A 288,358-nucleotide genomic window follows, 5' to 3' on the forward strand; every position below is an offset into this window, starting at 1 on the left:
GCCTTGAGTCTTGTAATTGATTTGCCTCTTCCTGTGGGGATGTGATTCACGATAGCCTCTCTCTTGTCCTTTCATATTCATCCAAATATATCAGAGCAGAAGCAGCCTCACGGGCCACTGGCCAGCAGAGCTACGGACCCCCTTCCTGCAGCCATTAGAGCCCAAGGACAAGGTAGAAATGACATTAAAATGGAGGTTAATCCATTTGCAGTCTCACCATCTTCCTCACCAGAGGAAAAGGAGTCATTTCTCTCAAGCAGGAATGTGGGGAGAAAAATTCTTTCAGTATTTGGGAACCAACCCTCAATGTAATCCTAAAGAGAAAACGGTGTATTTTCACACTGCACTAACACCTGGAAAGCAGCAGGCACCTCACTCCGCCTATAATTCAAATGATAGCAAATCACAATTCATTAGTACCATCTCATTACCCCAGCACATTAAAGCACATATAGATTAAACAGAATCAAAAATCCCTCTAGACATTAAAATTCCTTACCTTGGAGTGTAATGCTCAGGTCAGGGGCCTGTACCACAGAAGCAATGTTGTTGGCTTTTACATTCTTTTGGTAAAGCTTTTTGACTGAAGTTGCCAATTCTTTACATGGATTAAGTTACACAGCTACTAACCTGGATGGAAGATAAATACAATCTCCCTCAAGCAATTTTCAGTTGTGAGAAACAACCATTTGGGCCCTCACCATATGGCCCTTCCATGACGGGGATAATTTTCTCCTCCTTACTTCCACATGTCTCACTGTAGGTTTGATTTAAAGAAAGGGCAGGGGTTTGGTACCTTCTGCTTCCTTCCCTGACAAGTTGCTAAGGCTCAGGGAAGGCTATAGGATAGGAGTACGTGATTTGTCTATGTGCCAGAGGCAGAAAGGCAACAAGAATCTGAGGCAGTGCCCCGCAGCCATGCCATGTGAAGTCTCTCTTCAATCCCAGCTTTGTGTGTCCCCAGCCCAGTGCAGCAGGGAGAGCAGGGGAGCTCCAGGCTGCATCAGTCCCATTCACTTCTCAAGCATCCAGCACAATACAGGCACTGCTCTGCTGCTCTCAAAAAGATAATTATAGCAGGGCAGCCAGTAAACAAAGGCAACAGTTGAAAAAGAAGGAAGTCTAACCCATTGCAACTGTGTAATGACAACTTCTCACTTGCCCATTAATGATGGTGGACCTTGAACAACCCTTCCCCGCCTCAGCCTTATCCTTCCACATAGCTGATGCCTCAAGACCACTCCAGCACACTGTCTGTGTGTAGCCAACAGCACTTGTTTAAAGACTTATTTAAGGAATCATAAGGGAATCTGACAGAGAAGGTGAAGAGTTCCTTTAAACAAAAGAAAGAAGGTAGTTGTCTCAATTAAGAATGTATTTTACTTTGAGTCTACTAATGTATTTATAAGTGCTTCCTGCAAACGACCTGCCATCTTTTCCTTTAGGACTTAAAGGTTATGCTAAATTTCAGAGATGTCTCATATATTGGCTTTGATCTGGGTGTTAAAAATAAGTAGATAAATGGTACTAAAGTCTTTTAATTCCGGAAGGATGTTGGGAGATAAACTGCAAGGGTCAAATTCTGACCTTCACAACCTGAGAGTAGAACTTCATTACTTCAGCTGTACAGAGAACTAAAAAGACCTGATTTCCTAGAGGTCCCAAGAGACACAGTGATTGACAGGCAGATAAATAAGGAACTAGAGTTCTAAGAAATATGGACTACCTTTGAATTCAGAGGAAATGAGAAAAACAGAAGGGCCTTTTGCAGTCCAAGTGAAGTGCAAGCTTAAAAAAAAAAGGCAAAATAGTAATAAGTCTTCAGATTAAATAAATATTTAAGACAGGAGAAAAGTAAATTACTAAATCATAATGTGCTCCAAATTCAGATTAAAAAACCCTGTTCTTCAGGCAAAAATACATGTCTTCCTTGAAAACTGAATTTAAGTAAAATTGGATAAAAGATAGGTTGACTGACAGTAACAGAAATATTTCATTTTTGTTTCTGATGATACTGATGGATAAACTGCATTTTGGGGGAAAGAAAAAGTAAACTCAAAGGCTTAAACATAGAAAGTCAAATGAAATATGCCTGAAATTTTACCTAGCAGGAAACAAAATAGACAAAAACCAACCCTCCAGAGCACACATGACTACTTACTTGCTCATTTAGATTTCTCTGCACACATACAAACATATTTTCCCTTCTGATATCTCTCATATATTCTCTGACATTCCGATATGTCCCTCTGCCACCTTCCTAGTCATGTTTTAACCATTCTGGTTCTTTGGTTGCATGTAGATCTAGACAAAGAAATAAAACTTTGTCATGGTTTAACCCCCACTGGCAACTAAGTGCCACACCGCTGCTAGCTGCTCACTCACGGCTCCCTGCCAGCAGGATAAGGGAGAGGATTAGAAGAGTAAAACTGAGAAAACTCATGGGTTGAGATAAAGACAGTTTAACAGGTAAAGCAAAAGCTGTGTGCAGAAGCGAAGCAAGGCAAGGCATTCATTCACACGCCCCACGGGCAGGCAGGTGCTCAGCCACCCCCAGGACAGCCGGGCTGTGTCACTGGAGCAGTGGCTTGGGAAGAGAAACGCCGTCACTCTGAGTGTGTCCCACACACACCTCCTTCTTCCCCAGCTTTATATCCTGAGCGTGACACCACATGTTCTGGAACACCCCTTGTGCCAGCTGTGTCCAGCTGTCCCGGCTGTGCCCCCCCAGCTCCCTGTGCCCCCCAGCCTGCTCGCTGGGGGGTGAGAGGCAGAAGAGCCCTCGGCTCTGTGCCAGCGCTGCTCAGCAGCAAGGGAACATCCCAGTGTCACCAGCACTGCTTCCAGCACAAATCCAGAGCGCAGCCCCACACCAGCTACTGGGAAGAAAATCAACTCTGCCCCAGCCAAAACCAGCACAAACATCTTCACACTTTTCTCAGCCTCAGTTATCCTACCATGCACGTGTTCTTTACAACTGAAAAGTGCCAGATTAAGAAACTATAGGTCCTTTATTTTCTGTTTCCTTCTGGAATTGTTAGATTTCTCTCACCCCTGTAATTAATGTTCTGTTTCTAGGTTTGGTCGGATTGTCTTTTTCTTGCAGAAACCCTGTGAAAAAGATTTTTTTTTAATCCTGTTTCCATTTTTTCTTCTTTATAGTCACACTGGTGATAGAAGACTCTGCACATCAAAATACATTGTTTGATTCATCAATTTGCCCAGAAGAATGTTTGTCTCAGTGGAGACTCCTTTTGGCCCAAGAATACTCTATTTAAAATGGGTAATGTTCAATATATACCCATTTTCTATCACTATTCTGGAGCTGGGAACTTTTGCTGACCAAAAAGCATGAAAGCAGAACTCAGCAAAGAAAGTGGACAACCTCCTTGTTCAAAATACTGCCTACAATGGCAGAAACATGAAAGAGTTCTCTCGAAATTAAACTGAAGTAAACAACTCACCGAGTCCAAAGTTTCCTCAGAAAAAACTTCTTTCTTTAAAATAAAAATAAATTAATTCTGAGGTAGGCAGAAGTGAACATTGAAAATGTGTATTTAATTACATTAATGTAACTTTAGCCAGGTTAAATTGCCCATAAACTCCACCGGGGATAGACTAGCATGTTTATTACATGTAGTACTTGTTGAATGAGTCTAAAAAACCACTACTTATTTTTGTATATCTATTACCTCTAAGTGTATTTAAAAGAGCAGTTAATATCACCTAATCGATTTTAGCATTTAAAATAAAACATTTCCCCATAAAAAATTGTTTCTTCCTGGCTAATATCAACTGTTAGAAAAAGTCCAGCTAAGCAGAATGGTTTTGTGTTATGATCCAAAGCTAAACAAGTTTGAGCTCTTGAAAAGTCTGGTAAAAATTGCCCTTCTCCATCTTCAAGAGAAACAACAATCTCAGTTAATCTTGACCCTCAAGGCAGGGCATGATGAAAATGAGGAAGAAAGCAGTGAAAGTGTGTTGAGGCAGGCCATGCAATGGCACTCTAGCATGCTCAAATTATCTATTTGAGTCTTTATTCTACAAACTCACTCATGGGATCACCCATTTGCAACCTGTACTGCTGCGTGTGCAAGGGCAGGGCCATGCTAGAGAATGCAATGTTAGTTGGTGACCTACTCTTGCACTGACCTACTCTTGCACTGAAATATATTTGAGACGTGTAGGAACAGAATGGAAATTTCTACATGTTAATGAAATAAGGGAAGTTAGCTAACCGGCATAAAACTCACTCCTATTCAGTCAATCCAACATATGCTCTTGAAAGCATTCACAATTTATTACAGAGTCCATAAGGGAATAATCAAAAGAAACAACGTCAAAACCCATGCCATGTTACCCACTAAAATTTAGCAGAAATTAGTATAAACAAAGTCTCTCTGTTCCTCAAGCCTACTTAAGCACAGTTAATTACAGCTGTCCAGAAAAGATCATTTCACTCAAAAAAAAAAAAAAAATTCCAATAGAAAAGATGAAACCAAGTTAAAAAAAGTGCCTTGATAAATTATTTTCTGGGTGGGAATTTAATTCAGTGAAGAAATACAACAAAATACATAGCAAGATGTGAATGCAGACTGGGGTAAGTGTCGCTCTCTTTCAGAGCTCTACCGTTCAGGCCAGGGATCCATTTCATTATGCAGTCCTGATGTTATTTTACCATAAATTTTGCAATGAACTCATGTCTGATTTCTACTGTATTTCTTACATATTTGAATAAATGAAGTAGGAAACTGAACAACAAATTCTGAAGTGTTCCTCAGGTGACTTGTATCAGAACAAAGTATTTAATGAAGTGCCACAACAGGCAACTGTAGCCCTCCTTTTTGGAGAGACATCAAGCACCAAGGATGTTGGCAATAGCGTACATTTTTCATTTGAACACTATTTCCAGAGACTGTATTTCACTTGAAACAATCCATCCCACTTAGGATGAGAACAGCTGTTCTTCATTCAACAGCTTCACCCAGAAGATGGAATCTTAAAGGACACATTTGGGATATTTTCTGCAATCTTATTGCCGTGAAGATCATGACCAAAGGTAAAAATAAAAAATAAAGGTTTTGCCTTGTCTGCAGAAGCAGTAACACCACCACATTTAATCACAACCTTTCAATTTTTCTGTTCTCCCTCAGCAGTTCTATTCCATAGTCTGAAATCCTATTTAGACATTTTCAGACTCGGGAGTCCCTCATGAAGACATTATCATGACAATTCAAAATCATTTTTAGCAGTGGAAGGTTAGAGATTCAAAAACTGTTTTTCTCCAGCTTGCTCTGGCAAGGTCATTTGTTTTCAGATTGTAGATAAAAACAGTGAATATGTGGCTTCCCATAACAGACAGAATATATGCTGTGCTCAAGAAAAGGAATAGAGGCATTTCTACATACGTAATCTTACTTCTGACAAATCTCTGCTACCAGTTGACTTTGGTTCAGTAGGTCTCAGTGTAAAACAAATTTAATTGAACTCATATTTCTGACTATTTTCTTTATTGTTTTCAGTGATACCCACCAAACACACCAACCGATCCAAGTTCCTTGGGTAAATAAAAGCAACTGCAAGGATTGCCAGTTGTCTTTGCAAGGTGGAAACTAATCACATCACCTACCCGAGAGTCTATTCAGGAAAGGAGATCTTGAGGCTAAGGACCTTCCACAGAAGGCAGGGAAAAGGAGCCACCTGGATGGCTTAACGCGCAGCACGCACGCCAGGGCCTGCACACCAGTCCGGCTGCGGGTGGGTCAGGCTCCCAGGGCTGTTGCACTGCCTGCCATGGGGCCTCTGGCCCATCGTCTTTTTGTCCCTGTCCCTACCAGCTGTAACTACCAGGAGAACGGTGCAGATGGCAGCATCCACCAGACAGAGCACAGACCTCTGCTCTTACTCTGGTATTCTTATTATATTATTTTTACCTAGAGTCTCTTTAGGGGAGCACACTCACAGTCTGGACAAGTGTAGCCTGGGATTTTTATAGATAAAACAGCCCTAATAAATACTCCACAGTATTTCAAAGGAGTATTCTCTTCTCATTTCCTGTTAACTTGAAGAAATGGACACCTGTAACACTAACTGTTGCATAGTATGTATTTGTTTTTTTGTGAATTCTGAACAGTTGTAATACGGATGAATTCCAGAGTAAAATCAGCTGATGGACCATTTTGTGCAAGATCTACAAACAAGAAGGAGGAAGTCCTTGTATCTTCCCTGATGCATATTCTAACTAATTTGCAAATATATATATAGCATTCTGCAATTACCATGCCATTCATTTTGCTAATAATGTGTTTATTCCTGGCAATAACGATGTGATTCCAAGCCTTTCTTGGTATTGGTTTGGCAGAACTAGGAATGAGAGGCTACTGAGTCTGACTTTGCAAAATTATTTAAAGCACAAATAATGCTCCTCCTAAAATAAAACAAAGTTAGTCAGTCTGTTTTTTATTCATAATGCTCCTCTCATTAGAATAAATATTTTAAATAGGTTTCCTGAAACTTTCCTCTAGGTATGTCACATACCAAAAACTATCTTACCTGAAAACTGCCTTAGAGATCTGATATTTACCGTTACTCACTGCCCCCTAGAATCTAGCATTCCTATAGTTGCAATACCCATATACATTCTTCATTTTAATTAAAGAAAACTCTAAAAACAAATATGGAAAGAGTCCTTCACTTCCAAATAGCATTAGATCCCAATAAAGGCTTGCAGCTTGAAACAGTTTCATTTAATGGCTGATATCAAGTATGTCATCTGTTTTACTAGTTTAAAGTTAGCACCCAAACTGTCCTTAAATGTGAAATAATGGTTGTTTAGCAAAGTTTGCAATGCCTAAATGCAAGATTCTATAGACAGCAAAATTAGTAACATGTAAATTTAATGGTGCAGTAAAAATACAAATAAGATTGTTAAAAGAGAATGGCATCAATGATTTTAAAATATATTTTAAGATAAAGCTGCTGTGGAAAGTTTTGTGTTCAATTGGAGAACAGCATATTCTTAATGGACATCTGGAATTGTGACTAGAGAGAAGTATTTGATACCTTATAGCATTTAATTAGTACCATTCAACTCAAAGATTTCATTGAGTTGAACTACGCTTTTCATAGGCAAATTCAGAGGAGGAAAAAAGTATTGTGAGACATTCTCAGTAGAACTTTCATTGTGCCTATACACAAACATAATACAAACACGCCCTTTGCAGCAGAGAATTTATGAGCCAGATTCTTTCTCTCCCTCATCATTAATAGGCATTAAGGTAGGTCACCACACACTAAGTTCATTTAGCACTCACTAAATTTTCCAAATGTTAAGATCCTCCTTTATAGTTTAAAAAAAATTAATATCCTTTCAATGATATAACTGAATAGCCTATTCTTTAAACAGTTGTAAACTCAGATTAACACTAACTTTTATGCTCCTACAAGTCAAACTGACCAAGAAAATTCAGGATTTGTCTTTTCTAAAATGCACATGTTAAGAAATAATGTGTCAATGATTCAGAAATCTCATTGAAAGGTCATTAATTGACTTGCTACTATAATTATTTAGAAATATTCCAAAGATGTTTTATTCAGTATCTTCACTACATCACTGCCTTTGCTGACATAAAAATGAGAATTTTTAAGCAAGTACATCAATAGGTAATAGTCTCACCTCCGTATGTTCTTCCTATATAGCGTAGCTAAGACTACGGATTTTACTAATGAAAATTTTGTATTATGATCATCCAAAAAAGATAGCAGCAATAAAAAAAAGGGAGACATATTATTATTCTCCCCAGATGTCTCAAAGAAATCAGCTTTTGGCCATGCAGCTCTTCAGAACAGCAGCTTAGTAAAGGCATCTCAACAACTGTCAGCACCAGCTGGATATTAAGATTCTACAGCAGAATTCTGACTAGAGATACCTAGGTTGTAGATGTAGGATATTATTGTTTTCTATCTATTGTAATAGAAGTGCTTTTGTCTTCACTGAACTAGTTTCAGTTCTTTTAATTACAAAAAGTGTATCGTTACTGCCATTAAATTCATTGATCAGAGAGCAAATGCTTCACGCAGATTTGAGCAGAGTTTCGTAACTGAAAGGCACCTCTGAGCATTGTTTGTGCTCCATCAGGCAACACTGTACAATGTGGCTCCTGGTATCCGAGATGGGGATATCATCCCTGGGAAACTATTTCATCTCTAACACTGAAAAGGTCTCCTGACACTCAGCTTAAATGTATTGCTCAAATGTATTTTTTTTACTTCTACATATATTCCTGTAATGTGTTCTAAACAATTTCATTCTCCTCTGTGGGAATCACATACTGTGCGAAAGCCAAAATGTCCTTTTCCTTTTTCCCTTTCCACCGTAACCTCTCCTCATTGCATGTCCTTGTGTGGCCACTTACCTGACGTGTGCCTAGAAAGCACCAATTCCAGCATTACCGCGGAGGGAGAGAAAAGTCATTGAGCATGTCCTAAAGGACTTTACATTCCTAACAATTATTACTTGCATTTCAGAAGTTGCTATCACATGGTAAACACTATATAATATATATGCATAGAGCAAATGATTCTTTCCAGAAGTCCCAGCAACACAGGAAGAATTACTACATCTAAAGGTCATTGAAGGAAAAGAAAAAAAACCTCACTAAAACTTACTTTTATATATACACACACCCCCTTTTATATAAATATATATACACACAACTTCATCTTGGATTAGGATGGGATTTGACAGGTTAAAAGTAAAAAGCACGAGACAAAACAACTGCAGAGGTGGGATCAAAACAGACACCCAAGCCTTGCTAGTGTTCCCTTTCACTGTTCACCCCGTACCACTCTATCTTAAATATTTTTTGCAACTGCTGCAGCTTGCTTCCTTTGTGAACTCAGAATGAGAAACCTGGAGAAATGAGAACATTTGCTAACAAGTAATAACTTGCAGAACGCATTTCCCTTTGTCCTTTTTGTTTTAATCATTCACTTCATTCACTCTGATTCCATGAAACAATGGTATTAAGCAGCTGCTTATTATTTCCATTAATTCAATTGGATCATGAGGAATAAAATAAAATGCTGCCCCAAGTCTTCAGCTTAGAGCAGTAAAACTTGAGAGTGCTAGAAGGGAAAAAACCCCAAACATTTAAGGGCTCTAGCCCAGTGTTCCTCTCACAAACAGGTAGTTACTCAGGATATGCACCACTAGGAACCAAAAGCAGGCCATTCCCTAGGTTGTCTTCAGTTCTCTGCTTGAAAAATTCACTAATCAATGTGATTAATCATCTAACTCTTCCTTCAAGTAAGTTGAAGCAATACAACATAAAGTATTTTTAAAGAATATAAAGGATGCATTGAAGAATTAATGTATCAGCAACAGTGTTGACTTTGGAGACTACATTATTTCTATTTATCTTTAAATGTAATGTAGTTTTACCTGTGGTATCTTTATATGATCCTTTTTCAGGCATTTTGTTTGTCCTTGTTCCTCTTTTACTGACTGATCAATTAATAATTGAATCATAATAATCAAGGATAAAATCAAAATAAGAGTAACACCTTAGGCAAGGTTGTGCCAACCCATACGATCACATACGTTAATGTGATAAAACCCATCCCCTCCTATTACTCATTTTGACCCAATTTAAGACCCGAAGTCAAAGAAAAACTCCCCGCTCGTTACCCATCAGGTCTATTTTAAGGCTGCATACTTTCCTAAACTTACAGACCCATACCAGGCACCTGAATGCTGAGATCTATAAACTTTGGCAGAACAGAACCATTTGAAACATTAAAGAAAGTTCCCGCGTGCCCCAGCAGTGCCCACGCTCTGCGGGGCTGCAGCACACGGCCAGTCAGCGGCAGCCTGCGGGCTCAGCAACCATTCCCTCCATCATGAGAAACGAGGTGTGCCATGTGCGCCCCCGGCACACAGCAAAACTGCACAACCGATTCCCCAGGTGGATAAAGCTTCCACCCAATTAATCTGATTTTTTCCAGTGGTTCAAAAGCAACATGCTTTAAATGAACAAGTACTGCCGCAATACTGTGTTCAGGACCTGATCTGGCTCTTGCCCATGCTTAGGTCATCTCACCGTTTCATGGGTCTCGGAGCAGGCAAGATTGCCCAAGTATGTTGCAGATTATAACGAAGAGCCAGCAGAGAACAGAATATCCGCTGTGTGTACACCTACCTTGCCTTACTCACTCCAGCTAGACCTTCACAGCTCTTATGCAAGGCCGCCATATTAATTGACATTCACCAATGATTTTTATTCTTTTTTAAGGACAGAAGGGAAGTCTTTCACCAAACACATCTTCCCTCTTATCTGAGCATGGTATTGCTCACAGAATGTGGTCTGCCACAGACTTAAATTCCTCAAGAACCAGTCAGCCACACAGGTGCAGCACATTCCATCATTTATGCTGAATTTAACTCTCAGCACACGTCAGAAGCTCTTTATGTAGCTAAGAAGAAAACGTTACAACATGTTACAGGAAAATTAATTAAAATCCAGCAGCTTACAGTCAAGAAAGTTTGTGTCAAATAAGAAGCAGAATAAGTGTCATCTTCACCCTGCTGGAAGTGCTGCCAGTCAATGCACCATAACCAGGTCCCAAAGCCGGATTTCTAGCCCACTGGATTTCACGTCTTGTTTTGTTGACTGTGAAACGGGCAAGATCTTTAATTAGTATGTTGTGAACAAATTTCTCCATTTCAAAGACTGTTTGGGGATAACCCATGTTACTTTTCACAATTTCATCAGCATAAATGTTTTTTTTTTCATTGTTTCCTCATTGTTAGGCTATTTATAAGGCACACTTCCATTAAATGAGGAGTTCACTGAATATGTGATTTTCATTACCTCAGGAAAAACCTCCTAGGACTTTGAAATAACTACGTTTTCAATAGCAACTGACAGCACCATGAGATATGGGCTAGGGTCACGGCCAATGTGAAGATGTGATCCACATGGTCCACTTGTCATCAAGATAAGCATTAAGTACACCTTCCTCATATTCACCGCTTTTAAGCATATGAGATCTACAAAGGAATAAGCAATTAGAGAAATTAAATCAAACTTTATATTCAAAGTTATGGCAACTCTCTTCTGACTTCTACATATTCTATGTGAGGTAATACAAGACATACTGTGTTCAAAAGCTATACTTAGATATGACCACAAAGAATCACTTTCCTTAGGGTGTAAGAAATACTATACAGTGCTGGTGCCCTCAGCTTGCCCAGTCTAACCTCCTTCCCCAACTACTCCAGTTGCACTATTTAACATAGGACAGTAGGATTTATACAGGGGCCTGTATGAATCAACAACAACAACAAAAACCTTTCCAAAAATAATAATGGCACAACTCTGTGGTTATTAAAGTAACCCTGAGGGGAATAAAGCCAAATATAGAGAAAAGGAAGACTTAAAATATTTTGTTTAGCAAATGGAAGGGAGGTAATATGAAGAGGAGACTGGAACAGAGAAGTGGAAAAAAGATGACATGGAAACTTGCTCTTGCGCCCAGCCTCAGCCCTTCCCAGCGTCTTTTGACTGCCCATGCCAGGGACACGCTGCTGCTGCTGGCTTTTCCTCTCAGAAGCTCACGCGCTGCAACTCCACCCAGCTGATAAATTATGTATCAAGGTTAAGAACACTTTGGTTTTTTATTTAAACTGTAGTAATATTTCTGCCTGAATTTTGTGGGACCTTGGAGAAAATGTTTGTGGTTAACTTCTTGTGCAAAGAGAAGGGCAGCAGAGCAATATCACAAAAATACAGAAATTATTCCATTTTTTAATCCACAAACATAAGCTGTCTGGAAAGGAAAATGGTAATATATGAGCAGCAACAGCGCTGTTGAAACAACCAAAGACACCTATACAGACATTTGGCTTTTATTTTTATAAAAAAAAGATCAGATTTATTAGTGCCAATGTATGTTCATAGTAAGGAAACAGAAACTAAGCTAATCTGAGTAGCAACTTACATCAAAGGATATCAAAATAATATTTGTTGTAAGTGAAACATAATACTTCCTTTAAACTTCACTCTTGCCAACTAGAAGTCCTCGTTATCTGTCTATGAAGCCTTTAAAGAAAAGTTGCTACAGTCAAACAGGGTCCTGATAGAACTTGGCACATAAAGAAACAATTCCATTCTCACTCATACAATACCTCTCACTCCCTTGGAACACTCATTCATACAATACTTAACATAATGCATATACATTACGACTAAAGCCACATACGGCCTAAAGCACATATAATATCTCAGATCTAAACATAACATATCTCTACATCAGAAGCAGGTCACTGTTATTTACAGTAGATGATCTCGCTCTGCAGATGGGGCTTTTGCTTGAAGATCATTTAGTTAGTGTACGTTAAGATGTCCAAGTCATTTAACTATTTATCAAATTAGAGGTGTATCTACAGGAAGATCTGTCTGACCGTGTGCAAGGATTCTAAGGCAATAGTAGTAGTTGTTCCACAGGACTAGCGCTGCCGTTGCAACCCACTCTCCCTAGGAGCCATAAAGCCTTTCTTCTCCAGATGCAGCCAGGTGTAGTGAGACATTCATGATCTGCAAGCTGTTGGCTCAAAAGTCTAAAACTTCTTGGTTTGTTTTTGCTTTTAATGTTCATGGAATAGCACCATAGGAATTCACTCTTGATAACAAACAATTCTTGGGTCTGGGGTTTTTTGGTTTGCTTTTGTTTGTTTGTTTGTTTTGTTTTTATACCATCACATATACTCTTAGTCCCAGAAAAAAAAAAAGTTCTTTGGGAAACCTCTCTCTTGGATACTACTGCAGCTTCATTTCTGAGTAGCTAAACCAGGCAATTAGCTCATTCACAAACAGGTCCGAAGAAATAAAGCTTAGTAGTGGTTCCAAAGGTACTGCTGAAAACAAATTCAGTAGGAGGAATTTCAGATGACCCTTGATTATTTCTGTTTCTCTTGGATACAGATTTTGATTCAGAACAGGTTTTCATCTCAGTCTCTATGTTCAGTGCAAAATAAGACCACATCATCGGAGATAGCTTACTTAACCAGTAAACCAAACATTTTCAGATGCTTACACTGTTCAAATTCAGTCAACCAGTGATGACTGATGTAACAGTTCAGACGTCTCAGTCATTAGTAAAACAAAATACTCTAAAGATCAGTTATGTTTCAGAAGTAGGATTTTCCAGTTTCAAAACACTGATAACCTGATATGACAGACGAATTTGTAAAAAATACAGAACAATGCAGGAAGACCTTCCCATTTCATCTCTTGATTTCAAGTCCTTGTACACACCATACACAGGATACAAAGTCAAAGCAACTAGATCTAAGGACGGCATTTTGAGTGTGTGACCCGAAAGAGCTTTTTTTCCTCCTGGACACCATACAATTGTCAGAAGGAAGAACGGTCTGCAGGGTCACTTCCCCTGAATGCAACTGATTGAATCTGCACGCATCTATGAAAAATGTCAAACCGTGAACAAAAGCTTTTATATTTTCCCTGCATGCAAAGTTCTTTCACAAGCTTTGCAGAGACAGTCAAGTATGGAGCCTGCACATCATCATCTTGACTATTCCACTGGGTTAGGTGACTTTTATCTATTTATTTCAGTCTCTGGTCTGATAAGTCATCATTTCAACTGAACTCATATAAAACAATTGTGCTAATAACCTCAGTTTAAAAAAAGAGAAACCCTTTTCTTCCTTTCCATTGTACTTTCTTTCTCACTCTCCTTTTCTGTCATAGAGGTTCTTGCGTTATTTTTTGGTGTGCACACTATCTGGATATTTTATACTTCTGTATCGTATATGAAATCCTTTCTTGTTGATTGTATCATCAGTGTGAAAGTGAAGTAAAAGAGCTTCCCCCGCTGAATAAATTTCTTCTGGTGGCTAAAATAAAGAAACAAAAAACCAAATTATCTGTCCACTCTGTGTATTTATCCCCTTCATCACATTTTTTTTTTTTTTTCTTATGGATATTTCTCTTTTTCTGTTGTGTCTTGTCAGGTAATTCCACCAGGTATCACATGGTGCTATCAGACATCACCAGATAAAACGCTTCTATCTCATTCAGCTCTCAATTATAGGCCAGGAATTTCTGAGGCAGACTGAGGAAATGACAGCCTAAACTCCTAAACGCTGGAGAGTCAGCTTAAATCATGATATTTGAATTTTCATCTGTTGGCAGAAGTTTGGCAGTTATCTATTCTAACTTTTTGCTTTTGAATTAACATGCACTCTTTCAATTTCAAGCTCTGGGTCTGAAAAGCATCTTTTTGCACAATCTAAATAAATGTGCCATCATACTTTCTGAATCTGATTTAAACTCTCCAGTTTGTATGGCATATCTCTGCAATGCCTTTTCATGAGACAAAGAAAACAAAGCTCCTCGCTCTTTTATCCTTCCCAGATAGCTTCTATAGCTCTGCTGGAGTCATGTAAGTGACTGGCCCGGACCATACACAACACTCTAGGTTTAGACAAACGAACACCAGGACCTATTTTACATCTTATTCTTCATAGCCCTCATGATGGTCTGTTCTATTACTGAAGCACAGTGATCAAAAGTACCAGCTGAACAACCAAATCATTTTTGAGAAGGTGGTAATATATACTAATAGCATCTTTTTCCCACTTCAGTTTGCATTATTTTGCTTTCAATAGCTTCTCTATTTAATTCCATCTTTCCTATATGGTCTCTAAAGCCATTCATGCATATCTTAGCGGAATCAAACCAAAACAACAGCAAAACCCAACCACTCTACCACCCCCCACAAGAGCATAGCGCTCCCCACCCCCCGACCCCCCCCCCCCCCCCCCAAAAAAAAAAGTCAGCCCAAGGTGGGGCCATTCTCCACTTTGCTGCCCTCCTACTTGTTGTAAAAAATAGGGCAACTTGTGAAAAAAAGTATTGTTTTGTGTAAATTAGTAGATGCTGACCTCATGTAGCATTGCCCTTTGAATATATTGCCCACAATTCAGTGGTAGCACCTTTCCTGCATCTTTATGTCATCGAAAGTGCACAAAGTGACCTGGAAGTGCATTCAAGCCAGCTTAGAGTTATCTCACCTGAATGACTGAGATGTTTGATCCAGCACTGTGGCTGAATCAAAAAAAAAAAATCACATGTGGTTAATTAAGAGCTCCTATCATCTTATGCAGAGACTTTCAAACCTTTCACATAGGCAGAGTGTATGTGTGAAAGCGTGTTTGCATTTGCACACATACAAAGAGTTCATGCGACCTGTGGGATCAACGCACCACCTTTTGCAAGGCAGGCAGCAACAGAACAATGCAAATCTAAAAGGAGAAACAGCATACATCTTTTTCAGGATGTCACCTCCATGCCTCATAGTTAAAACATGTCAGAGATGCACATGGGATGAACAGGGCTTTCTTAAGGCCCATATTAATCAAGCAGTTTAGGATCACTTTCTCCCCTAAGATCAGATTTAAGTAGTAAAGATGAGCCTATTATAAATGCTTCCCAAGAGCCCCTCCCCTGTAAAATATGGCTTCTGCGTTCAAATTGAAAGAATTTTAATGCAATAATTTTCAACATCACTGCATTTCTCTCCCTGTAAGGGAGAACGCTGCTAACTTTTTTTTGGGTGCTGACACTAAACTGTCAGCAATGTATAGCTTAACATAACATTACAATACTTTGGTCAAAAACTAGATAAGAATATTTATTGTTGAAAATATTTCAAGGGAATGCTTGTATGACAAGCAATAATAAAAATAAAAGCCTGAAGCAGATAATCTAGTATCTTCATTATAAGGTGTAGTAACTGAACCTTACGCCTTCTTGAATTTTTCCTACCTCTGCCCTGTCTTTCTCACTCTTGTCCTTGTGGAAGGAAAAAAAGAAAAAGTTTAATCCCTGGCTACTTACCCCAGATCCACAAAATCGACCAAGTCGCAGAGCTGTCTTATCATGACCATTAAAAAGTTCCACGTAGTCGTAACCACAGTCTGCCTCTTCTTCAACCTCGAAAGTCTGGAACATTAACTCGACTCGATAGCTGCGCTCTGCCACCAGGAGCCAGTCACAGTCTGCCTGGACCGGATAGTTGTTGTCGCCGAACTGAGCATGCGAGTACAGATCTTTGGGCTTGGTTTCAGCTTTCAGCCGACCACCACACTCTAAATAGAGGAATTAAAAAAAAAAAGGAAGAAGATGCTTATCCAGTGCAAATTAGCATTTTCTTTTCACAGATGCCCAGCTGTATTCAGGCAGAGTGCACTTTCATGCCACAAACAGGTCAATCAAACAAGGTGTAGATTGAAGTAATACACAGTATGAATACAAATCCATCAATCTGATTTCCTCTGTTTTATAACTACAGACAGTTGAGCATATTTCATGATTTTCAAGTGAACAGGGAACACCAAAGTTATAAGGAATGTGGTTCAAGTGGTAGGACATGCTTTGGGTAGGTGCTGGAGAGGTAGGTGCCTGTGGCCAGCAAGGCAAGTGCTTTAAGCGAGGCATCCACATTTCAGTGGTGACATTTCCACAGGGGTTAACGACACCGTTTGCAAGCGCCAGAGGAGGATCAGCACTAGCACACTTGTAGTCAGCAATCCAGTGCAGAAGTCTTGTGTTTCATAGGAGTGTCAGCTTAAACCATCATCTGGTGTCTGGAGAGCCAGCTCAACACTAACCACCACAGCCAAGCCTGCTAGTCTGTTTGCTGCACATTTGTGGACACAAATGGGTCTTTCTATACAAAAGATCATGGCTGGGAGTTTCTGTGCTACTACCAGAGAAAACCTTGTAGCTGAAAGTCTGCTCTTAAGGCAAGTCTCGAGCAGGAGATACTTACCTTATGCCAAAGCAATAACTACAGTATAAAACTCTATTTTACACAGCAGCAAAATGTAGGTGGGTCTTTAGAGATTGTTTATAACTACTGAAGAAGTTCATAATTTAAATATGAATTAACTTTACTGTTTAGTTGAATAAGCTGCTCTTTAGCCAGTTTGCTGGAGGACAGAAATTGCTAAAAATGCACTAAACAAACACCCCCCCCCCCCCCCACCCCCACAACCAAAACCAAAAAAACCAAAATCCAAAACCCAAACAGTAGCTAGTACTTTACCCTTTCTAAATATTTTCAGCACCTAGAATTAAAACTAGTATTCTATCCTAAACAGTCAGTGAATTCAGCTTCTACAATAATTTAAATATATAGGTGTTCTGAATTTGCCAATTAAAAGTCTATTACAATGCAACCGACAACAGATGGAAATTTGTACTTAAACAAACAAAAAAAAGAGCATTGTTTATTATGTTTCTAAGAGGTGGGTGGAGGCTTCTTCTCTTTACGGTACAAAGATTTCAATGAAAATAGCGCAATTTAGTTTTGGTTTCTCATTAAGAAAAGGCAGCCCTTACAGCACCTATAAAAGCACCCAATGCAAATCAGTTTGAACAGAAACCTGACATTCACAAGTTTAAATTAAATTCTTATAAACAAATAAGTAATTCGATTTGCATTTTTATGAAATGTAGATACTGTAAATTGGTGACTTTATAATAACCTGAAACAAATTGCAAGATTCAAATATTTCCAAGCTTTGGTGAAGAGACACTTTGAATTTGACTTCAGCGCCATGGACTCCACGCACAGCAAACATGACCGACTGCAATACTGCATTGTGAGGAATCACATTTCAGCTGGGAATTAACGACAGTGAGACGACCAAAACCTTATTTTTAAAAATGCGTGGTTTTTGTTAATAAGGAATTGAAGGAACCAAAACAGGAAATATAAATTATGTAAGCAGACTAGTCCATTATGTATGATCTGTGGTTCAATCTGAAATTTCAACATTTTTTCATTTTAGAGAACAGATAGGACCACATGATAAAGAAAATTTGTCAAACGAGATAGCTCAAACAGTTCTCATTGGTTTTCTAATACACTAATTTTTTTCCCCCTTATTTTTTCCTATTCTTAGATTCACTTATTTCCCTTTTTTTTTTTTTTTTTTTTTTACTTGACTGTTCCCAACATTAAGAATACCTCCCTGCTTCAGACACAGAACAGCTGCTAAGAAGAACATGTTTATTGAACTGTCTGCATTTCTTCCCTCTGCTTGCTACAGTGGACACAAGCGTAAAGGAAACTTGCAGCCATACTGACAACTGTGGAAAATGGCAATTCCCTTTCCCCTGTCCTCCTCCTTATATTTTAGGATAAAGTATTGATTTTTAGGAATTACAAGTCAAATTTTCAATTCGTTAAGGTATAAGCTGTAGTGTCAAAAGTCCATCTCCAGCCTGCACGACGCAGCGCTGCGTCAGGCGACGTGGGCCATGCTGTGCTGGGTGCAGGGAAGGGAGCAGTGCCGCACAGCACCACTGCCGAGCAGTGACACCAGCACTCGCACCGCTGACCACCCAGCCTGCTTTCCACTGCGCACGTGTAGCTGCTCCGTTGTAGGTGTGACGTACACACCTGACTGTAAAGACATATGCCCAAGTTATAAAATGCTGTTGATCTGACAGCTTTTGGACACGTTTATAGATCAGCTAAAGAACAAAACCCCTCTCTTGTTTCCTCACATTTCTAGGGGCATTTAGGCTTCTTACAAACTGAAGACCAAATCAAGCCACTGTCTCTTGGCTGTTTAACAAGCTGGACAGATGGAAAAAGCTTAAACCCACGCTATCCGAACTAGGGAAAGAAGATTATAAATTTGATTCAGCATTGCCAAACTGAATTATTGCAGTCATTTTGGAAGCAACACAGGATCTGGAACTGAGCGACATCTGAGACGTTCAAATTTTTCAGACATCCTCCCAGGGTTGACAGATAGGAACAGGACCCACAGCAGACCTGCAACCTCCTGCAACAGTGGCTGGAGGCCAGGCACCATAAACGAGGCCATCAGAAAGGGGACTAGATGCCTGTGTAAGGGCAACCAAATCACTTCCTGAGCAATGACGTTTAATGTTCTCAGGAACATTGTTACAAATTCCTTCTGGATGGGTTATGCCTTTTCTGAGAAGGGAAAATATAACAGAATCTCTTTCTAAAACTATGTTGCACTTTAAAAAAAAACCATTTTATAAGTTTTGTTCCACCCAGGGAAGCCTTTTGATCCAAACTTTTTTTTTTTTTTTTTAAACTTCATTGCCTCTGCTGGCACAGTTTTATCCCATTTTCTGAAATATTAAATGGTAATTTGGAACTTGGATAGTATCTCAAGCCAAAAAGTGTCACAGAAGGGAAATCAACATCATCAGGATCTGCTAGAAGAAGCAGCCATTAAATCATGAAGATGCCAGGAATACAGCAGCACAGACCTCTTTGGGCATAGCATCCAGTTACTCTTTCACTGCTGTTGTATTACACAAGTTCTTCCGTTATCAAATTTTGTAACCAGACTATACGGACACATGGTTTTGTTTAACAATCTGCACATATTCTTGAAGAAACAGAATGCACACATCATTTTGCCTCAGAATGTCCCATGCAAAGAACTATCGAGGATGATTAACTGAAGTAATTGCTGCTTAGGACAAGGTGACTTTGAAGAACAATCAAAACCTTGAAAGCTGACAACACAAGACTCTTGATCTGCTACTTGTTGGACAGATAACCAAAAATGTGTCCTTCAGCAAACTACCTTCACTGTAATACTAAAACACATACCCCTACACCAAAGTGGTACCACAAAGAGAGCCCTCCTCAAAGAGCATGCACAGCTAACCAGTAACATTGCATAATCATTACACAGATCACCATCCAGTCAGTGTTAGAGGGTTGGTCATTAACAAATTCATGTTCATTTAATCATGTATAAATCCACTGTGGAAACTACCAAGGTGTGCTAGCTCACCTAGCACCCAAACTTGCGCAATTTTTTATTAAAGGCAATACCTCCTGTTCTTAGACTTCTCCATTGATTTTGCACACTGGGTAACAAACTCATTTTTGAGATGACACTTGTACTGAGTGAGTTCTGCCGACGGGTCAGAAGTGAAGGGAGTAGCTTCCTTGGCCCTCCCTGTCTGTCTGCACAGCTGTGAAGGACTGAGCACAACCTTGCCTACTTCCATTGCATACCGTCAATTATTATTTGCTAGAAAAACTAAAACAAGGAAATACAATCCACTGTTGACACACTTGTTAGAGATCTAGTCATTTGCATGTGTGTCCAAAGCACAGAGGTGAAATTCCCACAGAGCATCTGTGCTTGGCTCAGGATTGCAGGGAAAAGCTGCAGATCCCAGTCGTTCCTCACTCAGTCCCCACCCCAAAGCACATGCCGGGGATGCACCGTTTCACTTGGCGAGCAGTTTGTGAGCAGCAGTTGACAGAAATACATGTTCTCTCTTAAGGAGGCAAACTTTATAATTTTTACAACTTCCTTAAAAACTGGGCAGATTTTATTCTTCAGACTTTCTCAGGAAAGCACTATTACGCACACTAAGAAAGTTTTTGCAATTAAGGTACAGAAAACACAGCAGATATGAGGGAAATTCCAGCAAATCATAACACAACTAGCAATTTTGGTTATTTTTTTTTAATTGTGTAGCAATTTTACAATTAAATTTGCTACAATTGTGTAGCAAATTTAGAGGTTATGGGGTATACTTTTGAACTTCTTTCACACAGTGATTCTTCCAATTCTGCAAATTGAAAATGAGACATTTATCTTTTTATACCACCTGTTTCTAATGAGTTCTGCCCTTTAACTATTTAACCTGAGGTACTTTAAAAATTAGTAATTATTACCGGTTCTATCTACTTTTCCATCTAAGGGAAGGAGTTACTGTGATAGGGAAGGCAAACAATGGCATGCTTGTACAAGAAGATTTTCCATATGAAAAAGTAACTGAACTAATGGTAGCTAAACTTGTTGCTTTGGAGGCCCAGATGATGCTGTGTACAGTTCGTATACCCTTGCCTACTGTTTGAATTGAAAGGGAAATTAAGTTAATAAAGTTTTAGAATTATTCTTAACAAAGCAGAAGGAAAACAGAGAAAATTCTAACCCTGATATATGAGAATTTGTTAGCTGAGTTACACATCAACTTAATGAATACTCTGGGTAATATCAAATTGTATTAACATTGACTAATCACATTGATTACAATCTTCTATTAACAATTGCTGCCTGTCAGTAAACCTTATCTACTGGTACAGATATTTATAAAATATTTTATGCATTAATATTTATTGCCAAATACTTAATGTGTAAGAATTAACTTTGGAGAGTAAAGATAGACTTTCAAGCTGAAGAAGAAAGCAAACAAAAAAACCCAAGCCCCCTCGCCTTACAGCAGGCACTAGAACTTCAGAAACTCAGCACTAGGGGCCACTCTGAGCCAAGCAATGTCGGGAAATAACTTACACACTGAAAATATCCCAGGAAATCCATTAATTCAATGGCAAAACACTGCTTTCAATTTCAGTGATTTTGCCAAAGAACAAAACTAAATGGTAAACATGAATATTATATTCTTAAGGTCTTAAAAGAGAGCCTTCAGTATTGTTTTTTCTTATTCTCCTTTGACTTGCCTTTCCTTTTTAGCTCTACAGGAATTTAACAGCTGTTTACACAAACCCCAGACTTTTGTTTAAGTTAGAACAGGAAAGTAATGGAGGGGCATCACATGCCCCAGGGAAGTATTGCCATTACAAATACAAAGAAAAGCTACTGAATCTTTTACAGAGTAGTGGCATGAATCCTAAGAAATATCTCCGATTGTCTATGCCAGTACCTTCTTTTTCTCAGATTGTTTCAAAATCTTTTAATTGCTTACCCAAGAAAGAGAGAGAGAGACAGAAGGAGAAAGAAAATATTAGAGAATACTTTCTGCAACCTCAGACTTACTGTTCTTAAGGTCTCATTAGATTTAGTTGTAACATTATCTTATCTGTTAACTCATCCCATTCCTAGAAAAGAAATGCCTGAGTATCTTCCACTAAAGACAAAGGAGAAGTTACTAGTAAAGCACATCCCGATTTTCTGACCTGTAGAATGCGTTGCTTGGAAGCCTTTTCTTTGAACTGATGCATCAGAAATAAAGCGGAGAAACATTTTGTTTCCAGTAGCAATAAGAGGATCTGGTATCTTATTGCCACATAAGCGTCCCAGAATTGGTGATTTTTCACTTTCACCATCAAACACTTCCAAGTGGTCATAAGCACATTCTTGATGTTGTTCTATCTCAAATTCATTGAAGGTCTGGGGGGGGGGGAAAAAAGGCAAAATGACTCAATGTAGTACTGTGTTTACTGTACTTACGTGATACATATGTACTGTTAGCATTTTTCACAAAACAAAGTAGATGCAGTTGACAGATTGAACATCACTGCCCCTACAAGCCCGTAGCTTTGAGTAACATACAGATTTTGAGAAAACGGAGAAACAATTAAGACAGTGAACTTCAAGACAGCATCATCCTTCACATAGAAAGGCATTAGAATCTTTATAGCTAATGAATATCCATAAAAGAATATTAAATCTAGAATATGATGGCCTTTCTGTTTGCAGGATTATTCCAAATTTCACAGAAGATTCGAAACAGCAAAAAGCAGGAAATTATTGGTTCCTCAGATAGTTGAGGATTGACTAAAATATCTGTAAAACATAATGCACTCCCCCCCTTTTTTTAAACTTACCTCACACTGCAACTAAAGCCTTTAGAACGACCATTCCACATAAACAAGTTGTGCATGAAACTTGTATTTTCTAATCTATCTAATCTATTATCTATTTTTTATTATTACAACACTAACAATATGCTTTCCCAAGAAAATTCAAATTGCTGCCATAGTCTGAACACACACTAGGGCTCACAAACTCTACTTCAGGCTTCCCAGGGAGGTGGTGGAATCACCATCCCTGGAGTTGTTAAAAAAACTTGTAGATGCGGTGCTTAGGGACATGGTTTAGTGTTGAACTTGGCAGTAGTGCGTTAACAGTTGGACTTGATGATCTCAAAGGTCTTTTCCAACCTAAATGATTCTATGATTTCAAAACTGTGATGTTTATTCTACACTTCAAAGCATTTATCTTGGTTTCTGAGCTCCTACGGATTCTCAGTCACTCTTAATGCTCATGGCAGCTTTTAAGGACAAGTTTGGGCCTACTAAAAATTCTAAATTGCAAGTGCAGAGCCTGGTCAACTTACTTTTTAAAACTTTTGCAATTTAGATTTCTCAAGCTCAGTATCCAACCAAAGACATGTCCAAAAGTTGTATGCCATACCCTAGAGAAACAGAAAACACATACAACTAATACTTGCTTTTCAAATGTGGATGAGCGTCCGCCAAGACTGGACTGGTATCAACACATTTATTTCAGGGGGACATCTAAGAGATTTCAGCTAAGAATTTTTTACCAGGGCAATCTTTCAACAAGGAACATAAAGCCTGATATATGGTAATTTCCTCTCATGGAAACACTGAGAAGGCAACAAACATACACATCTTCATGAATTTTCAGGAATAACCTACAAGTTAAGGTGAAATTCAAAATCTGTTTTGTTCAACAAAACAGCACAAAAACAGTAATTATAAATGCTCCCATGAGCAGTCATATAGCTGACTGCTTATGAAAAACCCCACCCCACTAAAGAATTAAGAAGCAATAATTAGAAAGAATAAAACTGAACTCTGAAATACTGAGCAAATATCATCGTTATGCATTCTGTCTGGTACACCAAAGGAAATCTGACCTACTGAATCCCTTGTAATCCAGCCATTGGGAAATGTGATGGTAATTTATATTAACAGCTGACCTAAAGGAAATATAAAGAGCTAACACAAAGTTGTCTGCCCAAAGAACCAGAATATTCAGAATAACAGTTTTGTTCTGTGAAAAGTGAAGAGTTGCATGATGCAGTGGACATAGGTTCATCTCACAGGAAAGTTTGGGGGTTTATATTAAGGGACTGAATCTGCAGAGGCACTAAAACCAGCTGTACAGCTGTCCCTGCTGCTGCTCTTGAATTGTAGTCAGCCATTCTACTTCTATGGTGCCAAGTATGTGCTGTCATTTATACCCAAGTAAAATCTGATGGATTAAAAAACAAACAAACAAACAAAAAAACCCCAAAAACAAAACCAAAAACACCCCAAAAACCAGAAAGATGAGAGACTAACTGTAATGGAGTTAGTTAAATATAGAATTGATTCAAGCCAACTTGGAATCAACAGGAGAAATAGATATGATCCAAGAGCAGCCTGCATAACTTAGTTCTCTTTTAGAGGAAAATTGTATCAGTTTTGTCCCCTTCTCAAAAGTACAACAAAAAAACCAACCAAACAAACAAAAAAATCACTCTCTAGGAAGCACTTCTCATCATGAACTGTAAGATACACCTATTATTTTTAACATTAGACTTATCACTGGGAGTCCTAAGCCTCCAGAGGGACAGTACATGATATATTGGGTCCCACAAGGAAAAACAGAGAAAGTTCTAAATCTGTTGTGATTCTCGCAATTATAAAGAGAATCAAATGAATTTGTTTTTGAAATGAAAAGTAGATCTTAATATGAATTCTTTCAAAAGCTCAAAATGCCTGATATTTCAAAACACCCACAGAAGATCTCAATTAAAAAAAAAAAATGGTCAGTTCCCAGCCCTGGACTAAGAGCAGGCTTGAAAGAGGAGAGCTGACACAAACTTTGTGTGAAGTTGAACGTAACTAATAGTTGCTGCCAACAGAGCTCACAGATAATTTAATAAAGGTGGTAGTATAATTAAATCACACTCCATCTTCCTGGGACAAATACTTTTGAATACCTCCCCCACCATGACTACAATCCCAATTTTGACTGACTCATTAGTGGGGACAGTATTTAGAAATGTTACATATAGCTTCTGAATGTCCAGCCCTTTCTATCTATAACGTCCAACAGAGCAGACACGTTGCTGGCACTTATGGATAGCTGCCTGAATGGGACGCTTCAGTCTTGTCTCGCAAACATCTGGCTGATTAGCTCATGAAAATCGCTCTTTCTGCTACATGCATTTCCAAAGTCATCTTCATCCACACATTTCATTTAAAAATTCTGAAGTGCATACCCATTTTTTTCATAGGCTTCTTAGTAACACCAAATGCTTAACTTTAGCCTTCTCAGGAAAAGGCTTTTCGACAATTATCAGAGTGAGAGCAATCACAACAAAAGATTAGTTTCTCTATACACACCCCTCAAAAAACAAAGCACAGTCTCATAATTCATGTGGTTTGTTACCATGAAGAAACCAATTCTTTCTTTGTCCAATTTGACTAAGTAAATTGTGAGGAGTGAACTTAAATACAGTGTAGAAGTCCACGGAAAAATATTTATGTACAGTGGAAGTATGGTATTGATATGTCATCTTGCTGTACTAGACAGACCTTAAAGATATACACACAGAATTTAGTAGATTGACCCTACTGGCTTGCACAGAGAAGTGCATTTCAGACTCTAAATCATGGAGATATTTTTGAAAATTCTATCTAGTAAAATTCTGTCTGATTTTTCCAATTTCACTGGCAAAAGCCAATTAAAAAACCTTTTCTTTTAAAACAGACCATGTGATATTTCACTGAAGAAATCTGAATGCTGAAATTTTGCCAAAGTACTGAAAAAAGCTTTCACAGTGACATGCCCATGCCTGGCTGGCTTTGGTTTACTCAGCCAGGCTGAACACTTGCTCAGAAGTGGCAGTAGGAAGGCTGCCTGGACCAAAAACCTGTTTTTCACCCTTTGAATGGACAGAGCGTGCACACCACTCGTTTTCCCACACACCACCCAGAGCAGTTTAACCATTTTACTTCTGGTGAACAGGGACCAATACACGATCCTGCACCAGCACCAGTAACCGGGGTTTTGGTTTTGGCTAAGGTCAGCAGTTACGAGATGACAATATCACTTTCATCCCTGCATCAGTATTGGCTATTGCTTCCACCTCTCTGAAGCAGAGATATCTCTCTTCAGAAGTTTATTTTCTCCAAAACGTTTGTTGAATAAGTTTATCAGATTTTAAAATATGTTAAGGCCAGCTTTTGTTGTGGCTGTGCAGAGTACTCTGGCTGAAGGAACGCTGGGGAGGAGCTCAAAGCAGAAAAGCGCCCTGATCAGGTCTGTGCCTCCCGCATGGTGCAGAGGCTACGTAACCTCAACAGATCTCCAAAGCTCTCTAAGCTGTGCTTAGCCTGTCTTCAGCCACCAGCACTGTCCTCAGCCAACTGGACACAAAAGTCACTTAGGTCTACTTAGGCTGCTCTTCTACATATGTTAAAATTTGGAGCCACTTTTAAATAAGTCCAGATTTTTGGGTTTTGTATATTCTCTTCCTCCCCAAAAAGTACAGAACAGAAGCACAAAAGGTGTGTTCAGAGGACTGTACTGTTCATAACTTCTGATTTTGCTTATTCTATATATTGGAGTTCGCATAAATGGCCTTTGCCATATTTGTCAAAACTTTGTGCACATTTTATGAATTGCAACAATGATATAGTAAAATCTGACAGGAGAAAAGTATTCCTACTGCCTTTTGCTGTCCAGAGTATTTACAATCACCATAAACTTAAATTCACAGCTGTGTGATACTGAGCAGCCCTAGCAGGCCAGGAATGGTCAGGAGTCAGCAGGTTTTTAAAACAGTTCACTTCTGGGCAGCAAATGGAGAGTAAAGTTTAGTAACAGTTCTGTATCATTGAGTAGCCATTTGAGAAGCAGACTGGGTTGAACAGAAGAGAAAAAGGATGAGCAGGCAGAAACTCACCAGTTTGACCCTCTGCCCTGGGGTGGCACTGATTTCCCACGTGCACTCCTTTCTGCTGGGATACTTGTCGGGCCAGTTGGGACTTGTGATGATGCCGTTGGGACTGTGGATCTTCTGTTCACACTCAGCTGTGCCAACAGTGATAGCATCAGTTAGTCTGGGGGTCTGCATTCAGAGGTAACAGAAAAGCTCTTTTTTTGTCAGGGGACCCGCTGAAGGGAAAGGACCCCTTAGGAAGGCAGCCAAACACGCTCTTCAGTGTGTGCACCATCATGTTCTTCCCCTTTGGCACACTCTTTATGGCAATTAACCCGGTACGCTTGTTTACTGATTGTTGTGAAACATACACTGCCGATTACAATGGTGGCTTTTTCTAATATTATAAAGAAATATAAATAAATATTAAAATTTAATCAGATATTTTGCTATTCCCTTCTACATACAAGTAAGTATGAAAATCCATATTAGAAATCTTGCTACTCCAAATAGTATTTCTTGAACTATTTCTTTTTCTTTCTTCTCCTAATTTTCATAATGCAGCTACAGAGCAATCATTTTGATTTCTAAGCCACAATTTCTAAGGACATATATACAACTAGAGAACAGCTAAAACTAAACTGTGAGTATGTACCAAGGACAGCTTAGTCATTCACATTGTAACTGAATTACTAGTAGTGCACCTCCGTAAATAAATACGAAGAACTAAAACTTAAACAAGTCAAGAAAGAAACTAGTTTCGGTTTTGTATTTAGTTTTTTTGACAATCTCAAATTGCTTTACAAATACCACAGAATTATTCAACAAGAATCTTTTAGAGTACACAAGAATCATTCCAACAACAGTGAAAATGCAAATGCTTCACAAAGGGCACATCTTTATTCACAAATTAAATCCATGCTAGAATACAGCCTTGTAGCTCACATAATATTGCAGGCCTGAGGTTCATTTGCAGATAATCTAAATTCTACTTAAGCTCCAAAGTCTACTGTTTTCTTGGAGGCAGCCACACCTTGAGACAGCAAATAGGAGGAATGATGATGCATAGGGACTTGACTGGAATTTAGATTGTCTGAATATGTCCCCTAAAATAAACCCAGAAAGGGCAGATACAGTTTCAACCTGACTGCAAGGAAACTAACTGCCACTGACAGGAGCAAATGACAACTTTACCAGGTTTCTCTCCAAAAACTCTATCCCTGTGTTTAATACATGATTAGGTAAATACGCTATCACAGCTTTAAATGTTCTACACCTCACAGAACTATTAGAAGTAGCACTCCCTGCCAATGATCCCAAGTTTCCAAACTGCATGCCTGTGGATGCTGGGGATGGAGGGGATAGGAAAGGGGGGCTGGGGAAGCGTTTAAGACCAAAAGCCTAAGCCCCCATTAGCAAGATCTTTTCCTTCCCTTTCTTTTCTTTGGCCAGAGAGCTGCAGAGAGTTTCTGTAAGACAGTTTTATAACTGACCATTCAAATAGCTTACTACTTACCCTCCTTGCAGTCATGTTTGTTTTCGTGCAGCACAAATCCATTTCTGCACTGGCAAACATAGCTTCCTACCGTGTTGATACACTCGTGTTGGCAGCCACCATTGTCCTTCGAACACTCGTCCTTGTCTAAGAAACACACAACAAGGTCAAGTGAGCATCAATATTAGCAGTAGTCCTTGTTACCAAAAAAGAAGGTTTAGCACAGTGTTTGAGTCCAGAAAAGGATAAGCTAAGGCACAGTCACTCTTCTTAGCATGGCAGTTTTATAGTAACTTAGTCCTAGCCGCACATTGCTCAGCCTGCAACCTTGCACCATGGCACAAACAGTCTGTCTCCTCTTTCTAGAAAATGAGAGGTAGTTCCCAGAGGAGAGGGACACTAGTAAAACAATCGAGCTAAATCAAAGAAGATGATGGTTAACTAGCACTTACTTTTTCAAGTGGTCTAGCTGGTGAAAAATTTCATAAATATCTCATCCAAAGCTTTATTTCAGTAAACAACAGGAGTGTAATTTATGAGCAACACACATGAAGTGTTCTAACTTTATGCAAATTCCATAATTTAACAGTGGTACATTGAAAGGAACATGCAGGCCAAACAAGGTTTCAAGCTCTGCACATCAAATATGTAAGATAAGAAGGATGTAACACAAACTTTTAAAATAAATGTATTTGGTTTTCCCCAGCAGAGTGACAGTGTGCTTTACTGGAATCTGGACATTATAGAACATCACAAAAATGAAAAATATTTCATTGAAAAACATACAAAAGAAATTGGCATTAGTTATTTCAAGGAGATCTACAATACAGCATGCAGTTCTGTTTATTAACATATAATCCTTCAAAAGAGCTTTTAGTGTGTTAGAAGTAAAGCAGAGAGTAGGGGAGGAAATCTGACCTGCATTAAACAGCTACAAATTCATTGCATGGAAAAAAGCCAAACCAGATTAACAGGCTGTCACTCTAGCAAAAGGCCTCAGCTGCCACCCTTCTATGTCATTCAGCTGCTGTCATTTTAGGTGAGGTTGGTCCATTTAAAAAGAGGCAGACTGCTCCTGACACATACACGTACACATACATGTGAGTATGTACGCACATATATACACAACTACATATAGGTATAGACACATATATATGAATCCTGAGATATAAAAATATATGCCTATATAAATATGTATTTTTATATATATATAAAAACACATACATATTAAAAAACCCTTTCTCTTACAAAACGTCACATGCAAAAGAGAGGAGGAAAAGAGCAAAGAAATCGTTGTCATCCCAGAGGTCCAGTTGTTGCAGGGCTGGAATGCGGAGCATTCACCCCCTTCAGCCTCACCTACCCTGGAAAGCAGCAGTGAGCATTATCTCTAAACAAGGTAGCATGCGATGTTTCAGACTCCAGTAGGCGCAGTAAGAATTTCTATAGATTACAAACCACTATGGATAATTTAAGTCTCTTTTCGCTGACTTGCTCATGCATTTTTTCATTGCCTTTACTGATACCCATATTCAGTAACACAAAAAGGAAGTTTGCATTACAATGGCATACACATCAGCCTTATCTGCCAAAATGTATGCAACACTTGACCCATTGACTTGCAAGTCCTTCCACAAAAATCAGCTTCTACTCATAGTACATGATGCTAATGTACATTTATAGACAAATTCTGCAAGTCAAACACAAACATCCACTGCATTGTGTCTTGTAGTTCTCAAATCTGTTTCCACTGAAATATTTTGGAACCTTTCAGCAAATGTGAACAGATTTGAAGGTTAAGAAACAGTCAAAAATATAGGTAGCTCCCAGAATCATACATCCAAAGGCTTATACTAGTTGTCATTTTGATGATGTAAGAAGCGTAAAAGCTCCACAATACACTATTTATGCACCTTGCAATACAAGTCCCAAACTGAGGCAGTAAATCCATTTAATTTCAAAAAAAAAAAGGCATAACCATTCATCTTTGCAAAAGCAAGCACTATCATAAATCAATTCCATGTTGCAAGTGAAGAATAGTAACAAATGAGAAATTAGATATAACATGAACAAACCTCTTCAGTATTTCCCCTCCTAAGCATTAGTTTGCAGTTTTCTACCAAAATAACAAATGGAAGGCAAGCTCAAAATGCATTCAAGTTATGCTTTCAAGTAAAGAGTAGGTACATAAATTCTAAATAAAAGCCCTGTCCATTTTCGTTGTTCACCAAACTGTGTGAAAATACTGAAAAGTATTTTAACATTAAATAGGCTTATTTTCTGTAAAATAATCTCTTAAGACAGAAGTGCATAAGCAATGCATGGTCCCATGTTGGACCTCCTCAGAGATACGACAGCGGACAGAAGGTAGAAAGGAGAAGCTTTGGAACACATTGGAGCTACAATAATTACTTGTACATAGCTAATCAAGGATGCAACTGTTGAACAAGCCTTCCTTACACTTCATAATTCAGAACAGACTTTCTGTCAAATTGATTGCCCAGTTTCAAAATTCATGAAAAAAACAATTAGTCTGTATTAGTTATAGGAACGAATGTTTTGCCATGTAAAAACAAAGCCATTTGTTATGCTGACAGATGGAAATGAGTCTCCCAGTTCTGAATGGATACTTTCTCTTCTCATTTCAGTACTCAGAACAGGGAAAGATCCATTCTCAATAAAATGTTAGATTGAATCATTCAGAGGACAAATGGTCGTAACTCTGAGACCCTCAGAGGCCACCAGTCTGTGAATAATACGTACTCGGCCTGAAGGGACCTGTATCAAATCCTTGCAACATTGAAAACCAAAAATTTTCTCTTTGCAGGCAGCTTTCTTGTCTGTGGAAAAAAACGTACCAGAATGGCACCAGAGATGAGTTTGTGCTCCAAAACATATTTCCTCAAGGCTAGAAACACTCCAGCCTTCTCTTTTTAACTGCTTAATGAATCATCACCCCCAAAAAATGTCCCAACAAACACCATTTCTGTATTACATCAAATTCCATGTATGTTTTGAATGATCATGCAAAGAATCATGTTTATTTAAAACACTGGAGTAACTCTAAAACTTATGATAAATAGACATTTGGTAACATATTATCACTGGGTATTAATCATACTACTACACAAAGACTGTTTTAAAGAAATCATTAGGCTATCTTCCCTGAAACATCACAGAATTAAAAAAAAAAAATTATTGGGTTTTTTTTTTTCTCTTCTAGAGTTAATTCATGGAGTTATTTTACACTTCGCTAGTCTTATGGGCCCAGCAGACAATAGGTCACTGTCTTAACAAGAGCAGGAAAGAGAGAGGAGGACAGAAGAGAGAGGGAGAAAGAATGAAAACCGTTACTGGAAGCTTTCAGTTTAGAAGCCTAATACCCAATTCCAACAGTTATATTAGAAGTTTTGTAAAAAATAGTGTCTCATGACTCCCTAGTTTCTTCTCTTTATCCAAGAAACTTGATTATAAATATACAAGAGTGTCTCTGGAGATTAGCTAGATCCCTGCAACGGCCTTTCCTAACTCAGCTTTCTTCAGAACTCTCCTATCAAATGTAAATTTTACAGCATGTTGAAAAAAAGTTTTTCTCACTTTCCAGTAGCACCTGTCTGGCTATTAACACCATTTTACAGCCAAAAATGTAATTACATCTTGTCTTATATCAACATAAATACCTTCCTAATGCAGGTCATCTGTTGCCCTATGTCACTGTTTGCTTTCACAGTTTATCACAGTGGGTTCCAAGCACCCAAAAACGGCTGTCATCTCAGCTGGAGCTGGGCCATGCTTTCTCAACTGTAGCCATGGCTGCAGAATTCACCACCAAAAAAGTTGAAGAGGGGAAAAAAATAAAAAAGTTCTTTGGCTGTGCTTTAGGCACACATCACAGTTCCTAATCTTCAGACTAATCTGATTTATCCACCTGTCTCTGTTGCTGAGCATTTCCTATACCCTTTACTGGTGAACAGACTGCAAGATGCAGTGTTTTACTCATTACTGACTTTTTCATGATGTCTTTACAACCAAATGCTTACACATATTTCCATTGTGATTTAATTAATAAAACTGTTCAATGCCTTCCAACAAGTATCTTAGACACTAGCATTAAGTATTTCTCCACAGCTATAATTCTAGAAGTATTGTATTCTGGACACAAGTGTATAAATAGGCAAAAAAACCCGCTTCGTCAGCTGAACACTGATCAACTATCAACTCCCAAAAGTCAAAATACTTGAAGTCTCATCGACAGACCAATAGCATATTATGTCCATATTAAGGAATTCAGGGGTAAGAGTGTTCCTGACAGCCATGAGAGTTCTGTCTGATGAATTATTCAGAGATGACCACCGCTTTTTACATCATTTAAATTCAGAAGTTTGATTTGTCTCAAGCATTACAAATTTTCCGTTTTAATCAGGAAATAGGGGAATTAAAAATCAAAAGGGGAAAGCCAGACAGAATAGAACAGAATCTGCTAGAAATTTTAACAACTAGAAGAGAATTGAGAAAGAATAAAAATAAAATATGAAGTATCTGAATTTACATGAAATAAGAGATTATGGCAGAAATGCATTATGAAACATTCAGCAAATGTATATATTTACCAATTCAAAGACTATTTTATATCAAACTACCTTTCTTTGAAGGGGATTAGGTATATAGTATATCCAGGACACACCACACATTTCTATTCATTAAAAAAACATACATAGTTCAGACTTATCCTGGGCTAATGAATTTATGCTAGTGATCAATGGCATCATTTAAAACATATTTTTTAAATTACCAGGAAAAAAATGTTTTCAACTCAGGAGAAAAGGGAAGAACATTTAATTCAGAACTGAAAAAGGCAAGGAAAAAAATGGTTCTGAAGGATTCCAACCTAATGCTTTGAACTCCATGAATTATAGTCCGGTCTTTCCCCAACATACTGCATTGGCCTGATTTCTTCCTGGATCCCACTCATAATATTAATAGATCATTTAAACAATCCAATAAATAAATAAATAAATAGATAGATAGATAGATAAATACACCTTTGAAAATCAGCTATCACTTTGAAGAAAACCCAAATTTAACTGACTATAAATGTGTAGACGTTCAGCATGTCCACAAAACACAACTTCTGAACTACAAAGCTTACACAAACTACAAAGCTATCATTGCCAATCCTACCTGGCACAGCCGCATAGATCCTGAAAATACATAACGAACTTCATTTGCAAGGCATTTTGAGAACTGGAACATGTCAATGCTTATTCTTGTAAAAAGTCAAAATACGTGACAATTCCTGCTGGCACTACCAGGCCTACACGAAATGACTACTGGTGTGTTTCTAGGAGGAAGCTCTCTTGTGTGCATATACATATTTACTACAAATAATGAGTAAACCTTGAAAGCTTCTTGCTAATGTAAAATATAAATTTAAAAGTAGAAAGTGTTACTATATGTAAAGATGATCAGAGAAATGTGATGCCTAGAAAAAATAATACGCTTTAGAGAAGGTAAACATGTTAATTTGTTTCTATGAGATTTCTATGAGATTAGACTTTTTTTCATCTTTCACAATTGCTTAAGAAAAACATCAAAGTAGTCATAATGAGAAAAATTGAAAGTCTAAACTGTCTTAACAGTTATTTTACTCTCTTTCCAAACCACATCACTTATACAATCTACTGTTTCTTATTACTTGTTCATAGTTGTTACCAGTTATTAAAGGTAAACAATGAAATATTTCATTTCAGTTTTGATAAAATATTATAGCAAACAAACACTAATAACAGGGCCTGGTAATACCTCTTGCTAGCATTATCAGAATTCTCCAGATTCAGATTTTTAACCGCTATCAAGTAGCCTGGGGCAGAATTCAAATCCCAGATGCTTTTGGCTGACTTCCAGCCTGGGGACACGGGCAGATGCATCTGTTTTGTTGTGTTGTTTTACACAAGGTAACATACCTATGTACATGTGCATCTGCAAACACACAAGAAAAACACTAAGCAAAATGCCACTACTAACACCAGGTGGTATCCTGCCACAGTCAGATTATTATGGTCTAGTCTCATTGGGTAATTGCAAAGACCACTGTTGTGCCAGTATTTCCTCACATTTTCAGCTTCACTCATGTCTAACTTTATTCAGTGATACATGTCCTCAGATGATGTAAACTTCCGTCGCTCCGATCTGCCTCAGTGAAATTGCACTTCTAACTAAAAGGACACACATTTTTGCAAAAGCAAGGTCTTAAACACTGTTCTGCAAAACATTAAGCAGCACAGTTTGGCAAGAAAGTACCCATAATGTTAAACAAATGTTGTAGCACAAAGTGATAATTTCATAACTAATGCAATCTATTAAGAGACCAGAGTGAAAAAAATACGAGTGTACACTGCATGTAATTCATATCACATTACAAGTGGGATTTGAAAAAATAGCAACAAAACTTGAGATAAAAAAATTAATCTAGTCAAAATATAGGAAGACTTAGTAAATTTGCTTTTTTCCTCCCTTTCTCACAAAGTTTATTTGCCTCCGCTGTTATCTAAATATATATATTTATATATGCGTTCCATGTATTTTCTACAGACATTACCATTCAGAACAGTATTTTAACACAGGACAGCAGTTTATGCTTGTGTAAATAAAACAAATTCAAAGATTCAAAGCTACCAGGAAAATGATAAGGGAAAAGGCCACTCATTTTCATACCAAAATACTATTCACTGCACCTGGTCAGTGTATGCTCAGGGGCACTCACAGATATACAAAGTAATTTTCTATACCTGAGAAGAAGTGTGCCTTGAAGCCTTTCTTTGACACAGTGTTGTCAGATCTGAACTCAATTCGCATGTTGTTGTACTGAGAGGTGATAACTTCAGGCACTTCTGTACCGCAGAATTTACCATGTAGTTTAGAATCAGAAGAAAGGCCACTACGAATCTCCACATAATCATATTTGCAAACCTGAGAAAAGAAAGAAAAAAATTTTGGGCTAACCAAAAGAAAAGCATGAAGTTGTTTACAAATGCAAGAACTCTGACTGGTATATGCTGCTCGGAAATAGGTTAATAATAACTTTTTTTTCTATTCCCTGACTCTGAAAACATTTGTAAATGCTTACAAACATTCACTGATTTTGTGTAAGAACATTTCAAGGTGATTAAGGCAGAGCTATACTATGCATTACATTCAAAACTATATTTTGATAGATACTAATCCGTGTTTAGTACCTAAATTTCAAGATGCTTAGTAGCCTTTCCATTTAATCTAAAAAGTAAAAATTCCAGTGACATTACCGTAAAATCTAAGAATATTTACCCTAAAAATTATACCTATCTTTGTGCTACAAACCACATACCCAGAACCTACAAACCTAATGCTTGCATCTTATAGACTTTTTTAAAAAATAGTAATTTTCACTTAGAAACTTAAAAGGTAAGTTTTTATCATAACGTATTTAAGACATTCATTTATTTACAAATATATAAATCTGCACTATTAAAACCATACATCTTTAATAGCAGCATAGCTATAATTTGGAAGGCTGATGCATGTAATTTTCATTAAAAGGTTAAAAACCAAGTGAAATAATGTAATAAAAAAGCCTTATGCAAGACCTACTACTCGTGATAATACTTTCAATGCATAATCCCTTGGCCAACCTAAAGCCTTCCACCTCAAAACTTCTAAGCTTCTTAGGCTCAACTATCAATCATTTAATCAAAAATGTCCCAGTTGTCTGCAATTAATAGCTTAAGAGAAAACAGTGGCCAGGAGGATTCATACAGAGCTTAGATCATCCATTAAATCCAAGTTATATTTGATGAATCACAATTTGTAGTCAAACAAGAAATGTCAGGGGAGCTGGAGGAGAACTGCAGAAAAGGATGTGTGTTGGCTTTTGCTGCTCTCTCTTCCTACAAATTATTAAATTATTATCAACATTTCATATTGTTTATAATAGAATACTTCTAGACCTAGATTAAATTTTCATTGTTACTGCAACAATTTTCATATGTTGCAGAGCTGGAAAGTGACTAATTTGGGTGAAACTACTTTTATACAATATAAAGCACATAAGATTCATAAAACCCGAGTTACTGCCACATGCTGATTTAGAGTAACTGTAAGATAAATTCATATTAATGTATGCAATTTTCAAATATAGCTCACAATGTTAATAAATCCCAGCAACATCAGTGGTGAATTTTGATGGTTGTATATTTTTTGATTAGAAATGAAATGTAATTTCAGATAGGTCTAACTTCCTTCATACTATACAATTACATTTAACTTGTAATTTTTTAAAAAATAAACTAAAATTGTGAAATGTAAACATAAAATATTAAAATTATAATATTGGAAAAGCCATATTAAACTTGGTCCTAAATGGAGTTCCTATAACAAAAAAAATTACAGCATTTTATGTCTGCACTCAGAAAATATATTAGAATGTTCCAGATATTTGGTGTTTCTTCTGATTTTCACATGTATCATTCTTACTACTAATATTTAACAGTATAAAGCTGAGATTTTGCAGCACATGAGAGGACCAAAGTTCTAAATTATGAAAAACATTATCTATATATTTTTCATATCTGCTTATTTATGTGTCTTGTGTGACATTAGAAAACTGATTTAACCGCATTACACCGCAAGTGTCTTCCTTGAAAATATGGCTTAAGTACCAAGAAAGTGCAGGAAAAATGTTCTACGACTGTTGAAATGGTAATTAAATTTTAACCCTTTGGCATCTGTAAGTTTTTTATTACAACTTTTGCAGTTCTTGTAATAATGGTAATAGGACACCAGTGTAAGATATAAATAATTAAAAGTTTGAATTCCATGGAATTTGAACCCACCCCAAATTATTTTTAAAAAGTAATAAAAGTCTCACATTGCTCCCTCTGCAAATAATTTTGAGATATTTTGGGGAAACCACAGCTGGGTTGTTTGTTCGTTATAAATTAAACTCCAGCTTTTGCCACTTCAGATCTCAGGCCCAACATACGGCCCATCCTCACATCAAATCTGTTGCTACAAATTTGTTTAGTCAGAAATAATATCCTGGGATTCGTGTTCTTAAGGCCATGTGAATAACATCCCGATAGCCTTGATGGCAGGTGGCGTGTGGCAGGGGAACTCAACGGTATGGCAGAGCAGCGCCTAGGAAGCAAAACAGAGGCTGAAAAGTCGGTGTGGAAACCTGTGTTTTACTGATCCACATGCAAAAAACCCTGCAACCCCCACCACTTTGTTTAAAGCTCCAGGAAGCAGCCCCTACCACATGGCGGGCTCTGCCCTGCCCCTCTCCTGCCCCTGGGACGGTTCCCCAGGCCTCTGGCTGCCCAGCTCAGACTGCTACTGCTCTGCCCTGCCCTAGTCCTGCTACTGCTGCTTTTAAAATACTTCTCCCCCGAGAGACCTGTAAGTGATTTAAATGCTCCCTCGCTCTGTAACTAACCACAGCTTCTGTGTATTCTTTGTAGTCACAGTCTGCAAAGATGATTTGGTTTCTCCATATTTTCTCCTCTTGAATTCTTTCCAATATACCTCAGCCATTTGCTCTGTTTCACTTTGTTGATAAAAAAAAGTCAGCTGAGACTCAGCACAGAACATTTCTTTTAAATTTCTTGTAATACATACACATTTAGATGATATGTAAAAGAGAGCTCTTCTCTCCATGTTTGTTTTGAAAGAATCCAGAAACAGTCCCAAAACGAAAACTGGAATATCTGTGGTTATTGTCAGCGTATGGAAGGTCAGCAAGGGTTTCATAAGATAATACCTATTTATGAACATCGTTAAAACTGTTCAGTGTGTAACATCATGCAGATCTTTGTTCACAGTTACTTACTTCATTCCCTTCTAACTCAAAAAATTCAAACTTCATTGAAATTCTGTATTGCGTTGGGGCAACCACCTGCCACACACAGTTTTTGTTCGGCGGATACTCTTTAGGCCACCCTGGTGTGGTTATAGTCCCATTTAGCTTTGTCAGGAGTCCTCCACAAGCAGCTGTAAAATTAAAAGGGAGAGCATCGTTTCTTGACTGAAACTGCTTTACTATAAACAGAAGTATGCTGAGAAGATTCAGTCCTCTCATTACTTATACTCTGCAATGCCCAGGCAGACTAATCAGAATCTTGGTTTATCATGCTTGGTGCAAACAAAGAGAAAGAGACAGGCCCTATCTTGAACAGCTCGCAGGTTTGTGGACAGAGATAAGTTTCAGGACTACACAAGGCGTTATCATATTAATTCTTTTCCCTTCCCTCCAGAGACTCTGGTTATTCTCTCACAGCCTTTCCCATGCAAGTCCTCTGACCTCACCACCCTCCCCAGGACCTTGACCACCCCTCTTCTGACAGACAGTCTGCTTAAGATGCACTTCGCATTTCCCCAGCTTCTCTCCTTGATTATTGACCCAGAATCAGCCCTACCTGTCTCATATTATATAGCTGTATATGCATCCCATAACCTACTAGATAGTGTCACTTTGGGATAGCAGTCATGCAGTCTTCAGTCACAATTACTTTTGCTGAAATATGGACGTTCAAGTAACAGAAAATACCTATCTTTTTCAAATATATGCCAAATAGTCACCTCCATACAACAGAACAATACTGTTCTATGTTTGTGAATGCAGTTCAGATAGCAAAGGACCTTTTTTAATCTTTTCCACCTGTGGAAATTTATTTATTTTTTTTAAAGGAAAGTAATGGGGTTTGAAGGGATTCTCGATCACACTCTGCTGCACTGATACCATTACAGCACTGTCACAGTGCTGGGAATCATCCACAAATCTTTCTAAAGAGCTGGTGGGGGGAAGCACCACCTTCTTCCAACTGCTCCATGCTACTGCTGAATGTTTGAAAAACTGGGTGTTCCTGTCAAGCTGATGGTCTCACACACTACATCTACATCATCCAACACAGCTGGGAGAACTCTCCAGTTTGTGTCAGGGCCCATCTGGCCAACACAGAACACACACCAGTCTTCCTCCTCCTGCCTCAGGTCAGCAGGCAGACTAAACCAAATTCCTTACATAAATTTGGGCTCATGATCAAAGGCCCAGAGATCAAACCTCTGTCTTCATGGTTCTCCTTAGATTAACCCTACTTTCTGTATACTGCCTAATATGCAGATATCAAAATAAATTCTTTTTCCAATGTAGTCACCATTTAAGTGGTGGTGGAGGGTAGAACAACTGAAAAAAACACCTAGCTTGCTGAAATCCATGTTCTAATATCACTGTAGTTGAGGACTATCACCCCCTCATGCACACACACACCCCAAACAAACAAACCAACCCAAGCCCACAGAACCAAAAGCACACAAAACAGAACAAAAAGTACAAAAACCTAAGCAAAACTGCCCCAGATTGTGACAAATCATGAATTAAAGCCTGGAAATTGGAAAAAAGAGACCAGTGAATCGCATCAGAAGAAAACCATAGCCATGAGCACTCCAATTTTCAAACTCCATTTGCTACTTTGCTACTCAGACAGCTGAACTGAGATAAGAATAATCTGTGCTATCCCTCAATTTATTGCTTATGAATAAAAACTGAACAATAATCGGTGCATAATGATCAAGAGCTTTCGCTTCTTTCCTTTGATATGAAATACGTATAGAATGCAAAAGCTTATCTCAGTCCAATCCTATGTTTACACAGACTTCCACTTATCAGGTTTTTAGTTCTCCAATGATTATTTGAACACACTTTGCTCACCCTGAAAAGTACAACTTGTTTCCAGCAAGAAAAGCGCACAATCCTACTGCGAGGGGAAAGGATTTCTCTGAGCTGTCAGCTGGAATACAGGAGCCTGCTCTTCCAGTCTGCCAGCTTCCCAGTCACACCCCAGCCAGAGATGGTCAGGGGGACCATTAGATACTCCAATTCTGAGACAGTGGCACATTGCTCTGCTGAGGCATGTCTCCTCATGCACGGTGGGAGACTTTGCTTTGAGTATGAATAATGTAACAAGTGGTTTGGGAAGGTACAAAATCCTGCTTCGCATCATTCCTAATCAACTAACAGCAGAACCTGCAAAGCTAAATTAAGTGACAGACATCGGATGAACACGACAGCTGTGGGCAGACATTACCCTGGCACCACCACTTAAAAGGGAGCACTGGTTTTCCAAGTTGGGTTCCACAGCCTCACACTGCTAGGGCCCAGCGTATGAAAGGCGTAGTGTTTCACACGGGCAATGGCACTCCGCGAGCTCCGAGAGCCCCCGCACAGCCACACACCCTACCTTCGCAGCTCTTCTTGTCAGGACCAAGCTCATAGCCAGGGTCGCAGGCGCACTGGTAGCTGCCCAAAGTATTTACGCAGCGCTGCTCACAGCCACCATTGTCAGGTTTGGCACATTCATCTTCCTCTGCCAAGACAGGGAATAATGCAAAGAAGTGTTAGGTAAGTACCTTCCTCAGCTGCAATTGCTGGATCAATATTAACCAAGAAAGCTGTATGCTTGCCATTATAAGCCACACGACATAACACACTGTGGTTGCTGACTAGAGGATTTTCAAATGCTAAGGAGACCTGCAATGGAGAAAATAGAAATTTGTCCTTTGTGGGGTTTAGGTGGTTTTTTTTTACAACAATACCTACCGACAGCTGCAGACCTAATTTATAACCACTTTGTGGGCAGCATACAATAATTCAGGCAGCTGTAATCTAAAGGTTGTATAAAGTGTTGAAAGAAAGATTGAAAATCCACAGCAGGGTCACTTGAAGGGCACTTTATCTCCCACAGAATCAATTTGTGCATTATCCCGAATTCATACTCAAAAACAGATTAACAGAATCCTCAAATCCCAGGTTTTCATTCTACTGATATTAAAGGGAACAAGATGCATGGGGATGGGGGAGGGAAAGGAATAATGTATTATCTCTACTAGATCTGAAGTATACCCACGAGATTCATCATTAATATATTCCTCAGATGTTGAATATTGTTTCCTTACACTAGGACAAGCAATTTCTTAGGAATAAAATGGAACTCCCACTCTCATGTGTACAGCCTTCAAGCTCGTAATTGTCTACAGTGAAAACAAGAGTTAAGGGTGAGAAAAGCTTCAGCTTGCGGCTTTTCAAAAGAGCAAAAAGGTTCTCCTGGTGGTGCGAGCTGTATTTCAGGTGTCACCATGGCCACATCACTGCTCCTGGCCTTCGCGCTGCCACGGGCAGCACCGGGTAAGGGGCACGCTGCCACACACCAGACGCTGCAGGTACAGCTGCACTTGCGTGACACACACAGCCCCCCAAACTGCAGGAAGACTGTGAGGCCATTGGCCACTGCGATTTCTCAGCTGTTTTGTTTTTAATTTCTTGCCTACAGAAAGTAATAAATTCATAAACCAGCCTAATGCAGCAAATGAATTAGAAAACCCACAACATTTAGCCAAAAGAAAAAACTTAACAGAAAAGGCTCATTTGTGATTATACTATTTAACTGTATACTTGATAAAGCCATGCCAAAAAAGCCATTTTTTTACAAGATTAGATATGTGTCAAAGGCGTTTCAAAACTAAGCTGATTATTTGTACCTGAAGAGAGCAAGAAGTTGCACTAAATGTGTTCTCTCATTCTTTGGCCATATTTCACAGGGACATTCAAATACCTCTACTGTTCTTGATAAAATTGTATGCCTGGGAAAAAAACGTGCTGGAGACAGTACAGAACTGATATTAGTAAAACTAGGTTGAGAGATATTTTTAATACCCTGAAATAATTTTTCTACTACAAAACCGAGTGATAAGGACTTCACAGCTCCCAAAATATGCTTTAACATTTACCTTTAAAAAAGTTAGCTGCAAACCCTGCTTTGTTAACAGTTCCATCAGAAACAAACTTCATCCACAAGGTATTAGAGGTAGATCTAATGTCTTCCGGCTTGTCATAGCCACAAAAGTGACCAATTAAAGGACTGTTCTCATTCGTTCCATCCCGAATTTCCAAGTAGTCATATGCACAATTATCATGCCTTTCAATCTGTAAGAAATTTTAAAGCAACCTATTTGAACTTGACCATAAATATCAAATATCAATTAGACAACACACAGAATAGAAATTTTTCATAGTTAAGGTTAGGGTTTTCTGCTCAGGGTGCAGACATCAGGAAGATGAACAAACTTGACTGGACTGTTTTCAACTATACCTGTTTTCTACAAGAGAAAAATGTTGAGATGTTACACGGAACTCGACAGTCTAACTGGAAAAAGAGTAACTAAACTAAGACATGCTCACCTTTAAGCCTACTAATGTTCTATCAAATTCCTACTCTGAGCTCAAGTAAAGTACTCTATTCTCACATACACTCAAGTATACAAGATTAATTGTTCAATAACTAAATAGGCCTGAAATATTAATAGAGTTTGAAATATTGAAAAGCTCAAATTTGATTAATATGAGTATGATTTTTATACATTATCAACCTGTGCTATTTCAGGTGATGATCAATATTTTATTTTCTTCCTTTATCCTCAACACTGTGCAAAATTTTGCATTTGTCACTACCCATTGATGTTGCAGGGTAACTAAATAATTACAGTGTATTAACAGTTTGGGGAGTCTGTAGAATTTGATCCAAACACACTTCTAAAATTATCAGCTCTTAAGTAGCTAATAGAACAGATGACAAAAAAATTAAAATCATTTTTCTGCAGCTAATATGCCTGGTCCCTGCTGCATGATTCCCGATTTCAGGTGTATTTTGACTTTATGGGTCAATGAGTGAACCTTTGCCATACTGATGGAGATACCTATTGAAACCAGAACTGAAAATGTCTCTCTCATTAAACATCCTGCCAGATGACATCCAAACATAGACTAATGTGTGAATGGACACGTGTGCATTTCTACTTTTGTAGCAAGCCTTGTGCTCTTTGCATAATAGTATTTACAGAGTCAGTCAGAGTGGGAATTGCACCAAGGAGAAAGCAGGAGCAGCCCAAATATGATACCATCTGGAGGCTAGATAATTTATGATGCCTGTCTTTATTGAGAGAGTATCTTTCCCAACAGAATTAAAAACCCTCTTGATCTGGGTCATTTTACTGCAGGATTACTGCACGTTACTCAAGTAATATAGCATGTTAGTTATAAAAGAATTAACTAAGTTCAAACATTCAAAAATAATTCCTCTAAGAAAACTATTGTTCAACGAACTGGCTGAATTGTGAGGTAGCTGTAGGGATTGGGGTGGAGGGGCAGGACCACAGTCAGGGAGAAGGGGTTGGAGAAGCCTCAGATTTAATTCAGCACATCCAAATTCTGTTAAAATGACAAAGAAGTGAAAGCCAAACCAAACCCAGAAAAATCCACATCTCTGGATAGTTTTCCTGTTAGCATGAGTGGCTGCTGGTATTCTGCTCTAACTGTGCATTACAACCAACACTAAGCTCAGTAACCACAACACACTAAGGAGCTTTCATTTAGCACATTAGGATTTCTGCTTCTTTTATGTAAGATGGAAAATTTGGGGATGGGCCTGATTGATTGTATTTCATCTTAATAGCATCAAAATATGGCACTCACAAAATTTGTCTGTCTTCTTTCCAACTTTTCAAGCATTTACATATGTACTTTCTCCCACTCACTTCTCTGGCACAATCCTTATAGCCATTTACAGTAATTTCTTAGGTGTTTGCTCAGGAATTGCTTTGGGTCAGAGTTTGGGAAATGAATGAGAAAAGTCATGAAGGCCTGGGATGCAACCACCTATTGCTGACTTCAGTGGCAAAAAACCCATGCAGTCAGGTGTGTGTCTACCTGAGCACTGATGCTTTTGACACTGTGATACCAATTCCAAATTTTCATTAATCTAAAGCTTAAACATCGGATATCTTATTCCAATGTGAAACAAATTCTGCCTTGTTTTCTCAGTAAAAATCATACTGCACTCTGATGTAGAAAGAACTGACCTGGTCCAAAGCCCACTAATATCAATGCAGGAATTGTGTATTTTCCACTTGTGTATTTTCCCCACGCGTCTGTGGTCATTTTACTACTCAAGACTAAATTAACGTCTGTTTTTTCCATGTTTCCATGTTCTATGGGGCAATATGCAAATTAAGATTTTTACACAGGCCAAGTGCAACTCTGAGTTACCTGTACCAAATTCCCATTGAGTTGGATTTTTAGTTTCTTTTCTGAGAATCACTCTATTTTGGGCAGAAATCGACAGCTAAAAACACATTTTGTACAGCAGTAAGTTGCTAAACTTTCTAAGACTATAAATATCAACCAACTTATAAAGTGCTACTGATTTTCAATAAAATAATTCAACAGGTGGACATTCTACTTCATTTATTTTTAGCGTACTACTACCGCAAGTGATGCCATTATTATTATCAATATTATTATATTAAGAGATTAAATCATTACACCTATATATAAACTAACAGATAAGTATTGTGGTTTTGAGAAATCATAAGTGGTGTTAAGGCACTTGGCAACCCATGAAAAAGAACCATGTGCTTTGCTTATCTCTACTTCAGGTTTTAAGATGTCATGGTACTCTCCTCTGCGAACACTGCCATACAAAGACCTATTACACTTGCAACAGTCTCTTATTCTTTCTACTACTATGGTAGAAAATCTCAAGTTAATTAAAGGACTTCCAGTGAGTGTAGTTGTAACTGGACTGATCCTGTAAACCTTATTTATTGGAACATTAAAGTTTTACAAAATTTATATTACATGCGGATAGGAAGAAATATGCAAAATGTTCGAAAATGCAAAAAAGCATAAACACGTTTTACAGAAAAATTCATTGCTTATAGGAGAATGGAGGACACTATCAGCTCCTGAAGGCCTTGAAGGAAACCCACAATTTGAATGGCATTGGAGAACTAAGTTGAGAAAATACTAGAAAAATTCCTAAAACAGACACATAAGCACATAAGCGCAAGAAAACTGTAAGTAATCTCCTGGTGAAATGGAAAGCCAGAAATGTTCTCAATATCCATTCTAAAAAGAAAAGAAAATTCCTTGTACATAGTTTCAGTTTTGAAAAAAAAATATTTCAGACTAAAATATATTTGTTTGAAATTCCAGAGTAGCTTTGTTTTGTAGCAGTCCCCCTATATATATAAATAATTAAACAAAAGAGGATCCGAAGAGCAAATCCAGAAGCGATCCTATTTCAGGAGAAATTTCTTCCAATTACTTTCTGACAGGGCTAACTTATTTCTTGATAGTGTCAAATTTCAGTACAGGTAAACATATCCGACTCAGGTCATAGACTTCAGTCATAAAAGGTGGGACATGCGCATCAGAAGATCACATAAACTTTATTCCCTGGCTTATGTAAAAATAATTTAAATGAACACTACTGGCACAAAGATTAACAGGGCCACTCAAATGAGGAAGATTAACAAGGCTTGGCTTGACAAGCCCTCTGGACGGCCTTAGCTGGTGAGACTGCATGCCAACAGAAGTTCTTTAAAAAATTAAATAAAACCACAAGAACCACTAATTTGCAAACGATAGTATCATAAAGGTGACTATAATGAAGCGAAAAGATGAAGTTACCAGTCCCAGCATCTCCGTTGTCATCCAGATACCAGAAAGCGTAGCGGCCCATCAAGCAGCCAAATAAGAAGAGGGTAATCCCACACAGTGCAAAAATGCATTGCCCACAGCAGGCAAAACAAGATGACTCATTGATAACAGTTTGAAATTGAAATTCTGAGCTTCCCTAGTGCCTTCATTTCAGTGTAAAGGTTATTTAAACAGTTATTTTTCCTAGCATTACATATGGATAATGAGAATTCCTCTTACTTAACTGTACCTTTCAAAGGACAGAGAAGTAATTTTCTCACAAACATGCTGCAATAACTCTTTGGCCTGACATTTACTTTTCTTGATCTCAGCTGGCACGAAGAACTGTGATTTTTAAACAACTTTTTGTTTTACTGGGCAGTGCACCAAGGATTCAGTCCAGAGAGGGACTTAGTACCAAAAACCAGAACACCTCCGTGCAGGCACTTGGACCTGAAATGGAAATCAGGCCCGATGGTGGATGTCTAGGCCAGGCACTTCAGAGGAGTCTCCAAAGCAGCTCCCACTCTCAGCAGAGCGCTCTGCAGATGAGCCAGTAAGAAATGCCGCAAAGACAGATGTAACAGAAGCCTTGCGCCTTTTGGGGCACCTCATTTGGTGCTCAAGGGCATCTTGCCACTCTGGAACTGCAGCTCAGACTCTCTCTGGAAAAGCATGTACCTTTCAAGTCTCTACTGTTGGAAATTTTTTTTTTGTTTCAAAACATATCTAGCAGAGGCATTAACTTGGGAGTCCTACTCAACTACACCTCTGCTCAATTTCCTCTTTGTTCTTACGAGGTGTCAGTCCACATGTTTCCCCTCTAGAGAGTGCCATAATACTAAATAGTCTGGGGGAAAAACTGGACTAAATTGTGCTCTCATTTGCTGGTCTTTCCTATTTCCTATATGGCAAGGCATGAACATGTCAACTTCACACCTGTAAATAGTCCATAATTTGGTGATTAGGAAGAGGTCCTGAAAGATACGAAGAGATGGAAGCTTGATTCTCCCAGAGGTGATTGATATTGAACTGGGGTAAGTTCAAGTGATAATGTACTGTACATGTGTATCAATGCTGACCATCTGCATGGAGATCAAATACTGCAGCAAGTCTCATGCAGAGGCATAGTGCCATTTCTCTTGGGATCACACTAAAAAATACTGAGCACCAATGGCAGACCAGAAAAGCTCCATATCTAGTCATTAAATTACATAAAACTGCTGAAAACATTGCTCATTTTCAACAATGCTTAAAAAGAAAGAGACAGACCTTGAGGCAGGCCATGCAGAGTCTGAACGGCATTTGGAAAACTGTTTAGTCAGGGAGATCTGATCTTGTCTGCACTGGACCCAACATTAATTCAGGATACAAAAAAAGGGAAAACTAAATATAATCTGTGAAATTATTTTAAAATTCCACTGTTTATATTCCTAATTGCTGATAAAGTCCCATACCCTTGTTATCTCATGCTCAGACTTTTCATCATCAGTTACAGCAAAAGCGTGCCATATCCCTGAAGTCTGTCTGTTAGACTAAAATTACAAGTTGGAGACTGTATCTATATTTAATATACCTGTGTTTATGTGCACTATAAAGCCAAAAAGTTTAGATCTAAAGTGTTCCTCATATCTGAACATATTTGAATGCTGAAGCACATTCAAATAAGTGACCTTGAAGTATGATACTAAATTTATCTACAGACTTCAAGGCAGTGTATTATGTATGCATAAGAAAAGGCGTATGAAATATTTTTTTGTTGTTATACAATAGTTTCCCACTGTGTAGCAATATTATACACAGAGATGTACACTAGACACAAGTATGACTCACCATGGCTTTTCTTCCCTTGCTAAATATAGGTTTGTAAACTGAATTTAAGTAGGCTTTTTTTTTTTATTTATTTCATCTCTCAACAGAAGCCAAAAACCACAGTGGTTTCTTTCCAGATAGACATTCATTTTTAACAATAAGATTTAGCAAATATAAAAAATTCCCAATTATTTAACAGAATATTAAAGCAGCCTTGCTGAACTGGATTATGTATTTGCTAAAACGTGACTATTGTCAGTACTTTAAACATTCTAATGTAAATAGCATAGAAAACATGAAAAATGTTTAACTTTCTTGAAAATTTCTGCAGAAAGGAAGGTTTCATGGAGAGTAGAACTGGATTCTAGAGCTTAGTTTTCATAGAGAATTCTGAAATTTATCCACAGGTTTAATGAGGATGCCCTTAAATGCCACTGTCACCTATCCATTAGATGCTTTTCTGAGATTAGTTAAAAGGCTTTACCTCAAATGCTTGAAAGGTTAATCCCACATTGTAGTTTTCTGACACTGTTATTTTCCACACACATTCCTTCATTGGTCTGTAGTCATCAGGATAATTGGGAGACTGGATCTGGCCTTCATTTTTGTGGATTTCGCCTCCACAGATAGCTGATGAAAGCATAAAATTCTTATTGTCAATAATGACATTTTCTGTTTGTCATGCCTAAGCTGACATTTATGCTCCCCCTTCTAGAATGAACGGTAAATTATTCTGGAGAAGACTCAAAAATTTTACCAAGTACAAATTATTGAAAACACAATCCATTTAAACTACTATACATATTTCAGTTAGTGAATATAATTCAGCATTTCTAATATCTCTAAACATGTCTATAATGCGCAGGAAGACTTTGGAATCACAGTTAATCTGAACCAACACATTTTATAGAATATATTTAAAATTTCAAAATTATTAAATTTTACTTTATGTTCACCTTTGAAATACATTTAATCAAAATTCTTCATTAATATTTACTAACCTTTAGAAAGAGACAAATGAGACAGAAATCTCATATTCTATAATAATCTATGTATTTTAACCTGCAGTTTACCACCGCAAGCTTACAATGAATTTGAAGAAACATCTAATAAAAATAAAAAATATTTTCAGGAAAAATAAATGTACTTTTCAGGGCCCATACTGGTAATCATGTAAAGATCTGTGAATATCAACTAAATAGTACAGTTTACTACCACAGATTCAATACTTGAGAAAACAGGCCCTATTTTAAACAGGTGAATGTTGACTTGCTAATCTACTCAGTGTGTGGGAGTGTCTCTATTAAGTTTTCCATATGCTCTGGGATTAAATCAGACTTTTCTGAAGAATAAACAGAAAGTACTCAAAGAAATCTCTCCACCCACTAAGTACAAGAACATGCACATTTAGTTAAACAACTGGCAAAAAATGTTTATGACTATTATTAGTGGTGTCCCTGGAAAAGAGGTCATCTGAAATCTGATCATAGGAAGATTTGCAAAATGTCCTGTCTAATAAGTTAACACCTAATGTCTCTTTTCTTAATAAAATACCTATTTCATATTAGGTTATTTGCCTTTTTTAAAAAAAAAAATATACAGAAGTATCCATTTAATATTTTTTCTCCATATTAATATTTTCCTTCATAATCAAGTCTTCAGTTCTATATCAATCTTTAATGCTATAAGAGGCTTACCTTCATAAACTGCTGCAAAACCTTTCCCAACCCAGTTGCTGCTGCTGCGGAACTCAATCCACATCCTGCTGTCGGAGGATGCAAGGACTTCTGGCAGTTTGTCACCGCAAAACCTGCCTAAAAACATGCAACTAGTAACTGCATTTTCTGCTGCCTCTGAAGCCAAATGCTGCAAACATTTATACAAGTGTTTAACATTATAGGCAGGAGCAGCATAACCACTCAGTGGAACTATTCACATGCTTATGGTTAAGCACACGTGTTTCTGCAGATCAGGACCTAATACACAAAGACTTTATTATAAAGCTTTCAGTATTTCTTTTCATAGCAATCAGGCTCGCAAGTCTAAGTATAAAACCTTAGGAGAATTAGGTAGAAAAATTATTGCTATAGATTGTTTCTACACATATAAATCAGGCACTTTGGAAGGGGAAAGAGAGTACTAATCTTAAGAGTGGAACATAATCTAGGTCACAGTAATACTGCTCATTGTGTCTAAGGGCCAAAGAGATTTAAAAACTAACATCCAAATGACCCTAGACTATATTATCCTCTTAAATTCAGCCAAGGTAGGTGAAATTTCTGTTTGTCTAGGTGACAGAGAAGGGAACAGAAGAGTAATTACTGTCTGGTCTTAACTGTTTCTTCGTCCTTTTCTTTTCAAGGCCAAGAAAATAGGCACTACTGTTAAAAAGCAGTCTTTTGTATCTGCTTCATTTTCTATTTTTTCTGCTTTTAAAGTGTGGCTGTTAGGACCCTAACAAATAGTTTTAGTCTTCATTCTAAAAACAGCAACAAAACTGACCCAAGAAGCTGGAGATGTTCATGTTTCCTATAGCCTAAAATCCCCAGTTTCAATCAGAGAAAAATCACAGGATGTCAAATTGAGCCTCTGGACCAGGCATTATGGGGTGTGAAATGTCCCATACTAACCCTCTGAATTTAGAAAAGGAGGGCTTCAGCTTCCTGCATGTTAGTTGCAACTCTAAGAATTCATTATTGCTTTGCATGTCTTTCCTCTGCAAGACCAGGGAAGAACAAGCAAAGAAGAAATAGAAGTGATCTTCTATTCATGATTTTAAAAGTACAGGAACAGAGCTCATAAGTACCACTCTACACCGGGTGCTCTCAGCCACAGCACAGTGTTCATGACGTGCTCTTTGGATTTCCTATCACATGCTCTACAGACTTGTCTGTATACTATTTACCCATTTCTGTGAAAAAAACTATGGCAGCTTCATATTTCAATATCCATAAGCAAAGCAAAAAGTTGCACATTTTTTTAGTTTTCACCCTTCCACACATGCAGCTTTGTAACAACTAGCTGCAATGAAAGGAAGGCTTGAAGTCAAATGAACGGCTTATTTGAGGCCACTCAAGAGTTTTCTACCACCTCCAAGTTTAGATACATTCTAGACACCTAAAAACCGAGAGGTTAGTTGTGGGTTCAACAGCAGGCCACTGACTGAACTCAGCGAGTACGGTAACTACGGGCAGTGCAGCATTCAACAGTTGCATACCAAGCAGAGGCGATTTTCTCCAGTAGCCATCCCTTACTTCAATATAGTCGTACCAACAGAGACTGCTCTTGTAAAGGTCCATGGTGGTGAAGTTTAAAACAATCTGCAGAGGAGAACACCTAATTAAATCACATGTGGTTAATACTAGAAAATTACTCCAACATTCTGCAGAACAGAACACAGTCTGGTCACCTGTAACAGGGTTCCAATTACTTAGACAATTAATTTCTCAATGATTTCTTCTAGTAAGTAAAAGTTATTTGGGAAAATTACAAGTTCTTTATTTACTCTTACATATTTGAGCAGATTCACAGACTACTCACATTTAATTGCCTACAGGCAGCTTTCACTGAAGAATAAAAATTTGAGAATGCTAATAAGGTAAAATAATGTGCTAATGTAATTTTAAATATGTTATTTGATAATTCTCCTGCCAATTGCTCTTCCATTCCATTCTGACTATAATCAGCACAGACAGCTGTAAAAAAAAAATTGCATTTTATTTTGGTTTGTGCTTCCTTCTACTACTGTTTTAACAAGATAATTTACTTTCAGACAAGTTAAATATTGACAATGGTGGACAGTAATGCTGAAAGCAGTATCACTAGAACAAATGATACACAGCCCCTTAATGACTCTTAATGATACTGTAATAAAGCTTTATATACAGAAATCTGAGTTCTGTGGATGTCTGGAACTTTTGAACTTGGACTCCCAATTCTACTGAGCAGATCTGTAAATAGGCATATTTTCAATACTTAATATCAGGACTAACCTAGACCATTACATTATCCCACTTTGGTTTAGAAATACTAATCCTAAACTGCCATAAACTTACACTTTTAACACAGGAATAGGATTCATGCTGGATCACAGGATGACACAATAGGTACAGTTTGGACCCTGGCTGACCGGGATAGTCTTAGCATCATGTCCTGCAATTTCAGGGGTAAGTCCAAACAAGATCAAAAATCACTTATATTTTGTATTGTAAAATCATTGCCAATTCATACCTTTCCACTGGATTTAGGTGTATTTGGAAAAAGAATTATTCTTCTTCCAAAAGAGTTCCTCAGTGTAGATTAATAAATATTTCAACCTAACTAAAAATCTTTATTCACAGATGAGCATAGAAGTGGTTTTATTTTTAGCTTTGATCCTAGAAACTCACAAGCAAAACCTGCTATTATAAAGCGAACATGAATCGCTGCACAGTAGCAAACACCTCACAGTGCAAAAACACATCTGCACGGCAGCCGAGGGAGCGGTGACTGCCGGCTGGGGGACAGGGGTTACCCCAGTGGGGTGGGGGGAGTGGGCTGCCTCCAGCTCCTCTGCAGGCACCTGTGTCTCTTCAACCACAACATAGTACAGTATTAAACCTGAAAGGCAGAACTTTTTCAGACTGTAACTTTAAGAACATTAAAACTATTAGCTATTGGAGTAAGCTAAATTTAAGATAACATACAGCTCCATGGTTTGGGTGTGTAGATGATGAAGACCATCTTTCATAGCAAGACACTGTATGTCTTAACATTAGGCTAGCAAGGCGTTGGCCTTCACTTACTTTCCACAGCATATAATTAAGTACGTCCATATGAGCAATTACATTCTCTCAAACATCTCATTTTCAATGGAGAATGGGAAACTTTTTGACTTAACCTTAAAAGCTGTATATTCCCCCATCCCGTAGCGCTGACACCACTGACTGGATGGAAGACCAGCTCGCAAGTGATTCTATTCAGCTTTCACCTTTACTGCCACGATGCCATGGGAAACAGAAAACTTCTACAAGACAACACACAAAATCCAACAGCCAGAAGTCCTGTACAATGAAGCACATTATGCTGGCAGCCACAGCCTATTGGGATGAAGGTATGGGACACGAAGTATGCCAAGGAGCATCAGGACAGCACTGAATAAACGAATACCTGTTCTGATGGTTCGGTATGGCCCAACAGTTCTATCCAGAAGCTGCTACCACAACCACAAAACTTGCAAAAGCATTGCTTAAACAGCAGTCTGCCTCTAGCACCGTGTTCTCCATGGGAACATCCCACAAACAGCTCTGGTACATTTTTAGGGTAGCAGATGCAACAAATATAGCCTGTCCTCTCTCTTCTGGCCCCTTCCTTCTGTCATTTTAGGGCCACAAAGGGAGGCAATAATATAATCTCAGATCTACATGCAAAGAATGTCTGCTTCAATGTTAGTTTGATACTTTGGAAATATATTTAGATAATATTAACTCATATCCAGGATGCCATTGGCACTCTGAATCACAAAGACCTATAACAATGAACAGTTATGAAATTGTGTGGTAGAGTTCATTCCTGAGCTCAGAGATTAAAATGGACTAATCTGAAATCAGATGCAACTGCTGTGCAATCCTTCCACTCTGTTGCAAAAGAAATTACAGTAGAAACGAATGTATGTAAGGAAGACATGTTTCTTACACTGAAAGGTTTGAAGTAATAGATATTCTAGTATCCTCAACTATTTTTCAATATAGGCTCCATCTCCCGGAACTTTAAAAAACAAACCAAGCTACATCCTAATGAAAACGTTTCAATTAATATCTTGCATTATGTAGATAGGGGGTGTCTTCATAAGCATGGAGTTTAAAAAGATGAAAAAATTAAATGCTCACACATTTAATCACTCAGTGAATTAGAAAAATAAAGAATTTTTATATAGAAAATGCATCAAATCACTGCTTTCAAAGCCAGGGAAGGTAGGGAATTGAACAGGGAGAAAGAAGGGAGTGCTGCTTATGTCTTTTGGGAGAGTGTATTTTTGGTGAAAGCCAGTAAGCAAACCATCCAGACAGTCCACTGTTGAACTCCAAGGATTTGAACTTCCAACTTTGAGACATCCAAGATTTGAATTCTAGATCTTCTATATATCTGCAGGTTCTCTGAGCTAGACTTTAAGACTCCTTTCCCACTCCAGATGCAGCTAGTCAGGTTAGGTAAAACAAATTTCAACAGCAGAGGGACAACTGGCATGATTCAGATAAGCACAGCACACACTCTGAATGTACTCAACAAAGCAAGCACTACAGTCTGGGTTTCTACCTAACAACCTCTATCTTCAATTCAATTATTGAGCTACATCTTTCTTCAGATGGCTCTCATTCTTCCCTTGCCAGTTTTTCACCAGGGCCTTGGTGGAGAATGATTATTTATTATTTTTTTTTAGATTTTGCAAAATAGGAAGAATGTCTTTTTTCCAGTGTTACTGAGAAAATGACAAATCTTTCAACATCATACTACTCAGTTTCCATACTATTGCACTTTTTACCTAAAAATGGCATGCATCAAAGCACAAAGACTCTCAGCTGGCATTCACTAAGCTACTACAGTTGTGTCCATCCACATACTCTCATGCTTCTTTTAGTCTAACAGCAGCACCTCCCGCTTCGACTTCCCTGTCTTATTTCCCGGATGCAGACTTCCCACGCCATTCCTTTCCAGAAAGGGAACCTTACAACTCGCCTCTTTTCTTCTGCCTACTGCTACACCTCTCAAACTTCTTCTAGCTTATATGCATCCTTTCCCAGATGTCTAACCCACAGGGCATTTTGCCTTTAATACTCAGGCACACCTTCAGGGACATGTACTAAAGAAATAAATGCACAAATATTGTCAGAATTCCAAAACCGCTTACCATGTTATTCTCCATGAGAAAAATGCAGATCTGGCTAAAAGCACAATTGTCCATACGCTTTCCTCTGCTTCGTTTTTTTTATTATGTTTCCAAGTGCTATTTGAATCTACCTCTGAGGGTGGCAAAAAGGTTCTGTATATTCTCTCATTCACACAGCAACTCTGTCTTCTGTCTGTCCTTTGCAGGCTGTTCCTTCTCCAGCTTGTCCTTCAAGTAAAGAGGCCTCACCAACTACAATTGTTTTGATCTTCTCCTCAGCTCATCCACTTTGCAGCTCAGATTCCGTCTAAACGCTTACCTTCTTTTTTTCCTGGGTTTCTCAGATCATAGGTAAGGCATCTCTGCATTTAGCCATACTACCTGAAAATCCTACTGCCCTCAGCAGTCTCCTTGTCCTTTTCTACTGCAGCTGTGCAGGCAGAGAGGTTTACAAGGGGAAGCCTTTTTCTCTGCCCAGATGAGATGTAGACAGCTGGGTCAAGGTCAGGCCACCTTCCACAGCTGCTTAAGCTAACCCAGCTGGCTCTGTTGGAAGCAAGTTATGGAAGCCACATCACATACCTCCTTCATTGGCTCAGTGGCGTAGAGCCTGGAGGTCTCTCACTAGTCTAGCCACAAGTTTTCCATTTCCCATGACACAGCTGAAACACCAGACTTCTCTCTTTTTCATTTGGAAATTTGCATTTTCTAAACATTAGTTGCCAGGATAGACTTGGGAAAAGGATGGTTTTATTTAAGTGTGATCGTGTCATTGTCTCAAAATGCGGCTACCTAAATGGAAACCATTAAAATTTAATAAGCCTCCTCAATGGGCCCCACCTTTGAAATTGTATGAAATAACCTTCACTGCCTCTTCTTACTCTGACCTGCCAAGGTATTTGATGATACAGCAATTCCTTAACACTGACCAGAATTCATTAGCTGTATATAGGCAGAACCCCCAGTCTGTCACAGCATGATTTCTGGTCGGGAACCAAACAAGTATAAATATATTTAAGATTCTGACTTGAAATTCTGCAAAGTATTAAATAAAGCTGCAGAGAAGGTAGAGTTTGTTCAAGGGACAGGATGGCTGAAAGTCTTCATAGGAAAAACGATCAATGGGTATTTGTCAGCACAGTTAAGGAATTATTGATTACACAGCAGATTCAATCGTGCTACTGCAGCTTTGGAGAGAATATATCCTATCTCCTACAGCCTGGGATAAGAAAGCACAAAATAAATAGCAAACACCAGATAGTACCAAGTTTTCTGCATATGGCATTTTTTCCCATACCAACCAAGGATTTATCTGTCTTATTTTAGCATTCGTGTAAAACATCTAAAAAAAAATTTAAAGTAGCGTAACCTGTTCAAAAAGGAGGATTAAAAAACCCCCCACAACACTGGCATAGTTGCAACTCCCTATGCCAACAAAATTTCCACACACCAGAAGGCAGGATTCACACTGGCAGAGGTCTTACAGTATTACTAACACCATCCTCCCCCAGAGATTTTTGTGTGTATAGATATACTGTGTACAGCCATTTACCATATAGACTTAAATCCTGACAGAAAGTAAAAGGTGAATGAACTGCCTGGTTTTAGCAATAGGTGCACATACATTTTAGGTTGGGCTGGCAATTTATGGTGCCTACCAATAAAAGGGACGCTGCAGCTAACGTGTACCACTGCAGTGCCATCCTTCACCGAATTTCCTGCCAAAGATTGGAAGTGCCTGTACCTGGAGAAAGCAGCATGGATAAACGTCCTTTAAACTATGCTCAAACAGCACAATGTTAAATGTCAATAAAAGAGAGGCAAGAACTAGACAATCTGGACTGATGTTTTTCCAGTTTATTTTTAGGTGACTAAAGTGCCCACTGACATTTCCGAGCATGATGTGATGTACTTATAATGCACTCCAACCTCCACACAACATTCCTGACATCCATCAGGGTCAAAGCAGATAACAAAGGAACAAGAATTTAAATATATTATTTCCCTTTCATAATATGAATATGTTAGCGTCATTCACTGAGAAAATTTGGGGTGAAGCATAATGAGTGTCCAACGTACAGCGATACATGCGTTAGTTAAAATTTAGACCTCATTTCTGCTGTTGTTCACATCAAGTACTTGCTGCAAATAGGGTCCTTTATCTCAAGGCAGACAATATCCTATGGGAACAGCACTGGCAAAACAGACTTTGACATTAGCAGAAATACCATCTACTTCATTCTTGCTGAACTATATGGAGACTATGAGAGCTGGAGGTCAGAACACTGCCTTACAGATATGACTTGTCACGTCAAATTTCAATTAGAAAATTCTGTTTAGCCTTTTTCCCCATTTGGAGCAGGAGATATGATGGGAAGGGAGCCAGTCTTCTTACAGCGCTGACTTCAGGACAGCAGTTCTCCCCCATTAAGCTTTTGTACAGTATGACACAGCTCCAGCGGTGGTTACAATCTCAAGACATAATGGTATCACAGATGTATTACAATTACACTAATGTCCACCGAAAGGCTTACACAAAGTTGGAGTATGATATGAATACTTAAGCATGACCATTTTCTAGCTCATATATTAATATTGTTTTCAAAAGCCAGTAACAATTGTAGATGAACGCTGTATTTTTAAAATTTTTTTAACTGAGGAATAGAAAAGAAACCTAAGCCATTTTTGTCGTTATCACAGCAGTGTCTAAGAAGCAACACAAATAGCAGGGACATAAAATTACCTATCTAGATTAACTTGCATCTTTTGTGCAAAGCTTTTCTTATTCATCTGTTTTCATTTGTTTTTCCCTGCCAACCTGCAGAGCCGCCCCCACCCTCCCAGCACAGAGCATGTTTATTTTTCCTCCTGTTTCTGGCTCTTGCCCAGAGGAAGAAGAATGCTTTCCAAATGACTTTGCTTTCACCCCCCACAGCAGCAAATGCTCTTACAGCTCCTAAGGATCTATTAGCACATTAAGAACATATATTCTTGGTGTCTAACAGGACTCTGACCTGAAAGAAACACGGAATAAAGCAATCCAAACAGGAGAAAACTATGTCCAATAGCGAGTGCGAGACCACTGACAAAACTGACTGAAATATCTGGAGGTAAATGCTGGGTTTCCTCTTTGGACTCTCCAGGGGCTTATGTTACTTCTATATTTCACTCTTTCAGCTGTACTTGACCGATTAATATCAGCCACTGTTTCCCACAAAGAAACTTACATCCTTTTTTCTCCCCCTGCATTTTTTGTCTCAGGTGAAACTTCCCATCACTCCTCTCTATCCTTACTTATTTAAGCCAGTAATTTAAAACAAGATTCAGCTAGCATATTTTGAAAGTATAGACAAGAGAAACAGGTTTTGCTTTCATTAAGATGGTGCACTTCTCTCCCCAAGCCAATTTTCCCACCACCACCACTTTTTCCTCTAAAACTGATGCCAGGAAAGTAGAACTACATGCACTAGAACCAACACCAGGGAAGACCTGCAATGACACTTTCTTTACCCCATGATGTTACTGTTTCACTTTAAAAACATGTCACTCAGCATACTCAGACCTTCCTTAGGCAGAGCCCAGCTATCAGTCCCACACAGCTCAGTCAGCTCGCGCAGTCCCGTGCTGGAGAAGAGACCGTTCAGGAGCCTGAACTACCTCTACCACCTTTACACCGAACCACCAACTGAATCGGAAGTCAGTTTTGAAGGGATTTCATGATGCAAACGTGTGGCAGATGGAAATCATGCCTTGATTTCACATGGGCAGCCACCAAATAGATCGTGTCGTTCTATATGTCACAGACCAAAGTCAAGTCAATATGACGTAGTACACGGTCCCATTTTTTATGGCATAACGTTGTTTTCAGTTGTTATGTAAGCTTTAAACTTAAATGAAAAGCTAAAGAAATGCAACATTTTAGTTTGAAAATAGTATCTGTTTTTAGTAGAGGAATGTCAAAATACCTTCTCGCCCGGGGTCACAGAGATTCTCCATATGCAGTGTGTGTAGGAAGGATAACCATTTGGAAATCCTGGAGAAGAAAAGTTGCCTGTAGATTCCTGCAGTGTTTCTCCACAGGCTGAAAAAAACCCAGTAAAAATATAAAATTGAATGTGCCTAACAGGAAAATGCATCTTTCCAATATCTACTCAGAATACATTTAACTCACTGCAGATGCAGAACGGAAAACAGACTAGTTATTTTACAATTTATTCAAAACAATGATTTTAAGTCAGTCTGACATTCATTCTATTTACACAGAATGTTTTTATTCCATGAACTATTTCACTTGTGTGCTGTCTGCTGACATAACCAAAATTACAGCAGTCTTAAAAATGTCATTGCTGTCAATCAACTGTACAATTATACATATAACTTTACTTTGGTGGGAAAAAAGTACAGCATGATTGGCACCACACTGGAATTTCATCAGTGGTTTCATTTAACTTAGTACTTTGCCCACATGAGAGACTGATCTGACCTAAACTCACTCATTTATATTGGTATAGAAAACCAAAGCGTATATTCAACAAAAATCTCTTGCAACAGTGATTTGTAGAGATATGAGTAATAAAGAAAAGCAAATGTGAAGTGCTAAAATACCAAAAGCTTTTATATTCGTTATTATTGAAGCTTTTAGCACCCATATCTCACTTGTCAATCATGCTACTAGCTGCTGGTGGACTGGTTAATAATTCCTCTTCACACTAAAAATACAACATTGGAAGCTCCTGCCATTCTCCACCACTATAACTGATTCTGGTAAGGGTGTCACACCTCAGTCAGTCATCTCTTTCAATCTCAGTCAAGTTGTTTCACCCACCAATTTTGCAGGTGTGATACGAGAGATGTGAATTTGAGAATATTATCCCATGACTGACAGTGTAATCAGATCTGCATTGCTTTCAAATTACAGCTACCACTGCCAGCAGGTGAACTACTGTATCATCAAAATCTCAATGAATTATAAATGATCTGGAAAATTTTTAAATAAAAGGGGACAAAGGAAGAGATTGTTTGTGACAGACAACACAGCTGTAAAGCCTGTCTGGTCAAAATGTGTCTAAAATGTAATCTGACAACTAGGCTGTAATATCAGGCATAAATTACATTCAAGGCATTAAATATGCTCTCTGACGCTGAAATGGTTATTGTGAAGAGGTGAGAAAAGAAAGACTGGTGCAGCCTCCAAAAAAATTTAAAGGCTAAAGTCACAGTCACCACGTCCTTTTGGAATGAAGCAGAAAAAAAAATATTTTCCTCCCCTCATTTATGAAGTGTGGGTTTATCTTTAAAAAGTTGCAGGCAGCCACAGCAAATGACACATACAAAAAAAAGGTATTCAGTGCTAAATAATTATTTCTGTACAAAGCACAAAGCCTTTTCAGTGAAAAGGCTATATCCATAATTAACCACAATTTATTTTTAACATGGTGATGAATGCAAATTTAAATAAATTGCAGAAAACCATACTGGGTTCCCCCAGTGCTAGTAAACTGTATTGTAGCTTATAACAAATATGTAAAGTGCTTAAGTGAAGGACAACAGTGAAATAGTAGCCTTGTACAAAAGTAGAGAAAAAGAGAACGCAAAGAGATACCCTGCGCAGCAGCATGCATCGCGCCATCGAGGCCACACTGCATCAGCGTACTTTCACAAGGCACAGAAACATATTTCAAGCTTTAGTACATCTCCTGTTTGCACTAGCTACAACTATTTCACCAGCACCACAGGTACTAAGCAAGCCTTGAGCAGATGACATGATGAGAGATGAGGAATGCTGTTTGTCCAAACTTTTCTGCTCACATTGCATTATTTTCAATTAACTGTAACCTCGAGACAAATATTATGAAGTCACACAATGCACACACTCACATGTGAAGTATGTAAGCAAACAAAATGCTATCAAATATGTGGGACATATGAGCTATCAGTTCAAATGCAGGCCTGCAAATAGTAAGAGGAGAGGAGGAAGACCTTGGCATAACTACCCCTTACTCTATTAAAGCCCCTAAATTACCCTGTTACAAAAGTAAACGCATCAATGAATAAAGCACAATAGCTTTGTATTTTTGAGAACATTTCAGAATTTTTCTCTCTTATAGAATGCAGGAATTTTTTTCTCCAGACTATTAATAACACTCCGTGCTCCATATACAAAAGTTGTAAGGAGAGATAAATATAGATAGATATATAAATATATCTCCTTACAGCTGTGGATTTTAAGTTGCAAAGGGTGCTGTGGAACATTTTCTTTTTTGAGGAATTATAGGTTAAAGCTAGCTAATACTACAATTTGACTTATATCCACATTAAAATGCCTGAGAGCTCTCTATCAAATCAAAGTTTTCATAAATATGTCTGAAATTAAGGGAAGTGTAAGAAAAATTGTAATTAGATAACTTCTACTAAGAATTAACACAATCAGAATTTATGAAATATGTATGGGATTTATTTTTTTCACAGTCTTTACCATTTAATTTAAAATTCCTCATTACTCAAGGGATCTATAACAAGAAGCTTATACCAATCAATAGTTGAATTAATTATCTATGAGATATCTGAGTTCCAGGCTGGTTTCCAGAGCCACTATAGCCGGGGTCACATTTAGGTATTTCTTGTTTAAAAGCATATTCATCTTCAATGGGTCAGTGGTAATTGAAACAGTTAAAATTCTATCCCTAGAGAACATAAAGGTTTCCCTGTAATTGGACTGTGGCAACTACAGTATTTGTGATTAGGCTTATAAAATAGTATATTATACACATTTTACCGTGTGACAGTCCATTAGTAACGAGTCCACTTTGGGAAGAAATGTAGAAAGAAAATGAGCAGTAAGGGCCATAAGAACTAATCTTAGTAGAAATGTACGATGAAGAAGAAATTAATGAGAACTTTAATCTTATACACCTCTGCTTTAAAAAGCATTTGTACATATTTATTCCATTGTTAATCATTAACACTGCCAATGTTTTCTCTGACGCTTTTTTCCCCCCTCCCAAATGTCATGCCTTACCATGGCATCAATTTTATTAGGCTAGCCCACTTGCAGAAATGCCACTTTAGCTCTCCCCACACAGACACCCCGACCAAAAAAAACAATCTCCCATCTGTTATACAGCTTGAGAAGGTTAGAATCCTGAGAAGCCTTTCTGTGTTAAGGAAAGGGAAACTATTTTTTCCTTCTCATTGTAAAGATGGCACAGGCTGCAGGTAGATTATATGCTTATACAAAGCAATTTTTACCAGCGAACTCTGCAGCAGTGTTTAATTACACAGCCTGTGTATAACACCTCTCTGGGCTGGTCTACGCACATGGTCAACTTCCATTAAGTCTTACAGTGAAATCTGAAAATTACAAAGCCCAGATCCTCCGAGACACTCAGGGAACCAACTCTTATTCCTTTGTGTATAGCACTAGCAAATACATACTGTCATATACAGCTAATTTAAGTCTACCCTCTTCCAAAGAGAATTAAGATCTTTTACTTAGACCCAAGTCTGTACAACTATACATATGTAGCACATAAAGCTGCCACAGAGCCCTAAAAGTATCTGGTGCTGATAACGTACTTGTTAAACCAAAAACTTAAATCAGTTTACTACAACTCAGCATCTTACTGTTGACTTGATTCCCCTTTATAGTTGTAGGAACATGGTCTTAATGTAAAAACTTTAAACTACCTTATGCAGTGAATAAAGACAGACTTTTGAAGGTGAACACTCTTTTCTAATCTAACACAGATGGGAGCAAGTTAAGCTTGGGGAACAGTGACAACAGCCAGGCTAGGTGTCTTTCATCTGCTCTCTTCCATGCATACTGTCACAGACCCCGGCATTTTGTAAGTTTGTTGAAGCACTTCCATTCACCTTCTCTTCCTCTGCACAGCCTTCTCCTGCCCATCTGAGCCTCCTTTCCCACCCCTTACTCAGTCCCACTCTACCCGCTTATTTCTTGTCCTCTCTTTCTCCTACGAGTATCGTTCTCCTATAAAACTACATATGAATTTTAAATCAAGTACAATTTCTATATAAACTTATAAAGGTAGATCTGTGAGGAAACTTTAATAGCTACACCAGAAAACATATTCTATTACTCCATTAGACAGTCTAAAAATTGTCATACATCCAGCCTTGAAGTTCAAGATCTAGAGTTCTCAAATGCCAAGGCACTCAAAGTTCAAAATAAGCTTGGCAGAGCAAGGATTCTCAGCTTGGTTGCTTGCTTTCTCCTCATTATTCTGTCATGTAACAATATAACCCAGTATTAAAACGTAACAGATCCCTATCAGCAATTACATTTTCCTTTGACAGAAATCCTAAGAAAAAGTTAAAAACAAACCAAAATTGCTGTTGCTAGGTTGTTGAGCCCTGGCCCTAGCTCAGCTGATGAAAGCCAGGTTATCAAATCTCACGCCTTGGCTTCACCGAGCTCAGAGCAGTTCCTCAGGCACTGAGCCCTTCCCTGGGGGACAGCCCTGTGCACCCTGAGCAGCTGCAGCGGCGCAGGCTCGGTGGTCGCGCTGCTGCGGGATCGGCTGTGCTCTGCAGCAGCCCTGAGCTCAGCTTCACGCTCGTGGGCCCCAGAAAACCCAGCCAGCTTCTAGGGCCAGAAATGCTTGCCACAAACCCCTTTATCAAATTAGTGTGCATCTCTGGAAAATACTGGTTTGTTTAAGTTACTGTTTTTTATATTTTCATTGTATTACATTTCAGTCAACACAAATGAACAGATGAAACAATGGAGATGTTATTAATGTTTGAAATATTCACTGCTGTTTTATCATAAGCAGACATCACGATTAACATCTTTTGTCTGAAATACTAAGTACAGCACGCCACCAAAAAAAACAGTATCAGGGATTTTATTGCTATATACTGTGATGATCACATGATTCTTTTCATAAAACCAAAAGCTTAATGCTTGAATTTTCAGTCTCACTCTTGGAGAACTGGAAACTTTATTAGATCACAAGTACCATGCAACTTTCAGAGTTGCTCTCTTTACTGGACATTTACAGTCGCGTTGTGTTATTCGGTTATGCAGTTCTATTAAAAATATTTATATGAAAAAACCCAGGATGTTAAATAGTATGCTATTTAAAATCTGTAGCAAAACCTCTTGTCTTTTTCTGCCTCTTAAAACTCACTTTCTTTTATGGACTGGCTAATCTAAGTAGGGCTAGAAAACCAGCATCTTTTATTCCAAAGTCTGCTGAAGCAAAGCGCCAGAAAATGAGCATGATCCTGTAACTACCACCTATTTTTCCTATCCCTCTGACCCGTGTTCACCACTGCTGCAAAAAACAGCTTACTTTTAAGGTGCACACTACTCTCAACAGCCTTGGTTTTACAGTACTGTGAAACTAACTTTCAACAACTTTCAAGACGTTGAAAGAAAGGCTAACTCATCATTGCACATTTTCATTAATTATATGAAAAGTACATTTTCTCTGAAGAGCTATTTGAACATTTGCTCAAAAAGCACATCGCATCTTTTTCAGTTGACTGTAAGTATGTGCTAGACTATTATATACACACTAAACAGCGTAAGCTCTAATTTGTTAAAAAAATCTTCCTTAAGTCGATATGATCATAAGATACTAGCTGCTTTCACAGTGGTTTTAATTTCATAGACTATTTTTGTCTCCAAAATTTGCCTTTTATCAATACATAAATAGGTATATTCTGTGTTTATGAAATTGCTTCGCTCTGTATACTCTTTTTAGAAATAATGCTGCCAAGAAGAATGCCGTTATTTAAGCACTTTCTGCACCAAAAGGAAAGAGCAAAAACTATTCCAAAAGGAACAGTTGTTAAAGAAAATACGTTAAAGCGGTTTCTCCTCTGGTAGGCCCAGAAAGACTGTGCAAGCTCTCAGTATACAAAAGACTATGATTACTTACAGCACAAACGGAAGGCATATTTCAGCTGTACAGTATACAGCAAATGCACATCAGATGCCCCAGACCTTCCGCAGATCACGCTGCTGCAGACACAAATTTGAAGCAGCTCCGTTACTTCAGTCCTGATCCCTCTTTTTATTTCTCCTGCACTGATCAGGTGGTTGAAAGCAGTCACACACCTGACTTCAAACAGCTACTGAGACTGCATCAACTCCCACAAGGAGCAGGAGGGCTGTAAAACCTACGCGGCACAAAGCTGATAGGTCTGGCCTCGCACGGGGACCTTGCTGGCAAATTCTGGCTGAGAGATGGCACTTCTGAACCGCTTTGTTTGACATCAAAGGTTAAAACTGGTACCAGCCACAACTACAGCAAGGAAAGTAAAACCTTTTGCTCTGAGGTTTCCACCACTGCACCAGCACTTAACAAAGAACGAGCACTAGAGAACGACGAGAACTCTGGGTTACTCCAGGCTAGCCACTGATGTCTCCGAGACAGAAAGAAACTCTACCCTAACACTATTTTGAGATACAACGCTAAAATGCATGGAATTCATAGGATATAATTAAGCAGGAGATATCCAAATACTAAGTGTATGTCTTAAAATCATAGGATTTTGTAATAATATCTAACCAGTTCATCCATAAAAGAGTTTACAACTTAGTCGTCCTGGCTTGCTGTTTGTGAAATTTTCAAAAATTTTTGTGTTCAGACCTGATAGCAATAATTTAATTTGTTCCTTCTGCATCCTACTTGAATTCAAATCAAAAAGGACTCCAGCCAATATGCAAACTAGAATTGAGATTAAACTTTTTTTTCCCTAATCATTGAACAGCTAAGGAAAACAAAGATTGAAATGTCATGGAACTAAGTGTTGTTTCATACAGTTTACCTGTCCTTAAGTGCTTTGCACTCCAGAAACATCATCTATAAGATTATTCAACTCTTGAACTGCCTATGTCAGTTGCCAACATGAGGGCAGACTACTCAGCAGCTGACTCAAAAAAATTTTCATTCCTCTTGAACAACAAGTCGAACAGTTGCTAGTATGTGGGTTTTGTTTGTGATGCAATACCTGGACATCTATACAGCTTTCTTGCCTGTGCAATATCTCCTTTACTTAGACGAGTACGCTGGCCAATGGCAGGTCGTATACCATTATCATCACGGGAAGGGAGAATGGTATCCAGAAACATGCCCCTAAAAAAAATAAAAATAAAAATAGACCCCAAAACCCCCTATCAGGTTTCTGTCATAAAGCTGTCTGAGTTTTATGAATGTATAATGCTATTTTGTCAATCTAGAATTTACATTTGGCATAAATAAGAGGGTAAAATGCAGAACTTTAAATACAGAAAACATGTCTTAAAAATTCCTCAGTATTTTTATACTGTATACTAGTAAACTTTATGCAAAGTTATCAAAAAATTATCTTCTTTCAGCATATCAATTAACATATCAGCTTTTATATTTGTGTTAGACAACAGGAGGGAAATCTCTTACTACTATAAAGACTACACAGGAAAAAGGCACTACTGTTAAGCTCTTGCTGTATTTAAAAAAATAATTATAGAATTATATAAAATACATAAATTGGGCCCTATCACAAATTTCTTAATGACAAAGCTCCTATTTCTAATGAAGTTTTTAACAGAAGTGTTAAAGTCTTGACTTTAAACATGTAAGAGCAGGTAAAGTCAAGCACACTTGCCAATCATTCTTCTGTCAGGTGTTATAACAGAACTTACTCTATCTGCTGCTTTTGAAACAGAAATGCTTACTTGCCAGCCTCTGCTTGTTTTACAATAAAATATATCAACTTACCGTATGTGATTTTAATAACATTTGCCCTAAATTACTAGACGTAATATAGGAGCATACTTGTTCCAAATGTGCAGTTTTGTTCAGTTTCCCAAATTTTAAATATGATTCAAAATATTTTGGTACTCTCAAATAAATTTTAAAAGAGTAAAGGTAAAAAACTAAGTTCTGTTCATGTTACAGAATTTGAAAATCCCCCAAATCCCATAAAATGAAAAGTTAATAGATGAACACATTTCTGTGTTCTCTTGTTCTTTAATTTCTTTCATTCTGTCTTGTACACCTGTAGGGCTTTTATTGAAAAGTCAAACAGATATTTTCAGCCATAATGTAGGTCCACAAATGAATGAACAATAAGGATCTTTGTAGTTAGCAATATTGTTTATAAATACAGATTGCTTTGTAAATTATAATAAATGAACCATTTTGAGTATTGCAGGTACACACTGCTCTCCTTACCCAGTCAGATGTAGATTAGAAATCTTGCACCACTAGAAATGTTGTAAAAAAAGAATCGTGTCAAAATGTTATCCTAATCTAAACTGTGAAATAAACTACTTATGACATTATTCAGCTTCAAGAAATAAAGCGCATTATTATTTTTAAAAAGTGTTTGTATCTATAAATTATAAAATTTATTTTCCAATTATGTTTAGTACAGCCTGAAACTGACATTATTCATATTTTGAAAAATGTGAAAACAGTGCTCTCTTAAATGCCTTAGCACTTTAGTAAGGGAACAACCTGTAACAGTTTTAATATAGCATGAACAACAGCATTGTGTGTGACTAGAACTTTATGATGTTTTGTGATTTCTGCTACTTATCTGGGTGAGTAAAGTCTAACAACAGCTGGCAATATACCACACTGAGCATGACTCATGCTTTCAAGATAAATCAGCACAAATCAATGACCTGAAGGGTTTGCTGGTTGTTTTTAAACAGTATGAAGTAACAACCTCTTTCACCTTGGGGCAGGGCATGCCTGCTCATGGCGCTATCAGCTTTTGCCAGCTTGGAAGGTAGTGAGATCAGGGCCCACAAATCAAGTTATCTTAATGCTGCCATTGCCCTAGGACTCAGCAGGGTGGGGGGAAGGGGGGGATCCAGATTGTTAAAATACTCTATTTCATACAGGTTCTTATAATCTCTTCCTTAAGGTAATAGTATCTGTAACTAGAGTAAGCAATTTGACTATTATCTACTTCAGGTGGCTCAATCTCATGCTCTTCCAGGGGTAAATTATGGGTATGCTAAATACATCCTTTGGTAGAATATATTTTTTTTTAATAATATCATTTATATTGAGGAGAGTAAGCTTAAGAAATTTGCAGAGGCTGGTGAGGTTTCTGGTGGTCTTCAGTTTACTTCAGTCTCAGATTGTCTAGGTTTTTTGCCTTTAAATGCATGAATTTGGGGGGGGAAAAAAGCTAAGCACGTAAGTTTTTAAACTAGCATTTTTGTTGGGTTTTTTTGAAGTTTCTTTTAATTTACATTACTCTGGTGTTTTTAGAGAGTAAGCAGCTGAACTGTGACTTGGTGTGAAATATAGCAAGAGACTGGGTGAAAGACTCCTCCACTTACTCTCCAGGGCAGGGCTAGCTTATGGGAACAGCTCTTTGTACAGCTCCCAAAACCATGCAGAGTTTCAGAGCAAGCCCCACATGAGTTACCATGGAGTTGGGAAAGCATCAGCCTGCAACACGCCAGAGCAAAAACACCAGAACTGTGTTCTTTGATCACAGTAACAATCTGTACAAGCAATAGAGAAGAGGCTACAGGCTCTGTTATAAATGTCTGACTGCAGTCCTTAGTAAAGGCTGTGCCTTGCATGGTAGATGCCCTAATACCGTGACAAGTTCTACCTACATAATTCATAGTTAGTCAGACGTCATGCACCAAAGGAGATTTCTCTTTAAAGAGAACAGCTCATGTTACACATACAATTCCTAATCATTTCACTCATTTGGTTTTACTAAATTCAAATTTTTATGGAGACAAAAAGAGAGTATTATATGAAATGATGTTTCCAGATTATCTTGTCTTGAAATCCGAAGAACTGAAGCAAGATCAAAAGGCTGCTTTGAAACTGAACAGAAATGAAACATGTTAAAAAATATAATTAAATTATTCTGACTTAAAATAAACAAGCTGTGCTTTGATTGTTGTAAGAATAATATATCACAAGGGATATCTTCAGTGATTTCAGGATACTTAAAAAAGCATAGTTCTTCACATTCACAGACAGGAATATAATTAAAAGTCAAAAGGTATAACCTGAGACTCCAACCTTGAGAAGGTGTTCCTAGCATAGTGCATAATGCTGTCAAAGTCATACGGTTCCCCAAGGGAGTTCACCTCTCCAGGCTCCATCTTCAAGAAGTTGTATTCCTGACCTAAAAATGATTGATAGTTTCTTCAATATCTTTTTTTGTGAAGATAAAAAACAACCCCGAAAAGGAAAACAACAAAGATCCTAACCTAATCACTCACTGACATTCATAAATCTTAGTCATTTGGCATTAACTGTGTGATTTTGTTAACCAAAAGGGCAGAAATGTCTTCTGAAACACACATCAAATTCCTACCTTTACATTTAGAAAGACTGTTCTCATTCACCTAACACACATAAAGGCCCCACACATTACGTTGTGCTTCATGTAGAATCTGCAAAATTTGCTGGCTTGGTTCTTAATTCGAGACAGAAATCATTTTGACAGCAGAGACCCCAGAAAAACCCTCCTTGTTATAGACTGGTCATACTGGATACTAAAAGGACTGCTCCCATGAAGGCTGCTCTTTGAGCCCCCAAGTAATACAAACACTACAAAGTCCCATTTTCAAGAGTCAGCTGTTGCAACTTAATGAAAAAAAGAATTATAGTTAGTTCATAATTCCAGACCAGAAGGTTTTTGTCCTGTCCTAATCAGTGTATTAAGAGATGCAAAGCACCCCTCACTCCAATTCATATTCCAACTGATGTCTGGCAAAAAAAACCTGCAATGGCATTAACATTATTAACCAACGTAACTTGCATAATACAACAAACCCCAAATGTCTTAGTGGTCATGACTGATTCCATTTAGCGCCCCTCAAGGCTCATGCCACACCACAAAGTGGCTTCAGCCGGAAACTAGAGAGACAACGGCAAGTAGACAGCAGGAGGCTGAGGACGGCACTCCAGCTAATTTTCCCCATCACAGAAAAAGCACAGGGGAAGAGCACTTATGGTATCTACACAAGTTAATGACATGGAAAGAACAGAAGGAAGGCTTTGATGCATATGTCCTTTCAGGACTTCAGAGACTTGTGGGAGTGTGTATCAGCTGCCAGTCATCTTCCAAGTCCTAGCTGAGGTGGAAAAGATCTATTGCATCTCAAATCTATTTTATTTTAAAACTCTTTATAGGAACAAATAAATACTCCAAAGTTATCATCAGACAAATTCTGATTTCACCATTTCTTGAGAAGAGAATTCTCGTAAGTCAAAATCAGTGTTTCACATTTATGACACTGCAAATGAAACACGCCTAGTTCCCTCCCATCTTGCCCACGCAGCACAAGTGTGGGCACAACAGCTGGACTGACAGATTTAATTTTAACAGCCAGCTTAAATTTCTCAGGTTCCTCAGATGTTTGTCGCAACAACATCAAGGCCGCTGGCTAAGCTACAGGCTCTGCAGGAAACAAGTAACATGGAAAGCATGGGAACAGTGCCCGTCCTTGTCACAAAGTCCTCAGCTTACCTTCCAGGTCGAAACCTCTCGGGCAGTATAAAAAGCTGTTAGCATGTTTTTATACTTATCATTCAGTAAAGACTATGAAAGAAAAGCCCTTTCTCAAGCACAGAAACATGACTTTTAAAGGGCTTTAAGAGCAATGGCTTCCTTCAGAGTTCTTGAGCACGATTACTATATTCTCTCCTTCGCCCATACTACTTAATGGCTTTCTACTTGGCCAGACCGTTAGAAAAAAATGAAGTTTCAGTTGCAGTATTTCATTTGTGAATCAGCTTGAGAACAGTCTAGCTAAAAAGGAATATCAGGCATAAATGACTACTTCTGATAGGCGATGGAAACACCAAAAATAAAGACTCCCCTCCCCTGCCCCACCCCCACCCCCCCAAAAAAAAAACAAACCAACAACCCCAAACCCCAAAAAACAACTTATTAGAATATCTTACCAGGCTGGATGTTTTCTCTAATGATGGTGACATGGTCATCACGGTCTGGTCGCGTATGTTCGTGCCAGAAACCTATCACATGACCCAGCTCATGGACAACTATACCAAATTTATCACAGTTCTTGCCAATAGATATAGCCTGAGGACCATTTCCCCTTCGACCTACATAAGAACAGCACCTGTAATTAAAACACAAACACAGATAAAGCTTTCATGCATATCTCTACAAACCATATAGGAAATTCAGTTAAAACTTGATAAAATGTTATATAAGAAAAAATCAACAGAGCAATGAATGCACTACACAATTTCTGCAGTCTCACAAACTCCAGATCTAGTGCAAGAACAACTTACTCAGAATACCTAATAAAGGACACTTTTTTTCCTTTTTTTTCCCCCCCGGGGTATTCTCAAAAGATGCTAGCTATGATCAACAGAATTGTCACTTGTGGCCTTGTATCTCAGAATGACACAGGAACTTCTTTTCACCAAAGAATCAATAAAAACGAAGTTTACTGGAAGCACCGTCTCACCCATGCATACCCCTGCTTTCTTGCTAAGTGAAGGCAAGGTTTCTTCTGTGCCATACTTCTGCTGTGTGTCTTGACAGCACTCAACAGACTCTTAGTTATTGGTTAGTCTAGTAAGTTTGCTTTATTTTGATCTGAAAAGTGACCCTTCTTAATTAGTTCCATCTATACAGGGTATAGAAATTATGCAAGTTAAATAGTAGTCCTTTAAAAGATTCACTTAGCATGCAGTTCAAAACACAGAAGGAAGATACCCTGAATGAGATGCAGAACCCTATGACACCACGGTGCAATCCCTCCTCATAGTTAGTTTCTCTGGCTATGGGTAACATACAGTGCGACTTGCAACAACAGTATATTAGGAGGTTGAATGCACTGGATGCGCGTGAACCCTTTTCTTCTCCCACTCCTGTTTTCTTGCAGTAGAAACCTTAGTCCCAGAAAGTCATATTTTCACAAGAAAAGAAACCAACAACCAATCTCAAAAAAGCCCTACTTCACAACTGCTCTCATTTTTCATTCCTGTTCCACTTCTATGATTCCAACGTAAACTTAGGGAACAGAGATGCCCTTTTCAGCATTCATACTGTCAGCATTTATCTGAGATGTCTGCTTTTTGGTTAGAAAAAAAGTTGCTTGACTATGCTAGCAAAAGAAGAGAAAGAAGAGTAAAGCAAATCCTACCAAAATGAAAGACAATTTCACCTGTCACCGCTGAAGATCTTAAATTTTCAAGTTAGCATTGTATTTCCTAATAAAAGCCTGTTTTCCCATCTCTGATCTTTAAATTCTGCAGTCTGCCAGGTGGAATGGAATTCTACTGAGCAGATCACCTCCACCCTCTCCCTCCTCCTCTTTTTTTTTTTTTTAAAAAAAAACACATGTTTTCTGATGCAACATTTACATAGCAGAATATATTTGGTCCTTGAGACGGTCAATGCTAGTGTGTAGAATGATCCTATCCCTTCATATGCCTCTGCAGGCAATAGTGGAAGAGCAGCTATGGGAACAATACCAACAGCAGATTAACTTCTACGGACAACATTTGCTTGGTTTTCCTTTTCAGGTTTTGCAGTGACAAAGAAACTTTTAACTTTAGTTAGTTAGCTAGTCAGTCAGTCTTGGTTAGTCTTCCTCATTGGTTATTTTTAGCATCTAATACAACTAGAACTTTAAAACATGAATATTAGAGAAGTACAGCCACGTCATGTTAGCTCACTATACCTGTTCTTAGTAAGCATATACTGGTTTTGCACTGATGGTTAAAATCAAGGATAGATATATCAAAAAATGATAGTAACATTTTAAAATTATAAAGGCCACACAAGTTACGTTTATAGGAGAAAATATTACTACAACAGCGTAGGAGGGTTGTATCAAGAATTTTGAAACTATCTTGAAAATATTGTTAGGAAAAATTATTGTTCACATGACAATCGTTCCTTGCTATCTCAACTGCTTCTCCAGTATTCCTACCCTCGACAGAAGTTAACTCTTTCCTTCCTGCTTTAGGTAGTTCCAAGGATAGGTATGAATCACCTTTTTGGGTCAAAGCACTGAATTAGGCTCAGTGCTTCAGCTAGAGTTGTGCAATATCATGTTTAATTAATTTTTTAAGGTGCCTTCTCTTGATAGCTCTCTTCAAAGCAGGTAAATAAAACCAATGGCAACTCTCGTACAATTCCGTCACTGTCAATGGTGCAGGTTTACGTGCTACTGTTTCACACCACAGTAACAGAAAATAAAGAACACCTGTGTATTTCTCTATTTCCTTCACTCCATATAAACTGTATAAACACAAATTACTATTTACAATACTTATAAAATAGAAATATTATTACAAACACTGATACAAATAATAGTAATAGAAAATCTATCTTAAGACGTACCCTAAAAATGCAGCTCAGGTGATAAAAAGAAGCAACAAACAGCAGCAATAAGATTAAAATAAAAATTTAGAGCAATTACACCATTTTATCTCATGATTCCACAGTGGATTTCACCTTTGCATCTGACACGCTGACATGGTTTTGCTTGACATATTTTTCAGATTGCATGTTTGCAGAATAAATATCATGGCTACAGGTGAATATGTAAACATAATTAAAGCACTACAGGTATTTTTAAGCATCATTTTAACCTGGCTTTATCTTTCACTAGTCACTCAGCTATCTGAATACACTTCTGTTGTGCAATAAGGGAACTACCATAGTTCATATACTCTCTTACTCACACTCACCCTGAGGAAAAAAGTGTTTGGATCCTGAAGAAGGTTTTGTGGTTTTTATTGTTTTGTTGGGGGTTTTTAGGTCTCCTACACAGTGTTATTTACTGTCCCACCCAATTAGAAAGCAAATGCTAGAGTACAAACTTTGTACTCTGAGCCAAAGATAGTAGAATTTGCCATAACTCTTCATTCCAAGGAAAGTTCATTCATTTAAACACCCATTAAAGACCTTCTAACCTGAGTATAGAATTCCCAATTCACTGTCACAGGCAGTTGCATTACAGACATCAAATAAATTTGTCAAACTTAGTTACTAGGTCCCAGACTTCAACATTGTTCCTTACAATCTGAAGTAAGGACTGAGATGTGGCATTTGCCTTGGCAATCTATGGGAAGCCATGGTAGAAAACACAAGAATCAATCAGATGGAGTAATCTGCATTCTGTGAAAACATGTCACCATTTCCATATCAGGTGAACTTAATGAGTCAGGGCTTCCTACCTATGTTAAGGTCATGTACATCATTATGGTAATTATGGTATACTGACCTCAACTTGGGCAAAGAGATAAAATGCACTGACAATGCCTGAAGGTTGTTTTAAAAATAGGAAAGCATAAAACGCATGCAACCTGTAAAACATTCACATTAGACTCCTAAATATGCATAAAATTCCAGTGATTCATGCACAATTTGGGCTGGAAAGGACCTCTGGAGGTCTCTAGTTCAACTTTCTGCTCCAAGCAGGGTCAGGGGTGAAGTCAGACCAGGGTTGCTTGGGTCTTTATCTAGTCGGGTCTTGGAAACCTCCAAAGATGGAGCCAGCACAGCCCTCTGAACAACTTGCTGCAATGCTTGGCTGTCTGCACAGTGATATAAGGAATAAGTTTATTCCTTATATCCAGCCCGATTCTCTCATTCTTCAGCTCATGCCTGTTGCCTTGCATCCTCCCACCAAGCACCATCATGCAAAGCTTGGCTCCCTCCCCTTGTTGCCTTCCCTGTAGGAACTGGGGGCCACTGCTGGGTCCCCCTGAAGCCATCTCTTCCACAACTGAGCAGACGCTGGACCCTCAACATCTCCTCATACAGCAAGTGCTCCAGGTACCGAGCATCCTGGCAGCCCTATGCTTAAGTCCTTCCACATTATTAATATGTTTCTTGTACTGGAGGCCCACAACTGGAAGTAGGTTCTATCTATATTCTAGCAAGTGGTGAGTAGAGAGGCATGACCCTTCCCTTGAGCCACCAGCTGTGTGTCTGCTCACACAGCCCCAGGGGCTGTTGGCTGCTTTTGCTGCCAGGGCCCATGGCCAGCTTCTGCCCAGCCCACTGCCCCGTGGCCTCCTCCACAGAGCTTCTCCTCAAGCCGGCACTGCCTGGCCTGTCTTTTGCCCTTGAATGTCACAGGGTTCCTGTTGGTCAGTTCCTCCAGCCTTCTTCAGTCCCTCTTGGTGCCAGCTCTACCACTGAGCTTATCATTTGGTCCCCTCTAACTTAGTGTCATCCGCAAACCTGATGAGACCACGCACCATCGTTTCTTTTGTGGGTCATTGATAAAGATGTTAAAAAGGACGGGGTTCCAGGATGGATCCCTGAGACACTGCACTTCCAGTCACAGTCTGAGTCCAAGCCATTAACCACAACCCTCCCAGACCAACGACACAACTGATTTTAACTTACTTAGTTTCCCACTCAACTATAATCCTGCAAAGTACACCCTGGAGACACAACACATTTAAATACCTTTGTTTATATCCTGGAATTTAATTTCCAATTCAAAACCTTTGTGATCTGAACACAACACATGACAGCAGTACAAGAGATTTGTGAGAATACTGTTAGGATAACCACGGATAATTACGAAAAGGCAGAACAAATCCTTTAGTATAAAACAGTTTAAACAGTTCTGCTGAGTCTTCACATTTACCACTGTGTGGAAAATCTATAGAGAAAAATTGCAATGCGGAACTAAAGAACACTAACAATTTATAGTTTAAAGCAAATCAATAGGTTATTAAGACTGTAGGTTGTAGAATATTTTATACAATTTTAATAGTTTCAACATGCTTATGTTATTGACTTCATGTACATTACATGCTTCAACTATCAAAGCCATATTTGGTGGCTTAAAAATTTCCACAGATTTTCAATATAATTTTTGCACAGTGATACTTTGGAGACAAATAGAGAAAAAGGAAAAAAGTGAAAAAATAATTATGGTATCTATGATGTCTCCAGCTCTGCTTTTACTGACGCTATTCACAACAAGGGCAAAAGTATAAAGCAAGAATTTAACTATGGTCTATCTCTTCCTGTCCTCTTTACTTCATTTGGCCCAAAAGACAGTTTAGGGCTTTTAAGGTTGTGCACTGTATCTTGGAAAAGGTCAAGCAATAGCTGTACAATAACAGAAAAACAAAATGACTAGTACAACACATTAAGTAATTAAGACAATTTGTTTTTGTAAGAAAATACGGTACATAAATACCTAATTAACCAATTTACCCAATCCAATTAAGAATATCAAGAAGTTGACTGTTTCTCAAAATCAGAGGTGCTTCAGACTACCACTGAAAGCTTTTAGTGGTACTTCATAAATCAGAAATTACTTGTCGTGATTGCAAAAACAAATTGACATTTTACTATTATAGTCATAAAAAACAAGAGAAGTTGGGCATTATCAAATCTGTGTAGTGACTGGGTACCTCATCTGACATACCTGAAATATATTTTTTTTTCTTCTGAAAAGAAAACAGCACTATTCCTCTAGGTTGCCTAACACTGAACACCTAAAACCTAACACACTGGGAATTACGTATTTTTAATGTTGGCCTGGTCCTAAAAACAAGCTGCCAGATGAGTACGGCAATTCCCTTACACTGATTACTTAACAGATTTCAAGTACTTCCCAGAAATTATAAACACATTTATTGAGTATTTCTAATTTTCTTTGGCATGTAAAGCATCAACACCAAGTCTTAAAATAACAGCAGCACTGCACACTCATAGACGGTTAGTAGGATTTGCTAGGATGAGCGTCATGTCAAGCACACCAGATTCATCCAATTAAGCTACAAGATTCTGATCACTTCCACAATTGCACTGAATCAAAGGGTACGAAAAAACAAATTAAATAAATAAATACATCTATGAAATAAATTAATATGCAATATCACGGTTTGACGCCAGGTGTGTTTGGCAAAAGATCAAGACCTATCTGTGCTGTATGAGCACTTGTCATGCCCCTTAAATTGAGTCAACTGGCAGCTTTTAAAGCTCCTCATCTCTCTAATCTTTATTGCACTAGACAGCAGCTGGAGACAGTAACTATTTATGAATCTCTAATTCTATTTAATCAGTCTAGCTGATCAATGACGGCGAGCAAAGAGAAACAAATGACAGAGAGAAAGTGAAGTGACTGGAACACCCCACTCATTCTTTTAAGCAACACTATTTCACAGCTACTGTCAAAAATGCTCTTAAATTCCTATGAAGGAAGAGAGTATCAGGTAGGGTCAATGCAGCACTTTTTTAGAAAGCTACACTCTTCAGAATGTGATGATATAAAAATCCTCACACATCACAACATCAGCTTGCTGTGGCACAGACTGTATGAAGTGGTGGATGAAAAAATACAGAACTTCTAAAGCGTGCTAGGACTGCATAACATTCCCTAAATGTTACACAAAGCAAGAGAAAGAGGTTCACAAAATTCATGAACAAATATCTCACTGAAGAAGCAGAGGTTTTTTCTTGGAGACAAAGCACCTCTATCACAAATATAACTCACTCTGTACAAAAGAGATATCGGCTATGACCTGACCTGATGAAATTGCTTATTGTCAGGGATCAATACAGCTGTGGTTCCTAAACGTTCTGATTCACTCCCCAAAGAGGACCTGTTGGGGTGGCAGAAGTGGCTACTGCTTCTTCACCTGCTCAATGGAGAAGACTACCCCAACAGTATAAAGTACAGCCAGCTGAGCCCATTCCTCGGTTAACAGCTACCTATCCCTGTGTATCAACATCAATCACCCCTCATTCAGTTTATGTTAATGCACTGTGGTTTAGACTATGGCAACAGGTCACCTGCACCCTGGTCACATCCATCCCGCGCCGTGCCGCCGCCAGCAGAGCCCCGCTGGGACAGGCAGAGTGCCAGCTGCTGGAGCTAATTGCCACCTGAGAGCACGAGTCAGCCCTAATGCCACAGATTATTTAGCACAACTCTGAATGTCTTCTCATTCCATAAAAGTGATTCAGCACCTTTTATAACATGTAATTCTTCTTAAAGGATACATGCAAAAGCGTACTTCAGGCAATGAATTTACCTGTTTCGCCAGCTTTAAGAACTTGCCCATAATGTCTATTTAATGTACTAGCAAGTTCAAAAACTTTAAAACACTCAGAAGCTGTTCAGCTGACAATGCTGGGGGAAGGATTTGATTTTCCTGTATCTCAGACAGCTTTGTCAAACACCCATACAAGAGGATACAGCAGGGATTGTAATAAGCCATCTAAAGTTTGTCATAAAAGTACTTGTCTTCTAGTGAAGAACAAAAATTGCCACAAAGGCAGGTCAAAGGCATGCTGAGATGCCAGAACAATATGACTAATTGCTCTTTTTTTGTCTCACTATATAAAAAGAAGCTTGATCTTGCACTCAGTAATATTTATTAAGAGCATGTGACTAGAGGCCATCCCAGTTTGCTGACCCCTTTTTTTTGGCTTTGCACACAGAGAAGCACACTGACTGTATCTTCAGGCACTTCCTATGTGATTGCAAGAAACTTAAGGACAGAGAAGCAGTAGTGAACAAAAGAGCTTTTGAACCTGTTTACAGATTAGATTTTTACTTGCCCTAATCAACTAGCTGTAAATATTAGCTGTAATTGATATTAATGCCAATGTACACAGCACTGTTAGAAGAATCATAAACACTAGTATCTGAATATTACATTCTGATTTTTATATCTCCAGCTAATAGTACAAATCACTTACTAATTACAAAATTTTGAATTACTTAGTGCTTCAGCTATATTAAGAAACAATATTACAATAATTAACTGTTCTCCAAATCAGCTTAGATAAACAAGGTGTGATAACAAATGATTATAGTTTAATACTGCAAACAGATGAAAATATTCTGATGCGAAGGAGGAATCCAGCTGTAAAGCTTTTGACATTTTTCCACACAAGCTGCCCATAAGCAAATCAGAGAACCCTGGTATAAAGGGGGGGTATGAAGCTGGTGGGAATATTATATGAAGTGAAGACAGAGAAGATGCTCTTGCAGTCTGAGAAAAGACTGCTAAATACCACAAAGACAAGCCCGCAATTGATAGCAACTCTAACAGATCAGAGAAGAGATCTGAAAAGGGAAATACAGAATTATTTAGTGTCCTGAGGTGTGCAAAACATGGCACAGATGGGAACCAGTGACAGAATATCAGTGCTGTGGGAAGAACTCTGGCTCTTATTCAGTCACATCCCAACCAACCACAAGTCAAACATGCAGCTGTTGAGAAACAGGGAGACATCATGCTTAGGTACCTAAGTGGAAGGAGAGACTACAAGATACACTCATTAGCTCTAGCACTGGTTTAGCAGAAGTAATGATTCAATTGGACAAACACACCCTAGTTTTGGGTCCTCAACTTCAAGAAAGATGTGGACTAGTTGAAAAGAATCTCAAAGAGAATAAGAATGTGATCAAAGGCCTAGAAAACATGACCTACCAGGAAAGATTAAATGAATTAGACATTTCTAGCCTAAAAGAAAATAGAACTGAGGGTGGAAATAATAACAGTCTCAAAGTACATAATAGACTCCTTCAAAAAAGAAAGAGGAAAAATTTATTTTCTATGGCCATGGTGAGCAGGAATAAAAGTTAATTTACTTTAATTGCAGCAAGAAATATCTGGTTTAGCTATGACCAAAACCACTGTCCCCCAATTTCCTACATTTTTTATATTAAGGATAGTGATGCAATACATTTCCTAGCAGGTTGTGAAGTATTCACCTTTGCAGGTTTTCAGAAACAAGTTAGACAACCGCATATGAGCAATGACTTAGGAACAGCCACTTCTGTCTTAAGAATACATTACATATCTTCCTGCGATCCCTGGCAGTCCTATGGGTCTACAATAATCAAAACTTACCCCTCATTCATTTTTGATACATAAACTCTCAACTTTAAGAAGGTCATGTATTGCTGAAAACCAGCTGCTATATTTCAAATATGTTTTTTTCATCACTGCCCTTCTGGGATGAGCTTCTCATGAGCTGCTGCAAGATGTAACGCATTATGCTCCTTCACATTATCCTTAATGTTTACAAAGGCTCAGTAACACTTCACTTGCTAGTGTGTTAATGCTGCCATCTGAGACATTTGTAGATATTGATACCTGAATTTCTACATATATGACTGTATCTGCTTTCTGTTTCATTAAATATGTTATGTTTTGACTGTGTGCTCTTTGGAGAAGGGTTTATCATTTAGTTTGTAATTTGAACAGCGCTAAGTGCAACAGTCTCCCTCATCTGTGAACATTAGCTGCCGTGGTACTGCAAACAACAATGACACAACGTGCTAACAAACCAACACAGCACGGTGCTGTTGAAAAGAACAGAGATTAATTTCAATGTGACTGTCCATGTAGCAGAAAGTGTTTGCAGATGGTTTGGTGTCACTTTTGTCTGGGCTCTTTCCATGGAAAATCCTGCATCAGCATTGTATGCCAGTGAGTAATGCACAGTGGTGCCTATGCACCCAAAGATACACTCATTTATCTGGCTCTTCCTGAAATGGCTTATAGACTCAGTACCCCCAAAACAGTCACTCAAATGCCCCTTCTCTGTAGCCTGTTTTCATCACCGGTGAACTGTTCATAGCCACACTCTTCCTTGTCCTTATTTTAAACTTGTTACAGCCTTTTTAAATTATTTGTAATTTGTAAAGCACCCACCAATAAAACAACGTTAACTGTAAAGGATAATGGTGACTTTGAAGGTAGATATTGAGTATATCCCAACCTTCTGGTTCAAACTGGTTATAATCCAACCTTCACCCTAAACTTGATCTCATGAAGCATGAACCAACCTACGGAACAGCGCTGTCGCTAGGGGAGATTTTCCGTTGTTTGGCTTTGGGCACTTTGAGTTTGTATTTACTTTTGAGGAAACCAAGATCTCTGTAGGTATCCCCATTCTTTTCTTTCTAAAGTGTCTGACACCACTTAAATCTTTCACACTCTTCTGTGTAAATTCACAGTGCTTTCTGCCTCTGCAAGTGCAAGGGAACCATCACAATTATTCTCTGCTTCCCACTCCTCTTCCAGTTGTATGTCAGTATCTCTGAATCCTGTCTTACGGCTCGTATCATTAACTAAAATAACAGCTGTGCTGGGCCAGAACAAAAGTCCATTTCATTTGGCACCGTTTCCAACAGGGTCTACAGCAGACCTACGGGAGCACAAGAACATGACAGGCAAGTTCACAGGCACTCCTATAAAATAAACTCTCTAACTGCAAGGGTCTGAGGCTCAGGGGCTTTCCAAGGCAAAGAGTATGCCTTTCTTAAAACAGTCTATGAGTGGGTTTTATTATGTTTTCCTATGCCTTAAGAAGAATTTCAGGGGTAATTAAAAAAGGTAAGTCCACAGGTAGTTTTGTGGGCTATGATTAAGTACATTCAGAATCATTGCTACACCACAAGGAGGTCCCAAGGCTTCTTTTCAAAACCCTATCCCACAAAAATTCAAAAGTACGCATGCAAAGTGTTCATTGATCAGGAGGCCAGCAAGACAGAGCCGTTCCCTGGGGAGCCTACAACCCAAACAGAAGGTGGCTACCACAAGCACAGTATTTCCAAAGGTAGTAAATGCTCTTCTTGGAAAACAAAGATGGTACACTGAGGAGGTTCAGTGACTACTGTATAAAATTAAGACTTCTGAGTGGAATAAATAACAAACATAGCTGACAGAGGCATTTGTGGGAATAAATATCTGAAGATGGAACACAGTGATTAATAGCAAGCTGCACTAACGGAAAATAAAACCTGTTTTGTTCACTGTTACACACCTGTGACCTGGAAGAAGGAATTTGTAAAATGGCCATGAATTTGGAGGTTAAACAAATCTGGCCAAGGACAGTCTAAGAATAGAAGAGTTAGAATCACAATTAACAACAATTAAGATGGGAAGGGAATATAGGATAGATGTCCACACATAATTCAGCAGCCAACATGTGACACAGAGAAAGCTAATAATAAACAAATGATAAGGCTTAACTAACTTTAGAACAATACATATAAATATTAAAAGCACTGCATAAAGCCAAATATAAAAATCTCAGTCTACGTATCTATAGCAAGATTATCTAGAAATAAGACAAAAGAGGCATAACTTCAAAAAGTTACTATCCATACTGCTTTCAATGAACCTAATGCCAATCAGAACATGTATCTTTTAAATGCAGTAAGTTTCTATTAATTTTCCTGTGAATTACACATTCACTTATAACTGCAAAGCTGACAAACATGGCCAAACATTGAAAGCACCAGTATCTGTTACGACACGTACACACTTACCCACACGGTCTATACGTAAACACAATATAACTTTCTTCATCGCTTCGTTCAATAAATGTAACACACGTGTACTTTTCCCAGTGCCGCATAGCCTGTTTGAACATGGCGCGCTGGGTGCCTGGAACAATAATTGTATGAGGTGAAATAAGAGACTTTTATAACTGCATCTTGTTCCTTAAAATCAGATTTCAATACTAGGAATATAGGCCTGGAAGGAGTCATGAAGTCCTGTGTCCTAGCAGTCCCAGGTACTGCCAGATTCCAGTTAAAGGGATACTCAGAACATCAGCTCGTCATATCTGCCTACAAGAGGACCAATACTGCCTGACACATTCTAGCAAACATAAAACCTACGATAAAAAGCACACCTATGTTACAGCAGATGAAGACAGCAGAAGAAATGCAGTGTGCTTACATGCCTGCGTTAGCATAATACTTGCTAAGCAATTTCCCAGTGGACCACATAAGGGCGGGGGGGGGGGGGGGGGGGGGGGGCGGGGGTGAAGGGGAATTGAAGAACCCTGGCTCCTAGCTATCTAGCCGGAAGGAAAAAAAAAACATAGTCCTACAGCCTTCAAATCTGGAGACCAGTTTAACCTAAGCCATGTAAACAGGCATACCAGTCAAGGCATTTGATTTTAATAATGATGTCTTGAACAGTCACCAGGCTGCCCTTCTTTGCATTAAAACCTTTCAGAAATCAAATGATCCACTAAAAGGGGGAAATTCTTAATTTGGTAGAATATTAAGCATATCTAGATATTTGTTTTAAAAATGAGAAACACATTCAGAAACAATCCAAACTCTAGATGCAGCAGCAGTCAGGCTAGCTCTCACCACAGAACACAAAGCCAGCTAGCAGGCAGTACTTCAGATAGCACGGCAATGTAACTTCATTGCCTGACAAAAGACAAAGCTTATTAACTTAGAGGCAGCATCTAAGAATATAGCTGTATTGCTTCTGAGCTGGAAATACATAAAGAATGGTACTATTTGGCACAAATTTGCTAGCAGAAATGCATCCACCTTGCAGATGTTTGCAAAGATGTATGTTACAGTATAGGATAATTTCAAAAAAGCAAAACCAACAAAAAAAACCACCACCACAACTTTTTTAAACTTAAAGATAACAAAAACTCAAAGTTCATAAAAATAGCAAGGTCAAATGATGTCAGATCCTAAAAACTAAAGGTTATTTCATCCCATCTTGCCCTTTTCTTTTATCTTTAAGCAATGTTTTCCAAGCTTTAGAGTTTATCTTTCATTATGAAGAAGGAAAAATGTTTAACATGATCTGCTTTCATTTAGTTTACTACCATTATTTCAGAAGACAGTAATCCTAAAGCAAAGGTCACATTTGGTATAGTACTATGTAAATACCCGAACTAAAAGTTATACTGTAGCTGTTTGCTTGGAAGGAATGACTCTGGTTTCTCCACATACCTATGCATACAAACATGTGAGCACTTGCATGTTTATTTTGGTTCCCTGTATTAATGTGCACGAGAGATATTATTACTTATCTTTTCCCATCCATCTTTTCTTTTCTCCCTCTCCTTTTGTTTTAAATTACTTCTTACATCCACATTGATACTGATCCATTCACATTTTTCAGGGACAACAAAAGTTTTAAACTTTTTCTAGTTTTCTGCTAAGAATTCTATATATTTTGAAATCAGTCTTTCTTCTTGTCACATACAAAGTCTGTGTGTACACATCTGAAAACCAAACTGAGGAATTACAAAACCCCACATGGGTTTGCGTGGCAAGGGTTTGGTAGCAGGGGGGCTACAGGGGGGCCCTGTGTGAGAAGCTGCCAGAAGCCCCTGTGCCCCATGGAGCCCCTGCCAGCCGGCTCCACGTCAGACCATCAGCAACAGTGGTAGTGCCTCTGGGATAGTGTATGAAAGGGGGTGGGGAGGTGGAAGGAAAAAGAAGAAAATCTGTGCCAGGAAAGAAGAATGAGACTATGTGAGAGCAACAACTCCACAGACCCCAAGGTTGGTAAGGAAGGAGGGGCAGGGGGTGTCCCAGGCACAGAGGAAGAGATTCCCCTGCAGCCTGTGGTGAAGACCACAGTGAGGCACCTGTCCCTCTGCAACCCGTGGAGGTTAATGGTGGAGCAGATCCCACCTGCAGCCCATGGAGGAACCCACACCAGAGCAGGTGGATGCCCAAAGGAGGCCGTGACCCTGTGGGAAGCCTGTGCTGAAGCAGGTTTGCTGGCAGGGGCTGTGGACCCATGGAGAGAAGAGCCCACACCGAAACAGGTTTGGTGGCAGGAACTGTGACCCCACGGGGGATCCACACTGGAGCAGTCCATTCCTGAAGGGATGCACCTGTGGAAGGGACCCACGCAGGAGCAGTGTGTGAAGAGCTGCAGCCTGTGGGAAGGACTCACATTGGAGAAGTTTGTGGGGAGCTGTCTCCTGTGGGAGGGACTCCACAATGGAGCAGGGGAAGAAAGTGAGGAGGAAGGAGCAGCAGAAACCTGTGATGAACTGACCATAAGCCCCATTCCCCGTCCCCCTGTGCTGCTAGGGGGGCGGAGGTAGAGAAATTGGAAATTAAATTAAGCCTGGGAAGAAGGGAGGGGTGGGGGGAAGGTGGTTTTCTGGTTGGAATGGTACTAAATTAAACTAATTTTCCCCAAGTCAAGTCAGTTTTGCCCATGACAGTAAGGGATCTCTCTGCCTTATCACGAGCCAGAAGCCCCCTGTTGGATCTCCTCCCCACTGCCCAGCTGGGGCAGTGGCAGAGTGGCTCTGGTGGGCACCTGGCGTCCAGCCTGGGTCAAACCACCACACGCGTGTGAGTGTTGAGAGAAATCAGTTTAGCAGAATACATGTCACACCAGTTAAATTAGTCACATTTTAAAAAATGCAGGATATTTAGCATAAAAACAGATCTCATGACATTCTGTTACTTAAGCTCTTGAAAACAAACACACAAGACATGTTAGGCAAAGCAGAGGAGCCTTCCCTTTAAAGCACAGTTATACTTTTTTGTTATGTAGCTTGCCTTTGGGAACAATTTTTTGACATATGCCCAATATTTTCAGAACAGATGTACCTCAGGCCTGATCCAACAGAAACTCTTCTATTGACTTCCATAGTAAGACCTTACTTTAAAAAAGAAAAAAAAGAAGGGAAGAAAAAAGCAGCAATTTAAAAAAAAAATCATATTCCTTCTCCCCATCCAAAGCATAAAGCTTACCAGTGAAATTTCCACCTATTACATATGGAATGACACCCCCTGGCCATATTCTTTCTGTTCGTGACGTAGCAGCTCTGGGAAATCGGTTTTTCTCATTTTTCCCTGAGAATTTTACAGTAGTTCTTCCTTTAGATGTATTATTTTGCTCAAAGCCTGTAATGATAATTAAAAGAAACTGAATTGAGATCACACACACAAGAAGAGAAAAAATATTTTCCAGCAAGTCAAAGTCAGATTATTTCTTTACACCCTTTAAAAGTAGAACATTGCTGTTATACAACAGTCTATCGTTACTTAGTTTTCTGAGAAATGCTTGAAACTAAGAGTCTAACTCTTAATTTTTCAAACATATCTATAGTAACAATTTGCAAACATTTATCAGCTTGAAGGTACATTGCATAATTTCACCTAAATTTTCTCATTTAATAAAAATAATGTTTTAAAAAAATCACACTCCCTGTGTATTTATTATTTTTTTTTAATACATTGGGATTTTTCCAGCAAACAAAGAGACCTTGGGCAGACCCAAAGTAATCAAGGCCTTCACTGACCTTTTCATTTTTATTCCAAGATCTGGAAAAAGCAAGTGCATGACCACCCTTAAAGCCCTGCACAGAAAGAAGTCCTTAAAGTATTAAATTGGCTTTTATTATCAGAAATTACAAAGAAAAAAAATAGATAAATGGCTTGCAAAGTTGTATACACATGGAAAAAGTCAGAGAGGGTCATTTCTCCCTCCAGTCTTCATCACCTCTAGCTGCTACCAGTAGACACGTTCTCAGATGAAAATGTTACCTTTCATTTAGATGGTAACCCTACAACACTTCAGGATGCAAATACACATTTTTCATAAATAAGCTTCTGGAAACGGTATGGTTATTACCATATCATAGTATTAGTATTACTCATGACTGGAGTTTCTTTACGAGACCAAAAAATGTCTGCTGTTTTCAGAGATACTACCACCACTTCCCATTACAGGCAAATCTTTCACAAATCAGCTGAAACTTATTGTGACAGCAGAAGAGGATAAGGATATTTAGAGAAGGACTTGCACACCATAACAGGTGCTTCGTCTAAAGCAATTTATAAGTTAGTATGCACAACAGGGCAGCTGATTAAAATGGATCACTTGAAAGGCACTCAACAAATCCTACGCAGTGGGGTTGAAATCTTATTCCTCATTGAAGAGTACACCTTCGCTCTGAGCATCCCGTGACACCAGTTGCACCCCAAGTGTTAATGGCTGTGTCAGGATGAAGGAGGATTCCAGGGCAGGATCATGGACCAGCACCTTGGCATAGCCCCGGGCTGGGATAGCCGTAGAAGGAAGGAAAGGAAGAAGCTACAGCAAAATGAAGGGAGAAAGCTCCTGATGCACAGGAAGAAAAGCCTGCCTTTGTAATGACTAACACATAACTTAAATTGTATCAGGAATGATACAGAAAATTTCAGGGTTTAAAAAACCAAAAAAACCCCAAAACAAAACAACCACTCAGTAAAGCAAATTACTTACCCTTAAATAAGTGTTTAAATGAGAATTATACAACAGTCTACAACACAGGTAGAAACTTCAGGGGAAAACTATTGTTACAGTTAATATGCAGTCATTACTGAACCACATCACATGTTAATACAGATGTTTTACAATTCAAAATTCTGTTTATCAACTTCCTTTTGAACTAGAAGTAAGAAATTTATGCCAAATTGCATGCAAAAGATGACAAGTATTTATGCAATACTAGAATTGTAATTCTCTTATAAGGAATGAAGATTATATACCAAAGCACATCTGCAAAGGCAGTTACTGTGCTCTGGTTAATCTTACAAAATATGTAAGTGATGCATTTAGACATAATGTGATGTGATTACAATGGAGTTTCACATATTTTCCTTTCTGAGGTTGAGGCTTCTTGACATTAGAGTGACATCTGACATCAAATATACTGGGTAAACTCAACCAATATTAACGGGGGTCCCACTTACGTAGCCTGCTGAATTCATCTGCATTTATACTGACAAGAGTGCCATTACTGTAAAAATGTGTTTGTTCAGTGTAACGCACCATAAATGCTTCAAACACAGTATAAATCACCAGAATACTCAACTGGATCCAGGAAAAAAACCCAAACGTAAAATTACCAGCTATGCAGCACAGCCTACCTGTATTGAAAAGGCTGTATTGATATAAGTTCAACTGATAACTGTGAACACAACCATACAAAAAAAGCCAAGGAATTTTTAATACCAGATTTAAAACTACATATTTTAGCTTCCAGATTTGACACTGGAAACAGACCTCTAAGAAAATGTAGCAAAGAGCTAATCTCTTCATTACTATTTTTGTACTATTTATTTTACAGTTTGCTTATGCCAATAGTAATACAGAAAGGCTGTAAAGTGTTAAACTGCTATGATCATTAATGTTCATGATACATTATCACATCAGGCAACCTGCTAATTTAAACAGTGAAAATACCAGAGCCAAATCTTCTTATCCTGTCTATAAGCTGATAGAGGGCACCTCGTTTTTTTGACATTCCATGCTCTCCAAAGCCACCTTTAAAATGAAAAGAAAAGAAGAAAAAAAAAGGAATTTTATAAAAGTTACAAACATGCAATCTTACACTTACACCAACTATACAGTCTGGAGACATTAGAAAATACCCTGTAAAACCTGCAATGCATCTTCAAGGAAGTTTTACATTCTTCAATGACTCACATATGAATTTTTCAAGTATTTGTGACAGTGAAATAAAACCACATTTTTTAGCTGAAAAATTTTCTAATATGCATTCCAGAACATAAGCCAACATGTCTTTGTTATTCAGACAAATCATGACAATTACATCATCTAATTATTATTTGGAGCTTTTTTCTTCCTGGTGACCTTGACATCCTCAAAGTCATATTGATTGACAGCTAAAAGGCTTACTCTCACAGAAATTTCCTGAACGCATGCCATAATCTTCTCATTTCAAGGGAGGGGGAAAAGGGAAAGCAAACACCCAAAGTCTCACCAGAAATAAACAACAGAACTGACACAAACTTAATATGGCTGATTTTACCATGCAAGATTTGGTTTTCTTTGTCAACATGCAAATAGTTGTCAGGGCACTCTCAAGGCTTTGAGAGCATCTCATGCCGGGTGCATATTGCAGTAAGACCCTGCAGGCATATACATATCTGTGTCATTTCAGCCATCAATGAGCAAGAAAAACTAAGTTATTAAGTAGCTGATTTTAAAATTTATCATGCCATTTACAGAAATGCATTGCATTTCTAGGTTTACTGTAAACATTTGATCATATACATCTGCCACATACTCCCTTCACATATAATACTTTTGTGGCTGGAAGTGCCTTTGCAAACACCACCAAACCAGACAAATGAACACTGGTAATATTGCACTAGTCAACAAATCATTCAGAATTGTTCAGAAGGTTTTGTGATTTCCAGAACTTTGTAATAGGTTGTATTTTAAAATTCAGTCTCTGTTATAGGACAAGAGAGTCTTCAAGCTACTTTTACAACAGCAAAAGTAAAAAGATAGAAGTAAAAGGACCACTGAAACCTCCAGCCACCACTAAAAAGACCTTTCCTAACTCCCCATAAAATCTTTAAATATAATATATGAAAAATACGTCTATTAAACAACAACTTAAAAATCGTATTACAGATGAGAAAATTCCATATAAGGCAAGTGAGTTTGTGTGGCTGCTCAGTGAATAAAAATCTGCCTAATTATTTGGATTACACTGTCACATAGCTGCTGGCTCCCTTGAGAAAAATTTTCCAAATTTTTTAAAACATTTTAGATAGATGAGGTAATAGTAACTTGTTGGAAAGGAATGTGTTGAACATGTCATTAATGTAATTGTCTCTCATGTTTAACATTCATATTAAAAAAAGGCATATAGCTAAAGATTCCAAACAAATATCAAAATACCCTTAAAAGAATCAACTGTCAGGCATAACAGAAAAAAACAAAGGCTCCATTAAATAAACTATTATACTGTAATTATTTCTAGAAAGAATATTAAACTACCACTTCTTTGTTAACACAGCCTGTGTATTCCATTTAGTGAAAAGCTAGAGCCAAAAAAGTATCTCATATAACTGATTTGTCTTATATGAATAATACACAGTCTTGTCCAGCCACAATCCAAAAAGGTTTTTTAAAAAATAAATCAAAATTGCTGCATCTTCTCACACTTCAAGCAGGAGAAGAAGGATAGTTTTGGCAGTTTGGACTAAAAAAATATACACATAACAATGTTATCAGCTTTACTGTTGTTTCTGTTTACAATTATTATGTATATTGCTTGGAAAAAATTGCTAACAAAATGACAGAGCCACCCTCTGAGAAGCTCACAGATTAAGTATCTGACCCTGAAAATCCAGGCAGATAATCCTCACCAAAAGGAGTAGTCACATAAGGTGAACCAGAGCCTGTGAGCCTCGGGACTTTTTATTAGTAGTTGCAATGAAAAATGAGACTCTACAATTCTGTCTTGCTGGTTTACACCCAAGTGTCTAACTAACGCTTCTACCTGATGTCACCTTTAGTTTGTGAAGGTTAACAACAGAAAGCGCTCATAAATCAAACTTGTAATTAATTGTCATTGTGTCTGTAATTAAGGTAAAAATACTAGTTGTTTTTCTGTTTCACAGACATTTTACATTCCTTTTCCAGTTGCTACCTAATATCAACTAATTAGCTGTTGGCAATTTACTCTTTTGAAAATGAGGGGGGGGGGGAAGCACGCTAGGCTATGCAGTTTGCAAAAACAGTCTAAGCCAGTTTATGCATCAAAACGTTGCAAATCTAGAAAAACAATTACGTTTTCAAGTGCAAACTTGAGTTCATCAACTCCGTTTTTAGAAAAATCAAGGATGTTGAGTATTCACTGGGAGCCACTATTAAATCATTAATTTCAGCAGTTTTTTCTCCAAAGTCCAGCCCCACTGACCACTGCAGTTGCACTGATTACTCTTGTGCAATAAAGGGCAAAACTTTTGACCCCAATGCATTAGTCACCCTCAGTAGCATGACTCAGTATCCTGAATAGGACACTATCCACAGGGAAAGATAATGCACAAATCTCAAGCCAGGTAAGGAAAGAAAATTATATAATAGAATACAAAATATTACTGAAAAAGAGCATAGAAATGTATATTATTCTGTGGCAATTGAGAGGGGGAAAAAACAAGTCTGCAGTTAAAAAGAAAAAAGTAGAAAAGCAAGAAGGAAAATGGAAAGTCTGCAGGTCAAAGAAATCACTTGACTGCATCCATTTTAAGGGGAAATGACCGACCTTGCTCTCTACATTTTGTCGCAAAGCTAGCGCCTGAACATACCCTCAAAGCCAATTAAAACTATTTGGGGGAAAGAGGGACAAGAAACCACTGACTATTACATTTTAAAATCCAGTCTTGAACTAGAAACTATCAAAGGTGTTCCTGCCTTGAAAAGACAAGTGGCTTTAAAAGGAGATAAAATAAATTTTCAAGTTGTTATAAAATCAGTCTAATCACGACATTAACTACAAAGAGTATAAATATTTTAAATGTATCAGTATTTACAGGTTAAATTGAAAATTACTTCTTTGGTCTGAAAAATTCCTTTCTGATCGTTCCTCAAAGTGACCCTTATTTCCACATATCAGGAATCGTCAAGTTAACAGTAGCTCAGTTCAGGAACATATAGAACATGCTTAGTAGAAAATAAATTTCAATTATGCACTCATACATTTTCCAATAGCATTTTTTCCACACTTTTCCTAAGTAACTTGGCTTTTTTGGTATCGTAACCTTAAAGTTTACAAAATTCTGCTATGAATTTACAAATCAGCATGAAAGCATAGATGCTTTTAGATACATTAGATATAATCCATGCCTAAATGGATGTCTGTTTTCTCTTTCACACACACACATACACATTTATACATAAATAGTGTCTCTTTCCCTGGTTGTCTGAATATCCAACTGCCTGTGTTAATCAGATTGCAGCTGCTGGCACTAATGTGCTGTATGTTAACAGCAAGTAAACATATATTAAAAAGTCAGATAAATAGTTGCTTTTTAGACAAGGCAAATTCTAGCAAGGATGACATGTTCTTATGTTGCTTCTTAATCTGGGTACAGATATGGATGGAAATGAAAAAAGAGCAAAAGGAGGAATTGTAATTCCAGACTCCCAGTCTGGCTTCCAGGATTCCACGTATGTTCTCTATAAGGCATCTGGGCTCGGCTACTAGGAAGTTTTAGCAACAAAAGTAAAGCTTTGTACAGTTTCCCTTCCCACATGACCATGTGCAGATTTACAGTTCCTAGTGGCTTCTGCTCTTCAGTTCAACAAGATATTTTTAATCAGAAATGCCAGATTAAAATTTTAGCTTTTATCTTTCTTTCCTTAGAACAAATTTATACTCATTGTTTCATAACTCTTTAAAGTGTAACCTAATATTGACTCCAAACATTATACTGACTTTCTACATTTAAAAAAGAGATTGCCTTCCATGCAGAAATAAATAACAGAAAAAAATAAGTTAAACCAAGCTTGAAACATCGTACCTGTGTTATGGCCAAGTCTTTCGTTGGAGTGCTGCGTAAGGTCAATAGTCCTGTCAATTTGAAAGATTTTTAAGTCTTCATCATCTAAGGCAATATCTCCCCAAAAGACAGCTTTAAATAAAAAAGAGCTCAATTTAATTAAAGAATTTATTTAGACAATAAAACCAATCTGAAGACTATAATGCCATGTTACAACCCTCGGGAAAATATATGACAAGTATATACTTACATCACATATGTTTGCTTACAGATCTGTATTTTTATACAAAGAAAGAAACCTACCTAGCAAAACAAATAATCTGTTTCAGTATTCTCCTAAACTCTCAGTCATTTTAGTTTCTTTACACATTGCCTAAACTCAATAATTTAAAGGTAATGTCAATCTATTAACAGATTTGCAGCATCTGTTGTTTTCTGTAAGTAAACACAATAAAGCAGAAAAGACACTGAACACGGTAACATTCAAACTATGAAGTCAAAAACATACAGTACTGTGAAAATACAACCTTTACATTTCCTAACATCTTCCCAAAGATTTGAGTTATTTGAAGTAAATTTTATTATGCTCCAATGATTTTCTATATTTCATTGTTTGCCTCTGAGGATTAATGTTTATCTGTTTTATGTTAAACTGAGTGAAAAAACTCCTTATTTTTCATTATTCTCTTGGTTTATTTCTATGCTTCTATAGCTAATCTCACTATTAGGATTCTTTCAAATACTTTGCTTTTCAAAGCTCCAGTCTCTCCTCCTTTTTAACCTTTCTTTGGTGGGTTTCTTCTCTCTTCTCCTGTTCTCTTTCAGGCACTCTCAGGTTTTTTTCTGTTCCAACTTTTGCATAGCTAACTCATCTTCCCTAAGCTGCCATCACAACTCAATGAACCAAGATATAGGCCCACTTGCAAGAACTCTGGATCTACAACCTCAGCCTTTCATCTCTGCCTGCTTTTGCTGAGATTTTATCCTGAGATCTCCCTGCCAGCTCAAACTTATCATTAAAGCTGAACTCAACAGGCCATAACCTCAACTACCGTGAATGAAGTCAACAGAGCATATACCAATTAACGTGAGCTGAAGTGGTTATTATCTTTATTCCAATTCTTCCTTTTCCCTCTCTTCACTGCCTCTGTCGATAGCTCTATTATTTGTCCCCGCAGAGTCACAAAGCCCCTGGGTTCAATCTTGGTGTCATCTTCAACCCTTTCCCTTCTTTCTCCCATCCAGGAAGACATCACTAGCTCTGCTTGGCTGTTCATTACACAGTTCCACAGCAAACTGCTTTCTTCACTTCCATACAACTAAAACCTTGTCCAAAGTCCAGCTGTTACCAAATCATTCTCTCTAGTCTACTTCCATTCAAACTGACTCTAATATTGTCTTTCTTTGTCTGTTTTTTATATCATCTGGTAGAGAATATTCAACAGGTAATACTCTCAATAGTTTCATTATGCTGCAAAAGTTACCTTTTTCTTATTTACTGATGCTTATATTCATTAGTTTTTAATCAAATGAACATCAAAGAGGTTTTACTTAAGCAGAAAGTTATGTATTTCTAAAGAACTCCCAAGATATTACATTGCTTCCTCCCATTTCCATTTTTTTTCTTGAATGCAAGGCAACTAGGAGAAATTACGCTGAACATGCATTTGGTCTGCTTTGTGAAATTCCTAAAAAAAAACCAGATCACAGGCAACGAGCTCCAAAATGAAAATGAAACTTTTCCGTTAAAAACATAACCAGCATCTTACATCTTCCCTAAATCTGGGTATGTCTGTGTATATAATTTTTACACAAGATAACATTTCTTAGAAACCACAAGTATTTGGGACCATTTCTGAGACTGTTCAGTCACTTCAACACATTTCTGAACAGTCTCCTTCCAGAAGTCACTACTTCCTCATGTTCACACCACGCACGCCAAGGACACCTCCCTGGCCAGCCTGCTCTCACCAGGGAGGGTGTTTACCACCAGGCCAAGAGACAGAGCTAGTGGCAGCTCTAGATAGGTGGGGTTTATTTTCCCTTAAGCTTCTAGGAAAAATATCTCAAAGTGTCAGTGTTTTGAACAGTGAGGGGAGAAAGTCTCCATCTGACTGGAGTTAAATATTATTTATTATTTACTATTGTAAACACCACCTAAGATTTCTCACAGATGTCATTTGTAACAGGCGCCACTGTATAAGCACAATGAAAGATTTCAAACTTTAATAAACAGAACAGAAAATCCCAAGAGGAACTATTAACATTTCAGTCTACAAAGATATGATGTGTCCCAGCAGAGGTCACACAGGCTGTCCACAACAGACTCCAGGAAGTGCTAAAGCTTAACAGCAAGCCCATTTTTCTTCCCTGGTAGGACTGAGAGCTAACAAAAGCAAGGTTCTGAATTAACAATAGGTGATCCAAAAAATAACTCACCAAAAAAATGCATTAGCAGAAACTCCTTTGGTTTCAGTAATACTGATGTATAAATACGAAAACCCAAGGCAAATCAAACTTCAGAAAAATAGTAAAGTAGAAAAAAATATCGGTGGAAAACATCCTCCTCAGTCCTGATGACACATCTTTATCACTTCACTGTGGTGACATTCACTTAAACATGAGAATACAAATAGTGAAGACTAAACCCTTTAAATTTATCTGACATAAACGCATTGAATTAGCGTGTACGTATATAAAACATACCTCGGTGTTCAGGCAAGGTATAGCAACTTTGTCTGTTGGGTTCGAAAGGAAAACAAAGCTATGCTACTTCTGTTAACCCTCTGGACTGCTAGCTAATTTTTGATCAGCAACCAAGCACAAGGTTAAGTTTAACAATATATAACCATGGTAATGTAACAATAAGCACTGATGCAAGTTTGATGTAATTGTAATCTGTGTGACCAATAGGAGCTAGGTTATCTAATGTATTAACTGAACATGAGTTAACACTGAAGAAAGCAATATTTATGATTGATCATTTAAAAGTATAATGGAAATTTGGAGCTTTATTCAGGCCACTTTTTTTGAAGCAAAGCAATTCTGTTTTGCAGAAAAAGACAAACACATGAAAGACACATGATGAAAAGCAGAAACCTTGACAGAATTAACTCATTTGAGTTTAGCAACAATAATTGCCACTTCACTTTTACAGTGTGATTTTCTGAATTAATTCCAGTTCAATTGGGAAGATATATACCTAGCAAAAGAAACAGCAGTTAACTGGATGCTATTTAATTTCAATATAGCCCAAGCAATCAGGAACTGAGACAAAAAGAGAGCTGACAACTGCTTTTTTAAAAAATACACCTTTTTTTCAGTGTAAGGTCTACACTGGGTATAAATTCTGCTCTGAAACACAACCCCACTCACATTATCCAGTAAAATAAAAACAGGTACCTCCCACAATGGTTAAAAGTATCCTTTAAGTTTCAAAGTACTTTGTGACTAGAGAAGACTGTATTTTTGTCTCCTGCTTTAACATTTTTATGGCCTGAAACTATCTGAAGAAGTCACTCTGTATTCTTCATCGTGTCACATGCCATCAATCTTAATGCTACGGAAAGCAAGCACAGGATTTTTGGGGTATGCAAGGCATGATGTTAAAGACTTTGCTAAGAGTATGTTAGGATTAAGAGCTTTATTAGCTCCCTGGAAGGAACTTCAGACAGAACTGAACTGTTCAGCTCTGTACCTCCCACTTTTTTCAAAGATATTTAGTTCATAAGTTTTATCCAGAAAATTGACAAGAATCTGATAACCAATTCACTTAGCATGCAAACAAAGCAAAACAAACAAACAAACAAACCCAAACACCAAAAGGATGGAAAAACTTTCAGAATTATCCAAACTGAACTTGAATGTACCTCTACTTATTTTAGGTTGCTTCATATTATCTCTTACCCTAACTATGTATCAGTGGCCAGGAAAACCTACATGGTCACAGGCAGCTTTTTCACTTAATTTGAAAATGCAAAATTGGGAAGCTTAGGAAAAACCTGTTGAAAATCTGAGACAGTATTAATAAACGAAAAGTATTTCAAGTATCTTTTACTATGCATAGGTTCTTAATAAAAAAGAAAATGGATCATTTTGTCCAATACTTGATAATGAGGTATATAACCTGCTATACCAGATTTCATGCAACTTTCTTTTGAGTTATATTTTCATGTTTTTTATATGGACACAACATTATGCATTTACAGAAATTCAGAGACAATACATGCACAAAATTCAGAAAGATGGACACAAACTCACCATGCAGTAAAAGTACGGTTTTTTCTTTAACAGTGAAGAAGGATTTATGTGGAGCCCCTTAAAGCAGAGAATACTCTTTACCAGCAGATGCAGTTCTGCTTTCATACAACTCAAATCCCTCAGCCAAACATCAGCTTCAAAAAGGTCTTAATTTATTAAAAAACAAAACACTGCCATGTAAAGCAGCTCAGGTCACTACATGTAAGCTATCAGCTCACAAGCATGAAAACAAACAGGGAAATAAGTAGGTTGTAAAAGAAATCTTGCCATCCAGAGAAACACATCTGAACATCACCACACAAGCAATGTGACTGGAAACTAAACCCAAGATGGTCTATAAAATACAGATCGAGCACAGAAACTACAGCTACACTCTACTGCTTGTAATGGGAACTATCACGTTACCATAAGTAATTACAATTCATCTGCAAAGCTGTCTTTGGTAGTCTACTCTCTTCCAACAAGACCATCACTGCATCAAATATCCAGTATTCTAAAGGATAAAATAAATACTAAGGATAGGAAATAAATATAAATAAATAAGTATTTTTTGGAAAATGGAATGAAAATTAGTTTAAGCACAGGAATGCATGCACGTGCTATGAATCACTTAGAATACAGGGTTGGGACAAGAAAAGGCTTTCATGACTTTGTAGAAGGTGGTCAGAAGTCCATGGGACAAGAGAGAAATCGCGCGGTTAAATCCAGGGGGCTGTGGTATGTGGTAGGGATGGCTCGTTCTGGGATTCGGAATGTTAATTAGCGTGTAAGTCTGCAAAGTATGTACAGCAGTATGTTCCTTACAATCGTAATAAATTACATACATCAAACTTCCTTCACAGTTTGCCCTACAGCTATTAACTTTTAAAACTAAACACTGTAACAGCCGGTTTTTAATACAATACCTTCCCGGTCGCACTCACGCCGCTATCAGCAGCCAGGTGCAACAAGGCGCAGCGCGGAGGCTGCGGGACTCGGCGCGCGCCGCGCAGCGCTGGGGGAGCGGGGCGGGGCGCCAGGTACCACGGACAGCGCTGCGGCACCGCCACCGGCCCCCCTCCCCCCCACCGCCACCGGCCTCCGCCACCGGCCACCCCCCCCCCCTCCGCCCCCACCCATGCCCCCGCCCCCGGTTCCCTCCCCGCCACCGGCACCGCCGGCGCCCCCCCGGGCGCGTGCCCGGCTCGGGGACCAACTTCCCGCCTTCGGAAGGCCGGAGAGCACAAGACGAGGGAGCCCTTCCCAGGCTTTGTCAAACCCAGCTGCGAACTGCTGGGCCGCGGGCGCCCTGCCGTTCTGTGAGCAGGTGCCGGGCTGCGACAGGGAGCCGGCTCCTGGCCGAGCAGGTACCAGCGGAAGGATCAGTGCAGCATCAGAAGGCACTTCAGAAGCAAAGCCTCGGATCAGGGTACGCTACCGGGAGTGGAAAGCCCAGGCAGCGTTCCTTCACCCTCCTCCCCAGCAGCCGCCGGGAGCAGACAACGGAACATGGCACTTAAGACACAACTGAAACCTGAAGAGCTCCTGTGGTGTCCTTCGATAGGAAGGGGCACACCCAGCACCTTCCAAAGTCTGAACAGTAATTCAATGCAGCAAGAGGTGCCAAAAAGTGTGCTGGCCCAGGCTCAGGGCAGGTCTCATCTAAACCCACATGTGCGGCACTTCCAATTAGCAGCCTCTTCCATAGCTGAGTCACCGAGCACTTCCCTGTAACAACAGAGCTATGTGCGCTGCAGTCCACCTCGGGGAGTCATTTTGTTCCATACAATCCCTTCACGGCTTACATAACGGTCTCTAACTGAATAGAAAAAGGAAAATTTAGAGCTAAATAAGTAAAAACAATTCCACTTCATTACATGGAAGACAACATACGCACTATAATTAACCTGATTTTGTATTCCCACCGTCTTCAAATCAGTTCAGTCTTTCCAAGATTTTTGTGTACAATACACTCTTCTTAGAAATCATTAAAATGAGAACAAATGAGAGGGCAAATAAACAGCAAAAGATGTTTCATGCAACCAGAAGCATGCCATACCCTCGACTCTATCACTGTTCATCATGAGTGCTAACCTCAGCTGGAACTATTTAATAAATTTCTGTGTTACCATCACGGAACATTCAAAAGAAATTTAGGAATTGCAATTGAAGTTGATTTAATCAAGTGTTTGATAATTAACCAGATCAGTTTTGCTTTTTATTGAACAAAAATATGAAAGGAAAAAAAGTTAAATAAAACTTTTACAACATTAAATAGAAGACCATGGCAGGTGTTTTCACAGACACACCAAAACAAGGAACTTCCTTAATTTCACCATGCAGCATTTTTTAATCTGCGCAACTATGAACAAGAGTTAACAAAAAGTCTTGATTTACTTGAAAAAGCTCATATAGCCACACCTGAGAAGGGAAATAACACTTCTGACTGGCTCCATCCATGTTCCTACTCACTGTATAAGTAAATTATGTAAAACAGCACGCTCATCAACACTCACACCAATTCTATTTTCCAAGACTCCTGCTTCAAACTCCTAACCAGAAAGCCACCATTCTCCCTAAGGAATGTATCATTTCCACTTCTATCAGAAAAGAAAATAACGATGGTAGAATACTTTAAACATCTCCAGACTGCACATCAGTTAGAAAAACATTCCTCCATCCTTTTGAACGTAGCACCTCTTGACAACAGCTCGCACAGACACACTTAAAGTTATCCCGAAATCAGCTAGTTCATGTACGGCAGTGATGTAGCCTTAGAAGCACAAATTTTAATGCAATTTACTCAAATCTTCCATGACACAGCTTCCCTGTTGACACCATTACCTGCAACCCACCACTGCCTCATGTCATCCACTCTTAGACACTTCCCCTGTGTTCCCCATGCACAATGCTTTTGCCTCCTGCCTTCCTTTCACTGTGTGTTCCCGACTATAGGCAGGGTGCTGGCAAGGCAGCAGCCCTGTCGGGGCCACACTAACGCTTGGGGAGCCCCGTCTGCGGCAGTCAGCATTTTACTACGGCTCCCTCACAGTGTTCTCCAAACTGTGCAGGAAGTTACTACCAAACTGCCCCAGCTAGGATAGAAAAAAAAGCCACATATGGCCTGACGGTGGACACAAAAGCCAGCTGTAGAGCTAAAGGTGGGAGCAGAAAAACAACTGCTGGAGAGGCACCCCCCACCTTACAGAGCCAGCTGTTCCAGCCACACACCCCCAGGCACATGGCAATCTGATCGTAGCACAGCTGGGCTACAGGTTAAGTGGCGTGCAGCACTGGGACATGTTCCAACTTTTTCGAAGCAGAAAATATCTCCAATACAAAGCGATACTCTCATGGAAAATAGAGTATTTGTGACACCCTTTATCAAGGTAAAATCTTCACTTACCAAAAGAGGCATACTTGTAGACCTTGATCTTTGTTGAAAGGGGATGCTAATTGGCTGGAGATGCTTCTCCATGACACAGCAAAAATCTTGATTTACACATCTCCATTTGCTCTGACCTAACTACAGCTTTTACTTTGTTCTTAATTTGAAAGTAGTAACTTTTTCAATTCCATTTTTTTCTTTTTCCTTTTTTGAAGGACAGTTTTCATATTCTTTTAAAATTAGTAAAAACAACAACAAAAAGATCTTCAAGAAAGCAAAGACTACTTTGACAGAAGTTCCCAAACGTACTGAACTGTATTTTGAGGACAGGCTCTTTAACAGTGCAACAGCTCTGTGGAAGGTTTGGGTTTGGTTACACTGTTCAACCTGGCAAGCTTCCTGACTTCCAGTAAACATTTTCTTTTTTTATGCAAGATCTTCATCACCACCACACACACTTTGTAACTGGTAAAATCTATTCTTCATATAATGGGTTAGCCACTGAACTGAACACAGGGGAACACTGCTGAGCAAACAGTAAAGGTGTCTTGTCTGCAGGTTGTGGTGGCAAAACAAGCAGCTGCTCTAAGAGCTTCCTCCATCACTGACCACTGCCTCAAGCCAGATGTTAGCAAAACAAACCTACAGAGAAATACAGTGAAAAAGACCCATTTACCCATCTTGTGCATGACGTTTATTATTATTATTTTTCTACTATTTCTAGGTTTTAGGCATAAATTCACAAGTAAAAAAAAAAAAAAAAAAAAGGCAAAATGTTGAAGTACAAGCCTTTCTTAAGAGCGCTTATAGCACTTACCAACCACTTTGACAGGAAAGCCACACCACGACATCAGTGGCTTTCAGAAAGATCAATGACTGCCAAAAATACAGGGCAATCACAGCTGATTTTTCCCCAGCACAACAAATACTGACCTGCTTTACATATGAAACCACATGCAAAAGTAACATCGTGTCCTGTGCCTGTCACTCCTCCTGCCCCCAGGGTAACAGAGGCAGTGAGGAAATATTTCTCCCTCCTCCTGGGAAGGGCACATGCCACCCTCAGCAGCAGGCACTGACCCAACACTTGCTGACCTTTCAGCTCGTGATACAGAGCGTGGTTTCTGGCATAGGAAGAGGGCTGACAGGTCGTAGGGTGTCTGCTGTACCAGTCACCTGCACATGCTGACTTCTGCTACAGCTAGCTTTAGTAAGGCGGCTTGAAACACACTGCGGGGGAAATTCAGGTCTATAACATCACACCAGTATAATTACCCCAGTTAGCCCTGTATGACCAATACAATGCTCTAATACCCATTTCCATTTTACTTTGAAACTCCATTACCCAGTGAATAGCCTGAGGGTCAAGATCTACCAAGTTAATTATATGGCCAAGTTTTCTTACAGTGGGAAGAACAGGCTCCATGAGGCAAAATTATCACTCTTGAGGTGAAATCTTTTTAAAAATATAGAAAATACATAAATGTGTAAAACTAGAAAGAACAAAACTCATTGTTTTTAAATTAAGAATAGGAAACTAATAGAATTGAATTAATTCTATTCCTTAAAGAATGGGAAAACAGATTATAAATTAGCTGCATATAGAAGAATAAAGAAAACCCTTTGTTAGAAAGTTGTCAGTCTGAGCATGCCACCTACATGAAGCAGCTGTTGGGGCCGAGACAGACACAGCAGCTGCTACAAGGCCTCCCCAAAGACGCAAGCCTTAGACATTTTCATTCGAATACCAAGAAAGCAGCATAGCACCACCAAATCAAGCAAATTACGAAGCTAATTGATAACGCACGGCACAAGCCAAAGGGATTACACTGGTTTATTCTTCGCTATTACTGTATATATATAATCATAACTGTATCTGCTTTGTACAGAATGTTGTATAGCACAGCTGATGTTTCACAGCTTTTTGTTTTTCTCATACTGTCTAAACTTCAGGTCAAAATAGCTTCTCTAGGTTCACAACATAAATTACATTTTATAAGTGAAGTACCGTACCCTTCATAATTTTTCCACATGATTAACTTTTTTTTTGCTCAGAGCACACTTAGGCATTTTTAAATTAAAATAGTACTTTCATCATTATGAAACAACCGTGCATCACTTGAGCACAGTGCTAGTTTCTTTGTCCCAGAAACTTAATTCAATCAGTTCATTGTGGTTATTAAAGGAAAAATCATTTTCTTGTTTTACTTGGCAGTTTTGAAATATTATTTTCAATCTAACCAGAAAGTAAAAAAGGAGCTAGAAGGTTGTATGTATAGATTCGCCCACAGGAATGCATTTGGGGACAGGGGAGGTGGCATGGTGTAGAACTTTCTGTTCAAAACACAAATCAATTTCTAGTTTGATGACTGATGCTTCAATCTTGAAGCCTCAGGAGAGAAGGAAGGTAACACCACTGTCTGAAGATAGGAAACTGCAGCACAATTATCTAACAAATCATCAGACACTAGAAATAAAGTTCATTTTGTTTCCTAGACTTTTGCAGCTCTTGTGGTCTTCAGCCCAACATATGTTAGCATAATTTGGGAAGAGCAAGTGGGGTTTCAACGTTACCAGCAAAGCTCACTCAAGGGAAAAAAATCACGCAACCCAGTGAACGCAGAGGCACTTTACAGGCTAGGTAGCTGCAAAGTAAAAACTTTTAAGGTGTCTGGAGTTAGGCGTCTGCACCCTGATGGGTTAACATGCATGGAAACTTTTGCCACGTGACTGTCATATAGAAAGGGTACCAGGGGAACAAACCAGTATCAAGTAGAAGTTGTGAGATACACATTCTTGAGCAACGACCATCAGGACTACAAATCTAGTAAAGACTGAAGAGAATAAAATCCTTTCCAAGGATGGAGATTTCCAAAATTCACCTAGAGTACTCTGGGTGTGGGGCAAATCAGTTTTGGTCACAACTTCAATTTAATGTCCTAGCCTTTCAGTGATGGAGTAAGTACAGGGTCAAAAATTACCATTTCTAATATGATGAAAGAATAGATTTATATACATTACAGAAGAAGCATTTGAGATGAGTGGATCTGAGGTCTTGAGCCTTTGCAATCATGTTTTCCTGGGGGGCTGCTGCTTCCAAAGACACTCAGGCAAGTCAGATGTGAACAGTGCCCCTGGAACAGTCCTGGTGCAAGGACTGGAGGGACAGCTCAGCACAGGGGTGGCCAGAGCCAGCAGAGCACAACCACCGCGCAGCAGCCTTGAGGGGGGAGCAGCAGTAGCTGCCTGGGGATTTGGAGGGCAACCCAGAAGAAGGCTAATTTACAACAACAACAACAAAGTTTGAGAATTACTGTTTAGCTAAGATATCTCACTTTGGAAATACCAGTCTTCATGAAATTTCACAATTATGTCTTTCCTCTAGAGCTACAGGTTGCTACTATGGAGTAGAAGTGGGTAAGAAACTCAGTAATAAATAACACCCTTACTAATTTTGTTGTGCTATGACAACAAGAGGCCACGTATTTATTCAGTAATACTTTCTTTAAAACTTTGAATTATAATATAATAAACATCACATTGATGTTATAGTGTGGCAATAATGATCTATGTAGAAGTCCTCTCCTTCTGTACCTTCCCCTCACCTTTAAGGAATGAAAAAAACATACTTCATTTTCTCACAGACATAAAACCCCAAGTAAGCTAAAGTAGTACCTCTAAAACAGAAAATCCTGGAATAATCATTAAACGCAAGCAAAGATTTATACAGAAAGCCAAATGGCACAGAAAGGGAAGTGCATGTCTGAGGGATTATCTGGCATTCAGGATCAAGGTTCTCATTGTACCACGTGAAATAAACGTTGCTCCATTTGCACTGTCTTAAATTTAAACACAGAGAATTATTAAACTGTATATAAATAAACCCTTATTTAGGCTTCAGAAGTGATTTCCATTATCAGCTGCAGCTTCCTGTTTCAGTCGGTTTTGTCATGAGGCTCACTTAAGTCACTCCATCTCAGTTTTTAGCACATCATTCTGCGACCTAGCTCTGCGGAAGAGACAAGGAAAGGGACTAAACAGCTTTTAATGCTGCTTTTTTTGGCAGTGATCCTGTGCTTAATACAGCAAGTTCTGGGTGTTGGACCAACATAATTCTATATTCCCATCCACATATTCAACAGATGTCTTCTACCACATTTTTTTGTTACCGGAGTACAAATTCTAGTCAACACACCTAAAAAGTTGAAGCATGATTATTTTACTCTGTATCATCCAATTCATATCATGGTTTAGAACAGAAATGATGAGTCCCATTTGTCACAATTACTTTGCTTGCTTATTACTGAATACTGGTGGGTTTTTTTCAGCATTTGCAATTTAAGGGGTTGGGCTTTTTTTTTTTTTTTCCCCCATGGAGACTCTGCACAGCTGCTGATTATTTTTTGGACACAGCAAGTAACACAAACTGAAAGAATATCCTCAGAGTTAGTGAGGCAACAGTAAATGTACAGTGGAAAAATCATTGATGCCATCCTATGTCTCATATCAAGTTATTAGTTAGAATTTAACGTTCCATACATCTGAATCTTACATAGCTTAATATTCTGAGCAAATTTAGCCATGATAGTACTTGAGACAGGATTTATACATTCTACTATTTTGCCTCTTGATAGATACAATGAAATCTCATCTCAGTTTTGCATTTATTCCCTCTTGAAAAACACTATTCGTGTAGCTGCTGAAAGCTTTTTTAAATCCTTGTTTTTAAATAGTAAAGAGTATTAGCCTTTTCCAAGTATTCCGCTGCAAGCCAGTGGGATCTCCGCCCCGTCCTGAAAAGAATTATACATGTTGCAAGCAGTCCAAACTTACTCACTTCCTAGGTTTTGGCACTGTTGGTAATCCAAGTATCATCAACAGAAATTAAGCAGGGGAGGTAAGGGAGAAGACAATTTAAAAAAAAAAAAAAAGAAAGAAAATACACTGCTTCAACTTTCCCCTGTCCCTACAGTTTCTTCACAATACTGCCTTTATCCCCAAACTTGGGAGGCTGCAACCACTTTTGCCACCCCCAAGGTGCCACAAAATCAGTTAGGTTGAATTGTGCATATTTGCAGGTTTGCAACTGATTATCAGACTGATGCCAAAAGCAAATTTAGGAAAAAAAGCAATCCAACAACAAAACCCACCCATGAGTCTCACAGATTCTATTACAGACAATCTTGTGGTGCAAAATGGTAGCTGTGTAAAAGTTCAAGAATTTCACAAATCTTAAAAGAAAGCAAACAGTTATAGCTTGGTTAAGCTTCCCATTTCCAGAAAGTCAGTCTCATGCTGATCCTCATTTTATAAGGCATTTTAGTTTGTATGTCAAACAGAAACACTAAAGGGCCAACTCAAATAACAGATCCTGACTTTTTCTCCACATCTACTATTCTTCTTTTCTTGCCTTCATTAAGCCACTGTAGCTCCTTATATACTGCTTACTACCGGATTCTTAAATTGTTTTATAATAGGGGCCCATAAGTTAGCAGGAAAGTGTACCATGGTCCATTTGCCATCCCACTGGCAGACATCAGTTCTCCCATTACAACTGCAGCAGTCTTAATTAAGCTGTTGTTTGCATGAATAAAGAGAGGTTAGATGCTAAGTATTTAATGGTTTTAAATGTCTTTGGGTTTTAATTAATAAAGATGTTACTGTCTAAGATAGTCCCAGAGTATTTTTAGATGTCTTTTAATACGATTCCGCAGCTGGAACAACGGACATGAGCCAAACATGATGTTGTAGCCAGCTCACCCTGGGCTAGCATGGTCTGCTGGCTGTGAGGGGTGTGTCTTCTGACAGAACACAGTGGTGGCCTCAAATAACCTCTTAATATAGCTGTGGAAATAGGAATTACACAAGATACGGCAAATACTAAGCTCAGAGAAAATACAAGTATTTGATATAGCTAGCATTCAGAGGAAATATGCCAAATTAAATATTACCCTTTTCAGAGGGCTGCTATTTAGCCTATGGTGTTTAGGGTCTAATATTTCAAAATTCCTTGCCTATTAATATTTTGAGAAACAGAAAATTTTAGTATGTTCCTTAACTCCTAGATGTTCTTTATTCTTTCATGCTTTCAAAGCAAACTATTCATAAATAAACATGATTATGCAGAAAACCACAGGAAAAGCACTTGACCAAGTAAAACGCGGGCACTCAGAAAAAATGTTGCTTGATCACTTACCCCTTAAGTAGATAAAATGTATTAATACTGTGTTTATAAATGACTGCCTCCACCACGATGTCCCAATGTTAAATGAAAAATTCTGTATTATCAAAGGGCATACTCCTGTAAGTATCTGAGAGACTTCTGCTCTACATTGGAGGAAAAAAACCCCAGCCAAACACACTTTCTTCTACCCACTCTCTCTTGTCATATGAATCCTAGTCTGTAATTTATAATCCTAACTGTCCGCATTTCTTACGTAAAAATTGTGGTAGTACACTTACTTGTTTCCCTCAGTTAACACAAAATAAACTGAAAACAGAATTCCTAGCAAAGGACAAAATGGAAAGACCTGCTAGCCCAGCACCTCAAGCAGCGCCTCTAAGCCAGGCAGCCCACCTGCCCGGGCTGTGAGAGGGGTCAGCCAACAGCGAGAGCTGGAGTGAACGACCCCGGGCCACTGCCAGGGCTGCAAAGGAACGCCAGCCACCCAAACTTCAAATTCTGTGTTCACAGCTCCAATAGCCACAGACTGCCGTCTTATAGAAGTGTACCTGCTTGAAGCTCTTCTAGGAAAGACTTCATGACAGTATTTCAGATTTGGGATTGGTAACAAATACTGCTCCGGGTGTTAGGGAGCTGTAATATTATACACCTACTGCGAAACTCTGTGCCTTTCCGCCATATGTTATTCCCCAAGAACATGAATCCCAAAAGGAAAATAATTTTATCTTAACATTAGTATTACTGGTACAAATACATCTAAGTGGAGAACTCATTAAAACGCCATATAAAAATCAATCCGTAAAAGTGTCAGTTAGAAGCACCTTCATGGATGTGAAAGTCACTGACATTTGTCATTTATAAATTAATCTTGCACTTGTCTAGTTTTGAAAGTACATTTCTTTCTACCCCTGAAGAGGAAAAAAGCCCAATGCTTTAAAGATAGTCAGCTTTTTAATACAAGCAGTAGACACAGATCAGCAGAATCTGTTAGGTATTTCACACCCATTTTCAGCTGTAGAACTGACATACTAATCTTAGAACTAACAAATATCTAAAGAGGTAGAAGACCGAATAGACAGAATACTGTCATATAATCTACAAAACATAATATGAAAGAAAAAAAAAAAAAGAAAATCCTGTACTACAGGACTTAAGATTTATTTTTTTTTCATGGCAGGCAAAAGGTAGAAACCTAGCTCTAGACTGTGAATATACCAGAAAACTGCCTTTGTGGCATCCTACAAACCTTTTAATTTTGATTAATATCTTAGAAATTCATGAATGCACAAGGGACACTTCAGAGAGCAGTAAATGACCTAACCCAAAGTTTGAGAACAGAAGACATCTTCATGTGCTAAAATGACTTCATTTGTTTTTGTAAAATATCAGAGGAACATCTGGCAGGACAGGAAAGGATTCTGGAGCTTTTTAAGGCATCAGAGCTGAAGTTAGCAGGAGGGATTTGGGGGATAGATTTCCCGCCCCCCCACCCCCCAATTGCTTGTTTGGCTTTGGCAAAGGGGTACATCACATTTCTGGGACTTAGAGAAAATGAGCTAAAACCTTAGTGTCCAAAACTGGATGGAAAGGATTGCAAGGTTCCTACAAATCTTGAGAAAATACAGTAGATTAAAGACCTGTGGCGTATGGATTTTAAGAGATTAAAACAAAAACCTGCAACACAAAGCATCAGTATTACACCACTTGCAACAACTCCATCGATTTGGAAGAAAACACCAAAAAGCTTCTGAGTCACTAAAACCAGTACTTCTATTCCCAGTCTTATGCCTGAGTGACTGGACTGATCCAATCTATTTGTGGCAACTGTGATGCCTCAAAAGTTATTTATTGGATTTACACTAAAAAAAAATATCTTGATAAAATGAGTCAAATATGTCAGAGGAACAACGTACTCAGCTAACTCTGCAGGGATACCTTCAGTACTAACAAAAACCTCGAAAAGCAAAATGCAGCTGCCATTGCTGTCATTCCACAGGCTGTACAAAAAAAAAAAAAAAAAAAAGAGTAGCGCTAACTACTGGTTAACTAATGGTGATAACCAGCCCATGCTCTGCCTCCCAGACCCAGCACAGCCACACTGTATTGCCCAGCAACTCACATACCACCCGTCAGAGCCACCCCAGGGGATTTCTCAGGTGACGATGCCCTGCAAAGAGCACCCCCAGCCCACAGCCTCAACAAAGCTTCATGTGCAAGCATGGAAACACTTCGTATGTTAGACTCTTGTTGCTAGATCAACAAATATGTTTTCAAGTGTGGAATCAAATACTGTCTAGAATATTATTAGTTCCAGCATAGGAGTATGAAAATAACTTTTCCTCCTAATGACTACATAGTTTTCCACTTGGTAAATGGATTTTTTCCGTTCTCCGTGCTTCAAAAACAGAGCTAAAATTGAAGTCACTGGTTTTGGTTAATTCATCTTATTGGGTTTTCCTTTGATTTAACTCCAAAAATGTAAATACTGAGTGGGTGAAAGCAGTACTCATAAACCATGATAACATAAATTACAAACTAATATATCTGTTATTTTTTCCACATTACTTCTCTGTCCAATAGTATTCAAATTAAGTCTAATCATATATCAAATGCAAATTTTCACAGAATACCCAGAATTTCATTGTTCTAACAACACAGCACTTAGTAATACAATAAAAAGATTTCACTCTGAAGTTTTGTTAACATAGAAATATGTACCTGGTCGAGCTACTGAATTCAGAACCCTGATGGCACTATCAACTTTACCATCTGCAACCTCCCATAATTCATCAAGAAGCATTTTAAAAACATCACATTCCTTTCACTATACCTACTGAGAGCTTTTTCTGTGATACTTCCAGTTTGAAGCTGACCTTGCTTACTTAACTTTAGACTTCTATTTTTTGAAAAACATGGTAGCACTGCCACTCAATTTTCATAAATCAATACCACAAATGCAAATGTAGAGGCCATGCCTACTATATGAGTTTAAAATATATCAAGTCAGAGAGTGCAATCTTCTGACAGTATTGCTGGAATTACTACCATGCAATAAAATTCTGTAAGAGCATTTAACTGATAACATACATCATGTTACCAAATAATAATACTCATCTTAAATCAAAACGATTTAAGTCCTACTGCATGGCAAGATAGAGATAGCTATAAGCTTAAAATTACTAGCAAAGTAATGAAGATAAATGGATTCTTAAAGCAAGGCATAATGACAGGAGTTAACTTATCAGACAAACTTTTCACTCAGAGATAAAAACAATTACTTTAAGACTTTTAAACCTCTAGGTTGATATAAGATTGATCAGCTAACCTGGTCTTTAATTTGGTAGACATGTCACACTTTCATGTCGGAAACTAAATGTTTCTTCTATATAATATTGAAGCAACTATCTCCATATTGCTAGCATTAGACAAAATCAGTCGTACTAAATTCATTAAATGGCCTTTTGACAAAAGAAGGCATAATTAAATGCAAAGAATTATCATTCAGCTGCATCCTTTTTCTTGCAAGAATTAAGTCTTAGCTTAAAGCTATGTAACTATTTTTCAACTAGAAAAATACATAATCATTCACCAAAAAATCAGTACATGGCATGGGGCTCATGTGTTTAGACTACATGCATGTATGTACCTGTGAAAAATGCAGGTCACTTTATGAGAGGCCAGACAGTATCCCAGAAAACAGACTCCACAGAATGACTTTGGGTCTGCGTGACATGCAACCTCAAAGCCAACGGCACAAGGCGGCAGTGCACACATTCCGATTTGACTGGCAACTGACAGGCAGTTCTTGGCCACTTTGTCACACTGTGCATACCTCTGGCCACCTCATCAGAGAAGCATTAGGCACATGGATCAATCAGAGCCTGCTCAGTGTCTTATCAAGCTGGCAAGCCACGGAGCACAGCATGGGAGAGAGCTGGGGAAAAGCCTAGGGTACACTGGGGATGCAGCTGGAGAGAAACTAGAAATTGCTAATGGTCCACTTACCAACTGGACATGGCATTAGCAGAATGCTGAATAACCAGGGAAATGTGGTTTTCAGTGCAACGTTACAGCCCAAGAAGCATGAGCTAATTTAAGAGAGGGATGGTGTGTGAGTGCAGTGTTTTACCTGGCAAAGAAACCTGGCAGGCCACTGGCAGGCCGGTCAGTTCAGCTTTGAGATACAGCTCTCAACAGAATGCTGATGGCTGGAACAGGTTCAGAAAGGATTCATGCACATGATTTTTCAGGAGCACAATGAGAGATCAAAGGAAGTCAGTATGTACAACTTAACAGAAAGAATGTTAAATTATTTGATCATCGATAGAATACTCATGAGAAAAAGTTTCTTCACTGTGTGACTTTTCTTAGTTCGGCTGACAAAAGACAAAGCAAACAGATAGAAATGGATAACCAGAAAATCCAAACTGGACATAACACACCATTATGGAACAATGCATAATGGAGCTAGGAAGGCATTTACAAAACACCAGTGCTCATAATCTAAATGCTCCTCATTATCTTTTGTCTTTAAGATTCTTTTTTGAAAAGAAGCTCTCTGCCAAGTCACTATTTTTTTTTTCTAGCAAAAAGGCACAGCTACCAAGCTATCCTGGATTGCTACCGGTTTTATTACATCTATATATTAACTACACGATTCCTACAGTTCACCAAGAATGAGACTGTATTCTGCACTCCATTAAAAGAATGAGTTGCAGGCAGACCCTGTGCCATCTTAAGACAAAACAAAGCAAGTAAACAGACTTTTAGTAGGTAGTTAGAACGAAGGAAAGGTACTTGATGTGGCCATCGCAAAAGGGAATTACCAGCTGAAAATACCTCTTTTATGGCCTAACTCCATAACTTAACTCCAGTCCAAAAAACTGCATTTGGAACAAACTCAGTCCCTAAATATAAAGGGAAGAGAAACAACTGTCATGGCTCTACAGAACCCACAGAAGAGCAAAGCCTCTCCTTGGAGACAGTACAAAGGAGACAGTATCTGGAAAAGAGACCATGAGAAAAGAAAATTACTTTTATATGTTCACCAGAAACAGCAGCCAGCAAAAGTTAAGCAGTTCCCTGATCAAAGGAAATAATAACATTATTATGTTCTGGAAGAACAAATGATCTCCATTTCATGAAAGCTGGAGATAAAACATGTACCTAGCATGGTCAAATGGAATAACAGCTGCTCTAACAACCTTAATCTCTGAATACAATATGGAACCTCTCTCATCTCTTTCAGAGGATAAATTTGACCAAACCAAGATACTACTGTTTGGATTGTTTTTAATTAAACTCAAATATACACCTTCCAATGCTTCAGAAAACCTGCTCTTTACTATCCATAACATTTTAGCAGAATTCTTGTTGTAAAACACTATGATGTGTAATAAATGTAGAAAATAAATCCCAGCAGTCACACAAGACAGTTTCATGGGATCATTTGATCAGCACACACAAACCAACAGAACATTTTCACTCTCACCGCTTAGTGAGAGGTCAGGATAAATACATCAAGGAGACAGCCTATGTTTCACGGATCTGGCTTCTGTTGGCTGTCCTTGATGCCTGACTATCTGCAGAAGAACTTGGCTTTAGACAAAAACTTGTTACAGCATTTGTGGCAATCAGCTAGTCAGTGAGCACACTGCAGCGAACAGCAAAAGCTGTTGTCACCAGATGTGGCCATTCCACTTCTGACCATGTTCGCTACCAGCTGGAATGAATTTTGCATGTTAAGACCAACATATTTCCCACCACCTTCTGCTCTGGACCTTCAAAGTATCCCCCCAAAATGGTTTAAATCCTGAACAGAAAGGATGGGGCAAATTCCTAGCACCTGGTTTCAGCTGGTTCAGATGCCTTGACAGAAATATGAGTTATTTTTCTGAATGGCACACAAAATGACAGTAAAGACTCACAGTAATCTCATGATCCTTGAGTTTAGGGTAATCACAAAAACAACACACATAACAAGATTTGACTTGTGGTAAAGTTATCTGAAATGCAAAAATCCCTTGGCTGTATGTGATGGACAGATAAATGAACAGTTTTGATCTGCTCACTTGTGTTTTTCCTGTCAACCTATTTGATTCGGCAAAGTCATCTGTCAGTGAAGCAAAAGCAGCTTTCAGGAATGGCATCTTTGGTATTTTCCACCAGGGCAGAACTAAACTTCTGAAGTAATTCTGTATTATGATACCCAATGAGGTGAAATTTAACACAGAGCACTGTACAAATGGTATTAATAACGCACCACTGAAGAAGGTATTTACTAAAAATGCAACTCCCAGAAGCACCCTCATCTTTAGCAGAGAAATACTACAAGAAAGCAAAAACCCCATGTCAGCACTCAACAGGAAAAAGATAAAACACCTGACTGGGTCTTGTGTCTGATTAGTTTGGAAGACAAGGTAGCTCAGGTGTGGGAAAAAAAGAAAAGGAAAGAAAACAAAACCCTTAATAGAAAAGTGTCACCATTAATAAAGACATGAGAAAAAATGTTGACCAAGTTTTAAAAAATAACAAACACTTAGTGATAAGTAACTATCAAAGATAAATAATTTCCTACCAGTCAGTATGAGCTACGCTAGTGTACACATACAGTGTACAGCTATGTACACATCTTTTCCAACACTTGCATCTAACACTCTTTGCTTCTTTAACATTCAACAATATACTGTTATCAAATGTAGGTACACTCCACTGTTGAATATTATGGCTTTGATATTCTTCAGAATAACGCAATGGCAGTTTGCTGTCCTGATATTTTAATTTTTTTTCTGAGCACACTGAATTTCTTCCCTGCTATTGAAGCAGTTTAAAAATTGTCTTTCAGTGAGTTTGAGAAAAAAATAATGTTTTTTTCTAATCTTACATAATATCCTCTGCAAGAGTATATAGTGAGAATTTACTTGCAGTAAAATGTCTTAAAAAGCTAAACTCTCTTGGAGATGCATAGTAAAATTTTATTCAGAAATAGCAAGGAGGTGGTTTAACGGTGCATTTCACACTATAGTTTCAATCTGTCAGCAGATCATCCTATCAGATACTTAAAAGAAACATCTCCTGCAACCACTTAAATGGTAACAATTTTTGGTATTTCATATACTGACTTCTGTTCCGTTTCTATTATTTCTGCCTTCTCTTTTTAATTAAAGCAGAAAGGGTCAGATTACATCTGAAAAATCAATGCCTGCAGGTAACATATGAAAGCTAAATTTAGGTACATTACATACATAAATACAACTGGAAAAAAACTAGTCCACACCGAAATGTGCTTTAAGGTATTAGAATAAATTTTAAAATCTTCCAGAACTTGACATTTGTAATGCATCTTTTCCCATTTTTACACTCACCAGACAGCGTACAAGCATCAAGAATGGTATTTTTACTTTTTCCCTAAGAAAGTCTTTTCAACAGTACCTATGGCTAGAATAAAATTAATTCTTTTTCTCCTGCACATTTGCATATTTCTGTACATAATTTCAATAAAAATAACTCTCAGTAAGAAGCATGAATGAAGAAGAGCGTGTGACATTTACAGCTAAGTGGCAGGATGCAGACTACCAGGAAAAGATAACTAAGTTAATGGTGAATGCTTGCAAAACGTAAGCCGATTTGGCAGAACCCAATACCGTACTGCAGTCGGGAAACTAGATAACAAAAGGTTGGCAATGTGCAATCTGCTCTTTAATAGAAAAGATTATATCAGATAAGCTAACAGCCAAATAGTCACATCGTGTCTTTCCTCACAATAACATGGACAGGAATACCTGGCAGTACTAAAATTTAATGGTATTTTTTTTGGAAGAAAAACTGATCTGAACTGTATGGTAAGATGACCTTTCATTTAGATAAAGTTGAAGTTAAAAACTACTCCTTCTGAAAAGATAGCGTAATTCATTACGACAATTTGCTATAAAACTGATAATTATCTAGACACTGTTAGACATTTCATCTCTATAAAAGGTAAGACTATCCCACTAGTAAAACTCTTATGGTTTTCTGTACAAGATCTGCCAACAGACCTTAACTAATGAATTCAAGATACAGATATAACACTAAGGTTGTTTTGCAAATACAGCAATGTTCATGATAATGTTTAGTTAGTTTTCCTTTCACCTAAACTTCACTTATAGTGTACACTTCAAACAAACTCTTTGGAGAAGCTGAAGCTCTTCAGTCTTTCCCATGATATTTCACCTAAATTAATACCTTAAAAGAAAGGTAAGTTTTCTCACAAAATATTGCACAGTGCTTCTTATTTTGGGCCTTGTATTGTGATGTATTATGATGAGGAAAAACAAGATTTTTCTACATTAGCTACAGGTGAACAAGCAGTAAAAGAACCTAAATTCAGAAATAACAGATACACAGCCACTTTAAATCTCTTCTGTTATAGGGCTACTTTTAAATTAAGACAAAATATTTTGCTATATCATTGAGGACTGTGGCATAATATGCTTCCACTACCTGTTGTTACAAAACAGGTAAAATTATATTAAAGCAATTTCCTAGCTTTTGCTTTAAAAAGTGGAAAGTCAGTTCCTCATGTGGACAGCAACAAGGACCACGCATCTGTAGGGTTTCCAGCCTTACGTTATAGCACAGACTTGTGTCAGATGCGATGCAGGACATGAACTGGCAATGGAGGAAAGCTTTTATCCCAGAGAGGGAAATGGCCCCTGGAGCTAAGTGCTAACTCCAGCAGCAGTCAGGGAAGCCCTGGCCCAATTTATCCCTCGCTTTCCTCCCACCCTGGAGGTGGGATCGGTGCCACATATTTGTGCCCCCAAAGGAGGGAGAAGGGTTGCTGACGCTATAGTTTTATGGAGTAAGCCTGGCCGGGCTGTCTGCCTCTCCAAGTTTCCCAGGAATTGTGAGAACTTTTTCTCCCAAGAGGTATTCTGAGGCTGCAGGGATGCAGTTAAGGATAGGAGGTAGGACTTCACTAACTTACTTCCCTCCAGCCATATTGCTCTGTTTGCTTTGCTGGCTCCAAGCACAATGTAGTGTAATGCTTTGGTGGCAGCCTGGGACCCCCTCCCTCCAACAGCCACGTCCAGGCATCGATTTGGCAGCTTGACACCGTTTTTCTGAGAAAAATAAGCAAATGAAGGGAAATGGTGTGTCTGAATTGTTTAAACCCAACTAAACCTGAATAAAAATGGATAGAATTAAGAAAATGTGTTTTTCTAGCTCTAGGGTCTTTTCTCCTTCAAATTTCAAAGATTTGCAATGTAATAGCTTTTCCCTATCCCATCCTCCCATAAAAGGCAAATCTTAAAACACCAAAGGCAATATACAGTCTACATCCAGGTGTAGTAATCCTAATCCGCTCCAGTTATAAAAGCATAGACAGTGCATTTTCAGGAATTTGTATTTGAGGATTGTGATCCTCATTCTGTAGGTCTACAATAAGGCACAGAGGGCAAAATGGACAAGTGCCATAACACAGACTAGGGCACCTGACAGTGCAAGGAACAACTCTTCAGCAGAAAATCCCAATTTTTTTCTGAAATCAGTAGCTGAAATCCGGTGTAGAACCTGTTGTGATCAGCAGACAGTACTACTCAACGATGAGAAAGCCTACGCGAAGTGTGTTTGTGAAGCTCAGTCCATTATCCAGCAGACATGTGCTAGTGCTATAAATACGTAATAGCTTTATTGGTAGGTTCATCAGAGCCTTCATCACAACATGACTGCAACAGCCTAGAATTGCCACATAAGGCACTTTATGCTCCGCATCATTTCCTAACACAATAATAATAAAAAAAGCAAAGCTACAGTCAGAAATATTTTTGTCCACCATGTATTTTGTGTACTTAGCCTGGAAATATAGTTTAATCAGTATTTCATCAAGAAGAAATTTTGTACAAAAATGCTGAGGAAATGGGATGGGTTCATTCATACTTATTTGATTATACATACTTGATAGCAGGAAAAACTTTGTAAGCAAACTCACAAGTATTTGTCATTTACTTGAACTACAAATGACAATGTAAGCATAACTCCTGTCCCTGGCTTGCTGTCTTCTAAATGCTAATTATAAAGTAGAGCACTTGTAGATTCACAGAGAGTTCACAAATTTGTCTGTTGCCCAAAGTGATTTTTGTGTTCCAAGTGGTGGATGGATGAACAGAAAGGCATATAGACATGTGGCTATGAACGCCCAGCGAAGACTGAAAGCAATGGCATGCAAAGACAAATTAGGACTGCAATTGGCATATAGTCTTTCCTCAACTTCCATTATGTCCTAACACATTTTGCATAAACTTTGTTTTGTTTTCCTATACAATTTTCATTTGATGCCTCAGTTCTGTGCTTCCATCCACTATTTATTCTGGACCTCTGGAAGTGATCACTGAAGTTTCTTGAACATTTTGAAAATGCATAAATGCACACATGTTTGATTAGTTATCAAAGTAAACATCCTTCTTTAATCCAAAACAAAATTTAAATAAAGGAAAAGCATAGTTACCAGCTATTACAGAACAATAGCATTAAGTGTGAATCAAAAAACTTACAGGAAATACAGAATGACAAGAAAGAAAATCAAAGTTCATCAGAAAAGAAAGCTTCAAAGTTATCTAAAATTTTCATACATATTTCGAGGAAGCCTTATTGAAACCTTACCATTGTCTTATACAAAGCCTGAGCACTCACCAACCAAAAAAAGAATAATATACAGTTTCACCTGTTACTTACTTTCTAAGGTTTAGTGAGACCGGCTGTGGAACTCCATATTGATTTATGTAATGTGCCACTTCCACTGCTCTGAATGAAAGGAGGGCTGCCCCCCAGTCCCACCTTGCCAACCACATCACCAAACACCTTACAGAAGGCTGCCAACTGTTTCAGAGAGCTCTTTCCTTCCCATCTGCTTTTCAGGTTGAGGGTGTGGCATTACTTTTTCTGGAAAGTCTTGGGTCCTCTCTTCCTTGGCATAAGACGCCGACTGTTTTTATGAAAAGGAGTTCTTGTTTTTCTTTGGAAAGGAGAAAGCTACATTAACTCTTGCCATGGCATGATTACTTTTGCTAAGAGGACAGAGTTAGTGCCAGCTCCCAGAAGAAATAAATGACACAAAGGAGAATTATTAAGGAATAAATTTGTAATTCTGGCTTTTTAACAGCATTAACTGTTTCTAAAAAGTAATATATTTATTCTTCATAAGTGAATGTGACTGCAGAGCACATGAGCCAGGCCCTCCCTCCACTGAGTTAAGAACATCTTTTAAGAGACTCTAGGTCTAATTCTAGAGCTCTGCTGAGTTACTGAAAGTGGAATAGCAACAGAAAAGGAAACACCTTGAGGAATGCTTCAGTAGCTCTATTTGAAGATCCCTCTCTGTGTGGATCCCAGTATGTACCTGTCCAGCTACACAATAGTTTATCTCAGCCATTGATGAAGGACTTGATACTCAAAACGGACAATATACAGACTAGATAGTCTTTAGAAAGCGTGCCTCAATAGCATTTGTACTGCTTGTAACCCGTTCTTCAACGTCAATATATTAAGGCATATCAAACATGCAAAACCATGGAAAAGTGAAAACCAGGAAAAAAAAGGGTCACCAAGGTTGTAATTGCGAAGAAACACACAGCACACAAACTGTCCTTACAACAGGCTGTCCTTTACAAGGAAGACTCAGCAAAATCGTATCTGTGTAGTGTTAAATCAAACACCAGCTGTATGAATTCACATAGTAAACAGGCATTTGCACAGACAGTTTTAATGAGAAAGAATACCTGATTACTTCTTTGGGAAGCCTAGATATTGCCTCTGAACTCAACAGTATCCAAAGTGCTCCTCATTTGATCCAAGGCATCTATACTTACCCTCCCAAGCAAGCAAGAAGAAACAGAACAGGCATCCCAGGCCACGGCCATGCACCCCTGCCTAACTGTTACCTAAAACAGCAGGTCTAGGGCTGACTGATGACAGCACCTCTCTTCCAACTCACTGCAGCAGGACGAGAGATGGCCAGCTCAAACTAAACACCTGTCTTTTAGAAGGCTAACCTTAAGGGAAAGAAATGCTATCTTAAGTGTTTCTAATGCTTTAGCACATTTCCTTCCCAGTATTTTTCAGATGCAAAGCAGAAAATGGATATGCACCTTTGTGTCTCTTCTGTTGCAGCGTAATTACGTTCTTTAGTGAAGGCACAAGAAATAGTGGCAATGTAAGAGATCTTTCGTGTGCCCAGCAAGCATGGCACATGCAACTCAGAAAATACAAGATCATACATACATACATGAGCAGGTGATTTGTGTGCCAAACAAAATAACGTGTTTGAGATAAAAAGAACAGTGTTGCATTAAGTTCCTCTTAAAGAATACCACGCACTTTAACATACAATAGTTACCTGTTTCCTCATTTCGACAATGTTTCTAGTATTTCATATATTACCCTAACAGTGAACTGAAACTGGGACAAGTCAATAGCTTCGTGTGCTTGTGTTTTTGGTGTTTTTTTTTTAGTTTGGGGTTGGTTTTTTTTTTCATAATAACTATGTGTCTTACTAATTACTGTTACTACTCAGCAACCTGAATACTTAAAGGTGCTTGCCAAAATTATGTCTTAATCTTTTTCAAAAATTGCACAGTCCCCTTAAATAACTTGTGCGTAATTAGTAATTTTGGCAACAAAGTTCCACATTGGACATGGGACAGAATCTTCCCTGTAGATTCTTAGACTAGTTACCTAAATAAAAGATGAAACAATTACAAACTTGAAAAAAACTTTGGTCAAGAAAAAGCACAGTTAATTTCAGAACTAACTCAAATTGAGAATCAAGATGTGGGCTCAAAAACTATACTAAACTTTGTTTAAAAGCAATTACAGAAAACAGAACCAATTTAAGCCATATGTAAAGCTCTGTACATTAGACACGTGTCCTAAGGCCCCGTCAGAAGTTTCATCACTTACCCTAGTAGGCTCAGAGATATTTTAACAATAGCGTTCTCATGGAATTCCTGGTCTTACACTGCTAAACAAAAATGGGACCAGAGCAAATACATTTCAGTGCAGGGCATGTGATTATCCACACTCCTTAACTGTTAGTTCATTCCCTCGCTCTGTTTCAAATTGTTCTGGCTTGCTCTTTTTGAGGAAAAAAAAAACTAATTAAGCATGGTTTTGAATGCAATTCACTGCAGAGACCATTTCCCAGCTGCAGTGTTCAGAGTACACCAGCCCAGCTCGCGAGCAGCTCACCTGCCTGCCCCGACACGCCGCAGGGCAGGTGACGCGTACTCACACACCCCCTTCCTCTCACCTGTGAAACCCACACCTCAGTGGACCACAGCACAGCCCTTGCATTATTTAGATACTCTGAATCAACAAGAATACACACAATCACAATCATCAATTTGTCCTAAAGGCACAATGTTGGGACTCACTATGAAGCTGGAAGATGATGAAAGTTACACACTCTTCAGTTGTTAAGGTTTATGAAAAGGGATCTGAACGGCAGCATTATCTCCAAGTTTAAGCAGGGCTTAAGATTCAAGAGCATTTCTTATTAGACTTAAAAGCATCATTTGACATCTCAGAGTACTAGTTTATATTTCTGGAAAATGGGCTGTATGTTTCAAAGAAACACTCACAGCCTAACCAACATTTAGAAAATGGTTTAAGGTCCTTGGATGAAAAGCAAGATCTCATGTAAATTGTGGTATCACACAAAGTCTTAACTGGCAAAACTTCAATGACTTCAGTTTAGAGATTAACTTAACCTACCTGCTAAATTACTGATTTGCCTAAATACAAGGAAGAATAATTCACTCCCCCATTAATCAAAGAGATTTTCAAATGACATACTCTCGTAGGTGAGAACCATTTAGTTTACCTGGAAACTATCTCCAGAATTGCAATACTTCAAAGCAGAGCATGAAACACTGACATATCACTTTTTTCTTTTCTTTTCTTTTTTATTTTTTTTATTGGCTCCAGAAGGGCATTCTGAAATTAAGCATAAAGGCCAGAAGCTAAAATGCTTAATCCTCTTACAATTTATTAATCCATTTTATTAAGAACAATGAGGGTATCGCTGCATTTTTTTCTTAAGCACATCAAGTAGGAAAAGCCTAGTGCTTGACAAATAAAAACCAAGTTCATTAAAACTACATTTCCCACTATAAGAAGGAAAATGAAGCCCCTTTAAACACTGTCTTAAGGCAATAGACTTAGAAACATACACTTCATCAGTACTCAAACTTCCTTAACAGCATTTCTCCATTGCCATCTACTGTAAGAATCCTTAACTCAAGAGCATCGTAAATCCCTGAAAACAAACCGTCAAGTTGAAAGGCAAATAAACTAATGCATAATTGACAAAAGGACTAAGAAAAGGTAACACCAAAATCAGGAAAGCTAGGTATAATATCAAGCACCTTGAAGCATCAAAGCATCCTTACTGCTCCAGGAATGAGAACTAAAACAAACAAACAAAACAAAACCCAACAACAACAAAAGAAACCAACAACAACAAGAAAACAAACAAAAAAAAAAGAAAAATCAAAATCAAACAAAACTAAACAAACCAGAAAACAACCAGCCCAAGGAATTCATAAAATGAGATGCATCTAGATTGTAGCTAGTCAAAATTGAGAAAGCACAGGACTGTTATCAGCATCAAAAGGATCACACACACTCCCCCCGTCTGAGCAAAACTGGCACCAAGCTCCCTTTCCGCACAGAAAGGCAGGCACCCAGGGGCAAGCTGCAAAGCCCCGTGCCCATCAGGCTCACTCTCGAAGGGACGGCCGGGCTCGCTGCGCTAGGAGTGATTAAGTCCCATTAGCGTCAAGGGGAGGAAGGCATGCATGGCAGAGATGGCAGGGCTGCCGCTCCCTCGGAGGCCGCTGCCCGTGGCTCTTGGGCTGCCCAGCAATTAACACACAACGTGGTGACGGAGACTGCAGCTGTGGGAGAGAAAAGAGCCGGGGAAAAATAATACATGTATCAGGGAGAAATGGCAGTTTCAAGCACAAGGAAAGCTCGCCATGTCTTTGGGAGTTAATCATGCATTTTAAAGGGGACCAGAAAGGAGCAGAGGTGAAAAGACGGGCTCTAACCCAAACGGGATCATGAAGGATAAACAAAAGGGACTGGGAATCAGAAACTCTTCCACAGTGGGCAACAAGCTCCGCAAGTTTCCATCATTTCAAACTCAGTGTTGATAAGGGTCAAGAAGAAAATTCTTACTTTTAGGAATATTTGCTGTAATCTGTTACTTGAAAAATGACAGCTACGGAATGAATCAAGCAACTGCTGTGAAAAATCATCTGTTCTGCAAAAGGCAACTGGCAGCTTCTCTGCCAGCTGGTATTTAAGAGACTATTTTACGTGAAGGAAATCTAATTTACAGAACACGTGCACAAAAGGTAAAATATATTTTCTTGACTGCAAATTATTAACAATTTCTCCTCTTAGATGCGCAAAAACTCCAGTACCACAGCTGACTGGCAATTTCTAAATCTGAAAAACACTCTTAGAAATCACGTGTGTGGATTATCAGTGCCAAAATCCATCACGTGGATCCAAGAGAAAAAATTCATCCACTAGCCTCTTCACGAGTAATACTTTCAAGTTTATCCCCCAGTGAACACCTAATCAGAGTAGCATACAGGAACAGACAGAGAAAGGGCCAAATTCTTCCAAGAAGGACCCTCAGTGAAATTCGAAAGATAAGTACATACAACTTCAAGACCATTTGTAGCATCATATTTTAATTTAGTAATTGTCTTCCAATCCTTTTAAGAATAGCAATTTTGTCTACTTTGTTCTAAGTATTGTAACCTATATTTTGTCAATCAGTCACTAAATACATCTACCTGGGGAGGTACTTACAGCACATAACACCTGACATTGCAAATCACTGCTTAGTCTCAAGTTTAAAACAAACAAACAAAACCCCAACAAAACTAACCAAAAAAACCACCCCAAGATTACAAGGCTGAAATTTGCACACATTAAAATAAATTCACCATATATTTAATCCTCCAAATATGCAGTGATCTCTATATACACCTACATAGCACAAATTAAAAATTTAGTCACATAAATATTTATTTTACAGTTCCACCAGCTACAGAAGTTTATTCCACAAGCTGTTAATCAGAGGTTCTGAAACAAAGATGATTTCAAGCTCGATCTCAGAAACATAATGCAGAGAGGGACAAGTAATCTCCATTTGAACCAAACACTGCAAATCCAACTAATGTACTGAGAAAAATTCTGACCCTGCAAATATTTAGTTACGAGAGCATCCAACAGAACTGGCCAAGGATGTCAACAGAAGCTCTATTTATTGACTTAAGCCAACTGTTCACAAGACAAAAATCTGCTTATCTTTATTGATAACATGCTTAGAAAGTCAGAGGAATTGGACCATGCCTACCTCTTCTTTTCAACAGCACTCACTAGGTCCACCTTAGCTACTCAGATGATCTGACTACAGCAGCAGAGCAAGTGGGAGAATAGCTCGTCACAAGTGTAAGCTATTATCTTTCTGTTTTAGCAAACATACAAGAATGAGCTTCATTTGAAGTGGTTAGGAAGAGGAATTTTTGAAGCATCTTATCTCATGAGGACCTTATTCACAGCAAAAAGACTTCTAGAATTCTGTTTTGTCAGCCAAACTGGATTAAATAGTGTTTGACAAACAAGAGTCCCCACTGACAAAATTAAGTGGCTTACTGAGAGCACCCATGTAATTTAAAGAATTGGACTTGTTTAAATACCTACAGAATAACAGATTTAACTTAGAGTACATGTTTACAGCTTTATAATGTGAGATGCTTTCCTAATTAAGTATTTCAGCTGCTTTTTACAGCCTTTCTTTGAACTGTTAACAAGGCTGAATTAGCTATACATTTGACACACTCTACCTTATCCAGGTTTCTTATTCCAAACACAGAAGAACTGCTGATATAGATCAAACATCTAGAGAGGAGCTCAGATCAGTGTTTAGTAAGTATGCTTTCAAAATATCCCTATTTTGAAAAGCACTATTTATAAAGCAGTCTTTAATTCCATCTAAAATCAAACTAATCTAAAGATCAGTAGAACTGCTGTGTTAGCTTGTTCCCTACTCGGCCAAATCGTGTCACCTCAATGGTAGCACTCAGTCAGTCCTCTTGGTTTATCCTCAGAAAAAACCTCTTAAATTTGTGCTAATGGTATGTAGGTATATTCCCAAATATTTTAAAGCTCACCCGAGAACTGTATCTCACAAATCACACCAACAGATGTTCAATATGCATTTTATTGCTCATACGTTCCAAAATTGAAAAAAGTCATAAAACTAAATGCTGGTAGTAAATCTGAGATAAAGAAATGCAATTACTCATACACAATTGGTAAGGGCTACTTTTTAATTCAACTGGGTAGAAAAAAAATGAATTTATTTCTCCACAAACACTACAGGAAAATCCTCCCTATCAGAAAGTATTCTACATATTTCACTGTGATTTCACTACATTGACCTAGTGTTTCACCTGAGCACAAAGTAAAAAATTTCCAAACAAGCTAAATTAAAATTTGATGACCTATTTCTTAATCTCTCAAGTGACACTATTAAGTGGTAAGCATCTTACTGCCAACATTCCTATTAACTTTTAAGATGCGTTGTCTTCCCTTCATCCTACACAGAGTGCCTCAGAAAATAAATGCACAGAGATTGATTCAGCATTTGGCACCACTGACAGATAACCAGGAGATGGGCTAGCAACCTTTTTTCCACACCAAATCTATTCTTAGTTATACTATCAAGGCAAATCTTAAACCCTATCTTAATCTATAATTTTCTACTGTGTCTGCAAGAAAGCATTAAGGAAAATAAACTTCATATGAGAACCTTCAATTGTATCCGAGAGGGTTGTTTTAGCAACTGATTTCACTAATTAATGCTGTTTACACACCAAGTTTGCTGGAGGTTTGTTGTTTTGGGGTTTTTTTGCTTTATGAATGGTTTATGTTGATTTAACTTTGAAACTTTAGCTAAAGTGCCCTCAAACTGCAGCAAGAATGTCTAAAGGCGGCAATGCCTCATTTGACTAAACTGATCTCTAAACCTACTTAATCACTACACTTTTCTTGTGTACACAAGGCCTTTGTGTTACAGAAGCCTCTTGAAAAGGTGTAGGCTTCAAGGACACTGAGGGAAAAATGCTTGATGGACCATGCACCCAAATGAACCCCACTTTGGGTACACAAGGCTTTGTTTGGTTACTCCCCCTTAACCAGCCTGCCCCTCCTAACAACTGTTAGGACATTTATATTTGCATGACAAGAAGAGATTGTTAACCATTCCGTGTGTAGGAAGAGAAGAATGGATACCGGTTTGCCACCACACTGAACTAAAATGTTATAATTTAGGCAAGCCATGGCTGGATAGACTAGTATTTTTTCCAAAATCTATGCAGGCACCACATGAAGACAAACAGCAAAAAAAAAAATAAATAAAGGCATTACTCAGCTTAAAATTTACACTTAACAAAAGTGATTTCATTTGCCACAGTCTACGTCTAAGCAAAGTGAACAAAAGATTATCTTTGTGAAAGCAAATTTCCCGCTCCTCCTGGCAGGTTTAACACTGTCCTCACCAGCCACTGGACAGCCCTATGGCTTGTAGAGAGTTCTAGAGACAACCTTCCCATGTAATTTGTCGCAGGAGGTCTCTAGCTTCTTAGCCTTTTGACTCTCACAGTGGTTTGCTCCCTTACTCTATTCTGTTACTTTCCCTCCTTTATTCAGTTTCCCTACTTTTCACATCCTGATCAATAATCATCAAAGTGAAATTTTTCTCTCCTTTTTTCCTATTTTACAGCTCTCATCCCTGTGCCTATCCTGTCTCAGATTTTTCTCTCTTGCCTTTTCTTTTTCCCTTTTCACCTCACCTTCCTTGCTTGGTAATCAGGAACAACCATCCAGATTCCCTAACAGCAGAGGGGAACCTTCTTGCTTCATCTAGGAAACAGGACACTGATTTAAGTGTAAGAAGATGCATAAAATAATTGAGCACCTCCACAAATTAGACATGGGCACAAATCCCAGTTCTCTCTGCTATACCAGATCACACCAATTATTAACAAAGCACATTCCTGCCCTACGTTCTGCTTCTTTTTCACTTTCCAACAGAGGTTTTCAGAAGCAAGACACAATTTCCGCTAGTATACACCAGTACTTTACTTGGCTCTATGTGAAATCGGAATATTAAAAGAAAAAACAACAACAACAACAAAACCCTAGGCAAAACCCTCACATTTTTTTTCTAAAGCACTAATCCATGGAATATGTAAAGGGTTTTCAGTGTGTGGTGGCTGCCTCAGTTGCCTTTGTTTTTAAAACTGATCTGCATCAGAAGTGAAGGTGTAGCTAACTAGTAAATGAAGCTACCTGGGACACATGGACAACATTTACCTAAATTACAGATTACATAGGTTCAATGCATCTATAAATATGTGCAAATTACATACAGATCTGTAAATTAATGCATGGAAGAGTCCCAAAGTGATAGAGGGTATACTAGCAAAATGTTGGAAAGTTTCCTGGTGTGAAATTGGTCCATCCCAACCAGCCCTGTGCCTGAGTAGCTGCCACGAAGGATGGAGCAGCTGAAACAACCCTTAGCCCATGGCCAAGGGTAGGCAGCTCAGATACAACTACAAATGTTGGACACACACAAAATTTAGTAGCACAGACACTGGCCACTCCACAACAGCTGCCCTCAGTACTGAGGGACATTTTGAGGCACACACAGTCAAAGAGATTCCCAATGGATGTGACATAGTTTTCCCCAGGTTCTCCTATTTTGCCACCTTACCCTACACCAACCCAGCCCTGGAGGCTCTGTCACTGGGAGTGCTCAGAGATACCACGCTACCAGTACTTTTCTGGTATGGCTAGGGAATCCCTTCACTACCTGCACACTATCCCTTACAGCTGCGACAACCCACAAACTTCTGCAAAAAGACAAAAACCTAGAAGTTTCATTACTTCCTGCATGATTTCATTTTTAAAGAACAGTATTTTAAACATGTGCTTTTGCTAGAGGGAAAAATCCCTGTTCACTTTTGGCTCTCTCTGAACTCCAACACCCACAACTGCTGTCAGCTGTGGTCACGGGCATTTCGTTTGATCCAGGGTTTGGCATCAACCTTCTAAAGCTCCTCAGTACTAGTGCGTTTGGATAAAGTATTTTCCATCGTCTTATTATTGCTCTGACATACTCAGTTAGCTTTTTACATAAGCAAACTCTCATCTACTTTAATTTACTGCCAGAGTAAAGACCTCAAGATATTGGACTATTACCTGATCGCTTGGCATACGCGGGGGCAAGGCACTCTACAGATAAGCACATCATGCTCTAAACAGGCCAAGGGGCTAGGCAGTAACAGATTTTCTGGCTTTCACACGTGGCATGTTGTTTTCCTTTGTGACAGTATTTTGTGTCTGTGTGTAGTTAGAAGGGGTTTTTTTGTTGCGCAAAGCTGGTTCTCAAGCAGAGTTCATCACTGAAGAGGGAGGAGAGGGTTCTGAGAAACCAGGAGGACAACAACCGAGCTTTGAGCAGCTCAGGAAGTAAGTTCAAGAATACAGGATAAGAATCACACTTACGGAGGGAATAGAAGGAGGAGGAAAAAAAAAAACCAAACACAAAGAAATCCAAAGCTTGCTCTATAACTTGCATAATACATCTTTCTAAAGAAACATATTAAAGCAAAAAAAACACAGCATGTGTATATGAGCTCCATTTACTTCACGAAACCAACTGAAAAGTTATTAACAACATCAATTTTAAAGAAATACATCATTTCCTTACTAAGAAGCTTGCTGATCTCTTTCCTTTATGGTTTTTTTTCAGCCAATACACCAGCCCGTAACTTACATAACTTGTAACATAACTTGTAACACAGTTCTGCTCTACATCAGAGACCTGAATGCCTGAGGCAGCAGGAGGGTATATGCTGTATTTTCAGACAGCAGTGGAAGTGAGGATTTTTGGAATAAAGTATACAGCAACAGTGACATCTTTCATAGAAGCTCTGTTTCCCACCTAGAACCAGTGCTGGAACACTGCCACAGGAACCGTAAATACCCTTCGTGCTTATAGGGCCAGATCTCCCCGGGGCAGCTCCTAAATGCAGTCCCTGAAAAAAACATTCTGTATGTGCCAGAATTTCCTTTTTTGTCAATAGTAAGATATTGGCATATGCACTGAATCATCGCAGATGATCTCCCAGGCCAGTCATCCAAACATACAAATACAGAATTTACCTGGAAAAACTTTGCAAGATGCCATTTTTTCAGACGGAGTGCAAGATATATTTCATCTGAAGCCCTTGTGTACTGTAGAAACAAAACCATTTTAAAGAGGTCCTATTTTTATCCCTGCATTGGCATGAATAAAATAGAATAAATAACTAGAATAAGATTATACACAAAGTACTTCACAGCCAAAACAGAGCCATGAGAAGGCTGTTTCTCCCTTTGAGCCTCAAATCTTATCCAAGCAAGCACCTTCTTCTCAATATTATTCTTTTACTCATTATACTGAATTTATTGGACTCAAGGCAGACCTAACTGAGAAGTTACAAATAGCTGCTGTCCAACCGCAAAGTTAGTTAAAATCACACACACACCCCAAAAAAAAAAAAAAACAACAAAAAAAAAAAAAACCACAACTCCACTGATACACTTTGCCACCTGCCTGTTGATGTCTTTCAGGCAGTATTACATATGTATGCCTACAATGGTTTACACTGCAACCCAGTGGCACCCAGTAAATTACAAATATTGACACTGACCACCACAAATTTTTATACTGAGTCAGAACAGAAGTATTTAGGACAACAAATCATTAGTTCTAAATAAAACAAGAGAGTCAAAGGACAAATTCTGGTTGTATAGAGGCCAAGAGCAAAATTTCTCCAAGCTTTTAAGCAAAGAGAAAAAATGAAGTAGTACAAGGAACTCTGATCAGAGCTTCTGTTTCATGAGCCTGTTTGTATTGTTCACCACATTAAGCTGCAATACACGCCAGTCGGTTTTTGCATGAGTACATTGCTCAAAAACATCTTCCTCACTCGGAAACAGCTCCTGCCCTCATCAACTCCACTGTCACTTCCAAACTTTCTCCAAAAACAAGAGAGGAAACAAGTATTTTAATTTCACCCCTCCTTCCCTGCCACCAGTGTGGGAAAGCTCCCCTACCCGCCAGTGGTTCCCCATGGCAATGCAGGTAACAGACCATCACCCACCTTTACGAGTCATGCCACTGGCCACCAGTGGTCCATCAGGACTTATGGTGGCAACAACGGTAAGAACCTGCCTGCAATACTCTGTTTGTGGCATGACCAGCTGAGTGGAAAGCAGGCCACTTCTGAATACGGAAGATGACGCAGTAGGGGCATGCAATTGATTCTTGTGACAAAGGGTTCGCCAAGTGCTGCCAAGTTTAATTTAAACCCTCAGGGCTTACATCTGGGAATGAGTTTCCCCTCTGATAAAGGAAAAATCAAGTTTCCCCTTCTGTTTTTGGAAAATATGACAGAGGCGGCATCCCAGAAAGCTTCCATATCCCAGGGACCTTATTACACTCTAAAATGGATTAGCAGGAAGAAGGTATATTTAGGCAGCAAGGTACAGAGAAAGAAAAGAGAAAGGGGGTGGGGTGCTAGAGAGAGCACAGTAGCCAGCAGGTCTGCAAACTCCGCTGGGTGTTTACCAGTGCTCCCACCACCGCTCCTGCTCAGCCTGCCAGGAGTTGCAGGGTGGGAACTTTTCTTCCAGCAGCTGCCCCAGGCACACTGGGCACAGTTACCTGGGAGAGAAATAACCAGCTGCCTTGAGCTCTCAGAGCTGCTGGGAAACGTTAAACGCTGACTTAGGCAGATTTAGGGGGGTAAGGAATGAAAGCTAAACAGTGCAACATTTCTTCTCCATGGATTTTGTCTGCTGTGATCACATCACTATGCCTGGAAACACCCTGAATAGCTGATTTACTAATACATGTTAGTAAATGTGTATTTATTTTTTTTAAGATTAAAAGATTATTTTTTTTAGGCTCCCAAGGCTTTCTCTCCTGTACAGGCAGCTGAATATTGCATTCTAATTATTTTAGTGATCAAAGAAAACACTTTTGTGTTCATAGTTACAAACGAAAACCCAAACATCTTCCGTGCGCAATTCTGCTGTAAATCTCTCTAGCTTACACAACAGATAGGAAACAGCAAAAAGTACTAGTGGAATATAATACATATTTGTTTGAAAGGAAAATGAGCTTTGTGTGGATGACATGCTTCAGTAAACTGATAACCTAATTTTTTTTATTATTCAGCATATTAAATAACTTTTTTGTTCAATAATTTCTCACTATTCAAGTTATTAAAAGGCTTTTACACAATAAGTTGTCAGCATTCTATATGGCAAAAACTCCACTAATTCAATGGGAGGCTGATACAAATGTCAGTTCCAAAGAGACACCAGACATTACTTTCTTTTTTTTCCTACAATTAAGTAAATTCTCAGTATGTCAAAACACACAGGAGCTGGTGGGGAGAAAAAAAAAAAAAAAAAGAGAAAAGCACTGAATGTACTAATTCATTACCCATCTATTCACTACCAAGTTCTTCCTTCTTCTCTTACTTTACCTTCTAAACCTTCTGGTTAAGCTTTACGTCTAGTTAGACAAACTGTCTCCTCGTACAAGTAATGAATATATGTTTTTTTCACTATAACATAATGCCTTTCAGTACACAAACACTACACAAGTATAATTACATCTCCACTAGCTAGATGATAAGGGAAACTTTGATTATGCTTTCAGTAAAAAAAAAAATATCCATGTATAAAAAGTTAAAAACCCCAAAAATATGTGAAATGAAAAGCACATTTGAAAGTGAAATACGTAACAGCAGTGTGCTGGTTAACAGCTTAATCAGCTGAGAGCAAATGGTTATTCAGCATCAATAACCCCTATTATGAGTTGTGATTTTGTTTTAAATTAAAAGTGCTTAAATAGCAAGTATGAAATTACTGAAAAAAAAAGGCATTTTAATAAATTAATTTCACATGTGTTCATAGGCACTTCATAAGCTTTGTTCTGCAGCTAAAAGGAGTTTAATTTGAGAAGTTCATCAGATAAAAAAATATTTTCCTTAGCCCTCGTGACATTTAATTTTATAGATCTGTTGGTTTGAGGGTTTAAGTAACATATACAGCTCTAAGTTAAACCACTGGACACCTGTGAGGGAGGAAAAACAAAGGAATACTCAAAGCCACAGGGAATTGCCATATTCTCCATTTTAGCAACGTGATAAACTACTGGAAGATTCTGACCAAAATGCAGAATAGCACCTGCACCCAACCCTGTACTCTCATAAAAGTCAGTGAGGTTTTCACTTACTTGCAATTGTTGGTGCTGAACTGGGGCCTGAAGAAGAAACTGCAGAATAAAAGAGCAGATGGAAACCCCAGAAGAGCAGATGAAGAACTGCCAAGAGTGACTGAGGTGAAACAGAGCCAAATATTTTTATCAACTCCTAAAACAAGACATTCTTGGTAGTGAGATCAGAAGCTGAGCAATCACACCAAATTATGCTTCAACCTGAGATGAAAATTTTAATTTTGTTCTTCCAGCCAGTATAAACAACAAAATAAAAGAAAAACCTAATAGGAACGTTGTAAATATATGCAACAAAACCAGAGACAACCTTACAACTTACAGGCTCTGGAAAGGAAGTCCATTGGAATAAAACTAATACGGGATATAAAGGGGAGATGCTACAGAGCAATTTTGTTTCACAGAGATAAGTGTGGCTTGTCAGATGACAGTCACTTATCTGTTATTGTTTTATGGAGTGTTTGTTGTGCTGATGGAAGGCAAAGGTCAGACCTCCACTAAAGAAACTTTAGCTGATTATTCAGAAGTCAGGGTTCAAGATTTTATTGCTGGGGTTTCTGTTAACAAGCCTGTGTCTTGGACAAACTGAGAGGCGATGCCTGGTTCCAGAGTGCTGGTGCACAGCAGCCTGACTCCCAGAGGTGCGCTCCTGGGAAAGATGTCTGTGATGGGCTGAGAGGGCGATAGAAGCCTTCAGGGACTGTTCAGGAATGAGTGTGTCTGATCAAAAAAAAACAAAAAAAAACCAAAAAACACACCAACAATGGTCTCTCCAAATTTCCATTCAGCAAATGCAAAAATAAAAGATCGAGCTCTGGCAGTTTCCCACTAAAAGAGGGGAGGATAGAAATCCTGGGATTCATTAAAGACCTCTGTATATTTTAACAGGCAAATGTAAAAAGACTCTGTACACAGAAAAGGGTGGTGTTTTTTTTTTAGATTTAAGAAAAGCCAACAACAAACCTACATATTGTCCTTAGTGGGAACAAGGAGGACCAGTGTGGAAGGCCAGATATGCACCTCTGAAAGTCGGGAACTGTAACAGTCCCTTTTGAACATAAAGCTATCTGGAAAAGTGATCAAAATGTCAAGAGGGACCTGTATCTTTGAGAATACAGCATTCGTACCAAAACCTGACCTGCTGTGTGGGGACTGTTTAATTTGGCTATAACAAATGTTAACATCTCTAGGAACTATCCCACAACCGCAGAGCAGAGACATGGTTCCTTTCTTCCCCTTCCACCCAGCTCCTCGCCCTCCTACAGCTGGTCCCAACATGTTGCTCAGTCCTCACCACTCTTTCCATGCCCAAGCACTGAGAGGCTGTAAACAGGAATTGCCTTCCCATGGTGCCAAACCTTCGCAGTCCCCCTAAAGCCCCAGCTTTACAGTACTTTCTTCTTAGTCCAGCTTAACCACTGCGTATCAGGGAACCAGAGCTCCTGGAGCAAGTGTTCGCACTGGGTGCTGGCAAAAGGCATGCAGGCACCTTGCTTGCTGCCCACGAAAGCCAAGAACCATGTGCCCAGACCTCAGAGCGAAGCCCCAGGTGACAAGTATGACACAAACAATCGGCTCTTTCCCTTCTTTACGATGCATGACATAAAGCAAGTGAAAATGGTTTTTAGCCATAACCAGAAGGCCCAACTACAGAGCAGGATTTTGGGGCAGTCCAAAGTGAGTAACTCAACACTGAAGTGCACACGAGGGTTTGCTGAAAGTGACCTTGATACTGTGGTTGTCTGCCACTTCAAAGCACAAGCAAACATATACAGTAAGGGCAATACCGCATATATAGTTATAGAGGCTGTCCTTTATAATGCGTGCATAACATAAGCAGTGTGCTTTGGAAAAAAAAAAAAAAAAAACCAAAACAAAAAAAGAATACACATCAAGAGCCTGCAAAATCCAAACTAGTGATTACAATTTTGGGCAGACAGTTTGGCACAGACACATTCCTACTAATAAATAAAAATGTGGTTTTAAAGGCAGCTGTATATCACACTTCACTGGAAATTTGCTTCCATTGTCCCACAAAATAGTCCATCAGTGCATTAACTCAATATCAACCACTTTTTTTTTATTCTTACTAGCTGAACATGTTTTATGTTTGGGTGAGATACAGCTGACAGCTCATTTTTCCCTTGCAGATAACTCAATCTCATCCGAATTATTAATGTAACAGAGCTCCAAAACAGATTTGCCAGTGGATGTTAAGTCAACTCCCACTGACTTAACTGAGGACAAAACTCAGCCCTTGAGCAACAGAACAAACATTAACCAGTACAGCTACTGAGTATAAAGAGTTTATTTCCTCTCTGTGAGAAACAGGCATGAAGCAATATATTCAAGAGACAATTTATGTAAATGCCTGTGCTAACTTTACCGGGATTTTCACTATGTATGTGCAGTTCACTTTGGTGTGTTGGTTTTTTTTGTTATAAAATGAGCTCCTATACCACAAACACATTTCTGCAAGTACAGTAACTGGATCAAAATAAAGACATACTTTTCAGGAAAAATATGCATACTGTACAGAACAGTAAGCTTTTAAAGCAAGTCATCTTCAAACACAAAAGTGTCCCCCAGGCAGATTTTACTACTCTCATTTTAATATTGCCTGTTTTGTAAAAGAGAGTGAAGTCTCATTTGGTAACTATGTATGCTCATTTCAATAGCATAAATGAAGCAGACATTTAATAATCAAAACTTGCAAATGTTTTAGTACAATAAGTATCTTACATCTAAGCTGATGATCTAAAAAAAATTCAAACCACCCTACCCATACACGTAAGATTTAAAATACAATGTCATTTCTATAAGCAACAACTGGAATAATAATTTTAGAATTACCCAGTTTCTTACTACTCTGTTAACTTTGCCATTGAACAGAAACTTGACAGCTCCAGTTAGGGCAAGCTTCAACAATCTCCTTCAGGCAGTCTTCCTTAGGAACATTTTTATCTCGATTACACTTCTACCAGTCTGTGATGCACTGACGAGTTTTCCTCACAGACGTAACAACTAAATAATAGGATTATGTGCAGTACTGGTAAACAAAATCGGCCAGGCATCACTTACCTAGCTGAAAACTACACATCCAATAATCGACCCAAATCCCTTCTTCAAAAGTCAAGATGGAAATAACGTAAATATTTGAGACAAATTTTCCCCTATTAGTTCATACAAGAGCAGAACTTGTTAGCCTATATTTTCCTTCCAGAAAGAACATCTACATTTAACTGCAGGAATTCATTCGGATCACAAGAGGTGAAAATAACCCCTCCTACATAAAAATAAAAATACAGGGAATTGAAAAAAAATCCAGTCAAAGAACTTAGAAGCAACACAGTCCTTGCTACAAGAAAAAAAACATTATCAATCTTATAATATCTATCAGTTACCATTTAAGACAAAAATTGATTGCTATTAGAACTACTGACAATATATTACACTTGCTAACCAAACCTAGCCCTTGGGTAAAACCAGGGGCCGACTGCAACTGCAGACAACAGAAACTGCCTGGCCTTACAACGGAGTGGAACATCACCCTTCCCTAAGGGTTCTTCTTGCTTCCACAAGAAGTAAAGCATGAATAGCATAGGTACTTCGCCTTTGTACACCTATACTGAATATACTTCAAGGCAATGTTTTGTGTGCTATCTAATCAGTTGTTTCATGTTTGGCAGAAATGTATTTCCACATCTGTTACTAAAAGTATAATTTTATTATTCTTCCCTCAACGGTTTTAATAAATCATACACTACCAGCTCTTAATACTACCTTGTGTCTGATTATGACATAGAAACAAACTGAACTATTTGAGCTTGTTATGTTTAATTAGTCATCAAATTTACTGTCCAATGATACCAAGTATCCTTAAAATAGTTGCCACATACCTCGCTCTCACACACACTTCCAAAAACACACACATACGTTTGTGTTACATGCAAACATGTATTTATACTGTACAGGGCCTTGTCTTTGGAGCTCAAAAATACCAACCAAAAATACTCTTCTAAAGGAGGTGCAATTTTTTTCTTTTCATTTATTATGTGGGACTCTATGACCAGTTTTTAAAATAAGCGGAAATTCTTAACTGTGGACGCTGACAATACAGCCACATTAACAATACAAGTCAACATTCCTCTACTACGTTAGTTAAAATCTTGGCACAAAGGAAGAGGAATAGTCCGTGGCATCTCACCAGTGTCCCTCCGAGAACTGCAGATGGGCACATGAGTCTCTTTTCTTTGAATCCAGAGGGAATATGGAAAAGAACGGCTGTGAGAGAACTGGCCCTTAGGGGCAACAGAAAGGCCAAAGTGGTATTGCTGGGGCTGGGGGGGAAGCGATGGGAATAAATGAGATTTCCCAATTTTCAAAATCAGGACCCTAATACCAAAGAATTGCCACAAAAAATGGCAGCCTGTCCCTTTCTCCTGCCGCCAACCCTCAGCCAACGCCATCCCCTCTGCCCCGCCAGCGCCCGTGTCCAAAGGTGGGGGGAGCACACAACCTGCCAGCCCAGGGCAGCTCCTGCCCACCCCCTCAGCTGCCAAGGACACACCAAAGGACCAGCTGACAAGGCGGGTCTGACCCATGGTCCTGCCTCCCTGAAGGCGATGGTGACCCCCGCACCAAGCCCAGGCAGCAGGACTGCGTCCCTGCCTCCACACGGGAAGAAGCTGCCCAACTCTTCCAGTGGAACAGGTGCCGTCTCACATCGCCCTCTCGGATGGCACTCCACAAAGTCACACCAATGAAGTTAACATTACAATTCCTGAAAGCCCGAACAAGGGATACATAGTAAAAACTATGAGACAAACTACCGGGGGAGGGGGGGGGGGGGGAGAACAAAACAAAACACACAAAAAACCACCAACAAAAAAAAAAAAAAAAAAACAACCCAGCCCACAAGCTGATGAATACATTCCTGTTGAAATACACCAGCGGTGCTAAGTCTTTTCCGTACTCTTTTTTCCATGTATCCCCAAAATTTCCAGCTGGACAGCTGCTTGAGAATGAGCCCTTTGAAAGATGACACATACAGAGTGCTAACTACAGTGAGCATTTCCCATCTCCAGAGGATTAAGAACATTCTTCCTCTTGGATGCATATGTCAAAACAAGCCAAAAATTATTAAACACTGTCCCAATATCTCTTCTATTACAGAGAACGGCTATTGGGAAATGGTGTACGTTTCGCCAAGTTTCCTTTGAGTCAGCTGTGGGTCTCTTACTTGCCAAATGTAGTTAAAATAGAAAGTACAGAAACTGACGGTAACAACTGAACCTGAAGTTTGGTGCTGTGACTTCAATTTAAATCAGAGCTAAGACAGGATTCTCAGTGGTTTGGGTTTTAATATGTACGTTAGAGATAATGTACCAAAGACATGAAATAAAAAAAGACAAACATGGTTTAAAAAAATCTTCCTCTGTACACAGAAGACAACAGATGCATCATCTACTGAAACAGTACTTAATAGGATGTCCGCAGCTTAGGTTTCATTCTTTCTTAAGAGGCATACAAAAGTCTTTATTACCCTATTTTTATACTCTACAATAAAATTGTATTTAGAAGTTCAGTGCGTATACCAATTTATGTGGTAAACTTTGGGGTAAAACCCAGAAAATAGTTATTGAATTGAATGCATATTTAAATGTTCGTGGTTTTTTTAGGTTAAACATGTCTTTGGTACTCTTCCTAAGGCACACTATACTATTTTCATTGTAGTGAAATCATTTACCCGACATGAAAATCCTAACATACTTCAGTTCCTTAATTCTCGTGGAAGTCTGCATTAACAAATGTCAACACAGCTACCCCTCTATCACGAAAAAAGTTCTCAAAACGTACAAAAGGACACCAAAAGTGCTAAGGCATTCCCGAGAAGGTTGGGTCTCTCTTGCTCCCACAGGCTTTCTAAAATCCGCTCTGTTGGCACCCGGGACCTGCACGCAGCACCCTCCAGACTCAGGGGAGGACTGCAGGATTTGTTCCCAAGCGTAGCTTGGCATGCAGCCAAAGGAGTCATTTAGCCGAGGTTCTGGCCAAGCAGGGAAGTGTTCCGTTTCTTCTGCCATTCATTGAGACCCACAAGGAAACTGAGACAGGAAGTCAGGCTTCCAGATAATGGGAGTGTTCCTAACGATGTCCTTTGGCTCACAGCGCAGCACAGTTCCTCTATGCTCGCCTTTGCTACAACATCTTCTTTCTAATTTCCCACTGTACAAGGGGAACAACAACAAAAGCTTTTTAAATTAATTTTCCTTCGCATCCAATTCAAACGCCCAGTAATTGCATGGATTATCGGCTTGTGTGGCATGTATGAACAGCAACCAATTTTTTTTTAAAACAGCTATTTATGCTTGGAAATTATTTCAGCATAATGCCACTTTGAAAAGATTCTTCCATTGCAATGTCTACTTAATATATTCTTTAAAAGATCACAAAACACCAAAAAACAAACTACACCCCAATTGCCTGGTTACCTCTTGCCTCCACTCTAATGGAGGTAGGCTTTTTCAACAGTCCAGTAAGTCTCAGTAAAGTGGCTCTAAATATAATCTTCCCTCAGGTACAAATTCTGACCTCATTAAGGGGAACATCACCACACCATTCATCTCATCAGAAGTAACAAGAGATCTTGACGGGAACTGCAGTCTGGGTGAAGAATTCAGCCTTACAAGTTGCAGTGCATAAATATAATGCATTTAGCATTCTGGCATAAACGTGCCAGAACACACAGATAAAAAATTAAGACACGACTTTAACGTAAAGGAGAAAAAATAAAACAACACCACCAAAAAAACCCACAAAAAACCTTCAATGGCTGCTGCAGGTCCCTGCCCTGGGCATAGCTCCTTAGCGGACAGTCCACACCATGGCCCATCTAACACAGTCCAGGGCCCGTGACACATCAGTGCCGCAGGCTCTCCTACGTCCCATCCACAGCACCTGCTGCACACAGGATACAGGCAGGATACAAAGCAGTGCTGCTGTAGCTATGATGGTCCAAAGAGATGAAACTCAAAAGTCTGCAGGGAAAGTAACTACCTTTTCTTAGAACCATCTTACAGAAAGAAAAAGAATCTAAAACAAACTTTCAGGCACACGATATTTATAAGCCATGGGATTTTACCAGCTGGAGGAGCCATGAAGCAATCCACAGCAGCGCAAAAGCAAAACCAAAAGATCTGTGCAAGAACAACCCATCCATATTTAACTGAATGACATGCTGGAATAAAATACCACTGGGAATTTTGATATATGTATCATTGTTTTTAATTAAAAGGTACTACCTTAGCAGCAACTGAATACAGAGACCGGTTTAATCTGCAGTCAAAATGCGCTGCCAGAAGTTTCTGCTGGAAATTGCTATCTATGGCTTCGGAGGGCTCAGCACAGGGTCATTCACTCTTGTCTGCATCTCAGTTTTTATCCGGTTACCTGGCTTCCCCTGGCAGATAACATATGCAGCACTTTGTGATGGCAGTTTATTCCCTATGACTTCTCTAAGCACCTCTCACCTATCCAAACTCAAACACAATGACTCTTCAGACAACAAACAAGAAGGGAAACTACATCCAAGCAGATTTTGCAGAAGGGAGGAGGGAAGTGGCAGTGGCAGTGGTGTACGGCAGCGCCCTGCAGGGCAAGGAGTCCCTGCAGCTCTGCCAGCACAGGAGCATGCCTTGGGCATCCTCCTTTCCAGCGGACAGCCAGCTGTGGAAAGGGGTTATCTTGACACCAGAACAGCCATAAAGAACTAAAACGAACCGGAATTGGTTAGCGCGTAAGAATGGGGATGTTAACTTGCCGCTTTACCACATAAAAGCGGATTCAAAATCTTATCTAGCTCTTCACTGATTTCCACAATACATCATCTGCTTGTTGGAAGGAGAGGAGAATGTCTCCACTGATAAGACCTGGGATATTTTAGGTTAATGAAGCTAAGCCAGAGTATGTGAGCAGAAACCAAGGGTCAAGTATTTTTTCTTCTCCTATAAAATCAAGAACTGAGTATTACTATTTATGTCAATTTTTTAAATGTTTTTCCTTAGGGCTGCTCTTTTTTTTCTGAGCTTGTTCATAATTAGGAAAGACAAAACATTCACATTTATAATCAAGTCTTTCTAAATAATTCAGGAAACCTTTGAATTCCTCTACAGCTTTGGGCCTAGAATGACTAGATCAATGAATGAGCAAAAATATATTATATGTGATGGAATGCTGTACCATACTCCAAATAAATCTAACGGACACTTTTTTAAAATCTCAAGATAGCCAAGAAAAAGTAATTTTGTCCCAGTTGAAAAAGTTCTCATGACTTTAGCTGGTTCTACACATTGTTGAGTTAAATCACCACAGAATAGCTTGCATTTCTCTCTATCATTTCAGTTTTAGCCCCCTCAGGACCTGCACATCTCCATAAATGAAGTTACTGATCAAGGAGGCATCTCTGTATTTGGATCTCTTCCATAATGCAAAAGGGAACCTATGTTATAAATTTTCTTCACCCAAGTTTTGCTTCTGTAGACACGCTGACTGTGATCCATCAGTGCTACAATTCATACTTAATTCAGCTTCTTCCAATGTAAAGGTATTACGAATAAAAACATCCAGAAGACCTGGACTGGGTTTCTGCATTTTCACCTGTACTTCATGTGTGAAAGGGTTGCTAGTCCTTTATCTGCATTCTTGAGGATGAAAACAAACAAAAAGAAGGGGAAAGCAAAGGAGAAAAGGGAAAAGCAAAGGAGAAAAGAGGAAGCCCCCCCCCCACACACACACTCTCTCTCTACTCTCCACCAGTCCTCCGATTCAGGGGTCAAAGGATCTACAAACTGTAAAAAGAAAATGTTTCCATTATAGCCAAAGATTTTACTCCTTCCTTCCCCTGTCAAGTAACTCCAGAAAACTCCGTAACTAAAGCTAAGTAAAGGACTTTCTTCAATCAAGAACCCCTGGTCAAAGCTAGACTCGCCACCTGCAGTTCTCACTTGGGCCATGATTAAAGTTCAACACACCGGAGAAACAACATCAGAAAACAGAAGTTTGTGAAACACAAAAGTAACAAACTGTGTGGTTAAATGCAAGATTTGCACCGTTAGGCCATGTCATAAGGATACTTAGGTCTATACTGCAATCTAGAGTTTCTGTAATCCATCCAAACTACATATAGCTTTTTTGGGGGAAAAAATAATAATAATAATAATAATCACACGTTCTGCTCTGTTTTTATTTTACCATTTATTCTTCAACATTAAATAAATGGGGAAATTAGTACACCTGTTCTTCCTAGTTTTCCAAGATCTCCTTAGCTTCTAGCAGCCTCTGGGATAGGAAATGTTTTAATTTGGGGATATTGTAAATTACTGAAGAGACTTCCAGTGCTTGTCAAACTTTAGCTAATGGTATGTGATTTTGCTGATATTACTACAAACTTCATTGACACCAGTTTCACATGCCTGCTGTATTTTGTAACAAATGGCTTATTATCTTTAACTTTACATTTCTTGAAATCACACAGATAAGGAACTAACTGTATATGCAACTGCAACCATCATATTCGTCAGCATCTTTAGCCATTCATCAAATTGAACAATTAATAAAATATTCAGCTATGACATGAAGAAACCTATCTCTAAAGGCTGCAGTAATCTAAATCCAGTCTTATCCTGAGGCTTCTTGGAGGGGGGAGGAATCAGATGCTCTTGCAAGCTGCTGGATTTTTTTTTTTCACACCCCAGTCCAGCAAGAAAGAACCTGCAATCACAAGGTCACTGAATGTAAGATTTCATGATACTCTCGTGTTAGTGATGACAACTACAGAAACTGGGGCAAAAATCCAACTGCCTTCATTAATGTGCCTGCAGAGCATGTGAGCACATGAATACAAGCGAGCCATAGCCCAAGTACACAGGAGTAAATTAGTCAGCTCTGCACTTTATTACTCTTCCACCCATAAATATTATCTCTAAAGTAACTGGAAACATTCCCAGTGAGTTAAATAGCCTCTAGATCAGGTTTAACACACAGATTAATGTGGCGTTTCCAAGTGTAGGGAAAAAAAAAAAATAAAAAGGCACCCCACAATCTGTACAGGCAACTTTAAGAATCCTGCTGTATAGATACTTCCACAGGTACCCATGCTTCAATGGTACTTCCTTAGGTAATCAGGTGAGCATGTGCATACATGTGTTTAAAGATAAGCATGTATACAAGTGTTCCACCAAACCCATAATGAGAATCTACATACGTTAGGTAAATAGTTTTCTTCTTGCGTGCTTGCATACATTCATTTTCATCAAATACAATTGGTCAATGCATTACAGTCACACTGAGCTTTGCAATTCATTCACTTCCCAAAACAGCCAAATTGCATTTATCTTTCAGGCATGCTACAAGACGTAAGTTTTTTAAATGGCATTTAGGGAGGGCTGAGGAACAAAGGAACTGCAACACTGGATCACATCCAAGATCCTGTCTCTGACAGCAGTCACCACCAGCTGCTTCACAGACAGAAACAAGAATCTGCAGTAGGTAGACGAGGATAATCTTGCCACACATTAGGGTTCATCCTGGTTTCCAGCTACTAAAGACTGGCTTGAACTCCAAAGAATGAGGTATAATGTCCACTTGAAAATGTTATCATTATTAATTACCAGAGCTCCAAAAACCCCTGCTAGCTATGTAAGTGACATAATGTATATCCAAATACCACCTCTTTGGAATCTTTTAGCAGACTTCAATCTAAAAAAGAGTTGTATATAAAACCCACATATTTCCTTGTCTCTGTTCTGAATTTGCCACTTCAGAACTAAACACACTAATAGGAGTAGAAATAAAAATCTTCTCTTTTTATCTTCTTGTACAATTTAAGAAACTGTACATGTTTATTACACCCCTTCTCTTTCATTTTCTCTTTCCTAACTTGAACATCCTTTTACCCTGTTTTCATTAAACAGTTTTTCCAATGATCTTTGTGGAATAAAACACTGAGCCTCATGAATCTGGTTTCTTAGCTATTTTATAGGCTTGATTATTATTTTTTGTCTGAGGGTTTGTTGTGGGTTTCTGGGGTGGTTTTTTTTTTAATAGTTTCTTTTTCAGGCATGAAAGATTAATCTATATGACTTTTCAGAACATAATGCCATTATGGCATCTCAGTAACAACAGAATCAGAATTCCAGAATTTAGTCCTGAATCAATTGTCTTTAATAGCTGCATAGTTAGAAAGACTAAGCAGTTTATATGATGACAGAAGGATAGGTTGATGGACAGATCGAAGAACCTGGTACTAAAGTGAAGATCACAAAAAGATGAGTAACATGCCTTCATCGTGACTCTGGCGGTTTTGCAGAGAAACAAGCTATGCTCTTCATCAGAAAAGGGCTGGACACAAAATACTGAATTTATCAATCTGCTTAGATGTATATACACCTTTAAAAGGGATGTAATAGATAGGGATAACTATGGAAACAGTTGTCAAGTAGTGGAGCTTAACCCACCTGCAAATAAAACTGAAGAGCCCAATTGTAAGAATAATGTTGAGTATAGGGGAAAAAATAAAGTACAAGTGAAAATTAAGATCTATGCAAGTTCGTTATAAATACAAGGACATTTTACCAGATGGAGAAATTGGGCAGTTCATAGTCATGTTCTCACACCCGCAGAGTTGTTCTAAAACTACTCTTCATGAAAGCAAATATAATTGGCTGTGCAAGTAAACTGTTTAAATAAATCCTGATATTATATAAGAACCATCTGAAATCATTTTCTTTGCTTGCCTGTGTACATCATTTGGAAACAGAGAAGCTTGGCCTTTTGGCCACCCCCTGGAATTGCTATGCCCTATTCAAAATTCTTCATGCTTTATTGGAAAAGTGGAAAAACGTTGAAGGTCTTTAGTGACACAATACCCACGACAGCAAGAACATACCTAACTAGCACCTATTAAAATGTCAGACACCAGTAAAATGGATTCATTTTTGTTTAATAATAATTAGAGTTATTACTGGAAAAATGTTTAGCTGCTGCTACCAGTGTGAGAACAATGTAACCCATCTGCACAGCTCTTTAGATACATCCTTCTCAGCTGATGTCCATGCCCCCTCACTTCTTCAAACAGCTGATAGTTCAAACTCCATCATACAGTTTACAATACCCAAGGAGCACAATGTGGCTGGAGAGTTACTGGCACCTTTCAAATGCATCAATGTATCTGTCATTCAGTTTTTGTAGCAAAAAGGATAAAATTCATCAGGACAGCAAGACAGGTATTTTCAGTGCTTTTAAATCTGAATTTAGAAATTAAGTTTTAAAATAAAAATCTTTCCTTTGCATTTATGGCCTGATTCTGTTGGTTATTCCCTGATCAGGGTTCCAATACTTACTACTCTTTAACGTAATAATAAAAATCTGATGTTTTGTCAGTGACATATGACAATACCAGCCTAAAAGCTCTGAAAGTTTGAATCCTGATAAGATGTGCCATTATACTGACAGCGACAGTCCTGACACAGCTGAACTTATTTTGCTGCATAGCACCAGCTTTAGACACGATTTATGGATTTTTTTAAAATTGAAACTCCCACATAATTTAAGCAAAATTATAATTTTAAGTGTTTCATGTAATATAAGTTGTTGGTAAGAATGTTCATATGTTTTAGATTACTAAAAGGATACCTCAGTCCAGCCATATTGCTCTATGATATAATTGATAACCATCAAAGTGAATAAAAATATTTCAAAATCAATTCCTAGTCAACTATTGATAGACTTTATCTCAATAAAGTACATATAGCAAATAAACCGGTCAAATACACACTGCATATGCTATTAGGCATCATGTTTCACACACCTCAAGAAAAAATCAGGAGCTATTTTAGAACAAAATTGATTTCTTGGCATTTTGGTCTTGACAATCTGTTTTTAAATACTGAAGGAAAAACCCATAACCCTACATTTTGGACCATTATTGCTCTGTAAGAGCTATCTGATTGTGCTCAAATATTCTCAAACACGATGCTCACAGATTTATAGCCACTCAAAATTTGCACTTGCAGAGCATTACTCAGGCAAAAATCCTAATAAAAGTCATCTGAGTATCTGTACGAGTAGGAACTGCCTCCAAAGCAGTCTGCAAGAGCAACCACTCACAAGGGTTGCACACTGACACGCTACATATGTCCACAGCACTGCCTCCACCTTCACACTCCCCAGCTCAACCTGTTCTAGCGCATGGCTATTTATACAAGCTTTACACTTCAAGTACTTCCAGCACTCTTACTTCATTGTTCAGCAAGGACAGTTTTCACATCAGATCTTGGTATTTAGGTGCACGAGTCCAGCAGAAACAGAAGGTCCACGTATGTGGTCTGTGTTAATATTTATAGCTGGGTATTTCAGGGTTTGACGTGCGGTGTTTAACGGATCACTGGCATCCCACCAAGCACTCGGTGCGAGGCCTCCGAGAGCAGGCTGGTCAGGCACAGCACACCCATCCTCATCCTCATTTCCAGCTGTGGGCATGGCTGCCCAGTTCCTTTGCTACAGAACTATCAAAAGCATTAGAGGACAATTTTACAGAAAGCCTGATGATGAGCTAGAAGTTCTATTTGGGGGGAATAACTGCTAATTGTAAGCAAGAGAAGAATATGCCAAGGGAAAAAACAGGACTAGATGACTGGTCAGGGAACACTGGAAAAAGTTGAAAAGCAAGCAGAAAATGCATTCAGTGGAGAAGGGCAACCCAGAAGCAAGGAAACCTGTCATAGGAACAATGGAAGAGGTGATAGGGAAAGAAGTAGAAGATAAGCAGCAGACACGGAGAATGAATATGCATTAAAACATATTAAAAGATTAGCCCTTAGCTCCTTCCTAGCCAAGAAAAATACCCTGAGAGAACTAAAAAGACACAAAGATTTCTCTAGTCCCACTTTCAGTTGCTGTAGCTGTGAAGGGATGTAGTAGAGAGGCAGACAGAGGTTGGTTATGGTCAAAGTGGGAGGAACGGGCTGTGTTCAGTAACAACTGGAACAAGTAGACTGGAAAGACCCTAAGGAGGCTGAGAAGGCTGAAAAACACTACCACATGCTGCTCATCCTGCTGAGGGCTTTGAAAGGCCAAATCTTAAGCTTTGCTCTGGAATACTCTTAGAATCATCTTTCCTTCAGATATATTCTACTAAAAATAAAAATAAAACAAAAACAAACAAAAAAAATGTTGTATAGCCATAATATTTTTCATGAGTCTAAAGCTAGACCATTAAAACCTATTTCAGTTTAATGATAAAGACACATTGTCTAAACAAAGAATAGAGATTTCTCCCCTGGTTTAGTTTATTCACTGTTATAAAATTTAGTGTCCCATAACGCATCCAGGAAGAAAAAAAAAAAAAATGTCTGTTTTCCTGCACAAGGTCCCCTGCGCCTGTGAAAACCAGAAGTTGACTCTTCCCTTTTACAGCCTTTCCGTCAATACTACGCACCACAGATGTGACCGTTTCTCTCCAAAAAGTGAATGGAATTATGTCATAAGCCTATCAACCCTGTTTTCCAGAGGGGCAATAAGAATGACATAAGGCAGACATCCAGGTGTGGTGAATGTTTCCGAGCTTGCCTGGGGGACCTGATTCCAAGCTCAATTAGATTTGTCAATTAGGCTTGTTTTGCAGTGATGTAATACTGCTCCTTGCAGGTCACTTGTTTGACACACCACAAATACAGTCAGAAACAGATCCCCATGGAAAGTGGTCTGGACATGAAATTAAGCCTTTGGTATGGAAGGATATTCACAAAGTTAGAATGTCAAATATATTAATTAATACAGTTTTCCAAGAGTTTCATTATTAAATTAATCTTTTCAATGAAGTTTAGGAGAAAAAGAAGTTCATGTTCACACAAATCTCTTTCGAAGTTGCTGAGATACCACGTTAAAGGGCAGAATTTGGGGAAAAAAAAGAAAGAAGAGGAAAAAAAAAAGAGACTTAAACCCTGAATTTTTAAGTAGTATAATTTACCTTGTAGGTTTATCCACAGCAGGACGGAAGCCATTTGGGACAGACTATTCAGAAAAGCTTGTTTCTGTTTCAGCTGCCTACACTACGTGTTTACTACATGAAGAGTCACAGTTCTGTCAATCTGGCAAGTAACATTAGCAGCACCACCTCTATATTAGTACAAGCTGCACAATATATCTTTTACAATTTACTGCATGACTGAAATATAAAGATGAAAGATGTTGATTATCTAAATCACACAACAGATTAAAAATGTATAATCAGAGGTTTTAAGAGTTTTCATATTACCAGACTGCACAATTAGCATGCTTACAGCTGAAAACACGTCCCAGAATACAAGACAAACTAAGAAACAATCTAGAAGTATAGAAGGCTGCTGCTGCAGCAACATAAACAAAACTGAGATTATAGTTACAGATGACACCATATAATAATTATACTTAACATTTACCACCACCTTTTCATGTTCAGATAGGTTACAAATACATAACAAGGTTTCACACCTGAGCGAGGTGGGAAATACCAGTATCTCTGTTACAGACAATTTGAACTTTTTTATTATTTATAAAGGTGCAAAGAAACCAAACAACTTCCTTAGATTCTCACAGGAAGGAGACATGGGCACAGTGGGGAGGATCTTTCTTACTTTTTCTTATTCTCAAGCAGACACACATACATACAGAATTTGTTCTTAGTCAAACAGCAAGCTAATCAACTTCCAAGTTATGAAGCTGTAAATCCAATTGTTTCTCTTTATTATTATCCTTTTGACATGTGTATCTAGCTTTACTGGGGAACAAAATGAAAATCTACTGTTCCAAGGCAAGCAACTCATGCATAATTTGAAAGAAAAAAATCCCAATTAAGTGTGTTGTGTTAACAACAACAACAAAAACAAACAAACAAAGGCAATCCAAACTACAGTGAGAATGTAAGAGTTTCAAGGAAGTTTTCTTTGGAAAAGTTTCTCGAATGCAAGACAGAATTTCTAGTGCAAAGACAACTGTAGGCCACAACAGGGAAAAACAATAGATCAAGGAATTCAACTTCGAGCCTATTCCCAAAACCTTTAACAATTTTTTTAGGAAGTGAAATACCTTGCAAATGCTAGAAGAGACTTATCTGAGCACAGCCAGCTGTCCAGAGGCTGGAACAGTCCTCAGTGATGTGGATATACAACAGAACTAAGACTTGTTGCCTAATCTCCCATAGTTCACAGTATTTTAAGTGGAAGATCCCACCAGAGAGTGTGTATGTATACATTTTTTTTTTTTTGGGGGGGGGGGGGGGGACGGACACGGACGGACTGGTGTTTTAGGGAAAAAAAACCCAAAAGGCTTCAAAAAACCTGTACTATAAACTAAGTATGAACAAGTATTACAGGACAGGAAATTCTTTTCTGACCCATCTCACTCTGTATGTTGAGAAATACATATACTTAATATGTTATAAGCTGCAGTAAGAATGAAAAAAAGCAAAATTTCAGGAATCCACAGATAAATGTAGATGCATGCTGCAATCCAAAAAAGCTTGACCATACCCATTTAAATCTAACCGGACATTTTATTTTTTTGAATGATACCTGATTTATACAAATGCTGACCTAAGTTCTGAGGTTCTTTAAAGCCTGACATTGCGATGAGTATGGCATTCCCAGTTTTACATCTTCTGGCAAATTAGATCTTGGAAGATGAACTAAGAAAGCCTTACACTTGAACTTCACAACGGTAAGCACTGAGGGCAACATCCTGCAGAGGGACACAAGGAAATATCTGAGACATCAGAAACACAGAAACTGTTACATCACATCCCGCTGTTACAGCATGCCAGGATGCTTGTTGTAAGGAGAAGTAGCACGATCCAAAATTCATACACAGGTTAAAGGTCTGCAGACAAACACACAGGAAACCACACAGCTCATCATGCTCTTCTGCACAATGTCAATAACTCTCTTACCAACACTCCTCTCCTCAACACCACCACAACATTTCTCCAGGCACTTCTCCCTGGGCTCCCAAGGTGCTGGCGTCACTACCGAGACAGAACTTTGGGGTTGTCACATGAAAAAGCTGCTGGCTTAGATGCAATTGGAAATATCAATTCCAGGAACAACTCCTAGACCAACTGTGCATGTCAGACTCCCGTTATTGCAAAGCTGGAAACATTGTAAGAAAATGTACTTTTCAGCCTCTGTAGCACCCTGCACAACACTGCTGGGAATTAAGGAACAATGTGATTCTAGTGACACTAGCTAAAATGAACCCTTCCCTATAAAAATGCTAAAATACATACAGAATACCCATAGACAAACCCACAGAGTACCTAGTACCTATAAATAACGTCTCAGAGACTGTCTGTTTTCTGGTTAATTTCTCCGGCTCTTCCACAAAAGGAAAAAATGGGGAAGAAAGGATCTACCAAAAAGATTGATTCAACAGTTAGGACTGTATCTATAAAGAGTTATCTATACAGAATTGTAACTGTAACTATAGATCTGAGGCCTCACGTACTGTGCTTTTTGTCACAAGATCACGAATGTTTTCTCATGTGGTCCACAGAATAAAAACTAAGCAGCAAACACTACTCACTGGAGAAAGAACAGAATGCAAGTAACTTAAATAGAGGTGAATCCATCTTGCATCAGCCTGTTTGGGGAATCTCAGCTGTGGCTGGTTTCAAAGCATTTTATTTGCTCACAGATTGTGGTAGGTCAGATTATTCTAGCATGTCTGTAAAATCTGCAGGGATCTCACTGGCGTTTTTGAAGCGTATCACTAGGTAAAAGCCTAGCAGACTTTGGGTGTTCCCCCGTTTTGCCAAGTCGCAGAAATTTGCTAGTATCTGGAACCTGTTACCAGCCTGAACAGCTAAAGCAAAGAGCACTTTTACAGCCTCAGCTGCAGGCCCTCGAGATGCAGTAGGAGCAGGTGTTAATTTTATCTAAGATACAAAGTCTTCATACCCTGAACACAATCTCAGGAAGGCCTATCTTGTTTTATCCTGTTACCTCACACATTGAGCGACCACACAAATTTAAGTGTGCACAACTCACACCCCTCAGTGTGAAGCCTGCCTTTGTCCTTCTTTAGGGCCTCAACGTGGAAACCATCCTAATGGCAGATTTCAGTGAAATTACTCATGCGAGTCAGAAACCCACCCCAGCGGGTAAGACCTGACCTAACCAGAACCACGTTCGGGCGATGCTGCTAAAACAGACTGAGCATCCACTGACCCCGTCACCTTTGATCAAGTACCAGTACTTCACAGGCTAAGATTAACAGAGTATTTAGGGAAGGTTTAGTGGGAAAAGTAATTGGGAAGTACTGTTGGAGGATCAGTTTCATTGATACATAGAACTTTCTAATTTCTCTTAAGAATGATTTGTACATGGTAGAAACCTAGCGTGCAATGGTGACATACATTTTCATTCCTGAAGAACTACCATAGACAATAATTTTTAGAAAGTGCCATTTACTGAACAGGAAAACCTCAACAGCTATTGCTTTTAAGACTAACAGGAACTACACACAACTACTTCACATACATATCTGCCTCTCATCACGGTAGTATCTAAGCACCTTGTGGAGATGCAGCAACAATAACTTCCATAAAGTATTTCAACTTTTCAAAGAAATGTTTCTTCCTCTGAACAAAACGATGGCAGAGAATTGTCAATGCTGATCGCATTGCACACTCTCTCGCTGTTATCTTTCTCTCATGCATAACCTTAAAACACTTAGTATCACGAGTTACAATTTGTAGTTATTCCCACTATGAAACAAGAAGTACTTAAAAAACCCCACCGCAAACTGAGAGTAAATACATGTTTCTCAGTACATGAAATTATGCATATGAATGTTCCTAAAGAATAACAGACCAGAATAAAAACAGTTCAAGTTAACCATGACCAGTTACTCACATATATTTATTTGTGAGTGCTAACTAGGGAAAAAAGAATGTTTGTTTGCAGTTGCTGCAGCTCCTTTTGAATTTGAGCATTCCTTAGTTGTAAGCAACTAGGACCTAATGCTTCACACTTCGGAACAAAATATCTTTGTGATTAGAAAAACAGAGTTTCTGCATATTTGGCGTATACGTTCACCACATTCTCCTCAATAAATTAAACAAAACCGCACAGACATGGTGAACGCAACCCTTGGCTGAACTAGTTTTTAGGATATAAAATACCTAATTAATGCAAAGAAGGCTGCTGGAAAACTTCAGCACTTGTTAAACAATGAAGCTGGCCCTGGGCGCGGGCACGGCTGTCCCTAACGCGCCGGGGGGTGGGTGGCAAGAGCACCGCGGGGACACGGTACCGACACACGGCGGCCCCGCCCGCCGGTAACGCTGGAGAGCATGGAGAGCTGGACCCGGAGCGGAGGAGACCCAAGTCCCGCACCGGTGGGCTACACGTAGAACAGCGCCCGCCGCTCTGCACGGTGCGAGGGGCCGTAACCCAGCTCGTCCCACAGAGCTGGCGACAGGCTCGGCCAGCGCGGGGGGCCCGCACCGGCCCGCAGCACACGCCGCACCGGAGCGGCCCGTACCCCACGCACGCGTGGAGCTGCACGGCCCAAAGCCCGGCGGCCCCTCCGCGCCGTACCGTGCCGTGCCGTACCGTGCCGTCCCCGCCGCTCGGGCCCGCACCCAGCACATGCACATTCATAGGGCGGCCGGTGCCGAGGGCCCGCCCCGGGCCCGCCCCAGCAGAGGGGCTGCCTGCCCGGGGGCGACAGGTTGAGCTGGGGGAAGGCGAGAGGCGGCCCGCGGGGCGGGCAGGGCCCCGGGAGCAGCCGCCACCCTCCGGCGCCGCCTGCGGGGCCCGGCCGGGCCGGTGCAGCGGGCACGGTGCCGCCTCGAAAGCTTTGAGCCCCGCTGCGACGCCCGCCCGCCCGGCGACGGCGTGTGTCGGCCGCCCGGCCCCCCGGCACGCCGGCGGCGGGGACGAGGAGCGGGGGCGCCTGGCCCTGCCCTGCCCTGCCCGCCGCCGCGCCAGGGAAGCGGGTCCCGGGCACCTTCCCCAGGTGAGGCAGCCGGGCGCGGGGCTCCGGCTCCGCTTGTAGCCGGTGCCCCGGGGGGGAGCAGGTGAGCCCGGGACTCCCCTCACGCACAGCGCCGTAAATAAAGCCGAGACAAAGTCACCATCTGGGGAGGGGATGGGGAGCGGTATTAGACGTGGAAGTCACTTACCGGCTTTGCAAGGATCCTTATAATCTATCGCCTCGGCTTTATCCTCCTCAGTGAAATCGTAAGTGTAGTCATAATCAAGGCCAGAGCAGGAGGAAGGCTTCCCACAGACAGTCCACCCGGCCAGCCACAGTGCCATCCTCCAGCAAAGCATCTTCATCCTCCCCCGGGCAGGGCGGGCAGGGTGCAGATGAATTAGGCGGCCGGCTCCGCTGTCCACGCCGGCTTGGGAAAGGAGGGTAAGGAATGGAGGAACCACAGCTTTGGGGAACGGTGGGGGTCGGTGGGTTTTTTTCCTTCTCCACCCGGAGGCTGGTCCGACAGACGGTGCGCCCTAGGTAGCCCCGGTCAGGCGGGTGCAGCACGAAGCGAGGAGCATGAGCGCCGCGGGCCCCCCCGCCCGCGGCCCGCCACCTCGCCAGGGAGAAGCCGCCGGGTGCGTGGGTGGGCGCAGGGGGTGGGCTCAGGCCGGGAGATCCCGTCCGTCAGGGCGTCCCCCCGCTGTCAGGCCCCCGCCGAACTTCCCGCGGCGGCGGCGGCTGTCCGCGCCCCGCTCCGCGCCCGGCCCGCGCCCCGCCGCGCCGCCGCGCCCGGTCCCGCTGCTGCTGCCAGAAGATGGATCCGGGCTGCACATCAGCAAACTGCCGCGGGGAGAGGGGGAACGAGAAAGAAAGAAGGAAGGAAGGAAAGAAAAGGGAGCGGGGGTGGGGGGGTAGGGGGGTGGGGGTGCGCTGGAGCAAACCGCGGAGCCCTAGTGATGGGAGGCAGCAGCGATGCTGGAGGGAGCAAAGTGTCAGAGCTTCCCCCCCTCTGCACAAACACTCTAAGCTCTGTCTCTGGTCTGTCCCCCCTCCTCCGTCCCCCTTTAACTTACGAAAACCTTACAGGCAACTAACACACAGTCGTCAGCATCCTGCTTACTTATTCATACAGTCAGGGTCAGGATCCGGGCTGCTTCTGATCTGCTCCCTTGATAGTCTTATGGAAACACACACGCATTCACTATATGCTTCTATCTCCATATAGCTTTCTCTCCAGATAAGCAGTGGTCGGCATTTAAACAACAACAACAACAACAACAAAAGAATCGAGATGAGATAAAACAATGCACAGATCGACACCCGGCAGCCAAAAAAAGCTCGAGAGAACGGGTGATGAGGAGGACGATGAGAAGAATTAGCTGCAATTTAGGAGACGGGAAAATAAATCAGTGCCTGTGTATTCCTCCCTCTGCTGCGTCTGCTTTGCAGTGTTAGCCCCATGAGCTGACGGGTGGGGGTTAAGGAGCGAGGGGGAGGGGGAAAAAGAAAAGTTTAAGCGTCCATAGTTTGTTTAAAACAGAGGAAAGCAATATAAAAGGTCCATCGGTCTCCAGAAGTTCAGCCAAGCAGCTGGGAACCGGTTCCAAAATGAAAGTAAGAGCAAACAAACAAACAGAAAAAAGAAAATAATCAAGGCAAACAAAAAGTAAGATTGCAGCAGGCACCGGCAGCGCTGAGATCTTGCAGTCGGGCTCCCCTGCTCTCACGTGGCTCTCCGGGGAAGCGGCGGAGGTGTGTTTCCCAAGCGGGGTTCCGCGGACCCTCTGCTGCGCCCCGCCAGCGCCCAGGCGCGCCGAGCCGGGCGGCGGGGCCGGGTCTGCGCTGAGCCCGGGCGGGGATCGGCGCGCAAAGCCTCCTCCGCGGCCAGCCCGGGGGTGGGGAGGGGGTGGAGATACGTGCTGCAGGGATAAAGTAAGATCAAGCGGAAAAAAATAAATATATATATATAGGTAGTTGAAGATCTCGCTCCCTCCCTGCCTGCCTCCTCCCCTCCCCCGAGACGTGCTGCTCCGATCCTGCAGGAACGCCTAGAACTGTTTCAGACCAAGGTGAGACTTTTCCGTAACAAACTCTCCTCCTCCTCTTACGAGTTTCCATGGGAAAGGGCGGGGGGGGGGGGGGGGGGGACACGACGACAACGACGACGACGACGAGGTAGCGGGGAGTTTCCCCTGCTCTCACTTCGCCGGGGTGTCACATTTAACACGGGCTTTTGAAAGGGGCAGCGCTCCGCTTGCCCCGCCGCACTTCCCGGTCTCCTTCCCCCTGGCGCAAGGGTGGAAATCCGGAGACAGTCCCTTCCCCCGGCGGTGCCAGCAGCGCAGGCCGAGCCGGCGGCCCCGGGGCGCCCCTCACCGCGGCCCCGGGGCGCAGCGCCTCCCGGGCAGCCCGCGCCGCCCCAGGTGCGGGGGGGCCGGGGGAGCGGGGGCAGCGCCCGGGAGGCGGTTACGCAAACTCCGGGGGGAAGGTACGGCTTGCTGTCGCCGCTATCGCCGGGGTTGGCACGGCTTGCTGTCGCCGCTATCGAGGCTGAGCTGCTCCCAAAACCGGGGTGGGGGTTGGCGGAGTGGTAAAATCGCGACAGAGCGTACTGCCCACCCCGAGCCTGCCCCTGCGCTCCTGCGGGCGAAGGGTGAGCGCTGCTATAGATAGGCACTCTCTCAGTTCATACCATTCAAACTGGAAAGGTTGGTTAAGACCGGGCTAATAACAGCTTAATAACAGGGCGCATTACGCAGCCTAGCACTGAGTAACAGCAGTGTCTCAGAAGCATCCATGTGCTGTGCTTCCTTATGTTTTTGGCATCCAGGTTGTGCTCACGTTACTCCCAACTCAGTCTTGCTGCTCCCAAGTTGAAAGCCAAGGAATGAGTAGCTACCACTGAAAGGCTGCAGCCTTCCGTAAGGAGTAACTGTTCTCTGTCCCGGCAGCGGGGTTTGCTGTGTCACAAGGCCCTCAGAAAGCACCACACACCAGATCACAGGAAAGCCTAGGAAACTTGTGGCCTGTCCCTTGCCCTCCTCCTCAGGGTGCTGGCTGTGCCCAGCCACCCCAGACACTTGGAACAGACCCCAGGGAAGATACCGGCGACCATTCCTGTCAATCCATCAGGGCAGCATCGGGCCCGACGGCCCCTTCACTTCCCAGTGTCACAGTTTGGTGGGCTGTCATTGGCTGGAGAAACCAGTTTGATCCGATCTGAAAGCTAGTTTCTGTTATTGTTTATGTCCGCCAAGGAGACAGTTTATCTTACAATGCCATTAACTACATGCTCATTTCACATACTGACCTCCCTAACCTGGTTTTGTCATTCTGCCCAGTCTTGTTTCATACGTGCACACCTTTACAAAGTTAATTTTCTTTCCTGAGCCCGTGTGCCTCCACCCCGGAGAGGAACGGCCTCTGCCTAACAAGCTCACGTTTGTCCACAGAGCCTTCGGAACACTGACCTTCCTGACGGCTTCAGCAAGAGGATCGAACATACAACATGCGATCCTGAGCACACCAGTCTCCCCAGTGAGAAGATGATCAGAGTCTCTCTCCGGCGGGCGATTAACTCTCCCAGCAAGGTAGGCACTGACATCACCCTCAGCCTCCAAGCGGCACCTGCCCCTGACCTCAGCACCGCCAGGGCTGGCAGAGCAGCACCACCGGCAGTGGCAGTGCGAGGATGGCGGCCCAGCAGAGCCCTGGCTGAGGCACAAAACACTCGGGAATGCCAGGTGGGACCTGTGCATGTTCATGATGTAACAAATAAATGTGTGTATAGGTCAGGGTGAAAGCTGCTTTCTGCTTGTAATCCAGCACAGCTACACATTAGTATTACTGTTTAAAATAAGCGTTACAGCTCTGCAGGAACTATTCTGCATTGCTTAGGTATGAATATTCCCCCCAGTCACATTAGTAAAAACCTTTGCTCACATTAAGAGAAGTTTTTTCCTAGTAACCAAACTGGCTGATATTTTTTTTAAAGAATAAACTTTTCCCCCCAAGTAACCCATTAAATATTCAATCTAGCTTCTTTCATGATGCAAAATTTTGAAACATTTTAGGTACAAAATATATTTTTCTTATCGCACATTCATGTCTACCATTCCAAAAAGCTCACAACTCTGATAATCCATCTGACAACACAGTCAATCAAAAATCCATCCTACAGCCGTTTCCAAAGAAACGAACACATAGCCAGGAAGACAGAATGCTTAAGCTGGAAGGAAACCAACCAAAGGAACACAACAGCAACAACAAAACTCCAAGCATTTTCCCTTTTCCCTTAAATTTTCTGGTTTGGGGGTATATTACAGGGACACAGATAATGGTAAATACAGTTATGCTAAAAGTGGTGGTGGTATTTCTTTTTTTTTTTTTTTTTTTTTTTTTTTAAACCAGGAAGCTGGAGGCTTTTCTGCTCTTCCCACATACAAAAAAAAAAAAAAACACTTTAAAAAAAAGGACAAGTATGTAAGAAAGACAGACACAATCACAGAACTAAAAAAATACATCTGAAACATCGTTGCTCACACCTCCTCCTCATTCTTTAGCTATCTGTCTCCTGCTTAGGCCTCCATCTCGTGTGGCGTTTTAGGTGGGTGGACACAATGGGCTTATTCACAAGCATCAAGCTCAGCACATGCCTAAAGCTTTGAAGGCTGAAGACCATGGCTGGTCAGCTCCTTGGGGCTGGGACTCGTGGGAGTTTTCAGGAGGCTAACACAGTGAAGTTCAGCAGGAGCTGGCTACCTTCCTGCTTTTATCATCTTACAAACCCGTTCCTTGCTCAGAGGTACCTACAGCACTTCCAAAACTGCTGAAACCATGTTTAAATAGTTGGCAGTTCCCAAAATTGTTAAGTCTGTAGGGGAAACACTGAAGCTGAAAGCGCATTGTGGCAAGTAGACTGTCTACGGTAACAGGCATATAAACAATTGTAAATATAAACTGAGTAAACTAGATAAATAAAATTAAACTTTTTAAGTTAAAATCTGGCACTCAGGATCCTCACAGCAGTGAGCTCACCTGTGACACCTTATTTCTCCATTGTCTCCCACATCCACTCCTGTACTATGACAGTTGTTCATTCCATGTTCACATACAATTCTTTTCTACAGACCTCCGTGCTTAATTCACAAGAAGCTCTTCAATGTTGTTTTCTGGTTTTATTTTTGAAAGCGCAGCCCATGCTTTATTCATTACACACTTATTCAGATGCTGCTCTCTATACAGAGTTATTGATTTCCTCATGGGCTTTTTATGGAGTTTGTTGCTACAGTATTCATATGCTTCAAAAATATTAATCGGTTTAGTTTCATAGTACACCCCTCAGATGAGGGGATATTGTGACAGGATATGAATATTACACATGGCAAACAGCTGCAAATTGTCTGGTTTGACATCTCATAGACCTGTCAGGACTTGGCATTGTAGAAAACCTTATTTCTTCAAGGCCTGGTTCCTGCTGTTTTCAGCTGCAGTAATTTTACTCCCCAAGTATCCCAAACTACTTCTACTCAAACCCTGGAGTTTTCAGGCATCTAAAACTGAGAAGCAAGTAATTAGCAAGAAGTGTAATTTAAAAGCCTTGAACCAGCTTTATCAAGGAGCTCTGTGGCAGAGGCAAGGGCCAAGACTCAAATTTCAAGCTGTTCAGCTCTCTGAAGACTTTAGACACTATTTCTCTTCCCGTAATTCCTTTCCTTCAATACTTCCTTCAGTTTCTAGAATAAACGTGACCGGTCTCCTGCCAGCAACAACCCCATCATTAATGACACTCACATAATTAAACCACCACTTTGAATCATCTGCTCCTCCATGCAGTGCCTGTTAGCACCAGTAGGCAGTCCTGCATTTGGCCCAGTGTTTGAAAAGATGTGTCTCTCTTCACCACTGGATTTCACAGCTATTACTGGCAGGAGAGGGACAGCACATCTTGGGATCCCTTCCAAGCTCCGGGAGAGGGTGTTTTTTAATAGCACGATCCCATCTGCTTGCTTTCCATGACCATATTTTGCCTTATCTTGTCTTGTTATTTCTAAACCTGTCTTCAGTCTTGGCTGTTCATCCCTGTTTTGTTGTGGTTTTTTTTTTAACTTATTAATGCTAGTTTTTGATTCTCATCCCAGTTCCAGCTGTCCTAGTTGCACTTCTCTTTAATCTTATTCTGGGACTTCTCACTTTCAGATTCATCTTCAGCTATGCAGGGTTGGTTGTTGTTGTTTTGTTTTCACTCCCATTATCTAGTTGATCCTTTTCTCAAGCCTTCTCACCCGTTTTAACTTCTAGTTATGTTGACGTTCACCTTCCTGCCTGTTCTTTACTCCAGGTACGCACCACAAAGCTGGTCTTGCTCCTTGACCTTATTTCCCAGTTACAGTTACCCTAGCTCCAGCCCTTACACTGCTCTTTAGGCAGTTTTCCTTGTCTGCAACCCTCCATCTACCTTTTTTCCTTCAAACTTTGTTACTTCTCAAGCCCAGTTTCATTCTGCAAACAATTTCATTGTCCCAAATAGATGTCCGCCATTCCCATTGCCGATTTCTCCCAATCACATCCCACATTCTTTCTCAGGAGCTTCGTGCAGACTTTACCATGCCGCAAGATCAGTTCTTCCCCGTCTGCTCGAGTCAGCCAGCCTTCCCCTCTGCATCCCGCAGGTACAACCCAGGTGCACTGAGCATGTGAAATCATTGCTGCTTCCCAGTTAAGGTCCAGATCCCAGCAAGGCGCAGCTCAAAACGGTGATGTAAAATGTCATTGCAGGTGAGACGCTCGGGTGAGAGAGCTGCTGACCATGGTGATATTTAAGTCTATGGTAACATTAAAGGAAAAAAAGGATACATCCCTTGACATTAGGGCTGCTACTCTCCTCCTTTCTGTTCTCAAGATTTAACTACATTTGCTACAGGCTGAACATACTGAAGCCCTTCCAAAAATACTGCTATGATTTTTAATTACGAGCAAACCCATATATTTGCAAGTTTCATTTTCAAATACCTGCATAATTTAAGCCAATATTTTAAAAGAAAGGTTGAAGAACAAGAGATTAAAAATCAGCTTGCAGCAGGTACCTAGCATGGCAAATGTAATTCCAAATCTTTACAATTAAGCAAAGGTATATAAGCAACTTAAACAATACCTATCAGCAGGCAGTGTCAGGGAATTTTAATATTAGATATCCAACCAGATTCTGTTTATAACATCATGTGTCTTACACTGTCTCCATTTTTAATGCTCTAAAAACTGCAGAAGAGCATAAAACTACATTGAGAACACACACTGACATTAAAACAAGTAATCAAGCAACAACAACAAAACCAGTGGTGCACTACTTAAATTAGAAACTGTTCTGTATTTGCTCAGCATCCCTGATCCTCATCAAGCAATAAATCAATCTGCAGTAGCTGTGGACAGCTATTTAAACACAGGCCCAGAAGAGCTTAATTGTTAAAGCAACGTTCAAAGCTAGAAGGTAAAGGAGGTTAGTATAGGAGGTCATATTAAATATTCACTTGTCTGAAACCAGCTGCATTCCAAGTACTAGGAGGCATCCTGCCCTCCTCTTAATTAAAAAACAAAGTTATGAGCTTTGAGCTTAGCAGAGCTTAGCTTGCAGTTCTTCAGAAGATAGATGGAGACTGCCAGATGAAAAAGTGACATCTAAATGTTTGCCAACTTGATTTTATTTGGTTTACTTTATTGTCTAGCTTGCAAAAAACAGCTAAAATATGTTTGTTTTGAAGTTTGTAGTTTATTTTTACAAGTTGGTAAAGCATTCAGGATTCAGTTCTCAACTTTGTAAGAGGCTGCTCCTTGTCAAAGTCAACAGCAAACTTGCCTTTGACTTCCATAGGAGCTGAGCAGGATCACTTATCAGTTATCATTCTAGCTATTGATAGCTGGTGAACATAGTTGCTTTGGCAATTATATGATAATGTAAGTTTAACAAACTACAACATTGACATTGCTACTCCTAGACCTGTTCACCCTTCATCTATGAGCAAATGTTGCTATTAGACTGAGAAGTGACATTGAATGAGACTGACTAGGTGTACAGGGTTAATCTTACCCTCCAGTATCAGCATACTGTCACATAGCTGGGGGTCAGCGGCTGATTTTTGACAGAAGAAAGCCTCTAATGAGTGACTGATCTTGAGTGACTGCTGAGCATTTTGATCTTCCATTCATTCCTAGAAGATGAGGCAGCTCAGCACCTTGCAGAACAGAATTCACTGTTTTGAGCCATACGCTCAGATGAAAACTCTCTGGTTTAGTTTACTTTGTAATTTATCACGTATGATAACCTCTCTGGCACATACAGAAAAATGCTGAGATGGGACGTAAGGAATCAAAGCACATAGGGGAACCCTGCCCTAATTGGGTTTTCTACACAGACACAATCTATTCTTCTAACTCCGAGTCGCTGAAAATAAAGCATATTGCCAACTCCCAGGAGTAAGAATAGCAATTGTTTTACAGAAAGCAGTAAGAAATTGTGATACAAGCACTATCAATGACAGCAATATTGTCCTGTAGTTATTAGCTTTGTTTCATTTGTCATAATATTTACATAAGTTCTCTACCAGACAAAGAACTTTTACCCCTTTCAACATTGTCTAAAATATATTTCATTAATACAGGTACTATCATACCCACTGAATTTTACAGTGCAGCTCTCCAAAAAACCCTCATATACCTAAGCTGGCTTAGCTAGTACCTTTTTCTAACCTTCAGTGGCATAAGGTCATAAATGTCTATGGCAAAACTAATTTAATTGCATTCAAATGACCCTGTTCTCTCTACAATTATCATTACTGTTCTTATTGTCAATTCTTTACTACAAGACTATGCAGCATAAGCTTTTTTTTTTTTTAAAGATGACACTGATGCACCATGCAGCAATAATTAATAACCTTTGTCTGGAGGATTCACGGATCCTATTGTATTTTAAAGATGGATGGTCTTTCACTCACCAAGGTTATAGTTTTGTGCAAACACCAATCGATATTGGCTGTAAATAATATACATTTTACAGTAATTACACATATATAGCAAATATACATATGTATTACAATTTGAGCTCAACTTGCAGCCATTTCAGTAGAGTTTTCCTTCAGCACCATTACAACACTAAGCTTTTGCAATTAATTTTTTGTCCCCTCTCCTCAAAGCTATACAATTTGCAATACTAGAGATGTTACGGATGACTGTAGAGATACCTATTGGTGATTGTGTGCACATATACCTTTACATACACACACACTCACGATATACAGGACACAAACTGAAGTCTGAGATCAAACCACTTCCAAAATTAAATTGCTTAATTCCAAGCAACTAAAAAAACCCCCTAACTCAATCCACCTTAAGCCAATGTGTATCTGTGTGAATCCTTTTTCAGCAAATGGCATGAGCAGCGGTTTGCAGGACAGATATTGGAGATTAATGCAAGAAGACACTATCAAAATCCTTGTACTAGAAACGTTTGTAACATAAACCTTTGAATTTTGCACAAAATGCTACCAGTGAAAACAGTCAGAAATACTTTGCTGGTTTAAGAGTTGACTCTGCTGAAGTGATAGCTCATGACTTCTGAATGGTTCAGTCAGTCTTCAATTTGTGAAAAGCTCTTCTACTACTTCTCCTTCCTAAGCCTGTTTTCTTTTCTCTGTATGCATACATAAATAATGCTGAAAGCCATTACTTAGTCACTCAGCTCTACTTTCCATTCATTTTTATTTTTTCTTTATAAGAAATTACTTCAATTGGTGTTAAATGTCCAACTATTTATTGAATACAGCTTTTGATATTTGCATATTTCAGTTGACTCAGAATAAGGCTGCTTGATGTATCTGGAGCGAGTTTCCTACTCCTGTCCACATTCCATTTACTATAGGGAACAGAGCAGTTTGCCAGTTGTCTCCATCAGTAAATTTGGATCTTTTGCCGTTATCGCTTGTTACGTTTCTTTCTCTAACTCCCATCCTTGCTGTCACCACAGGAGCAGAGTATTTGTTTGCTGGGGAAATACAGACATAGGAACATGCCCGAGATTTGGTTTAAAAAGCAGCGGCAAACTAGATGAGAAAGTCCTCTTCTGAAACCCAACCGTGGTTATACTTCAGAGTCAGAACGTTTACAAGAAATATCATTGGTGTCGCCTACATTTTTAATGCAGTCCTTCGGTGTGGACATAATTAAGTGAATCAGGTAGTTTGCTAGAGCGGTGCTGAAACAGCAGTGGCAGCTCAGGGACTTCCCTGGGAGAAGAGGCCGGTACTTGCGGACGGTTCGTTACGCCCGTCCCACGCGCACACACCGGGGGCGCCACCCGGCCGGGTCCCCAGCGAACGCCGGCCCCGGTGAAGCTGCACCGCACGGGCAGCCTCGGCAGTGCTGAACGGGAACGGGCGGCTGTTTCCCTCCCGGGCCAAGCCCGCCGCCCCGGGGCGGCCAGCGCCGCCGCAGCACGGCCCGGACGCCCCCCCCCCCCGCCCTCGGGCGGCTGTCGGGCGCCCTGCGACCCCTAGCGCGAGCCCGGGCGGCGCGGCTGCCGCAGCTCCCGGGGGCACCGGGCGGACACCCCCGCGGCTGCCCCCCACCCCCACCCCGGGGCGCCCCGCGCCGCCTGCGGGACAGGGCGCGGGTGCAGCGCAGCGGCACGGGCCGGCGGGGGGAGCGCAGCAGCACCCCCACCTCCGGCACAGCAGCAAACCTGCGGGCCGCGCTGCTGCCGCCCGACTGAGCTGCGGGCACAGCCCCGGCCCCCGGTGGGTGCGCGGCCGGCACCGACGTGCCCGCGGCCGGGCGGCAGCGCCCCGGCACCGGGAACGGCCGGCGGAGCGTGGGCGGCGGCGCCCCGGGCAGAGGCAGCGGCACAGCGGGGCTGACCCGGGGCCGGCTGAGCCCCAGGCTCACGCGGGAATGACAGGCCGAAACCGCAACGGTGCCGTTAGCGAAGGGGAGCGGCCCTGCTTAACGCGGTTCGTGCCCCCAACTAAGATCGACTCGGTGGTCATATGCACGCATCAGAGTATGTGTCTGCACATACGGTAACGCTATATATCAAACTTGCATGCACTTACATACGTAGTGTAGACACACTTTTTGGGCCACAAATATAGTATGAAAAGGGCGAGTCTACTGTTTTCATTCCTACAATTTATTGATAAAGCACAGCAACAATTCTACCTAACGCTAAAAATAAACACACCAGAACTTTAATACTGTGGTTGCCAACAGAAATGAAAATACACAGTAACTAGTCCAAACAGTTAAAGATCTTGGCAATCTGACGGGTAAAGCACCGTTATCTATCAGCTGAAAAGATTCCGGGATATTAAACATGCCCATTTTTCAAAGACACTTATTAGTGTCTTGTGATACATTCAGTTCCAAAGCGGCAGTAGAGGCCTGGAATGAGGGCTTTTGACTCAGGGTTTTCCATCAAGATAATCATGACTTGTCTTTAATGAACAGTATTGCCTGCTGATCTGTAGCTTCCTGGTCAACCCCCCTGAACCCCAAGGCAAGCGCTCCGGCCACTTGGCCATCCCGACCGACCATTTGTTCACGAGCTGGGCTGGGTCTGAGCCGTACTGAGAACCTGAAACCCTCCCAGATGTTGTGGTGGCAGGAGCACGGGTGACACGATCACTGGGCGAGCACACTACTGCTGTCTCCCATTTTCCCAGAGCTTAAGTGGCCTAGTGCCTCCTGTCAAGGCTTTGGTCACTTCGCAAAATCATGATTTTAAGCAAGGTACCGTCAAGTCTACAAACTGCCTCTGAGAAAACAACTAGTGCGGAGAATTCCTTGTTAGTTATACTGCCACTATATGTTTAAAATGCCTATCATATGATTAGAAAGAAAGGAGTTCACCTATCTGCACCAGTGGGGTGAGAATCACAGCTTGCATAACTCAGAGTACACTGGGGAACAAACACACAAAGGGACTATGCCTCATCTATGTAATCTCTCAATATGTTAGGCTAATTTTTCTTTAGCTGCTCCACATATGGGCAATTACTACACAAAGGTTGTTATAGACCTGCTGGCTGAGCACAGAGGCTGAAAATGTAATGTAATCCTGTGTGACAGTGGGGGAGGGAAGGGGGCACAGCCCACCAGAGGCAGGAAACCTGGTTCTGTGCAGCAATGCACATCGGACTGATGGCTTGGTTCCTGGCTGTTGGGTCCCCCACAACTGTGTGAATCAATTTGTAAAAAAATTATTTTTCTGCAATTGGAAGTGTACATTAACTGAAAGTAAATTATATAATTTTCAAAGCATACAGTTTATGTTCAAACTTTTGTCTGATTTACGAAGGACTGACCTAAGCAGAAGATAAATCTTTATTTTTCTTAAAAGTTCTCAGAGCTTGCTTTAATTCATTTGTTCTGGAAATGAATTAATGAAATAATTCTGGAAATCCTCACTGAAAATGCAAATTCTAAGTTGATATTTACATACATTCTCTGTAGGTGTCAGCATTGCTTTATATTGTTGTAGAGAACTGTATTTTTTTCTTCTCAAAGAAAGAAGAAACACAGACTTGTCATTTTCCAAATGAGAGATAGTTTTCCTGCTGTCAGTTTGTCTTTTACTACCCATTTCAGACTAAGACATTTAATACTATATTGCATAGGTGCAACTAAATTAAATGTACAGAAAATCCCTGCGTTGTTTTCCATTTAAGAACCTTTGTATTCCATTCGAGTTACTTTCTGTATAAATATCATCCTTATTGATGTAAGCATAAGGTTCATGTAATATTTGGCAATATTTCTCAAATACTGCAAGGAGCAACAATTCAGTGATGCTAGATAAACTGTGAATCTACCTTCTTTACACAGACTGTAGAGGAATACCGGACTAGAAGTTGTTCTTACAATTTTCTAGGTGGCATCCTCAAAAGCCAACATAGGGCAAATATTATTTAACACTTTCATTGCTAAACTTACCATTCAAAATAAAAGTATGCAACTGAAATTTGTTGAGAATACATTATTGAGGTGAATTATCCATGCAGAAGGGACCTGTGCTATCATAGTAGAAGTGAATGACCTTGGGAGCCAAAGTAATAGTAATCATATGAAAATTAATTATACAGAGTGCAAGGTCATAAAGGGTAATAACAAGAATTCTTTCTGGGACCTCAGGCATAGAGAGTGATCCAAGAGAGCTATGGATTAAATAGCCAAACAAAACTATCATCAACCTCATATGCCCGTGAAAGAGAAATACAATCCAAGCCTCTCTAAGGCAAGATATTTCCAGTAAAAAAGAGCAACATTGATGATGTTACTACAAGCTGGAGTATATATGAACAGTATTTGAAGTGGTGCATATAATCCTGACCATTCTTTTGATCAATGGAATGGAGAGCCTCTCTTCCAGCATGCTATTAAGAGAGCACTTCAAAATCATGTGAAGGGATATGTTAGCTTCCTATAAAAGTATGTGAAACATTAACTATGCAATAAAAACAGCATCAGCACAAGGGAAAAATGGCTACAAACTGCTCAAGAATTATATTAAACTGGGATTCTGAGACAGCCACCCAGGAGGAGTAACAAAAGGAGAAATCCTATCTAATTCTCAAAGGGCGCTCAAAACAGAACATGTGACACGTCTGCTTGGTCTAGGAATGTGCTGGAGTCCACATCCAGGGAGGTCCCAGTAGCTCAATCTTTCATTTGCATTACAGCTTTGAACCAAGTTTTGTCATTGGTGCTATACCATTATCTATTGATAAAGTCAAGTGCTACTTACAGCCATTGGTTGTGGGCAGTTTTAGTTGGTCTATTTGTAAGCGAAATGGAACAGATGAGGGTTTTTTTGCAGTAGTAGCCTCAGAATCTGTTTAGACTAGAATTATCCTTTTTCACTACAAGTGCCAAGCACCTTGATTACAGAGACTTCTCATGTTGGCTGGCTGGCTCACAACCAACATTTTCAAGTTATTACATTTTAATTTAGATATGAATTTCACATTGGGCATGTACTTAAGTGCAAGTTTTACCCACATATTTGCGTAAGGTATTCTTTAGAAAACGTTGCTTCTGAAGATTTGTTTACCAATACATTTTTATGTATGGAAAGGAATTACCTTTCCACCAGGTCTCTAATGAATTTGTCTACAAACCAGAAGACCTACACTGTCTTATTTTTAGGTAATCTTAAAAGTACTTAGAGGCTTCTATTAATGGCACAGCAGAATGCTGAGTTTTCTATAACTCTGCGGCTGCAGAATCTTGTCTCTATCATAGATTTGCCCTTGGGCTGCAGAATAAACAAAGAGAGTATTTATAGCCCTTCTCATACAGAGAGATTTGATCATTCAAAAAGAAGGCAATGAACTGCACAGTACTTTCTATATCCCCAGGCTTGCTACTAATATTAGTATTAAGGAAAAACTGATGTCACCTGATCTGTCACAGTCTCTGGTTTTTTACATCTCTGGGTAACACTAGGCCAATAAGGTTAAGTATTATTTTTGCATTCATTTATTTGAACACAGTTCTATTGTCATGACAGATTTAGAAGTACTGTCCTCCACCTGAATTACATCAGATTGCTATAGTTGATACAGGAAATAGGAAAAAAAATCTCAAAGTAGCACTTCTCAGTCTATCCAAAGAAAGATTTAAGGAAACAGACAGCTCTGACCATTTGAAGTGACCCATAGTTATTGTTCTTACTAAATAAGAAAAGCTGGAGGTGAGGTAGACAAGCCCTGAATTATTTTTTTTCCCAGACTGTAACTGGATTCTAATGTAAGATTCAGAAGATTGGGAGGTTCAAAGTTGCTCGTACTATAAAGCATAAGCCTGACAGAATAAGCTCTATGACTTAACTGGCCTTCTGAAAGCCATTCTCTACTACCTAGACCCAATTTCCTTGAATTGAAGGAGTCTGATGTAAGCTGCATCCCACAGGGTGGCACACAGCAGGGCTGCGCTGCTCTGAGCGCCCCTGGCTGGCGGCCTCTCTTGCTCAGTAGGATTGACTCTGTGCCTCAGGGCACCGGTACTGCAGTGGCAGTGATATTCCCCTTCCCATCTCTGCTGAGCACACACACTTCCATGCTCACAGTCACAGCCTCATCCAGACTCTCCTCAACCCTGGAATATTCTCATCAAGCTCAGTTTTTATTATCTTGGACTAGGGTTGATTGGTGTTCATAAAAACTCAAGTAAAAACATCCGATATGAGTTTATGAATTTACCTAGCATCTATGATGAATAACTACTTAAAAAGCAAAATAACCTTTTATGACTAAAAAATATATTCGAATCCAGTAGAACTATCAGAGCGATCTCCCTTTTTGTTACCTCTCCCTTTACTGTTTGCTGGGAGAAACACCAAATCCAAACTCTCACTGAAAAAAGATTTTGATGTTCAGACCCTTACAACAGAGTGCTAAAATGCACAATAATGACAGACTGGATAAGTGCTCACATACAAAGAAATATTTTTAGACTACTAATGTACTGCCATTACATTTAGTCATGTAATCGGGGAAGAGAAAAATGGGAGCAGTTGCTAAGTGATCAACCAGTTGGAAAACAAGAGTAAAATTTTGGTAATATACAGTGTGGATGCATGCCCTCAGACTTCTAAGAAAGTTAGGTGTTCACAGTTAATGGATACCTGAGAAAAGTTCTTTGCTTTTTCTCCCCCAAAACAGTACCTTACAGGATCTTTTCGGAAGAGACAGTGAGAGAAACTCATTCTCGAGGGCAACAGACAGTTTCCTCAGCTACAAGATCATCCTTTCTTTTCTTGACATCCCAACTCATTCAAAACACATATCCCAACTTCCTCAACAACTGAGATGAGTCTTGCAAACAACAGACTCTTTCAGTGTTGTGCTGATTCATTCCAAGCACTGTTCATCCTGCACACTGAATGAGGCAGGGTCCTCCGGGAAAACAAAGAATGAGATCATGTAATTAAAGACTATCTTGTAATGTACATGGGGATTGAACTATAATGGTCTCAATAGTTTTAACTCTATTTCTTAACTCTGGAGTGATTAAGACTGCTCAATATTGTTTTCTGAATATAACCATCAACAGTTGTAAGCAAAGACATTTGAAAATAACCAAAACTCCTAAGCCAAAAAAACCAGCCACACGGAACAGTACCAACTACTACTATATGGTATGCAAGGAGAAATACCAGTAAAGCCAAGTGGAGGGGAAAACAACAACACTGCTATTTTTATTGAACATTTTTCTATTCTCAATTTGCCTATTCATTAATGTTTAAATGTTTCCCAGAGATGTTCCCATTTTAATGAAATTCTGCCAGATGAAACTATTTTCAAATCCTGCGTTCCGATTCCCACCGGCTCACGTACTTGCTCGCTCCAGAAGGATGCTGGTGAGTCTCTCCATACTCCCCACACCAACAAGCCTACCTGGCAAACAGACATCCCTCAGACCCTGCTGCCAGAGTGCTGTTCCTCCGTGGGTGCTCTGTCAAGTCAGACATGGAACGGCACTTTCATTTTGAAGGAAATTTAACCTTTTGTTAAGAGTTCTAACTTAAATGCATGAAGCTTCTAAATCCGTCATAAAATGGACACCGTCCCCTCCTCCCCAGCACAAGTCTCTGGTAAGTGTACAACTTGTTTTCAAGCTGAAAGCCTGAACCACACAATGGGTGTTTGTTACTCTTTGACTCTTCCAAGAGTTGGACCTTCTGCAAGTCCCGACAGCCATCCCACAGGGAGAGGGATTATTCTGAGAAAACATCCCTCCCCTCTGAAATTCTAGACCCTGAAAGCACTTTGTTTCGAAGCTCCAGAGAAACAGATTTGGGACCATTATGCTTCATGTTTTCTGTCCCAGCATGCCAGGAATCTCACAGTGAGCACTGCCAGAAGTGGCACAGGCAGGGCAGCTTTGTGAGGGGACCAAGCCAGGAGCCCAGGGCAACCCCAGCAAAGGCCAGTTTACAGTCCCACAGCACACAAACACCACGGGCAGAACAGAGTACTGGAAACCAAATCCATTCAGGTGTTCCAGTAGAGAGCAGCTAGAGACAAGTTGGGGTATAGGGCTACAGCACGAGTCAGAAGAGTCCACCCAAGACATACCTGTAACACAAGTCCAATACCCAGCAAGGGAGGGATGGACGGACAGACAGACCAACCTGGCTCAGGTCTGAGCTTAAATGGAGCCTCAGGGCCCATGGGCAGAGGGTGTGTGGGCAGGGGTCCCAGGTGATGCTGCTTGGGGCTGTTAGCACCTGTTGGTGCACTCAGGGCATGTGTTACTCCTTGAGGCACCTTTGTTCCTTACTTATGGAGGGTTTTCCAACAAGCGTTATGGTTAGTGTTGGGGTTGCAGTTAAGGAAAGCAGGGGCTGCAGAACATCAGCATGTTCAGCAGTTTGCAGCCTCCAAAGGAGGGTGTGAACTTCTATGAATGATTCACATTTGTTCTTTTTTTTTTTCCCCATATTCATTTGGGGCTTTGTGGTTAATATAGCTTATTTAAAGGATTTACTCTTCCTCTCTTTCTTTAGTTGTATTTTGACTTATATTGGCTTCATTTGTTTGAAGCCATATCCTTCCTTTCTCTGTTCTTTTTGTTTGTCTCCTTTGTTCATATTTTATGTTTGTTGAAATGTAAACTTCTGGGGACTGCAATGTTGAACAAGTTCCTCAACTCTAGTTGAACTCATTAATGTTGGGAACAAGAGTGAACAGAGCATAAAGGATGTAAAAAACCTTTGTTCCTCGCTCCCGGAGTTTTTTCTATCAAATGTGCTTGGAACTCTACTTCCAAGAACCATTTCTAAGTCTAAGGATGCCTCCAGTCCTTTGAGAGCCTCTGAACTGGGAGGACCTAGAGAGCACTTAAGACCCTTTTTTTCCTTAGGCAGTGAGGTCTGTGTTGCACTTTACAGGCACATCACAGGGGTTAAACAAATGTCTCTGAGGCTGTCAGCTTGAAAACCCGTATGTAGTTGAAGTGCTTATTAAATTAAGAATAATGTCCAGCAATGCTGAAAATAACACTTTGTTTCAATGTCCACATAAAAAATTTTATAAGTGCAAGTTGCTGCTGTAATTTCAAGCACTCACAACTGAAGGTTTCAGTGAAGAAAGGTATGTTACCATTTTGAATTTCTACAGGATCTTTTTTTAATCCAGAACCAGAATACCTTGCAAACATTACCTAGTTAAAGCTCATCACATTCTTGTGATGTAAAGTAGGAAGACATCAGCTTCTACACAGTTTGTCCAGGGTGAAGCACAGGTGGTGACTAGCACAGCAACACAGCAAAGCAACGAGGCACAGAGGGAGACAAAAGATGCCCTGATCAGTTGAACCTTGAGGCATACTAGGGTACATGAGTTTTGCCGGGACATCTTTTGTTAGAGTGCCATACAAGCTTTCACATCAGAAAGCGTGATCGTGTCTTGGATCACTTCTGACACAAAACTTAGCAGGTCATATTCTCAGTTGTGTTTTGGCTCCTTGTCCCTACTTAGCAACCAAAAATATCTGTAAAACAGTCAGAAAACTCTCAGTGTGAAAGAATGTCACTGGGCTTATGGATGCCATGCCACACCGGACCTGAGATGCGCTGAGCTTTCAAAGCAGTGCAGATATATAGTGAGAATCAAATACAGTTACACCAAAAATCTTCTATGTTTCCCTGTTATAACAAGAAATTGCATCCGTCAACACAGTTGATACCCATCACCTTGGGGCAGCACCGCACTGGGGTACCCTGCTGTGTTATTTGCTATACTCTTTGGGTGTGCACGATCAGATGCCCACAATCGTGAACAAGCTAGCCCCGCTCACGCTGATCTAGCGCTGTCCTTCAGAGTTCTCCAGAAGCTGACCCTCGCACCCCTTCCATGAAGCACATCCAAGCAGGATTTACAAGCTTAGACACGGTCCCCTGCTAACGTGGTCTGAATGCTTCTCAGAGCACCGAGTGAACAAGGTGGAGTCAGGACTTACTGGGCCAGCTATCCAAATACGAGAAAGTCTAACCTTAACTGAGTTGTTAAAAAAGCTGTTAAAGATGCAAGATTTGACTGCTTACATAAACTAAACTATGCTGGTTGGGTAGAGTATGCTTATTGTAGCAATTTTACATCTCTTCATTACTCCAGTGGGCTGTTTCCAAAATAATAACAGATTTTTATATATTTTCACTAAAACCCAAGATACTCTGGGCTTTCTAAGTGAGAAGATAACTAAAATTCATAAACATGCATTTAGTAATTCATTCAGCCAGTGCTAAATGGAACCCTTCACATGGACTTTTCAAAAGCATCCGGCATGTGAGGTGAGTTCATTAATGTAATGTAGCAGGTCAGAATTAATATCTCTTTTCATGCAAAGATTTGGCCTAGAGAAAGAAGAACGATCAGCTTTGTTATTGCTCGTTTTTCTAGAAGATTTTTGTGATTTTACAAGATAGGACTAAAATCTCTAAATAACGGGTGTTTTCCTGGGTCCTTTTTCTGATGCAGAGGCTGCTCTCGGGGAAGTTTTGACGTAACTGAACTGTCATTCTAGTTAGAAGGCACTCACACAAACTCAGATGAAATACGAGACTGAAACAGTTCAAAAATTTAGTTATGCATAAAGCACAGAAGATAATTTAATGATGAATACATCAGAATAAAATACAGGGTGGGGTTTGGAAGACAGTAGAGGTTTCCTTATTAATATTAGACCAGAGGAGGGTCACAAAACCGATCAGGGGGCTGAAGCACCTCTCCTGCCAGGGTAAGCAAAGGGGGCTGGAGTTGTTCAGCCTGGAGCAGAGAAGGCTCCCGAGACCCCTTGTTGCAGCGTTTCTCTAGATAAAGGGAGCTTGTAGGAAGGGTGGGGAGAGGCTTTTTACCATGGCCTGTAGTGACAAGACAAGGGGCATTTTAAACTGAAAGAGAGTAGATTTAGATTGCCTATAGGGAAGAAATTGTTTACAGTGCGGGTGGTGAGGCACTGGCACAGGTTGCCCAGAGAAATGCCCAAGAGGTGGATACCTCACCCCTGGAGGTGCTCAAGGCCAGGCTGGATGGGGCTTCGAGCAGCCTGACCACATGAGAGGGTCCCTGCCCATGATGGGGGGTGGGCTAGATGAGCTTTAAGGTCCTTTCCAACTCAAACCATTCTATGATTCTACTCTCTTGACTTCCCTTGAAACATAACATTTTTTTATTATGGTCATGCTTGTTTATATATATTTTCACAATTATAAAAATATTTGATTCATCACTTCAACTCATGCATTTAAATTCACGAAACAATTTTCTTTACAAATATAATTATTGTAATATTGTAAATAGCTGTTAAATGTGCATAAATTGTAAGCTCCTCCCCTCCTCTTGAAGTTATTCAATACTTAGAAAATGGTTGCATTAATTTTGAAACGCATGTCTGGGGCTTATACAGTGCACATTTGAGTTGTAGAAGGTCCTAGAAAGTACAAACAGAATACATCAGATTATTTGTCTTATATCAAAGTGTAGTCTGCCAAATATAAGTAGCAACAAAGAATTGACTTTTGGCTAAAACATAGCCATTGTTTGATGTTCAGGTACTGAGTCTGAACTGCTGAGAGAGCTTCAGCAAGTCAATAAAAAAAGCAGGATTTAAAGAAATATTCACCAGTTTTCATGAATGTGTTTTGATATAAAATCCATGATAGAATCAAAAATAAACAGTATTATATTCCATTTTCCTAGATGAAAGACCTGAACACCCCCCTGTATCCTAGCAACCAGACATCAAAAATTTCAATGCAAACACCTTACCTCCTTCACTGTATCAAGTAATAAAAAGAGAATAATAAAATTGCAAACTTGCAACCAAATCTTAACACAACACCTGAAAATACAACAGCTCAGCAATACGTAGTAGATTTGAGCTCCTTTTTTTCCTTGTAGAAGTATGTATTTAGACAACTTCCCTAATACAGCTCTGTGACTGGAAGGGCAAGATGGTGTGTTTTGTGCTCTTGCCCATTTAGATCTCTACCTGTGCATATGTAAAACCTTACTGTATCAGGTTTCTTTGGTGACTTTTATTTCATATCCAACAACCACCTTTTCCTGGACTCTTTCCTTCTGTATAACGTAGACTGACACAAGCCCTGGTTGTGGTCTTCTCAGTCTGCTCCCCCTTGCTAAAACAATACAAACTGTCACTAATACGTGAGGATACTTGAGAACGCAGCTCCCTGGAGCATCTAAAGCAAGCACCAGAAATGGGCCACAAGGCACAAACCAGTAAACTACAGTCATTTTATAAGGCCAGCTGTACAATAAAAATACATTAATTTAATGTCTGCTCTCTTCCATGCTAAATATTTCCACTTTCAGAGCACTTAATGATCCCACCAAATGAAACGTTACCTTCTTTAGCTTTATCATATACTATCAATGCCTGTTTCTAGAAAACCATCAAAATCATTGTTAGCTCTCCATGAGCAACAAAGACTTTTAATTGGTCTTGTACGATATGCACCCATACCGCTATTATTTTGGGTGCTTCCTGCCTCGGTTTCATTTTCTTGCCAAAGCCCAGAGAGCAATAAAAGTGATTTGGATAAAGAGGCTGACACCAGGACTTATTTCATCTGCACAGCAATCAATAGTAGCCACAGCTGACAAGGAGAGCACAGACTGCAACCGTTTCCCCTCTCTGGTGTGAGCATGGGTGAAGGCCTAAATGTGTTGACCACCTTTTCCTACAAATGGCATGCTGAAACCTGTGCGCTATTTCCAGTAAACTCAAACTTCCTCATTGACCTAGTGCATAAAACAGAATAGCAGGAAGGGAGTTATCTATAAATATAATGATTATCTATATATTATCATGTATATATTATATGTATAAACATATAATGGTGCTATCACCTGAAAGGGCTCATGAATCGAGGGAGAGAGCAGACTGAGTGAGAGGATTTGGGAAGGCAAAGGCCCAACTCTGCAAAACAAAACAGGCAAGTATCGGTGTCAGGCAGCATCTTGCAAGTGACCGCCAGCAGGAAGGGAGGTTCAGCTTCCAGGTAGGTTTCCAATCAAAATATTGCAGTGATGTGCCAGCCAGAGCTCTTCTGTCTGGCCTTCTGCTCTACATGCTGGCGACTGGGCAGAGGTCAGCCGGGGGGACGGCTATCCAGTGTGCCCGCAGTGTGCTGCGGCTGAGCCGGCAGCGAGAGGAGACTTGCGGCTCATGCTCTGGCCTTGGGAAAAGGGCCCCACGCCCCCAGGAGGATCTCAAAACCACCAGGTTATCAGGCAGCTCCTACACCTCTGCTCCACTGGGATTTACAGAAGCACTACATTCACAACAGGAGAAGGAGAAATAAACTACACAAATTAAAATTAATAACCTGGGCAAAAACTGATAAAGAAAACTGAGAAGATCAAGAAAGTATGTGTATCTGGCAGTACTAAAGCAATAATAAAAAGTGTAATGGTACCGCCCGATGGAAAGGCTTACTCCGTGCACTGCTGTTTTCTGTCTGGGAAGAAGTATGAGATACTCCATCTTACAGGGGGAATGAACTTCTTCAGGGTGGACCAGTAACTACAGAGTACGTCAGAGTTAAATATTTTAAAATTCCACGCAGGACTCCCAGAAGAGTTTATGAGAGGATTTCAGCTGATTGTTTCTTATTTTCTGACTGAGACTTTTTAATAACTTGAGTCAACGTCAGAAACTGGAGTAGTACCAATATCTTTTTGCTGTTATCCAAAAGGTCATGCAGGATGAGTTGGAGAACAGAAGGACAAATGGTCTGACGTCAGAACAGAGACACAGAACTGAAACAGATAAGATAATTTCATTTTATAAGGTATTATTCATGCTATAACACAGCTATAGAATCATTCTTTCTGTTGGCCCGATGAGTGTCTTCCCAGGAGATCTCCATTTCAAAATGCCTGACAGCCCCAGGCTTAAAACACTTGCCTGGAAGATGGGAAAACTTCTTACCAGGCTGAGAGGGAAATGAGCTTTTCACATGCCTCAAGTAAGCGTGCTGGCATGCAGACCTACAGGAGGACCACCTCATGGGCATCTCAAGCTAGCTTTGTTACGTGTGTAAACAAAACAATTTGGATGTTTCAGAAATGTTCATTATAACTGAAAATATTTGACGCATTGGATCCAATTTATGAGTTTGTTTGGATTTATGAATGATAACTGACAATGGCTGTTTCAGAAAACCCAGCCCCAAAACTGATCACCAAGGAGTCTTGCCAGCACTACCTTCTTTCTTCTTTAAAGTAATTAATAAGAAGATTATAATATGAAAATTTTCAAGTCTTTCCACATCCAAGCCATTACGGTAATACTATATTGAGATATACTGCAAATTGAAATATTGCTATTTATTTAATTCATGAAGTTCCATGCTGGCAGAGCACATAAGAGAAATGAAACAGGCTGAAAACCTAATTATTGAAAATTAATATTTAAATAAGTCCATCATGTTATTTATTCTGCAAATCAATTTGTTATCTTGAAATAAAGTAAAAGGCCTGTTCTTTGAAAAAAAAATATTTCCCAGAATCACTACTACCTGTGTCATCTCAAAAGAAACTATATTCAGCATTGACAAGCAGTTAATGTTATAGATGTGAAACTATCCAAAGGTCCAGATACATAATGTTTACATTAATTCTTTATATACAACTCTGTCACAAATTTCAAACTTGGGCTTCAGCTTTTGAGCTGAACTAAGTGTTTAAATGAGTTTTCAAAAGCCTTTATGTCCTCAATTTGCCTTGAAATCAAAGAGACTTGGGGAACATATCTAAACTTGTAGTGTATTTGTCCCTTGGTCACATTTTCTAATACACAAGGACAAAATTTTATAAGCACTTAAATAAGTCAGAATCATAAATCCCATGACTTTAAACCCAGCTGGGAACCAAAACATTTATGTTTTCTTGGCTTCTGAAAGCTCTTTCTAACCAAAGTCATTCCTGATTACAAGAATCTTGCCATTGGACTACAAGGTCGTTGGTCCTTTATTTCAATTTATGCCTTTTAACAGTAAGGAACTGGACCTTTTTTTTAATGTAAGCAAAAACTTTGTGTAAATTTGTAAACCTGGATACTATTACAATCACCAGACTATTATTCTTTATTTAAGATAAAACCCAGCAGAAATAATAGTAAAAAGTTACTTAATTGAAAACACACCCTAAAAAGTCATTCCAAGGGCTTTTTAATACCTTGTTAAAGTAATGAATTTTCAGCCACTCTGTACACATGAACACTAGAAAACAGACATTTTCTTAATTGAAAATGTAGTAGTGTAAGGAAACCAGATTAATACTATATATACAATGCAAGATTTTAGATCTCCTGTTTTAGGTCTGTCTTTCTGCTGGGGTGTTATCTCACTGTCTCCTGAAAGCAAAGCTTTATAGTGCCGCTGGGAAACACCACCAAACAGCTTCCCTTTCCGTACAGCCTACCTCGTAACTGGGGTTGTCACTTCTCTCGGGATGCAGTCGTGCAGTCAGTCCACCCAGAAGCAAAGCTCTGCCTGCCAACAGCTGCTACCGGTGACAGCCATCCCAGTGGCAGTGGCTTAAGGTTCGTTCTTAGTCCCTGTGGGACCCATGCCACTTGCACCCAGCAGACTTCTTGGATTGTTACCCGATTAGAAGCACCTGCAAGAAGAGAGAACTTTAAAACAGCCCAACTCCTATTCACTGTCTGTCGTTCCCTGTGGTTTACTATTCCCCAGAAGCTGGGGAAATACTCTGGTTGCTTCATATTGCACTCCCTGGGACCTCTGTCCATGCCTCACATCCGCCGCTGCCAGCAGGCAGAACAGACCCGTAATCCCTGCTTGCATCCATCCCTCTGCCCTCGGTGTCTCCTGCCTGCTCTCCGGAGAGCCCATCTTGCAGTGCTGAGCTCCTTTGGTCTCCCTGTTCCCAGCCAACTGAAGCAGCCATGTAACTCTGGACTTGGAGAGCTTTGCCGCTGCATCTCCCATTTTTCCTCCCATTCATCTGCATGGCTTTCCTGCCTCTCCTCTGAAGGTGCCTTGTCAGAGAAGATCAATACACAGGATAGAATCACTTACCAGCTCGTATACCTTTATCACTTCCCTCCAGAATCAATCACGTAGGCAAAGGTTATGAAACTGTGAGACTGGCAGGTAGGGAGAACCAGCTGTGACAGGTTCAGCTTGACTTTGTAGTAATGAGGATTTCTGGCTGCGTTAACTTCGGCTGAGAAAGGATGTTACAAAAAAGCCTCTAAGACATCCCAGTCGGTGCCAAGTCCTTGCACCCATGTGCAAAACCTTTACGACATACATGTATTTCATAAAGATACATCTGTGCACACAGTGGTGCAGGTAGGAATACAGTAAGAGAACAAAGGCTTTGGCGTAGCTTTGACTGAAGCCTCACATCACCCACTTGAAGGACTCGGCAGGTGGTAGCCCTGATGACTGGCATCTGTGATCATCTGTTTACAGTGTCTTTGGTAGGGAAAGATAAGAAATAAAAGACTTGGTGAGTGTAGTGCCCTACATTTGTTTGTTATTTGGAAGAAAAGTACCAGGAGTAAAGAGCATTTCTTCTGACCAACTGGCTGAAAATTTGTTTGCCACTTGGGGAAAAAGTGAAACAAGAATATTTTGAAGAGTATCCCAGTTGCTATACATCACCAATTTACCCTGTCCCTTTCAGGCATCAGAATATTTTTTTTTTTTTGTCTGAATGGAGCTTAATCATCATGACATCATTAAATTCTAGAAAGTAGTACATATGTAAAATTTGTGGATATTAATATAATATAAACAGGATGTTTATACATTGCGTTTAAGCTGAAATAAAATAAAAGTGCACTTTCAATAAATACCATTGTCTCCCATAGTAATTTGTTTCTTACAAGAATCATTACTTTACAATTCTCTGGAAAACCTCAGGAAAGCAGAAACATGAGTTGAAATCTCTTCTGATTAAAGTCCTGTTATGTAAAAAAATCTTTTTTCTCCAAAGGAAAGATAAACAGTTTCCCAAATGAATTCCTCCCCTCCTACCAGCACTGTGTACTGACTCCCATGGAGAACTAAACTCAGGACCTTCGGAACAGATGGCAAAGACCTTATCTGCTCTCCCGTCACAGCATGGGGCGGTATAGGTTCGCCTGATAATGCACTCACATTGAGAAAAAGGCTTCTCGACCCTTCTCAATATATCCAGATCCACCACGCAGATGCTTTTTAAATTTAATCTACAAGATTAACTTTGACTTTTACAAACTAATTTACAGAATAACTGATGCCATATATGAAACCTCAGATGCTAAAGAAACTGTTCTCATTTTAGTGCCATTTCAGCTGTACATTTTGCCAAATCTCAGACACATTTCATTCTCTGTATTTAATTAAAAACCAGTTAATTTTCAGCATTTATTTTATATTATTTCAGTGTTCATTTTCTATCTATTTCATGACTTCTTTCCACATTGTTCTTAAGTTATACCATGGCCTCGGCATCGCTTTGGCCTGTGCTATAAACCGAGCTCATTGTGGATTAGCAGATGAGCGCAGCTCAGTTCTGACACTGCACCAGTCCAACAGCTCCTTTTGCTCTGTTAAATTGTCAGCTGCCCACCTACAAAATTCTGGCAGCAAAAAACAAGTAATATCTTTCCCCCAAACTATGAAAAATATGTAGACATCAGAGCAAAAGCAGCTGTTACCCTGAAGTCCTTTTCCTTTTCAATTCGGTGATCTGAAACTGGTTAACACTTCAGTTCCTGAACGTTGCAGCTTTTATTTGAATGCAACAGTCTTAGAAATTGACACTGTTTTGAATATTGTTGTTTCAACATCCTATTAAAATTGCTTTTTAATTTTTAGAGGTTTTTCAAGGCAACAAAATTAAGTTTAAGGTGATTTTTAAACAAAAGGGAAAAAATCGATGAAAGGTGTTTTAAGTATTAGGGAGTGAGAATCACTAGCTGATGGTATTAGTGATCTGATGGCCATTGGGGTGCTGGGTGATACGTGTTGCTGGCCTCCCTACGGCTTCTTCTAAATGGATATTTGTTTAACACAGCCTTAGTTTTTCCTAGGATCCTTGTTAGAACTCACAGGGAACCACAAAGACATACACTTTCTTTACAGAAAAAAGGAAGAAAACCACAAAATAACTTTTTTTTTTTTTTTTTTTTTTAAAAAGAGGATCTCATTAAATTCCCTTGAAATATTTACTCACTGATAATTCTAAAACCAGTATCTTTGCTGTTTGGGTTAGAGCAGCACAGCAATAGGAGCTGAGGCTTACAAAGCTTGTTCTAATTAACTCACACATGTTCTTTCCCATCGTGGTAACTACAATGGGGCCATTCAACTGTTTATAAATGAATGAACAAAACTTGTAGGAGTGTACACAAGTAGGTGAGAAGGATTGTAACGTATAATTTCCCCATATAAGCATTGCCTGTGCATCAAAGTGACTCTTCATTAGCTGAGAAGAGATTAAGGTCCCATTGACCTACAGCAATATTCTTTTCCTGACCTAAATATCTCAGCCCCCTGCAGCTACCCTGACTGTACCAAATCACATCTGCGTCTTCTTCCTATATTACTGTTGTACTGATATATTCTTGCAGCCAGGAGCCCTGTCTTTATTCCATATGATGGATTCCTCATGACTTTCTTATACAGTCAGTGAGATTTCACACTTCATTAGGGGCCAACACACACTTACATAAGGAAAAAAAGTCCGAGCAAGTCATCTTAGTACCAAAATCCAAAGCTTGTCTCAGAAGAGGATTTGTGGAAGACCCTCTATCAAAGCATTCAATGCTCACGCATGCCTTAGAATCCTGAACATAATTCTAGAGTTGATTAATATGGTTTTGTCCCTGGTGTTTTCTGCAGTGCAGCACAGAGTCGCCCAAAATAATTTTAAATTAAATACCTTGAAAATAATAAGTAGTTTAGCAAACCATCTTAGCCATCTGTTGCAGCCATTTACCTCTAGACAACTGTGGTGTTTCCATGTAACCCAAACACCTTGATCAGACTGAGCAAAGGCATTTGAAAACTAGTTAGTGAAGCTGCTGAGAAAATGAGGCTTTCAGCCCACATCTTCCATTATTGCTTCTGGGCAAATGTTTTCCACTGTTGGGTGTCTAGGTGCAACCTGTGATTAAAGTGGGAAAAAAAGAGAGAGAAATGTAGATGAGGTGGTATCATAAACAGCAGCCTGCCACATTGTTACTTTTTCAAATATTTTTTAGAATAGTGATTATTTATAATGAATAATCTAACTTGGGGAAAAAAGAGACTATTGCTACATGGTACTTCTAGGGCAAGCATAGATATTTTTAGTTAAGAGCATAATTTTTACATCTTGCTATTTGTATGAATGTCCCCTTTGGTCTTGAATTAATGTTTGGTCCACCCTAAATACTACAAGTACTTTCCTCTTTGTGACGCCTCTATTGTGTTCTTCCACAATAGAAAGGAAACAGCGGAAGAGAGAAAGAAGGCTGGCCACAAGGCTGGCCACAATGGGACTGGCCATGCTTTCAGCCGGGGCACTAACACTTGGGGATGGAAAACATATCGCCCAGATTATTTCCCCTTGTGTAATTTCAAAACGGCAATGTGTTGAGGTATATCTTGTAGACCTATTAGGTGGAGGGATATTGAGCAAAAATGAAAATATTTCACAGGTAGCAAACTCCTACTTCCAAAGTGTGTGCATGTTCAGTCTGAGAACAGACAGGCAGCCCTTTAAAATCTCTAACCAATATTTGATATTTCTCCATTTTTAGCCCTGTGTGCATGGATCTTGTTTGACATTTCCAAATCCCGATTCTGCCTTTTCCTACTTCCAGCAGGGAAGAGCCTTAACACACACTCCTTCTTCCTCTGAATATAATTTTCCCGCACTTGTCTTAAACATTAAGAAATTGTCTCTAGTTACAAAGATTCTGTAACACAGCAGAAGAGGTCACCACCAAAAGTGGTGCAGAACTGGAAGCAGGAATGGCCCTTCAACTCCCTCAACTCACGCTGATCCCCCTGGCATTTCCTTACCGCCACAGATGTACCCAGCACATGAAACCAGCCCCAGGTAGCACACGCTCGCTGCAGGAAGATGAAACCTGCGGACCCTTCCTTCTTTTCTAAGTGCAGCAAACATTGTACCAGAAAAACCGTTCAGCAAATATGACTACGAGCATTTTTACAGCTCCGTAACACCTCACTGGGGGAGGGGTGCACTGGGGCAGCCTCACACCAGGGACCAGAGTCAGACAGACGACAGCACCAAGGGCAGGGAACGGGCTTTTTACAACCCATTGTTATCCCCACCAGCTTCATAGAGGCAGAATCAGTAAATGAACTACTTCAAGATTAGATCTGGTAGTATGGTGCAAGTAAAATTATTTCGCTGACAACTGAAAAGTTTTTCTTGGAAACCTGTTCAAGAATCACAAGAAAAAGGAAGGGCATTCAGCTCCAGCAAACAAGTTTTAAACAGTGCATGGCTGACTCCACACTGTGCTCCAGGGAAAAAAGGACTGGACAGAAGGCTCTCCAGCATCCAGTGACTGGCTGGCTCTATCTGCAATAGAGGCTTTGGAGCATCAACAGTGTTGTAAGAAAGGAAGTGTATTTTAACAAAAAATACTCTTTCCCTTTTACATATAGGTATAGAAAAGGATAGCAACAAATAAAAATAAGGCTTATTTTTACTTTATATTTTTTAAAAGTCATTATACAAGTCCACAGAACTGGAGGATACTGGTAGCCTGTGTGCAAAAGCATCTAGAATATGATTAAAACTAGTGTTAGATTGCTGCGTTAGTGTACAAGTTGTGATCCTATGATTGTATGAGTAAAAGGCATCTAGTCATTTTAAAGGGCACTCTGTATCCAAAATATTTCTTTTTCTTACCCACAGATTTTACAGGTATATCACCACTTGCATATCCAATTTGAGAACTTGAAAATAAGAGAAAACTGCATTAAATCAGTAACGTACCAACCTTATGTAATTTTGATTATTTCAAGTATTTCCAGACTTCACAGTGTTCATTAAAAGTACTTTTGCTTCAAATGGGATTCTCTTCCTCCCCTTTATCAACTTACACTACCAAAGTGACATGAATAAATAAGATCAGCCTTTGTTAGATACCTATTATTAATTTGCTCATCTGTGTGGTATTTTTGGAAAATAAGAAGCTTCATCAGAGCCTGGGATAACTGTCATCCAGGAAGGTACTCCTTTTGTATGTCTGGCTTTTTCCATTCATTTAATAGGGAATAAATGAAATGTATCAGGCTAGCAGTGGCTGAGTGGAACAAATTAAATGGTCTGCCTCTGTGATCAAATTATATTTTTAGAAATTGTGTCTTCAGCATTGTTTTCTGTAACCATAACAGATGTGGTTGAAAAAGGGAGAAGGATGCAAGCGGATCACCTGTAGGCACCGCCAGCAGCCAGCCCAGCCAACACCGCATGGGGCCCTGGCTGGCTTTTTTTTTAGAAGGACATGGGTAGCCATGTGACATGGTTACTGCCTTTCCTCCTCCTCCTCCTCCTCCTCCTCCTCCCCCTTTTCTAAGAATGGCAGTGAGGAAGTTTATTTTAAAGACTCATTTCCACAGAAATCAAAGACGAAGTGCGTACTTGATTTCCTTTCTCTGCCTTATTTTGTTCTCACATGTAACACTGTGCTTGTTCCCTGAGTATCTGAGAATGCTCAGGGTTTTTTTAGTATACTATTTTTTTTTTCTCATCCTAGTATCTTTTCCTGTCAAGTGAGGGTGAAATCTCAGCTCAAATGAAGTTTTAGTAGAGAAAACAGTATCATGTGTCCACAACAGAGACTGTATTTTTCCCAATTATGCACACAAATAGCCCCTGCTCCCGGTATTAGAGAAATCCTGATAGATCAACCCCCCTAACCAAGCATATGTTTCTGTCAGTTTTTCTCACTGTTTACATTTCTCCCCAGAAGTGAATAATATTCTATTCTTTTTATTTCTGTAAAGGAGGATCACTCTTCCACAGATGCTGCCATCTCAAAACTTATGCAGCTTATGGGCTGCAGTGTCTCTTTGGAAAACATGATAAGTATCTGACCACTGGGCTGCATCACCCGTAATCAAGAATTTCTTGAAACTGTCAGATCTTAGAACAACTCTAAGAGTTTATCAAAAACATAAGTGAAATCTACTTTTTTTTTTTTCTTGTTTGTTAAAGTGTAAGCTTTAGTTTTTATTAGCCAAAGCAATTTAGTGAAAAATTTCTCCCAAAATCTGAACTACTCTATATACTACTCTTCATAAAGATTCCAAACTGTTACTTTAATTGGGTTGGTCTACAATGCAATGCTGCCCATCTTAATGCCAGGGCTTCATTCTGTAGCACGGGCAACAGGAATGAATGCATGACTCTCTTTTTGGGTTACTGCTGAAGTTTCCAAGTTAAACATGTTAAAAATTAATGTATTACCTTCTTCAGCTCTTGTCCAACTGGAAGGTGTATGTGACTATCACACCATAGCTGATGACTCGTAGCAGGGTTTTTCTTCTTCTCTTCAAGAAAGGTGGCTTAACACCCTTAAAGTAATAACTTCATTTCCAGGACCAGATTAAGAAGCAGTAACCTACAAGAAGATTTTCTATCCGCAATACAGGTCACTCAGTCTGCAAACCTGTGAATGCTGCATACATCTATGTGCTTCTCTGCACTTTGTAATAACTTCATAGAAAGTAAAAATAAATAATAAATAAAAACTGAGAGGTACATTATGTCAACAGTCATTGGTTCATTAGGTTGCCTTTTCAGAAGATACACTGAATATACAGAGTCCCTTCAAAATATATTATTCCCTTAGAATGTTGTTTCCTGTGTATGCAGCATACTGTCATCAAACCAAGGCACGTCAGTGTTTATTGGATTAGCTAGAAAGATGTGGCTAGCAAAATGCAGCTCGTCATTATACATTAGCAGTTCACACCCAGTATTAGTTATCTCAAAAAGAGAAAGATGTGTCTGGAAAGTCTGCATGAAGGAAAACAAACATCTCTAATAGAAGTTTTGGCAACAAATGTAATACAAAAATGCATTTTAAATTGCGTTTAAAATGATGGACATTCCTGCTGACAAAGACACATATTGTGCAGAGAAGCACATATTCCATCTGCCTGGGACAACGTGGGGACCCTTTATGCTGAGTAGAGTGGAATGTCTGGTTCCAGCTCCTTTCTGTGGTCAGGCTGTGCACCAACTTTGGTGAAAAAAAGAACAGAGCAATTTTTTCTTTTATTTAAGAAAAACAAATGCAAAGTTGTCTGTGTGCCTCCCGTCATGCATTAATTTCTTATGTAAAAGCTTTTTCTATTGTGAGAGCAAGCCACCGAAGAGTGAGTTCAAAGCTGTTTTTGGCACTTACTGAGAGGACCGAGCTTTAGCCAGCGGCACTTGGGAAGGTAGATGTATCGGCTGAGCACGACTGTGTTCCAGGTAACTGAAACGTGAGGTACCATACTCACCAATAACTAGGGTGAAAAACTCTAGTGAGGGGGCAAAACGAGGGTATTGTCAGAGGTTCGGGGGGAAGCCCGTGTGCCCCAGGAGGGAAAGCCAAGAGCACAACCCAAAGGCAGGCAAGGGAGGAAACGGACAGCACCGGGACTCCCTGCGAAAGTGCACATGAGCCTGAAGAAAAGCTGCCCTAGGTGGTCCGCAGCTGCCTAAAGTGATGCACCCTGAGAGTGGAGTAAGAACAAGGGGCTGAGCCCAGGGCATCTGCAGGACACCCACTGCTGCCTGCCTGCTGATGTTGTGGCTTGAGGAAGGAGCCTTTGCTGATTCCTTTATTGGCAGGCTCAGTAACTATTAGGTTTTGCCCCGTTTTTTTCTTCCTCACCTGCATGTAGACTTGTCACGAAGTGACACTGTTAGAACAGTGTTGCAGAAAGTGTTCAGAAGTAGGAGCTTGTTCACCCATTGTACCCCACTGAAATTTTATATGCCATAATATATAATGCTTATACTCACAGTCACCAAGCCTCATACTTAAGAGCTGATAATATCTGCTGGACATGTCATTATAGGCAAAAGAAGAGTCTCCTATAACCAAAAAAATCGGATCATATAACATTGCCTTTAGAATTGCATAGACACAGGGCATACACATTCAGCTAGTACGGGGCATATTTTCCTATATTTATATATTACAGCTCTTTGTATATCTTTCTATGATTAAAATTTCTTTTATAGGAATATTGTTTCCAGCTATCTTACTTTATACTCATCTGAAATAACTGCTATTTTTAAGTTAATTTTTAGTAAACTATAACATTTCCAAAGGCTAGAACTTGAATATTTTATAACCACTACATGACAGTGTCATACACAGTTCACTGAAGAGGCTTCATAGACATCACAGCTATAAAATTCATACCCCTCACTTATTAGTGGGTCGACATACTCTTTGACACCCTGCTGAGCTTGTCAGGCTACATGTTTATTTATAGGTCTTCCTTTTGTATCCCACTCATTCTCCTGTATAGTTGCAAAACATACAGAAAAAGCTGGTATATCTTGCAAAATAACAATGAAAATAGCACTAAATTTATTTTCTGTGTTCATCCAGGGAAGCTCAAACTAAAATATTCCTTTTTTAGTAATTCCCTTGGATTCCTGCTGAATCTATGCAGCTGCATGAAATCTATGTGAATTGCCTAAAGCAGAAAAAGCCATTCAACCTCCATTTATAATTTTGATTCTTCTAACCCTGAATTTGTGAACTGTAGCGCTATCTCCATTTCAACAAGTCTCATATCTTGCCACCATAGAGTCCCAAGCCATATGGCCTGTAACAACACAATTTCATTTCTGGATTAATTAGAAAAAATAAATTACTAGGTCATAATAGAATTCCTCTCAAGATTTGTGGAAGAATTTTGCAAACTGTCATCACAGTCAGCTTCCATAAGCTAAGCTCTTCCCTAAAATCCTTTGATATCAGTGCAGTTGCACCAGCAGAACGAATGAATCAGCTGGAAGCCATACCCTGTTCAGAATTCATGATGCCCCCAGGACCAAACAGAATATTTAGATACACGTTTATAAGGGGGAAAGATGGTATCATCGATGGAAGGACAGAACTTTACTGTGCTTGTCATTATCACCACAAATGTAATCAATCATTAAGCATGCAAACATTTTTGTCTAATTGTACATGTAAAGACAGACATGTGTTGTGTAACTACAGGCTTTCCTCCCACTAAAGGAGTAGTCTTGTCTTCCACTTTTCCATGCACACATTTTTATCTAGTTTTATTGGCAGGGTAATATTTCAAAATTAATTTGTTACTCATTTCTATAATGAAGTTAAGAAAAAAGCAATGTTAGTATCAGAATTTGAAACTAGCATTATTTTCAGGAGGTATCCTTCACTTAAACATGCTCAAACTGAAAAACAAAGTTTTCTTAATTTTGAGATCTGAATTTTAAAATACAGAAAAAATGGTTACTTGCTTTTTATCTTTGAAAAGGTTGTAATTTCTGCTGAAATGTTCAATACGTAATTGCTGTATTATAGAGCAACGCTTTGAGGGCAACTGTAGATACACAAAGGTGGTTTTTTCCTTCTGTGAAGATAGGAAGGAGAATCCAAAATATAAAGGAGAAAAGAGTTAGGAAAAATGTCTGACTCTAAAGAAGAAAAACTTCTGTTTTTCAAAGGATATCCCTTATGCTGACAGCCTGCTGCAGTTTGATCTTGCTAGTGTCAAGTCAAGTGAACCAAGCTGGCCAAAGAAAACTCAGCTGATACTGTATTTTAGCAGGTCATTGAGCTTTGGGGAGTGAAAAGGAGAGAGGCTGTGAAGCTAATCCAGATGAGATACCTAATCTCTTGTTTATGTTCCACTGTGACAAAGTCATTTCAGAGTAACAGTAATAATGAAAAGCAAGGAAGTTGAAAAAAAGTGGAAGGACAGAACAAAAAAGGCGGTGGGGGTGGTGGTGGGAAGAATTATTTGATTGTCATTTTGTTTCGGCAGATAACGATACAAAGTTCAAAGGCTATGAATCTTAATAAAATGTTTATAAAACAATGAACTTTTGATATCAATAGTGCATGTGTTGAAGGACATACTAAGTTGTGTTAAAAGGGTGTTCAAATAAGAATGTCCCAGGCCATAAGTACAGTAACAGAAAGTGGTAAGAATGTCAAAGGGAAATGGTTATTTTACTCTTATCTGAATACAAGGTGTAAGTAATTTTCTCCGTGTCATCCTGATGTTTTTAATTTTCATGTTTTCCAACTTAATGTAAATTTTAAGGTAAAATTCAGATAATTCATACATGGTCAGTATATTACTGCAGCTGAAAAAATAACATATTATGTCAGCTTCTGAAAAATTTAACAACTGACTTTTTCTAAGAATAATAATTTCTGTGTGTAACATCCTTGTTCTTCCATAAGAGAATGGAATTCTCAATTTTGTACATCACTTTAAATATTTTCTACAAATTTTGACTTGCTCTACTCTTATTAAAAAAGGCTTATAAAAAATCTTAGGAACTTTTCATTTATTAAGGATACAAGAGCTACAGGAATTCTGCACCTCTCTAAACCAAGTCAGTTCTTTTTGAAAAAGTGAAAAAAGAAGACCCATTTATAGAAGGAAGTACTTCAATGATGACACATAAATGCATTAACAGCCTTTCATGAAATGTAAGTTGATTATGAAAACTAAAGGGTTTTTTAAATTCCCATTGAATTTAATTTCTACAAGCAGCTTAGCAATCTGTACAAAGCATCTGGCAGACGAAAGAAAAACTGGGTGTTCAGTCAATGAGGTCCAGAAAGTCCCCAGAGCTCCTATTCGCCTGCTCTGCTTGCAGCACTGTGGTGAATCACTTAAAATATATGTAGGAACTTGGGAACAGCAACAATTCTATTAAAATTAACATTTCTGAATATAATTTTCTTAAATCACGTGCATCAGCAATGTTAGGGGAAGAATCCCTCTCTAATGGTTTTCTTTGCAGAGTTGAGGCTTCTGCCTTATACAAATGATAGCTGTACTGTGTCATACTTCTTAAACATTAGTTATGTTTTATATGTAACTAATAAAAAGTTCTATAGTGTGTTTGTCCATAGAAGAACATTTGCACGGCCTAGAATCACAAACCAACAGCTGCAGCTGTAACACATCCAGTCCCTCAGTAGCGTTTAGCAGTTTATACAGTGTTTTTTGCACAGTTTAAATATGTTTTACTTTTAATGTTGTTTTACTTCAGCCTTTCCCAGGCATAGCAAAATTTTACTTCAATGGTTTTACTGTTTTCTGTGTTTTTGCATACGTAGCAGATTCAGATCTAGAGGCACGAACCCTTCTACAACAGATATATTTTGTTGCTAGTTTTCCTGCTGGTAAAGAACATTTGCATTCCAAGAGCTCCCTTGTTACTCTTCAGACATGGGTGAATACTGCAAAGTAAGTACTCAGAGATATGTATTACACTAAACCCCATGAATTCACCTCAGTGGTATTTATGACCTTTTGTATTTATTTTCAGAAAACATGTGAGTATTTTTTTTTTGCCAAAATGCTTGCGGAAAACAAGAAGTCTCATGAGTACTTGTACAAAAGCTCACGCCTAGGAATGCTTATTAGGGCTTTCTCAAACCTCTGATTTTCCTTCTTCAGTCATCTGGTCACCGACCACAAATATTAGGCAGTGAACAGTTAGCTGAAATGTTTTGATAGAACCCTGAAATGTTAGCTGAAATGAACAGCTCCAACACATCCCTTGTTCATTAGTTCGTAGCCTATAATCCGTAGGTGGTCTGGAGGTTACTTTTTGCCTCCACATCGTCAGCTCGTCACCCAGTGCACCCTCCTCTCGTCTGCTGCACCACTCAGGCACAGCGGGAGCACTGGGCGTCCGTCCTGCTATTCAGCATTTAAACTGGTGCTGTGCAAACAGGTCTCTGGGAGGCAGCAGGATGACCCTTGAGGGGTGCTACACAGGGAAATGGAAAACTTGCCGCTATAGCAAGTGATATGGTTCTTTTCCCTGTTGAAAGCTCCCAAACATGTCTTTCTTTACAGATAATTCATAAAAGAAAAGCAGCTGCTGTTATTGACAGTTAGAGCAAATTGCCCAGTGCATTTCTTAATGGAAACTTCTTAATCTTCACAAAGATTTTAAAAATGACAAGATGGCTGGAACTGGTTCAAGGGACTTGAATTAACCAGACAATTTAAATCATCCTTTTTACACGTTAAACTTACAATTCACACTTTTCCAAAGACAAATTTGACATTAGTTTTCCAATTCAGTAACAAGTCCAGACATTCGGTGTATTTTCCCCAATATATCTGCATATGTCAAGATAGAATTACTAACAATTTCAATGAAATTAGATATTGGGGAGAAGACTGAAGTATGTAATTAAATTACAAAAGGAGAATAAAAGACCCTGTGTTTGAATACAGAGAATGCTTCAGCTCAAATTCGTGTGCAGATATACAAGACTGAAAATCCTTCCTCATCATGTAAAACAACACACATAGCTCTGAAAGATACGTACTGATCTGAGGTGCTAGCAGTGCTGAAGTGCTTAATTGCCATATGCAGTGGTTGTTAAATATAAGAATTCAAAGTGCGAGGGTATAACAGGAAAAAACAGTATAAGATGGCTTTGGATCAGTATCATTTCGGGTAATGAGGTTCAATTCATAAAATGCACTTGTGAATAATTTGTACAGCTCAAGGTATGTTTTTGCATACAGATAGACCTATTTGTATGTAAATATCCTTGTAGGCATAGTCACCACATGGAGACATTTATAATACTTCACTTTCTTTGTTCATTGATTTGTTTTATTATGCTATGGTCAATCCATATTTAGAGTCCAAATTACTGGCAGATGTTAATAAACTTTGAAAACTTCAATATGGATCTCATTCGAAAGAAAGAATGCAATTATGAAATGTGAACTTCTACTGTTTAATTTTTCACTACTGTAAGTTTAACAGTTAAAAATAATAAAACCCCAAATATGTTCCTAGCAGAGATTTCATATTCATGGCACATTTAGCATTTGTTCAGCCCAGCCTGACAGACACAGCCAATTTACAGTTAAAGCTGTAACTTAGAAATTAGGCCAATCAGTGTTTAACACTGGTGGCATAGTTAGATGCTGTTATTTTTTTTTGTTTTTCACTGGTTTCTAGCATGCTGAATTTGACTGACAGAAGAAATCTTTATTTCTTTCAACAATAAAACTTAGCTCTTCCCCAGAGAAGTGCCTCATACTTAGATTTGAAACTGGGTGACCGAGATTCAAAAGAAAATTTGTTTTACTCTCTAAAAACTCTGAACTTCAGAGTAAAGGCCTTAACATTTGATAGTTATATTTAAGGACCCTAGCAGAACAAGCTATGTTTTTCACACATGAAAAGAACAAGCAGTTACAGGTATTTAAAGAGCTATGTTTGGGTAACATTCAAGCACAACCAGTGACCGGTAGCATCCAATGAGTATCCGCCTAACTGTGACACTGGATCACAGCAGAAACTGGAAACCCACTATGACTAAAATGGAAACCAATGTGAGTGTTTATGAGGCCTTTGGAGGGTAAATCCTCAGTAATTCCAGTCTGAATACCTTCCATTTCCTTGTGCTTGCCGTCTCTCAGACTGCAGTTATTTCAGTGGTGGTTATGGTACACCACTGCTCCCGATGCTGTGTGATCCTCCCTTCCAAATAATTCATGAAAAACAGAAGAGAAAGGAAACAGTACTGTGACAATCCAGTACTGGCAGAGGTTTCTTCAAAACAGGGCTTGTAAGACTCATTCTGTGGTCCAGACATTCCGTTATTACTAGCAAATATAAATCTCCTCCCTTTGAGGGGAGAGTGTATTACAAATTAGTTATCCTTCAACAGACCGTACAAGACTTTGGACACCCTTTGTTCCAGTTAAGTAAAAAATGTTTTACTAGACAGATCTTTAAAACCAGGCAAACTTTTACTTACCACATATCAAAAAAGATATTTTTTTTTTTCATTTTTAAATAAAGGACATTGAATTTAACATACATACACAAACATAAGGCAAACTTATCTCTCCCACCTCCATCTGTATATATTAATTTTCTCTTTCCTCTGGACTGTTTTCCAGCCCCTTGGGATACTTCACAGTATAATAGGTCCATTAGTATATGAATGGCAATAATAGAAAAGCAGGAAAAAACCCTTTGTATCATTAATTTAGAAATCAAGAAAAAAAAATCCAATTACACTTCTGATCAGTCATACTGATTTTCAATGAGTACTTTTGTGGATTCCTGTGAATTAACACATACATATACCACTATACCCAGTGAGGCAAGAATAGAGTTACTTGTTATACGTGACATACTCCTTTTTGTCTGGTTTCCATTGAAATAAGCTTTTCTCTGAAATTCAAGACATTTTTGTAAACATTTTTGAGAGTCACACAGGTTACGTAGACTGATTCAGTATCAACTCCTTGTCATACAAGTGAGAGTTCATTTACAATTTCTTATCTGATATAAACTTCTTCCCTCCTTGGTTTCTTCAGGAAGGTCCAAGATATTCAAATATTGTTGCCTAGGCATCTGAATACTATGTGCTTTACATACATCTCTGATTTTCTCCATTATTATTTAAAAGAGGTTGAGAGTTCCTAAATAGGACAAAAGATTGGAGATGGAAGCTGTCATTCATCTCATATATTAGTGAAAAGCTGTAGAACATATTAGTACAAAACTATGGATTTTTTTTGAGAACCTTATCATAGAATGACAGAATGGTTTGGGTTAGAAGGAACCTACAAGATCACCTAGTTCCAGCCCCCCCGCCACAGGCAGAGACACCTTCCACCAGCCCAGGCTGCCCCCAACCCCATCCAGCCTGGTCCTGAGCCCTGCCAGGGATGGGGCACCCACAGCTGCTCTGGGCAGCCTGAGCCAGCACCTCACCACCCCCACAGTAAAAAAATTCTCCTTTACTGTATACAATAAAGTGCTTTACACAGTAAAGGATATTTCCTAATGTCTAATCTAAATTTACCTTCTTTCAGTCTAAAACCGTTACCTCTCGCCCTTCTGTTACAACTAATTTTCCTAAAGCTGAATGCACTCTTTTCTACTACCATACAGCAGAACCCACAACAATTGTAAGTAGCACAACTATAAGGATGAATACTAAAATAATGGAAAACTTTGGTAGTGAAATATAGTTCAATTTACACTTTTCTAAACTACCTTTCATCTTTTCCTTTTCCAGAAAAAAAAAAGGAAAAAGATTTGTTAATGTGGACATGAAGTTTTCTGAAATGAATTTCCTGTAGGAATGGAAAACAGGAAAAGCCACAGGAAAAGTATAAATTAAGAGCACCTACACACTCAATCCAGAGCTGAGCATGTCATCATGACATCTGTACTTTAGGACACCAACTTAACGTATCTTCCCCTACCCGTTGCATCCAAGCCTGTATGGTACTGCCACCGTGACAAGAGCGGCTGTGGTGGCAGCCACTGTCACTCAGCAGACAGCTTAGCTCGGCCCTGCACGGCGTGTGCACAACGGAGCACCACTGAAGGCCGGTGCACTTGGCCCTTTCCCTCCTTCCTCCACTGGCTGCAAAATGTATCCTCATCCACCGCTGACCGGAGCGAAGAGCCCCCTCCCCTGCCTGGGCAAGGCTGCTCCCTGCTCTGGGTCCCAGCATAAAGCACCGGGTGCTGGGGGCTGGGCTGAGGGCAGGCGGCCAGCTGCTGGAGCAGCCTTTGCTCCTCACACCATCGTTCGCTGTACGTTCCAAGAAAAACCTGGCTTGCTATGTGATAGCATAGCAGCCATCCTCTGCTACCGCAGCACCAATAGCGCAGGCAAAGGGAAACTTCCCAGCACCTGTTTCTGTGAGGGCTAAAGAAGCTGAAAATGAGTTGCACAGGAAGAGGTGAGAAACAAGAGTAACTTCAATGAGGAAAAAGATGCCACTTCAAAGAAATCTGTGCATTTCAGACCCTAAAGAAAAGATCACCAAATTTTGCATATAGTTTCACAAACCCAAGAATTGCACTAAGAGCTAAGTAGGATGTGCGCAGAGCCATACATGCACACGCAATATAGGTCTAATCCGTTCACAGCAAAAGGAAAACCTGTGTACCTTTAGCTAAGGGTCTTGAATTCTTTCTAAACATTCTTTAAACTGTGCAACCCACTGAAGATTTATAACATGATCATAGCAGAAATTCTCAATGGAACTATACTCTCTGAAGTCAGAATTGCCCATGCTATATTTTGATACACATCATATATAAAATATATAGGCTGTTATTTTATTGATTTTAAAAACTTTTATGACTCTGACCTCCAGAGGTACGTTACGGTACCAGTGAAGTAGAATGAGCAATCCCAGCTCATTCTAGAAATGTGCCTTATAGAACAGCCATGAACAGAAGAGCTTTCTCTTGCCTGCTCTTCCAAGCAAAATGCTGGCGAACAGGGCAGTTCCCGTCGCGTTGGCATACCATGGCGGAGCAATGACGGCTGTGATCACGGGAGGAGGGGGCGACAGTAGAGTCCGTTCATGACAGCCACGTCAACTGCAGTGCCGGCCAGTTTGGGGAAAGAGGTGCGAGAGAGAGCTTGAATCACATTCCAAGCCACAGTACATGTTCCTGTCTATTTTATGATTTAACAGGGAATGTCTATTATATAGATGTAATATATATAAGCAATATATAAGCAATAGAAGAATGTAAAGTTTATTAGATCATCTTCACTGCCACACTTCTTCCCAGGAAGAAAACCAATAGCACAGAAAGTGAGAATCAAATGAACTGAAGTTTACTTTTTCCTGTCCTAGTAAAATAAAATACTTTTTGCATGATTTTTCAGGATATTTAAACGTGCCATTAATTTCTTAAAAGACACTTTAGTACAGTAAGAAATAAAAAAAAAAAGTAGAATTATTAATAACTTTCTATACTAATGAATAAAAGAAAATATTTTATACAGCTAACAAAATATACAATACAATCAAGTAATTTATTTTTGTTTAGCCTTATCCTTACCTCATCACAACTTCCCCTGGCTAATTCCAATTAGTAACTCCAATTAGCTACGGAGTGTTTTCAAATGTGTTTCAGAGAAAAAAGGGAAAGCTTGCTCGAGCTATGAAAATACGGTTCTTTCTATCCTATTTTCAAGTATTTATTTGGCCTTGGAAATGCTAGGAACGTGATGAGACTTTAATATTCTGCTAGAGGAATGGCACACAATAGTATCCTACTCTTTTTTTCGTCACTGACCTTGCAGATTTCTGAGGACTGAGTGACTTCCCTGGGAACGGTTGTGGGAACAAAGATGAGCTCTTGCAAGCGCTGGGAGCTGAGGAGGGGCTTTGCAGGAGTAACCCTGTGCCTGGTTACTGTGCGGATGACATACACCGAACACGAAAAGGCAAACGGTATACCTTCTCCTACACAGCTGAAAGTCCTGACATGTTACAAGTTCCAGAAAGTGAAGTTGGCTGGAGCAGTGCACAGACTCACGGCCACGTTGTGCCTGGGGGCGACTCCAGCAGTCGAATCTGAACTTGTACACCGCCATTTCCACAAAATCCCAGGGACGAGTCTGCCCCCACTGTGTGACGCATCTTCCTTTTATAAACAATAAACAAAATCAGCTCTAAATTGGCTGGAATTGTAAATTCTCTAATTAAGGGGTGGCTTTGGTCAAGCCCAGGCAGCTGACCCGCCCAGAGCTGCGAACAGATGGCTAATAACAGCCTGGGACGGCCAACCCGCTCTGACGATTTGTCACATTTCCAAGCTGTGGTGACAAGTGGCCCCCTGACACCTGCTGCAGCTCCAACTTCAAATCTTGAATGTTACTGACAATCACAACTGAGGTAATTTTTTTTTTTCCCCATGGGTTTATAGCAAAGGGCTTTTCAGGTGGCTATTTAAAGCAATTTTTTTTTCAGTCTAAATTAAGCATATGTAAGCGTGTGCTGGATGAGGAAGGGGAAAAAACCCACTGTGAATGATGAAGTTATGTAACAATCTGGAAAACACTTCGTATCCCAGACACTTTACAATGGGTTCCAAGAGAGACATGTTGGAGTTACAAATTAAAATGCTTTGGCACATTTCCAGGCAATAATTTATCTTCCCTGGGTGAATCATATTTGCTTGGCTTAGATTACAGTGTAGGGTCATTAAAAAACATTCTGGTTCCTCCACCAGATTGCAATAGCTTGCATTTATCACAGCTGGAAATGCACACCACATTTAAAAAAAAAAAAAAAAATCAGTTCAATATTGGCTAAAAATTGATGATGAAGGAAATTTTTATGATCGGTTCTTTGCGACTGTATTAGAAAAAAAGAAGTGTAGGCAACTTTTATGTTTGTTCAAACCTTATTAAAACAACAGCTTTATCTTCCCAAACCATAAGTGAAGCATTTGCAGCGTTGGGGCTGACCCTGATCTTCTGTATATTCTCTGCTTAAAGGACATGAGCAGGAAATGGTCAGCTTAAGGACACAATGAAAGGAAACACAGCAGCAAAGGTTTCCCTGATAACATGTGATTTGAAGTCAGTTAGCAGATCAGTCAGTCATCCAGCTGTTCGGGCCAAAGTCTATACAGCACTCTGCTGACTCCTACAAGACTGTGTCACGAAAACATGTGGAAGGCTGATGCTTGACATGGGCAAGGCAGGGAAAGCAGAGCGCTTTCACACCATCAGATGCTGTGGCTTGGTTATTTCATGCCAGAAACAAGGAAAATTATGCTGCTTTAGAAATTTTTGTTTTTCTAAGAGTCAACTGGGCCAAATAGAAATAGGATGCTGATGTGAGGGTGTATCACTATGTCAGTGCTTGAGTGTCACTAGGTGCAATACAGTTCAGGTCACAGCCAGAACTGCAAAGTATTCCACATCTACCGTTAAGGACCGATATTATTTATTTTATTTTTTTTTAGGAGACAGTTTTTCAGAAGACATCAGCATTTTGGATACTGAATGCTTACAGTGTGTTTAAAAGGATTTATAAACTATAAAGCTAATGCCGTTTATAATTTCTAAGTAGCTCTTTTCTTTCCTCACAGTCTCAGCTATAAACTTCTACCAGTCAAAAGTCAGAAAGACATCTTTATTGAGTGTAGCAAGGAAGGGAAAGATATTATAAGCCTCAGATGATGTACTTTCATACCGGCTTTATAAGCATAGTTTAATCCAATTTCTGGTCTTGGATTGCAGTGATTACAAGTCTTGTGCTTGGGCAAGAACTGTGTGTTTTTCAAGGCATGTTAAACTAGAAGGAAAACAGACTGACTTTTTAAAAAAAATCCTTAAAAAGCTAACAAGTTCTTAAATCTAGCTTAACTATAATTTCAGAAGACAATTACTTCCAGGTTGAGCAAGAGCTTGAAAAATTCTGTGAGTATTGACAACTTATCAAATCAACATGCAGGTTTCAATGTCAGCACTGCTGACCAGATTTTTTCAGTCCAGAATGAACCTGCTGGTCAAAACCAGAGAGCCATATCCAAAATAGTTAATCACCTGAATACTTGGAAGGGTTGTGGGTGACTCAGGCTTCAGACTCCACCTACTGCCTGGCTCAAGTTTTTCTGTTCTGTAAGAGCTCAGCCATTTCTTCCATTTTATGTATAGAAGAAATACCAATATGAAGAAAGATAGGAAAGAAAAACACTGTATACTAGAAGGAAGAAACTTTGAGTATGGAATCCTCAATGTTCGAAGAGAGTTCTCTACCCAATAAGTAATTCTTTATGCCAGAATGAATCAATACTTATAAGAAATTCTAAAAGGTCATGTGAATGTTCCATTGCAAAACTGTTGTATATTTTAAACCTCAAATAGTTTTGCAAATAGAATTCTTGTTTTCTGGCCAACCCTCCTCTCAAAACAAGCAGACTTGTAAAAAGAATTGAAAGCACATAGAGTTTTACTTTCTGCCTATCATTTAAAGGTTCTGTCGTGAGTGTTCAGAGCTGCCATGGCTTTTCCTGGCCCTGGGGGTCTTAATGAAAAAATATATTAATGCTATATGTGTTACATGGGGGTTTCCAAGTACCAAACATGATAAATATATATGCTATTTACTCACACAGATTTGCTACCTACCTATCCAGGCAAGAAGCCAAACGGAGTTAGCCACCTGTGATAAACAACTTTTTTTTTTTTCTCATACCCTCAATATATTTGGTCTGCGCATGTGCATGGTCAAGAGAGAAGAGACTGGGCAACAATAAATTTGATGCATAAAATTAAAAGCTGTATTAATAATATATGCTATGTCATCACTGAATAAATCAATAGAAAAATCCCAACCCAGTCACGAGCCTTTTTTCCTATTTAAATTTTTAAAAAAGAAAGGGGTAAGTTTTCAAAACCCAGGGAAAACCACTTGCTGTAGGCAACTGCATTTGCATTTGACATCATCCTCCCTCCATTTTGAGCCAAGCACTAACCAAGAGTTTAGGCAGAATCCAGACTAGTATTTACTAACAAGAACACATGGGGTATTTCTCTTGTGAGGCTTCAGATAGTCCTTTATCTCTGATTAATAACCTGCTAGTTATCAGAATACCATATGTGTTATTGCAAATGTTCAGCCTTGACAGCAGCAGGAATACCCGGAGCTACCAGCATATAAGATAGTCGGACCAATACTGTGAAGAGTCCCCTCAGCTGCATGATAACCCTGATCTTGAATTCAACCCCATTAATCACTCTATCAAAAAATGAGGTCAACCTTTTATGTGGCCCAGCAGTAGTCCTGTTAGTGATTTATCCAAAGGTCAGATCTAGCTGGTATTGCCATTGTAGAAATAGGAGATCTTGAAGCAATTAGGCAGAACAGAATATGCATTATCAAAGGTTTGATTTTTTTTTTTTTTAAATTACAGTGTAAGAACAATAAAGCATACTGGTGGACCTAACCTGTGTATAGCTCCCCCGGTGAAGATGAGGTTGGCTAATGGACAGCTTCCCCCCAGAGGAAGAGCACAGGAAGTGTGAGGAAGACTGACTTGGGATATTTAGAAAGAGAGATACTGGAAAGGTTCCATATTCTGAGTGTTGCTCAACACATGCAAGACAAGGAGTACAAGTTTGGCACCGTTCATTAAAGATCTTTTGCTCCTGGAGATCGAAGATTAGGTGGATAACATGAGACAGCTGCATCCTTTAATGTAGGAGACTTTCACAATTCATTTAGGCTTTGCCTCAAGTGCCAAATTCTCTGCTCTGCTCTTGAATCCATCTGTCATCATTTCCTCCCATGAGTTTTCCATTCCTTTCACTTTGTATCATCTGCCAGTATGCATCGCCGCTTCTCCGAGTACAGCTTTTACAGCCCACCAAGCTCCCTGTTATCAGGGGGTATAGCCGAAAGCCTCTGCAATCAGTAAAGTTCAAGTGGAGCAAAGACTGGCATTCTCAGCTCTTGGGTTGTGGTTGTCCTTTCACTTTGCAAATGCTTGAAGGAACTTCTTGTTTGCTAGACACAGCTTTCAAGGAAACAGAACTTTGAAAGCCATGCTGTGATTACCACCCAACATAAGGAAGGGTCTTTACCTCAGCAGCAGCATTATTGTGGAGGGTTTGATTATTGCCTTTGTGAATGAATTCATGAGTCAGATGTTCACAGAGATCTGGGCAGGTAACTGACAAACAGTTCATTTACCAAGAATATGTAGTTTTGTTCATTTCAAATGACTAATCAGTTTGGAACTAATCTACTGAAAATTTTCAGCTAGAAAAGCTTTGTTTCGATAGAAACTGGATGGCTGGAAGAGAAAGGAAGAAAGGCTAACCCTCCAGCTATTGGGTAAGAGAAGCTAAAGTAGATGCTGTGAATGTGGGTGAAGGTCAGGGCTCAGTGTCCACTCTGCAGCACAGGGGAATCTTGCTTTGACCTGTGCTGGTGACTGCAGTGGTTACAGATGTTCTCGGTCTCTACAGAAAACAGCACTCGTTTGTCCCAGTGACTAGGCACCTAGTGAAGCACTTCAGCAGGTGCACTACCCATCAAGAACACATGCACATCCCAGTATGTACAGCTGTAAAACAGATTTAAAGAGATCATGCTGGAGGGACTGAGAAAAGCTTACACCAGTGTGCCTGGCAGCATGGTAGTTAGGTGAAAGCACTGATAGGAACGTTACCTTGAATTCAGCATAAAGGGATGAAGACATTGAGCTGTCAGCAGTAAGTGTCTATTATTTTAAGGAACATTTATTCTCTGGACTGGTGTAACTGTTGCCCTGGAGGAGCAAGAACATCACTTCTGGCTGCCAGTCAGTGCCATCAGCTTCCTCATCTCACATTTCATGCTATTAATGTTGTATACTGCTCTGTAAACATAGGAAATGACAACAGTTCCTTGACTCTTCTAACTAGCAACCCATCTCTAGTTCAGCACGTTATTTCTGTCGGGTTTCTCTTAGGACGGGAACACTAGAAACAGCCATGCCACCCAAATGCTGAAATAGCAGCAGGTAGGATGTACCTTTCTAGCAGGAGTCCCTTTCCCCAGAGGACAGTTTGCCCATGGATCAGGGTTACAAATCTGGCCCTGCTGCTTCTAGGTTATGGTACTTTCCTGCTGCACCACCACAGAGGTGGAGAAAAAATACAACCCCACTTGTAAGGTACAGGAACTTGGTAAAATACTGTATAGAAAAGCAAAATAGTTGTCTCACTGTTTCAAAGTCTCAGTCTAGCCCACATGCACTCCAGCTATGCTCTGGCTCCTAACAAGGAGTTCAAGCCCCCCCAGCCAAGTCTTTAAGACAGATTTTAAAAGCAGCACAGTTCAAATAAAGATTTGGCTAAGCAGCAGTTTTCTTCAGAGGCGAGCCCACAGCTGCGGTACACTACCCCAACACTTGCATGCAAACTCTCAGCCCCAACTGATCCAGGCCAGCAGCAGAGACGAGCTTCTTGTTTCCTAAGGCTGCCCAGTGCCTCTCCCTTTAAGCCTTCTTCTGCACCTAGCTGCCAGCACAAGCGTAATAGGGTAAGGTTAATTATGCCATATTCCACATCCTTCCTGGCTGCAGCTTAATTAACTTTCGTTTCTCAAACTCTTTAATAAGAATTGTTTCTTATGTACTCTGGGTATCTATTCTGAATAGCACAATCAGATTACCCTTTCCAGCAAGTATAGTCAGTAAGCACTTTTAATTTATTTTTTTTTTTTTGCATAGCTTACCACTGAATCCTTTTAGATAGCCACAAAACCCATGCCTTTTGCCAGCTTTAACTATCCAACTTGTAGTTTTATTTTTTCTTATAAGTGCACCTTGGGTCTATTCTTTATGCAGCAGCTCAGATTCTTTCTAAAATAGTCCTTTATACCACTTTACTTTGTTTTCCTGTCTCTGAGAAACTGGTTTTCCAGTGCCTTGAATTTTGTAATTTTTTTGTGAAGCTGTGAAGCCCTTTGAAACACCTTGTTGTTCAGGTGATGGAGTGAGAAACTAAAAAATTTAAGGGACACATGCACAAAGATGGATCCCATTTCCTCAGGCAGTACCTGTCAGAATTCTGCCGATTTATCAAGTGTACACAAATAAGTGACATTTGCTTTATCCTCCATTTCCTTCCTTCTCTCATACATACCTGATTCTTTCCTTCACAAAAGTGTTTCTTTTTTTACAATTCATCTTTCCTCCAGTAACTTAACGTATGGGAAGCTTGACATTTCTATTCTTGATTATTACTGTCTTTCCAAAAAACCACTATCAAAGGGTTTTCTCTCACTGCATTTGTTTGCCACTCTAACACATACACCCTTTCTGGGAGATCAAAGGCTTTCTGGACTTCTAACCCAGCCCTGGACGCTTTTATGTTTAGCGTCTTTACATGTGTCTTCTGAGCTAATACCTAGTCATAAGTGGTTGACATACTCTTCTAGTCTAGTGGGTATTTTCCTCCTCGTGTCCTGAATTTTAATCTACCTGTGTCTTTTTTTAGGTTTTTCCAGCATTTCACTGTCACGTTAAATGCTCTATTTTAAAGGAAAGCTACGCGACATTCTTTTGGTTGGTAGTCAACTCATCTTTCACTGAAACTGCATTCACTTGCAGCTACAAAATGTTCATCTGAGTTAGTGGTACTATTGTCCTTTCTTTTCATGATGAACATTACCCAGTTCACCAATTGCATTCAGCACATTTCTTTTTCCAGATCTCTGACTTGGGTAACTTGATGGCCATGCTGAACACAGCCTGGCCCCATATTCTCAGAGTAATCTTAGTTCAGCTTTGTGCTCTGGATCCCTTTGCCATCTCTCTTCAAGCAGGCACAGGTTCTGAATAGAAATTTTCTTTTCAATCCTGTTAAAATGCCTCTTCTACATTTCACTTTGCTTCCTTACCCAGAGTACAGTATTATATCTTCACCATTTACTATTTTCTGCCTGAGTTAACATAAAAGTTTTAAATACACTAAAACTGTACAAAATAACATTACTTTAAATATTTTCCTTCTGCCTAGTATTCATTTCTTAAGCATATGGAGTCAAGCGTTGTTTGAACTTGCCTCACTTGTCTTGTACTTTGCCAAAGACTTTCAGCTAAAACGGGACTTCTGATTTCTCCATTCTTCCACATGTGATGTTTAGGTAATTGCTATGCTACTGGCAAGATCTGGTTTCCTGTGACCACCTCCTCAGAGCTTAAGGTGCTTGCAAGAGAGGTTTTTCCATACCCTGCAGTGTTACCAGAATTGTGGTGTTTTGTTGAAATCCATGCAATGGGATCCAAGAGATTATACAAATACTTTCTCCTTCATTGAAGAAACCCACCTGTTTGTTCTTGAAGAAATACTTAAAAGCATGAACCCTCCTCACACAAAACATGAAGACAAATTCAGAGAACTGAAACTGTAGTATCTGTTTAAAATCTTATTATCTTTAGACCAGTGTCTTGGTTCCTGAATTCTTAGAATAAGCATAGTCATAGCTACACGGGGAATTGAGACACCCATGATTTTTTTCATCTCTGCTGTGAAAGAGTGAGGACACAGCTCTCAGTCCCATTGTCACAGTCAGGTTAGGCTGTCAGCTTTGCAAAGGGGTTGCATGTAGAGATGATACAGAAACTTAAGCTCAAGCAGCTGCATTCTACCTTCTAATTAAGTAATGTATCACACAGAGAGGCTGTTAAACTGATGCTGCAGAAACCTGTAGCAACTGCTGGCAAGTTTATGGGCAGGATTTAAGCTGTTGTTTTTAATATAGAGTGAGCCTCAGAGGTTTCAAATGTGATTACGTGAGAGACCACCTATCTTGACAATTGATTCTGTTGTATTAGTGGTCAGCAGAGGAATTCAAGTTAATAGCCTATACATATAGGCAGGACAGACTTGGCAGAAGGAGATCTGGTGGACAGCCTTGAACTCTGGAACTTATTTTTCAACTGTAAAACAGGGATAATAATGCTCCTCTACCTCCCAGTAGGGTGCTTAGGCTAAATTCATTATTAGGCATTTTCAGTAATGCTTCTGTTTATGTTTCCAAGGTAATGAATAGGGATGGGCTGGAAATCCCTTAACAATAAAACTTATAGAGCTTAAAGGGCAACGGGAATTAAGGGGTCACAGCACTTGTGGCAAGAGCTATAGTTATTGCAAAATCAGGTAGATAACTCTCAGCCCAATCAGTTCTCACCAGCACTGTAATAATGTTTCACTGGTGCAGGCTCAGACACCTATGAAGACCGCCCAGAGACATTTCATCGGCTTGCAGAGGACTGATCATAATATTGAGACTGAGGAAAAACCCCCACTCTCTAAGCTGCGTGGTACACTGTAAAAACAGGCGGTTACCATCAGCCCCATCCTTGCAGGCAAGAACACTTTAGCAGGCCAGGACCACGCACATGTCCAGGGTGGTAGCGGTGGGATTCCTTGCAAATCTCATCAGTCACTAAAAGACAAATCTCACACATGGATTTCAAAGTTAAAGAAACAGCTCTACAAAGACCCCTCCTCTCACAGTATTTTAGGCTTCACCCTGCAGGCAGATTCTTCCCTGCCTGACAAGCTAACCAGAAACAACTCCTGTATCCACACAAGGTCAGCTCTAGGTCAGGCTGCACGTCAGGCTTCACGCAGCTCAGACGACACTAGTAAGGAATTTTCGTTTTTTCATGTTACCAGATAACACAGCATCCCAATATTGAGTTTATGCTTCATCACACTGAAGTGTCAATCAAAATCCCTTCTGCAAATGTATAGCCTACTACCCATGGAAGGATGGCAGGCTTGCGGAACCAGCCTCAGCGAGGGCTGGATCCATCTGGGCTGTCTGCCTTGAAGTCCTGCTGTTTGAACAAGAGGAGAAAGCAGGAGGAGTAAGTGCTGAATGATACAAAGCGTACTCAGCCTCCTGCTAGGACAAAACTTTTGGGTCTGTATTACTGTGTTTGTTTAATATATATTTCATTCCTTTAGTTTCAGTAGCTGCTCAAAAACCTGTTAAGAACAGCAGCTACAATACTCTATGTTCTGATGTATATGCCTCTGAGATTTAGGTGGCATCTCTTGATGGTAATAATCAAGGTTAGCTGGATAGCTCAAAAGTTGAAGGCAAAAAACCTTTCCACATTTGAATGTCAGCAGAAGGCTATAGTAAGTAATGGTTGATACATCTATTTTTTGCTTGAATCTCACTGAATAAAGAGAAAGTTATTGGTCTTAGTCATACCTGGTACATACACAACGCCTGCAGCTTAATTTTCCCTCATATCCAGTATACCCAGAACACAGAAGAGGTTAACAAGCTGGAGCAGCAGTGTGTCTTGCACTGAAAGCCATCTTAGCAAACCCGTGAAATGAGCCTCCTGGCTCTGGGTGGGCCAGGAGCTCCCTCAGTAACTCGGGATGCACTTTGCACTGGCACACCATGTCAGGGAATCCCATCTCCTCGCTTCAGAGGACCGAAACACCATTCACCAGCATACTCGATTAAATGGTTTCTACTAAGGTCCCTCTTTTTTTTTTTTTTTTGAACAAAGGGTTATCTAAGGTGCCACCTGGAAAGGTCTTAAACTAGGACTGTCATCACCACTTACCCCCACATTTTTTAAAATAAAAAGGATCACTTTGGGGTTTAAACAGCAGCAGTTCAGTTCAATCCAGTTATTAGAGGTGTTATAAGTAGAAATAAATAGTGATTTTGTTCATGTTTTTATTTAGCCTAAGTGTGGTCCCTAGGTTTCTGGCAAGCTGTCAGTGTAGCCATCTGTTTTACAAACTTTATGGATCTCTCTGGGAATAGACAGCCCAAAGCTAAAATGTACTAAAGAAGTATCTTCTTTGAACAACCTGCTGTAGATGAAGAACAGTCAGATTTCAATAGGACATGAGCTTTAAGCTCCATGTAGGCCCAAAGTCAGCCCATCTAAAGCATGCAAAATGAACTTAAATTCATTTCACTTCCATTTTCTTACAGCTCAGCTTCTGTAACTTGCTTATTATATGTATATACAAACACACACATGCAAATATAGATATAACTACAGAGACTGTAGGAGGGCCTGAAGTCCAGAGCCAGATCACACCAAGATTGTGTGGTCTTATGCAAACTTCTGCTTCAGAGAGCTTATATATTAAAAAATAAACATAGCACCTCAAGTATATAAACAAGTGAGCCAAGATGAAGACAGAAGGTATCAAATATGAAATTCTGATAGCAGATGCGCAGTTTGCAGGCTATCAGTAAGAACAGATGTCATTCTTATGAGGCATGGAGGAGATAAAGCAAATCAAAGCACTACGAAGAATTTAAAGATAAATAAAACTATTTTTTTAAAGTATTTTTTACAATTTCCATTTGGGCTTTCTCTGCTACCCTATCTTACTAGTATGTTCCACCTCAGATGTCCCCCTGATTTTTATATAGTTTACTCAATTTTAGAGGGATTGTATGCCACATCAGTTGGAATTCTATTATGTTTCCACCATAAATACACTAGCATGTGAATTGAGCCATGTACTACCATAGAAATATAAATAAAGCACTCAGTAATAATTGGCTGTGTCCCAGCGTCTTGAAACAACTGGCCAGGGCATCACTAGATCTATATTTTGTAGATTGAGGGGGATTTTTTTGACCAACAGAGCTGAAGTGGTTAGAGTCTGTCCATTGCTTTTCCAAAACATTTTTGGGTGGATTTACTGTTAGTCTTATGACATTAGCTGCCCCTAGTGTGGTTTGAATGTCAAGTAGCTGCTGTCAGGATGGAAGTAAGTGTGCTTAAGATCCCCAAAGCTAAAGGGAAACCCCACCTAATTTGTAATTGGTTTATTGTATTACCAAAGTCTAGAAGACCAGCAGTGCAGTGCTGATGTTCCTAAACCTGTAGACACAGAAGCAATTTGTTTTAAAGTATTTCTGACAGTGCCTGAGGATTGGAGCTGGCCTTGCATTAGACTAGAAACCAAACTGATGCTAGCCAAAATGACAGTTTCATTGGTTAAGGTGTTAAAATTGAGAACTACAAGGAGTATAACTGGTTATACAAATCTGCCTCATTTTAATGACCTTTTTTTCAATGCAATCAGCCTATAGGCACATACTATCGTACTGTTACCTTATGCAATGCTCTTTATAACTGTCTTTTTTTCTCTCAGTGTCTTTTGGACTGCACTTTGAACTCAGAGTCCTATTCAGAAAGCATCAGCATACTTTCTAATTGATATTTTTTCATTTCTGCACAAGGTGGAGAGGAAAAATGGCCCTCCAGTGGATTTTGATAGCCTGAATATGAATCTGCTGTGAAATATCAAGCAGCAGAATTGAATAAAGGAAGCAGCATCTCATCCTTGCTCATGAAGTGCTGTTAAAGAAAGCATTGTAGTTTGGGGTCCTCTAAGAGATACATAAGTATTGTACCCTTCAGTACCTTCAGAAGAGAAAAACTGAAACACCAGAAAGGCATAAAACAGTAAAAGTACAGTACAACAGCACATATCAGAGCAACACTGTGATGGGAGGCTGCACACGCAAATCAACAATGCTCATGCAGACTGACAGCAGCTCTCAAGGTCAAGCCATTTCAAAAGCAACAGAGCAAAGCTGCAGAGGGGCTGCTCTGGCAGCTAAGTGATGTCCCATCACAAAGAGAGGAACCCACACTGTAAGTCACGGTGCTCCTATCTGTGGCAGGCGCTACTCTGCAGCAGCAGCATTCTCACAGTGTCGATTTTAATTAAGGTTAAAAGGTCATATATATAAGGACTTTTTTTTTTAATATCATAAAATGAGCTCATATTTCTTGCTACATTAGAACAGTTTGTAGTGTCTCAAGGGAGAAAATAACATGTAAGGTCACTCCTTTGATTTCAGTTATACCCATCTGAAGCAGTTACTATTGCACTGGTTTGCTTTGGCCGTTAGCTAGAGGATGTAGGAAGGGCTCTGTTAAGCCTCTCTGTCCCTGGGATCTGCAGCTGACTTGTTGTAGGTCTGTTTCAAATCCAACTGGAATCAGTGGAGGACTTTCCAGTGCTTTTGTTTTGTATTTTTCTAGATCAAGTCCTATGGGGGCTTGGGCTTCTGCCACAGTAGGGAATTGGCCTTCAAACTCCTTTTTCATGCCCTTTTGCAAAATCTCCCCTTAAATGCTGTACATGTTGGTTTCTAAACCATTAAGTAGAGGGAAAGTGCTCAATTTCATTGTACAGTTTTACAGATGGAAATTGCTAAGTATTAATAGCACCATATAATTGTTTTCTTATGGAATTTCTACTCAGCAACCTCCAGACTCTCTGAGCTGGCCATCAGAAGACGTGGTAAACAAGCCTCTGCCACAGAAATTTTCACTTGATTATTTTCAGATATTATCTACTCTCCTTCCCAGTTTGAATTTCAGAAGTATTAAATCTCTGGCACGATGACAGTAATCAGGCATGCTGGTGCAATAAAGTTACGAGCTGTCAGTAGTAATTCAGGCTGGGTGGCAATATCAGACTCTATAGAGCCAGATCTGTTATTGTTTTGTTTTTAAAGTTGGATTTAAAATCATCATGTCAGCATTAATTGTCTTGATCAGAGTTCTGCTTCTTCCTTGTTCACCGCTAGCTTTGCAGTCCTCCTGCTGATCTCAAATTTTGGACTCCTAAAAACCTGGAATTTAGGTCCCCTTTGCAATTGTAGACTTTGCAGGTCCTTGCTGCAGCCCTGTGTAGGGGGTGTAGTAAAACAGTGGGCAGCAGCTATTTGTAACTTATTGAATCAAGCTCCTGCCAAATACCACTTCTGAATATATGGTCAGCCTGTTAGTGGGTGGAAAATTACATTTCCCCCTGCTCTTGTTTGAAATATGCGTTTATTTGACATTACGCCACAGACTACTATTCAGTCAACTATATTAGAACTGAAGAATTATGCAAAAGCTTTGGCAAGTGCTGTAAGTTAATCAGAAAATCATCTGGTAAAATTTTTCTGCTAGAAAGGCAAAGCATTTCAAATCTTTTATACTGATGCCACCTTGAAACTCACATCTGGAAAAGAAAGCTTTTTTGCAAACTAATATTTTCTGCTGAGTAACAACCTCTGAAATGGTAAGACCAAGAAATTTAAACTCTATTTCCTGCATAATTGAAAATCTACATACTTCTGGTGTGCTACTAACACCTAACAGCTTGGTAGACGTGGTTTTAAATGATGCATCTAAAGGAGGCTGAGAAATGCTTCAGAACCTCAGATGTCTTAGCCAAGCATACAAAGCAGGGCTTTTTCCAATCCTTTTATAAAAGGTTACAAAAGCAGATGGGAAAATGGCCAACCATCACTTGGAAAAGAATAGATAATGCTTTGTTTACTAACACATAGATAATAGGCCAGGCACTCCTATATAAATTTGGGGTCTTGTGCTTATAGAAATATCCTAAAATTAATTTCAAATTAATTGCTCACTACTATCCTGGAAGCCAGAGAGCCTAAGCTTGAACTCTTGTCCTCTCAACTACGCAAATAGTGATAAATTCTATGGCTTTATTTCCTTCAATTATTGTTAAGGCAAAGGATTTTTCACGGATTAAAGTATGCATGCACTGACTTACTTCATTATAGACTGTGTGCTCTTAATATCACTCTTTCTGTATCCTTTGCATCAGCCAAAAACTAGCTGTCTGGATGAAGAGCTTTACCTTTAGAATGCTTTCACTATCGCAAGCTGGTTGTCATATTGTGAAGAGGTTTTTTTCACACAGGACAAGTTAGAAATCAGGGACTGAATGCAGTGGGGTCCTTTAGTTGTCCAGGTGATGCCTGAACAGCCTGAAGGGACATGTTAGGTGCATCGGGAGTATTAATATGCTTTCATTCTTCTGCCATCACAGAGTGATCGTAACTTACTTCAATATTAATATTCTTTTGAATACTATACATGCCATTCAGACTACCCAGGTGATGGTGTGGAATCTACACTCTTTCTAATGAAAATAAATATGTAAGCAGGGCCTGCTATGAAGAGTTTGACCAAAATGTAGCTGACTCCATCCAACACAATCGTGGCCATTAAAGCAAACACTTGAAGTATGAAACCAGTGGTTGCCTCGTACACATTTATGGCCGCTCGGTTTGTATCAGCTGCCTTGTGTTTCTATCTGCTTCCTTTCAGCTATTGTACTCTATCTCTCCAGACTGCTTTGTACAGCTGATCAGAGAAGGAAAGAAAGAGAAAGTAAATTCAACGTTGACATTCGTAAGGCTTTTAATATTAGCACTGCTACAAGTGTGCCTTTCCCTGTCTATTGTTGTATCTCCTCATTTGTTGAAGCTTGCTACACAAAAGGGGAAGAAGAGTGGAATAGCTCCACTTCCAGTTATGAACTGGGATCCCTCTTTTTTGTGGGTAGGGTGTGACCAGCCAGATGAGCAGAACTGTAGCACTGCAGTTGAAAAACATCATTTCCAGCTCAGCCAAGAAGTGACATTTTTGTGGGCAGATGTGGAACCTTCCTGAATCAAATGAAATCATAAGCATAGTTTGCATATATGACTAGTCCTCAAAGACCTGTGTTAGTCACTTCCAGTTGTTTTATAGACATCACAAGTAATGGCCAAATGGCACAGATCACAGCATATTTTCTACTGTAGGTCAACAGAAAATGATGTAGATTAAAAAACTGGGATTCAAGTGATGAGTGAACAGTGTATGTAATGAGTTACTCAAACACAGCTGAATTATACATGAGATAAAAGTTATCCTTGAGATTCAACTAGAAACAAAAAATATTATGAATTATTCCCTCAACCAAGCATGATCTCAAGAGGAAGTATGTGGTCTACTAAGCCATTTAGACAAATTTAGAAGTCATTTTCCTGTAGTAAATCACCTTTTTTTTTCAAAAAGCAGGGAAGGTGAGACTGGCAGATATAACAATGGAGGTCTTGAAGTCATACCATCTTTTCTTGTAGGTGACGTAAGCTTATAAACCAAAACAAAGGTCAAAATAACAGAGTTATTACTTTTCATTAGGCCTACCCTAATTTATTTGCCAACATAAATTTTCTGCAAGCTTTACAGAAACATAGGTGGCACAAACCCCAGTTTTTATGGTTCTTTCATGCAGTGTTCTATTGTAGCCTTTTCAGCAGTGTCAACTGCTAATGCTACGTGCATAATGCTTAATGAACTGTGCTGCAAGAGGAGTTCACTTTTGGCAGGCTTGCTAAAAGTATGTTAACCAAGCAGCACATTTGGCGTGGGTGTTTCTGTTTGCCTCATTACTCAGCGTAACAAGGGAGATCTGAACTGCAAGTTTGGGGTGAAATCCCAGATTCAGTGAATTCAATGGTAAAATTGACATAGACTATAGCAGTGCTAGATTTCTCTCTCCTAACATCTTTCTCCACCTCAATGACAAGAATGCCCCCTTTGTGTGGACAGACCTGGCACAGCTCCTTTTAGGAATTATCAATTAGAGGTATCAAAGGCAGCACTGTATTCTTATCATTAAAGACATGACCACACAAGTTACCACGCAAAACACTGGGACGCAAAGTCAGAGAGCGTCTGCTACATGATGTTACCATCCCATATGCACATTGTTCATCATTAGAAAATGAAATGAAACAATTTACTCCTTGCTGAAAACCTGTTTTATTATTGGCTAAGAGTGAAGATGGGCTGTTACCATGAGCTGACTGATTTTCTTTATACAGCAGGGTAGTTAGAGAATGCGTGCAGGTAATTACTATAGTGTATCTGATGTGTTGTAGATTTATATTCTTACTAAATTATGACTTTTTCATTTGCTCAAAACTCTAGAATATGTACTGCATTGTATGTAGTCTCCTTCTAGTCCTGTTTTTAAATGTATCTGCATACATGTATTTATATACCTTTATTTAAAAAAAAAAATATTTAGCTTTGACTTGGAAATCCAATACTAACTGTATTAAATTGCATTCAAGTGGACTTTGTGTTCACAACGATAGCTCCAATAATATTTTCAGTGGTACTTTTCTGGGGAAAATTGAATACGTTTACACGACAAAGGAAACCCATTTCTACCAGCTAGCTAGTGGGATATGTCAAAAGCAATAACTTCAAAGAAGATGGAAACTAAGAAACAAGACAAAGGAAACAAGTACTAGAATATTTCATTTAGTGAGTATATGACAAGTCCATCACAGATCATTATTTATAGGTCACTTTCCTGTCAGCTGTAGGATTTCTGGCCCTAATCATGAGAGTCAACACAGACTTCCGAATAAAAACTTCCAACATGACAGAGATAATTCCGAGGTGGACAAAAGATACATATGACCATGATTTGCTTCCTTTCTTCCATTAAAAATGGCAAGATATTTCCCTAATAATTCCTTGTCATTAATAGTTCTGTTTTATCCTGTCACAAACAACAGGGAAAAGACATTTGTTTAGCAAGATCTCAAGCCTCACTGAAGCTGAAATTTAAGGCAGCAAGAAGTTTAAAGGAACTGTATTTTTAAACATGACATTTTGTTATAATGCCTTCTTTCTACTCTATGCAAACTTCGAAGATTATTTACCTCTCCTATCAGTTTTTGCTCTTCAGCACACACAGTTTTCATTTTGCCTTCTTTTACCTTCATTTGGAATTAAAATGGAAAAAAATGCCTTTCTTTGTGAAGATACTTAAAAAATACCAGACTGTCGTTGACAATATGGCTGCGACAAATTGTCTCGTAGTTCCGTTGTGGTGTAAAGTTACTCAAAAAGGGCTGGGGCTGTGGGGCAGGGTTGGAGAGGACTTGTGTTCCAGTGTTTGGGCTGACAATTGAAAACATTCTAGGTCAGCCTGAAAACAAACAAACACAGAAACCCTATTTTTTTCTCCGGACAAGTGAAAAAAAAATGGTGTAAGATCCTAACAAAAGTAATCCAGAACCTTCCCTCTACACACACCCCAAGGGAGGCATTTTAAACTTATTTTTAAAATAAAAGGACAATAAATTTGAAGATGAAAACAAGATGCCCATGAAACATATCAAGAAGGTAGCCCAGCTCTCCCTATTGGAAATGAAAGTGAAGTTTTGCCACCTCTGCTTGGTGGTTATACCACACTCTCATTTTCAGCCTTAGATAGTTTTTAAGTGTCCAGTTTCCTGTGTCCCCAAGAAATACTGCAGGACTGCTACAGATTGCCTTTGAAATGGGCAACCCCATTGGGTTGTCCAAATATTATTTGCTCACCAAGAACAGTAAAAAATTCATATTGCTTTTCTTCCTCAGAGCTAGAGAAACCTGAAGAGGGTTTGAGCAACCTTTACTATCTCCAAAGAGTGCCCTAATCACCAAGACACGACCTAAGGTGTGACAGACCTTCATTAGTACCTTTTCAATACGGACATGCACAGCGTAGTTGGAAAGCAGAAAGACAGACTTTAAAGAGCAAAAGTAGAAAAGTGCCGTTCAGTTCTGACAATTCAGAAAAAGGAGTCTGCCAGCAAGCTTGCATTAGGTTTTGGTCATTAAAAAAAAAAAAAAATAAATCAGTGAAGTATGTTTTCTTTTGTTCACTCGTTCGATGTAGTTTGGCTTTAGGTTTCAAGTCAGGCAAGGTGCCTTGGGTTGCAATATGTGTTCCCTCCTAGTGGTGGCATCTCTAGGGCACTGAGGCAACTCATCTTCTGCCTACACTTTGATGACTATTTGCATGACTCCTGAAAACAGTCACTCCTAAAATCCTTAATCACAAGTAGAAGAATTCAGTGGTCAATTTACAGCTTTAATTGACACTCAAAAATTTAAAAAAATAATCTAATTAATGTTTGAATATGGAGGTTCATAACTTTGTTGTTTTAATAGCACTTGAGAACAAGCAAGAAAATAAATTTATACATTGAAATAAACCATACAGGAGTTATTATACTAATCTGTAAAGCCCTTTTATGTTTATTATCTTCTACAAATTCTGTAATTAGAATTCTGTAAAACAAAGCTAAATGCCAGTTTAAGGAAATGCACTGCTTCCATATGACAGTATTGCTAAACCCAGATGTCCTGACACAATATCAAACAACCCTGCTAACGCCTCTGCTAACTGCCCTGTAAACCCTCTCTTGTAAGCTGGATAACTTCTGAAGACATCTGCAGCATCAGGACCCCTGTGTAGAAGTGCTAATTGTCAAATCAATATTAATTTAACCCACAGGCCTTTAGAAACAAACAAAAAAAATCCATGTAAAAGCCTAAAAGTTACAGAAGCGTGAGCCAGCTGTTTATGTTTTGGATAACATTAGAAAAAAAGAAATTTCTCCGTTCAATTTCTTGAATGGAGATAGTCTGCTAACTTTAGTTCTCACCATCAGTAATTGTTATAAAGCAACTAACAAGTATATCTGGAAGGTTGCTGGTAGACCTCTACCTCCTGGCTAGTAAATGTGGTCAGACTAACTGAGGAAAACAGATATTATGGAATAGCTAATTTTTGACAGTAGCAAAACAGTGCAGTGTGAACTAATATTAAGCAATATTTATGCTACTGATTTATGCTGGCAGACCTGGGTTGCTCAGGGATGGGAAGAGAAGTGGGTTTTAATTTAGCAGGTGCCTTTTAAAAACTTTTATTCAGGCCCAGTTATCCTGACTAAATTTTGTGCTTTTACTGGGGCAGTTTCTTTCACTTACAGACTGTGGCTTAATGAAATGAAAGCATAACTTTTCAAAACACATTTATATGCACAAGAGAAGTTGTAACATGTATTCTTTGCAAATACTTGTTTGGTAAAAGACAACCATGTCATGTATGAAGAGGATCCACATTGAGAAATAAGACCCAAGAACTGCCTGCAGTTTTTCTTTGAAGCCACTCCTGCAGACAGCTGGTGCCGGTGCTGTCCTGCCTCAGCATCTCACATCAGAAATGCTGATGGGAAACCCGAGCTGATGGACATTTATCTGGTCTCTGCACACGTCAGGCTGATTTTGTAAGATACAATTATAAGTGCTTGGTACTATAGTTCTGGTACTGGTTGAAACTTGACAGACATCTGATTCAAATATTCAAGCAGAAATAGAATTCCACATAAATTAGTGACAGAATTTAAGCAAAGTTTATTCAGGAGAAGGGTTTGACCACACAAGCACTTGAACATAACAATAGATACTTGTTTATTTGAAAAGATTTATTTAAAGCTTTGGCTTTAGTAATCACCAAAAGAAAATCCTGATAGGCATCAAAGACTAATTGAAAAACAATCACGCGGACATGGATGTTGTATAGTTGTAGTCGGTTTCCTCTGGAAAATCTCTTTAGATAACTTTTTCAATGAAGAGGGGCAGGAGTTAACTATGTTGACTCAAGCTTCATTATTCATTAAACGGTAATTCAAACAAGATTTTTCCTCACAAACTCTTACTAAAAAGTGTAGCAACAGGCACTGCAATAAGAACAAGAGAGGCTTAATTTCTCTATCTGAGAAGACCACAACGGGTATTCTGTAAAATATGTTCACCACTTAATAGACCAAGCACTTACAAAGTTGCCCTATGGAAACATATCCAGCAACATGGAATATCCCTGGAAATGTATTATCACCTAAGATAATTATCTACAATGACTGAATTATGTTCCAGTGGAGTTGTACAATCAACGTTCATTCTAAGTTCTAAGCATGTTGAAAACCAATGTGCATTATTTACCAGTCTTCATAATAATAAACTGTCTCTTGAAACTGGGAGAAAGTCTCAGTTCATAAAGTAGCAATCACTGTGATTGCTAACTAAATCCATCTTGAAGGCAAGGAGGCAAGAATACATGAGTGCTCCCTGAGGCTGGAGAAAGAGCTTTCTGTTCAATTGCCCTTCCACAGCAATGTCTTAGCAGGAAAAAAAACCCCCGAGTGTTTACTGACCTGCATCCTAAGGCCCTCATTCATGGTAACACTTTTACTTGGAAAATCACTTAAAAGCATGGGTTTGCTTTCAGGAATATGGTCTAATGATAGCATATCAAACTAGAGCTAAACATCTAAAACATCCAGGCCATTTAGATACAATCTCACTGCAGCCAGTATTAAAATCTTTCTTTCTTCTACCTAGCTGCTCTTCGGTGACAACAGACAGACAATTTCCGTACTGAAACGTGAAAAAGCTAAATTCCTCACTAACAGTTTCACAATGGGCATGTAATCGAATATTACTCACCAGCCTTGCCCATGACACCCACTGAACACATATATGATCAATGCTAGGATTCTAGTGCAAAGCCCTACAAATTTCAAGAGAAAAATGAAGGAGGAAAAATAGTGCCATCTTCCATAGTCTAGACCACATGTTTGATTGATGATATCCAAGTAAAAAAGTAATATCCTACCTTATCTGTCCATCTTTCTAGCTAAGCTTATTGTGCTAACAGCCTGAAAGAAATTTCCAAGGCTGAGGAAGAAAGTTTTACTGTATGGGAACATGTATGCAGTCTTCAAGATAAACAAAAGAATGGTAGAACAGAATTGGTAGAAACAGCCCAGGGAAGCAAAGATGCTCTAAAAACAGTTTTCTGAAAAGAGCAGCTTGAGAAGTTTACAGAGACAGAGGCAAAAACTGAGATGCTGTAAACAGAGACTGGAGAAAAGGACAACATATATTCTGCAGATAAAAGGCAAGTAATTCATACTGAGAATATTCAAGCTAATCTAAGTTTGTTGTTTGGGGTTTTTTTTTTTGTTGTTTGTTTTTTTGTTGTTTTTTTTTTAATCTAGTGAACTTCATTAGCCTGTTTTAGTTATTTTGGCAGTTGGCTCAGCAAGAAAGAAAATCCCTGCTTTCTGCCTTTTGTTCCCAGACAATTTCTATTTCTGGTTCTTTCTGATCCAATTTATATTGAGGTCACTTTCTCAGAAGCACAATGTTGAATCCCTAATGCTAAATGGAAAGACTAATGATTTCATTAAATTATTAGCAATGTCTTAATCCCCTTTTAAAGTTAGAAATGTGTTTCTAAACCCTGAAAGTACTGGTTAGTAGGACTGGTAAAAAATAAAACACAGCCCTGTTGCAACAGGTATTTTGCAACAGAACTGCAACTGATTTTATTCTATGTCCTAAATGCAAAAGAGCTTGGAGACAAAAGCAAACTATTTCCCATAAGTATAATTTATAGGGAGAATATCTATTCAGTAGAAGATAAAGAATATCTAAATAAAACATCAGTTCAACAAATTTTTTCAGACACATCTTATTTAAATTTAAATTTCAGACAGTTTTAAAATAACAGCTTGAGTGGAAAGCAAATGTTTTCATCTGGGTACCAGTGAAAATTTTATGGTCCCTTTGGGTTTGCTGATAATGAAAGCAGCTTTTTTTTTTTTTTTTTTTTTACTGGATCAAAGCCAAGTTATATTTTTTTTAAGAAATTGATTTTTTTTGTTCTGTAATGAAGATTTTCCCCACCTGGGAAAAAAAGCCCCAACAAATGTTGTATACATTAGTGTCACATTCAAGGGCAAATATACAATATTAAATTGCTAGAGAGAAAGTAGTAACACATGTAAAACCATCAAAGCTAAATAGTAGTGAAGATAGCATACAAGGGTGTTCATCATGTTTTCCTTTGCAATTTTATCCCTATGCCATGCTACCATATTCACAGCAAGCTGCAAATACAATTTCTAGTTATAAGGTGAACAAGGATTTGAGATGTAATGTGTTCTCAGCTGCACTGTATGGGGAACTTTTTGATCCTATTACAGTTCAGCAGTAAAATCCAGCTCTCAACTTGAGTGGATATCTCATGGGCTTCAGAAGGAATTGTACCTGCTAATGCCAAAGCTTCCTACTGCCAGGGACTTCACACACGTCAGAGAAGCAGTTGTACCTATGAATCAAAAAGCCCCAGGGAGCCTCGGTGGACGTGTTGGGCAGGAAGAGACTCTGTTGGAAAGTTCTTAAAGTAAAGCATTAAACCAGTTAAATCATAATGCTTACCACATTCTCCAATGATAGCTAAGATAATAAAGTGATTTCTTTTTTAAATAATCGACCAACCCTTTTTCTTGTGGCGATGTCCTTTCAGCCTTTTTTAAAAAATAAATTAGATTTGCTTGTTTGAGCACAATCTATTTTTATGGAAACAAACTGTACATTGTCATATCTAAGCATTTGATAAGAATCCAGTCTGCAGCAAAATGGCTCTCTACAGTAGCTTTTTGCAGAAGAGCACATAACTTCTGCAGTTGGGAAAGATGTTACTGCCTTCAGTTTTCCTAGTGAACCCCTGCCACAGAAGTGTGGCAGCGTTTAGGGAAGTCTCCTGCAGCTACGTTTAATTCCGTGATATGTTTTATCCAGCAACAGCGCTCCTGTAAGCATTTCCCAAGTTACACCCTTTAATTCTCTACCTTCAGATGTTCATTTCCTTCTCCTGCGCTACAACTTTCTGCTCCTCACCTGTGACAAAGCAACGGCACGTAACACCATACTGTAAATCATACAACTGGAACGACACAAAAATGATAACTATATGTGAGTGCAGCTGCAACGTGCCTTGGAAGCATTCAGAAATCATAACCTATCCCAAATTCTGCTCAGGCAAACAGCAGTTTTCAAGCCCTCCACAAACACCAGTACAGGTAGGAGGCCGGTGGGCACAGCTCACAGAGGCTCACATGGAGGCAGCCCCAGCAGCCTGCACGACGTTACTGCTCCCGGGAAGCGTTTACAAGCGAGGGAGCGTATGTTCTTCAGGTTGCTTCTCTTCCATGCCTGTCACTTTGAGGTCTCCTGCCTGCCAGCTCATGACACTGCCACCGTACAATTTCATTTTTATTCTTTGTCGTGACAAGAACTCTTCAAAATCATTTAATAACTGAATATAAATAGTTTTACCAGCTTAGGCTTCTCATTATAGTCTTCACCTAAAACTTGCCATCTCTTTAACTCAGAGAAATATATCCAAATGTATCAGAGGAAATTAGCTGAAGAGCTGTTTCAGTTCTATCTGTGGTGATAAAGCACAAGCCGTGAAAAGTTACGGAGCATATCACAGAGGCTCAAAAGGACATGGCAGGAAGGCATGAAAAGAAACCTTTTGCAGTGGAAATAAGGTTTAACAGTAGTTCTTCATGCTGCATAGAGGCTCAATGGCAAGAACATCCTTTTATTATAAAATATAAGAAGGTCAGGAACTAAGCACAACATAGCAGGGATATTTCTGGCTGAAATGACTATAAAATGGGAGAGGAGACTCCTGTGGCATTGACAGTCCTAAAGTTAGTTATTTTAATCAGTTCAGCAATGAACATATTTTTAAATTTTCTCCTGACTGAAGTGCAATAAATAAAACCTATGGTCTTAGATTATATTTATTTCTCCTACAGGAGACTTCACTTCCAGCCTAGCGTCTCATGGAAGAAATTAATATAATTTCTGCAAAATGCTACCTCTAGGAAGGGTATTTGCATGGGCTGAATCCAATAAAAACATACTGCTGTCTAAGCAGTGATATATTTGAGCAGCTGCATAATGCATTGGGATATGTTTGATCATGGACTTTAAGGACGTTATGGCAAAGCATCAGTTAAATACAGTGACTTCATCTCCATCTTTGGCAATTTAGCACTTCCACAACTTTTATAAGAGATGTTTGTGATTTGGCATCTGCTAACTAGTTACAGCCCACTGGCCAAGGGAACTCTATGTCTCAGCTCTGAAATGATGCAGGAAATGCTCCAGCTTCAGACCGAAGAAATGAATATAAACCCATACCCTCCAAAATACTCCTAGAACAGAATAACTTTATATGAAAATTAATGAAAGATGGTAGAAAAGCTCATGAAACTGACCTACTCAACCTATCAGCCTCTCAATATGTGCAGCAATATCCCTGATGGGTGAGACAGATATATACTTAAAATGTGTATGTTTTGTAGTCCTCAATAAAATTTCTTTAGAGTAACTTCTCCTAAAAAAAAAAAAAAAAAAGTAGGTAGAATCAGTGACTAGACTAAAGGATAAACCATATCATAGTAAAATACTTATAAGGTTTGTAAAAAAAGCCAAACACTACTGGCTTGTCATATGGCTGTGTTAGTTCTCTTAACGTTTTTGAGAGTTAAGTTATCTAGGCCTATTGATTGGGGCAGGGGGGTGTGGGGGGGAGGCAGCAGTGAGGGAAATGGATGTTTCATTGCCCCTCAACCACAGGAGGTAAATTTTTATAATGCAGTTCTATTCTATAATTTTTTTGATAGCTGCAGCTTAGTTCCAAAGAGAGAATAGAAATATTTATTGACTATTTTAACTGTTTTGCATTGGTGGTCCATGATTTTAGCGTCTGCATCTAGAAATGGAATTCCTGTTCTTTTTCTTTGTGTTTTAAACATCTTCTGATTCTTGGTATGAATATATCTTTAAGCTTCTCACATTTTTAAACTTTTAAGTTATATTAATTGCCATTAATTATTTAAATTCATCAGAAAAATGTTTATTTTATATGCTATTTTTTAGCATCATTCTAACATTTTCTTACAACCAGGTTATTTTCTGCCCAGCATAACTTCTTTATGTCTATGAAATCTTGTCTTTTGAGCATCCAGTGGGTTGTCTAATCAGTTGCCAGTTTCCATTAACATTTCTTCTTTTGAATTTATGATCTCTGTCACTTGCAGCACCAAGGCACTAAATTTTGGGAAACTGGTCCCTTTAAAGTTCCAAATATATAGGCTGATTTGTACGAAATGCAGTCACTAGTACCTGGTCAACTGCTACTTTTAAGCCAGTAATTAACTTTTTTCCATCTTCCTGAGTGAGGTCAAGCATTTGGTAACATCCTGATGGACACTGATTTTCTGTTCAGAGAAATAATTTCCAAGCATTTGCAGAAAAGCTAAGGAAAATTGGCTTCTAGCCAATAACAGGACTAGCATGCATCACCTAAACTTAATTCACTCCACAGAGGGTCTAGCTGGAAATTTTCCAAGAGGAAAAAAAAAAAAAAAAAAAGAAATATTTTAAAAACCAACCAATGAAGCCAAAAAACACCTCAACAACTTTTCAGGACTAAAGTGTTTTACTCTGAAGACTTAAGGGACACTGGACCCAGGACAGGGTCCAGGTAAGTCTTTGTCCAGCCTGCTTCTGGGCTCTGGCTCTTGGGCAGCCCACTCTGTCTTTCCTGCTTTCCTTCTTTGATTTTTACAGGTCATTACACTTGGGGCTATTTGCTGCAGAGCTAAGATTCAGAGCCTGGAAAATCCAAGACCAGCCTGAAGCTCTGTAGCTCTGGTGGATGAGAATTCTTGCTTCACAGTGGACATGCTGCAAATCCTCCTTGAATTAAGTCACCCAGGACTTGAAGTGAAAGATTTTAGGACCTCCTCCTCCTGACCATTGCAAGTGACATTTGCAGAGATAAAACAGACAAGCCAGCCAATTTAATAGAGCCATTGCAGCACACGGCTGGATAGCTAGAGTCTATAACAACTTTCCTTTAGGGAAGACCATGCATGCTCTGATGTTTCCAAAACAAAGTTTTCTGGGAACTTCTGGATAATTTCTACCAGAAATCCTGGCATCCATCCAGTTCAGACTAAAAACATCTGAGCAAAATCTTAATGGAGTAGAAAACCTGCTTTACATCTCTAGACATGATTGCAAGATCTGAAATGTTTGTTTGTTGTTTTGTTCCCCTAGGCATTGATGGTAGATATTTCAGAATCAATTTTTGCTTTTTCTAGGGACATTTTTAGGGTGCCCATTCTGACGAAGCAAAACCTGGCACATGTGCTTTAAATCCCAATAGCTGATCAGTCTTAGTTTTCCTACAAAGCAAAACTCTGAGTCCTCAGACTGGCTTGCAGCTTCAAAGTCCAGCAGCTCTGCTGCTCGCTGTTCAGTCAGAGGCAGAGTTTAAGGCTAGGTAAAATGCAAACCATACAAAAACTTTTCGGTAACACAGATACCGATGCCTTGTGATCCCTTTTGGGTGTCAGCTTTCTACTTCATAACCTGATCACATGCCAGACTGACATGGTGAGGCATCACTGACAAAAAGGAAAGGAATTCATTAGGGGTTTAACACTCCTTTCCTGTATAGAGTAGGAATAACCTAGATATTTCTGATTGGGAAAGATGACCATCTCTTTCATGCAAGATCTAAAGAACACCTGAGTTGCATTAGATGTGAATATTTAATTTAGAACTGCTAACAAATGATTGCTGAAATTATCATATACATGCTTATTACTTATAGAAAGGTAGTGCAAAAAAAGTTATAGGTATTTCATATAATATATATTATAATTATATATATAATAGTTATATGTATTCCAAGACAGCAGGCACATTTACCCTGACTTATCTGCAATAACAAATGAATTCTTACATTTCCATATCCATAGCTGGATAGTGAACAGAGTTTTACGTGTTTGCTGAGAAAAGTTGACATGTGAATCCAAGACTTTACATATGCAATTCATTTATGTTGCCTCAAATTTTCAAGGGAGAATTATTCAGGGAAAAAAAACCCTGACCTCACTGAAGACTGACTGAAAAATATACTTTAGGCAATCATTTTAGTTCCTTGGGAATACATAAATGATACCGCAATGTTCAGATATTATTGTTCAGATGGCCTAGAATTACTCATCCAGCATGTAAGGCTTTACAATAACGAGAAGAGTTATTGTCTGTCTGACCTAGAAGCAGAAGCTCCTTTAAACCGAATAGACTTTAAAAGTTCTCTTTTACCAAGTTACACAAACACAGATGATTTGGCTTCTGGTTAGTGAATGACAGCCAAAGAACACTGTACTAAGGGACTTCAGTGCGGGGTGGAGCCACACCGTACAGAGTAAGTACTGCTTTTGCACCGCGGCGGAGCTAGCTCTGCATGGGAAGATGGCCCTGGCGGAATCTGCAGGAAGAGATAAGGTTTGCTGGTATTGAAATTCTGTGAAAGATGTTACCATTTTGCATGAGTTTTATGGCTGCTTTCACCTTTTGATCCATACTTCTTAAAAATACGATGGAATCGTGTCAACAATTTCAATAACATTTTCATTTCTGAATGTCTTAAGGGAAACCTTTTTTATTCAAAATGAGGCACCACATAAGTGGTCAATATTGACAACTGCATACTCATTTCCTATTTAAGTTCATAATAACATGTCACATTTCTAATACTCTACATTGCAATACCTAACTGGACAGAATTTTTTTTTACTAGTTATGAGGTAGCTTTAGAAACTGAACAAAATAATAAATATATTTTGTCAGGTAAAAGGAGCAAACATCTCCACAAAAAACAAAACGCTGAAGTCTCTGACTCCTCAGTGAAGATAATTTTCATTTTGCAAAACAAAATGAGATACTGAAAAAGCTCTTCTCCTCCCAAGTATGCAGCTAACACCACTTGAAAAGCTGTATCAAGTGTCAGTACACCACATTAACGGGTTGCTTAAAAAGAAACATGCACATCACGCAGTTCCTTGTGGTCTTCTCTTGTTTAAAAAATAAAAAATAAAAAAAGTGTCTTCAAAATTTTGGAGACTGTCTGGCAGAAATATATTTGAATTGTTTATCTCTTTGTTCTGTCCTGCTATGAGGCCAAATATAATTTTTTTAATGGCTCATAAGCTATTATTGGCTAATCTGTCAGTCATGGAAGTCATTTAATTTCTTGGGTGTTCTGTGTTACAACTAATTTAATTTAATTTAACTGTAAGGTTCTGTGATATAAGAAAACCTGTTCATAGCTGTTAGTGACAGGCACTAAATGTAGGTCAGATCAGCAGCTGGGGTAGATTCCTATAGCTTAATTGATATAAATGGAGCTACATTACTGAGTGGTCACTGCTAAGTACTTTCAGGTCCTTGAAGAATTGGACCTGACAGCACTGAGAAGGTGACCAAGTTAAGCTCATACCTAATGATCTTGAAATGGTTCCTGTTCTTCTCGTTATGTTATCGCAAAATCATTTAGAAATAATGTGCAGATTTAAAATCTATGGGATTTTTTTCAAACAAGAGTTTGAAAAAAAATACAAAACATTGAAACACAAATGTTTTTAAATATCAGACTTTTAAAATGGTGTTGTTTGTCCCTTTTCTTTGATACTAGCTACAATAAAATTAATAAAGTTCAAAATTCCCCTTTATCCCTTTGTTTTTTCAAAATGTCTCCATACTTCGAGTACACAGTGGCAAAGTTTCAAAAGTTTTTTTCCCCATACTTATTTTTCTATGCTTGACAAAGTTTTGAAAAGTTAGAATAAAAGGCAACATATACACAAAAGTCCCAGATGACATACTTATCTTATTTTTTTCCTTATTCCATTGCTAAATGAGTGAGAAAATGGAAAACTAAACTCAAAACTGGAGATGTAGAGGTCTAAAAACAAAAACACCAAAGCAACCAAAAAAAAAAAACCAAAACCAGAGACCTTTCTGTAAATTTTACTGTAGTTTCCCACTAAAATAAAAGAACTGAAATCAGTATTTGTCAAGGGAGAAGATATTTCCAAAAGAAGCCAGTATTATTCTGTGAGAAAAATGCAGTTACTTTTTAAACTAGATCTAATTTAGCATGAAGTATTTCGTATTTATTCCTGTCAGAAAAAGACTCCTGAGATGTTGTGAAAAACAACTTAATCCAGCAGCAGAACTGGAAATTCTGACTTTGTTGGTGTCAAAATGCAGTGCTAATCTATGAAGAAGGTACTGGTCAGGCAGGTACTTGATCAAGCTGTGCAGATGATCTCCTCACCATTTGAATTTTGGTTCTCACTTAAAGCAATGCTAAGACCAAAGAAGAACAATAAATGTTTCCTTAATTGCAGCAGAAAGCAATGTTTTCCCTCTAGTTGTACCCCTAGCTGTACATAACATTTTCCCTATTTTAATTCTAAAGGCAGCATCTTTATGACTGTGGGCATGTGACCAAACGTACACTTCCTGAATTTCCAGCACCAGCCTCAGCTGCACTAGTGGCAATTAAGAAAATACTCATCTTTTTGCTTGTAAACTGAATACAGTCCATCTGCCAGGTATTTGAATTTTCCAATGCCAAAAACCATTATGTCTTTTTTGCAGGAATTCAGTATAGAATTTCAGTTGGTGACCCATCCACTCTGTAATTAAGTATTTATACTAGGTTTTGTTCAAAAGACAGAACACAGAATTTTGACAACTGATCTGCTGTTATGCCACATACAGATTTATCACTTGCGTATCGTTATGGATGCATTATTTTCTATTTGAACATTGCAAGTATCCAAGTGTGTACACACAAAAATTATATAGGTGCTATCCTAAACACTTAGTAACTTAGAAAATTTTTTCTGCAAATAATTTCAAAATTATCAAAACGTTATTAGGGCGGTGTTGAGGAAAAAAGCAATATCTGTAGTCACCAACCAAGCTGGTAATAGAATTACCAAGAAAAGAAAGAGGCTATCCTGACTTTCTAGCCCAGGCCCAAAAAGAAGCAATACTAAACTCGTTTTATTTCTGTATAGAATTCCGTTGTTAAAAATGGGAATGTTATTAAAAGAGAATAGCACTTGCCCTTGTTTATACAGCAGGTTTAAATTAAAAAACAGTCATTGCTATAGAGCGTAGAGCCATCAGCATCTCTGGAACTATTTATACAAATAGAAAGTGGAAGAATAAGCTCTTATCCACCTCTTCTGCTAAAAAATAAAAACCATAAAAAAACCCACCAAAAAACCCCCATACCCACTGCTATTGTTGCTCGAAATGAGGAGATAAATGCCTAACAACATGCTTGTCTTCCCTGTAACAGATGTGGGTAAAATTTTATTTTCCAAACGCATGAGTGTGAGCTACAGAGGGGACCTGGCTGTCCAAGCAGGCTGTTGTAACGGAGACTGAAGCTTTTGTCTGTGGCAGGGCTTAACTCATCTCTACAAAGGAAACAGTAACATTCTCTACACAGAAATCTCCACTGACCATTTCTAAGGATGGCAGCCAAACCTGGTGATAGAGCAAGCTCTGCATTTTCTGACAGAATGTTCTTCCAAACAAAAATGTCAGTTGCTTGAAAATTAACTGCTTCCCAGGAATATGTCAATTCCAACAAAATTCCTATGAAAACCAGACAGGTCTGATCATAAATGTACCTGGTTTCCTTCTAGCTGGCCAGATTAATTCCTCCACAATTCCTCTGGCAACTTGCTCGAGGCTCAAAAGTCTGAAAAAGCAGCTTCGAACTTTGGGGCTCCAGAGGTGCTGAACAAACGGACTAATACCACAGGTGCTCAGAAGGACCAGTGTTAAACCCTTTCTGTACTGCTGCTGTTGTCTTAACATAGCGGGGAGCTTGTAAAAACAGCTGAAAAAAATGCTATGTTTTCTTCAAAATAAATTTTTGGATCTTCTACTCCACCTGAACTTTCACCACCATATTCCACGTTTCTGCTCTAGAAGGATTTTGTGTGCACGTGTGTACAATCTACAGTTTTCCAGGAAACTGTGATTCTGGTTCTGAATCAACCTAGAATCTGAGACAACTCTCAAAATGACTGGGAGTGCCTAAAATATGTTTCCATAGAGTGAAAAATCCCTAATTCATCTAACTGTTGTAGAAATCCTTGGGCCTAGAAGACTTCAATGGCAGAATCTCAGAATACTGAAGACCTCGGAGAGATATAAAAGTTGCCTCCAAAATTTGTTCATGCTTCAATGCCTTAGAAATGCCTCTCGTTACTCAAAATAACAATATAACAGAGGCTTTCTGGTATAAATCCAGATTGAAGTTGCCATAAAAAGTCAATGTTTGCATAATACTCTGTCAATTCTTGATAAGCACATTACTCAGGGATTCTTGATAACGTGCAGGAACACAGAAATATGAGATTAATTCAATGTGCATTTTATTTTTAATCACTGTCCAACTATAAAGTTATTTTATATATACAATATATCATAGCTGTTTTCTGTAGAGGTGATTCTGTCCCTTCTGCTTCAGGAAAAGTTACATAGTGCGCTCTGTAGTATACTAATTGAATGTGCAGCAAGACAAAAATAAAATGATCAATATTATCATTTCCCACAGATTTATGAGGATTTAAAAGTAATAGTTCTTTCAAAACTAAAACAGATTTTACTAGCTTAGAGATAAATGCCTACGCGTTATTTGAAACCTTGCTGGTTTGTGAATATTGATCCAATATAATTTTTGTATGTGTTTTTATGAATAATGTATAAATGCCTCAAGCAGCTGCAAGATGCTTGTGATCAAGAAAAATAAGACTGTGAAATACATTTTAAATGGATTAGATGCTGAAATACAAGGTTAGCTCCAAGTGTGATCTAAGCTTGGGAATATGCAAATACAGAAAATTGTCACAAAGAGTATTCGTTTTATATAAGATGTTGTTAAAAATGTGGTTGCAAAGAGTCTAAAGAATCCTGTTGCCTCCCTGCTTAAAGAGGTAAGGACAAAGCATTCGAATACTAGTCCTAAGAGAAGCTTTCAGTGATGTAGTGATGAGAACTGCGTCTGTAGTGATGACAGCAATACCTGCCTTCAATGAGCACACTTTATAAAATTAAAGATTTCAGTAAACCCCAAAAGACACATAGCATTTTAAACACTCCTGCACTTGGTCAGAGCATAGAGGGACTAATCTACTGAACATTGGAAGTGGGAATGCCTGCCCTGGCCTGGATGCTCTGAGTGTATCTGCATTGCACGATGCGCTACTGTGGGAGACCATCTGAGCTGTTTATGTACCAGATGTGTATCCTGGTGTTTCGTGCAGCTGCCTCTGACTGACTGCCCCACTGACATGGCCAGATCGCCGTGCTGTGCTGTGGGGCCAAACACTTAGTGTTGAACTGACTGCTGTGGTACATGTTCCAGTTTATGACTGAATGGCTGGTGAAATTAAGTCATTAACTTAATAACTATGAAATTTTCCTAAGCATCTGATGCAAAAAAGAACTAGGCAGGATCTTGCAATAGTTGACCTGGGAATGGCTGTTCAGCTGCCACCTGTGCTACAGTTACTGAAATGTAGTAGCTTTGAGCTGCGTTTACACTGCCATAGTGGAGTATCACATACCCATCTCCACAGCCACCCAGTACAGTCCTGTTACTTCTGTACACGGCTCTGGTTAAGGTGTGTTTTATACATATTTATATATATAAAGGGCCTCTCACCATATTGATAAACATTCTTTGGAACCACTCTAAGGGGCAATACATAGGTATGGTGTTAAGGAAATGCAGATGCTAACAAAAAGACAGTATTTGCTGGTGTCCTAAATACACAGAAATGATCAGCATAGCCTGCTGCAATTTCTTTTTATCCAGCCTGGCCAAACTTATGTCAGTGTGTCTTACAAAGTGCTATGCCCTTTCATGTCTTGACTTCATGTCCCGGTGCAGCACCATGCAACCAAAAAAAACATCCACCAGTCTGCCTCCCCCTGCACACACTGTGCACCATGACTGCCAGCGACCAGAATCCTGCCCAGCAGGCTCCCAGTACTAGGTCCATGTCTGCATGTATAGGCTTCCTTCTAGGAGATTTTCCAAGTGGCAAAATTAAAAGACATCAGCAGAGCTGGCACATGCAAGCTGTGCAAGTCTAAAACTGAAAGCCCTATACAGGGCACATAAGGCAAGTGCTATGAAAATGGGGCTTTCAGAGACTCCCTGGGCTCTCCCGCAGCTCGCCAGCCCCTGCAGGCTCGGCAGGCCCTGACGGCACACAGCCCAAGCCCATCCTGGAGCTCCCGCGGCTCTGGCCAGCCTCCTGAGGGCAAGTGCCACCCAGCTCAGGCCAGTGCAGGTGCATGCAAGGGTCCCCACTGGTGCTGTGGGGCTATAGGATCAAGGGAAGGAAAGGATATATTCTTCAGCTGTCATACAAAAGGGTACTGATTTTCACTGATTACTGCTGTCCCTTATGAGGAAGATACTTCAAGAAGACTGTTCCTCATATAAGCCTCCCATTCCACTAATACCTTTCTATGAATGGCCTTATCACACTAATCAATTGGAAACTCCATTTACTGAGGCTCCAAATTTGATCTTACAATCACTTACAATTACTTTGGGTGTTTTAGTGTGGGTTAAGAAGAAGAAGAAATAAAAACAGACTAGGAAAACCATTATTAAACCCTTTGCCATTTGGAGTGGGTTTTAGACAATCAAATTTCAAATCAAAACCAAAGCTTGTATCTACCAAAAAAAAACCCAAAAAACCAACCCAAAAAAATCAGACTGTGTAGGTACAAATGCACCTTGAATCATGAAATACGGTATTTCAGATCCCAAATCACTGGGTTTTAACTGCAAACAACACAAGACTCACACATGGTAGGTTCTAGCCCAGAAGGAACTATTAAAGACCAATATTTAAAAGCCCAATATTTAAAACCCTACCAGAAAAATAATGTGTAATGGAAAGTCTGACAGAACTTTATCTAGCTGATAGACTTTTTCTATGTGCTTGTGCAGCTACACCCATTGGCCAGAATCACTGTTGGCTGCACTTTTATTGCCAAAATGATTATGTACTGGTGGAAGAATATGCAAATCATAACTGCCTGAGCAGGGCTAGAAACCATTAGTATGCCCTATCTGATGTTGAAGGCACAAATGCTATTAAAACACTAATCAATTTACAAAACAGTAAATATTTGTCTTTTAAAGGTGCAGTATCACACACATCCAACTGAACTTTAAATTTAGCTTTCATTTCAGCAAGTTTTCCACTAAGGAGACCACAGTTTGACGAGTTTTTTTGTGAATATATACATATAGTCACATATGCCTACCACATTTGTTTGTTTCTCCTCATAAGCTTTATCTTTTTCTACTCCAGAGACATTCTTTTCTGTGATTTATCGCTTGTGTTCTGTTCCAGAAAAATGTATGTCTCCCAGGACACTTGATTTCTAGACTGTAAACCTCAGAACATCATATTTTATCTAATATAGATATGCAGCAAAGAATTCTGAATGTAACAGCAGGGATTACCAGGTATTTCTTAGCAGCTTTAGCAAGGTGGGGAAGGGAAATAAGGTTCCTATTCAGTATTTGCTCTTACGTGAGCATCTTCTAATACAACTTCCCTCTGCCATAGATTTGCCCCAATATTTTTGTTAGAGAAAGAAGTACATTTAGGCTGTTTCAGTTTCCGTGTATGATCACATATTTTCCTCTGTATTTTCAACAGAGAAATCAAAAGGAACAGTCTTTCTACATATGACATAAAATTAGATGGTTTGTGATTTTCTTTTGTTATTTAGAAGGAACCAATTGAAGTCAAACAGGCTGGCAGCTCACTGACGGGCTTGTGCATTGACCGCAAGTTTCACAGCACAGAAGATTGGGGAGAGTTCATTTTTAGGCTCCCAGACAGGAGGTATGGCAATGGAGGGGCCGTGTTTCGGCAGTGCCCTTGTGTGCATCCCTCTAGAGGGATGTCCAGCCATCCTCTGTAACACTTACTCTGCCTCCGTGAACACAGAAAGCTCTTATCAACAACAGCTGCTGTGGGGAAAGCCCAGAGACAGGGAAGGGGTATCTGCTTCTACCCTTCGCAAATCTCCCCGTGAAATATCTGCCAGCTCTGGTGTCCAGGTGGGACTACGGCTCCAACAGTGCTGGCTTCACACCGCACCGAGGCTGCCGAGGAAAGCAGAGCAGCACGCTCTCGGGCTCTGCTTAGTGTTTGAGGCAATTTTTTGCTGCCTTTGCTTTTCTGTACTGGCAACGTGGAGTACGACTGCAACGTGGAGTACGACTGCAACGTGGAGTACGACTGCAACGTGGAGTACGACTGCAACGTGGAGTACGACTGCAACGTGGAGTACGACTGCAGTGAGGGCTGAAGTGAGTGTTTTTACTAGCCTACCTGTAGCCCATGGTAAGAAAATTTTAACTGCTTGCTGTCAAACCTACCAAAGATGGTCCGCAATGACAGGCTGACTACCGCCACATAGATTCAGGGGCTTTAAAGACACTGTGTGCCAGGCTTCATATTATGAACCATGTCTATTTGCACAAGTGCTCCTAAAAAACCTGTACCTCCAAATTCCCAATAGCAGCTAATAAATTAGTAACATAACATTTACATTATATTTTGGTCTTTTCTGCAGAGCATTGTCCCTATAAACACAGGTGTAAGCCATTCTCACAGAGGCAAACATGAGAAAGAAAACAGGCAGAAGTAATTATGGAGAAACATCTGAAAAAACTGCCAAATGTTATCACAGCCCAGCGTGCCCGTGCATGTGTGAAGGTAACAAAGTGAGGCACTGCTGAAGCCATTTTGTTTCAGTTAGAAAACAACACATAGTTACTGGCTGAAAAGCTGTACAGATGGGCTTCCTTAATGGGAAAACCTGCACTGACATAATATTCAGGGACCAGAGCGCAATGGGCTTCTTCAGGAAAGAAAAAGAAAAAAAAAAAAAAGAAATAAAAGGAAGAAAAAAGGTCTAAAAAGCAGATTCAATGCAACATTATTTAGATTTTTGTTTAATTAGAAGACAGAAAATAGGTGCTCATCCTCCTATTCTTCTAATCATGCAATACATCATTAAAGAAGTAAGATTCAAAGATGCCCTAAGGATTTTATTCCTTTTTGTTCCTTTTGTTTTTCATTGTGTCTTCAGTAAAATATGATATCACTCTTACAGTAAGCTTTTCTCTCAGAAGTGCTATTAAATCTGCTACGGTTAGGAAACACATATCAGACACCGGTATTTCTACAGAAATAAATACATACTGAAGTAGTACCACAGAGCATTAGAAGGGATAAACTAATAGTATAAGCAAGCTTCTGAATGTTTTTTGAGTTTGGGTCTCTTTTCCTCACCTAATCTGTGTCAATAATATTAACTAAAACCAGATCCACAAATATTTACCATGTAAAGCAGAAACACATGCAAGACACTTCAGAAAGCTCCGTTCAGCAATCCAGTATTTGTTTTATTCAGTTCAACACCGATACACTGGGATAGGTGCCAAGGTTATGAATGTTGTTGAATGAATCCCAAAGTGTCTTTTTCCGCTATGTTTTGAATCCCCATTAGTACAGTTCACTGCAACAATAAACCTCACCTGCTTCTCACCCATCTTTCTCCCTGTGGAGCAATACACACTTTACTTAAGAACTTACATCTACACAGAAACACACTGGTAATACATTCCCAGCAGAAGGCTGTTGTATCGTATCAGGGACAAAATAATTAACACAGGTCATTTCAGATGGAAACAAGATTGCAAACATGTAGGAGATAGCATATAGATTTCAAAACACCAGCAAACTCATCACATCAGCAGGACTGTTACAAAGAGGAGAATTTGACACAGTGACTATAATGCTAGAAAACGCAAGGCTGATGTGGTTTCCCAGGTTTCAGAAAATATAGGTTAAACGGTTTTCATTAGTAGAGCTGGATAGTTCTAGTAAGATTGATTTTACAAGCAGATGTCACCAGCACACAGAGGCAAATCCTGCCTGTTTCACATAGAAATAAAGGTAGTAGAACTAGTAGAGCCTGTCTTTGCAAGATGAGGCTGTGTATATCACATCATCTAGCCCATGATCTACTGAGCAAGGTAGGATCCATTTTAGCTACTGGACTCAAGAAAACATGCATGACACTGGACTCAAGAACACATGCATCATGAGCACAAGAACTCATGAGCTGCCGAGTAGTCTGTGGGCCAGGATTGTCCTCTCCCAGGTCTAGCTATTCAGAAGTCCTAATGCTTCTTGAATGTTACAAGTCCCTGCAATAGCAGAATAAGTTCATGCTCAAAATTTCTGCTCAGGTAGGTTTATTTTCATGTTACAAATAAGAATGTTTCATCCACTCCAGTATGTTTTTGTGTTATCATCACTTATATTACTACATGATATGAAAATAGTTGACTTGTTGATACAAAATCTGTCATAAAACAAACAGACTGCAAAATCTACTTTCTCTACAATAAAGAGAAACTGCACCCTCACCCATTCCCAACCTGCATTTACAATTTTTTAGTTTTTTCCTTTGAGAACGTAGGAGCTCTGATACTCTCATGCCCCTTGTGAGTTCACCATCCAATTACCTATCATCACCCAGCAGTGATTCACACCCTGAAGTTAGATTTAGTAGTTTGAAAATTCACTTCCAGCAAAGTTCAAATGAAACAGGTCAAAGGGACACATCACTGGTAACTTTGAGAGCACAGATGTTTTACAGAGACAAGTATAAATTTTGTTCTGGCAATAGTTTAGGCTCTGAACTCACAAAGAACTTAGCCTGTTTAGCAACAGAGTATCCACGACAAATTCATTTTTTTATTAGTTTGAGTCAGTAATACTTAATGCAAGAGCAGTGTTCTTTTAAAAGAGCAAGAAATTACTTCATAAAATTAATGTATAAAAATTAGTATTTTAGTCTCCATGGAATATTATATTGAGCAAATCAGGTAGGGATGCAAGAATGCAGTGATTTTTATCTTCAAAACGTTTAATATTAATACCATTCCGTACATCTGTGTTTGCACAAGAATTAAGTACCTGCTTATGTTTCGCAGATGAAGAAATCCAGCAGAAAAATATGTAAATATAAGTGACACTGAATATTTCTTCTATGAGAGTACTGTAAGTCCAAAGTGTTGAAGACACCCCTATAAAATTATCGAAATTATACTATAACATACAACCTTCTATGTCCTACTGGATCCTAACACTGTAAACACATTACAGTACCTACAGTGTTCTTACCCAGTCCTTAATCTGTGGCTAAGGAACAGGGCTGGGGTTCAGCAGGCCCACACCTTATAGCAGGTGATCACACACAGTCCTTCAGTGATGGGCCAGGCCTCCACGAACACGATTCCCACCCATCAACCACCGTCCTCATTGAAATACTGCAGATCTAAATCAATTCTTGTTTGTGAAGCATACAGAGTTCCTATGTAGAATTGTTATTATGACTAAAAGATGCAGCTTCAAGGACTGAGACCAGTTAATGAAACAAGAGAGGCCAAAAATGAGGGAAAAAATTCTTATTCTTCTTTCCAGAGGAGCATTTAGTCCCCTATAATAGGCCTTACAAATATTGACCTCTCCAATAAGCTCAAACAAAAAGCAAGGCATCTTTTTACACTATTAAAAGCTCAAGTTACTATAAATTATTCTGCATGTTTAAAAGGTCTGGTTTGCATAACACAGTAAGTCTGCCATTACCTTTCTTTCTCCAATTAAAACCATATTATAATGTAATTTACATGAGATCAGAAAGAATACAGCTTTGTTTGAAAGGACTTATTTCACACAAAATTACAAAGAATTTTCTTATACCTTCTGGGAAAAGTAAAAGACTTACAGCTTGCTATAGAGAAATTACTTTTGAATGGTTTTAATTTTGTTATTAAACTCCATTACATAAAAAATTACTATGGTTTCCAATGGAAATTGCACATGTATAGGAATGCTTCTCAGCCTATTTTTTTTTTTTTTTACATAGTTCTTTTCTGAGGGCACAGGAAGGAAAATATTGAGTGTATTCACTAAACAGATTCAGACTTGAACGATGATTCTTTCTTTTGCCATGAGCATACAGGAAAACATATTAGCATGATTCACTTTCCACAAAATTTTGCGAAAAGATGAAAGGCAGGGTAAAGCTTCTTTATCTAGCAACACCACCAATGGAAAGGGTACAGTGTTCATCATTAACTCAAGTTTGAATTAAAGCAGTTAAAATAGTAATTGGAAAGGTAAGACGTTCTTAGAAAATAAAAATCAAATTCTAAATCACTGAATAGCAGAGGAATACTGATAGAAGAAACAGTAGCGTTGCATTACTCTAAAATCTGGAAAGTGAAACATCTTCCTCACTGCTTGTATTCAGATATCTACTCTGGCCTATATACTGCCTAAGAAGTTATAGGAAATAAACATATCTTATGTCTTAACTTGTGAATGGCATCTAAGTTCCTTTGTGATTTCAGGCAAAAAATTGAAACATCTGTTTGACAAAACCAAAGTAGTTGCAATATTTCTTATTTGGCTTTAATTGCACTCCAAAACTCTCCTCCAATAACTCAAAAATATTTTCTAACATCCTGGAAGAGCATTATTTAGTTTAGGAGGTGGTAGGAAGTGGAGGGGAAAAAGGCAGCTTTGGCAGGTAGGGTGAGGTCAGTCGCTGGATAGGATATGTTGCGAATATTAATATATAGCCAATAGCACATAAGCTAATTGATGACTATTGTGGCCTCAGAATAAAGCGACCAGGTACAAAACTAGAGCCTGCTTCTTCACATGGTATCTCAGGCTTTGGATTTTAGTCATAGGCTGCAGCGGTACTCCAGGAAGAACTGCAGGCTGGCCAGAAGGGTGTCAGATTCAGGGCTTCTGAAGATGCAGGTTTTTTGCTTTCATGTCTAGCTTTTCAATTATTTCATTCTGCTATTAATCACAGTAAACATAATATTCCTTTTTAGTTTCTGCATTGAAATGGCATCGGGTTTGCTGCAACTATTACAAATTCTGGGTTGGTAAGAAGAGGTGGAAGTTAGGTATTTTCCCGAGTTTCACCCTTGTCACAGGTTAACTATGCAAGATGGAACACAGAGGCCTCATGGTAGTAGTTAATTTCTGATCAGTACTAATTTAACACATATCTTATTTCACAGGATGTTAATGTAAACCTGAGGGTGCAATAATACCCCTTAAAATATTTTTCTTAAAACTAGATACTGTTTAAACAAAGGCATATTAAAAATCAAAATTAGATTAAACTGAACTGTTAAAGAGTATTAAGAAAAAATATCAGAAAGCCAACATAGTTCTGATCCAGGCAAAATGAAGTTCTGTGGTTGCCAACCAATAAAAACTCCTTGGACTGTATATTTTTTATGAGTATTCTGTATTCAGAAGGATAATTCTGCTGCTTCTCTGCAGCCCAGAGACTAATTGCAGCACATTACCACTTTTCTAAACAGGAACGCTATGATGCCTTTACTATGAAAATCAAACTCTGGGAAGTTTCACATTTCATTGTTGCTTTGTAGTGTGGTTTCAAATCTCATCACATGAAAGGCAAGACTATAAATATTAAAATGGAGCAATAAAATATTTTCATATCTTCTATTACAGTCCTGAGAGGGAAGCAAAGTACCGAACTTTACTGGGGTCAAGGAAAATTTAGACCATACAGCACCTTGCAAGACCTGCTCCCTGTTTTCTATACACGTGGTAGTTAACTATTCCATACCTAGTAGGCAATGGAAATTCACTAAGCATATCACAATATCATTAAATATCTATAATCATAAACAAGAAGAAAAACAGTGAAACCAACAACTCAAAAAAAATAATTGTCATAATGTGAATAAATTATCTACTCACTGACCTAGTTGCGATTTAGTCATGAAATTCACTCATATCCAAAGGGAAAATCACAAAACTCAGGACTTTTGAAATATACTCAGAACATTTTTCAGTTCCATGGCAACTTTCATCTCATGATTTCTTTCTAACATTATTCCTACATGCGAATACTATCGTTCCCTTTTATATGGAAAAAATAGATGCAGTCACACTAAGAACAGTAAACACAGCCACATATATCAAATTGTGATTTAATTCTTTTAAGCAGGAATAAAGTATTGTTTTCTCAGTTAAAATGTGCTAAGGACTCATTCTTTGAAGTTACTACCACTACCTCAGTGGACCGTTTCCCCCTTTTCTGAGGGACTAGAAGCCAGGATATACAGATCCCTACAGAGATGTTACAGAAAACTGGCAAAAATCAGTGTAAAACCCTTATCTTTTCTTTTTCAAAGCAGAAAAAAGATCTTATGGTTCTTCCAAAAAAAGGAACAGATTTGGCTGAGGGTGATGCAAGAACGTATTACAGAGGCTAGATAAATTACAGTGACATTTACAATATATCATAATCAAAGAACTTTCCTTTCTTCATGAAGATATTTTACTTCCTTAGAAAAATAAAATCAGAATAAAACCCATAGACTCAAAAATATTTTTAATATAATGGGATTCTAGCAGTTTAGAAGGATTAAACTGTGAGTACTTATGTGAGTAGCTTGCAGGGGGGATGATCCCTCTAACATGGTGAACAGCAATGTAGGCAGAAAGGAGGAACCTGACATGTCTAACCTAACAAATAAAAAAAACCACCCCATAAGAAAGAGACAATAAGAATTATTGTATCTATTGGACAATAACTCTAGGTCACTTCAGTTAACATACACTGTCTGACAAAGTGTGAATACCGTGTGGTAAAACTGCACTGAGAAAATGGAAATTTTCTACTGTAAACTGCATTTCTTTCTGGTTTGTTGTGCTTTTATAACTTTGTTTCTCCCTGAAAGATTTAATTAAGTGCTATATTTCTGATTTTTGCAAATAAAACCAATTAGAGAATGGTTTTAAATATACACATCTGGATATAATATTTAATAATACTGGCACTTCTACAAAATAGCTTCACTAGTTGAAAGTGCCGATCAAAATGTAACTTGATTTTTCAGAGACATTTACTAAAAGTAGAATTTGCTTTAAATGGGCCACAGTTTGGAAATCTGTGGCTTGAATCAAAAAATAATATAAGCCAGTCTGGGATCATTTAAAACTCCACTGTTGAAACACCTTTTGTAGGTAGGAAACAGGGAGGGAAGTCTGAGAATACCAATGTGTTAGGGGACAGTTTGTTTAATCTGTCATATAACAGACTCAAATTCAGATGTCAAGGTAATAGATTAAAAAGAAAGTGGGCTAATTAGATAAACAGATCGGTAGATCATTTAGATTCAGAATGAGATGAAATCTTTTCAATTTATGTTACTAAAGAAAATTATTTGTCTTGGCAAAAGGCTGACAAAATTTCTATACCAGCAATATAGATAAAACGACACAGCTCCAGTTCCAAGAGAAAAAATAAGAGCAAAGCTTGAATCCATTCAGTCGAAGGCAAAGTTATTACTAAATGGCATCAGAACCTCACACCAAGGCCATACAATGAGAAGAAATGGCATTATCCAGAGCAGACTATGCTGGCATACCGTTCACCTTCTGACAACAGGACTCATTCCACCTGTTTCAAGCCCAAGCGCTCAGAGCTGAGTAGGAGCTAAAGACATTGGAGATGAGACCTTCAACATCACTTGAGGATTTGTTTTTAATTTTCAGCCACCTGGCAGCCCCTGCAATTCACAGCGCTTTGCCAGCAGCCCAGGTCACTAACACAATGCTAGGCAGAAGACAGAGGTCTGGCAATGCCATGGGGCAGTGCTCTGGCTCCAACTACTGTCTTCAAACTTGACAACACAAAGTGTGTTTTAAATCCCGTCACTCCTTCAGACTGGAAGAAGGTGTAAGAGAATCACTCAAAAAAATCTCCTTGCAATAGTATTTGTGTGGGAAAGTAGCACTTGCCGCAGGCCAGGGGCTGAGCGAGTGGTGGATCTGTATTCGTCCAGGCCTTGAACTAAGAATGCCCTGTGGGAAATGTGGTCAGGCTGAAAGCAAAGCAATATTTATTCAGTTTGGGTTTAAAAAATTAAAAATCAGAATTTTTCTTCCATGATTTCAACGTTACATATAGACTTTATATCCCATTTTTATTTGCTATAATTTTTGTTCATTTTAGAAGAAAAATGTGCTTTCAAAACAAATATTTGAAAGACTCTAAACCAAAACCAGCAGAATAAAACACAAAGGCTTCACTGAAACTGCATATTTTTGCGGGACAGTGTTTTAATATCCTTAACCCACAGTCTTTAACTGAGTGTTCATTGAATAAAATTCACATATATTCTTGCACATTCCGAGAGCTCCTCTCTTTTGCATAAGTGCGTCAGATACACCAGAGCAGTTCAAACGGCACAAAACAGGGAAGTTTAGACAACTAAACTGAGCCCATGGCATCCTGTAGACACAAAGTAAACATTTACGCAGCCAGTCAGCTGAAAAGCTTCCTGGATACTACAGATAACGTGATGGTAGAAATAAGACACATAAAGAAGGAATTTAGCTTGAAATTGGGAAGGACTGTACTGGAAATCCCGGTCAAAATCTGTCAGTGTAAGGCTGGCAGCTGTCCACTAGGAATGGGGCGGGTGGAAATCACAGCTTCGCTGCGTCAACAGTAAAACTGTTTTGACTTTAAGAGTTCAGAATGATACCTACACCCTTCAGCAGAGATGCCGTTACACACACTTTCTTACGACACTATCATTTCAATATAATAGCACTTTGGAGGCACTTTTCACAACAATGTATGGAAGAATACAGACTATAAATTAATTTACTCCAACCCTTCACTGCCAACAGTAAATGACTCAAGTTTTTCCCAAACCAGAGGTTTTGTCTTAAAAACAAACGTTAACTTCTGACCTTTATAATTAATCAGCCTCTAAAACTCTGGTAGTACAAGGCATCCTTAAGAAAATACATTTCTTTCATCTCTGTGTGGTAGTGTTACGTAGCTTTTCCTGAACAAATTGGCAACTTCTGACTCACTCATATTTATGAGAAAGACTCTGAGTAGGCAACTTCTAGCACTGGTTCTCAGCATTATATTTCCTTCTCTACTGAAAATAAGGAAGTATATTACGTAAGAAAACAACAAAAGGAATAGCTTATTGCCCTTTTGGGTAGTCTGGGATATTTACAAATCTACATCCTTGCTGACACAGTAAAAATACAAACTAGTAATCTTGAGAGACTTAGTGTCCCCAGGGCAGCACTGCTTTTAATTTTATTATTGTTATTTATCTAGTCATGGGAGAATTGCAGACTGGAAGAATTCACTTCAGATAATCCATCTTCCACCCATACGGGAGCAGAGAACTTGTACAGTGAGACTTCTGAAACGTTTGCTTCACTTTTTGGAAGCCTGTCAACTGTTGTGTGTGCAACAGTGCTACCAAAAAGATTCACACATCGTTTTGTTTCCTGCAACTCCTCTTTGCTAGGAGGAATGTTCTCCCAGTGCTGTGGGAGCACTTTCCCAGCCAGGAAAGAGCTCGAGGTAGTTCTCAGCACCTCCTCTGGCTGCAGGGTCCTCGCAGCGAAGGGTTTCCTCCTTCAGCCAGAGTTGCCATGTCACAATAGTGGTCAGTATTTTACAGACAGCTTCAGGGAATGCGTAATCATGGCAGAACCTGAGATTTTATTCAAAGCAAAAGTAAGCCCACCCCCAACCCTTGCCAATCCTAGACCTTATAGTTACAGAGAAAAATCTAGAAACCTGAAACCTAACAAAAAATAGGAGAGAATAAAGAGACTATAATATTTCTATACAAAGCTCTCCTGATTTGTAAGCAAGTCGGATCACTCTGGAAGGGCTGTGATGCATTGCCTTTACCTGCTTGGGTTAACAATGCAGTCTTTTTCAATATTAAGTAAAACATTGTCACCAACCATTCTGCATGAAAACTTTTTTTGTTGTTTGGCAGAAACAAAATCCGTCTTCTTTGTAAACTTACAAAATGACATAAGTGCCACTGAGAGTTCAAAACCCTGTCTTTCTGGCCACTTCCACCACTATTCTGAAACCATCTCTTGATATCCAAGTTTGTTCATCTGTCATGGTTATAGCACTTGTGTGAGATGAAAAGGTCAGTGTGAGTCATGCATTTGTTTTAAAGTGTTGTTAGAGTTTTATACAAAAGTGTTGTACAGGTGTTTGCCTTATTGCACATATCAGAGATCCTGCAAAGGGCAAAAAGGCTATCATAATGCTAAAACAATCATTTCCATTTTATTCATTTCAGTGATAACAGTTTTCATCTGAAGGACTGAATCTCCAGTATGTGTTTGCTGTTATAGACTTTAGATTAGAATTTAATTTTTAACTTCACGTCTGTGAATTGCATAAAACACTCATTAACTTACTCCTTTACTAAAATAAAATTATAGAGAATCCTGGATAAAAGAACACAGGCCCTTTCCCTTTAGAATTGGCAGTTCACAATTAATTTTGAGCAAAACCAAATGCAGAGCAAAATGCTTTCCCAAACAACTGAATTTCACTGACTGGCTGCATATAACGAAATCACAATGACCTTTTCTATTTGGTAGGCAGTAATAACCTAGAACTACCTGAAATAAGGAGAACTGCTTATTATTCTTATCACATCACAGACATGTTGTGTTGCTTGTGCTCCAAATGCACACAAAGCAAATGCACAGCTTTTGCAACCAGCAGCACAGCTTACTCCTAAACCGCTGCCTCAGAAGTCACATTTTCCCTGCTATTATTAAGCACAATGATTTTACTAAATCTGAATTTGCTGTTATGAAGAAGTAAGGATCAGCCAAAACTTCAAATTCTGATATTGTTTTTAATTTCTTGCAAAGTTTCAGGTTTTCAAATGGCCAAGGATATAATGGCTATTCACAAACTTGGCTTTAGAGGAAATATTTCTATCTTTAATATTAGAAATTTATTCATATCTGAATAAGATCATCTAATGTTTCAGAGACAGCTCTGACAACGTCTGTGTTTTTACAGAGTTACTATGCATACTTCAAACAACAGTTGTTCCAGTTAGCGAAGAAAAAGAAGAAAAAAACCCCAAACCAACCCCAACAAGCCAAAACTGCTATTTATACTACTGGTAAATGGATGGGGGTCCTATTTGTCTGTGCTATATAAACTCTGTTCAAAATCTTCACTCAGCAAATTACTCATTAATAAAGACACAATCTAAAAATATCAGATGGTACACTTGAGAAATTTTGTGCTCTCAATCCATACTCCCAGTAATACCTACTAAGATATATTCAAGTATATCTTGTAACACACTTTTAATTGATACATTTTAAAGGAAAATCAAATATTTTCTTTATATTTCTCATGTTTATGCAGCTACACTACCTTTGATGACCAACTTGCTGGAAAAAGTCTACGCTGTCAGAAAAAAAAAATATCGACAAAAACCTTAGATGATTTTGCAATGCCAGGGTAGAAATATAACTTCTGAGCTTTTCTTAACCAAATAGATATAATATTAATATCTAACAATGTTAACATATAAAATGCACTGCTTGATATGAAATTTAGTGACAGATATTTTGCCATCAGGAGAACAAAAATGCATTAATGGAAAAAATACAAATATCTTTGGCTTTTATTTTACTTCCATTTACTTTAACTCCCTCTTTCTAATATTGTTTCTATTCACTCTTTATACTAATAAGATATGAATCTCGTATTTCTTCTGGACTAAACAGTGAACCCACATAGTTCCTTATTTATAGCTCAGGCACAAGCAGCATATGATCAAGGTGTCTGGCCCTGTAAAAGAGTTTCTAGAGAGTACTTATATATATATATAATATATATGAGTAAATCCAAGTTATCCATAAATTTTCTTATCTTCAGACTGACTGAATGAGTATCAGTAATTCTTGGAAAGAATCATATCATAAAATGTTAAGTAGTAATGAAATACATGTAGAACTAGTTTCACAGGAAGAGTTAGAAAAGCCATTATGACACATCTGACAATTTCTAAATATTATATTTCACAATGCATCATTTTAGTATACCTACAATGTAAAATGGGTAGAATATTTTAGGGTCGGACCTCGTTATATATAATGAGCAATGTTACCACAAAAATGTGAAGTGGAGAAGACTGACTTGTGAAATGATGACAATGAACAAATTGCCAAAATATATAAAGTATAACAGATCCGTTTAGTTAATGCACATACAGTAGTTCCAAAGGTGCTTGCAATTATTTTATTCATTTACTATAACCCTTGAAAATATTAAATTTTCCCCTTAGTTTATTTTCACTGCTTTAAGTTATGCCATTTTATTATTGCTAAGAAGTATCACAACTGATTCATTTTCAGAGGATTAGGAGATGATGAAAATTCATTATAAGCTTGACCATGAAAAGTTCTGTAATATTACCTAATAAAATATTACAGAAGAGAATAGTATCTCTTATGCTGTGTCATTCTTCATGCAGCTGTACCGACCTTACTTTCCTTATGTTTGATCATTGCCTTTACTTCTTAAGGTATCTCTTTAGCATTTTTCTGCTTTTCTGGTGTTCCAAACCAAAGGTATCCACATAGATATTATCGCATTTAATTACACAGGAACTGTATGCAGCCAAGTAAATCCTGTCTTATCACAGGTCAAAGTTCAGGTCTTATATGAAAGCTAAGCTCTATGTTGTATCATAAAATTTTCTTTCACTAGAAATATTTTTGTTGACTTGCATTTTCCCAGAGTAGCTCCACCAATTCTATACTACCAACAAATTGTTACATTTCCTAGATCTCGTTGTAGAACTCCCTAGTGCCCCAGGTTGTCTGCCAGTAAAAGCATCTGATTTTCTTACTGCTTCAGTAAGAAAACTACTGCCCAGAACATTCCTAATTTCACTGACTGCACAGTAATAAGTAAACTTTCATCAACATTGTAGATTTATAGGTTGCATCAGCTTGTAGATAGCACCAGTAAACATCAACCACATGAGATTTCTGTTTTGTAGCTGATTTCTCTCTCTCTTGTTTCTGCTTTTTGTAATACTTGGAGAAGTATGTGATGGTGTCCTGTCCTGTTAATAGATTAACAATCAGCAATGCAATTACAAGTCTTATGTTCAAATTAGCACAATGAGAATATCTAGACTGTAAGATATTCAGTCTTGTCCAGCTCACTGGCTCCCACTGCAATTAATTTTCCCACCTAGAAATGGGGGTGAGTGTGTGGGGCTGGGGGAAAGGTTTGGAAAAACCAGTGCTACACAAACAAATGATACAAAAAAACCCCAAACCAAACAACAACAAAAAAAACCAAAAAAAACCAGAAAACACAAACCCCAAAGCTTTTTTTTCTGCTACCTGTCTGAATCCATTTGAAGTAAGCTGGAAGGAGCTACTGGGGGCCTGAGCCCCTGTAAAGCCTATTCCCACCACCAACAATTTCTAAGGAGATGTGTTTGTCTCACTTTTGACAGTAATTTTATATTAGTAGAAATACCCAGTAACCTCAAAAAGTTGTGTTTAATCTGGATAAAGGCATATTTTAATGTGGGGGTATTTTCTTTTCAGCTGGCAGCCATATAATTGCGTCTTGCTATGGAGATTTTTGTACAGCAAATCACTTAAGAAACTTCAAGATTTATTTATTAAAGGGTATCTATCTTTCATCTTCACGGAATTTCGCCCTGCTTCGGTATGATAATGGGGTGTCAACTTTCCTGATGCATTTCTGGGTTGAAGTGCAGCTTGCCTCCTGGATTAGACAGCGGCTACTGATAGCAGTGCACGTCCCTGCTTCATCAGCGGCACTGCTACTGAGGCACACTGATGGGAGAGAGAAAGTGCCGCACTCAGCCACATCGAATAAACACTGCGGCGACTGTTCCCTTGGCTCCCCAAGGAATGGCAAGGAGCCATCTCTGGCAGAGAGGTGGCTCAGAAAGGCTGTGTCACCTCTATCGCAGAAAGTGATGCTCTCCACTGAGGAACACCGCACTGCAGTCCCAGGCTCTGGGGTGCACGGGGGGGCCGACAAAACCGATTGTTCTGGTCTGTCTGACCCCTGAATCTCCTGCTGTCTTCTGTTTTTTTCATTTGTGCTTCCCTATCTGAACAGGTAAAATGATCTTAAAACTGTTTTCCCAGGGTTAGACTCTGCTTACCTGAAGAATAAAATTGGACCGCTTTTTCTGTGTAGGTTAAAATTCTACAAATCACTAATACTGGTTTTGCAAGCAGTAGAAGCAACTAAAATCCAAATCTTGATCTTTTTCTTTACCTCTTTTCCCCTCCTCATTTCACCCAGGGGAAAAAAAAAAAAAAGAAAGAAAGAAAAAAATATGGACAGTTCTGTTCCTACTTTCCAGATGTGAACAACTGGATGAAATTCTATGGAGAGCTTTTAAAAAATCATAACAAGTCAATGGGTCACGGTCTTCACAACATAAAGGAAAAAAACACTGAAGTGTAATTTCTGAGACCAAGCAATACAGCTACAACAGCTGCAGGGTCACAGAGACTGAAAGAGAACCATGAAAAAGAAATCACAGCCACAAGAACAACAGCAGAAATGACCCGTAATTGTTTTCCATCAGAGCGACTAGAGCACTGCATCCCTCTCCGTAAGGCACACTCAATCGGTATACCAGCAAAATTATTTCCCCTGTTTGAGAATGAAAAGGCTTTCCCACCTTTGTGAAAAGTTTTTGATACTTGAATCAAGATAATTGAGGAGATTTAACAGAGCAAATGATGTTCTCTAAAACTTGTGAAGATTATTCCTTGTGACAGATATTAATTTTGAAAATAGAAGTGCCTTGGATGAAAGAACAACATAGACAACACTGAAGATGTTACCCAGAAATACCGAAACTTGTTTTCCCTCACCACCTTGGATTCTTTCTGCCAGTTCTGCAAAAGGCAGCAAGATGAAAAGAGACAAGTGAAGCCTATACACTCAGGAGAAAAGTCTGTTTCTCCCCCTGCCTCTTTCAAGAGGCTAAATAAAGCTGAGGCATGAGCAGCAGTCTGAAGGTCCAGAGTAAAGCTTTGTGAACACCACAAAATGCCTTGTGAAAAGGTATTTGAAGCAGAAGCATGAGCTCGATTAGCATTTACAACTTCAGCTTTCTGTGAACAATCTTAATAATAAAATTGCTGATTTTGTCAATACCGACACCTTTGAAAAATACCAGATCTCTACATAACTAAGTAGAAATGATGCTATGCATTTTAAGTAAAGCACCTTATATGATCAAGTCTAAATGCAATTATTTTCAAGTAAACCTGAGTTGATTTACTAAAATCTAAGTAGCAATGTGTTCACTTGTTCTGTTTCTTATACAGTCTGTGGGACTTAAAAAAGGAAGAAATTTCCTAAACCCTTTTATTGCATTGTACTGAATAAAGTTAAATGCAGAAAGCATCACTAAAGTAACTGGTTCTTTTAAAAATTATTTTGTTCCTTAAGGAACTATTTTTAAATTCATATGAAAATATAAAGGTACACAAAGATACCAAAAGTGGTGTTTTCTAATAAGACACTAAACATAATTGGAAGAACAAATCACACTAGCTTAGAGTAACTTTTTGCTGTATATAAACTTCCATTCAATGCACAAAGAAACAAATGTTTCCGGAATGTACAAGTATATTTACCTGTTTCTGCAGTGAAATTCTGTCATTACATACACATAATATGTTTATTGTTAGCAAAATTAAGACTTAAAGGTGAAATTATCAATAAATCATCCTGTTGAGAAGATATGTAGTAGCAACACTATTTCAACTAAGCACTGAAATTTTTAACAAGGTTGCAGGGAGAAATAGCTAAAACTATAATCACTTTAACTTATTCTTTTCCTGAAGTTTTTCATTTAGAAGTTTGGCATGTGGAGTGCCTTGGAGCTTTGCCACCTCTGGCACGTCCACCCCACAAGTTCAAGGGTGGCTGTGGTGGCTCGGCACAAGCTCAGCACTGGTGAGCGAGGCCAGAGACAGGAGCAGGGTGTACGGGAGCAAGTAGAGCCCAAGAGCAGCACCAACCACCACGCCTGGGGAGAAGGGCAAGGGACAAGCTCATCCCACCCCACTGACAGATGGGCTGGGCCAGCACAGTGCAGCTGAGGGAGCTGGTGATGCCCACAAGACTTGGGTGGATAAACTGAGTCCAAGCCCTTGCTAGGCTTTTTATCACCACATGACACTTTCTTTCTGCTTTTTGTGATACGTCTTTTTAAATACCAGTGTAGGGGTGGAAAGCAGGCAAAACCGTCTGGCTTTACTAACCCCAGCTGCATTCACTGGGCATCAGTACCCACTGCAGGAAACAGTTCTCTGTTAAAGGTAGCAAAATAGCAGCTTTACTGTGTAAATTTTGTCCTTGGTGATCGATTCTGCATTTAAAATGCTGAAATCTTTCTTATTATATCTGTAGGAGACAGAAATCATCTATGGAGCTTTTAAATTCTTGAACTGTAATTCAAGTTTTAAGCTAGTTACCCACATCACACGCCAAATCTGTACATGGGTCACAATGCACTGCCAGCAGCCAGACTCACTAGCATTTTATGCCTCTGTCATGATCTAAGGATTCATTGTCACATTTTAAAAATTGCATTTCTAAAATACAGTATACCTAGTCATTCTGCTGTATGCTTAACCCCATTAGCATGCTCATTGCTCAAAAATCTTTGATCATGTAAAACTGGTGACAAGCTGGTTTACGGAAAATCAATACCAATGCTACTAAATAAAGATGTTTCACTGTCCACAAGTTTTATTTTCAGAAGTCTTTGATTCTTGATTGACCGGCTTGTCTCACTCACTATGCATCATTCATGCTCAAATATTAAGATGTTCAGCGTTCTCCAGGATAGAAGGTCACTGACATGTGGCAATGTGATATGCTTGCTGAGCCTCAAGCAAGTGATGGAAATTAAGCACTGCCCATGATTTATTCACATTTTCATGGTAACAAATGAGAACTGTGTGTGTTTGCTGCCAGGTAATTTAAGTGGAGACAGATAGCTATGGGGCAAAGTAAAGCATCCCACTGCAAAACATCACATACAGCTCTTCCGGCATAAGAGTTCAGTCTTTAATCTTCTCTGGCAAATTCTGGCTTATTTTTTAAAAACTCAGACAGGAATATGATAATGAGATACAAAAGGAACCCTTTTTTCATTGCAAGAGTTGTATGGGGTTACATTTTTTGGATTTACTACTCAAAATAAGAAGGAAATCTGAGTATGATCTAACAGCATCAATTCAAGAATAACAATTTTAGTGCTTAGCCCACTGTTCACTGAAACAGGAGGAAAAAGACACTTAATAATTCTTTAATTCTTAATGGAAATTGAAATTAGATTTAGGAAAATATATTCCCCATGCAGCCAGTTCCAAATAATATCAGAAGCATGAGAAAAAAATAATACTTTACTGACAGAAAGCTTGCTTGTACACAAACCATCACTACCCACAGAACATTGTTTACAGATTTTTGAAGAATCACCTTTGATTTAAAATGTGTTTAAATGTCAATTATGCATGAGATACATAGGTTAGTGTTTTGCCCTCTGGCAAGAATTTAGTCTTAAAAAACTAGAATTCAGTCTGTAAAAGGAACATCTATACTTATGTGGAAAGGTGACAGCCAGTCTTCCAGCATCACCTTTGTCATCCTTCAAATTTAGCAAGGTGTATTCTGAGAAGGATACAACCACACAGGAAATTACACTGGACTGCCATTGTGGTTTACTTCCTGAATTTGTGAATTATCTTCCAAATACTATATTTTCAGGAGTGGTTTTACAACTGCGATGTCACTTGGGATTGAATTCAGGTGTAGTGCTAGGAAGCAAATACCACAGGCGTCAGTTCAAGCATAAGCTTAGGATCAAATTTCAATTTGATGTGGATGCTACTCTTTAAATCAACCTCATTCAAAGCCACTAAGGGAGCAGGAAAGGGTTTATAAGTTCACTGCAAGAAATCAGTATTATTCTGGCCTTGTTTCCACATTAATGCCTTGTTTCGCTAACTGGCATGCTCTTGAATCACATGCTAAAAAGCTTTTCCTTATATTTATGCCTTTCTCTTTTTGCATCAACTTTTCACCTTCTTTCTGCATATGACAGTAGTAGAGCTAAGAAAAACTTTTTTTTCTTTTTAGTACTTTTATTCCGAGAATGGAAAAATGTCATATGGGATTGTGAACATTTGTGGTTGGACTCTGGCAGATGTTTTAAGATATTAGACCAAAGAACTTATAGTAAGGTTATTGAGGGAACTAACAATTTTAAAGAAACTTGCTTCCATAGGTTTGATGCAGGAAAACTTTACGACAAGGTTAGAAAGTTAACCTTTCTTGGCTCTCTTCATCTTCAGCAGAAAGTTCTGAGTACAGATCAACAAAGATCAAATTTACATTAAGCTGACCAGCGGCAAAGTATAGTTTGAACCAGTGGCACAAAGAGAGGCTACTCTTATTTGCAGCTGTATGAGGAGTCAACTGGAATCTGTCCTATGACTCTTGATTGTTCTGACAGTTAAAGGCTACTTATCACTCTCTTGACAAAACTCTTAGAGACTAACAATACCATTAAACCTTTAGCAAGTGCTTAGCATCCAGAAATTCACAGCTGAAATAACATTGAGCAAGTATTTTGTGACCCTTTGATTTTCTTTCCTATGTAAATAATTATTTTTACAGACTTTCTTACAATTCAAAAGATATGTATCAGTGCCTTGAGGTACTTGCAGTCTGAATTAGAGTTCTGTAACTAAGAGTTGCTATCCAGTGCTTAAGCTGAAGCTGTGGCTTATAAGTCTGACCTCTAATAACAAGATCCTCAAATTGAGTACAGAGTAGATGATAAAATGAAACTTCAGATTTATTTCAAGAGCATTAATCTCAGATTTGTCTTTCCTCATAAGGTGACATACCAGTTTGTTGTAGTAGGCAATAGACTCGATTGTACCCATCTTAAACAAAAACCTTCTTTCCTGAAACAAAGTGGTGTCTAAAAGCTACTGTTAAAGGCAAGCACATGCCTTAAAGCAATGACAGAAATGTCAGAAAAATTTTGAGTTTCCACTAGAGTTAATTTGCTTTGAAATGGTTGCCTTGGATTTAGTTATAGACTAACAACATAACTACCACCAGTAGACCCATGAGTGTCAAGTGGAATGAAAAAATCTTTTAATAAGACTATTTTGGATAAGTCCTTCAGGCTTATTACTTCAGGCAGTTACTCTGCTCACTGTTAGCTTTCCAGCAAGAGCAAAATGTCCTTCTTGCTTTAACCTGGGGCAGTCAGCTATTTTCCCTGTACTCAACAGACAGCTGGATTGCAGTGCTGAAGAAAGAGAAGGAAAGGATCCATTGGCAACAACTATTATTTTTCAAAACACTGAGAAGAACTCCCCTTAGGTGAAATGGAAGGTAGACATCAGCACCAAGCTAAACAATAAACTATCAGGCAGACCTGCAACTTAACTTTAGCACCAAGTACAGAGCAGATGGGCTGTACTTCCCATCAATGGTTAAGAAGAAGAAAAGAAGGAAAAGTGGCAAGCATGTGTCAGCAAACAGAACATGATTGCAGTCCTACAAACTACCTAGGTGCAAAGCTGAAACTGAGAGAATATCACGAGTAAGAAAATTCAGAGACTGCTTCAGTTTCAGCTTTTTCAGCTCTCCAGTTATATTTCCTTTCATTTTCCTTGTCATTCATTGCCAGGGTTTTGGTTGCTAGTCAAAAGTAGTTTCTTTTTTTTTAAAAAAAAAACCAACTAACAACAACAAAATAATAAGAGAAAAGCTTCAGCAGAAATTTTCCCAACTATTTCAACAAGTTATGCAGAGCTCTAGTCATTTACAGGCTGATGGTCAAGCAGGTATAGCTAGTCTTCCCTCAGATGGCCACCCTTTCATTTTCATGCATCCTTGCTATGAACTACCAACCCAAGTAAACAATAAGTGAATGCACTTGTCATCAGGAAGAATAAATGGAATTATCTTGAACTATAGAAACTGTGAAATGGATAAGTATAAAGCAACACTATGTAAATATTCTTTTGTCCTTAATTTTATCATATATAATAAGACACTAAGCTTTGCAAACTTTAAAAAAATGGCAGGAATGAGAAGTGCTGCCAGAAATGTGATATATTCTGCTATTGAGAAGCAGCTAGCTTACTGAAGTTTATGTTCTTCAGGAGGAAATATACAGATACACTTAATAGAAACAGAATTCTTCATAAATCCAAAGGCTGGACAAAATTTAGATCCGAACTTCAAAATCTCAAATATGGTTACTTTAAACTTGATTCATTACAGAGTTAGACTCCTCCATTCTTTGGACCTGTAGGCATCTCAGCCAGCAATCTTCTGCCCCAAACACTTGGATAATGTTACTGTTCACTCATTAAAGGAGCAAGTCTTGGGAAACCTGCTCTGTGTTCGCAGATTTAAGGGTCACTGCTCTACAAACAATAAACTACAACACAAACAGAACAAGAGCTCTAGACCAATGTGTTAATTTGATTTATGTGATATTAATATATAACCACAACAATGGGAATCATAGAAAAATACCTTTATATTTTCCATACCTCTCTTCTTCTTCTACCCTTAATATTAGCCAGCCCAGTCATTCATTCTTCATTGAGTATTACTTCCAGAGTTGGGTTCCATAGGCAAGAAGAGTGGTTTTTTTAAGCTAGATATGTGCCAAGTTAATCAAGAACTCTTAAGAATGTAGAGAGTTCCCTTTACCAACATACCAAAGAACCAAGGTTTTCATATTTGACATTAGGAGAGTTGCTAAACTTTCTTTTGGTCTGACATCTTAGGTGTTCCGGTTATTTGCAATGTAGGAGGATGGCATGTACTAGTACATAATATCATATAGGATATCCTTGAAATAAAATCAGCTGATATGAGGTATTCAGCATTTCAGTGGAGGTTTGTGCAACAAACCAGAATTTCCTAAAATAAGAAAAATGCGTCTGAGATTTGCTACAGCTGGACAATTTGATGGCGCTTCATTTACGATAAGCATATGAGAAACTTGTTTAGCATGGCAATAAATTCAGGAATTGATGGAGACCACCATCCTGACATCAGGAAATTTGTCGTATCACAGCCAGCAATAGCATGCTTACAAGCTGGAGTGGGTGACCTTGCCATTACAGTTCAGACTTCGGGGGTGGGGGTGTCCCAGATAAGGGAAAAGGGAAGGAATATTGTCTTCATCTCCCTGTATATATCTCAATTTCACTGCAAAGTTCATGCAGTTTCCCATCCATTCTTGGTATTAAAACACCAACAATACTTTTTATTTCTCCCACTCTATCTCTTTCTCGTTGCCTTTTTAACCTTGCTAATAGGCTGTAATTATCCGAGTGAATTCTAATCTTGTAAAACATAGCCTTGGTCTGGTTGCAAACCAAAAGCATTGGTAGATAAGTGGAAGTGAAACATTTGCCACCCACTAACTGATAAAGAATAATAGCTCTTTGCTTATGATAGTCAATCATCTTATTTACAACCACCACAAACAATCTTGTTAGGGGATTATTGTTTTGGGGTTTTTTTATTTCCTGCTATTCTTTTGCTCTCCCAATCTGCACACTTAGCTCTTAAGAAAAAATGGCAAAATCTGAAAGCAAAGACCTTCATGTAGAAAGTCTTTTCTATGCCTATCCTTCTTGCCAAGACCATTTAAAAACATACGACAGAACATCTACAAAAATCTTTTTCTTATTTAAAAAAATATACAGAATGATGTTAGATGAGAATTGGCCAGAATAAATACTTGATCCTGTGACTGTTTATGTTTTCTGTTTATAACATGCAAACTAAATACAAATTTGATAATAGTCTTTTTGTCAATAACATACCAAAAATAAAACTCAGCTCTTATTAAAAAAATACTGTACATTTCGGTGGGAAACATTTCTGATTCTTACCAAAAAGTAATCCATTTTTATATATATAAAACTATCTGATGAATTTCAGTCTGAAAGATGTTCTGAGAAGTTAGACTTAAGGAATTTCGATCATCTTCCAGTGCAGACAGTATTAAAGCTGCAGATTAATACCTTTATGCACATTCAGATGGACTCACTATACAATCAGAAAAAGTACCAAAAAAGTAGGAAAAAATACCTGCATGTTTAAAGATCCTTATACGCACACAAAATCATTAATCAATACTGTTGTTTTTCAGTTATTTTCTAACTGCAGGATGCTGAGTTGGGGGGAAACATCATTTCGGGAATAGAATGAAGTGTCAACCTCATAAGAGAGCTACAGTATCTCTGCCAGCCCTCCAGACTTTTCAGTGCAGTTCTGTGGTTGGCATCACAATATCAAGGCTTGACTTCACATGGGATCTCAAAAAATGTTTTGTAAGTACAGCATGTATCTCAACATTTTATAGGCAAAAGCTTAAAGATGTTATACACGAGAAAACTCCAGTTGTTTATAGCCTGCAGTCTTATGGATTTAGTCTTTTAAAAGACATTTATTATCATCAGTAGATATATCCTCTTGATTTTTGACTGCTGTACAGATAGTTTCCTCCTAAATAGGAGAGGTCCTCAATTACAACTGCTACAGTTATTCCACAGACTTTTAAACTTCTAATCTGGAAATCAGGCTGCCTCATTTCTGATAGACCTTAAAGCAGCATCACCCCCAGGCCTTATTCTGAAGTTAGAATCACTGTCACAAATATCTCAAACAGCACCCCGTGAGAGCCCTGCCCTGACCCTTTCCATGGCGGTCCATCTATTGCCACTGCTCTACAGCAGTTGTGCCAACCAGCCAGGTCTGAGACCGCACTATGAACCAGATGAGCAACCTGAAAACAGAAATTATTAAATTATGTTTATTAAATCATATTTATGTTTTTTCAACCTGAGGTGTTTCACTGCACAACGCTGCAAAATATTGTGTTGGCACTGCTGAAGAGGTAGCAATGCAGTGAGGCTGGGGATAGCAACAAGGTAACAGGTATTGCCCAAGCTAGCATTGCATCTAATATTTCTGATCAACAAAATCTGTGTGATGACCTCTTTGGAGAAGTAAGTGTATAGATAAGTACCGGAAGGGCAGGAGATGAAGTCAGATCTGTGAGTAGGAGGACACAAAGGCAAGGACATTTGTAAAGAAAAAATAGGAGAGGAGGGAAGAAGAAATGAGACACATTTCTCCTTTTGTGGCAAGAGAACATCCCTTAGTACATGTGTGTCATCCTAATACATAAGAAGTCATAACAGCATCAATAGATTTACAGAATTAAAGTGAAACATGCTTAAGGAACTTCTTGAAATAAGCTCATAGCTAGCACCTATGTTTAGAAAATGCAACATAACTCTGCACTCCTTTTTATCCCTAAACTACTCCATAAGGAAATTACACAGGTATTTTACATTAAATGTGTCTACTTCTTAAAGAATCAATGCTTAAATCTACAACATAAAAATCACAGTTCCTGTTTTGAGGATTACTTTTCTTAGAAAAAGCAGGAGACACAAAGAATGCACTAGTTTTCCTGTAATAAAGGTAGATTCCTCTATCAGCCTTTTCACTGTGCTGTAATGTATTATTAAACGCTTAAAGGTATTGCTGATGGAATGTACTACTATAATAGCATAGCTGGAAAAGAGTTATACTTCATTTTCAGGATAATTTATTCCATATTGGGCCAACTGGAAAGCTTTTCAAAGACTGTCAGCACCATTAGCTCTTTTCTGTTGAGGCAAAAGCAAGAATATTGGATGTGTATTGATTTGATGTTATTCTGAGACTGTACAAGATTTGGAAGCTGGAGAGAATTAGATATGTGGGTGTACCAGAAAAAAAAAAAAATAGAACACAAAAAACAATACAGAAAACTTACCCAGGCTCTGAAAACAATTTGATCTGGGATTTCTTATCAGCACTTTGATTTCATTCTTTGTATCATTTATTTATCTAGATCAATAGTCCATTGATGCTCAAAAAGAAAAAAAGCAAAAAAAACCCCAAATGAATGAGAACCTAATATAATTTATATTTTATTCATATTTATTTGCTGTGTAGTCTCTTGTCTATTTAGAGGTGTTAGGTTTACTTCACAGACATAATCAGTGTTACAGTTTTACCTGCAAAGAATATTCTTTAAGTCTTTCTCCAATATAGATTTTGTCTGTGGTTGCCTCATACACATTACGATACTGAAGCGTTTAATTGCTAATATGTCTAGACTCAATCAACAGCTTGTTATGGGGTGCATGTGTTAATCTCGTCTGTATGTGTATATGAAGTATTTTTGACAGTCTATAGGTGACCAATTACAAGTCTCAGAGGATGGAGGCACGTTGCACTGAAACATACACACTTTTTAAAGAAATTACACTGTTAAATACTAACACCTTGCGGAGGTGACTCTTAACATGAATTATTTTGTGGATCTATTTTATAGCACATCCACGAAAACAGCTGAAACTGTAACCGAAATGACAGCAAAGCAGAAGCCCTCTCTGAATGGTTCTGGTAATCGACCAATGCCTCCCAGATCAGTTTTTCCTTGGAGGAGTAGATACCATCAGCCACTGACAGAAAAATGGAGCTTTCCTTCCAGTCAGAGTCATTTTCAGGCTAGTCCTAGGCATAGATTGAAGACTGGTCTACAGACGTGACTTTTGGATCCCAAGGAAGGGGAGGATTTCTGTAATTTAATGCCAGGTGTCTCAAGACTTTCCAATGAAAATTTAGAGATAACTAGAAAGGAAAATCTGGATCTGAGTGGAATCCCTGGGGGTTCCAAGAAATAATTTGGCTATATTAACCAGTTCATGTCTCAGGGAGTAGGGTGCTTCTGTGGAAGGCAATCCCAGAGTGAGAGAGAATCCCAAACCCAAACAGCCACAGAAATGTCTAGCAGAGAGCTAGATCACATGAGACAACTTCTTGGTTTGATCTATCACTATAAGTAGATTGTAATGGTGCAGTTTCCTTTCACTCCATTACTTATCTGAATAAAATTTGTAAAGTATTTTGTTTGTTGTTTATGAAGAGATAACATACTTTTATTTGTATTTTATCTTACAGTGGATTACAGTGTACATTACGTACATATTAAGGATCTAGAATGCAAGACAGACAATAAAAATTAGGCCTGAAATAGGACAGTGAATTTCACCAAAATATTCCTGGTACATTTTCCCCAAACATCAGGGATATTAGATTTTGAAAACCAGTCAAAACTACATGTTTATGATTGCTCTATTCAATTAGCTTTCAGTGTTTACTAAATATAGCCTATAGAGTTGAATTTACCACTTTACTGGTTTTCTTGACCAGTCAGCTGTATTTTTAAAGTCAAATTTAACTTTTCTGTCCATTTTACAGTAAAAGGCGTTGACTGCTGCCATGAAAATCAATAAATTCATACACAGATTTTCAGATATGTTTCAAAACTGCCAGAAAATATTGTGCAGCTTCACCCAATTTAAGCATTTTGCTGAAACACTCTGAAAGGAGAGCTCTGCATTGTTCATGCCTCTTTCATGAGGGTTTTAGAGATTTGAAGACCACAGAAGTGAGAAAGTCATAGTGGGATAGTAACCATGCAGGGTGCAACTTTTCTAACCTGATTGCCATTAAACCTACATATTCATCTGTTTTACATATTTCAACCCCTATAGGCATGAGGCAGGTTGTGAGCCAAAGCCCACTGATCTCAATAGGTGCATTTCATTCACTGAAATGGTTTTGGACAAGACTCAGAACGAGCACTTATTCAGTCTTTTACTGATGTTGCAATTTCAAATGTAGAAAGCAAAATTAAATTTCCAGTTTTGAAAAGATGGTCCTGTAGGACTAGAGTTCCAATTTACTTTTTTCAAATAGGTATTTGTTAAGCACCTATTTTATACTGTAAGCTTACATTTCCATAGTTAACAAGCACTGACCTGTGTGAGATTACTACCTATACAATGTCATACATGCAGATGGGACCTGAAACACAAATATACAGATAATGGAGTATCCATTTATTGACATCAAAGGGAGCTGTGTCATTGATGTAAACGATTTCACCATGGTTCCTACTTTTCATCTGAAGTTAGACCAGAAGCATAATGAGAGGGCATGTCATTAGGCATCAGTGGTCAGGAAACAGGAGGACTATTCTTTGAAACTTGCTGCAGAAAATAGTACTGTTTTAAATCTCACTAAAAATCTACAGCAATTTTTATTAATTGCTAAATTTACAATCTTACTGATGTTTCATAACCATGTGATAAAATATGCATTGTTAGTATTATACTTTGGTACTACAATCTTAAACACCATGTTTTCATAAACAAGATATTTTGAAAATATCATTCAGTTCTATTATTCATATAATTTACAATATGTAAACATACTGAGGATTTTTTTATATATTGCCTCAGCATTTAAACTATAGTCAATCAATGGAATCTATTTTATACATTCAATAATGTGTGATTTCGGGCCCTGATACTTTTATATTATCGTACTGATCAGGTACATCTTCTCTCTCAATAAAAAAGAACACTCAGATAAATCTGATTATAGAAACAATGTCAACATCAGCCAGTGGCATTGCAAAAACCAGAAACCTATGAGTACTTTAGTCTTCCACATGGTTCTTCCCCAAAACAAGTGGACTTGTATACATTTAATAAACTGTCTGCTGCATCCCACTGCCAGTAATGTGTTCCCATGTACAGAAATAAGCTATTAAAAGTATGTTATAAAATGCTCCAGATTTTCACCCTTACCAAAGATGTATTAAAAAAGTGAAACAACGTTTTATTAAAATAGGATTGATTGTTTTTTAGATAAATCCCAGTGAGAAGACAGGTAGATTTTTGGTAGAAGTAGGTACTAGTGAGAAATAGAAAGAAAACTCCTTATGAGTGGGAAACTGGATGGATGTCAATGTATGTGCATGAGTTGGCAAGCTGTCTTGAACAACTGAACAAATTTCAGTAGTTCTGGTAATTCTTAAAGAATTAAATGATAATTATCTATGTAGATCCAAAAAAATGTATTTTTCAAAGCTAAAGATCATGTGGATGAGTTGATGGTATTCTGACAGTAGATTGTTAGCAATGAACAAAACTAATTTCTGTTATATGATTAAAGGCAGTTTCAACATGTTTATTCATCTAGTAAACTTAAAAAAATCAAAGCAAGAAATAATTTTATACTTGGGGGGGGGGCATTTTTCTGACCACTTATGAGCAAATGAAGTCATTATGCAAATGCACAATCACACGTTTGGCACAAGGAATTTACTAGAGTAGAAAGACTCATTTCATCAGCTTATCACATTATGCAAATCTTTTTTCAATGCATGCTTCTGCTTATTATTAATAATAAATAAAGTTTTGGTTTTTAGAAGTCTCACAGCTGGCCCTTCATAAATCTAAAATGCCAATAGCTATCAAGTATTGCAGATACGCCTTAGTGAGAACATTCCAACTGTTTTGGTCATGCTGTAATTTTTGTTTCAGAAATATGGTTCTAATAGGGTTTAACTGGGGAAAACACTGAGTAGTAATGCTTGAATTTTAAACTTACACTTTAAATTACAAAGCAAATGTGGGAAAATAGGTGGAATCTGTGCTGCTAAACACTCCCCATAAAGTTGACACCCTTGAGAATATTTCTAGTACCATAAAAATATCCTCATAAGTGAAATAATGTTTCTTTGTTCCACATTAATCAAAAGTCTCCCAGAGAGCCATTTTTATAGATGAAGGGGGTGGGGGGTAAAGTCTTTGAAAAACATCAGCCCATCCATAAATCAAACGACACTGTGGTGTTACGGAGAGGAAGAATCGCCCTAATTGCTAGCATATTACAGAAAAGGAGATAGAGGTCTTTTAAAGGTTGCATGGACACGTCTTTAGATTTTCTTGTATCTTGTCAAACAAACTTCACATGTACCTATTTTCAAAATGTGATTTTCAGCTCTTCAGAACACTCTCCATGTCCAAAATCTCAGTGAGCAGCAGGAATGAAATATAAAGCTATCTTTTTGCTCTGGAATCTTTTCTACTGATCATAAAATCTTGAAACATAAAGCAGGAAGGGAAGTAAAAAGGTCATTCATTAAGCTCACTACCTCCACCAAGCAGGATCAAACTGCATGTCAGATATTCCTGGCAGATATTTCTCCAACTTCACTGTTAAACTCCTTAGTAACAAAACCCTTTTGCAAGAATCTATCTCAATACTTATTTAACCTTATGATTAGCCGTCACATTTGCTAAAATCTAACAGAAAACTTTCATCCTTTCGTGCTGCAGTTAATTCATTGCTTCTTGGCTTATCCACAGCAGACAGCTTTAGAAGAAACATTTTACATACTTGAAAACTTAAGATGCTTCCTTCTTGTCCCCTCTAGATTCAACAAAGGTTTAATCAGCCCAGTTCTTTCCCAGTTTCATTGGTTCTGATCATTTTGGCTCAATGACCATCTCCAAGAGCCCATCCCTCCAGAAAGAGTGGTATCCCAAGGCTGACACCACAAAACAGCTCCAAGGCTCTTGCATCTCTGAGTGGAAGCTCTTGCATACCCTGCCACACCTACAGCTCACCCCACTGACAGATTTTAGGATGACATTCGCTGTAAACCAGATTCATCTGTCATCAGTATCAGCCAAACTGAGCTCTTGCAACAGACGGTGGACCTGTCCTGCTCTGGTGAGAGACACAATACCACGATGCTCCCAACACTGATGCTTACGTCAAAGTCCAACCCCTACTTGAAACTGCTTGCTGACTCTCCCAGAAGAACACCATTTACAAAGCTAATAAGAACACTCTCTAAGCTACTATCCAGCTAGCTAATTAAGAGTTGACAAAATTGCTGAATATAGTCTTTGATTCTGAATTAATCTTCTAATGATTTATCTTGCATCTAGACTGTATTTCCTTTGCTTATGAAAATACCCATGGGTCTACTAATGAAACAATATTTAATACCTTCTCTCTACTGACAAGGTGTTCTAGGTGTAAATTAAATAGATTTAACATATTTTTGACAGGCTTGCGTTGACTACAATTTACCTCATTTTGTTACTCTCTTCTTTTTTTAAGCACTTACAGATCCTAGGCTTGATTATTTGTTCCAGTATTTTTCCATGCATTGAAGCAAAGCTGACTCATTGTTAATTCTTTTTCAGTCCCTTTAAAGATAGACACTAACTTTATCATTTTGTGCCCTTCTGGAGTAATATCCAATGTCCCTGATGTAAAAAAAAATCCATTCAGTTTTTCTGCTAGACAAACTGTAAGTACTAACAAACTCTCTGCGAGGCCCTGTTAGATTATGTCAATCGACCTGATCCTGTTAGATCATATAAAAAACCTGAAAGTATTCAATTTTTTACTTAAATCAGAATTAGATACATGGGAAAAATTCTGTATATTCTACATAGATAAACATAACATTAATAAATTATTTTAAAATAGACATTAAAAGGTAAAATGATAATAGTTATATTTTTAGGAGTTCCCAGGTAACAGGAAAAACTGGTATTGGAAAAGAAGGATAAATATGTAAGACAGAAGAAGAACAATAAGAATAGGAGGGAAGGAACAGCTAAAACTGACAGGAGAAAGAATCAAAAAGAAAACAGAGGGCATGACCAAGTAGTAAAATCTATTAAAAGCCATTTAGGCAACAGACAACAGAAATAGCCTCAGTCACATTATTACAGTAGAAAAAAAAACATCAGTGGAATGGAACAGAAAGGAAAGAAACAGAAACAGAAACACAAAAAGAAAAAAGGAAAGCAAAGACAAGTGAGTGTAAGCAGAACAAACAAAGAATAATCAAATCTGGATTTAAAGTGGCTTTTAAAATTTAACCATACTCAAGATTTATTCTTTAGAAAAATGTTCAAAACTGTATTTAAAATAATTTGAACAACTTCTTAAAGTACTTAATTTTTGGTTTGCAGCTTCAGTTAGTATATTATGTCTCATTTGGATCACAATAAGATAAATGCCCCAAATTACAGCTTCACCAAAACAAAGAAAAAGAAAGAAACAGATGTAAGGATACCAAGGTCACTCCTCCTTATGTTCCTTGGCCACATACGACTTCTGAATCCCTTACACCAGCAGAGCTGGCAGAAATATTCTGCTTAGCTTCTCATTAAGCAAAGGACTACTATTGGTTTACAAAGCCTTTTTCTACTGGAAAACCAAGCCCTATGTTTGCTCTTAATTTTTTCTTTGCTGCAGCCACTTAAAATATAAGAAATTCTTATCTGAAATGAAGGAGGCTGTCCAACTTACATTTAAGACATGATATGCAATAGAAAATTGACATATGCCTGTATAAATAATTATGCATAGAAAACCCTGACTCTATTATATATTCCAGGCATCAGATGATGTAGCATCATCTCACACACCCTTTCTGTGGAAAGCTTCCCTTAAATTTCTGTGATCCTTATAAATCCACAAATCATTACTAAAACATTTAGCTTACAACCTGCAATATTTTTCAGGTTGCATTATGGGGTTTTTTTCTCCACATCTCCCCGAGCTTCATGGAAATTTCCAGTAGTCCTGAAATAATGTTATGTACAGTCCCCCAGTCAATGCATGTGGCAAATCTTTAATGACATTGCTGTTGGTATTTTGAAGTTCATCCAGTGACCTTTGCAGAGTGTGTCCCAGAGACAGTGGGATACGATACCCTCTCTGAGGGCAGCACTGTACCCTCCTCACTCCCTGATACAGCAGCACCAAGGAGTCTTACTTAGTCTGATAAATAAACAAGACAAGACAGAATCCAAAGGATGTGGAAAGGCAGCTCTTTAAAAGATCAGTTAAGAAAACATAAAAAATAATTATAAAATAGAGATTATGAAGATAAACTGAAGTTCTCCTAGCTCACATTTGCCAATCTGATAAAACGTGGTTCCATCCCTACCACCAATGAATGTGAAAGTATTGTCTGCAGAGCACCATTTGTCTGCTGTAATGAGAAAACTGATCAGCTAGCACCCAGTAAAATTAAGAACATGAGAGAGATTTTTCAAGAAAGAAGTAAATAAGGCAGTAGGGAGGATATGAAGTTGCTGATGCTGAATTTTTTGCATCCAGCACTCCTTTTGGTTGAGCCAAAAAGCTATCTGCAGACAAACAATAAATGCAAAAAGCCAAGTAACGTGTCAAGTTATGATGCTGTAACATTGCTTTTTTGTGTGAAGCAAATCCTTTGCAAATGTTAATTATACTTCAGGAATCCTTTATGAAAAATTTATTTTTAAACAAAATTTAGAGAGGGAAGAATAATAATGCAGAGAAGTGAAACAATACAAAGTCACACAGTAAGCCAGTGAAGTGGCTGGTCACTCATTCAGTTCCCTGGGTCCTGAATTATGGAATGATTTCCCCAGGATACCTCAGAGTGGCATAAACAGGAGTATCACAGAGGAGAAAAAATTAGAAGGACACTCGCAGTCCTCGGTTCCATGAGATGGAATCATCACTAATTACTACCAAGCTTCTCCATCTGGCATTGTGCAGAGGACTTTGGCAATGCTCGTTTTCCAGGTTCTTACACATTCACATTTCCCCCCTCTCCATTTCCCATCTGTACCAGCTTCACTGTTCAGATTCAATATTGAGGACTTAAGGTGTGGGGGGAAAAATGTCTTCAGGGCTATCACCAGCAGCTTTTCAAATGGATGTTAACATCTTCAGTACCTAGGGAACTATTTGCAAAACTGAATTTAATGGAGGTAAACTAAGAAAGAGACAGTGAAATTATTTTAACGTACAGTCTGAAAAAAACCCTGTCACATTTGCTAACAGAAATTAGTGACTTTCTCACATTGTCCTACTCATTAAGGCAAGTATACGATCGGATATTCCGAAAGCGCGATAGCTGGCTGATAAAACAGGGGAGTTGTGACACTGGTCATCATGGAAGCAGTTGCCATGGCAGCAGTTGCCATGCCACTTGAACGCCGAGCGCCAGCACAGTTTGGGAAGAGCAGGCTGTGTGCTGCACGGTGCTGGCTTGCTCCGAGTTTGACATCTCATTCTTCCACGCTTGCAGAAAGGAAGATGCTTTAAGTGAATTAGAAGATGTGCAGCAGCCTGCCAGACTAAACCCCAGGTAATTATGGAGAATAGAAAACTGCTCCAGGGTATGCGCTTACTTATGTGAAGATGTATTTCAGTGTACATACAGGATATCTGTACCTTGGCAAGTAGTACAGAGGACCTGCCGTTGGTGCTGTATGGCTTTTGGGGTGCTTACACTGGACGAGCAATGCAGCCTAACTCATGCACTCCCAAACACAAACCAAAATAAGATGAAAGGAGAGGATCACCAGCAGATTCATTTTGAAAGGATATGTTTGACCCAAATAAAAATGATAATACAGACACGTCATCAGGTCCAGCTAAGATGGGGTTTAAAGTGAAAGTCTCTTTTACTAGCCTTTTAGAAATGTTGTGAAGAAAACCCAAAACTCTACAAGGGCAACATTTCACAATCAATTTAAGGTAATAAAAACTGTCATGATTTTGTGTGGCAAGCATACTGAGGCAAACAAATGCTTGAGGGCTGCCAGATGCACTACCCTAAATCTCCAGCTTCAGATTCTCTTGAGCATTCAGTTGGGTGCCTAAGGGAGACAAGTTATTTTGCTGCCGCAGACTTTTGATGCAACTTTGTTCCTGTACTTCAAATTAACTAACAGGATACACAGCCTGTGATTACAAATCTTCTTACTGGAATTACTCACACCACAGTTTCTCAAAGCTTATTACACACACACACACACACCAGTGTTTTGTCAAAGAGTTGGATGAAAATCAAATTACTTTTCTGTATTCCTTTAAATAAAACTGCTAGTTTTTTAAGCAGCAGTGTAAACTTGGGTGTGTCTGAAAATTTAACTTTGGAGGAGGGAGGTCAAGACAGGAAGGTAGAAACAAATCTCTCCTGCACACATATGCTGTGATACACAATGTGTCTGTCACTCCCTCCACCAGAACTGTTTCACCACAGACAGACACTGTACAGCATTAAAAATGATCTAATTATGCTAGTTATGGAAAATCACTAGAAGTTAACCATCTTTTAGAGTAGGTGGAGCCTCCTACATCTGAACTGCATTAAGTAGGACGACACAGAACTCCACAATCTGCTCTCCAAGTCCAGTCCTTGGGAACTCTCTTCTATCCCCTTTTATAGGAGCTAAAGTTGATGGGCCAATTTCCCAGGAGAGATAAGCAGGGAAATAGTTCTCTACTTCCATCAAGATTTCAACAAACGAATGTCTATCCCATTTTAAAGAAAAAAAGGAAAAAAACCCAAAAACCTAATCATCACATTTACATTAGAAAACATTGCAATTAATGCTTATGGCTTATTAAACTGTTACGAGGACATAGTACGTTATCTAAAAAGTGCCAGATGTGTAAAAACACAGAAATTTGTCAGTCATCATGAGCACTCATTTCCCTTTTCTTCCCATTTCTGGCCCAGACACTTTGGGGTGCTGAATGCTCAGGCATCTCATGGAAAGCTTGGACAAACTTTCACAATTAGATTCTTCCAGGATCAGACTGAACGGGAACTGCCAAGTAACGCTATCCATCCTCCTAAGCTACTGCGAAACGGCAAAGCTCTGCAGAGCCTATTTCACCCCGGCAGCTGCACACCAGGTTCCTCCCACCAGACTTACAGTGTTTCTTTGGGCTTTGCCAGTGCCTCCGGCCCGTTTCACCCTGCTGGTGTCAGAGCCTGGCAAACTAGGGATCCACCTTGACTACCTGACACCTACAGATTTTTTCTTCCCTTCTGTACAGTGGGAAGAACAAGGTTGTGTTTCTCCACTGGATACCTCAATAACTGCTGAGGTAGGGCTTCAAATCCCTCCCACTGGAGGTAAGGAGAGGGGATATTTAATGGCAATTAATAAATAAATAGATAAATAAATCCACTCACTAATGCACTGCAGAAAGCCTGCTGGTTATTTTGGTCTCTTTAAAGCTTACTTTTAAATTGAGTGGAAGGAGTGGGTTCCAGGCTTTATTATTCCCTGTACCAGAAGGATCGGTGTGTGGAAATCAGCTTTCCTGTCATAAAAGAAGCAAAAATCTGTGAAACAAAACTCACAACAGAAAAATATACTACACATAAATATGTGTAGTTTCCTATAATCCATAAGGAAATAAAAATGACAGTATCAAGTCAGATAGCGACTTCTGTTTGTGAAGTATCACCCTTTAACATAAAGGGGTTGGAGCCTGCTTTGAGGTGGGATGGAGGGGGTGGGGGCAGAGCCTGTTCGGCGAGGGGAAAAGTATCATCCTGGCTTCCTCCAAGGTCATCCTTACTGAGCTTGATGTCAACAGACAACATGCTGAAAATAATGCAGCAAGTAGGATCACTATCAGAGAAAGGTAGAAAATAACCCCGAGGTTAGTTTATCCAGCTCAGAAAGTCATTCCTAGACGTGCTAAATTTATTGTGCCATTAGACGTGGTGATGTCTTAATTAATCAGTAAAATATTCTCAAATGTGATAAATTGAATCTAAATGGGGCTTATAATTGCCAGTTTTCATTCCATATGGACAAACCTACCTGCAGAAGAGTTAAAAACCTGTAATTATTAACAACTTGCTTCACTGTTGAGGTTCCTGGGTTTTGAGGTTTGGTTGTTGGTTGGTTTGTTGTTGGTTTTCATTCCATTGACATTTTAAAATCAAGTCCAAAACAGATGGAGAGAAAAATCTGAAGCAAAGAGTAATGACTTTACCCCTCAGTCACCAATATTTTCATAGCTACAACATATTTACTGATGACCTTTTTGGTGTAGAAGCTACATAACCTCAAGGTTCCACATTTCAGTTGGACTTTGCAATATGCATATTAACAAATCCATGGTAGGCAGAGATGCTTCTGAAAATGGGAGATGAACCCAGACAATCAGCTACCAAAACACAGATTATGTGGGCTATAAGCAATTAATTCCGGCACAGGTAGTCACAGACCCCTCAAACATTGCCTTCAGTGAAGTTACGTTTCTCAGCCTGCTTTGCATTAAAATACACGTGTGTGTATATATGTGTATGTATATTTATTCAGTCGTAAATGGAAACCTTGTGGCAACATGCTATGAACTGATCCTTGGATTTCAGAAGGTAAGGCTGATCATTGCATTAAACGAATTGAGAAACGCAAGGGTATTCTGTCAGTTCAGTTCTACTTGAAAGCAGAAATTAATGATAGTGTAGGTTCTCCAGCAGGATATTTAGGTTGAAACTAAAGGGGAAGGAGCTCATAAGATGTTTTCAAGTACAGTATTAAAATAAGTTTCTGATGCTACTTTTGTTAGGATTTTTTTTTTCCAGATTCATGGCTCGTTTTGGCTCGGTTTTTTTTTTCTTATTGTTTTCTTATTGTTTTTTTTTCTTGGGGGGGGCGGAGTGGGGAATAGCTATAAACAATACTGCTTGCTAGGTGAAACACAGACCTGCAACTGCAAACACGTGTTAGGCTAAAAGGTGATTTCCTTTGCATCATTAAGTTATAACTGTAAAAAAGATAGCTTTAAAGGGCTGCCCTGAATCTGTGAGATTCTGCCAAAAATCAAAAGAAATCTTTGTTATAATACCCAGTTCCTGCTGGGAAGGATCCACAAAACACAGTGTGCAGAACTGACATAGATGAAATTTCTCCAAATTTTCTCTGAATTTCTACTAGCTCAGCCGATAAGCCCTTTATGTTCCATGAGCTTCAAATGTTCTAAATGCAGCATTTTCCTTCACTATTTTTGATCTCCAGAGCACTTTATCTGAGGAGCAGGCTGTGCCAGAGGAGCTAGCTCTTGAAAATAGCCTATTTTTTATTACCTTTCTGATGATTACAAGTTAGTTTGTTAAAAGTTTACTGTCTTTTTTAAAAAATACACACTCACAGAGAAACAATATTTGATTGGAAAAAGGATTCTAATGCTGAATCGCAAATCACCCATAAATTCAAGTAGAAAACAGATGAAGTCCTGAAAGTAGTTTCCATGGAATCAGTGAAAACTACTGACACAAAATAAAGTTCTGTTCCAAAAAGTAAAGTCATTTTACCCAAGGGCATTGTAGGCTTCACTTGTGCCAAAAAGCACGAGGAGGTGACGACCACACCATTCTAGGAAGTCCCGTGTAAGGACATGGTATCAAGTGGTAAGACTGGGTGAGACAGAAGTGCTTAATATTGTATTGGCTCTTTATTCCTATGAATCACAGAGGAGCTGATTTGTTATCAGTAATAACAGCCCTTGTCCCCACGAGAGGGGGACGATACAGGAAGCATATGCTCCAGGCTATTTGTGAGGATGTTGCCAGAAACGGGTGTAACATTTTGAATGTGGTGACCTGCACCTTTAGAGTATAATTGTATGTGAAGTCATAAACTGGACAGACAGGACATGTGAGAGGGATGTAGAAAGGAAATATAATGAAAACGATTAATACGTGATAGTTTCCAATCCATTATTTTCTCAGGAAAAGGACAAAACAGCATATTGCAGAGCTCTTGGACTCCACCTTTTAGTTCCTTTATTCAGGAACAACTATATTCAGCTCAAATTTCTGTTGTATCTCTCGTAATGACAAACATCTCATCTAGCAGCACAGTTAATATTTGCTCTAGAGATAGCTACGTATTTCTGGCAACAATTAGGGAATGACTGGGATATAAGATCTGCACTGCTGGGTTCTGTGTCAGTGGGGTCTGCCAACGCTTACTTTCAGATACCTGTGGACTGTTAATCCATTTCTGCTATCACTCAGAACAAACTGTCAGTGAATTTGTGCCAATTTCTTCATAACTTAGCAATAAGCTTCATACATGAGAGAGTAAGCTGAGGTGAGATGGCTGAAACGTAATAACATTTAAAACTCAGCTTACATTCTTCTCAGTTATATCAGACATACAAAACTATTTTAATGTAATATTCACTACCAATTTCCTTTGTCTTCGCTCTGATACTCCCCAGATCTACCTTCTCCCTGGCCCCAAGGGTTACTAGAGCTGCGGGTATTCAATGTCTATGAATAGAGTTTCTCCGAGTTTATTTTCTGCATTACCCTTCTATCCATATCCAAATTATAGAACTGACTATTTTACTAGATCAAGTTTCTAATGACAGATGGGTTTCAACATCCAAATGCTAACATTTACGTCCTTGCAGAAAACAATCAATTTTTACTTGGCTTGCAGATCAGCAGTAAGCACAATTTAAAACAAAATCAGAAAAAAGTTGTATAGGAAAACCTTAAAGAGTCTAATGTATGAAAGAATGAGAAACATTTTAATAAACCTATATGTATTCCTGGATGAATTTGTCACAATTAAAGTGCTTGTTAGAGAGACTTGGAATTCTCATTCATTCCATTTTCCATAGAAAAAACTTACCCTACTAAAATAGCCTTGGTGTACTAGTCAAAAATCCATGAGCTCTTGTTACACATCAGAAGTGGCTGTGGGTTTGGGTTTTTTAACAGAATGGATGATCAGCTGGCACTGCTGTCTGATCATATGGACTTCTGCACAGAAAAGCAGTTTTTCTTTGCACAAATACATTAAGCAAGAGTTTCAGACATAAAACTACAAATAGCATTGATGTGGTGTTTAGCAGGGAGGAGTTCTCTGTTAAGATCTTCATTCCAGTTACTTATTATGGAAGAAACAGATGGAATTCAATTTTTTCCCAACTGTTATGAACGATTAATATCTTTTCAGTCAATGCTGAGGGAGTACAAAGATGTACAAAACAGTCTGGAGACCAAAATATAAAATATGATTCGACATGCAGAATAAATACAACCATCTCCCGATTTGTTGATTCCCCCATCACTTCCTCACACATACTAGGCCACCAGCTTGCAAAAATGTAGTTTTAGGCCTTTCCTGTTATATATGTTCTGGCATAATAATTTCAATCCAATTCAAAGCCCTAATTCAAAGCCACTGAAATCAATCAGCACATCTCCTTTAATGCCAAAGGTTTCACTGGCCCTAAGAAATCTGATCTTCAGGTCTTTGTTTGCCCTTCTTGCAGCTGGTCTTTGGCTTTAACCTCAGTTTAATTACTTGCCTTTCATACTATTCTGACATAGTCGTTTTTTCTTCCAAACCTTTACTCTAATTTCTTGTTTACTTCTAGTGGCTGAAACCCATCCTTCATAGTAATTATACTTTTTAAGATTATTGTAGCTTCTGATATTGTCAAAGCAGAAATATTTGGTTGCAATGTTACTGAATGCTTTCCATATTACCTGTGAGAACCAGTGGCATTAAATATGGTTTATATTTTCAGTCATTTAAAGGGGTGGGGTGGGGGATGCAGCACTAAGCTGAAAAACATGTTCAGAGTCTGTTTTCTCCATGCTGAATCCCTCTCTCTCTCTGAAGCCACTTGGAGGTTTCCTACCAATTTAAACAGGAGACTGAGAGGGTTCTAAATTAACTTTTCTGAGATGTGCCCTCTCTGTTTTTTGAAAAGCCCTGATTACTTTCCAACATTTTCTTCTACTATTCTAGAATACAATATAAATCAGAGAACTTTGTTGTTTGTCACATGTTTTCCTGGAAAATTCATAGTGGGGATTCAAAGGAAGAAGATCAGTGATACATGCAAGATGTGTATACATATTTTTCTTTTGGAGTCACATCTAAGGTGGTCTTCAATGTTCTGTGATTTTTCCTGTTGTATGCAGAGTGACTCATTTGGACTTTGGCACTGTTCAATATTTTCCTGTTCTTGGGAAAAAAAAAAAAAAAAAAAAGAGAGTGTGAAGAGGCCTATGCAGACCGGCTCCATCTGCGCTTCCTCACCGGCTCCTGGGCTGCCGGGAAGTCAAGGACGGGCAATGCTCCCCATGTTCCAGCATCACTTGCTCTTAACAGGCCATTGTTTCCCTAAACACTATTATTGTTTCTGGTTGTCACTAGCAGGAGATGTCACATGTACAGTCATTTAGGATCCCCAGGTCGCTGTGCCCTCAGAAGGGTGTTTACCCTTTGCTGTTCGCAGAGGCTGGCTGGCCGACACCGCTGCTGGCTGCAGCCAAAGGGCAGCTGAAGGACCTCTCCTCTCACCCAGGGACGGCCAGGCTGCTGTATTTCCCCCTCATGCGCCACTACACTGTGAGGTTTACATAGCCACGTCCGCCACTATAAAGAGGAATGTCAAGTTCCTTTCTAAATGCAAAGATGGTTCATGGCTGAGGTTTGGAGTACCTGGGAGTGGAAATTTCTCTGAAGCTACAGAAAGGCTTCTGCAGGGAGTGGGCAATCAGAGCAAAAGGATTTGTTGTATTGCTGTATAGATCATTAGTTAATTACAGGTCTTAATCATCTGTATATTGCAGAAACCAGCCATGCTGCAAATCAGATCTACTCAGCAAGCTTACAGACTGGCATAGAACTGAGTAAATGTGTGGGCAGCTCATAATCATCTCTTTAATCTGGTGGCACTGCTGCACATAACTATGTTCTGAAAGCAAACCTGATGCGTGTCACACAACTTTAATAATACTAGGGAAAACAAAATACAAATGTTCTTAAAGTTAAGGAATTTATAAAGAGATATAAAGAACATTAAAAGTAAGATTTAAAAGTTTACCATCTGCAATAACCTAAAAGAATAACAATAAATCTGACAACCCAAGCTGAACAGTTAAAATGCATTTGTATATTTTCAGAATTGCTGTGCTGTTATGAAAAATAATAATAATAAAAAGTCATAAACTATCCTACATTCATCAGCCTCTCTCATTATGCAAGGCTCTCAGCACACTTGGCTCACAGGTGCCAGACCAGAGCACAAGCCAACAGCTGGAGTCCTTCACCCAAGGATTTTCAGCTGCTGTGGAGCATCCATTATGCCCAATTCAGTTCTGACACTTACATTCAGCCTCAGAGGGGGGAAAAAAATACACAAATTCATATGACATGAAATATAATCATAACGAATGAGATTCAACTCCTGTTATGGGAGATTCACACAATACTCAGGTAACAACTTTCTTCTAAACAAGTTTTGGGAATTGGCCATGGATGCTTTCATCCAACACCTAGGGGGATCAGGAGGAATTCTTCCACTTGTCTGAGAGGATTTTTTTTTATAAATAGGGACAGTCTAGATCAGATTAAATCACTTTCGTGCATTATGAACTGCCTTCTCATGATGCAATTTCTTTCCCTTTATTTTTGCTAAGGAAGTTATTTCTGCTCAGTAGGGTTGTGTGGCCTATTACATGATGCAAATACATGAAACAGCTATCAGAAAAGAATAAGAATTCCTTGCTGCCTCCCACAGGGGTCTCTGTCATGACCAGCTATGTAAAAAGCAACAGAAAATAGGCAGCATCTATGCATCTCATTCAGTCAAAAAATCCCACCGAACACTTAACTTGAATTAACTCGTGTCCATAAATTACTAAAAAGCATGCAGCCTACCAACCTAACCATACTGACAGTTTTCTACTGCTCAGTTGTAAGACAAGCAAAGGCAATGAACCCAAACAAAACTTGTTTCTGAAGTAACCACTAAACAAGCTTTTGGAGCTGTACTATTGACAAAAAGATATAAAAATACAGCTGCCACCCCAGCTAGCTTCTAGGAACACCCATGTGACAACAGGGCTGTATGATATCAACTGTCTTTATCGTCACTATGACGACACCACTTGTCCTTATGGCAGAGTGTGCAGCGGACCCTTCCAGACTTTTTATGCAAACCAGTAATTTTGCCAAATAAAGCATGGTCCAGGGCTAAGAGAAAAGAAATGCATGAACACATTCGCTTTCCTTGGACCAGGCTTTGTCAAGCTCAAAGAGATTGGTTTACAGTGCTGGGATAGTTAAGGCCCCTTTGTTGAACTCAAATTCAATAAACAGAGGAAAATATATTGTATAGTAGAGAGAAGACTAATCACTGGCTTTCCAGAAGCAGGAAGTATTTTGCACTTGCAAGCAATTTCCAAGCACTGGAAAAGTAGGTGGCTCTCAGCTGCAGCCTCTGCTTTCCGTTGCACGTGTCAAGCTGAGCCAGGTGATGCTTCAGTCTATACAGAAGCTGTCAATTTGCTTTACTGAACACCATCCACTTCCACCTTCCCCCACTTACACTGCAGCTGAAGGGCTAATCGAGGCACGCGTTGGTTGGTGCATGCAAGCCACCCAGGTCGTGCACTCAGTGCTTCGTTGCATTTCCTGACTGCCATATCTGCTCATTTTTCACCATGTATTTAGATGTTTAGCGTTTTGTGGCAGAAACCATCTGTTTGCTGTGAAGAATAGCTAATGAAATAGGTATCCCCCCACTGAGATATCTGGTTGTTAATTACAAAGAGGAAATCTTGCTTCTCATTTTTAAATAGAAAATACATTACTGGTTTTCATGTCGGTTATTTTTGTGGGGTTTTTTTAAGATCCCTAATAAGACAAATAACACAACTTTGCAGAACGGTAATAGAAAAGTCCCTGTAAAAAAAGATTGCTTACCTCCTTCAAAAACACATTTATATTCTTACACCACTGGACACTATGTACATAATATCCAGCAGGTGACAGGGATCCAAGTTGAAGAACGCCACATAGTAAACGGCTTTGTGACCCCTTCCTCTTGCATAAATGTCTTTTTACTGTGTCTTACAATGAAGAATGTCTGATAAATAATTTTCAACAGTAAAGAGGCACTATATTCCCCAGGAAGCCAGGGTTTCTTTTCTAACTGCTAGTCTGCAATAGGACAGCTATCTGAATAGAAGTGATTGGAAAACTAGTGGCAAGGGAGGAAGTATGTATTTAATGGAAAGGAAATTATTCTGGTCCAAATAACGTGTCCCTACACATTTACACAGTCTAGCTGATGCACTAGAATTAGATTAACACAGCATTGCTCATTTCCAAGTGCAAAGGCTACGTGCAGAAAATGCTTAATGACAATACTAAGAGGAAACTTGCTGAAGCAGTAAGACACAGATGGCCAGAATTCAGTACTGAAACACCACAGGAGTCAGGTTGTACTGGGGCTGAGATGAGATCTCCCTGTGCACTGATCTGCTCCATAGAGGACAAAGAGTGATTGTGCCTACTCCAGAGAAAAAAGGAAATGTTAGAACAGCTATGTGCAGCAGATTTAGGGATGGAAATGTGCCAGAAGAAGGTTCATAATTTGTTTCTCTTGCCAATAATGAGCAAGCAGATTGAACATTTTAACATATAGATATCATTCTACATGTAGTTAAAAGAATAAAGAAAAAATCACCTCAAAATCTCTGTATCAAAAGACCTTGGTGACAGGGAAAACATCAATAAATTATTTGGTATTGCTGGATTTATACCGTAGATGCTTTGGGCATTCTTTGCAAATTAATAGTATGTACATGTCGAGATGCAAAAAATTCTTTTGCTCTCACTTGTTATGAGCAGGATTTAAGGACTGTTTTAAAATAAAGGATATTGTGAAGGAAGGGTGAGGTTAAGCACTAGGGAAATCAAAATAATCTCGTTGGCTTTACTACAAAAAAAAAATTCAGATGACATTGGGGCAAGTCATTCCATTTTGGTGGATTGGTTCTTTATCTACTTGATGCTGAGATTAGAATATTTCCTCCCTTCTGCTTTTGTGTGACTTGTGTATTTCACTCCCTTGAAGTCAGTATTTTCAGCAATACTGGCTTCTCTCTCCTAGCGTAATAGCTCACAAGTCTAAGCTGGAGACTTTAGGAATCGTAATTCTAACAAGAGGCATGTTTGTAAACCTATCATTTGCTAGTAGATTAATTGGACAGCAAAAGAAATATATCTCAGAGGTGAGTGTAAGAGTAACACACATGGACACATTTTTAACACTTTTATATGAGCACTGTTATTTCCATACAGAACTATCTGTGGTATCTATATACTGCACTGAATACAGATGTAACATGTTTATCCTCACAGCAGGGTGGAATTGTTCAGCTGGCATAGACATTGCAGGTAATATATAGAAAAAAAAATAATGTTTCTGGACCATAGACATTCATACTAAAGATTTCAACAGTACCCTGAAATCAAAGTTCATGAGCAAGTTTGCCCTGCTGTAGATCTTGAATACTAGATACTAATACTGTCACTTCAGAGCAACAGGTACTGCCCTTTAATGTCATTGTAGGTTATTTGACTCCATTTTTCAACTGCGATCAGCGAAATAAGGTCTGGGGCAGGCAGAGGAGAAACACTGCATTTACTTCGAAATGGAGAAGCAGAGACACACAAAGTGTTTGAGCAGCACTTTCTAAGTAGTGGTGTGTTATATCTGCCAGCAGCACGTTTCCAAATGTGTTCCCGAACAAGGGAAGAAAGTACATAGTCCCAGGTTATTTACACACGTTATGTCAGAAGCACCTTAACAGAGTAATTTTTAAGTGAGTGAGTGGCGTTTAACGTGCCAGCATTTAACCTTTTCACTTACTACAGAGAGGGGAAACTGCTTTGGTCCCATACATTTAGACATCTATATCCAAGAGAAACTTTAGACGTTTCAAATGACACAAACTTTCTGTAGGTTTCTTGACAGTTTTGCCAAGAAGTTATTTGGAAAGCCACAAAATGCATTATACAAAGTTCACTCAAAATCATGTGAAACTCACTGCTCTACTGCAATCCAGAGACTTCTCCTCCTATCCCTACAGTAAAGCCTATATTCAAGTATCTATTCTGGGTGCTACAGATTATTGGTATTTCATCACAGAAACTTTCATAAGGTAAGTTCTACAGCCTTACAGAATTAAATTGAAGACAGTCATAATGAAACATGGAATTAAACCTATAATCCGTATTTGATTGTAGAATTTTGCAACTGCCTTATTCATCAAGCTGAGCTTTCCAGTGCTAAACCATAGAATGTGCTGAGGACAGTTGGCATTGTAATCAAACATCCAGACACACAATTCCAGGCGTTGACAATACATATGCACCTTCATGATCTGTGATTTAGGGCTTGTTCAAATCCCAGCAAAGGTCATAATCAGTGTCTTGTCTGGACTGGCATGCGCTCAGCTAGCTGAAGTCTCTGTTAGCGTTAACAAGGTCAAGTGCCTAATAAATATAACAGACAGAAAAGTCTTTAAAAAAAAATTAAGGAGATTTAAAGATGGATTTATCTATCTACCTAAATTACATACCTATATAGCTCATGTTTAGTTGTAAACAAAGAAAAGCTCTGAGAAAGGAACAGAATAAGCAAACACCAAATATAGTTTTTGTTAGTGTAAAAATAACTGTCTAGGTTAACAGGTTTGTCCTGTCAGATATTGCTCTGGTCCAGTGCTCATTTTCTCACAAACTCAGTGCTGTGCTGGGCTACCAGTAGGTCCTCCTGCTCCCAGGACTCTATCTCCTTAGCAAACACAGCTTCAGCAAGCTCCACATTCAGGCTGAAGCTGTGCACTGCTTCTGCCCTTTGCTTTTTATTGCTCTTAGGTCACAAAAATACCACAATGTCCCTATAAGAAAACAACCTATAAAATCTGTATCTAATATTAGGCGCTTTTCACAGAATAAAGAATATATGTGAGTGGGCATGTAAAAGCCAGTCACAGAACAAGACAGAAGTATATGCAATTAATACATCGTAAAGGTGATGATGACTGGGCATTTTTATTTTCAATACCTCACCCAAAAAGTACCAGGTTTTTAGATGCAGAGAAGTAACTGGATTGTAATTTTGATAAATAGTCAAATGTATGTTATCATTGATCCTGAACACACAGTCATGCAAAATATGTGCATTTTTGCTGTGGTTAATTGTGCAGTGTCCTTGCTCCTCAAGCTGGCTCAAGCCATTATACTACACTGCAAGTTCTAAAATAGCTAAGAATTAAATTGTAGTTAACAATAAATAACCTTATACTATTCAAAAGCCGGGCTTGCCAAAACTGCAACCTTCAAATTCTTTTTATGGTGTTTATACACAGCCTTTTTAGTTGTGGTCATTCTGAGCAGAACTGGCTGCTTGCTACAGGTGCTGCAGCCACCACAGCCCCCCCAGAGATGCCAGAAATGAGGAACGGCACTAGGGTGGGTGCCCAGGGTATAACACCACAGTCATCCGTAGGGTAGAGAGAGCCTGCTCTTTCACCAGACAGCAGAGGTGCCAGCTGGTAACAGAGATAACAGATATATTGCCCTGATGCATGACCTGCAAACCAAAGACAAGCAGACCAAAAAGCCCAGTTGCCGGTGCTCTGGTACAGAAGAGAGGGGCCAGGGCTTGCTAGTACCATCCTGGCCAACAGCGTTTGGCTGTGATGGCAAAAGAGCTGCACAGGTATAGGAAAAACTTTCCTACATGTGTGCCAAAACAGTATTCATCAAGTAGGCCTGGCATCCACCAGCTGCTCTCATGAAGAGCAAAACCAGGTGACAGAGACAGAAAGTCATGTTGTCTGAAATAATCATTAGAAAAGTCAGCCGCATCAGTCCCTCTCAACAATCGATTCAGTAACGGTGCTGAACTCTCCCCAGCTATAAGTTTGCATACACCAAGTGCATCCTGTAACCGATACTAAACAAAAAGGTACCATGGCACAGGTTACTTTTGTTATAAGGCATTCAGCCTAGGTCCAAACTGTTAGGTACAGCCCATGAAAATAACTCTGGGAACTGCTGCTCTGAATTAAAAATCTAACCAGTAAAAAATTATTGTTTCCTTTTCCCAAGTACTTTTTAAAATATTTATTAACACTTCACAGTGCTGTGACTATGGACAATTGAATTTTAGAAGTAAACTAATCCAAGACTTTTTCTGCTTCCAGAATCATACAATCTAATAAAGAAAAGGATATAAACTACTGAATGTGGCTATACCACATAATAACAGTAAAGACAATACCACTTTCACCACTATTCATAAAGCCTTCCTTTAATCAGTCCCAGCTGTCAAGATACCATCAAGCATCTTGTTTCATAACCCCTTAATCAGAATATTTTTTATTTCCACCTCTTTCTGTGATCCAGATTTTTCTACCTAAAATAGAGTGGTAGTTTAAATACAAATCAGGTTCTTTTCTTTTTAATCTGATTTTGAGAATTCCTCCCTGCTGCATAAAGTGTATAGATTATTTACAGTCTATAACTTTCAAGTACTCTCAGACACAGATCAGAAGCTAAAAATATCTTGAAGGCACATTCACCAATACATGTCAAACCCAACAGCTTAAGACTCGCTGCCTGGTGGCTTTGAACAGGCTGAGAGAACTGTGGTTTCAGCAGCAAAACTGAAGTCATTCTCCTGCTGAAGTGGTAGCATTCCAAGCTGGCAGCGAACCCCACCAGTCCTGTCCAGATGTCCTTCAGTCACCTTTAAAAGGCCATTTAGATAGGGAAGAGAACTGGTCAAATTTAAGGACACACAAGGGGGCTAAACACACAAAATTAAGTGTGTATGTCTGCCTGACCAGCTGTTCTTCCATAAGGCAGGATGAGTGACTACTGTCTCACACTTATCATTGCTAGAAGCATCTACACAGAATGACAGTCTTTCTGGGTCATCACAGTCAGTCAACAACTAGACAAACTGCTCCAAACCATGCTAAAACACAGGATTCTACATCTGAACATTTATTTACATAGATGTAGATGACAGAACAGGAATTCTTTAAACCAGTTCTACATTTGTTTGAAGTTGTATTCACTTGGTCAATTAAATAGAATAAGATTATTATTAATAAAACACTGTTTTCTGTTGGCTAGCTCCTGACAAGCTTGTATTTTCAGTGTTGCTGTTTTCCAGGTTCCCATCTTTTCATTATTATTTTGCTGCCTTACAATCTTCCTTATTTTCTTCTGGATACCCTGGGAAATATCTGGACTCTGCATGATTAAAGTTAATGGGAGCTTTGCCATCAGCTTCAGTGAACACAGGATCATGCTCTGTGCCAAATTCCATAAACCTTCTAGTAAGCCACACCTGTTTTCTTTCTCCTCCCATGCCTCATTTCTCTTCATTGCACATTTTTTCTCTGCTCTGACACCTATTAATCCATGCACTCTATCCAATCCATCATATTAATCTTTCTTCACCAGTTATGGTATCGTAGCTCTATGGCTGGAATTGGTAGGAGAGTGTGAACTCACTTATAAAAGCACTACTTTTCATACTGCCAAAATAATGTCAGTGCGGCACAGAACATGAGGCCAAAATGGTATGCAATGCCTTTTCATGCATCTTGATCTCATTTTACTTTTACTTCCAGTCCCACTTGGAAAATGACCACCCTATACATTTAGTCCTAAAGTGTTCTTATACCCAAGTGTTAAATCTTTGACATTGCTCAGTTTGTTGAATTCCAGCCTCCTCCTTCCTAGCAAAGGTAGTGAACATACTTTATTATTTCTGCCAAAGTGTTTCAGTATTTAAACTTTAGCAGTTCTTCGTTCGTTGTGCTAAAACCTTCGCTTTTTTTTTTAGTTTAAGTCCTCCCAAGTTTAATTAAAAACATGTCTTATAAAGCACCTACTGAGAGAAGCAGAACAAGTGAAACTATCTGAGGGAAGCACAGAGCTCCAGCTTTATATTAATAGTGACTAAGAAGAGGGAAAGCAAAGACAATCATTTGGGAACGATCACTCGGGCCAACAATCTCAAATACAGATTAAACACAGGGGGGAAGGGAAAAAAAAAACCCAACACTTTGGGAGCAGTTGGTTCCTTATTGAAGCAAGACCTGCTGCTCTGTCTCTTTAGCATATCCTCTCATTTGTTAAGACCTTTCATTAGTTGTGTGAATGTAATCCACTACTTCATCTCCAAAATGCGTGACAGGCCAAGCAGCAGGTGAAGGACATCCTTTATTCAGCTCCTTCTGACTTTGACTTTATTAGAGTGATACATCATCCAGGATTCAAATTAATGTCTATCCCAAGAGACATATTGAATGGCTTGATCCTTACTCTAAAGTGTTCTTTGAATTTGCTGTCTATAGAAACAAAGTATACTGCCATTAACAGAAAATTTATCTTCCCCTACTGGAAACTGTTCTGTGAAACCCAGGGTTCTACTCTTGGTAGTTTATACGATGTAATTCCCCCACACACCCATTTTTCTTGGGAAAAATAAAGCCTGAGCAGCTATAGTACTAAGTAAACAGCAAAATATTCTAAGTCCGTTCAAAAATCTAGCTAAATAGACAAATTCAGAGTACAACTGCTAAATGCTCATTGCTCACTCACTGTTTTTGTAAGTTAGAACACTGCCTAAAAGAGGCAATGACATCAAATATTTCATAACAGTACTACTGGAGCCGATTTTTATCTCTTTTATCGCTCATTCCCAAATACAAAATCAAGCAGTTCAATCCAATACCAGCACCAGACTGCTGGAGTCTCTGGTAAAGTAACTTGAACCAATGCATACACTGTTGCAATACACTACAGTCTCGTTGCTTCCACTATACCATACTTCATTTTTAATCAGCTGACAAATGACACCTTATCATTGTTGTTTCTTCTTCTGAAGATCAGACTCAAGAATAAAAGAAGCCAAGTAGCTCTGAAGCACTTGAACCAGAGCTAAAGGATTTAACAGCAACATCTACACAAACAGAAAACCAAGTAGGTAGATTCTTTTCAGTTTCCACCAGGTAGATGTAAGAGGAAGTATTAAAGCACCACCTTCAAATGCAGAATTTGCTCCTGAGCAGCACAAGCAGACGGAGGGGATACTAGCACTTTCACAGCAACCCCCATTACTATTCACCGGCTTCCAGAGCTGCTATTCCTTCCCCATCGTTCAGATCCCAGGGCAGCATTCACTGCAAATGCCCTGGTGTGGCTACATGTGTTATTCCACGTTGCTTTTATTTCCTCAGCTTAACTTCTATTGGCAATTCTTCTTTTCAGCCCTCTCCTAGGCACCTGATTCTTTTCGGTAATCAATATGCTTAAAATTAAATTTCCCAACAGGTTAAACCACTATTTAAGTAGTTGGGTAGAATTCAAGTTATTTTATGCACACAGAGATTGGGAAACGTTTTTACTGTGCTATTTTACCCAAGTAAATCCTTTAAAGAATATACTTTCAGAGTTTCCCCCCGCCCTGCCCACCTGCCCCCCTCCCCCCCCCCCGCCCCAGCCCCCTCCATGTGTAAGTTGGACAAAAACAAAAAGAAGCCAGTACTCTAAATGTTAATTTTCTTGGGTGGTTTTTTTGGGGGGGTTGGTGGTTTTTTTTTTCAGTTGATTGCAAGATTCAGTTTTAGATGTTACTAAACCATAGAAAGAAAGAGCTACTTCAGGGTAAGTTTTATTCATGTCACCATGCTGTATTACTACTTAAAATATTTCTCATCTAAGTTTCTTTCTATTTTGAGGGTTTGCTCTGTACAGTGCTTAACATCAGTGTAATTGATATTATGCCAACCCCTTAATCCACATTCCTGCACACACACATACTGCAAACCTCCGAGTTTATGGCATTGCAATTTACTTCAGCATCAACTGAACTGTACAAAACCCACTTGCACATCAATGGAATCACCCATTGTGGATTGGTTTTGTGTAGACAGAGAGTAAATCACCTGATAATCTAATGAGGATGGATTGTGTAAATAGTTCCACAAAGAGCAAATGTGCATAGATAGGGCAATAAATTGGAATGATTGATGGAACAAGCACCACGGTAAGATCAAAGACATGAGGCTGCAGCAAGCTTTTTAATCACCAGACCTTGCACTGCCATTAACCACTTCCCATAAATGCTCTATCAGCACTCTGCATTGGAGATTTTTCACTTCTTTCTGCCTTGCACCATTCAAGTTCAGTAGGATACAGCCTTTAGCAACACCAGAAACCAGGTGAAGTGCAAACAAGACCACTCTGAAGATGCATCTGCTTGAGTTAGGCAGCTCTGCATGCTGCTACATGAAGGCTTTGCCACCCTGGCTTGCCACCCCTGGGCTTCTGCTGCTCACAGTCTTGTCTTTCAAAGGAGGAGTTATTAGCTAGAATTGTGACTGCACTTTTGGGGGACCAGGGCAACATGACCTGACACCTCCTCCTACCCAAACCTTCTATGCTGTACCATGCTTTGTTTCACAAACAACCATGGCAATTTCGCCAGAAGAGCTCAGCATATGGAATGAGCACAGGATGCTGCCTGTCTCCCCTTGTGATTGTATCTTTACCGTGCTTGCAGTGCCAGCCACTAATCTGGGGGTTATCATTGATTTAAGCTTCAAAGTTCTCCCTCTGCCTTGAAAAGCTTCTCATTCTCCATTTGCTCTCTTCAGCTACTGCCTCCTCCACCCCCAGACCCACTACCTCTGTTATTCCCTTCCCAAATTTCTTGTAACCTTTATCCTTCGCACATCAATACTCCATTGCCAACTTAACCCCATATTTTCTCCCTGTATCTCCTCCAGTTTGCAATATAACTGCCTTACCACCCACCAGAAACTTCTCCCTAAACCTGAGCTCCCTTCCCAGGTGCCCTCCATTACTTCATCTTCCTCAAATGTTTGTTTCATTGCTCAACAATAGTCAGCTGCTACAGCAAGGGCTTCTTTTTCATCCAACTAATTATTGCAATAAATCTGCAGAAGATGCCAAAAGAGTGCTGAAATGCAATGAGAAATAAGCCTGAAGTACTCATTGCTCTTCCTCCACCAGATGGAAAGGAGAACATTTTAATTACCTGGAGCTTTGCAAATACTCAAATTAAAAAATCTTTTCCTCTGGTTCTAAAACTTTTCATAATCCTAAAGATCTTTCATCTACCAACAGTCACAAAATGAGGCTTCTTAGAGAGGGAAAAAAAAAAGAAAATAAATGCTCTTTTCACCTTGAATCATATTTCCTACACCATAATTTTATCAATATTTAATATTTTTTATTTATGTTTACCATCTGTAATCCTTTCTCTTTGCATTTTAGTTTCCTTCCACTGAAAAAATTAACAAGCGTGCTGACTGTGCTCCTCCAGAAAAAGGCCAACTTAGCTTTATATGCAGCATAAATACATTTGCTTAGGGGGAGGGAGAGGGAATTCAACATACAACACAGGCATGATGTACTTTTCAATAACTTTTTTCTTTTTTTAAAGAATCAGCGTATTAAATATACCAAAATATTAAGGAAACTTTTTAATTAAGAAAAAGAGAAATTTTCTTTGTGCTGAGCAGTGAGGGGGCAGTGCTTTGTTTTGTTTTGTTTGGTTGGTTTGTTTTTTTCCTGTCCTCTCCAGTGTTTAGGGCACGAAGATTAAAGATTCTCAATTAGACTTTTAAGATAAACCTGAATGTTTTGTTCTCTTTAAGAATGCAACCATTACAATCAGCATGCATCTTTTTTAAAAAATCATTTTGGAAAAAGTTTCCGAAAACCCCATACTTCCTCACAGTCCACCTGGTATCCTCAGGCATGTTTAAGGGACCCTGACTTCCAGATACTGTAGCTCTTAAGCTCATTCACAAGGCAGGCTCCCTGAGCAAACTGAGATGTCAAGGCAAATGCAAATGCTTGAAGAATCGATTGCTCAACAAAGGTTTGCAGGATTTTCTTTTAAATATGCAGGTCAAATTACTGGTAATGTGAAGGCAAGAATGAATGTTACTTAAATATTTTGGATTTGTCTTGTTTTTGAGGTAATAGCTGTGTTGCTTTACTCTTTGGGAATTTCAGTAAGCTGCTGTGTCTTCTAAACTTCAGATCTTTGCAGATCATCATAAGCACAGTGGCCATTTCTTACTAAATTGGTCAAGATTTGCTTGTAACTCTATAGTTAATCCATTTTACCCTGGAAAACAGAAAGTCAGATAGCAAAGCTGTCCAGCCTGAACATTGTAACTAGCCAGATGCAAAAGATTTGCAGTGGGAATTATTTGTACAACTGGTTTCCTTTTTGGAAATAGAATCCCATAATTAAAGAAAAATCCTTATGGGGAAGGTTTTGAACTTAAAGGAAGAGCACTACATCGCCAACCAGCCCGAAGACTTGATGGGCCAGTGTAAATCCAACTTAAAAAGAAAACAAATACATGCTACTGCAATCATCATCAGAGTCTGACTATAGGTCTACCTTACAACAAAGCAAAGAAAGAGAAAATTCAGATCAGATTTGTTATGTTTCACATAAAAAAAGCTGTAAATAGCAACAAAATGAAAACAAAATTTTGGCTGGAGATTGCAAAGCAATAATGGGCTGAGAATCTGTAACTGCCACAGACTGAGCTGGCACTCCACTGCAAAACAGTTATTTTAGCATTTCAGTCGTCCATGACTTGTTAGATGCTTCTTAATTTTGATTTATGTTGAGGAATTTGTGATCAAAGAGGGACATATGAAATTTTTCATTTTTTATCACAAAAAGTCAGCCATTCTGGAATCAAACAGCTTACCAGTAAAGCAAATTTTGATTTTTTTATTTTCCTCTTGCTTGAATAAAGACACTCTGCAGAATTTACTAGTAAGAACTGTGAAAATTACTCATGCGGAAGACTTATGTCTTGAGGCTAAATCAGTTACACTGACCTTTCACTCCTTACCTAATATACATTGTTTATATGTTAAAATAAAAATAACATATGGAATGGCTCCTGCTTTTTTCCAACACCTGGAACTGTGCAGTACCTTATAAAGTGTGGACATTATCTCATATATAATATTCTGATGACATAAGACTATAGCCCCAAAATTATATAGTGAAACAATAGGTCTGCACAGGTTGCCTTGCTTTTCTACACTCAAGGAAAGACCGCTCCTCACTTGTGTAAAAAAGTTAATTGCATAAAATAATCTCTTTCATATATTAATCTCTTGCTCTATATGCAAGTGTGAAGACATCTTCCACCCAAGGCTGCTAACCTTAGACGTCAAAGGAATCTCTCACTCAGAAACTAAAAGGACAAATGTCTTAGTGTCGAAGTGTCAAATCAAAACATACATCAAACAACAGATGTTAACATATATTTTCTAACCAGCTGTGGTTAAAGTACAGCTACTTAAATATATATTTAAAAATTCATATTTCCAGCTTGCTGGCAAAATGACATAATAAAACGTCTCAAATGCAAGATGCCCCATGGTATGTGTGGCAATAGAAATGGAGGAATTTATCCTGTGACCCCTTCAGCAATCAAAGGCACCAAAAGGATTTCATGGGGAATTTTAACTGACTTTCATCTGAGGCCATACTACTGGGTTAGGGAAAGCATTTTCCATAAATTAATGACTTAATTCAGTTTTCACTTTTGCTTTCTGTTTCACTTTAAAAGAAAACCCTGAGGCTGGCAATACTGCAGTACGATGCAGACCCATGCTAGCTTGTCACAGGGGGCTGTTCAAGGATAGTGCCGCTGTTGACCTCAACTGCAAGAGCAGGTCCTTGCTAGAAAAGAGGCGAAGGAAGGAAGTAAAGTGCAGAAGCTTTCATCACACCAGAAGACAAGAAGGAAGAGATACAGTCAGGATAAATACATGAAAGCAATTGGTCATTGAAATGCAGCATTAAGCATTCCTACAGTTTTAACGTGTATGCTTACATTCAGATACTCGGTTGAGAAAACAATTAATTTATCTTAACGATAGGGTGAAAGCATGGGTATAAAGAAATAGTAACACCAAACCAAGCCATCGCAGGAGAAAACCAATCTAAATATTTCTGTTAATGCCTGCTCCCTGTGAGTGTGTTCTATACAGAAGTAAGGCAGGAGGAAGGAAGAGTTAGCTAAAAAGAGCAGATGGGTGGACAAGACGGAAATAATAGAGAGAGAAACTGCTTTAGTGAGGAAAATACTAGAATTATTAATTGGGAGACAGAAAATTAAGACCTGAGAAAAAGCTGAGCAGCTATATGGGATGTAGAAAGATATTTGACAGGGTGGATTCTTGAGGGACGTGTGGGATTACTGGTTGTTGCTTTGGGTTACAGCAGCAATTCATACCTAGGCATCAGAAATGGTGAAGAACATCTGAAGTGTCTCACTAATCCTTCATTGACTGAAGACCAAATCATGAATTTCACTAAGGAGCATTTCATTCTGATTACACAAGCAAGCTGCAAAGGGGATGAACTGAATCAGAACTTAAATCAAAAGTTCAACAGGGTATAATCGCAATATCAACTTTTTGGCTTATATTTCAAAAGATGTAACACAGCAATTTCCCTGTTTGATTCTTGGTGACAGCAGCACTATAAAAGAATTAATTAGAACTTCTGCTATGAGCTCAGGACAGCAGATACTATTTAAATAAAATTTAAGGGGTATGTGAAACAAATAAATAGTAATAATAATTTTTACAAAAAACAGTAAAGGAGAAAGCTTTTCAGTGTATTACGCAACCTTACTGAAAATTTAGATACATTACACCTTTTTTTACTAGCTATACTTGAATGAGGCAATCACTTAAATATATGAAAAATAAAGTACGGTACAGTATGTGTTAAATCAAATATCACAGGCTTGTCTATGCCTGGGCTAAATCCAGAAATCCACAGCAAAGCCTGAGAAAGAGGTGGACCTGCAATACACATGCAGCAGAGCTTCCTTGTGTCCCAGAAACATTACTAAGCTGTTACACAGCTTTTGCTCCTCGACAAAAGAGGAAATGAAAAGGGAACATCTGCAACGTCTAAAGTATTCCAAAGGGAATATACAGGAAGGATGTTTCAAAGCTATCTGAGCTACTGTCAAACAGGGATAGGAGATGCAAAGCCTAATGAAGGATATTAAACTACATGCTAACAGATTCTGAAACAATTATTAAGCCATGTAACCAAAAAAAAAAAAAAGTTCTGAAAATAATTAAACAAATGGGAACAAGAATCAAACCCAGTGGACCTCTGTTGATCGAAACTGGTCCTGTTTAGATTTTTCCCTTGTGTTAAAATATTTGCTCACAGTAAGAGTAGAACGGTTAAGGTGAAGTTATTACTTTGAAAGAACTTGTAGCAACTACCCGAAAGCACTTTTTGTTGAATTCGGTGGTAACCTCTTTACACAGGTATTACATTGCCATCTAGTGTATGCAGTACATACTGTAAACACCAGGAAACAGACACAAAATTACATCGCGTAAAGGGGCTAATTTTCCCCTTAGCTGACTTTCCTCAATGCATTTTACCCTTCAGAAAGACATATTTCCTCCAGGCTACTGAATCCCAAGTAACATACGACTGGTGGTACAGAGAAACTCAGCACCATCAAGGAAGCACCACCCTAGAAGTAGCCACTCTGCTGGATCAGTCTGTGCATTTAGCCGGTACCTCCACTGAAAGGATTGGGAATTTTAACCATTCTTAGGTGGTTAAGGGTATATGGGTTCAATGGTTCTCCCCCGGAGGGGATGTGAGCCCTCACCCCTGACAGCAACGCAGCCACCCATTCTGGAGTGCCACTGGGTTGAGGAGAAGGGAAGTCTCTCTCAGGACACTTTTTGTAAGTAATTAAACTGTTATGAAGAAAAGGACAATGGCTAAGCTGCACCAACAAGTGCCTTGATGGCACAGAGGCACAAAAGACCAGTTGCTCCATGCAGGAGCCACGGGGTGTTCCCACCATGCTGCCCAAGCCCGGAGCTGCCAGCCCAGGCAGCCGCATGGGGGTCTCCCAGTCCTGCTCCGAGACAGGAGATTTGGGAGACTGGGGTTTCCCACAAGCACACCACCCTGCACGGACTGTTAGCAGTTACATATCCCACCCCTGAGCGCTACCCTTCCCTGCATTACTTGGTCAGCATCCCTGAATACACCATGAGCACTGCTAGGGGCACGGCCACCCAAGTGAAGAACAGGAGACACCTGGGTGAAAGGGGAGCTTGGCCATTTTGAAGCCTTGCTGCTTCACCAACTGCTGAGCAATGCCCTACCACACATTTGAACACACAGGCCTCACTCCAGTTTAAGAATTTGAGGTTTTAAACCAGAACCTCTGAAGCACATGTTTCTCCCATCTTTATGTAACATTTCTCTTTCTTAAAAAAGTTCCTTCAAAACACCAACAGGCCCAAATCCAGAATGCAAAGGTTAGCCTAAAACACAGTGAAGGCTACAGAGGAGCAAGTAAACACATTGGCACTGTATTCAAGAGGTGCTGGCCACCAGGTTCATCAGGGGGCCACTTTGACACAGCAAATACCCACCCCCACCCAGTCCTTCCTTGGGATCCAGGGTGCTGCAGTGAATGCTGAGCAAAAAAGAAAAAAATTATTTCATACTCACCCCATCTGCCAGTTCACCTGAGAGAGAAGCAGGCTCTCCACTGGAAAGAAAGAACGGGAAAGAATCCTTACCACAATCAGAAAAGGGAAGTTGTATCTCAGAAACACGCTTCTGCTTTCAAAATCCAGCCTCCCAGTTACAGACCTGAAGAAGCTCCTTCAAGACCCAGCATCAGTTACACATACTACGTTTTATGAGAACTGGCTACAGCTGTTCTTTTCAGTGCCTCACCATTTTAACAATATATCAAGGGCCTAATGTTATGCATAAACCAGCAGATTTTACCTTCTTTTTGCTAGCTCCTAGAGCTTGAATTACTGGTTCTCCTTGTTAACACATTAGTGTTCTTTGCTGGTCTTACCATATGATATATTGCACAGGGTGTAGTAACAATAAATGCATTTAATAGCCTGTAGCCTTTTTTTTGGCCACTACGTTACACACTTGTATTTGTTATTACAATTAATATTCAAAATACACCCTTATCAAAGTCAGTTTTGATTTGTTACTGACCTGTATATATTACTTACATTGTACTTCAGGATGCAAACACACATGCAGCCCATAAACAGCTGAGCTAGGGGAGGCAGCCAGCTAGCACCCTAAATCATCTCAGTCTAAAAGAGCCAAGTAAGCAATAACCAACTATTTAAGCTAACCAGTGTACTTTTAAATGCAGCACTACACTGGCTCTGTCAGCAGATCTGAGAGGGCAGGCCCTTCCAGTAAGAAGGGAGGGGAAGGGCAATTAGGGCTGAAAATTTCTCTCCTTAGTGCAGCTGTTGGGCATTATGCCAAAAGAGAAGGTAGCAAGTGTAAATAGAGTTCTAGGGTGATTATAATTCCCTTTTTTCTAACTATGCTGAACACTAATTCAGCAAGATACTGGTAGCAGTATCTACCACCAATCACATAAATATTCCCATTCCCTTTAATAGGATAGCAACTCAAATATAAAAGTGAAGGAAGCACTTAAGTAGCTTGCTGAATAAAGTCTTCAATGTTATAATCTACAGATGCAGAACTAGTGAGAGATTTTAGTGCACCAACCCCTCCTGTGGACTGTCTCCCTCATTCTATCACTATCCTTAAACTTCCTCTAGCCTTAAATTCACAACTTTTCATAGGCAGATGCAGCACCATCTAAGTTAGCTCAGACACTGCACTGTAGCCTTTTGGCATATAGTCAGAAAAAGCTGCCATTGCTAGAGCTAGAGCTTTTTACTTTCCTCATTTACTAAAATAAAAGCACTTATGACTTATTACCTGATCACTAGTTTACTACATGATTGGGTAATAGAATAAATGGATGTCTCCTTCAGAGAGCAAGACATTAAAAAAAGGTAATTCTTTCTATAACATGTGGTAGTATCTGCCTTATTTTTCTAAAAGAAAAAATATTTTCTTAAACTAAAATAAAAAACATTTTAAGCAGAAGAGATTATATATAACTGAACCTTTTTCTAATGATTTTTAATGGGTTGGGTTTTTTTAATCCAAAGTGGAAATAGCAAGATATTTATATAAAAATTCAGAGGAGAAAGAACTCCTCTGTTTAGATGCCTAATAACACAGAGATTTTAACAGCATCCTATTAATGAGCCTCAATTCGTTTGCCAGCTCTAGCAAGGCTATTGGGCATTTAAGTTAGCAGCTGGCCTTTCATCTGAACTCTGCTAGCATGTGAAAGATGTTATTCTAAGAAAGTAGAGGAGTGTAAAGAAACTTCTGAAGACACCATCCTACTAATTCCTAAGCTAGAGCAGAAGATGAAGCTTGTACTAGGAGAGCACTTCTGTGTGCCAGTTTGATGTCAAGCATCAGTAGCTGGCTGAAGTCAAACGAGGTTTCTCAAGCTGTTCACACTACAGCTTCACAAGGAAGTGTTTACTGATCATATGGTCACACACAATTTTCCACAGTAAAAGTATGTGGAAAAGCATTATTTGTACCCATTCAGCTATAGAACTGCTTCCCAAAGGCCATAACCTGTTACTGAGCATTCACCACAGTGGATAGCAAAAGTTCCCATGGAATTTAGCTGTGAGGGATGTGTATCCTCACCTGGAAGAAGAGGATTTTACGTTTTTGTCCTAAAAAATGGCATCTTCCATTTAAGCTTTTGCAGTGTCTTGCATGGTTACGATAGATAATATTTCTTTGTTAATAAAGGAAGCAGTATAATACTGGAGACAAAATTATAATATAGAGGAGAAAACCTCAGTGGAATTTCCTACAGCAGTGTGAGGCTTTTATTCACAAAAGGGGCAGTCATCTCAAATTTAATAACCAGATGTGTCCAGAACTCAATGCTTCCAAATATTTCAGGTATGTGAGGTTTCAGAACATGACACATTATGCCAAAAATGCACACAGGAGAGGAAACAGGTAATTGGGAGGGAAATTCCGCAGTAATAGCACATGCCAAACTGCCCTTGCTTAACGTGTGAAAGCTGGGAAAGAAGATCTTTGTGGTGGAAAGAAAAAGGACACAAGGTCATTTTCTACTCCCAAGGATGGCATTTGTAATGTAGAGTAGTTCACTGAAGTCAATGGTTTTAAATATAGAGTGGAAAATAGACTCTGGCTGTTACCCCTTTTTAAACACAACAGGAGGTGAGTCAGTTCAGCACATCTCTGCATCTTTACTCCTCCTCTCTAGGGACACCCAGGGTAAGGGCTAAACGGGTACCTAAATACCTGGATTTGCTGACTCACAGAAGTGTTGGATTTAGGGGTGGTACCTAAACGAGGATGGTCACCTCGTCAGCCAAAATCTGTTTGTCCCACCTCTCCAGCATGAGGATGCTACCCAGCAGTGGGGTGCTTTGAGCACAATGCATTTCCCACTTCACAGAATTTCAAGGTGGAAACATAATAATGTAGTCTCAGCAGCAACAGGCAGCACAGAAGTGCTGTTTTAAGTTTTGTTCATCAAGTAACACTTAAATGGTATTTAGGGCATTTACATAGTCCTGAGTTTTATGATTAGATTTCCCACATACTTAGAATCCAAGTTTTTGTAGCTTTTTTTTTCCTTAGCTTTTCAAAACAAGTTTTCCAAATATTAAAGACTTTTGGGGAAGAAAAGCTGTAACAGGAAATGGTTGCACAACTTGATTTTTATCTTTTGGTTATTTTGATCTGCAATTTTCTAAGGGGAAAACTCAGTGGAAAAGTATGACATGGGAAATTTTTCCCCATTTTAGGCTTCTGAGTACGTTCCAGATGGGGGGGGGGGGGGGGGGGGGGGGCGATGGTGACAGGACAGAGAGCATTTATATTTAGGTATCTATTAATTTCTCAGATAAATAACCATATTATAGCTTTCCTGTCATTTTTTGTCCCAGATTGCTGTTTTCTTCTTTTCCCATCACCTAGACAGCAAGACAAAACATTTTAATAACTAAAAAAATTACAGATTTTATTCTACACAGTCATAGCTGAGTGCTCTCCATTAATATCTTATCTTGATTCCGCAAGTGGGAAATGATTGAGATACATTCCTTGAACTTAAAACACAGATGAGAGTTGCAAAATGGTATAGGAAAAGCCTGTCATCTCCACATGGCTAGTTCCCATTATGTCTTTTCATGTCCTCCCCTCTTTGTAACCTCACTGTAAACAAATCATTGCGGGCTTATACATTACCAAGAGGTAGAAATGACATTGTTGGTACAAGCAAAATGAATATGACCTATTGCCTCAAAATATTCCAGCGAGTTACTGCTCGGCTGCCCTCAGCACAGATTCACAGCTGGTACATAGTGGTACACCTCCATTAGCTTCCTTGCAGCAACGCCAGTGACAGCCCCTGTGGATCTTCAGCCTCGCCTCAGCACCCTAAAGTTTCAATGCATAGTCAAGTTGCAAGGTTTCCAACATAGTATCTAGAATAAATATCTGGGAAACATCGGAAAATATACATTGAGATTGACAGAATCTCATTAATGGTAATTGTGACTCTGACGTTAGAGGAACTATAGGAGCATCAGTTATTTAAGTGATAACGGGGAGGTGTAGGGAAGAGTAAATCAAGCAGAATCCCCTTTGTAAGCCCCTCCCCCCCCCCCCCCAAGTGTGAAAATCCATAGTACAATGATGTAATGCCCTGGAGAAGAACTGGTTTATAATTTGAAGTGTGGTGCAACTTTATTACTTTCCTTCATTGTACATTCCACATCACCATAAACACACAGCTTTCAAGTTCTCAGCTTCAGCTGTAGTCAGGAAAGAGTTGCACTGGGTGTGCTCCTGGATGTTTGTGCTCTTAGCTGCTTGGTTAATGAAGCTTATCCTGATATTTCCTCTCATTACTAAGCATGGTTTTGATTTGAAGAATAAGACCATTCAGTTCCTAATCCAAAACTAACAAACAATAAAGCAGCAGCTCAAACTATTTGGATGAAGAAGTTTTTCAAGTATTGAAATTGATGTGGATTAGGGTACTCAAATGAAGCCATTTCATGGGCCATCCTCTCTTGGAGTTAAAATATGCCTTGCAAGGCAAATGAGAAATAGAATATGAATAAAAGTCCTGACGTCTGAGTCACCTACAGCTGACCATAACATACTGAGAAAAGTGCTGGGCCTTGTACCCTCCACTAGTTCAGTGAGAGAAAAGGCTGGTAATTCATTATTGCCCAACTAATACAGAGATCTGAGATAATCCCTATTCTTGCTGTTTTATGAAAGACAAAGACTAGGTGAGGAAAACACTTAAAGTGAGGCATTGAAATTCCAGGAAGATTAAATATATGTATATATTTAAATATAGAGAGATGTATATAGAGAGATATACACATAAAGTATTAATAATCTTTGTTTCCCTTCTGTAAGAGCTTTTTTATGGTTTGTACCATATCCACCTAAGTATCCATTTGCCTAAAAGACAGTGCAAGTTGTCATGGAGTAGTTCGCTCTAACACAAGAGACTTAATGGTACGAGGTACTGAGAGTGAAAGGAAGCAGAAAAGGAACCAGACTGCAGCTTATGATCAACCTTTCTAGCCCTGTCTTGAAGGAGAGGAATCCCCAAGTGACGATCTGGCAAGACAAGAAGTATAAAGACTACTCTTCAATGATTTCTATCCGAAGGCCCACAATAATGAGGTGGTTCATAAAAAATGATAAAGCAGTGCATGTTTGTTGACTCGACCTTCTATTACCAGCAGCAGTTGAGTTTCATCTTTTAGATAATAAATTTTTTTGTATTGCAATCTCTTTCACATTTA

General features: G+C 39.1%; 1 protein-coding gene and 1 long non-coding RNA gene across 4 annotated transcripts; one reads left to right on the forward strand and one right to left on the reverse strand.

Moving 5' to 3' along the window:
* Positions 1-11,906: 11,906 nt before the first annotated feature.
* Positions 11,907-150,992, reverse strand: TLL1 (tolloid like 1). Its single transcript, XM_037377314.1, has 21 exons — positions 149,966-150,992; positions 91,534-91,644; positions 87,437-87,517; positions 84,958-85,110; positions 81,742-81,859; positions 70,394-70,572; positions 68,501-68,606; positions 65,466-65,590; positions 58,448-58,563; positions 50,835-50,937; positions 49,315-49,431; positions 48,102-48,247; positions 42,058-42,253; positions 40,512-40,637; positions 38,105-38,265; positions 35,031-35,211; positions 28,264-28,389; positions 26,772-26,899; positions 22,021-22,234; positions 15,921-16,171; positions 11,907-13,915 (listed from the first exon to the last, which is right to left on the reverse strand). The coding sequence occupies exons 1-21, from the start codon at positions 150,120-150,122 to the stop codon at positions 13,781-13,783; spliced, it is 3,030 nt and encodes a 1,009-aa protein (XP_037233211.1). The 5' UTR covers positions 150,123-150,992; the 3' UTR covers positions 11,907-13,780.
* LOC119143256 lies at positions 150,087-175,662 on the forward strand. Of its 3 annotated transcripts, none has more exons than XR_005102644.1 (4): positions 150,087-150,201; positions 150,989-151,832; positions 153,216-153,353; positions 165,471-175,662. It is a non-coding gene; the product is annotated as an uncharacterized LOC119143256 (long non-coding RNA). The 3 variants fall into 3 exon arrangements; XR_005102646.1 differs by lacking the exon at positions 165,471-175,662 and adding an exon at positions 159,779-162,107; XR_005102645.1 differs by lacking the exon at positions 165,471-175,662 and adding an exon at positions 153,944-154,066.
* Positions 175,663-288,358: the final 112,696 nt, after the last annotated feature.

Source organism: Falco rusticolus, chromosome 1 (assembly GCF_015220075.1).
Source record: "Falco rusticolus isolate bFalRus1 chromosome 1, bFalRus1.pri, whole genome shotgun sequence".
NCBI classification, from domain to species: domain Eukaryota; kingdom Metazoa; phylum Chordata; class Aves; order Falconiformes; family Falconidae; genus Falco; species Falco rusticolus.

Bases quoted from the DNA above. Each gene is read 5' to 3' on its own strand.
- TLL1 (XM_037377314.1), bottom strand. From the start codon at position 150,122: ATGAAGATGCTTTGCTGGAGGATGGCACTGTGGCTGGCCGGGTGGACT. The intron at 91,645-149,965 runs GTAAGTGACTTC...TTTTATTTAAAG, and splicing joins TAAGGATCCTTGCAAAGCCG to CTGTCTTTTGGGGAGATATT. The intron at 65,591-68,500 runs GTTGGAGTCTCA...TATTTTTTTTAG, and splicing joins GCTAGGAACACCTTCTCAAG to GGGCATGTTTCTGGATACCA.